Genomic DNA, 285,460 nt, shown 5'->3' with positions numbered 1-285,460 from the left:
CTTAGTAACATCCGTGCCAGAAATAATACATTCCGCCCTGTTAAAAAACTTGCAAATTGGAAGTGAAAGTCCATGTAAGATTCGGAGAATTACAGCACAGCCTCTCTTCACTTGTACAGCAAGCTGGTCAGGATGCCACCACTATTCAGGCAAACTGCTTTGCCAGCAAACGAGAATATAATTAGTAAAAAGGCATCTGGTTGGGGGAAAAAAATTAGAAACGTTTAAAATAACCTCATTTCACAGGATGTTGCCATGTTGAAAGGGGCAGGCCTCCAAAGGACGTTCAGGTTTATCCTCTCTGCTGAAAAAGCTTATTAATATCAAGATTTTTTACTAAAAAGTCATTTTCAAAAGCAAGCTGAACAGCAAGCACTGTGTCAGCTTCCCTAGTTTTAGACAACATCATTAGTTCCTGGAACTTACCATTAAAATTGTACAGATAGGTTCTTTAAAGCTAAAAATTTCTAGTAGTTATAATTCCCAGTGTGCACGCTGATTATATTTTCCTTTTTTTCCTTTTTTTAATTCATGTGCATGTGCAGTGTAAAACACAGATTTGGCAGTATGATGTTCCTTAAACTCACATCACACGGGTAAAATTCCTGTGGTTTCAGTTCTTGGAGACAGTCTTGATAGAGCAGTGAGAGCATTCTGGTCAGTATCATAGATTTTTAGGAGTAGCACAAAGAGACTTGGGTGTCTCTTAAGGAATTTTAAACTGGTTTAGTTCTTTGGGGGAGACAAGTCCACCAAGGGGAGCTGATGTTCTCAACGTACCCCTCGCAGAGCTCAGAACAGTGGTCCGGGCTCAGCTCCTGGCATTGCGGGCGCTTTGCTGCGGATGCCTTCTGCTTGCACACCAGAAGCAGGGTTGTGATGCTGGTCTCCAAATGCTCTCCGGTGACAAAATGCCAGCTCTACCAAGTTAGTGACTAGTCCTCTGCGGGGTTACTGGCTACCGGAGCTGCTGCCTCAGCTGCCAGTTGGCTCATCGCAGGCAGCCTGCCCTGCCCCACCCCGCACATCCAGCTCTATTTCGATCCGATTAAAGCGGTCTGTTTTCTTTCCAAGTAAAAAACTTGTGGATCTGGAGTTTCTACACCAGTAAAGCACCTTTTACGGAGTGGGCTTCTATTTCTGGGATACAGGACCAGGCACTATATTGCTAACGTAGTCTATATTGTTGTATTTAAACAAAACTAAAGTATTAACATCTAAAAATCGGCTGCCGCTCAGTATGTTTTACAACGTTTCTTAATATGCATGCGTTTATTGACAATGGGTCCTCGTGCTGTGAGCTGCTATGGTAGGTCTGGGCTTCAGAGGAGAAGTTCAGATCCAGAATTTGACCATAACTCGGCCTTCTCCATCCCCATAAGCAGGGGATGAAGGGAAATCCCTTCTAAAACCTTTGGTTCCTTGTTCTTCCAAAAATGGTGGCAAATTTGATGGATGCTGAATTGCCCGTACTGAAACGTGCCCAGAACTATCCGTACATTTCTATTCAGTGCAAAATTTATGGTTACGTTTATATCTATTTCTAAAGCCCCATTTTTGTCTTGCTGAGAATAGAATTTCAGGAAAGGCACTTCTGCCCTTGGGAGGGATGCTCTGCTGTGGGAATTGAAAGCAAAGAGGTTACACGTGTTCTTTTTTCTTCCATCAGTCTGTAGTGTACTGCCACGGCGGGCGAATTGGGTTCTTTCAAGGAGATATTCGTCTCTTATCTGACGATATGAAAGCATTGCGTCCAACCATCTTCCCTGTCGTGCCGCGGCTGTTAAACCGAATGTATGATAAGGTGAGTTTAATTTTGCTCTTTTCATAATAATGAAGTTTATGTCCCTTTAGGACTGTGAAAGAATTCCCTTAGTCATGGAGATTTCCTGAGCAGATTGTGCTGTTTCTGCATTACTGCAAACACATTCGTACCCTGTGTAACTGATACAGCTGCTCCAATCTGTAAGTCTATATCGTGTTGCTTCACGCCGGCTGCAGACACGGCTGCTGCATGGTGATATGAAATCCCTCTGTATTAGCCTCTTACCCTGCTCTCACCGAGGTTACTAGTGACATTTCCAGAGACAAGGGGTTTTTTTCATCACAGAAACACCCATCAAACCTGGATGCACTAGGACTTTTTCTGTCCTTCAATCAGTTTTGGAACTTGGATCTCTCTTCCTGGTGGCAATGACGGCTGAAAATCAGGAACTGCAAAAAGAGTATGAGGATTTAGGCAGTGTAAATGTGAGGCTGGCTTTTGGATCTGGAAATTTTTAAAGTGAAGAGATGGTCTTGAAAGGTATTTAAAACAGGCATGTCTGGTCATCATGTTAAATCTGTTTGACCAGCTGGGAATATTTATTCCTCAGAAGACTTATCCTCTAAAGAAGAGCTTAAGCACAACCTACTGATTTAATTTTTCCCCAAGGTCAGGACTGTTGGTTCAGGGTTCTGGTGCCTCGTTAGAGGGGTGGGCCCTGGGGGTTTCTCGTTTGTGGAGATGTAGTTCATGCTGGTGCCTGATTAAGCTTGGGTGAACACAGCCCTCATCACCCATCACTGACACTTGCTCCGGTACTCAAGTTGCTCATTCCTAGTTGCTCAGATTACATGATTTCACTGAAATTATGGAAATCATTTAGAAATAGCAGTCAGGCAAACCTAGTCAAAGCCTACACTGTCCTCCTCTCTTTTTTTCCCCCCCAAAGGAAGAGCATGTACAATAAAAACGGAGCAAACCAAACCACTCTGTTTTTTCCCCGCTACCAAAGCCCCAGTGCAGGCTTATTGAACCGTCCTGTACCCTGCCTGGCACAGGCAGAGCTGCGTAGCTGGGCCGGTAAGAACAGCACTTGATGTTTTCTCTCTCTCGGGGGCCGTGCCCCGCGCTCCCGCAGATCTTCAGCCAGGCAGACACGTCCCTCAAGCGCTGGATTCTGGAATTTGCTGCAAAACGGAAAAAGGCTGAAGTTCGAAATGGGATCATTAGAAACGACAGTTTGTGGGACAAACTTTTCTTTAATAAAATACAGGTAAGTGATTTAAGAAGTGAGTCTAAAGTCAAAGAACTGTCATTTCTTTTCACAATGACTGGTTTTCCTTAAAGTCAGTGTGGCTGCTTGCCTGGTTTCGCAGGCAGAAATTGCTACCCGCTAGCAAATAGCAGACTGAAAAGTTGAATAGAAAAAGGAAACGGAGCACAGTTTGTTGTTCCACAAATTTTTGCGTTAACTTTTGCCACGTTGATTTTTATTTATGTATTTTAAATACCATGCACAAGATGCCAGAATTTCAGTTCTGTTAGGGATAGTTTTCCAGAGGGGAAGGGAGAAACACAAGGCAGACTATGACAGCTTTTCCCACATTCCTCCTTCAGCAGCACTGAGAAATCACCTATTTGCAGAATAACGCCTATTTTTTGGCAGCTCTCGGATACAAGCTGTGCCCCTGCACAGGCACCAAGGAGGCGAAGCTGCCCAGAAGCAGGATTGTAGCCTCTGACACCAGGGCTGCTGTCACCTCCTTCGTTATTTGGGTGCTCTGCCTTGTGGGGACTGGGCACCCGCTGCAGGCTCTGCCCATGCCCACGGGTGAACGGTTTCTCCCCAGCAACAGGTAGGGGAGAGGATTGCGTCAAACCTACCCCTGTCTCCTCCCAGTGGGGATGAAATTCTGGAAGGTGGTCAGGAAAAGAGGAGTAACTGATCAAAGAGGTGTTGCTCCAGAGCTTTTTGCAAATTCTCTACAGATACAATTTGACTTAGGGTTGAGTTTCTGTTGGGCATATTCAAAACTGCTTTTTTTCCTAGGAAAACGAGAATGAGGGTGTAGGGAAAACCACACCTGTAAATTACAGTTTAGCAAGAGGGGAAATAAATCAGAATGCCCTGCTGTGTGCCACACAACTCCTCAGTAAAAAAAAAGATTAAATTGGCTTTAAACCAGGTTTTTCAGGCTCTGTATTACTCCAGGATGCTCTGATTACTTCATTTTTTTAATTGGATAACTATCTGGAGACATGCCACTTTATTTATAACTAAAGAAACTGACTGTCCTTTTCATCTGCGGATTAGTTGTCCTCAGCGTGCAAAGACATCAGAGTTCACACGACGCTGACAGGGGCGCAGACATGAGGCAAGCCAGGCTGCATATTGATTCAGGATCTGGCGAGACGGGCAGCCTCAACTAGGAGTTGTTTCCTTTTGTGCTGGGTTTTCTTTTTACTTTTAGAATAAGAAGGAGGAAATGAAAGGGGGGAGAAAGAAGCAAAATGCAACACAAGAATTGGTGCAATACCCTCCAGAAATATTGGAAGGTCATTTGCCTTAGAAAAGGGACAGCATTCTTTGAGCTGGCTTGGGAGCCAATTCATTAACAACGACGAGGTGCAAATAAGCAAAGCAAAGCAAACTGGGGTGGGGGGGAAGAGTGTTTTTTACCCAACAGTTCCCCAGAGACAGATAATAAGCAAAGAAAACTGGGGTGGGGGGGGAAGAGTGGTTTTTACCCAACAGTTCCCCAGAGACAGATGTGCTTCCCGCAAGCCAGGGCTGCCTCCCTGCAGGTCTGCAGCCTGCCCGGGGAGCAGGCAGCCACAGGAGTCGAGGCCAAGCAGCTCATCCCCCTGACGTGGGACTCTCTTAAGACCCCGCTGGCTTTTTATCCCTAAGTTAAGATTCAGAGCTGCTTCACATTCCCATAGCACGGCTGCATCTGTTCTAGAGAGACCGTTTTGCGCAAGCTCCGCGTACGCAGTACCCGCGGACGCCGCCGGTTTTGCCATCTGCAGAGGCTGGTGATGCTTTCTTTCGTTTCCCCGCGCTCTCGAACAGGCCAGCCTCGGCGGGTGCGTTCGCATGATCGTCACGGGCGCTGCCCCTGCGTCTCCGACCGTCCTGGGCTTCCTCCGCGCGGCCCTCGGATGCCAGGTGGGCTCCCGCGGCCGTCCGGAGGTGTTCATTTACTGGGAGCTACGGAACGTGCTGCCTTTCAGAAAGGAGATGGGTCAGAGCCTCAGAAGGGCAGTCAGGACAGCTTCACCAGGACGGACCCACCAGCAGTCGCTGGGCTTGGGGCAGACACAGCGCCCGGGGGTCCCTGGAGCTCGTCTCCTGCAGGCGTGGGGCTGGAGGTGAAACGACCGGTGGCCCTGGGATGGCAGCAGCAGGCAAGAGCTGCTTTTGCTGTGGGCAGCTGCCAAAAAAAAAAGGCGTAGACTCACCCCACTCGCCTTTCAGCACTTAATCGAGTATGTGCAATTAAATATGCTCATGCCTGGGCTAGGAACTTTGTTACACGAGGTTTATTCTATATATAAATGGAGAAAGATGATCTTCAGATGGCAACTAAACCCACTTCAGACCTCCACTGTGTTATTTATCTTTGACTGGGAAGTCAAGAGCAACTAAAAAGCCTCATTCAAGAGGCTAAAATTAGGTGGAAAAAAAAAATTAAGGTTGTATTTTCAAAATATCCCACAAAAATACCTTTTTCCCCACTAATAAATTTCTCTCGTAGAGTAACATACTTCTTGACTCAAAAGCTAAGTGCCGAACTTGTCTTCTCACTATTTGCAGCTCTACAGAGCCGTGTTAATTCAGTCACGTAAACAAAACTTTGTGTACAGTGAGAGCCAGGGGAAGTGTCCCTGTGTTAAATGCGCGCCTGTGCACTGCAGCTGGCAGGATCAGCTCACCACACTGTGCAACGGAAGGCAATTCTGGGAATTTTATTCTGCAATAGTGAAATCATCTACGTTGTTTTAAAGATACCTGTTTCTTCGTCAGGTTTATGAAGGTTACGGCCAAACAGAATGCACAGCTGGCTGCACCTTTACGACCCCAGGTGACTGGACATCAGGTAACAGTTTGCTTCCAGAAAGAAAAGAAAAGAAAAGCACATTTCTTTAGAAAATTCTGGACTGTAACCTCACAGGGTGTTAAGCAATGTTCGCTACCATGCGAATAATCCTCAGCAACGGCGATGTTCTTGGAAGTATCAGTAGTCCAGAAGAAATATGCAGGGATCAGGTGTTGGGCACGTTTGCCTGGGGAGATTTGGAATTGTCCCTTGAGCTGTTATTAGCCACACTCTCATCTCTGCACTCCTGGCCCTGTGAGTCATCTCCAGAGCACTGGAGCTGAATTGAAAAGAATGTTTGTAATAATGAAATGCTGGAACAAAGAAAAGATTAATAAATTTGTGTAGTTAGTGAGCAAATCCAGGCTTCAAATACAGATCCACCACTATTCAATACGTTATATACTTCTGGCTTTCAAAACATTTGAATCTTGACAAAATCAGACAAAAATTATCACTAAGCAAGATTCAGCTAAGACACACAAGTACTGCAGCTTAACTTCTTCTTAATATATTTATATTTATGTTTTGAAATGGCTGTCATACTCATTCAGATGAATACTAGTAGGAAACCTGGACATCGGATATTAACGGGTGTGGCCAGTTAAACATTTCCTTCTTTCCAACCAAGATTTTCCACGGCTGGAGAAGAGCACACGCTTTCTTCTCCCAGCACAAGTGGCCATCTCTTTGGTTCTCTTCAAACCAAACCCAGCCCTTTGCAGATACTGGTCAGCACTGGGCGAAGCACGGCTCCCGTGCCAGTGCCCCATGCTCATCCTCGGTGCGCTTCGAGCCGGCTCCTTTGCAAAATGAGACCAGTCGGCGGGAGCTGCAGCGCACGAAGTGCTGTGACACAGAGCTGGGACTCCTCTCTTTCTAGTCCATCTTTCCTAGGGGCTGTTTCTGGGGGAAACAGGGCTGTTCCGCACACGGCGGCGCTCCAGCAGCGCTTGTTGGCTACAGCGGGTGACATCCTCTCTCCAGCTTTGGAGAAACTATAGGGGTGTGGGGGGGACGCGTTGAGCGTCACGCCACTGCGGTTGGTATTCCCAGGTGATTACAACAACAGGGGTCCAGAGCTTTGTGTGCTTTTACATTGAGTTAAGCTTAAAAAAGGGTTTAGTCCCTTACAGGGAAGGGAGACACGGTCTGTATTTCAACATGTTTGAAAATAGGGTTTATATGTGTCCAAATAGGAGGTTCGAGTATTTAGTCTTAATGGTGCAAAACCTTGAACAAGGAAGTTATTTCTGCACACAGACACAGCTCCTGCAAGAACGTCCAGTGTATCTACAACTATGCAAGCAACTACTAATCAAATGCTAATTATTGTTTATAGGAGAGATGACAAGTGACTCGATAACTTTGATTTCCAGGTCATGTAGGAGCCCCTTTGCCCTGTAACTTAATCAGATTGAAGGATGTGGAAGAGCTGAATTATTTTGCTTCCAAAGGCGAAGGAGAGGTAGCAAATCACATTTTTATATCAAATTCTCACTAGTTAACACTGTATGAAGTAGTTCTGTAGTTATAGAAACGTTTTACCTTTGTAAGGTGCATGGTTGCAGATGTGCTACATATCACAGTCAGGAAAGGAAAATGCCAATTCAGCAATAGAGCAGCAAAGCAGTAATTAAACAGGGGCTGTGGCAGTTCTTCCAGCCAATGCCATGCCTGATTATTTAACAGTTAAGGCTAAATTAATTAGTTCAGCTAAGGAGAGCTGAATTGCCGTGCTTTCTACATTGCTGTTATTTCTATATTGCACATAAATTTAGCTTACTGAAATAACTTTGGTTTTTTGGACTGCAGGCTGAATGCAAATCAGCTTCGAGCAAATCAGTTTTGAAATCGTATTTCCATTAGTGTGGAAAAAATCTGTAGGTAATTTTGTAACACGATGTATTTTAGTTCCGTGGAGCACAGTCAATAAGTCAACCTTTAAAATACTTCAATTTTAGCGAAATACTACTTAGCTTGTTAGTATTTACAGCAGAATAATAAAATAATTTATCAGCAACTCTGACTGTTTTGCAGATATGTGTGAAAGGACCAAATGTTTTCAAAGGTTATCTGAAAGATGAAGAGAAGACCACAGAAGCACTGGACCAGGAGGGCTGGCTCCACACTGGAGACATTGGGAAATGGTTACCTGTGAGTACTGACCAAATGCTCTATTCTTATGACAATTGTATTATTCCATGGAGACTTTCAAGCACTGAACTTAAATTTCCAGGCAGATACATCTTTACAAAGGGTTAAGTTTATGTTTTGCAGAATAAGGTCGATACGTCAGTAAAGCATTTTCTGGCAATTTAAAGAGCTCTGTTGAAAGCAAACCGCTCACTGAGTCTCTGTGGTTGAATCACTTCTCATTTCTTTCTCCTCACAGAATGGGACTCTTAAAATTATTGATCGGAAAAAGCACATATTTAAACTTGCTCAGGGAGAATATATTGCACCAGAGAAGATAGAGAATATCTATATCCGCAGTGACCCTGTTGCCCAGATCTATGTCCACGGAGACAGCTTGCAGGTAAAAACTAAGTTTTCAGAAAATCTTATTTTGTAAACAGAAGACAGGGAGCGGGGCCTGAAGGAGGGGAAAGTGTGAGCAGATCACATTACGTTTTGGCCCTGACGTCTCCCTCCTGCTCTGGAGCTGGCTGCCAGCCACGCAGGAGCTGAGCTGCTGGTGTGACCCTAAGCAGCTTGCAGGATGTTGTGGCCAAAGATCAAGCCTTTAAACTTGCTTCAGTGTCACCCTTGGGGTCTCTAACGCTTTCCTTTGCCACGTTGCCTGTGATAAGCCAGACGAAGGCAAAGCCACTGCTGCTCCACAACCACTGCCTGCCCGTTTGGACCAGTCTTGTCCCGTTTATTTGTGTATTTATACAAACACGTACAGCTTCTGAAACCACTGCAACTCATCCCTCTGCATCCACTGACCACAAACGTGAGGTTTCCCTGGGCATCGGAGTTTGCCCGAGACCCACAGGCCCGTGAACTGCATGTGTGCAAATGAGATGGGCTGTGTTCTGCTCTGTGAAAAAAGTAATTTATTTAATGTTCAAGCAGAACACAAACCCAACTGAAGATGTTAAAATTGTTGGCAAATACAAAAACCATTTTATGTGAGGAAAAGGCAGAGACACCAAAACATACCTCACTATGACACGTTAGCAAATTATTGACATAATTACACCAGAACTGATAAACACACAGCAAATTCAACCAGGTTATGTACTCAGTGTAAAGCCTGAAACGTTGTTCAGCCTTTGCCTGCAACTCTCCTTCTCCTTCACCTACAGGCCTTTCTGGTGGGGATTGTGGTGCCCGATTCCGAAGTTATGCCAGGCTGGGCAAAGAAAAGAGGGTTTGATGGAACATACGCAGAACTCTGTAAAAATAAGGTTTGTCTTTCTGTCTGCCACAAAGACGTTTTTTCACTGCAGTATAACCTAGTTGGGGTCCATGTCTACTATTAATGATCTCAGTGACAAGAATTATCAGCTATCGATAAGGCACTTGAACTTTACTCAGAAACGCGTTTTCTTGATGAACGATGACATAATTGCATCTAAGGTTGACTCAGACACTTCATGAGGAATTTATGTGTTTTAACCCAGGAACTGCAGCAAGCCATAATGGAAGACATGGTACGGTTAGGTAAGGAGAGTGGACTTCATTCCTTTGAGCAGGTAAAATGAAACAATTAATACATTATTCAGTGCGGTCAGACAGGCAATTTGTCCATTTGTGTTGAATGAGAATTTGTCAGCATTTTTTATGTTACTGCACTACAATCTTTTCGGAGAGAGAGCTTTATTGCTGGCAAGTTGTATTTGCTCCTTTGAAAAATATATATGCTGCGATTCTGCTTTCCATTCGTGCTTGAAATTTGAATTAAATTTAGTGAAAGTTTTGGGTGCTGAGGTAAAAATCTAATGCAGGGACATGCATAACCTCCAGTCTGACAACCAGAGGTCAAGATAAGGACCTAGAGAACTCTGGTTCTTCTGTCACTGAGAGCACTGCCAAGAAACTGGGTCACTAATTACCATTCTGATAACTGACCTAGGAAATGCTGCTGGTTTATTTCTTTTCAGCCTGTGCACTAATTCTTTTCTGGTGCTTCTGTAAATATTTCTGCAACAGAGCCACAAACACTTCAGAAGGACAGATCTGAAATCAACCGTGGATTATGTAGCATTAAAAACACGGTTAAAAAAAAAAAATCCACCACATTTTAAAATGTCAAATGCTTATTTCTGTTAAAATAATGAACAAATTAATCATCGCATATAATTAGCAAGTGCCTTTTTGCTTTTGTTTGGACCGTTTCTGGCTGGTAATTCTATCTGAGTGCAGCAGAAGCACTATTACACATAAACTTCTTATTCTTCATTTCTCAGTTACATATGCAAATGAAATGATAGTATAAACAACTGAATTTAAAAATGAAATTCAAGATAATACACAGTTTGTGATGTACTGTCTGTTGTAATAAGCCTGGTTTGCTCCTGCCATAGTCTTCACGGTACAAAAGATCCTCAGCTAATCTATTCTACCAGCAGTTTGCATTTAACAAAAGATAAAAGTATTGAGGGAAGCCTTGCCAGCTTTCTAAAAGTCAAGAAGAAACGTTCCACATTTCAAAACTAAAGGGCTTCAAAATTAGTATCTCTGTAATCTTAAAACTGAACTTTGAGCCAGATATTAGGGCTATTGTTCTTGTGGGATGGGATCTCCTGTATGTGGAAGAGCCGCTCTTCATCATCCCTGTCCTTGTCTGCAGTGCCAAGGGCCTGAGCTTGGACCTCTGGCTTGGAAATGGTGACTCTGGCCTCTATAACCAGTGTGCAGCTCCTGAAAGCCAGTGCAGCAAGCGGGGAAAGCATTAAAAGCACAAATGCTGATTTTGTAAAGGGCATCACTGGGGGAGGAACTGGGCCACAAGGCTTGCAGGGGAAAAACGAATCCCATGTCTAATGGGAATTTAAGAATTGATTCTCAGTCTATATCCCTGCAACCCCCAGTCTAACAAAATGCAAACCAGTCTGGTTTGGGGAATCAGGAAAGCAGCAGATGGCTGGGGAATTTTGTCTTACATCAGTGGACTGCGACCAGTCACGCAGCAGTTTTCTGCTTTCTCCCACACCAGCACTCCCATAAACACACTGGAAGGAAACGCTCGCTCCCATCTGCGCTGCCAGGCTCCCCGCTGTGCTCAGAGACACCGCCGCTAACAAGGGCAGCCTTGTATAATCCTGTTTGCCTAGGCTGAATGATTTTATATCATTTTAATTAGCTAGTAAAACGCCATCGATTCTTCTTTAGAGATGATCACCGCGTACGCCCTTTGTGCCTGCAAAGCTTCATGATTATTTTGCAAGACGGAGTCAGCGCTGCACGCTTTCTTTTGCAGTTCAGTTAGGACGATGCTCCCTAGCACGACGCCCTCCCTCCCTCCCTCCTCATCTCTTCCAAAGCCTTTCAGCCGTGTGAAACTGCAGTCACAATATCACATATGGTGACACTGTCCCTCGCGCTCTGTCTTGCTGCTTTTTGGCCTTGGTTTCATACGGAAAAGAGGTTTATGTGCTCGCTCTCTCAGAGATCTCCCTTCTGCGCTGGCTGGCTGTCGGGTCAGTGCAGACACAGGAGAACAGGCAGGAGAGCGGGGAGTGCTGAGAGGTGGTGGAGGGATTTAGTGTCACCTTGGAAAACCTGGGCAGGTGAGGAAAACCCTGGGGACCTGGTGGAAGGGTCCCCTGGGCTCCAGGCACAGCCAGAGGTAGCGGCAGCAAGGCTGGCAGAAGAAGTTAGGCTTATCGAGTGTGATGCCTGTAGTTTTTGCTATAAATATATCCCTCTCTTATTTTAGGTCAAAGCCATTTACATTCACTCTGATATGTTCTCGGTACAAAACGGTTTGTTGACACCCACGTTAAAGGCTAAGAGACCCGAACTAAGAGATTACTTCAAAAAACAAATAGAAGAGCTATATTCCAGCATCTCCATCTGAAACCACGGGAAGAATGTTCTGAATAATGGACTTCGTAGCAATATTAGAACAACACTCAAAAACACAGAGCCAGAATGACACAGCTGAAACGGATAAGCATCTGAAACTTACATTTGAGCCTTTCATCATCCTAGGATTTCACCACTAACCATAACTCTCCTTCTTTTTTCCATCAGGTGTGATACCACTCTTTTTTTACTCTATGTACACAGCAGGGTACTAATAAGAATTATGCTAAATTGCCACAAAATACACAGAAATGTCAATCTATGACCAAGTAAATTATGGAAACTTACCTTACTAATAAATACAAACATTTCTAATTAAAATAGGGAAAATTCCAGTTATGCCTGTTGATATTTGATTGTATATAACCTAATACATTAGAAACTAAAACTGTGGATAATTCAATAATGTGGTCTACCTCAAACAATCAGTGATTGATGGTGAAAGTCTATTTTCCCTGATCTGGAACTTCAAGCTGGATATTGGTTTATATATTAAGTGATAGTTTTTATATTTTCCAGGACATAAATTACATTGATTTCATCATTAATGACCTAACTAACAACCGGAATAGAAATAGGAATGAATCTCCCGCTATTTGTACTTAATAGACCTATTAGTATCTTGCACCTAACGGATTAATACTACCTTGAAATCACAAGAACAGGTTCGGAAGTGATAGGGTAGAATTCCCTCTATCTCCTTTTCTTCCAAACTCAATTTATACATGGCATGCTGGTTTTACATTAGGGTCTCCTTCAGCCCAGCACACTCATGGACATCTGAACTACTCCAACTGAGGAGGCTGCAAAAGCATCGCTGGCTCTGTGGCGGCTTTGTGAGGGAGTTCACGTTAACCCGTATGCTCCCGGTCCCTAATTTATTACTTTACCTGCTGCTAATACTGCGTAGTCCAGTTGGACTAACTCCCTTTCAGAAACAGTACTAAAGAAATGGAGCACAAGGTCTAAGCTGTAATTCTGAGTGGGGCTTAGCAGAACAAATGGGTTTGGGAGAAAGGCAAGCCCGAGACGGAGCAGTGGAGGGCATCCTTCGGCCGGCCGTGGAAGAGGCAGAAATATCACTCTAGAAGGCCCATAGGGATGGGCAAAAGGCTGTGGGGGCCAGTGCTGTTGTAAGGTGTCACGGTAAAACACAGGACGTGGCTGCAGAAAGGCCCATGAAGAAAACACCTCGACGTTTGGACGGCTGGAAGCCTCAGTTCCTGCTGTCATCGCTTCCAGTGGCCTCTCTGGAACGAACAGCAAGTTGGCTATGATGAAACCTTAGATTTCACAACCAGCTGCAGGCACTAGAAAGGAGATGAGTCCCATGTGGAACAGGAACAGACTCTAGAGCTCTCCTGATACAAAGCACGGTACAAGACAATGAGAAAACTGTAACGTCGAGTCGCTTGAATACTTGGACTGCTGGTGGCTTCCTTCTGCTAAACAGGGTCCTAACTATCTATGTGTATTTTAATAGCCGCTGTTCGTTGCACCAGTGCGTACTAGCATGGAGCTGTGCCTGCCAGATCTTCGCTAGGACAGTGAAAGCACACTTATTTTCTCTCTTAAACTGGAATCCACTGTAAACTCTTGAAGCTAAAATTTTGAATTTTTCATCTAAATGCGCTCTTATTTTCCCTCTGAAATTCCATTGCATGCTTCAAAATGAAATAAATTGAATTAATGAGTTAGTGTTACACGAAGACTGATTTATTGCAGTAATTTCAGAACAAAAAGATACAAAGGAAACCGTATCAGCTAACACAATCACTCATCTAAAGAACATCACGATTTGCTTTATCAAATATGCAAGTATTTGTCTCAATCCCTTTTTGTGCCTGATTCCTCATCTGATTCCAGTGCAATGACTCATACCAGTCCAAAGCCAGTAAGAAATACCGCTACTGTGATCTGATGGTATTGTACATTCATCCTTCACCAACGTACGCAGCAACAGCATCCCTGGGGAATTTGCGTCTGCCACGTCTACAGAGGACAGGAATTAACTGTATAAAATCTGGCTCTGTATGTCAAGTCACGAAGGATTTTCATCTCTGTGGAGTCTAGTTCATCTCCTTTTTGTATCAGCCAAAAGACAGTCATTACATACGTATGCTTCAAAGTTATGAAGAATCAGTACAATTTCCCATTTTAATGCGATATATTTTTAAAATAAAAAAACCTAGTCCTCTAAATAAGTACAGAAACGCTATTTTCCACTGACCTTTTCTGCCACATTAATTCAATTTGCTTTTCTCCTAACATGATTTCAGTTTACGAGACTTTTCTAGATAACGAAACTTTGTATAAGAATAGACGATCCCAGTGTAACTGTATTTATGGCTGAGATGGCTGTTATTTTTAAGTATATAATGCTGAATAATGTATTTGTATTCTTCTGTCGGTATTTGATGCAAATTGTCAGATGCACTAGAGCCAAAGACATGAACGCCAAATGAATAAGAAAGAAAAAATAAAGCCTTGGCCACACCAGGATGATGCAAAATTTGAGAAAAATTGTGTTGTCACACCGATACTTTCAGAACTTGTGAAAAGCTGCATAAATAAACTAAAAGCTCTCTTTAGTACTTTCTTGTGTAATCAGATTTTCCTCTGCAGGTCACTCTCTCTCTCGCCATAATCGTAACGCTGTCGTAAGAGATTAAAACTTGAAAAGAAGACACGCATAATGTGTGAGCGAGGCACAAACCCGCCTCTCTTCAAATCCCAGGAATATTTATTTTGCATTGAGCTTTCTTAAACTGAAATACTTCTTGTGACCACCAAGGAAAAATCCCCAGGGCTGTCCAATAACCAGCTGGGTTTTCCTTCCCTCAGGATAATAAATTACAAAACTAATTTCTAACGTTCGTCTCACTGAAAGAGTTGAGACCAAGCGCTGTTGCACAAACGGCAACGCAAGCTACCCTTCTCTGCAAAGAGCCCTCTTCTTGGTGGCTCCACGATGACGGGTTTTAACGAACCGCCATCAGCTGGGGGTTCGTTCCACAATCAGTTAATGAAACACTGCAGCAACCCCGCCGCAGGGAGCGCGGCTCCGGCCTGCTGTGGCAGGCAGGGCCGGGGCTGCTCAGAGTCGGCCCCCGGGACAGGGCTGTTACTTGGTGTCACACAAGCCCCGTCGCCTCGAGCAGGCAGGTGGGATGAAGCAGTTCTGCACCCTCTCCCTGAAGGCTCACGCTGCAGCCAGCAGCAACATTCTCCGACATTTTAGGCCTTCTCCGACATTTTAAATACGGGAGGTTCTTCCTGGGCCCGGTGCTGTGCCTGTCACCCCACTGGAAGTCTGTCTTCAGTGCTCATATAAGAAAACCAGAATAAATCTTTTCCAGGAAGAGAATATTGCTTAGTTATGTATTTCGTATGTTCTTTGCTCAATATATTGCACAGAGAAAACACCGTCACGCCACAGAAATGGTCCAAGTGTGAGCAGAAACTGTACCAGGCAGTCTTAACCCCACATTGGCAGGAAATACGCAGCATTATTCTGTCCTGAAAGGCACATTTGCAGGTTAAAACGCTTGATGCACATCAGGTGGGAGAGAGACGGTGAGTTGTTTACCGATAAAGTACTATTTTGCAATCTGCCCTCACTGTTAGTAAGTATAGCTTAGCATCAGTCAAGTCCACTGTCCTTTTTGCCATGACTATGAAATTCTTGCACATAATGGAAAATAACTCGACTTAATGTTCTGGAATGAAATTAATTAACTTAGATTATTATTTTTTTTAATTTTATTTTCCATGTGTTAAAAGCACAAACTGGTGATCTATATGTAAATAAACTGCTACAAGATGAATGTAAACGGGGAAAGAATATACTATTTTTGCATGGTAACAGAATACTTAAAGACCTCTCGATGCCTTACAGAACATTGGTAAAAACATTTTATTTGGCGGCAATTCTACCAGCGCACTCTTTGTATCTTTAGTGCACTTTAGTTTTGTCTGTGGGAAAAAAAAAAAAAAAAGATCAGAATTGGATCTTTTTTTCTTCTTGGAATTACCGTTCTTCAGTACTTTGCACATTCAGTGGTTTCTGCACCACCTTTACTCCCGTTAACTGGTGACGCTGAGGCTATGTTTTTCGGAGAAGAAACCTGGATGCTTGTAGTCTGGGAGGGAAGAACTTTTAGATCCCTGGAATTGTTCCACAATAAAATGTTTTCTGAGGCATCTAGAGCCCCTTTAAGCCCTTCACTTCATTTCAGCTTTTCGTTACGTATTTTAGCAAAGTACAAGCAGCGAGGAAATGAGGCATTTTCCTAAGTGTTGCCTATTCTGTTTTCGATGGGAAGTGGAGGAGTTATACATATAACATATACATTTGTGTAAAAAAAACCCAACTTAACTGTAATTAAAGGTTTTTCAGTTTTGGTATATTAGCATGTATATCAAAAAGTCATCTATGGAAACTTTTGTAAAGAATTAAATTGCCACATTTCTCCAAACTGCTCATAAGATTTTCTCGTGGACTGACATCCAATAAAAGCTCTTTTATAAAATCTGTTAAAACTCCAGCACTCTGTCCTCACAATGGGTATGAAGTTGTTCAGAACGCGTGCCTATACAAAATGTGTTGTAAAAAAAAAAAAAAAAAAAAAAAGTAAAATAAAATAATGACCAAAGGAATACTGGAACCTGAGATTGATTTTAGCAATCTTCTATGAAAAAATTGTTGCAAAGTTCTCTGAAGATGCAGCAGTCTTTCTGTAATGGTTTCATTTTTTATTTTAAATCAGTAATAATATAACCAAATGTATATGCTTGTTTAATATGAATTGACAATTGGGAATGCATAGTATTTTTTCAGACTATGTGTCTAAAACAATAAAGTATAAAAGCATTCAGTCTCTATTCCAGTTTCTGCGTGCACTTGCATCTCTCCCTTCACCTGGAAATCCAGTAATGCCAAAGAATTACCGCAAATTTTTCACATTAACGAAGCAACGAGATGCCTCTGCTCTATAAACTGAAGCTGAAACAGGGGGTCTGACCAGTAAAAGGACTATAACACACCACTTCAATGGCAAGATGCAATATTAGCAAACCCAATCTCCCGGTACATCTTCTTGCCAGAACCAGCGGCAGGGAGCAGCAGCACCAGGCCCGCCCCAGCAAAGGCCAGCAGCCGGGGAGCAGGAGCAGGACGGGTTATTCGTGGGCGATGCTACACTTTTAATTTTCCATCAGAAGCAGGTGGCTGCTCTCCGGTTCGAGGCAAACAGCCTTGCCCGAGGCCGCCCGCCATCACCTCCCAGGTGTCTTTGGCCTCAGTCCACCCGAGGGCCCCGGTGGCGGTGGCAGCCCGGGGGCCCGCTGCCCCCTCGCTCCGACCAGGTTCATAACCTCCGGCCAGGCTCGCAGCCGCCCTCAACATTCATTTACACTCGTTGAACACCAAACTCCTCAGGCCAGACGCCTCCTGAGAAGCAACTCCCCCCCTTCCTCCGCCTCCACGGCTGCCCTGCCTCCCCTCAGGGAGTCGCCCGCCGGCGGGCAGCCCCGCAGTGGGGTACGGGCTCCCCACTCTCCCGGCCCAGCAGCGGCCGCCAGCGGGGGGAACATCCCTCCCCTCAGCGGAGCGCCGGCGGGCCGAGCCGCGGGAGAACCGCGACCCCCCGCCCGCCTCAGCGCCGCCGCGCCCGTCCGGCACCGCGGGGCGGCAGCGCCGCCTGCAGCCCGCCCTGGGGGGCGCCGCTCCACGCCGCGCATGCGGGCTGGAGCAGGGGGAGGCTGTTGGCGTTGGCCAAGAGGGGCCGGGCGGCGCCTGAGGGGCCGGTGGGCGTGGCGGGGGGTCGGCGGGTGTCGCGTCCCGGGGGTCTGGGTCCCGCCGGTCTGTTCCCGCCTTTAGGGGGTCGCTGAGGGGACGCAGCGCCGAATGGAGCGGTCCCGCTGGCAGAGCGCTTACCGCGGCGGAAAGGCACCGCGGAAGAAACGCCGCTCGTCCCCGCTGCCCGGGGCGGTCGGCAGCCGGGCCGGTGTGTCCCAGCTGTGCCGGCGGCGCCTCTTCGGGAACGCGGGCCCCCGCGGGCCGCAGCCCGGCGGTAAGCGCTTTGCCTCCTCGCCGGGCCCCGTGGCGCTGGGGTGAAGCCGGGGGGGCCGGGAGGCCGAGTTGCACCGGCGGGCAGGTGGCTGGGGCAGGGCCGGGGGGGCGAGTGGCCGTGTGCGGTGGTGTGTGTGGTACTTGCGGTGTCCCGGCAATTTGAGGAGTGGGTAAGGGTGCTGGTTTCCTTTCAAAACTGATTTAGACTCAGACTACTGTGAACCGAGGTAAAGGTCACTTCCAAGGTAGTTTTTTGGTTGGTTTTTTTTTTTTTTTTTACTTTTTATCAACAGGTTTCTAAAACACCTGAAGTATTTCTTGAGGTCTGTTTTTTTTTTTTTTTTTTTTCTCCTGTTGATACACTGTTGAAAAAAAAACCAGAGTAAAAATAATAAAGCAAATTCAGACTTGACAGTGTGATAATAGGGTTAAAAATTGTTATGGGCATGGAAGAGGGAGAACAGCTAAAGATGCCCTATTAGAAATAAGCATCTAAATTCTAATATTAAAACTAAAATTGCTGAACTGAATGCTTAACTTTTCTCTAGGCCTGGAGAGAAAGTCCAATGTGAAAGCCCTACCAAAAATTAAAGAAAATCTTGAAGTCACCAAAGGGTGCAACCAAAGGTCTGTTAGAACCCATTCAAATACGCCATTAACACTGGTTAATTGTTGATACTGTTTTGCCTGCGATACACAATCTGAATTCTCAGTAAACTGATGTTGGTCAGTCTGTCTCTTGGTACCTTGTAAACATGTTTTGTAGTTTTTGCTGCCTTCCTCTAGAACAGTGTAGCTCTGTGAATTGTGCTTAGCTCTGTTCTTCAATTGCAGCAGTCAAGTGAATGTCAAAGAAACAACGGATTTGGAAAAAAAAGAAGAGAAAACAGAAGAAAACAGCGCAGTACTGAAGGTGAGAATGCTGTCTTGCTTGGGATCCACTAGCAATTTATGGAGAATAAGTCCAAGAAAGGTGACATTCTTTTTCTAATCAAGTAGAATTTCCTGTGAGTTGTGTGTGTGTGCACACCCACGTTATTCAGGCTGAACTTGGTCCTGTATTTTGGTGATGTTTTCCTGTGTCTTTGGCCAGAATAAAAGCTGTTGGAGCTATTGGTAGCATGAGAAGACATCAGTACTAATTATCCTTAACAAGGAAAGGCTGTAGCAAATGTATTGTGTGGAAGATAGCTCATTAGAGGGTGATTCCAGAGAACTGCTCACTTGTATTTCACACACATACCTTCGGCAAGTCACTGTTGCCCTCTTCCTCACGTTGGCAGAACATTTTGAGATGACTGAGCAGAAGTGTTACAGGACAGTTAATACCACAATGGCAAGGAAATTGTTCACCACGTGTGTTTGAACTTAAATCTGCTACAGCAAAGGGCTCAAGTGATATTGCTGTAGTAAAACTGCTTTTCTTTAAAATGTGAGCTCTTACTCGGGGTCCACCAGTGATTTACATTTCCTGCAAATGCTTAGTTTTGTAGAATTGCTACATGCACAACATGGTTATTTGTATTTATAGGAATGGTCTAGGATTCTAAAAGCGAGCAGCATGGACTGGGCCTCAACAAAAAAAAAAATAATCAGAAGGCAGGGGAATTCATGACTCCCCTGCTGTCTTATGCATGACTTCAGTTGCTGTCAGGATGCCCTCACTGGAAGTCTTATCCAGCAAAGATTGTAGGATCAAATGATGGGGTATTCATCATGGTTTTTAGGACTGTAAATCAGATCAGATTTGTTAATGATGCATGAAAAACCCTGGTACAAATTACACTGTGAATAGCAAGTGTGAGTGGTGAAGTACCGGACAGTAAGTTTCTGAGCATTTGCTAATGCATTTCTTTGTCTACATTTAGTTTTCTCAGGTTGTTTCTATTGGTCATTTAATTTTAGGAAACCCTGTTAAACAGCTCTGAAAATAATGAAAGTTTGGAAACTGCTGACATGACTTCAAGTGAGTATAATGTATAAAAATACATTATATTATTAATATGTATTTGTATCTGTATAAAAGTAAATGTAAAATTCATTATATAACTTCAGTTTCGTTTCTATGAAAGAACTGTTGGGCTGTTCTTGTTTTGATGTGTGCTGTTAGAAAGTAAAGGTTTTAAGGCCCCAGGCTGGACTTCAGCCTCTTGCCCCAGCACGTGGCTTGGTTCACGAGCGGACTGTACGCAGCACAGTCGGGATAGAAGACCTGCAAGACCCGAGACAGGCTTGAGCCCGCACGGTCTTGGTTTTATCATGGACAGAACTAGTTGTTGCTATGAGTGTTTCAGTCTATCACACCTGCGTTTTTAAAAGCTCGTGCCTAAATAGTTTGTCCTCCTGAAAACAAACCTGCCTAAGAATTAACCTTACCACAGTTAAATTCTTCAGGTGTTTGTAGCGAGCCTTGGGCAAGGAAGGTGTCTTCTGTTAGCTTATGGTCGTGTAAACTGGGATTTAGGATGTCCCTTGTTTATTTGTTTCTTTAGCTGTATTATGAATCGGTATAAGAAACTGTTGCGGCAATATTTAGCTCATCACAGGAATGAAACTTAGGTAAGGAAATCCTAATGGTTTGAACAAGATGATATGTTTTTTGGTAGCTGCCTTTTTGTCTCTTTTTCTAGGTGCAGGAATGACTCTTCCCACGGGTGTTTCAACCTTTCTCCTAGAGTGTTTAGATGAAGGTTCAACTGAGGATCACAACGCATGTGCTAGTGACAGCCTGAACAGTTTCCCATCCCCTGAAACATTCAGAGATGGCTCAGGTGAGATTGCTGGGTGGTTTTGAACTTTATTTGAAGTAGAAAATGTGGGGAAACTATCGACAACAGAAAGAGTAGTGGCCTCTGTTGGGGTGACTCGCTAGGTCAGATCTTTGCTATAAGCCAACTGGTGCTTAACATGGGATCTGTGTATCTGGTCCTCCGGTCCTGTGTGAATCAGGCCCTGGTGTAATTTGAATCATAGTGTGAATTTAAAGTAGTTTCTGTTGACACAAGCTGGGGGTGATCAACAAATCTGCTTCGATTCAATGTCCTCTCAAACTTTTCTGCGTCAGTTTGAGGCAAGACAATGCTTTGACTTTGCCTTAAAGTTCCTGTCTTGTAAACGTGGTTACTTCCAGTTTGGTCACAAATTTAATAACTCCATGAATTTTAGCCTAAGAAGCTTGCACTGGTATCTTTTATGTCCAGAAAGAAGTAATCTTCATGCTGAGGACTCTGGCAAGTACAAGAACTCTACTCTCCTGGACTCCAGCAAAGCAGTCGCCATAGATAAGATGCCACAGATCTCCAATCTTTCATCAATATTAGGTAATTCTTTTCCACAGCACTTCAGAATGCATACGTAAACACCTTCCACTCTAGCACAAGGAACCTGTATAAAACATGTAATGATCGTTTCATTTAAGGCCTGTCTGCATAACGGGGCACAGCTCCCTGTCAGTGGTCTGTGTTTGCTCCTACTGTCTTGCTGTATAATTTCATGTGCAGTAAAACACTGGTCTGCTTAGCTTTTCCTTTTAAAGTTTAGCTTTTCTGTTTTTTAGAGCCTGTACTGGAGGATTTTAAAGACGAATACACTAGAAGGTAATCTGCAAAGCAGACTTGGATGCACCTAAATGTTGAGGATTTTCTCTTTAGAATGGCATTTAAAAGACAGGCCGGTGTGTGAGTATGACTGAGTAGGAATGAGCCTCTGATCCTGCAAATGATTCTGAGTTTCAGCTACATGTGTCCTCACTAGCTTTGAAATCAGGGCATTAAGTCAGGTAAGAGTTTGTGGGTGATCTGCTGCGACCCTGTTGCCACCCTCCCATTCGGATGCCAGTTTTTCTGTTGACAAGTCCTCTGTGGTATGGTTTTATCGCCACGAAGGGTCTTTTACACTTGGCCTTGTCACAGTGCCGCCTCCAGGTCCTGACATTAAAATCTGAGTAACGTGAGTGTTTTCCTAGGAACAGTAGCACTTCTTTTAACCCACGTGCTGCTGTTTCCAGTCTTACAGGCAGACATTTCCATTCATAACTTGTTTATACCAGCCTTGCAGTGCTACAGAGCTCTACATAATTCAATCTGAGTTTTCTTGTGAACCTAATTTTCCCCTGCATCCTCCTTAAATACGTTCTGTCCTAGTATGTGTCAGTGCCGAGTACTTTAGTGAAGGTCTTCTGTGGGTCTTAAATTGTAAGTGTCTTCAGAATAAGCTGTGTGACTTGATGATAAACTATCAAATAACTGTAAAGTGTGATGAAGTAACTCGGTAACAATACTTTAAAAAATAAGCTGTATCCCTTTTCACTCGGTCTATATTTTCCTATGATTTCCTTACACACTGTTTTTTTGGAACATTAACATTCATTCAGGATAGTTGTTCATGACTTTTTTTTTTCCCTTCCTGTCCTAGAAAGAGACCATCAAGTTGCATTTCTTCAGCATTAAGTGTTTCAACTACCGTGGCAGGTAAAATAAGACCTGAAGCAGTTGTACAAGCTGTGAGACTACGGAATATTCTACCCAAACTTAAATGATGGTGGAATATCAGAAACCAGGCTTCCACTGGGTCATTTTTCCCCCTGGCATGGGCTAAGCTCAGTTGTGAAAGTCTGAATTGAAAATCTTCCCTGTAAATAAGACTTGGTTCTAAATAATGTGTTAGGAGAACAAAAAAAAACCCAGAAACCCAAAGCCTGCGTTATTCCATTTAATCGCCTGTGATGCTCTTACTTAACTTATCCACGAACAGAACTGTTTGTGTCATGCTCTGCACTTGGACTTATTTCGTAGCAGCCTCACAGATACTGTTAGGAGTCCCTCATGTAACTACAGTTCTGAACTGTGACTGATGCAATTCTGGCTGTGGCCCAGGTACCATGTCATTTTCCCCTGCTTAATTTGTGCTGTAATAGCAGCAGAAGTTGCCACTGGCAAAGACTGCTGTGATTATTCAGTTCCTCTGCTCCCGAGGAGACATCAGATTAATAAGCAACTGTGTTTCCTCAAGGAAAGGGGGAGGAATAAAGCAGCCCTGTTGGCAGGGAGAGGGAGATGAGGATTCTGTTGAGGGGAGGAAGTGTGTTTACATGGGTGGCTTTGGAATGATCCCTCTCTGAAAACCATCCTTTAAGGCATGGGTTGGAGAGTAGTTGTGGTCTTTGTCTCAAAGTTAATTAATTTGTTGGAAATTTATCACAGGAAAAAAAGTCTGTAAAATTACATCTGCAAGAGAGAACACTCCAGCCCTAAAAACTGGTATGCGCTGTTCTTCACCGTTAGGACCGGAAAGAAAGGTGAAAGATCCTTAATGAATCAGCCAGGTTGTAACACAGATGACATGCTCCTTCCTTGTGTAGGTGGAAGACTCCACCTAGAAGTGCAGCAGTTGCCTTGAAAGAGGGGCCTGCAGACAGTGGCAGAGATGAAGCTGTAGCTTGCCTCTACCTCTGGATAGCAGCAGTAGTCCTGGGTGCCCCCGAAACTCACTGTTTTTCAGGCTGACTATGTCAGTGATACTGAGGCAGTTGTGTAGAGCTCAAGTATGACAGTGGGACTCTTTGTTAGTGCTTACCAGACGACAGAGATTCACTTTATAACACAAAAATGTAATTATTTCACCCTTTAGCCTGACAATCAAAATGCTAAACCAAGGAGGCTGAAGGGTAAGAAAAAACAAAGAAATCCTGATACTGTAGAAGAAGGTGCGTCTTCGTTCCGTCAGGTTGGTGCCCCGGGAAACACTTCAGCCACATCGGTGGCGTGCCCAGCAGCGGTCCTACCACCCAAACAGACAGGTGCCGTGGTGGTGAGTATTCCCATTCTGCCCTGCTGATTAGCAAAGGCATAAAATTGAGAGTTTTGAATTGTGACAAAAGATAGAATTAAATATGAGAAGTGGTAGAAAGTGCTTTATCCCCTGGTTGCGAAGGGGACCTGAAATGTGTGTGTTCTGTGCTGCAGGAAACTGGTTCTTTGTCTTAATTTTGGAGAGCGTAAGGCCAAAAAAACCCTGAATGATGGGAATTAAGGGCTTAAGCCCGAAGAACTGTTAGTAGTTCTAAATGGAGTTGTTATAAATAGTATTGTGTGCTAGGGGAATACTGTAGGGCTAATAATAAAGAGCAAAGAATTTAAAACTGATACTGAATTCTTCTGGTTTTGTTTAGCAAATGAGTTCCAGCGTGCTGATCATGGAGGAATATAAAGCCTTACAACGTCTTGGTTATGCTCAGCCTGCAGAGCTGGATGTGAGTGTCTATCCTGGTGCTTTTTAATTATTAAAACCAAACAAATCATTCTTCCTGGCACAGTGCAATCCTGGCTGTACTTGCGCTACAGTACAAACTGCACAACAAAGTTCACGTTAAATCCTGTGAGCTGGACAGTTCAACTGCACAAAACCCCTGGAGGGATCTAGTTTGTGCTTTTACAACAGCTTCTAATGCAAACCCAACACCTTTTAGCCTTACTTGCATTACCCCTTTGATACAAACTTGATATTTAAATGCTGGTTTGATGCTTTCTCAGTGAAGGTAGGACCGTGCTACCACTTCCCTCTATGGAAATAGAAGTGACGCCTCTGTCGCTTTCCTGCCATTGCTCCCCACCGAATCAACAAACTAAAATTTTTTTGAAAAAGGGAAACTGTTACGCTAGAAAGACTGCTTAATTTTGCACCAGATTATTTGGCAGGAACACATCCTGGGCTTCCCTAGTGTTGTTGCAAGCATATGTGAGTTCATGGATACTAGATTAACCGATAGAGAACATCAGGGTCTTGTTGGAGGCTGAAGACAGGAATCACTGGAGTCCTGAATCATATTTTTGAAGCAATAGAACATCTTTTGCATGAGCCAAGAAGTTTTAGCCAATTAGTGTTGTTGTCTGTTATTTAATTGGGCAGTTATTGCTGTCTGTTTTGTATTTTGATGGAGCTGTAGCTTAGTTTGTCACCAGTGTGCAAAGCCTCACCTGCAGAAGACCTACTCCTGAATACCACACGTCCATATGTAAATTCAGAAGAAATTGTTCTGGCATCTCTGAGCTCAGAAAAAGAAATGATTCCTCAAAGTCCAGAAGAAAAGAATATTTTTAAGGTTCTAATGTTATTTCAGTCTTTAAATCCAGTTTTGGCATGCTAGTGTGTAGTGTGGGGTATATTTAAGCCTTACAGTATGACAAACAGGTGAAGAGAGCATTTAGGACTCGAAGCTTTGTTGCCCTTTCTGATGGCATACTAAGTGTACGCAGGTAGTCTTGAATGTTTTCTGATGACAGCCCTTGAAATCTGTACGTCATCTCTTAAGTTCCCTAGAAGAAAGCTAGAAGAATATTCCTGCAATGGAAATAGTTGTGTGAATGAGATGTCATTGATCTTTTCAGCCTCTCTGTGGCAAACAAGAAATCTGCTCCATTGTCAGGACTTCACCATGCCAGAATCCTGCCGGGCCGCGCCGAATTCCCGCTAACACGAAAGCGTTCTCCTTTCCTAAAGGAGTACCTGAAGGTAACAGACTGTAGAATTGGGTCCCTGTGTGGATGGTGACTGGCGATTTGAGTGTTTAAAGATTGGGTTTTGGGGTTTTTTAAGTCTGAATGTGTGGAAAAATCACAAGGCTAAAGAGTGAAAGATGCTGAAAACTTCAAATTTCTGACTTAACAGTGTTCTTGTGCAACAGAACTTCTCCCCTAACAAACTCCACTCATGTTTTCTCCTCCAAGGATCTCTGGCATAGGAGCTCCTACCATCTAGCCGCTTCATTGGCTAGATCGTTAGGGCCAGAAGGTGCGACTAGGTAACTCCAGGAATACCCACACTTCTTCCCGTTACTCCTAAACACAACTTTGAGCTTCACTGCTACCAGCTTGTTTAGTAAATTATTGTGTAATGAAATTAGGAGGAATATGTCTGACTTTAGCTTTCAGCGTTGGCGTGGTTTATATCTTGTGCAGCTAAACTGACGTCTTTAGCAGCCAATGTGTTGTTTTGTTGTCCCGTCCCCCCTGTCCGTCCCCGTCCCGTTCCCCCCCCCCCCCCCCCCAAAAGTAGTTCCAGTAATAGGGGATGTTTTTCTTAATCAGTTTCTCTCTAAAGGTTTCTGTTCTCTTTCTCCTGAGACGCTTAACATAGGGGAAGGTCCTTTCTTCACTTCCTAGATTTTTGTTAAACAAAATTGAGAACTGTGTACAAAACTATCTCATCGCTACCATAGAGGTAGAATCTCCTCCCTTTCCATCTCTTGAAGTTTCTCAGTGTGCCACTGGATGGCATATGTCTTCCGAAGTTTAAAGTAGTTCTTTACACGCAACTGCAAGTTGTATTTGTTGCTTAGGCTGTTTTCATGCAGAGATACTGTGTAAGCATAACAGCTTTCAAAAATACTGAATAGACACAAACTTTCAATGGAATTGCAGTCTCTTAGGTCCAAATACTCTGCTACTTTATTGCAGATTGAGTTACAGCATTTAGAATGCAGGGAAATGTTTTAAATGTGTGTGTGTATTAATTAATGACAATCATCTGATGCTTCTGTACAGATCAAAGAACAAGGACGTTAAGTCATGTGCCCAGGAGAACTGTGGTAATACAGACCATAGGTTGTACTTGGTAGGCAAGTGGATCTGGGAAATCAGCAAGCGGCGTGGTCAGAACAAAAGTTTGGGTTTGTCACTGCTTTTCTAGAGGAGCCTGGGAATCAAGAATTAAAACTGCCTAAAGGTGGTGGGGGTTTTTTTGTGCTGGATGTGTTTTAATTTCTGCTCAAGGAGTCTTTCAGATGATGCTCTTTTCCTTAGGAATGTACGTACACTCACAACTACTGTTCTCTTGTCTGGCAATTGACCTGCAAGATTCAGATTCCTCCAAACAAGCGATAGCATAGATACCTGTTGAACAGCCAAACAGCTTGTTAGATCAACAAGTTTGCTTTTACACTTCAGAGTGTGCCACTTTACTGATAGTATTTAACTTGCCACTTTTTTCCCCAGATACTATTACGAGTACCAAAAATTGGATCTACTGTAAACACAGATGAGATTTCTGGGTTTCTGCAGGAGTCAACAGAAGAAATAACTGTCTTGCTACTGTGGCAGGGAGGTGAAACAGAACTACTAACCAGTAAATAGTGGCCGTATTTTTTTTGGCATATACATTGTTTGGAATTTAGTATAATGTTTTGCAGAAAGGTTGTAAAGACTTTACTCAGGTACCTAATATTAAATTTTGTATGTGCACCTAGATCTTATTCTGGGCATTGTTCTGTGAGGATTCCATAAAGATGATTCTTTGGTTCATTTAGATTTTTTTAAAAAACCAGCAAATCTAATTGCTTTAATGGAATTATTTTTGGCTCTTGCTCTGTCGAGATTTCTAATTGCTCTAGTAGCAGTAGCATCCAAAGATGTGACCTCTGCTTGGGTTAACAAGTGTTAACACTGTTTGTGAAGGTAGCTGTGTCCTGGCAATGGGCATGTGAGGCACTCAGGTACCCAGCGACTGGGAAGTCGATAGCACGCCACCATCACATGCCCTGAATGCTGAGGTCTGCAGAACTCTGGAGGAGCAGGACTCTGTGTGTTTGGAGGTAAATTGATTTCTAAAGATGAGCATGGGCAGTCTTCCCCCTGCCCTCACTGCCAGCTTTTGATCATCAGCACTATCGCTGTTCTAGGCACAGCCCCTGCCCAGCATCTCAGTCCTTACCACTTCATCTCTGTCATTTTGTCATATCACCCATCTCTGCCATCGTTTCTTTAGTGGCTTCAGACTTCTGGGGAGGCAGTAGGTGCCTTACATGAACCCAGGGGTGGAAACACAGTTTAGAGCTGAACTGTCTCAAGAGCTGGATATTGGCACTTGGGATTTTCAGGTTACTGCTTGCACTACAGGGCACATAGGTTAGATTCCCAGTGCTCCAAGTTCAGCTTGTGGATTGTTGATCCATAAATGACGTTCTTCAGCAGCGTGCTGAATGCCTCAGGAAACCCTGATGAGAGCACAGTTTTTCTCCGCCTGAATTCACTGCAGAGTAAAGTGGTTTGGATCTCTTGCTACAACACCCCTTACTCAGACCCTTTTGTTGACACAAAGGAAGTTCTTCAGTGTCTGAAAATGATAGTATGGCTTTCCAAACCTCTCCAAGTCAGAGTTTGTTCCTCAGTATTATCACCCAGAATACTCATGCCCTGGAAAATAGTTGCTGTGTTTCCAACAAGAGCACATCAAGAAGACTTACAGAATCTACAACTTCCGTTGCAATTGAAAATACCCTGTAAAAGTTCCGACCCTGAGCCTTTTCCCATTGCTCTGGGGTAGAAGGAAGTGCAGATAAATGCTGCTAGATTAGTCCATGAACAAGGATTGTATAAACATACTATATGGCTCAAGGTGAAAAATGACGGCATTAAGGTTTTTTTTTTCCTTTAAGCCTTAATAGAATGAGCTCTGCCAGTAACTCCTTGGAGCCATCTCTGGTATGCTTCTAATTATCAATATCCTTGTTCTTGCAAACACTAAGCCACTGGTAATTATGCAAGAATCCAGAGCCCCTAGGAGACAGAGGCGAGCTCCTTGATGTAGCTTTAAGCAACACTGAAAGTTATGTAGTAAATTGTGATTATGATTGTTCAAGTTAAGGGTGGTCCAGAACAAGAGAGGTGTTTATCATAAGGGTATTCTAGGAGTCCTAGGGAAAAAAAAAGGCACTTATTTTGCCCCAAATCACTTTTTGGTTTCCACATAAGAAATGGACTGATACTGATGAAATAATTGGGGAGTAGAAGAGAAGAAAATACAGCACGTAACTGTGGAGTTGGCTGTAGCAGCCTGAATATTGCTGAGGTTTGCTTTCGTTTTTCTGAATGTGATCAGGCTATACAGGAGGACAGCAATATCATGAACCACAGCTTCTCTTGTCCTTCCCTTCGTTACGAAAGCGCTGCTTCTTAGTTCCATCTTTTGTCCGACTGCTAGAGAAAGTGTAATTAATTACCAGGCTAGCTCTCTGCCCCAGGGAAGGAAATTGTATTCATTTGGAGGCCGCAACAATATCTGCTCTTGTTCTGCTTTTCTTGAAGGGAAGGCATTTTCCCATGTTTTGGTTTTCAACTGAAGAATGACCATATAAAATTTCATTCAGAGTGGAAACTGGCTTTTCCATAGTGGTGGATGAGGGTTAGGGGTCACAGCCAGTTAAGGGCTGGTACAGAAGAGCTTTTTTTGTGCAGTGATTCGGGAGAGAAATCTGTTCAGTGTCACTCGGGCTGCTCTGTCACATCCCAGACATGATGAAGCCTTAATGGCTTGAATGGAATCGCTCGCAGGGAGTCAGTCCACGCGAGAATGGTTGATAATCCTGTGTCGCTGGGAACCGTGCACGGCAGGTGCGTGTTCGGTAAATGTATGGTACGTAAAGCTGTGAGAGGTTTTTCATTAACACTGTTCAGTTATTTTTGTTATCTGACGTGTGCATCTAGTGGACTTCGACTTAAAGTGCTCGGAGACGATGAAAGATATTTGTTTGCTTCTTGCCCCGGGGCGCTCTGGGGGCGCGTGTGAAGACCTTGCAGGCAAAGGGCTCTGCGGTGGCTCGTGATCTCTGAACACGGGAAGGAGAGGTTTGGGGGCCGAGGCAACGCGCACGGCATGGGCACGAGTTCGTGTTCTTCGTGTAGGTACAAAGACTTTCCTACAGGGAGGTTATTACAGGAAAATGGATGTTTAAACTGGTATTTCTCCCTTTTTCTCTTACTGACCATCTTCTACTCCCTTGATTAATGTGTGTCAGTCAAGCCTCCTGGAGTCACTGTCTATTAATTTAGGAGTTGGGAACAGGTTAATACTTTTGAAGGGACTCCATCAGCTTGAACTGTAATGTGCTTGAGACTAGTTACATCTTCATTGTGAAACTACTGAAAGCAGCGTTGTCTATCCTGGCCGAAATTCTATTATTTCATAGTGTTCCCTGAGGACTTCTTGCGTTTGAGACTGTATTTACGTGCCCATCTTGAAGACAGGAGGCTCTTGCACGGAGAGATGATGTGAAGATCGACCATCTGTACATCTGTGGCAGGCAGGTGTGCCTTCCATCCAGAACACGGGGAAAAAAGATGCCTATCTAAACATTAATTCCCCTTTTCTATTAGAATTATCTCTAACTCCTAGTAGATGAAAAACAAAGTTCCTACAGATGGCTGATTGTGAGGAATCATTATATAGGTATGTTACACACGCATTAAATTACGCCTTTTAAAAATAATCTGCTTAATTTAATCTTACATCATACGCTGTTTTATTTAATTCCATTTTCGAGGGAAAGCAGATGAGTCAGTTTTGTCAGTCCTTAATTAAACTTTCTAGTAGTGTTGTATCGGAACAGTGAGCCCTTGATGGAGGCTGTTATCTGTACCCCGTTTCCATTGCATTTAAACATTTACTAATAAAGTTTTGCAAAAATCCACAGATCCTCTGGATTTTATAAAAATTTCTTATATAGTTGCCAGCTGGGTATTACATCCGAAATACTATTTTGTAGAGGGATGTTTTGTTTGTGGTGGTGGCGGCTTCTGCATGTGACTACACATGGTCCACCTTCCGTCTATTTAATTTTATGTAATGCTTTGCAGTAAGGTTGTAAAGACTTTACTGAAGTACTTAATATTAAATTCTGTACATGCAACTCGAGCTTTCTGTTCCTGCTCTGGGAGAGTCACTCCAGGTACATGGGAGGAAGAAAGGGGGCAGGAACTGGATTTTCTATGTTTAGGGTAAGAGAAGTCACCTGTCCCTGCTGCACCCCTGCACGGAAAGTCCCTGAAGCGCTAGGTGCAGCACCGAGAAGGATTTGATGCCTGGATCTTGACCTTTTTTTTTTTTTTTTTTTTTTTTTTTTTTCTTTTCTGCTACCTTCCCCCTCCCTCCGAAGAGGGGAAAACAAACCAGCGCCGTGTTATCGCCGCCCCTCGCTGCCCAGCCCCCAGGGGAAACACCTCGGCCCTGCCCCTGCGCCCTCCCGGCTCCCTGTGGCGCTCCGGCCCCACCACGCCGCTGCCTGCGAGCGGGGCTGCCCCCCTCCAGCCTCCCGGCGTTCACCGCCGCCGCAGCAGCGGGGCCCGGTGTCCCCCGCCGAGGGGCCGCGGGGCTCCGGCCGCGGCTCCCCCCTCCCCGCCGCAGCCGCGCAGCGCCCCGGCCCGCCCCGCCCCGGCGGCGCTCCCCGCCCCTTCTGGCAGCGCCGAGTGACTAATGTCTGTCATATGACTGTGACACCGAATGGAGTCGGGCGGGCGGAACTAGCCGCGGCGGAGGGACGGCGCTGCGCGGAGCCCCAGCGCTTCGGCGGCGGGGAGGGGGGGGGGGGGGCGGTCAGCGGCGGCGCCCCAAGATGCCGCCTACCCTCTTCCAGAAGCTCTTCAACAAGAAGCACGGGCTGATCTCCCCGGCAAGGGACGCCCGGGACGACTGTGTCTTCAGGTAAGCGGGACGGGGCCGCCCTCTTTCCCTGACCCAAACTTCTCCGCCGAGTTCCTTGCCGTCCTCCGCCGCCTGCCCTGCCCCGGAGGAGGGCGGGCGGCAGCCCCCTTTCTTCCCCGTGCTGCAGCGGCGCCGTTTCGCGCGGCTCCCTCAGCCTCCCGCGTACCGCTGGCCCCGGGCTCCCTCCCCTGCCCCGCCGCGGGAACCCCGGGGCGGGGGGGGGGCGCTGAGGCGCCCCGGGCCGGGCCGCTCAAGCGGGCGTTGGGCGGGAGCCCCCCGGGGACGCCACGTCGGGGACGCCGCGCTGCCTCCTCCCGGCTGCCTCCCCTCACGGGGGCCGCCTCTCCTCAGGGCTGGGCCGTGCCTTCTGCCCCCACCCCATCCACCTCCCCGCCGTGGCTGCCTCCGTTCGGAGCGCGGCTCCCCCCTGGCCCCGGGCAGCTCCAGGTCGGCCCGTCGCCGCCTTCCTGGGGGTTTTGCCCGGTCGTGATCAGCGGCGGCCCCCCCGCCTTGCCCCGGGGCGGGTGTGGGGCCGCGGCTCCCTCCGGGGATGCTGCGGGCCGGGGAAGGGGGGGAAAGGCGCCATTCCGCTGGAGGCGGGCAGGCGGCTGGCGATCTCCACGGAGCAACCTCCGAAACGTGGAGGAAGGGGAGGCGGGGGGGGGGGGGGGGGAGAAAACGTGAAGTTTCGGAGGCTGCCAAGGGAGGTGTAGGGTTTCCCGTGAAATTTGTCGTGCTCTAACCGCAACAGGGCTGGATCCGCCGAGGGGTGCCAAGCACAACGCGGGGAGGCAGGAAAGGGAGCCCTTCTCCAGGAGACCCGTCTCTGTCTCCCGGGGTGGGGTGGGCCACCGGAGCTGGGTGGCCCCTGGGGTCACCGAGCCCCTCGGCGGGTTGGTGGTGGTGGCTGCGGTTTGCTGTCCTGTGTGGGGACTTGGTGCGGGGAGAGGCTTTGCTCTGCGGCGGGGCCTAGACGTTACCCAGGGCCTCCTCGGGGCTCAGATGGCTTGGAAACAGGTAGTTTTTTGTGGCTGTAAACGTGCTGTTCCACGAGCAGGTCGCGATGACGCCCGCCAGCGATGCGGGGCTGGTCGTGGCTGGTGTAGTGGACACGTAACCTGCAAAAATCATTTTGAAGTGCAGAGTTTGCGAGTCGGATGCGAATACAATATGCTTCATTAGTAAGAGTTACGCGCTTCTTGAAGCACTTCTAACAGTGTGGTAAAGCTCTCCTCCCACCCGCTGCCTTGAAATTTATTGCCTACAAATGATCAGCCCTTGGGTTGCTCTGTGGAGGGAGATGTCTGTCTGCTGGGCTTAATTTTATGTGGTGGGATATTCCCAGTGAAACAGTTTCGGTGGTTGATAGTCTATCTGCAGTAATCAAAGCATCACAGTTTTCACAGAATATTGGTGGGTCTTTTTGTGTCCTTATAGAGTCAGGACGTGCTCCTGGACGTTCCCGGGAATCCAGTGCTTTCTCTGCTAGCACACACCACCTAAAGCCACTGATCACAGCTGCTCACACACTTCTGTTGTTTACTGCGAAGGTGTTTCCTTTTTTTTTAATGATCCTTTTTGAAGCGACAAAATGTTTTAATGATGACTGTGTCATCTTATTTTCTAAATCAGCTTAATGCTGGGATCAGACCCCTCGGTGGGGAAGGGGCCCTAGGACTGCTCTGGGTAATTGCCTTGCCTTTTCCCCCATTAAGACGTTTGTCAGTGATGGATTTATACAGAGAGCGGTGGTGAATTCAACAGCTGCAGTGCAGACCCTGGGGCAGAAATGTGGGGATCATGTCTGTGTTGAAAGGAGCGAGAGCGAGTCCTCAGTGAGGTCTCTGCTTCCCTCTTCACCTGCATTGTTCTGTGCCAAACTGGACACGAAATTTAGGAAAGATCTGTCGCTCTGTCTGCTCTCACCCTCCGCCGTTTACGCCGTGCTGTTTCACTTTGGGATGTGAACTGTCAACTGGTGACTAGTGAATTTGCAGGGCGGTTTGTTGGTTTTTTTCAGACCCACAGGTACAAAATCCCAGGAGGAGCCTGAAGGCTCTTCTGACTGAGGCTCTGGGGGGGTGGGAGACCCAGCTTTTACTTAGGAGAGCCAAGTATTATTTTCTGAAGACTAACACAAATGCCCTCCAGGCACATTGCCTAGCAGCTTTCATTTTCCAAATGGAGATAAGTCTTTAGTTAATCCTTGGTATGTACGGTCTTATCAGTTATGGGTGAAACTTTGGGATAATACACAAAATAAAGACTGTTACAGCTGGGGCTTTAGAGCCTGGAAACAAGCACTGTGGATTTTTAGGCTGTTCTTGGTTCCAATAAACCTGAAGGCGTCAGCCTCATCGGTTTCATTGGGGCAATGAAATCTATGGATTGATACATTATCATCTGTTTGTATACTAAATAACAGAACATTTTCCAAATATTCCAAGTGCTGTTGTTTCCAACTGTCTTCACTTTGAAAGCTTTGTCGTCTTACTGAGGAGACTGTGTAGAACAACCATAAAAAAATACATAAATTCTCTTAATATATTATGTGAATAATTTGTATTTAGACAGCTACTCTGGCAGTGACATCAGTACAGCAGAACACTTAAGGATGATTTTGATGCTCATTCTTTTTTGGACTATGAATATATTTTACATTTCTGTCAGGCTTATTGTGAAAATTTACCAGGACATAAATTCTGCTTAATCTGAGCTTACACTGTTTCAAAAATAAAATAATACTTTTCAGAGGAAATGTATTTTGTTTGGCTGTTGGTCTGAGTTGTTTTTTTTTGTTATGTTTTGGGTTGGTTTTTTTTTCCTGCCCAGAATCTGTTTCTTTGCTGTGGGGGTGTGAAATTTTATGAGTCCGGGTCTAGCCAGACTGCAAAATCCTTCAGAACCAGGTGCTGGAGAGGTTCACAGTTCTGGTGATGGGACCTATAAGTTAGCAACTGTAGAGTCTTTGCTGATGTATCAGTTGGCCTTTTTTTTTTTTGGTGTATATATATATATATATATATATATAAAAGCAGTTTATTCTACAGAAGAAGCTTTAGGAGATGACAATAGATCCACCACATGTTGGTATTTTAGCTCTTCACTTTAATTGAGGGTGATTGGCAGGCTTGGCCCTTAGACTGAAACCTCTCGGTCCAGCTCAGCATTCTCATGGTGAGCGAGAATATTGAAAAATTTAGTGGCAAAATCTGTTTACAAGAAGCACAGAGACACCTGCAAGTATTCTACAGAAGAGACAAACCCTTAAGTTCCAGGGTGTAGAGTACCCACTGTCTACTGCAAATAATACTCACGTGAGTGGATTTTCCCTGAGGATAACTTTTACTATAAATAGGAGCTCTTGGCCATATTGTAGCATCTGGCACTGGTGGCTGCTGGTGACAGGAGAGCTCAGCCCAGGCTGTTACAGTTATTAGGAATATGAGATTTCAGGTATGTTGTTTTCTACAATTTTAGAATCAAACCATTCCTGCTGTAAAAATACATCAAGCTGTTCACATGAATTGTGTGCTGTATGTGTCTGAACACTTTAAAACAGGAGTTAAATGAACCTTGAATTTTCTAATGAGTTTCCCCAGTAAAGTGGAATCAATCTTACAAAAACTTCCTTCTACTCAGCAGCAGCAGCAGCCACACATTTCTGCTAAATATGTGGGCACACCAAGTGTTCCCCTGCACATACACATTGCTGACTGCCACCGGTACCGATTTCAAGCTGCTGTTTCTTTTCTGGCTTTCTAGGGGTCTGCTTCAGTGCTTTGGAGAAAAGGGAGCTGCTCAACCTCTGATCGCTGAACCAGCTGCTTGTTCTTCAAAACGGGCTCAGCAGAATGAGCCCAAAGCTCAGCACATTACCGAGCAGTCTCAGGCTCGCTATCTTGGTTGTTCAGACAGGCGGGCAGTGTTTCCAACAGTAAATACAGCTGTGAGGAGTGCGGCGGAGGTTTTGCAGGGGAGTGCGTCTGTTGAGATAGCAGTTGGGCTTGGAGCACTATTAACCTGTTGCAGAGGGAGAGGGATGGTCCTGTAAGACTGAGCGATGGCACTGGTGCGTTTTGGGGCTGTGTGGGAGGGAAACTCGGTGGTTTTTTTCCAACTTTATGCATAAGTTCAAATACTTGTTCCCTTGTATCTCTGACATCCATCCCACCTCACTGGGGGATAGAGGGGTTATTAATTAGGAGTTCTTACACTACAGCTCAGTAAAAGTTTCAGTATCTCTTTTTTTTTTTTTTTTTTTTCTTTTTCCAATCTAGGGAGCTCTAAAGAACTCTCTCACCCCAAGGGGCATTCCACCGATGTTTGCAAACTGTTTTGCTCTCGTTAAAGCACCTGCTGTAGAGGTACAGCTGTGGTAATTGTTCAAGCTTGAAAGAACCCCTTCCAGTTTCGAGTCTTACCAATAGTGTGGAGTGTCTTTGGGCACATTCTTCCTTTAGGGATTTGCTTTGGTTATTTGGGTATTTCTGCGGATGAGCACGGTTTTCCAAGTGGGAAGATACAGGAATAAATAACTTTAAACATTCTTTATTTACGGAGAAGGCTGTTTTCAGTCATCCTGCAAATGTGCTTTCTTGGGGTCTTTCTGTAATATGTGCTGCTCCTTTATTGAGAGGATAGTTTGCCAGGTTCCTGAGATATGAAAGGCCTAAGGCTGGCTGCAAAGTAGTAAGTATTTCCTGAAATCTGTCTAGGCAAGTATCCCCCATTAGCCCAGACTCCTTCTATTCTCTGTGGCAGTGACTTTAAGTGGTATCCTGAGATTTGTTTCCTTCCACATAATTTTTGGCAGCAGGATTCGTGAAGGGAATGGCAATAAACCTAGAGTTGGAAATGCATAGCATGATACAAAGATGCTTCACAAGCCAGTTCCTCTGCAGAGCTATTGTTCTTGCTCAGTAAAAATGCTGTATGCCTTCTTACAAAGGCATAATTGCTTCTTGAACCAGGAGCTAATGTCTTGAAGTAAACTGAGGAGAGACTTGGAGACATCTAGTGACATGTAGATGGGGACTTTCTAAAGTGGAGGCTGGAGTAAGGTGAAGGAGGAACATGAAAGTTGTCTTTAGATTCATTTCCCAGTCAAAGTTTTACCACAAAACTTGGTAAGTTTTCATATTGTTTCTGTAGGTGGGTAGCTCTGGTGATGTAAATTGTGTGCTATTGTGACAGGGGCTGTTTTGTGGTTGTTCTCCCTGGGCTCAGAGCAGGGGTAACCACCACAGATTGCGACGTTGCTTTCCGTTTTTGAGGTACGGCTTCCTGAGGTGCCGAAGGAGTTGAGAGCCAGTGGTGACACTGTAGTATCATCGAAGAATGGAACAGATAAAACCGCTGTCAAAATTCTTACTGAATTTACCTTCCACAGCAAACAAAGCATCCCAGTCCACCCAGTCAGAGGCTTTTCTATCGACAGCAGATAGCTTTGAAGCTGTTCTTCAGCAGCGCCGTCAGTGCGTCAAGCCAGTCTGACCAAAACCTGTTATTAATGAAATTGTGTGTTTTGATACTTGTTTGCTTCTGGCGTTCTGCAAGTCTTTCACCAATAGTTGTAAAACTTCTGGGATTTCATCACCTCAAAGCCTATCTTCAAAAAGAGCTTTAGCTGGACTTCATTTTGTAATAACTCCAGCTTTTCATCTTTTCCAGCTCTCTGATGAATTTAAAAAACTTTTGTCCCATAATTTTTTAAGTCTATTAAAATTCTTAAACGTCCATTTATTAAGCTCATTTCTGTGCTTTAATGTCCCTTAAGTTTTGGGGTTTTTTATAAAAAAATCCATCTCTCCTGTAATATCTCTGGAAGAGTTTTTTGGCTTTTTGGTTGCATTCATTAGCTTGAGTGTAGTGAGTTTTAATAAATATTTCGCTTTGATTTATGTGCAGTTTTCTCTATCGCTATGATGACTTTGGCCTGCATTTTGAAATGTATTGCTGTTTTCTGAAGTACTTCTTTTTGCCAAATTCTGTTTTGCATTTCCTGTCATCTGAGCTTTTATGTACCTTCCAGTGTTCTAAGTCGGCTTTCATCTTGGAAGCAGAGCCATACAAATTAATAGGTTCCAGTAAGCGTCTCTGGAGCGTGGAGAAAATTTTGACAATTTCTGCTGAAGGGGCCGCTCTCCAACCCTTCCTTGACACTGCTCTGTAGGTCTCCCAAGTGCTTCTCCAGGTAGGCATGTGCTGCTGCTGAAAGATCCAGCATGTCCTTGAAAATGATATGCTAGCTCTGAGTGAGGCAACTGTGCAGTGCCTGAAGGAGCTGCGAGTCAGCGGCTCGACGGTCCAGCTGGTGGTTGCTCTTCACTTGTGTTCAGATCCAAAGGAATTAACTGGGATCAGTATCGCCGTCGTGCTGGGTGCATATGAACACAGAGAATGACCAAATAATTTGAAAACTGTTGGGGTGCTTGTGCCTACCTGACTTTGTACTGTGGAAGATGTTCCTGTGCCCTGATGGGAACGCAGCCTGCCTAGCCCTCGCTTCGCTTCGGCTTCCTCCTGTCACCCACGGAGCAGGGAACGGGAACAGTGGGGTGAAAAGCCCTCTGCTCTTTTTTTCTCTACCTTTTTAGAAGGAGGTAAAGATACAAAACGAGCTAACGCACAGGTTAGGGGTCACCCTTGCTGCCTTTCATACTGGCGTGTCCCACGGTGGGATCTTGCGGTGATTGGAGGACTCGGCGTCACGAGGTCGTGCTGCCCTTAGTGGACATCACGAGGTCGGTGCCGTCGGCACGCGCTTGGCTTCCTCCCAGCCTGCAGCATCGCTTCCTCCCGCTGGGATGGCGTGGGTTGTCTGAGGATGGCCTGTGGTCTCTTGCGTCGCTGAGCTGCCCTTGGAACTGTCGCTTTCTTGGTTCCCCTTCCAGCTTTTCAACTCTTTCCTCTAAATGAGTGATCTTTTTGAGGAGAGCCTGTAGCGAGTGGACCACGTGGTGCCTTTTTGCCACTGGGATCTCTGCTGGTTAGGCCTTTGGGCCGTGGTACTAGTTTGGGTATTGCCAGCTGATCAGGTGAATCTTTGATTTTGCTTTTTTTTTCTTGGATTTCCAACAGTACATGCCAGACAAGCGAGCGTGGCAGTTTTCCTTGTGGAAGGCAGTGACGTCTGCTGTCCTCTTCCCCATGAGTTTGACCCAACAGGGCTGAGACAGACCCTGCTCCTGTGTTGCTTCTGTGGAGACAGGGTGAGCTGGCCCATCATCTCCACTGTGGGAGAAAGACTGTGTTGACTTCTTGCCATGGTTTCTCTGTGTCTGAAAATGTACGTGCAGGCATACGAGAGTGAAAATGCTTCTTGCACTTGGGTTACACTGGCAAGTGCTGTAAGAAGGTGTTTCTGCAAACTTAAGGGTACTGTTTTTTCCCCTCCTTCTCTAAGGAGGGTCACAGGGGTGTGAAGATGTGCCAAGAGCACAGGGTGTGTGTACCTGTTTGTCCACTGTGAGGTCTTCTCCTTTTCTGAAACAATTCCACCGTTTTTTTTCTGGTGACTGAAGGTGTTGTAAACCTTGCTCTCTTGGGGTGATCAGCTCCTCCAGTTGACTTATGGGTCAAAGTTTTCAACGGGCTTTATCCTCTACTGCTGTACACTTCTGAGTAGTGTGTGCTCATGGTGGCAGCTGGGATGAATTCAGGCTTCTGTTCTGGAATAAACTGGTCCAGTGTGACTTCGAGCCTGCAATGGTGTCGTAATTTTGGCTGAATGCTGGAGGTGTCCGCTTTAGAAGTGTATTTTACGAGTGGAAAGTAACGCACATGGTGGTTTCATGCTCAGAGCCTGTGTTCCCTCCTGTTGCTACATCTGGAGCAGAATGTCTGCAAGATCACATGCTCGTGAGTAACGTTAAGAAAAATGCAGAGCTCAGTTACACCAGCAAATCCACTGCGGGGTTGTGCTGGGCTTCCAGAACCGGCCAAGAGCAGAGTTTGTCTCCAAGGACTTGAAAAAATCTTGCGACTGTGTTGTAGATGGAGAACCTTAATCTGTAAAGTATCTGCTGGAGGAAAAAAAAAGTTATGCCCATTAAAAACAGGAAGTCACTTTATTCATCTGTAAATGACTTGCTAATGCACCAGCTGCTCCACCTTACACTGAGTAGTACCAGAATTCATATATGGGAAATACTCCTTTGAAAAAAGTCGTTTGCACAAAATACACCTGCGATTCTGCTGTACCGAAGGAACGTGACCATAACAGTTACGTTCAGAAGGGGCAGTCCTTGCTGCAGGATTAATCACTTATTTCTGAAAATACATACCCAAATGGGTTCTGCTCTGTGGAAGTGTGGACGGTTATTATGAAGTCTTTGTATCAAAGAGGATTTATTTATTTTTACAACAATGTTGCTGTTGCTTAGTGCTCAACTGAAGGTTTTAATTGAGGTAATTTCTGCACATTTGCGTAAGTACAACCTTTTTCTTTTCTGAAACTGATAGTTTCTTTAGATACTATTATTCAGAACACAGTACACTACAGAGAAACTTGTTCAAACGTGTGAATTGCAGCACAAAATACTGTACAAACTACACAGAATATATGAAGAGTGCGTGCATGTAACATGCATCCACGAGTACGATGTGTTGGTACAAAGATTTCTGCCTTTTCTGTAAAAGTAATTTCATAGCCCTTATCAAGTGATTAAACTTCTGCACTCAAGCAGTTTGACTGCATGTCAAAGCTCTTTATTTTAAACAGTCTTGCCCGATGCTGTCGGGGTGATAATCTGGGTATCATCCAGCTTTTATGTATTATCAGTCTTTGGAATTATGGCCTTGAAAGAACCCCCCATTTTGTACAGGTGAAGGACTCTTTGTGGTGATGCCAGTGTAGCTGAGTAACAGCAAGCTTGGCTGTAGACACCCCCAGTCCACTTCAGCCTGAACAAGTGAACAACCCAACTCCGTGATGGGTTGTAGCACGAGTGTGCACCTGGGAGGCAGCCTTGGCTGAAAGCAGTGAACTGGAAGTGTGGAAATGATCCATCACACACCACTGATCCTGCTCTGTTTCTCCAGATGTTTCCACGACATCGTCAGCAGTGATTTTGGCCTAAAACGAGTAAAACATGTCACAGAAACAATCATATTTCCTTCAATATGGGTACTGGTCATGCCTGCATGTTCATGGTATTTGATACTCCTCCAGATCTGCATGTGCCTCATTAGCAGTGTCTTCAAATGTCTTTCCCTTGCTCCAGCCAAAATGTCAACAAAACATAAAACTTCTAGTACCACAAACCCTTTACCCTTTCAGTTTGTGTGATATATAACTGGAAAGAAATAGGAGCCAAATTACACTTCTCTGCCGTCTGTTTTAGTTGATAAATGAAGAAACTTTGAGCTCAGTTCAGCCCTGGCTTTAGGTCCTGGCATTGTGCCTGTTTAAGCCACAGCAGTATCTTCACCCCAGTTCCTGTGTCATTTTCCACTTTAGGAGAGAGAAGGTGGATTGTTTGCTTGAGCATGGCCCACAGGAGCAGTCGCCTTGCCATACGCTTGCTTTGTTTTTTATTTCAGCCTCGGTACCTATGGAAATGGTGGCTCATGCGGAGCTGTGCTCGCTCTCGCGCCCCCTCTTAGTAATTTCTAAACCTTTTTGATCGACTTCAGTCATGTGTCGTGGTGAATGCGAGAACACAAATGCGAGTGAGCTGAGTTTCTGTAACTTTAGTGAAAATCCTGCACGTGCTGTTGGGTGCCTGCTGCCCGTTAGTACCTGGGAAGCTCTGAGTTGGCTCCACCTCATCGTGTTGCTCCTTCCCATGAGCATGTCAGAAGAGACGGGGGGACAGCCCGAATATGGGCAAATTGGAAGAAGACAGTAGACATGGAACTTCGTAGTTTGCCCAGGGAACAGCTGTAGTGTGACCACAAGAAAGGCCAGTCCTGGACTAATGTGTTTGCTGAATTATTCTGCTTTCCTGCTAGTAGTAAAACACATGCAGTCTGCCACATACCCGTGTTTTTCTTGCCTCGTGCATTCCTTGCACAGCTTTGTCCCAAGGAAAAAAAGGCCTCCAGAGACTGTGGGCTCATCGCTTGGCTTGCCATTAGTTGGGGTAATTATGAAAGAGGACGGTAAGTCAGAAGTCAGCGCGTGTGAGCAGTTGGCTGAGAAATGAACTATCAAACAGGAATGAGATTCTTGTTGGGCTCTTTTGCTCCCCGCCCCAAAGACCAACCTAGAAAATGTTTTGCTGTTTGGAGAGTTGGCTGAACGGTTTGTTTACTCCTTGTCATGAAAATTGGTAGAAAAATGATGTTAATTCCGGTGTTAATGAAACTGAGGTGCAGATGATAAGCCGTGTGGTTGTGTGCAGGGAGCAGAGGCTGCAGAATGTGGGGTGAGCACGCGCTTCTTCTCAGAAGCTTGTTCTAGTTGAATGACGTTATCTGAACATCTGAGAAGCTGTTAGGGAAGAAGTCTGCCAGAATTTTCTTGTTCCTACAGGAAAAATAACAGTATTACCCCCTAAGACAGAGTTAAAGAAATGCCTCAAATGTTAGGGCAGTGAATTGGCTTACAGTGCTGGGTTTCTATTTAAAGGCAGCCCAAATTCTGACATATAACTTAAATAGTCAGACAGAAAAAGGTGGTTGTTTTTTTTCAGTACTTAAACATATTTCAGCTGCTGTGAGTTACTGGAAATTGCACTACTTTCTTAGTAGAAAAGGAAATTGTACTGACAGCATGGAGGGTTAAGAAGCTGTGAAAATGAACATGTTGGTTTCTTAACTATGTCTATTTTCTAGTTGTACAAGAGATGCTAATCATGAACTCATGACCTCTTTTTTTTTTTTTCCAAAACAGACATAACTAAAAATTATAGAATAAAAAAAAAAAAACCCAACCAACAAAGCAACTTAAAATAAATTCTTATGAGACTGTAACAGAATTCTGTCTTTATATAAATGTTTATCAGACTTTCTTTTTCAGATAAGCAAAAATACGACTTTGGTATAAGACTGATTTAATTCACTTGCTTTAAATTTCAGGGTTTTTTTTGGTAGTATCTTGTGTGCAGCTCTCCTCAAATGAGTTATTTTGGTTAGTCTGAAAATGTATTTTAAAATGTCATCAGATTTTCTTTTTCAATTTAAGAATACTCGCAGAACTGCTAGATAGCTCGTATTTTTCTGTTGTGTAAGGCTTTTTTTCACATTGAGGTCAGAAGGTAAGATACCAGGTATTAAGTTTTTTGTTTGTTTGGGGTTTTGTTTTGGTTTGTTCCCACCTGGATTTGGTATATATTTACTTAAAGACTGATCTTTTCTATTAGTAGGTAGCAGGACAAATCAGCTAAATTACACCCAGGAGATTACATTAGTCCACACCCACACTGGAGAAAAAACTATGTGAGATAAAGTAAAACTCACTGATGGCAATTGTTCTCATCTGAATGGGTAGAGAAAACAGAGGAAAATAAAACGTACAGGGAACAGTGGGTTTGACCAGAGATTGTTTCCATATAAATCTTTTTTTAAAAAGGAGAAACTTAGAAATGAAGGCAAATACAAAATTGCCCCGTTCTATGAAGTCCTCAGCGTAACTCAGTGGGGTTTGAAGGCTTTTGGTGCCGCAGCCTTGAGCTTTGCTAAAGGATATTCATGCTGGAAGAGATCCTAAGAGCAAGACAGACCCTACTCTCAGGTCTCTGTCTCTTGTATATATATACACACATGCGTGTGTGCGTGTCTTTATACATATATATGTATATGTCAGAGTATACGCGGGTGCCTTCACCTGCTGTCATGGCTCTGAGCTTACGTGTGCCCGTATAAACTCACAGGAATCAGGAGACCACAAAGCAAAGCCTCCCTGCCTTGCTCAGCCGAGCGCCTGCCTCTCGTCTCCGTGGTGAGGGCTCTTGTGTTTCCCCTCGCAGTGAGGCAGAGACATCCCGTATACACGTGCCCTGTGTAGACAGGCCTAAATTGTCCCAATACAACGCTGGACAGACTTTGCTTCGTCAGTCAGAACCACAGTTCTCAGATTTTTGTGTTGGGGTTTGGTGGGGTCATAGGTGCTGTAAGCTGAAGGTATTGACAACAGAAGAGATGGAGACACTTGTGAAAACTGTAATCTTTATTGTCTTCCACTTTCCTTGTCTAGTGGACAAGAAAAAGATTGTTTCCTGCGTTCGTCGGTGCAGTGTGTGGAGCCCCAGAGCAGCTGGAGCCCGCGGCTCGTGGATCTGCTGGTGGAGAGAAGGGGCTGGGGCTGGGGGGTGATCTGCTCCACCTTCTGCAGAGCAGCAGTAAAGCGGAGGGGTGCAGTGGGCTTTTGTTTGGAAGGTTTAACTTGAATGATGAGAGCTGCTAAGTACAAAAAATAAATATCAGCCTGGAAATGTTGGGTGTGAAGTTAGTGTAATGCGTATAAAGCAGTCACGTCTTGGAGGTGCCCTGGATTCACAGATACAAACATACGTGTGCAAGTGTGGCTGGTGCTGCTGTGATTTAACACATATGTTCTTCCAGATTCCTTCTGCTGGGTATTCCCTGCTCCTCGTAATGATCTCCCTCATCATCACTGTCCCTGGTGTTTGGTGGTCTGCTTTGGAAGCTGATATTTACACACATGTGCACACACGCACAGAGGAAGAGAAGAGTTAAAGCCCAGCTCACTCTCGCTTCCATTTTTCTATTCTCTCAGTTTTGTCCTGTCTGAGCCCTGCAGTGCTGCCTCTTCTTTCCGAAGGTTTCCCCTGGTGCTGTACCATCCCCTCCTCCTCCTGCCCCAAGCAGAAGGGTGCATCCTGTTTGGGGTTACTGCTGTGTCACTCCAGATGACATGCGCTAGCATGAGAAGGGGAAAGGGAAACGAAGAGCCAAGTGAGCGATTACTTTGCCAACAGCTCCTTTACAAAAATAATGCAACAAAACAACCCAGGCTAAAGTGTCCTGGTGGCATTGACGGCTCTTGCTGTCCATCACGTGAGCCTTTCTTTCCTGTTGATGCAGCAGAATAAATAGCTTCATGTGGTGCTCTTACTGGTTCCCAGCAGGATACCTGCAGCGCTAGGCTGCTTCAAGTTCCCACATCTTACAGATGCTCATGTGGATGGACTGAATAGGGAGAAAAAAAGAGGAGGCAAGAAAATGCTTTTGAATGAGAAAGCAAAGCTGAGTCTGCCACTCCACAGGAATGAGAGGAAACAAGAAATGGTTTTTGTTCTTGTAAGACTGAGGTACCTGAACTACAGAAGGTGCAAGACCTGATGCTGAGCTGATCGGAGCTAGTCAGAAATGGCTTGTTCTGCTGCACCCCCAGGAGGGTCCCTCTAGGAGACAGTCAGGAGTTGCCCCAGCCACGTCTGGTGGCAGGCAGTGTTGGCTGGGAGTGTCTGGAACTCCATTCTCATCAGATAGATAACCACTGGCAAAAAGGGGTTTATTGAACATACACTATATATATATATATATATATATATAAAAATATATATCTTGATTACGTAGAGCCTCTCCCAGTGGAACAATGTAGGTTTTATCAAGTGTTCTGTTGATTCTGTGAGCTGTGAGGCAGAGCTGGTTTGGACTGCGTTTTCCAGCTCAATCCTGCGATAAGGAAGGTGTGTGTTCGGAGTGAGTTTCAGCGCTGATGCCCAGGGAGGGCACACTGAGCTGAACCTCAAAGTTTTTTATCACAGACCAAGATTTTAACAGTAGGAAAAGCTATGTGGACACACAGGAGCTGTTTTCAGCTGATGCTCAGAGCTTGCATATATCTGTCTTGTGAAGTTTTCGGTAAGACTTGACCAGTTCAGCTGTTCTGCAGTGGAAAATCCCTCTTGATGGATAGTTGTGTTGAAAAACTTACTTTGTTTAGTCATCACGGGGCAATGGCCAGTCCTACACCCTGTTTTCTGTTCTGACCATTCTTAGAAACCCAAGTGAGCATGTAGTGAGACTTACAAAACTGAAGGGGACAGCAGAAAATCTGAGAGTAGAGTTCGCTATGGCAGCGAGCAGAGCACTCTATTGCAAACCCAGTAGAGCACTTTAAGCTGGGTTTAAAGCTTGAGCAGCTAGTTTAAAATCAGAGGGACCACTAGCTGGCTGGCAGCTAAAAGCATGCTTAGGTGCTCCTCTGCTTTGGGGAACCAAAGTATTCGGGACCTCACGGTTTTAGTGCCTTTGTTCGTTAGGTGCTGAGCTGTTTCATTATTCTGTCAGTCTGTATTTTTTTGCAGATATTAAGTGAAGCCGTATGGCCGTGTGGCTTGTTCGAGCATCTGATTTTTATTTGTCCTCGTGTCCTTATGAGTTACATAAAAGCGAAGTCAAGCAATGTCTTTAGTGTCTGCTCTATATAGATCTACCTGAAATAGTTTCAGGTCACCTTTGCATGCTTAATTTGGAAAACAATTGAGCAGCATGACTCTTGCCGTGGAGAATTGAGCCAGTCTGGGCTCCTTGCGGTAGTCTTGGGGCTCTCGCAATGTCTGCGCAAATCAAGATCTCATCCCTTCTGCAAATTAAGTAGGGGCCCGTTCGACTTGTAGAGCCAGTAAGGGAGGGCTGTTCAGTCCACGGGTTGGAGCCGAGTTAGAAGACTTCCCTCTGGAACAGCAGTTGTAGGACAGCTCCAGTCCACCTAGTTACTCGTTCATATTACTCGGCAGATCTGTGAACGCTTGTTCCTCATTGTTTCTGGTTCAGAGCCTGGCAGTAGGCTTGAAATGCTGTGGATGTCCTGGTTAGTAGTTTTGAGGGTTGACTAAGGGGCCTGCTTAAAGGCTCCCAGGCGCAGAGCTGTTGTGGAAGCAAGTAAGTGCTCTGTGTGCAGAAAGGCTACAGAATTGGGCCAGGCATAGTCTGGAACTTCTGAAGGCGTTGGAGGATGCTTAAATCGCAAGTGACACGCATGGTGCTGTCACAGTGGTTGATTCATGGGGAGTATCTGTCATTAGCCCGCGTGGGATACCGGTATAAATGAGCATCACGTACGGATAGGCCAAGCTGGGACTTCATTCCATAGATGCTAATTTGTTATACTCGTTTATTCAATCATCCCCTGTCTTTAGTTTGCAGTTGTTCCTGTGTAACCGAGACGGGTTTTTGGTGAAAGCTGAGGGGGGAATAAGACTGAGTCAGCACTCTGCGTAAGCCATGTGCCTTACTTTAAGTATGTAAGTAGTTGCATTGCTCCTGATGAAACTGCTCATGTGCTTAGCATTAGGCATGTGTTTTAAGTAAGTTGCTGATCCAGAGTCTGATTTTTTTTTTGGAGTAAAATCTACACAAATGAGGAGGGTTAAGACTGCAAACACGCGATGTTTAAAATGCCGCAAATCAAAGGTTTGAGGTAGTACTCTTCACGAGGAAAGCTTTTGGCTTTTAATGTATTTTAGTGACACACTGAGCTTAAATGTCACCTTCGTTAGATAAATGATCATCATCTGTTAATTTTATGTGACTGTCTTGATAAATGACCTGGTAACAGCAAGTTAAAGTTAACTGTAGTCCTCTACAACACCAGGCTTTAGACTGAAAGCAGCATTTTGGGATTATCCCTACGTCAAACCACGGTTGAACTGAGTACATACAAATAATTGTCCACCAGCTTTTCCTGTTACAAATATACACAGTTTGGGAAATTGGTTTACCGTGTGCTGAAAATTTCTTTGATATTTTTAAAAGCCTGTTGCTACGGCAACCAGACCCCATAACAGAAAAGCTTTTTGTTAATAAGAAGGCTAAGAAATTCAGTTAACCACCAGGAATAAAGCCATAACAAAACAGCTTGTATTCTTTTTTTCACAAGCAAACAAACTGACCCCAGAGGAAAGCGTGGTGTCCCGAAGCAGCTTGGACCTGGCTTACCAGCTGGGAGGGCACACCCTGCTCGCAGGACTGCGGAGCTCGGCCGGGCAGCTCGCACCGCCAGTGCTCGAGCTGGTCTCGGCTCTTACGGTGGAGAATAATTGAGGCGTTCACAAGCATCTTGCTCTGAAATAATTCATATATCTTTTTGTTGTTGTTTTTTTTTTTCCCCTTCATATGGAAAGGTTGAAGTGATTTTGATGATTTGGCTTATGGGCAAGGAAACATGAGGTTTGTTTCTCAGAACTGGATGTCCCCTTTGTGCTTTGCTAATACAGAAACTGGCAGAACAGGCATTACTTTTCCTTTGACGTTAGGGCTCACAGCCCTGTTTCCTTGTGTCTCATGACTGAGTGAATCAACACCTAATTAAACAGTCACATGAGGGACAGAGTAAAATGCTGCTCAGGCACTGATCATTGTGAATCTTTGGAGAATAACTACTTACATCTGTCTTCCTCCTTCTCCAAGGAACCCTGAACAGCTGCAGTTTTGCCTTTTTTTTTTTTTTTTTCCTTTCCTTTTTCCAGGGGATAAAAGATCACATAAACCTCGGCTAAAGCACTGCTGTCTGTGCAGATAAATGAGACCTGGGGTAGGGGGAAGAGAAGATTTGGAAGTACTGGACAAAATCTTGAGAAATTGGAATGATTTGAGTTTGTGCTGGGGACAACTTAGCTGAAAGCTTGAAGCTGTAGTCCTTGTGCATTTGACGCTCCTGGTAATTTCGCTTGAAATGTTGAAAGTTGGGCAAGGAAGTTCTGAGTGGTCTGGGGGGGTTCTTGATATTTTTAACATTAGCTGTAATTCTTTTGCTGGCAGCACATTATGAAGGGTCCGTAACAATTGCTTTCCATCTCTGAGTGGCAAATACTTGTGTGGAGATTTATTGGGCTGTCAATTATCACCCAGGCACAAGTGCAGCCACCTTAATCAATTACACGGCCGTGGCCCACAGCCAAGGAATGCTCAAATCCCCATGCTGCCTGCTCGCGCTGTATGACTTTCACCACCAAGGCGATCTTTTTTCCCCTTATAAAACCATGAAACAAGTATTACAGGATGTTTTAATCAGCATAAGCAGATGGCTGCCTCTCCCTGACACGGCGGTGGGCTCCCAGGTAGCTGGTGGGATGATGCCCGGGTCTATAGCGGGCGGTTTTATTGCCATCGTGCCCTGGCACTGGAGGTGGCGGTGGTTTGGGTGCTCCATGGTGCAGTATTCCCAGGCTGAAGATATCCACCAGAGGTCATCCTGGCCTGCCTGCTGCCAGGCCCCGGGGGGTTTGGGGGCTGTGCTCAGCCCAGGAGAAAGCAGGGACCCCGCTGCCTCCTGGCACCCTGGGCACAGCATCACCCACCTCGGCGCAGCTGGACGGTTCATGGGGTAGAAAGCATGACATAAAAAAAATGCAGCTGTTTACATTCTAGTCTTTTAGGCTTTAAAAAGTTATTTATTTCTTGATATACCTATCTGATTAAAGCAAATTCTTGCTCAGAGGTGTTTCCTCAGTGTTGGTGCAGAATCACGTGGCATGTCAAGCGTAGCTAGAGTACACTAGCAGTTTGCCTATGCACCTTGCAGGGTTTTTTTTTTTTTGTATCTCCTGAAGTAATGTATTGAGAATCTCAGTTTTCACTTGTGTAAAAAGAAGAGATGCAAACTGCCATAGTCCTTACAGTTGCTGGGAAGGGCATGAAAAGAAAAGCCTTAAAGACTCTTTAAGCTGAAGGTAAATACAGAGAATTCAATGTTTTTCTATTAAAATCCATGAAAATGTTACGATTCCTTAATCAAAGTACTCTTGCTACATCAGGAGTCATTTGGGGGTTTATTACTATCGTTACTGTTAGAGTTGATAGCAATAGTGGAGCTACAGCAATCCCTCTAAGATGTCTTCATTTTCATGGTGACAGAGTTCTTGCAGTCAACCTTGACTCTAATATATCTTCTTTTCTCTTCATTGTATCATCTATGAATATCTGTGATCTCCAAAATAAAAAGCATTAATTCACCATTAAGTTACCGAAGAAAACATTGCAGTTGATAAATCTACACTTGTGAGCTTGTTTCTGTTCTGTCTAGCACTGTGAAACAGTCACTTTATTATCATATTAGTAATTCTCAGCTGTGCTAGCTCAGCTGTAATGTAGATGATGGTTTTCACAGGCAAAGTTTGCTCTGTGGTCTACTGGAAACTCTCATGTATCAGGCAAAGGTAGATGCTGCATGTCACTGAGTGTCATGTTGTCATATCACACTTTGAAGAAGAAATGGAAACCAGAAGTTAGTTTTATGTGTGGATTTAAGGATTCGAGAACCTATTTAGACATCTCCAGAATTACACAGCATAAAGGAGGCGGGGGGGAATTCTTGTGACAACCCTCCTCTGCTACACTAGATGATTCTGTGTGAATTTTAGAAAATTCTTTATTTCCAAGAACTATTTGTGTGTGTCAAAAGCGATTTGTATTGGAACTTTTTTCTCCCCGGCTTTTCATTAAATGCACGCAATACTGAACTATTTACACTCTATTTTTAATAGCTACAGCAGAAGATTATTCTGCTCTGTACACCCAAAAGTGCACAATAAAATAACTGTTTGGCAGGGGGAAAATGCCCTGTTGTCTTGCAGTACCAGTTGGTATTACGGAGGTTTGTTCGGTGTCTTATTTATAGTAGATTGTGATTGGAAATGTGATACAAAACAAACACCAATGTTCCAGTAGCTTAACCATGCATCAAATTTTTACTTTGATAGTTATTTTTATTTTAAGCACCTTTTATCATGTCTTGAGAAATTACAACAGTGAAGGGAGGTCAAGCTGCTGAGGTCTCAGCATCCATGTTCTTAAAAGAAGGATAATGTTCCGTGTCGTACCCTCCAGGTACTCTCCCAGGCAGATTCGTATTTATCCTGATGCTCCTTTGCACCACTGGTAGGGACAGTTTATTCCAGTCACGAGAACTCTTGCTGCTAGCAAGAATCCTGTGTGTGGAGAGTTTATAAACTTTGGTTCTCTGTTGATTATTTTTTGTGTGTGTTGCATGTCAAAAGCACTTTTCCCAGTATTTAAAAATCTCGTTTCCTTTAAAGAAGGTGGGGCCTGGGTTTGAAAAGCTTGCGGACTGCTGGCAGGGATCTTTCTCATCGTTTTGGCTCTTGCTGACCTTTGGCTGGGCATATGTTTGTGCGTGCAGATATGTGTGTGTGCTCCAGCTATATTATGGAGGGTTTATGCTTTAGTACTGTCCACTTTTCCTCTCCAGCAGTGAGGAATTCAGTGGAAATTTTTTTTTGCAGGGATGCAAAAATGTGCAGAAAGCACATTTCTTGGAAAAAGTCTAGCTCGGTGGTAATCCTACTAAGGCGGGTATTTTGTAGAGAAAAGGTATACAAGTATTTCTAGTCACCTTTCAAACCTAATTGGTTTTCTCTCTTGTTGTCTAGTGTGGCTTCCAGCTCCTACCTTCGTGCATTACTAAGCAATCAACATTTCTTGGCTGGCTTGCTGGCTCTTTGTGGTGTGTTTGTAGAACACGTGTGAGGGAAGCCTTCTTTCAGCAGAAAGACTGAAAACAACTCGTTAAGGCAGTGGAAACCAAAAATGAATAATTTCATTACTTTTTTAGCCCGTGTGTTGTCTGCCAGTTTAAAATCAGATGATTTATACCCAAAAGGTGCATGAGTGCCTTTGCAGTAGTGTTAAGTGTTTTCAGAAATGCCTTTGGATAAAATGAAGAAAGTAGCTTTTTTTTGATGCTGTTTCATTTTGAGGATTCTTTTTGGCTCCTGTATGTTTGAGAAGGGGCTGCAGCCCCAGTCTGGCATCGGGGTCTGCGCAGCATCCCTCGGGCTCTGCAGTGCTTCATCCTTGGGGCTGTTCGGTGCGGCTGGACACCACCACCCACATCTTCCCCGTCTGCAGTTGGGTGGATGTGCGTGGGTACTGAAGTGCCCTCCCAGGATCTCCCTAGGACGTGATGGGCTAAGGCAGGAGATTTTGATCACTTTATTTTTTGAACTTTTTTTCTGAAGCTAGATAGTATTATCCACTTTGTTTTCCAAGTCCAAATTTACACACGCACACACACACACACAAAAAAAAGCCTGCACCTTTTCAAAGAGGTGGAGAATACCATATTCCCTGCCAAAGCCAAATACTGCCTAGGTGGTAAATGAGGGACTTTTTTTGGAATTGGGGAAAAAAAAAAAAGCTGCCTGTTTGGAGGTGCCTTTCAAACAGTAAGTGCTGTAGGGCTGTTGCAAACCCCATAAAGCTTTCACAACTTGAAAACAAGTTACTGTATCTGGAATACAACCACTATTGTAATTATGGCTTTTTTACTCGCCAGTGGCCCATTTGGGGTTTTTTTTTTGTTTTTCCCCTGTAGAAGCAGTGCAGATGAGCAGCGAGGAGTGGCGGCTGAGGGACTGTGCTGTGCCCCTCTGCTGTCAGTCGAGCAGTGTGGGCTCAGGTTCCGCACACCCGCCTTGCGTTCCCCCATCCCTGCGTAGCCTGGACCTTCTCTGAGCACGGCTTTACGTTGGCAGGTGGCAGCTGGTAGGGTTGGATTGGAGTGCAGGCTTGGGCCCAGGGTTAAAATACCGTAGGTACATACTGGTCTGACCAGAACATCTCACTGGCCTCAGAAATTTAGGATCAGACATTGTTTTTGAAAGCTTACCTCCTCTGTTCCAGATCAGTAAATAGGATGTTCACTGTGCCTGGGTACACACCTAGAGAAGAGGATGGTGCACGTTTAATCTTAGAGGCCTGAGTGTTTTCTTGGATGTGGGAATCGTGACAGTGTGGTGAACCAACACTGAGTATCTGAAGTTCTTCCTCAAGCAACAAGTATTCACTGATCTGGCTAAAGCACTGTTTACTTTCGGTACACTTTGGGTCTGTCTGTATTTGAAGAGAAATTCCTTCCAATGATTTTCCTGGTCAGTTGTTGGATGGAGGCTGGGTCTGATTTTAAAGCACTTGTCTTTAATACGCATCAGGTTACCCTGAGGTAAAATGGAAACCTTAGATGTTACTCCTGTAAATAAATGTTTACATAATGCATTGCGCTGAACTTCTCACCATCGCATGTCTAAGAAAAAAGGTCACTTTTGACATCATTAACCTTTAGAGAGGGATGTGTTTGCCATACAGGTAAAGAAAGTTACTGTGCACAGCACATTCCTTTCACTGGATCAGGAAGGTAGGAGAGGTCAGATGTTGTGGCTTACAATTCCCAAGGCTTAGCATTTTAAGCTTTAAAGGCAAGATTTGGTTTTAAGGCATGGGTCTTGTAAACAGCACATGCCCAATTTTGCTCATATGAGTAATTCCATTGAACTCCCTGGCACTAGTCACATACGAAAAGCCAAGTCTGTAAATGTACGCCTGTGTGGGGTCAGGACCTCAACTCTTCATCTCCAAATGAGAAATTTCCTATAAAGCATTCATAGTCACAAAAGATAATGGTTTTGGATTTGGAACGAAGCGACTGTCTATCTCTTGGTTTTATTGCGTTTGTGTCAAAACACTTGCCTAGCACCAAACATAAAAATATTACCTTCCTGTAAGTCCACAGCACAACTGCTGTTGTGCCAATAGATTAAGGATTTCTCCCTGAGCTTGATCCAGGAGAGGTGTAGCAGAAGAGAGAGCTCAGTGTTCTCCCATGGAATCCATCCTGGAGGGCAAAACATCATCCAGGCTGTTGGGATTGTTGGGTCTTGGGGCTGGAGCCCATGAGTGCGTGCATCAGCTCACCCGCTCTGTGATACAGGGGAATCATCGATAGCCCCGAACTTTGTGTTGTGGGCTGCAGTGGAACAGGAGATCCTGATGATAAATGGATTTTTGCTGGCTTTGCATTGGAAATATTGGCAAACGTGGTAGGTTTTCAGACCCTGAAAAAAAAAAAAAACCAAACAAGAGCTACGATGCTCCAGTCTCCTGTCTTTATGTATTTCTTGAGTTTAGTCCAAAGATAATACAAAATTAATAGTATGAATGATTAGCCCCACGTATGCCTGTGACAGCTTTTAATGTGCATTGCATTTTTGGATGTCCCGCTCCTTCTTCACTTCCCTGTCCATTTATCTCGTTCCTCCCCCACATTTTAGAGAAAAAAAAAAAAAAAAGTTCTTTAAATAGCAAGCTCTTTGCTTTTGTGATGCACCAGGCAGCCTTCCTAGCATGGCCTGGGTTACCACAGGAGCAATCAGGAAACCTTGTTTACAGCTCTCAGGTTGGGCAGGATTTCTTTGTGGGCATTATTTCACATCATCTTTTTTTTTTTTTTCCTCTTTTTTCCCCCTCCCTAGAGACCCCTATACATTGCCATCCGATTGTCATGCCTGTTCCCAATGCTCCCCTCGTCATCCTAACGAGCCCTCCCAGGGCACACAGTGCTTTCTTTGTTCTTACAGGAGCCGATGGGGAGGGGGAGTGGGTGCTGCTGCGACAGCCGGCGCAGAGCTGGGTTCGCTCAGCCTCCCACCGAGCCCCGGCCATGGCCAGGCCAGCGGCCATCCCGGCGAGCCGTCGCCACCTCTTCCCCCTTCCCAGCGGGCATCCCAACGAGACCCCGCGCCGTTAAACACGGTCGAGGCCTTTATTTTCGTGGTGGAACCTTGCGCGGGGGGTCGGCGGCGGGGCCGGGCTTGGTGGCGGGGATGGCGGCTCCAGGTGGCAGGCGCTGACAGCTGGGTCACATGATGGCTGTCAGCGCTGGCTCTTCCACCCCTCTGCCTCTGCTCGCTCGCCCGGGCTCCGGCACAAGCATCCCGTCGCTTCCAGGAATGTAAAGGCAGCCTGGAAGGAGGCCGCCTTGCCTTGCCTCTCGTCCGAGCAGGCTGAATTCCCGACGGTCGTGGCTGGTGGAGGTGCAGGACGGCGGCCGCAGTTGCCGGGGGGACTTGGGTCATGAGGCTCAACTCCGATCGCGTTGGCTAGAGGAGGAGGGTGGATGGGACTGACATGAAGCTCCGGCGGCTGCCAAAGCAGCACTTAGCTCGCCGATGAATTAGATCGATCTGCTCTGCAGCAGGACGCTGGAAGAGACAAAGGAGCAGGGAAGACAGGCGATATTCGCTTGAGCAGAAATCCCGGGCTGTGCGGGAGAATGGAGGGGCAGGATTTGGGTTACGAAACTCCAGGGCAGTGCGAACACAGCCTGGTGCAAACGCCTCTCTTGCACTTCGGCGAACTGCTTGCTTTAAGGTGGTTTTTGTGATCCTGTTGCTAGGGTTAAGCCTTTTGCATTGCAGCATGGAGAGTCTTTTGTTTGAGTTAAATTCAGACCTCTTGATATGTCACCTGACAGTCTTGTGGTTTTGGATGAATATGGCTCATTGCTATTATTAACCTGAGTTGGCAGCTGGGCACAACAGGAGTTTATAGGGATTTTGAAAAGTGGAACTGCTCGGGGGACAAAGATGCTTCCCAGGTACGGTCGCTGCACAGTTCTTGAGATTATTTTATTATTTGAAAGCTTAATATTTTCGCTGTGATGAAAGGGTTTCTTTTCCAGAGATGTGAAGCTTTTAGAGATTTGGGTTTTTTTATGATTCTTCTTATAATTATGTGCTAAATGGCACATATGTAATTTTTTTTCCCCTGAATTCGTTCTATCTGTGGTAATTTTGCAAAGGGGAAATGCAGTCTGTTTGAATAACATAAAACATGGTGTTCAATGCTAGTGAATTTAACTGAAAGGAGCTGTGTCTTGTTTGTGTGTGGTTTTTTTAATTAAAACGGGTATTTCAAAAAAGCACGGAGCTTGTGTGTGAGTGCATGTGTGTGCATATGTTTGCATGCATATATGTGCTTAAATCAGCTAAAAGCTGCACAGGTACTTTTTGAAATGACGTACGTGAAGTAGTCCCCAAAATATTCTATGAAATTACTAATACTAATTGTAAATCCCCGAAGCTGTGTAAACTGCAAAGTTACTCAGTGTGCTCATGTCTTTAACAAAACCTTCCAACCTACTTATTTTCAATATCACACTCCAAATTGTGAGTAATGTGTTGACTAGACTGCACCTAACCTGTATATATTATGTCTTTTTGCTTGTGGAAAGGCATCTGGCTCACGTATTGGATTTTAGAGTATAAATTAGGTATCTTAATGGGAGCCAAGTCACTTGATAGAAAGGAGAAAAAAAGCTAAAACAAACTAAAGTCAACTTCATATACAGTTAAAGAATTAGACAGAGCCAAGGACCTTGGGAGCCAATTGAAGTTTAGGTCCAAGTTTATTATACCGAGTGTGAAATATCTGGCTGACTGACTATGTGCCTAGTGTACAAGATGTGCTTAGTATAAGCAGCAGAAGTTTCCTGGAGCTCAAGCAGTGCAGCTATTCAAGGTGAGGATTGCTAAGCTGGTAAATGAACGAGAGATTTACAGAAGTAGCATGGAGCTGACCTCTGCGGTGCTGCGGTGCCTGTGGACGTGCCACCCCCCTTCAAGAAGTGAAAAGGGGATGGCTTGGATATTTTTTTTTTTTTTAAAGAAACATTATTTCCTTGCGATGAACCTGAAAAACTGTAACCGTGGCAAGCAGTCACCCATCATGGCTGGTTGTCCCCAAGATGATCCACCAGCTCTCCGTTCTTCCAAGCTCCCCAGAGTACAGGTCCTTTGACTTCTGCAAAGCCCCAGCTGAGGTCAGAGTGACAGAGGGCGGCGTCGCCCAGAGCGCTGGGTAAACTCCTCCACCATCGATCGTCACGGGCTCCCTCCGTGGCCTTCGTCAAGTCCCAAACGCCAGTTTTCTCTGCAGAATCGGCAGGCGTTCGCCACAACAGTCACACGGTCCTGAAGTGACCTCGACTCTTTGTAAAGACCTTGTAAATTTTTTTCTAAGAATGGGCCTCGTGGTTTCTCTAGTTTTAGGGATCTTCCTCCTCCTCACGGCCTTATGGTCATATTATGTCACCAGCATTGAAATGGAATCTCTTGGTGAAAACGCCAACTTTGCAAATCAGCAATGCAGCCTGGATCACCCTTATCATGTGAATCCTGATAAAGTTCTTTTTGTGTTTCAGGTGTTATTATCTGAAAAAAAAAAAAAAAACCCACCCATTCCTCTTTAAAAAGCTAATGGATGGTATTCCAAAGCTGGAAGCATCGTTAACATGCCGTACATTGCTGTTTTCATTGCTTCCAAATTAGTTGTGCTCTTTCAGAAAGGTCTACCCAGCTGTCTTGGTACAATAATGGTCAAATAGTAAGTGAATTATTGCATTGCAGTAAGAAGGTATTAAAATATATACAGTACCCTCCCTGTGTGTCCTAGATACTCAACTGTTGTTGTATCTTCTCAAAGCCAAACCAATAACAGATAGTAGAAATGGGCAGAGGAATTTGGACAGGAGGAGGGAATCCCTTGTGGGAGAAGGCATCTCAGGAGTGAGAGGCGTACGATACGATGGTTGCACTGGGCAGGGACCATTTTCCCTCTGCTTCTGGTCACCTGTCCCTATAACAGAGCGGTCGCAGGATCCTGAATACTGCTAGGCTGTGTATGTACAGGTGAGCGTGCCTCGATGTGACTGTACATCTCCGTGGAACGTGGAGATCAATCTGCACCTGAAATATCCCAGCACACCCTGAGAACGGTCTCCTCTGTACAGCGTCAGCACCTCAAGGCAAGGACAGTCTCTGTCCGGCGCTTCTGTAGAAGTTGTCTGGGTCTAATGCTTGAAGAGTATCGTCTGCAGGAGGTGGAGAGAAGCCCTGGGGATCCTTGTGCCTCCGTTGTGATGCTCATCTGATGGGAGTCAAGGCAGATGGTTCCCTCTGCGCGGAGCCCGGCGAGGGGGGCATGGGGCAAGGTGGACCTGCCGGCTGCTCTCCCTGGCTGTTCTGTCAGCCTTTTAGAAAGGTGCCAACATGAAAACCACGCAGAACAGATAAGCTAGCATAAACTATAAATATCATTTGCGTAGATGCATTTAAAAATAGTTCGAAGTGATTCATCACCAGGCAGTTTTTATAACTATGGGTAACATGATGTAGGAAAACAATAGCTTGACTGATAGGTTCAACTTACTTTTTCAATGATTAGTCATATTTTGGTTTTGAGCAACTTTACTTTTTAGCAAACTCTTTTACAGTTCCTACCTGCTTAATATGTTGATCAGTTTGCTTCAATTGCTTTTCTTGAAGACTTCTAAAATATCTGTTAATAATTAAAAAGTAATCGGATACTATCTAAGCTGTGTTAATATGAAATAGTTTTAAAAGTAAAGTCTCAGGCAGGAGGAAAAATAGTATTAAGCTAAACCTTTAGTGAAGAGGTGCTGTTCATGTTGTAGTGGAAACGAAGGAATGTATGTGCTTTCAGTTACAGGGAGAAATTTTGTATTTTAGTTGGTGGAGTGGTAATGAAGGATTTCTGTGTCTGTTGTTTCATCTATTAGAACTTGCACAGAGTGTAATAGCAATTTAAAGCCATTCGGTTGCCTCTTGCTGAGAAATGTCTATGGCAGGAATAAACTCCAGGAATTAGATATGTGAGAAAAGTCGTCCTTGAAGAGCATTTGGAGTTCTGGATTGCCATGCAGCTTGCAGTACAGGTGCCAGGAAGCATGTAATGGATCTGTAAATGTAAAGGACAAATAATATTCCTAGTGGTTGAAGACAGGAAAACAAAATGAATGAAAGAGGAGAAGAGCTGAACAATAGGGCTGAAGTGCGACCATGCATTAAAATACCATTTTTCAGGCCTTGATTTCATTATTATTACTTTCTATTAATTTCATCGTTATTCATGTGAAGTTTGCCTTTCTGTCCCAAAGCATTCCTTTTGTGCTTTGTACTTGTCTCAGCCCCTGTGGAGGGGAGTTGGACTAGATGACCTCCCGCAGTCCCCGCCAGCCTCAAGCAGTTTGTGATTGTGTTTTTAAATGATTTGTTTCGGAAATATCCCACACAGCATTTGTACATCAATGATTTCTCCCCTGTTCTATTCATCTAGGTATTTCTGAACATCTCATTCTAGAAGAATCGCTATTTGTGTGGTGGAGATCTCCACAGGACTGGTGTCCAACCCAGAAATGATTTACCACCATTTTTACTCTTGGTTGATGCGTGAACTCACAGCACTAACCGTGTGTGTGGCAAAGTCACAAACGCTGCCACTGGTGAAAAGATTGTTGGGTTTTTCTTGGTGGTGTGTTTTAAGTTTTTTTGTTCTGGGTTTGGTTTTGTTTTGTTTGATCTTTTTGGTGGGGTTTTTTTTTTTTTTTCATTCTTTAAATATAATCAGTTTCAAGGCAAGATCAAAGAGTGGTGGATGGGTCATGCAGGAAAAAGTCCTCATTAAGAGAACTGTCATTTCCAGAAGAGCATGGGAGATGGAGACTCACCTTTCATTAACGTTGCTAGAACATTTGATTCTGTGTCTCCTTGTTTTCCTGTAAGAATCTCAAGAAAACATCAGTTAAATGTCAAAGTGAGTTTCCATTTATAAACAGAACCAATTATATTCAGAAGATCTAGGTCAGTTTTCATCCAGCTGAGGAGCAGCACTGGAGTATTGCCCTGTGACATTTGTTTTCAGAACGTGCCCTGCGTATTGCACGCAGGAATTGGTACGTTTCTGGGGGTAATCGATCCAGTTGTCACGCTTAACAGTGTTTTAAACCTGCTAACAGCAGCAGCAGCAAAGCTACGTGGTGTCCTGCTTCCTCCAGAAAGTGCGCCTCGCTGGGAGGTGGTGGGGGTGAGTCGGAGGTGCCAGTCTGCCTCTGTTTACTGTCTGTCGAGTGAACTTTCCCCCAGCTCTCTTAAAGTTTCTTCTGGTTTGGGAAGTGGCCCGCTAGTGCCAGGGAATGTTTTTGCAAGGCTGAAATATGCTTAAGGACTCTATTATGTAACCGATAACGCTTATTTGGAATTATCACAAATTATGGTGGATACTATCTACTGAATGCTTGTCTAGAGAAAGTTGAAATGTCATGTGAAGAAGCTGAGAAGTAAACAAGCTCTTGTTACCTTGATCAAATATGTTTCTGAGTACAGCAAGAGTTTTATATTTAGCTTTCTCTCCTCTTAGTGTGTAATCTGCTCTTGGAGCTTTTTATAAGTAGACTTTCCTAAGATCTGGAACAGCTACTGCCCTTCTTTGCCAGTAATTTCAAAGTCAAATATCAAAAGTACTAGGTAATGGAAGACATGCTTTTGTCTGAGTGTGAAGGAAATTTAAATGCGGTGCAAGGGTGGAGCAAGCGATAGCACCTTTTTGGCCAGCAGTTCGTTGTTACTGTCACATACTGTTTCTTTATAGGAACCATAGTGGCCTGTCTGGAAATGAAATGAGTTTTCAGACTTCCACTGATTTCGCTTGAATATACGGAGGTGGTTCCTCCAGGAAGCCAGTGTATCCAGGTCTCACTTGCCTCCTCACCTCTAGCCAAAGTCAGGGTCTTACAAGTAACGGTCCCCAGATCTCGTGCCTTTGAGCCTCTCAGTTGGTAACACTCCAAATATGCATCAAAACAATATGGATTTTGGTTTCTTGCGTCTTCTGAAATGCAAGATGGGGCTCCCGCTAAGCTCTGCTCCGAGTTTGTCACTGTGCTTGGGTTTTGGTACAGCATTTGCTCAGTTTGCAGTCTGCTCTTCGTGTGGGCATGTCCCTCTGGGGACGATGCTTGACTTTAGGTGTCCAGAGAGGGTGCGTGGCTCTTTGCCCCCAAATCTAGACAGCAAGTTATTTCAGTTTCAAGTTGCTCAAGCTTTTTTCTTGTAATAAGTTGCTTTTGACATTTGTTGCACACGATCTTCTCTGCAGCTTCTGTTTTTCTCTCGTGTTGCTAAATGGTGGGGCTGAGCAGATTAGGAAATGGATTTCCTCTCTCAAGAGGCCCCGTAACTGTATGTCTTGGTGCTTAGTTTCACCTCGCTGGGACTACACAAGTTGTAAAGCCTATGACTCTATGTTGGACAGTCTTAAAAACTTCTGATGGGCCACCATGGCTTTGGTGATCAAATTGATCCTTTGCTGTCTCCGATTACAGAAGTTGTTGGGTTACAAATCGTCATTAGCGTACTGATCGCAAAAAGCACGGGCGCAGAGAAGGAAACCTTTTGGTTGGTGAGTTAGAGGGACAGAGGAGAGGAAAATTTACCATAGTCTTGAGTCTAGCATGCCAGGTTTACTTTAATCCATGTTATCACTTATGGATGTCTTTTTGCTGAAGTAAACGTACAGCTCCTTCTTGTAAACTGGGAGCCTGTATCCTTCAGTAATGGCTGGAAAGTTCCAGGGCCTCGTTTCTCACTTCTTGGGGTTTCTTGCTAACGCTGCTTGCCTAAAAGCCAAGGATAAGGAAGATAGAATTTCACTTGATCTAGGAAATGGCTCGTAACTACCTGAAAGATGATTCCTGTTGGTTTCGTGGATAGAGCAGGTGTCTTGTTTCCTATCTTTCAAGAACGGAGAACGTATCAGTGAAAATGGATTCCCAGGCCCGTGGGCAACAATGCTTGCTGGGCTTCCAAGCGATGGCTGGCTTTTTAAAATGGAAAGTTAAGATGCCCTTAATACCAAGCACCCTTAAAGGCCAGATTATGCAATGGTATTCAAGCCTGAGCCCTGCAAATTCTCCCTTTGCAGAGCTTCTCTGAAGTCAGTGGCGCTAGGGAAGGCGGAGGCTCAGGAAAGCTCCTTTCCTCTTTACTGACTTCAAGACGAGTTTGGGAACAGGGGTGTTGGAAGAGGACTGCTGTGTCTGTTTTGCTGACCCTTGCATCAGCGTGGCCTTGAGTCACAGTGGCTTAAGTGAAGATTATTTCTGAGTCTGAATGTAACAAGGACCTGAGTATATAGTCAGGACCGAGCTGCGTGTGGCGCTCTGTTCTCCAGCATCAAAGCGTGTATGTTAGTATCAGTGTTGTCATTTCTAATACTGCAGTTGGTTCTGTACACGGGTGTTACCACGGTGTTTGTGAAGCCTGAAGGAGGGTAGGGAAGGTACTTTGCTTTTTTTTTTTCAGCTGTGGAGTTCAGCGCTTTGCCAGCCTGTGAGGCTGAAAACCCATGGCTACAAATGAAGAAATTTGTTACTTAAGGGAGAGGCCAGTGTGAATATATTTTTATTTTTTCCCTCTCATCAATGGTGAACACTTTCAAGCCAGTGCTTGCCATGATGAGGGACTCTCTTCTTTTTTTCTCTCGCGAAAGCTGAGTTCTGTGATTTTTGATTTCAAAAAGCTGGAACTTGAAGAAAACATTGAATATCACAAAACAGAGCACGAGAGCTAGTAATGCTGCGCACATCGCTGTGTATGGTTCTAGTAGATTGGTGCTGTTTATGACAGTGCAATCTAGCAAGTGTAGGGGAAAGAAAAAACCAAAAGGCATGGTTCTGGCTACGGGATCAAAGGGTTTGATGAAATGGCATTGCGTTTGCTCGGCTTTATGGTTTAATAAAGTTGTATATACAGATAATGTAGAAAGAACAGTGTAATAAAGAGTTGTGGCAATTGATCCTTCTCCTCTTTTATTTTTTAATTAAAGCTGGCCTTTGCCGGAGTTTGACCCAAGTCAGATCCGACTGATTGTGTATCAGGACTGCGAAAGAAGAGGACGGAATGTCTTATTTGACTCCAGTGCTAAAAGAAAAATAGAGGATGTTTCGGTGTCGGTGAGTATCTTACTATTTACATAGTCTGTATTTTTTAAAATGGCGAGATTGATAAATCACAAGTGTTCTGGTTTATTCACATTAACATTTAAACGTCAGTTATATACAAGGCTATATTTAAATGCCTGTTAAGTTGCAAATTATTCAGGCTTCAGTGATTTCACTCTTAACAGCTTTAAATACTGTAGTGATCTCTTTATTCCTGGGCTCCTCTAGTTGCCGCTCGTTCAGAGAGAGGGATTCCTTCCTGGGGCTGCAGCAGGCAATGGTGGGGGCTGAGGCAGGAGATAAATTGATGCTTACGGATGTGCTTTAATGCCATGGGGGGGGTCTGTGTTCTTAATCAGACGGTCTTCCCAGTCCTGTGTCCTCTTGTGTCCTGTTCGAGTAGCTTTTGCCAGTCATTTCTGTGCTTTGCTGAGAGTTTTTTCACACAACGTTACTTGAAAAGTTTTCCTCTGTTTTTCCTTTTGGCATGATCTGCATGGTCATCTATTAATTGAAACTGTACTGGATGCAGTCAGGTGAGGATACTTCTTCTAAGGGCAGATTAATTTCTGGCCACAGTGCTATTGTGAGTGGTTGCGTGAGGCTGGACAACTTATTTCGCTGCTTTGAACTTCCTTCTCACCATCTCTAAAAACATTTGCAAACCATTTTAAGCTCTGCAAGCGGAAGGCACCGTGTGAACTCAAATTTATGATCCCAGTTGCTTTTACCCGTAGGACCTACTAAGTTCTGTAAGCAAGAGTACACAAAGTAACATCCTACCCCCAAGCCCTGGTTTTCCTGTTGGGCCTTGAAGTACGGCCAGAAGGTTCTTCATCCATCCAGCTTTGTAAACTCTTCCGGCCTGTTGCTGGGTGCTGCCAGCCTGATGCTCCTCGTCCTGGTCCTGAGTGCTTCCTCTGTCCACATATCTGAACCTCAGGGAGTCAGTTTGTGCCTCCTCAGGCACTAACTTCCAGGCTTTCTCCAGTGCTTTTATAGCCGTGGATCAAGATCCCAATTTCCTAGGGTTTTTTGAGAATTTGTGAAGTAAAGCAAGTTTCACAAATGTGGAACAGACTGTGTCTTTCTTTTTAATTTCAACTTGTTAGAATGGCTTTATAATTTATAAGTTCCTGTTCTTTTAGGTGTTCTTGCCAGGAAAAGAGGTTTTTATAGGCAAGAGATCTTTAGAAGTGGTTTATTGGTGCGAATTGCTGGCTATGCTTATTACTATTACTTCATTAATTATAAAGTATTACTTCATTAATGAAAAAGACGTTGTACCGCATAAATCCTCTTGCCATATTTCAATCGATTTATTGAAAGCCTGAAACCTCTTTAAGATAGATCTGTACTTGCACAGTGCACTTGCAAAGTCCACTGTTTTGGTTTGTTTCAGAAAGGTCGTTGACTGTGACAGCTCCACAGCAATAGAATAAATGGCTGATAATGAAGCTCATACGAGTCCATATTAATCTCTCATTTATTTTTCTTTGCTAAGGGGGAGGGAAATAGCTGTATTCACCATCTCTGTGAGATGGTGTATGTGAGACTGGTGGAGGAAGACTGTTCCCAGTAGTCATTTCTAGTGACTTCATACATTTCTTCTTTTTTTGTGGTGTTATTTGAAAGAGAATATAAATTGAAACATTTGCTGGCCATGATACCTGCCTTCTACAACACTCAGATAACGTCATGTCAGGCAAAACTTTCCTCGTACAACAAAACTTTGCAATAGCAGAAACCTTGTGCAGGTAAAAACGTGCAGGCTAGTCCTCAGCTTGGCTTGCTGTGAGCTCAGTACAGGCTTGCACAGTTAGCAGTGCGTCCTGGCCATTTTCAAGGAATTGCCTTGTTTATTTTTCTTGCTCTTTATCATGATTTTCATTAACAAAGACACACCCGGCCTATACAAAGCCAGATCTTGGCTCTAAGCACATTCCAAGGCACTTTTGCCCTTTTGCAGCAAGACGTGTGTGGGCTGGGCGCTCTCCCTTCTGAAAGGGTATCTGTTCACCACCCCACGGAGGCCAACGCTTTCTGCAGCTCTTCTCCCCCCCCATTTCCTAACGTGACTTATACCTCTGGGTTTGCAAATAACGCTAGCGGGGAGGTTTGCAAGAGTGCCCGGCGGTGGCCGGGCTGTTCTGGTTGAAGTCTGATCAGTCTAATGGGGAGAACCAAGAGGGTTTCAGTTTGCTTTATGTTGCTGTGCTCTTCAGTTCCCGTTTTCTGTTGCTTACGGGATGTGAAAGCAATTAAAATTTAAGAGTAGTATGCCTGCAGCAAGGTGAGATACGCTTTGCTTTGCTTTATGTATCTAATCTCTACATATGTCAAGAGTTGTGTGTGGTGGACCAAGGTTGAATATGGCTCAGTCATTTGAACTCTATTAAAGAAAGCTATGGTTGTAACATTTAAGGAGCATCAGAGCAAACTTTTCCAGGCCCAGATGTTTCAAGAAGTAAAACAGTAGGCTCTGACTTTTTGATGAGTGAAAACTGCAGAGTTTGTGCTCACGCCAAGCTGGGCTCTAATTATTAAAGCATTGCTAGGTTCATATTATCCGTGAGGGAAATGTGACTATAACACAAATAAGGATTTTGTGTTTTCATTGGACATTAAATCAGCCTCTTCATGTCTTCAGTAAAGCCAAATGTTATGTAAACAAGAATTTTGGGAGAGTATTGCACACAGACAGACAGAAGGCAGCTGAAAGTTTGCAGTGTGGCCATTAAAATATTTTAATTGCGCAGGAGAAGTAATGTTTTCCCTGGGTCTTGCTAGAGTTAAACTTGGCCAGCAAAGCTGAGAAGCAGTCTGGTGACTCGGAGGGCTGGCGGCCACCGCACCGGGAATGTTGGCCAAAGGCTGTGCCAGGCGTTTCCACCAAGGCCAGGCAGAGAGATCCGCCTTAGGCAGCTGTGGGCGCTTGGCACGAGGCGGGGAGGCAGAGATCCCCTTTGTGAGTCCTATACCTTTTTTGGTGCTGAGCAGGAGAGGTTCTTCCCCGGTTTTCTAGGGGGCTATTGATCAACTGGGCTCTGTAAGCAGAGCCAAAAGGCTGCTGCCTCACCAGCACCAGAAAATTGGGTAACTCCCCTGCCTGAGTTCTGCCAGGGTATCCCAGAAGACAGTGGCTGCCCTTTCCAGCCCTGTGACGCTGGGCAAATGTATTGGGACAGGCATTTGAATATCGAGTAGACCAGGACGGCGGGTGGCGTGAGGAGTAGACGTTCCTGAGGCCTTTACTACAGCCTCAGTCCCCACCCAAACAGCCACATCCCTTGGATTTTTGGGTATCGAAGTGCTTCTGTGGGCAAGCTCGTGGGTTTGATCCACTGTCTCCTCTAGAGAGCTACTTCAGAGTTCGTTCCTCATGCTAATAAGCGTCTGGTTTCTAATGAGACTGTATGACTTGATTTGCAGGTGATAGCGTTAACGACCTATGACTGATTTCCACTAGTAGACTCATTTCTGTGCTTGTCTGCTCCTTTTCCTCGGGCACCTCCCCTCCGCTCGTGTGTACCACCAGCCCCGCTCACCTCTCTGCGAGGTCCCGCATGCATCCACCCTGTCGGGTTGTACTGCGTTTCCGAGCCAGGAGCCGTGTGTGAACGCAGGTACACTCCTCCAAGAGCTGTGATACGGGGCCCGGTTTGAATTTCAAACCAAGCGTGACAAGCAGCTCCTTTTCCTTTTTAAGGTGCAGAGGCCAGGTGGCCCGGCCAGTGCTGAGCTTTCAGCCTTGGCTCTGCCTTTCCTGACCCCTCTGCGCTTGGCTTCTCAACCTTGACGCCGCACTCGCGCTAAGCTTGCGCGAAGGCTCTGGTGTTTCACCGTGCCGCTGCCGCGCTGCGGCACAGGGGTTGTGTCGCCATAAACATCAGTGCGCAAAGGCCAGCTGGAGTGCGAGGAGTTTTCCTCAAGGGCCAGCCATCGGCTGGGATAAGGGTGCTGCAGAAATGGGGCCATGAGGAAGAAGTAGGGAGTAAACCAAAGAAGAAGCTGGGAAGGAGAACCTTGTGTCAGGGCTTTCCTTGGAGCAGGGACAGGGGTTAGCCCTCTTGTTTAACCACACATTTTCCCTTTTACGTTGTCCACCGGTGGCTTACGACAAGGCGGTGGTTACCATTCGGGGTTTGAGGGAAGAGAGGTGCTGATGGGCGTGGAAGAAGCAAAAAGATTTCCTAAGTCTAAAGATCAGCCTAGAGGAAGATGTGGAGTCCAGGGAGGAGAAGGGGTGTCACAGGGCCGTGAGGAAGAGGAGGGAGGAAAGAAAACAAGAGCCAAGCTGTGCACTGCACTGAGCAGGGATCTAGAGCTTGGGTGGTTTGGCTGGAAAGGGGGTAAGACAAAGAATCAGAAAGGGGCAGGGTTTGCAGGACCCAGAGGCAGAAAGAGGATATTCAGAAGCAGGGTTTGTTTTGGGTTTTTGAAGAAACGGAAGAGATAGAGTGGCCCGGGGCGCAGAATTTGAGATTTAGAGGTGCAACAGTGTACTTGGATTTAAGGAGCGAGAAGTTCCCTTTTGTCATGTAACCTAGTTGTCTTTATCTTTGGGATAATTTAGCTGAAAGGTCATATGATATTTGATCTCCTGCTGCGGCAATTTCTTTCACTCCAAATGTCATATTTATCCCAAAGTAGAAAAACGGCGTGCTGTTTTAAACAAGCCAGGATTAGCCACGTGTTCTATTATACTTCAGCGCTGGATAAATGTTGAACAGCAAATTGCTTTGAGGGATTAGTAATTGGATAGTGAGCCTTTTGCTTTTAGGTGAGTTGTGTGAAATGGAGACTCTCTGGTCTCCCTCTGGCTCTCGGTGGACAGGTTTCCAGTGAGCCAGGCTGAGCAGCCAGAAGAAGCTGCAAGCACAGGGACCCAGTCCTGCCTTCTTAGCTCTGCTTATTCTCTCTAAACAGAAATGGAAGAATACTAGTGGAGCGGGGGAGGCTAGGGTTGCCTTTACTTCTTTGACTGACCTCTAAGTAATAGAGGAACCGGTCAACTTGGGAAATGAAGGGAGAATGTAGCACTTGACAGCTGCATTTTAAGAAAGATACCTGAATTTTTACAGCAGCACTTGAAGGGAAGGAATGAATGCCTGTCAGGCTATTCTCATGTCCTAGGTGGATGCTTACATTTAATTACCCGTTCAGACCAATGCATATTAATAAAGCAAAAGAGTTAATTTATCTATTTTGGAATAATTTTTCAGCTTTGCTGAAAAACCTGTTCTAGAAATGAGGTACTCTTGAAGAGTGGCGACTTTGCTTGGAAATACAGATTTCTCTATCGCTACCATCACAGGGGTATTTCAGCACCTGCTGTTGCTGAGAGGTAGGAAAGAGTAAAGCATATGATGACGTTTCTCTTCCCTTCTGTCACTCACAGCCCTTACACACACACACAGAATCTGGATTTAGTTCAACACACCAGGCTCCTTTCAACTTTCTTAGTATCCCCAAACCAAAACTGGCCCAGCAGAAAGTCCTTTCCTGTGCACAGCACTGGGCATGTTCTTTTCACTTACTGAGGAATTTATAGACCTTGTGGCAAAGAGTTAAAGGTCTTTGCTGATAGAGGAGGAGAAAAGAGATTCCAGAAGCTGAACCGTAGAATAAAACTACTTTGTACCCTGTCGTACTGTAAAGACATTTTACTCTAAGTTATCTCCAGTACTACCCGATAGGTCTCCAAGACTTTCAGCAAATGATGACCTCGAATGTAAGAACTGTGACTGCCAGGAAGTCTTTGGAGCTGGGCGGTATCTGCAGCGAGCTGGCAGGGAAAGAACAAAGAGTGTGACCCCAGCGGGGAGAGCAGCGTGGCAGCCAGGAGCGGCAGCTGCCCACGGCATCCTTCCAGCAGAGGTTCTGCTCTCCAGCAAATGTGAGCGTTTCGGAGGGCTCCAGCAGCACTTTGCCCAGGGATCTGAGTTGCTGCGACTACATCTATTCAGAAAGAAAATCCACCGCTTTGAAACTTTTCCCCTGTGCAGTTTTAAAATAATTAGGTTACCTTTGAATAGTTGGAAACCTGACTTGAATATCTTTGGAATACTATATTGGAATGCAAGCAATCCCACTCCTTTGATGCATAGTATCTTGAGATTTGTGGCATCTAAAATATCATTGGTGTTTTGAGTCAGAAACTGCAGAGGAGAGGGGCATTGCAGGTACTTGATCTCGTTGTCCAACAGGTTCTTCTTGAGCACATCCTAAGTTTGTAAAAGAGCAAACACCAGAATTCATCAGTGCATTTTAGGAGGGATTCACAGGGTTCAGAAAAGTGGTGTCTGAAAGATCCTGACCTCCTTTACAGACTCCTTGCAGGAGTCTTGGTTCATTAAACTCCACTGCAAAGACCAAACGGCCATTTTCCTGCTTTGCTATTTAAATGAGGCAACTATTACTTCAAGATACCAGACTCCCCAGTGGATCCGGGGAAAGCTGCTGTGCAGAAAAATGCAGTGATCACAAGAAGAAATGATTTAAAAGTGAGTAATTTGCAAACTTAGCCTATTTTTTTAAATGCACAGAATTTTTTTTTCACCTGTAGAAACGCATTTACTGGCTTTACAGTCTCAAGGAAGCTTAGTTCTAATTGTAACTTTTTGAGAAGGAACTTTCAACATCTGATGGAAAAGGCAAGCTGAAATGTGGTTTGCCTGCAAAAGCTTCTGTAACCCTGTGGATTTTATGTGGTTTTATCACATGATGCTTGCCTAGCCTAGGACATTGTTGTTTGTGTCAGAGATAAAATGCAATTCTAGTTCACGAGTTCCTACTGAAGTCATATGATGATCATTCACATGTTCCAGCCATTGTGTACTGTGCTCAAGCCGCAGATACAAGCCATTAGCCAATCTACATATTGCATGAATTCAACGTACTCACCGCGGTGTCGTAATGAGAGGACACTACTATGGGAGGCTGTATGTGACAGAGAAGCACAGGACTCAGCGCTAGTGAACGCTTCCTTCCCCTCTGCCACAGAATTACTGATTTGTCTGCACATTTTTTCCTTAAGGCTTTCTGCAGCAGCAGCTCTCTAATGGGAGCAGCAGGGCAGGCTGCTGCTTGGAGCTCGATAATCCCTGACATTTTCTGCTGTTCTGCTAAATCTCACCCACAGTTAGGGCCAAATAAAAGTCACCTGTCCCTAACTGTGGGTGAGATTTAGCCAAAAAAAGAGTGACATGCACAGCCCTAGGACAGAGGCATGGGAGTCCCATGTTGTCCCTCATTAAAATCCCTCTACAGCAGTAAGAGCAGTCATCTTCTTGTACAGTTGGTGCTGATTATTGAGCAGAGTCATGAAGTTCCCACCCTGTGCCTTGGGTATTTCACACTTTTCTTTATGCCTTTTCCTTTGTTTCGTAGCTATTAAAGATTGAGACATAGTTAGGTTTTTGAATGAAGGGGGAGCTTGCGGTGTGGACTTGCGAGTCCAGAGGTGAAGCTGTGCCATGTAACAGCACTTCTGGATTTCTGTCTGTCTGCTGAAGCTTGCTTCCAGTAGGGTTTGCCAGCTTGCTCTTACTGGTTTGGTGACTGTGTAGGAAATGCTAATTAACAAAGTCTTCGGGCAGAGTTGATGTGTAATTTTGAGCAGCGTAGACTATTTGTGTCTCCTAGTGCTGCCCACTAGGAAATGTAAATAATGCCAACCTTACGTGGGTGTGTTGGAGTGGAATGAGTATGTGAAAAATATGTTGAGATCTTCAGGTGAAGAGGGTTGTCTCATGCTGGTGTAAATGGCATTAACTGACTCAGATGCTGATTCTGCTTGGAATGCTGAGGTTCACGGGGGAAATGGCAGATGTTTTTAAATGCTGAACGAAACAGTTGTGGAGTATGTCCCATGCCAGGGATAGATAACACCGCATGTGTAGAGCGGACACAGATCCTACCCATCCTGTACATCAGTTCCAGCTCCATCTGAGCCCTCCTGATTCCCTTTTTTGCTGTGCTTTTGGTCTGAATCGCTGTGAGAAATCGCTCCTTGGACCATTTCTGCATCGTTTTGTGAAACTTCTCTGGCTTCTCTGTAAGATTAACTGTGTTTTTCAGCTTTGTCCATTTTCAGCCTCGCAATTCCCTCGTGCTGAAAACGAGAGAAATGTCACCTCTGTGCCACTCTTTGAAAGACCAGGGGACTTAGACACAGCTAGGGAGAGATCTATAAAAATAGTATCTTTTCTCTCCACATATCCTTGTAACGTGAATCTCTCCTGAATTCTGTGTTGTTCTTGCTTGATTATTCCTATTCAGTGTGTTTTCGTGTACATCATGAGCTGCTCCTTGTCGTGATCTGCCTGGTATCATCGCTCAGGAGGGCTGTGCCTGTCGCACTGCTGGGTCACCTTTGCCTCAGTGGGCACAGGGGAGCAAGATGGGGACAGCTGGAGACTATTGTTGCCATCCTTCCTTTAAATGCTTTGGTACTCTCCTTTCTCCTAATCCTGGGTCTAAAAAAGTTACTTGTAAAGCTTCAGAGACGGATGGCTGCTTAGGAAAATGGAGTTGGAGTGACCTGTTAGCCCCTGGCTAAAGCTCAGCTTTCTTTCGCACAGCCAGGCTGCTAATAAATATTCTGTTAACTGTTTTCCTGGGGCATAAGTATTTCAGTTGTTAAATATCTTACCTAAACAGCTAAGTGCAATGATGCTAAACAGTGATTTCGGGTCGTGGGTCTTGGTGTGTCACATATGTTTGTCTGTCTTTCAGAAACTCTGCAGCGATGCTCAGGTGAGAGTTTTTGGGAAGTGTTGCCAACTGAAGCCCGGAGGAGACAGCTCCTCTTCCTTGGATAGTTCAATCAATTCATCCTCCTCGTTCTCGGATCCAAAAGAACAATGCCCAAAATACCAGGTGAGTCACTCTTCCTTTTATTTATTTATTTATTTAAATTTTTGCATAACCCGTGTCACATACCAATGGCAGGTGAAGTACTGAGTGTTTAAAAATGCTTGAAATTAGAGGATGGCGGTGGAGACCAGTTTTCAGTCAAAATCAAACTTTGGTTCTGAGTCAGTAATGTTTAATTCTGTAGCTTTGGGTTTGAACAAGTCTGAAACCAACCAGCTGGTTCTCTCGGGATGCGTCTTGAATGGCAGCAATTTCTCCGGGGCATTTGTTCTGTCTTATGACCCTGGTGATAACACTCATTCGGTACGATCAGACTTGGCACAATTATCTTATCTTGGTATAGATGAGGTGGTTTATTTTACTTTATTGCTAAATGCCAGGGGAATAACAGAGAAACATGCTGTCTACAGGGATAGTCTGCGTAAGGGCTTTATAACAAGGGATTCAGTGCACTTGAGTTACATTTTACATAAGAGATTTTGGCCATGAGAGTAGCTAGAGTCATCTGACACGGATATATTTCTGTCATCTCTCCTTCCATGGATCACAAGTGTTTTATATTAAGCCACCCTAAAATAGAACTAAGCCCTTCCACTCTTTGTAATGAAGTAATTGTGTGTTTGAGGGAAGCTGCTATCTCCACAGCCTGTTCTGAAGTACAGTACTACTGATGTCTTAATCTACCGTAGATATAAATGAAGAACCTTTCAGTGCTGACTTTCCCACTGGCACGTTAGCTCCTGCTATATTTGGCGAGCTGTGTATTCTTGTTTTCTCTTTCTCCTCACACTCTTTTCCACAGCTTTAGTAAGGTGGCTGAAGATCTGTTTTCCATTCCTCCCTTCCTGGAAGAGCGTTTAGCTGCGGTTATGAAAGGAGGAGATGTTTCTGTCAGCAGCTTCCTTCCAGCACAAAATAACCTCCTTCATGCATTGTGTGACCAAGAAAAATGATCCCCCCCCACTATCCAGAAATGCTCTCTCCTACTGGGCAGGCTCGGTGCAAACAATGGTCAACGTTATTAAAGGAAATTAATTTCAGTGGTTGGCCTGACAGTGTATTTTAAAGCTGTGGAAAGTTTTCCCTTTTAAGTCCCCATTTTCCTCACACATATCACTTGGGCAAAATCTGACTGACTTGGACTGAAATGATGTGTGGCTGTGTGACCAGCACAGAAGGTGGGCAAGAAACTTTGCCTTCAGTTGCTCTTCCACAGCATCTTCCTTGTAACCTGCCTGCTGTGTTCCCCGCGCTCCTTCCAGGCTTCTCCAGCAAGTGAGCAGGGAGCCATAAATACAAGAGTTCTTTACTGCACAATAAAACTTTGTGTTGTATATGCAGAAGGGCCGGAGTAAGTTTGCCCAGACGTCAGTCAGGCTGGCACTTCCGAACTTCTGACTGCTGTATCTGGTAACTTCAGAAGTTACTTAGTGTATTTGCAGGATTTATAAGCTCTTTCGTTTGGTTTTTTGAAGCTATGAAATGGAAGTCCAAATAATACAATGCTACAGGACTTCTAAAACAGTTCTTTATGTTTCATTGTTTAAATGCACGTTGACTATATTTGAGCAACTTCAATCACCAGGTGAAATACAGGGGTTTGTTCCCGGCTTTCATATTTTTAATTATGTCCTATCCAGATCCCTCACAAATGTGATTAGAATTCATTAAGATGAAGCTGAATATGGTTCTGAGCTTTCCCACAGTTATTTGCACATTATGACACCAGTGGTACCTCTGTGCCTGCTTGTCAGTGTAGTCAGGGTTGAAAAATCTCTCTGATTTGTTGATCACGACATTTGACGTTTATTTCTGCAACGCATTTTTAATTTACAGATGTATGTACTTATTGATAGGACAGTATGTACAGTGAGTGGAATATTAAATGCTGTGCATATATTCAGAAATGTAATTTCCAAATTATGCAGATTTTACTACCTCTAATATGCTAATGTGAAGTAACAAACACTTGTGGGTATTTTATGATCAGTTTTTATGTGAGCTTGTAAATACGACCTAGGGAGTTGGTTTGTGTCCAGGCTGTCGGTGCCGGAGGTGGTGCCCTTTTTGCCAGATGCTCCTTGGCTATTTTTTGTTTGAGTTTTTAATATTTAACCCCTTTCCTCAGTTGATTGCGCTCTACTTTGGTCTTGAGTGACTTTTATTTTGCAACATTAGAGGCCCAAAGAGTTGAACTGTGGCAGTGTTCCCATATTAAATACATTAAATATGTGCATCTTGTGTTATGCATGGTAAGATTATTGTTATTAAGCGTAGATGAAATGCCAGACTGAAACAGGCCATGGGTGCATCTTATCACGCTCTTTGCCTTCAGCATTGCTTGTCTCTGTCTTTCAGGGAAAAGGGAAACCCCTGTAATTAAATTTGAAAGCAGCTGATTGTCACTGGCTTTCTTTAATTTGCTTGCTTGACAAAGAAAAGCAATGCTTTATCTTAAAGGAGTTTTCCTCAGCTTTAGGATTAGGTTTTTCACAACTGCAGAAAGTTGAAACCCAAGCCAACCATCCAGGGCTTGACATTTGTTCAGAATGAGTCCTTCAACTGGAGATCTGCAATGGGGTTAAAAATAACAATCGTCACATTTGGCTGTAGTAATTTGCAGTGTTCTTACTTCAAGATTTCAGGATGCTGGCAGACCTATCATTTCCTAGAGCCATTAACTTCTATGCTTATATTTCCTTGGAGCTGCTGGGTCATACTGACTGATTTTCAAGTCTAGTTTTTCCAGTACTGCCTACAGTGCACCTAGGCAATGTGGTATCCTGGGAGGTGAAGGTGGAAATGGCTCTGAGACCCAGCTGATGGTCAGATTTTGCCCTGTCATGGGAACGCTAGCAAACCTTGCAGTTGTATCCTCATTTTTGTAACTGTGGTTGCTTCTTTTAGTCATCCCCTGTCTTTCTTGCGCTGATAGCAGATTTCCGAGGTTAATAGTATGCCTGTTAAAGTACCATCATCTTAATTGAGAGTGCTTGAGAAGAGCTAAAAATTGAAGAGTGTTACAAGTGTGTTGCCTTTTCGCTGATTAGCATTTCCTTGTTCCTGCCCTTGCTCTGCAGGCTAGCGTGAGCAGAACGTCGAGTGGTCATTTTCCTGTCACTCCTTACTGCTGTAAGGAGTCCGTGGTGTGGACACCCTGTCCTTGGTTGTGCTCTGAGCTCACTGGCTGATGGTGGGGAAAATATTTAGATATATTCCGAGCCTGGTGAGGATCCTGGTTGTTCAGAGCTTGGTTATGGAGATATACGGCATTTAGCATTTTCCAAACACAAGGTTATTTCTGTGACTGGTTTTAGGGACCTTTTGGAAGGATTGCTCTAAGGAAGTGTTATTGGTTATCATGCACCTCAAAGGGAATGTGTTGCTCTCTTGCACAGTACCCAAGTACCTCACCTGTGAACTGCCTGAGCCCTGTGAGCGAGTGATCACGATACTTTAACCTATTCAGGGCAAGGCACAAATGGAGAGCCAGCACTAATGCTCTGCCAGCCTGGAGGTGAAACAGCCCTGGGTAAAGGGACAGGAATCTCAGTCATTGAAAATATACAAATAAGGTGACTCTCAGCTGAGTAGTCATCTCCAGTTGGTTGCCTCGAGTAGCTTTTTAATTTTAGGTGTTTGTTTGCAGTATTTGAACTCGCCTGTGATGTGGCACGGCAACGTTCCTCCTTCGGGTTTAGCCAGTGTGCCTTACAGCGAGCTCTCACCAGCCAAGGAGCAGGGGTTGCACAGCTTAAGCCTGGCATCGTGATGCTCCAGCTCTTTGCTGGTACCGCCACAGGAGCACTGGGGAGAGGTGCATCAAGGATAAAACACCATCAACGGATCAGTTATGAATCGCTTTTTGTAAGAAAGCACTGGTCCAGCTTGGCTCCAGTGCCCAGTCTGCGCAAGATCTTCAGTGAACTTGTGATTCTCCTTGTCAGGCAGACACGAGGTGTCGGCTTAGTGGTTCTTACTCAGTGAAGTGTGTTATCACGCTCTTAAAACTTCTTAGTCCCCTGGCTCGGCGCAGTTTGAATCCGCTTCCTCTCACCCCCTGTCGATGGGTTCGGTTTGTTGGGTGATTTTAGTGGTTTAGCTCGCAGCCCATGTGAAGATCACTTTCTGTGCTAGCGTTATCTTCATTGAACTGTTCAACTCAGCACGTCCAACAGGGTTACAGCAAGATTTATTTTGCGTGTTTATCTTTTAAATAAAGAGCATTTTCCGTAAGCTGTTGTTGCCTTCATAGAAGTGTACGTCTAAAATGCTTAAAACCAAATGTGTTTGGTTTGGGTTTGGGTTTTTTTTGCAGGGTTCTCGGTGCTCCTCAGATGCTAACATGCTTGGAGAGATGATGTTTGGCTCTGTGGCCATGAGCTACAAGGGCTCCACGTTGAAAATTCACCAGATCCGGTAAGATTAATTTTTTTTGCTGCTGGTCTTTTCAGAGGACTTACTCCTTAGTCCTGATATGGAATGAACTGAAAGGCATGAGTGCGGAGTAAAAGGCATTTCTGGGTTTGCTTTAAGGTTATTCGGATGTCACCTTTGACACAAAAGGCTGTTATGTTGTGTTTGGGTCTATAAAATTGGAGGGTTGTGAAATGGAAAGCAAAGCCTGCCTTGGCACCGTGTTTCTGACTGACGTCTTCTGTTTTGTCCTCTAGCTCACCTCCTCAGCTCATGCTCAGCAAGGTCTTCACGGCTCGCACTGGAAGCAGCATCTACGGAAGCCTGAATACGTGAGTCCATTACAGATTTTATCTGTTGCCCATAAGCAGATGAATGTAAGAACACGGAAGGCTTTTTTTTTTTTTTTTTTGGATCCTCCGGGTTCTTTCTCTAGAAAAATAACGTCTTGTTCCCCAACCTGTTACATCCTGTCACTGGTGTCCTCACCTTTCCCTGGCGGTTGTCTTCACCTTAATTCACTTTAAGTGAATGAATGAACCCTTCCTTTAATGCTGGTGAGGTGAAGCTTGATACTGTAAGGTGCAAAAGTACCTGCAGCCACCAAAGGAGGATGAGGGCGGAACTCTGGGGCTGGGGAATTCAGTCCAAGATGAAGAAAAAGGTGTTACAAAACCATCTGGCTTCAGAGGGGTCAGTGTTTAGTTTTCTGTGTATGAATTGAGCCACCTGAGAATGTGGTTTAGGCTCTGAAGGCTTTTTGTGGTGGAAGCCTGCGTTCTTGTCTTGTCCGTTCCATTAGGGCTGTAGTGAAGTAACACTATATTCTACTGAAATGCAAATCACTGTTTTTATTGTATGTTTTGTGTTCTTTGTTGTAGGTTGCAGGACAGTCTTGAGTTCATTAATCAAGACAGCAATACGTTAAAGCCTGACCACAGTACAATTATGAATGGACTTCTTGGGAATATAGGTAATTACAAACAGATTTTATTTCCTGATGTCTTTGAATAAACATAGATTCTTGAATTATGAAAGTCTTCTGAAAAGAATCAAATTAAGGAAGAAAAAAAAAAAAGTTAAAGATGTAACAGTAAATTAATGTTGGTGAGGTTTGGCTTTTCCTGGGGACAGTAGGGCTTGGTAGTAAAAATACTGTACTTCAGTGCTTGGTTGTCCTTGGTTGCCTGATGAGCTCTTCAGCACGTCCTGCCTTTCCCTTGCTTTAGGTTGTTGACCTTCCAAGCAAATATCTGTTGTAGCAGGTGGAATAAGGGGCAGCTTTTTACGTTTGCTTTCCAGCACGTTGCTGTATGTCAAATACGCTTTTCTGGGGTCGGAAGCAAGAGGTGAATTGATGACTTTGTTACTCTAACTGGGTTTCTGGCTTTGACATGGTCCTAGTTCTTGTTGGGTCTGTTTACTTCTCCCCTTCACGCTGACTTTGATAAAACTACACCTAAGCATGGACTTAAATGCTTTTCAGGCTCAAAAGCTGTATACCTCATTAAAGTCATTCTCTATAGTCCATTTATCAGGGAAGCCAATTAAAACTGGAAGAACCTATTGTCTATTAAATGTTTCCTGAATTCACTAAGTCAGGAGAGTTAAAAAGATGCATTTTTCTTGATATTCAGCATTCCTTTCAGACTTCAGTTGCCATTTTTGACAGTGCACGAATGAATGAGGTGCTGGATCTAAGAGAGAGGAAGTCACTTCATCAGCTTTCAGGGTTTTGCTGTGCTTTGCGCTGGGCAAAAGTTGCCTGTATCACCGGTGTGATTTAAACTGCAAGTTCAAATCCAGATAATGCAGCTATTCGGTGCGGACTCAGGGTGATTGAGGCGTAGCCAGCGCCACGTGTTCATCTGGGTCCGGCTCTGTCGTGAGGGTGACTTCTCCCCAGCGGGCAGAAAAGGTGACAGCCCTGAGAGCTGGCGGGGAGGTGTCGGCACCTCGGCGCCAGGGCATGCGCCGGGAAGCACCGGGATTGCTGCTGGACGAGACGGCTGAAGCTTTTTTTTGCCGCTGAGCTGCGCGAGTTCTCGGCCGGTTCGGCCGTGTTGGGGTAGGGTTCCCCTCGCAGCGCGGGGGGAGCCGCGGGGAGGGGAGGCGGAGAAGTTAATCTGTAACTGCAGCGTTTCCAACAACTGCAACAGCAAAGGCTGCTCCTGACTCACTGGCTCTGTGGTAGGAGAAGGGTCTATGTGTTTTGGTTGGGAACTATTTACAAGCTGCTTTTTTTAGATACGCTGGTTTAAACAAAAATAAAAAGGCAGGACCAGTCATGGCCTGTCCTTTAGTGAGTGAAGACCGAAGAGAATAGAAGGGGGGCTTTGTGGAGGTGCAGCCCTCATGTTTTGTATAATCAGAAACCTTTGAGTGAGCAGTAGCTTCAAACTGAGGAGAGGGACTGGCAATTAACTCATTAAAAATACCCATGCGTTTTTCCTGGCTCCCTGTACAGTAAATATCCTCTTTTCCCTGGTATGTCTACAACCCAGTATTACTTTTTAAATGAACTGCTGAGACTGCTAACACTGACGTTCTATATGATTGTTTCACTAAACTGATGTGCTGACTGTTTAGCCTATAATTTCCTATTGGTTCTGCTAAGATGAATTTCTGCCTGCCTTCTCCCCCTTCCTCCCTGTCGTCTCCAGCAAACGGCGTTCCTCAGCCACCCCACCACTGCGGATGTTAAAACACACATTGTATTCCACCATGAATCTCCTGTTTGTGATTGAGTTAGGCTTTGAGCCTGCATAAATTAATCATTTTTCAGCTTGGGGGGAAAAAAAAAAAAAAAGCCCTTGGAGAGAAACCCCATCCTTGTATGGGAGACAGTGTAAAGCTGGGTCTATTATTTTAATTTTATAAATGCTATATAGTCTCACTGTAAGCCGTATCCTTGAATCAACGTTCTTGTTAAGCCTAAGAGCTGTTCTCCTGCATACGTTAAGTCTGCATTTATTTTGGCTTGTATCTTCTCCCTGCCCTGGCCCCCTCCCTGCAGACTGTTCTGCTTTACTAACCTCATTCTTTCATGTGTATTTTACGTTTTGCCATGTAGGTCTTTCACAGCTTTGCAGCCCTAGGCGGGCATTCTCAGAGCAAGGTCCGCTCCGCCTGATCCGGAGCGCCTCTTTCTTTGCAGGTTTGCAGTGTGCTGTGTGCTGTGCGGTGTGGCTAGTCTAGCTGTGTGACAAACCCGTGTGGATTTGTAGTTTAGCCCTGGAAATAAGATTTTTGTTGGTTTCAAATTCAAAACGGACAGTGGTCTCTGCTCCCTTGCCTTTTTGGATAGCTGCTTTAAATCCCCAGAGGACCGCAGGCATTTTAATAGTCCTCGTTGGGGTGGATTGGTTGTGTTGTTTTGGAAACAAATATATCTAATGGTGGATTTCGTATTTTTGGAAATAATATTTCACGTAGTGATCTGGACTTGTTTCAACCAAACTGTAAAAACGGAAGCCAACCTAGGTTCATTTAGAATGGACATTTCTTGCTTTTAGTGGCTGGGTCTTATTTCCATGGCTGAGTAGCTTTTATTTCACACACACACTTGTAAAATATATCACACCTAAAGACTATTGAGCCTGAGACACTTTTGATCTTGTGTATATGCAGACTGTGAATCTGGACAGCTTAGTTGAACAACCAATGTACTGCTCACAGTTTAAAAGTATTTATTGTCTTCAAGGCAGCATTGTAAAATCCTTTTGAAATAATATCTGTAATACCCAAGAAAGCTGGTGTATGAATGAAGGCGTGTTTGTATTGCTTTTTGGTGGGTTTTTTGTCTGTACACCGAGTACTAAGAATGTGACCAACATCCTTTCGGTACATTAAAATTTCACTGAAAAATATCTGCGTAAAGAAACAACGTGTACCAGCTTCAGTTCGTGCTCAAATAGGTGTATGGGCTGGAGAAAAATACATCCAGGCTTTTCAGAGGAGTGTTTTGGCTTGTTCAGCTAAGCAGCCTTTCTTGGTGATGGCCTTGTGCAGTGCTGTTGATCTGAATTAATGAGCATGTTTTTGTTTCATTAATTACATGGAGATCTGCAAACAAGAAAGGAACTGTATATTCCCCTGCTAATTGGTATTCCTTGTTTTACAGTTCACAGCAACCCTATGGATATGCCTGGGAGGGAGCAGAATGAGGACAGAGACAGCGGTATAGCAAGATCTGGTAATGGCAGTTCCACGTGTTAACCCTATCGACCCCCAAATTTCTCAGTGGTGTTTGTCAGTGAGATGTCTGGGCATCCTCAAATAGCTTTTTCTGCGCTGAAGTGCGATTGTTCTGGTTCATTGTATGTAAGCATTAATGCGTCCCTATGCATGTACGTGGGAGTGGGGTAGGCATCCAGGGGGCTGCGTGGGGAATCCCGCAGAGGGAGCCGGAACAGCAGTGCAGTTTCTCAAAGCGTGCTGCAGATGAGCAAGCCCAGTTAGATATCCGATTGAGTCGGCAGCGTTGCTGAACCATGCTCGTGGTCACCTCCTTTCCGAACTGAGGAGGACGGTAATGTTAAAACGTGGATTCACCTCCACAGCACCTCTCTCCTCCCCGCAAATTCAGGATATTGGGCACTTCAGGTTAGGACTGGAAAGGCTGTTGAAGGATGTGATTAGTGTAACCCCTTTCCACAAAGAATTTATTTCCCGATACTCAGGGCTGTCGAGCAAGGTGCAGCCTGTACGTTGCCTGTTATGTAAAGCTGCAGGACTGTCCCACCCTTGCAGTGCTTGTAGGTCTTGTTAATGTTGTTATAAACTTGTTATTTTTAGATAAGAAACACAGATAAGCAAAAGAGAAGGCACTCGAGAAGCAGCTCCAGTTTATGTTGAGGGGCTTCGTTTAGTTGCTGGTGTTACTTTCCCAATGCTCTTTTTTCTGAAGAGATTTTTATTTATTCCTCTTATTATTGCAGCATCTCTTAGCAGTCTGCTCATCACTCCGTTTCCATCTCCGGGCTCCTCGTTTAACAAAAGCTGTGCTAGCAGTTACCAGCGGCGTTGGCGTCGCAGTCAGACTACCAGCTTGGAGAACGGGGTCTTCCCTCGATGGTGAGCTGGGAGTGAAAACGCGGGTTGCTGCCCATAAATTTTCCACCGTTGTCAGCTTGATTCTGCTCTTGCATATGTACATCTGCTCTTGCTGTTGCTTTGGGTGGGGGTGTTCACAGAGGTGTAAGTCAGGCTGCACTTCCACGCCTGATCTTTTTTAGTATCTGTTTTCTTCATGGCATTCATTGTTTGGCACTAAGTAGAAAAGCCTTCAGCAAAATGTAAACCTGTAGGCTGTATTTTTGAGGGTAAGAAGCCCTAAAATCCTACTCAAAACACAGATTCTTGGCAGAGATGGGAGAGAACAAGAATACCGTATTCTGATCCCACAAACACTTTGAATCTGGTCCCAGCTTTTGTGATTGCGGGATCAATTAATGGTTGCTTGTAAAAACAATTGGGAAGTGGGTGTTATCAAAGGTGATGATTTGACTACACGTGCAAATGAAAGGTGTTTATTGAAGTTAAATGTTCAGGACTTGAATCACACAGGGAGACCAAGGTACGACTTTAAGCAGTGGATTACATTAACTTTCTATTTTTTTCACGCTTCAAGGTCCATGGATGAAAGCTTTAACTTGTCAGATGACAGCTCTGGTCCTAGCCCAGGAATTGTTAGGAAGAAAAAGATAGCAATTGGCGTTATTTTTTCACTCTCGAGAGATGAAGACGAAAACAACAAATTTAATGAGTTCTTCTTCTCGCACTTCCCTCTTTTCGAGAGTCACATGAACAAACTGAAGAGTGCCATCGAGCAGGTAAACACGGGCTCTTGATTCTTGCGCTTTTATCACTGTACGTTCCCCCGGCCCTGCCAGATTCTATTCCGAGCCCTGGTTACTCGTTTACAAAAGTGGGATCGACTGTTGGAATTGCACCAGGGAAGAGCTTTGCTCTGCAGCATCTTTGCTGATGTTTCTTACTGGTGGCGAAGGCACAACACAGGGTGAGGACAGAGCGCACTGCCTTACGCGGCGGGGGGGGGCTGGGAGAGCTGCCAGCAAGCCCTGGATCAGCCGAGGGGGAAAGGTGCTTTTAAGGTCTCCTCCACCTCCCCTCTTCAGCTGCGCCCGAGTCCACTGGATCGCAGGGTCAGAACCTATCTCTAGGCTGTTCCAGGCTGTAAATAAATATTGAGCTTTTTTCCTCTTTCTTTTTTTAACCCCCTGATTCTGATGTGTAGGAAATTTTCAAAGATCAAAGTTTCAAACATGTGGTTAGATTTGCTTCAGATCTTTTGCCTAGGAAATGCTTAGTGGTTACTCTGCTGCTGCAGTGAAAACTTCGACCCCTTTTATGCCTTGAATGGTGAAAAGCACAGAAGACGCAGAGGCTGCAAATGCGTGTGCCTCACCTGTCTCTCCTCAGACACGAAAGCTGGCACTTGTACCATCGTTTTATCACTTAAAAAAAAAAAATATTTGCATGACTGCTTGCATGAAAGATAAAGTCAAACACATGACTCTGTTTTCCATTTTCTGTGCTTCTGTAGCTATGTGTTACTTATCTGTTTAATGATTGTTTTCAAGGCTATGAAAATGAGTCGTAGATCAGCTGATGCCAGTCAGCGGAGTTTGGCATATAACAGAATTGTTGATGCTCTTAATGAATTCAGGTGAGCAGTTCATCTCCTATCTTTTGTGTCTGTTTCTTCAAAAGCACTCAAGTCTGTTTTAGAAGGATCTTGGTGCAGGATAAATAACTCACAATGTCCGAAGTCTTCTGCAAAAGCAGTTACCAAAAAGGTACTGGTGACAGCAAGCCATGACAATCCGTTTGTGTTTCTAGATTTTGCCAAGTGTGTGTATCTGTCAGGCCTGGATGTGAACAGGACGCAGGTGACCGAGGGTTTCTGTGCTTTAGGTGGTATTGAAGCCCCCAACAATCTCTTAAGCCATCTTTTACGACCCACTGAGAGAATTGCACAGCCACGTTAGGGAAATCCTCTGGTGTGTGTTTGCCTGATGTGTGAGCAGAGCAAGGCTTTCACTGTGCTCTGTATTCCGCTCTAAAGGCGTTTCAGGTAAGAGCTCCTAAGAAGAAGGACCGTCTTTTCCACACAGTAAAGTGCCATCCTGTCGTCTCTCGCTATCGGTACCTGCAGAGCATCTCTGCTCAGCAGTGAATACACAAAGTAACGCTGATAAGCATATCCCTGGCATTTCGCTGTATTTTCTTTCCGTAGTTTAAGTCATGGGGAGGGAATTAAGATGAAATCCATCTGTTTCAAGTGATTCATCTCCTCTCAGATGGGAGTGGCAGGGTGCTTCCTTTTACAACCAGCCTAGAGCTGCTTTTTAAAGACGTTCTAGAAGACAGTGCTCTGATGTTGTGAAAAGAAAACCCTGACATCAGGATGTGTTTTACTGAACAGTGAAGGATCCTGAGGGCTCACTCGTTTTTTTACAGCTCCACTTACCTGAATGCCATGGATTAGGTGGTGTTGCGGGATGAAGGCACAGTGTATTTTTAATTTATTTTTATTTTATTTTTCAGAACCTCACCTCTGGGCAGTTGTGAGGAAGGACAGAGGCTGTGTTCGGTAGGGACAGGAGGCAGGGAAGAGCGAGCACGTGGGCCTGCGGTGAGAGGTGGATGGGATGAGCAGTGCCAAGAGAAGGAGCAGAGGGAGCTCGTGACTGCTGGGAGCCGCCGATCCTGCCCAGGGGCCCGAGACGAGTTCGGCAACTCTGAGCAGCCGCGGTGGTTCCTCCGCTCCCCCCAGCTCTGCTCTGCCTCTCCTCCCCGCTCTCACCCAGAGCCATTTCTCTGCGTTGCCCCCCACCCACCCCACAACGCCACCTCCCCAGCCGTTTTCCCAAAACTTCCCCCAAAACGTTCCCCCCCAAAGCTTGGTTCAACGGACTTTGCCTGTTCTCCTTTGTCCTTCCAAGTTAAACAGTTCCAGAGCGGTGGGGAGGGGCGCGTATACCGAGTGAAACGCAGGAAAAATAACCCCAAGAACGCAGGCCGCGTCCCCCTTGCTGGCTTTTCCCTCCCGGGAGGGAAGCTCAGCGGTGCTGAGCTGGGATGGGACGAGGAAGGCTGCTCTTGTCAGGCTGAGGAGGGAAATAACGTCCCAGCGGACATCGGCGGGTTGTCACCCTCCCGCGCCGCCGCCGGACGCGGTCGTTCCCATGACATGGCCCTTGCGTAACCGACGCTGGAAGCATGTGTCCAACTACCAGTTTTATGCGGGGGTTTCCATGGCGATATAAATATTACTCTTTAATAGTGTGACGAGGTAAATTAAATCCAGTTTAATTTCCTATAAATCGCTTTCCTGAGGCAGCAGACTTTGGCAATTCTGGTTCTTTTTTTTTATTAAGCGAGAGCGCTCAGGGACGCGCCAGCCGGTGCCCCCAGCCCGGGCCGGTGCTGCACAAGGTCCTCGCAACTCCGTGGTGTCTTGGGGCAGCACCGGGTGCTGCCATCGAGCCAAGCATTCCTGTAACGTGCAAGAGCCGCTTGCTTTTCAAAGCAATGCAGAATGTGTCTGGTAAGAAAGAGGGGGGAAAAAAAAAGGGCGTATTTAAATACTGAAGGCTGGATGCAAAGATGCTTTGGCACAGGTTCAGCAAACCCATTTAGGCCACTATTATCTCTTTAGGCGTCTGCTTTCCCACTGAAGTCACGGGGAAGTCAGGAGCCCGAGTCCTTTGGTGAACCTGAGACTTGTGTTGATTCCTGCCCTCTTAGCAAATTCTGCTGGAGGGAAGAAGGGTGCTGACTTCAGTAGGTTGGTGTTTCTAAAACATAATCCTGCTCTGGTTTTTAACTCATTGCAGTCCTTTTTTTAAGGAGTTTTTTTTTAAATAACAAAAAAAAACAACACCAAAACAGAATTTCAAAGGTTTTCAAGTGTAGCTGGTAATGAGAATAACCTCAAATCACTGGGGCGTGGGGGACCAGCTACATGCTGCCATGCGGATTAGAGGAGGGAGTGTGCTGGTGGTCCCCATAGCCCCCCAAGGGTCCCCCTCTGCAGGGAAGGTGCCATGGCTGTAGGTAAGCCTGATCGCCTGCAGCAGGGTTATTGTAAGGGGCTGGCCGCAGGGTCAGCCAGGCATTTACCTGCCGGTCCTGGGGCTTGAGGGGGAGAAAAGGCGAGAGCGAAACAGCCCCTTTCCTGTGCTTCTGCCGCCTCATCCTGGGAATAACAAAGCTGCTTTCCCCGAAAGGCCCAGGCTGCTTCTGCAAATGGATGCTGTTAAGTTTGCCGTCCGTTGGGTGCCCAGCTCCAGGCCTACCCTTCCATCGTTATTCACTTTACAGCAATTTTTAATTTTCTAAAGCACTGATGGATTTAGCTATTAACACTTGACTTAGAGGCTTAAAACTCTCTTTGGATGTCAGCTGTGCAGGCACATGACTTGCGAAATAAGCTACTGCGCTTGCATAAACATTTCGACTCCCCCGGTCCCCGAGGCCAATGCAGCACATTGATAACACAGATTATGCGTCTGACTAATACCTGTGTGGCAAATACGCAGCCTGGCGAGGAACCACGGAGCGCCAGGCCCAAGGAAACACCTCTCTGCTTTCTGGCAGCCAGGTTTGATCTTATTTTATGGCAGTAATTTTTAAGCGGCTTAACGCTGCTGTGAACCGAGCGGTGCAGGTTGCTCCGCGGCGCGGGCTGGCCCCTGTGCCAGCACGGGCATCGCCCAGGCTCCCTGCGTGGGGGAAGCCCCGCTCCTGCACTCATGGCAGCACTTACTGCCTTCGTTTGGTTTTTCCTTTTTAAGGAAAAAATCATCTTTGGAAGGAAGGAACGAGGATAAGGGAGTGAACGCCAGTGAATTAAGTTTTATAAACCTTTTTTTTTTTCTTTTTTGAAACAATCCCTAAAGAGACGCGAAGCTCTGCCATTATATTGCAGCTCTTCATTAGCAGAGCGGCTCTCGCAGCGCCGTGCTGAGGGTCGGAGGCATTTCCCCTGGGGAGGAAGGGGGCTGCAGAGGGATGCTCTCACCCACCAGGAACCATCTGGCTCCTTTGGTGCGTACGGCACCGGGGAAAGATGTCTCGGACCGGCACTGACATCCGGGACAAAGGCCGGGAAGGTTTGGGGGGGGTGTTTGGGCGCAGGTGAAGCAGGAAGAAGGGAGCAGCCCAACGCCTGCCCTGCGGCCGTGCCGGCGGCCGGGCCGCTCGCCTCGGTGCCATCTGCGCCCGCAGCCCCCAGGGGGTTTGCAGGAAGGGGTTTCGCTCCTGTCTTCGTTTTCTTTTGGCTGGGCCGTGCTTTGTTTGGTTTCCAGCCGCCGGTAGATGCGAAGGCGTTTCCTGAGGAGCTCCCCCAGCCCCTCCACCTGCTGCACCCCTCGGTACCCGTAACCTCCAGGTTGGAGTTCAGCCTCCCAGCAGCATTTCCAAATAGAAACCATTTCAACTCTACTGGAACCCTCAAAAGAACGGCCTCTCGTTAACGAACTTTCCCTCGCTGTGCGATGCTGGGGCGGCTGGCGGAGGGGAGGGGGCCGCTTGCTGCAGGTGGCCCCCTTTGATTTTTGGTGGTTGTTATTGTTTAAATCCTGTGAACTTCCCTGGAGTGTTTTGGGTGTTTTATGTTTTGGGGGTTGTTTTTGTTTTGTTTTGTTTTTTATTTCTTTGGGTTTGTTCTTTACTAAGTGGAGGGGGAGCGTTTCCCCCCACGTTTGCAGAGCTGGGAAGCGGTGAATCCTTGCCCTTGGTTTCTGTGCCGTTGCTGCCTGCGCTGGCATGGAGGGTTCCCTGCGCCGCAGTCACATGCCTGCTGGCCACCGGCCAGGGCAATCTGATCTCTCTCTGAGGAAACACTATCAGTTGCAGATGCAGCCAGGGTTACCAGAATAGTAAATAACGAATCACAAGACTCGGTCTATCTTTTCAACGAAAACAAATATTTTAATATGTTGGTTTTAGTAGAGAAGCAGTTTCTTTTTTTCAAAACAGCCGAGCTGCGAGAGGCTTGGCTTGGGTTAGTTTGCATGTGAAGGAGAAAGAAGCTGTGTTTTACATTAAGTTGTGAAATTTATCTTCAGCTTCTAAGGTCAGCTGTGTCCGGGGGGGGCGGGGTGTCTGTAAGTTTCGATACTTCTTTTGAGCTTTGAAACTCCTTGAGCTTTGAAGTCCCTGGACTTGGGGTTTCTCCCTTTCTTCGGGCCTCTCTAACATCCACTCCCGTGACTGGGCTGTGAACAGAAAGCGAATTTCCCTTCATAACCCCACCTCTAGTCCCAACTGGCTGCTGCCAAGCCACGAAATCCCAGTGCCCTGGGAGTGCCGTGCTGCCGGAGACCCTCCGGTTCCCCCCGTGGCGTGGCAGTGCCGGCGTCCTCGAGGGGCTGCCCCAGCGCCTCTCGCCTGGCAGGACGGCAGTGCCTGCCGCCACCGGGCCGTGCTTTCCTCCCGAGAGAGGACCAGCGGCAGAGGGGAACTCAGAGCAGCCCCAAGGCTGCTCTACCCTGACCCAGCCAACAGCACCCCCGGGTGCCATGGGTCTGGGAGGCTCAGAGGTGACTTGACTTTCCCCCTCTCCAGCCCATTTGACTGTCTTTTGCCTTTCCCACCGTGCTTGTGGCAGCGGGGGGTCTGGAAATCAAACCTTTGAGGAAGACGGGGCTGATTTTGCCTCTTGGGAATGTAGAGGATGGATTTGGCATTTCATGAAAGCTACTAATAAAAAATAAGGCAGAAAATGCCCCCGCCCCCCCGCCCCCTTTCTTCTTGAGCGGTCCAGGTGACTTTGGTCACCTTTGCCACCCTTTGGGGAGCTGCTCTGGGGGTCTTGTCACGGCACAGCTGCTTTCTTCTCTGCCGAATAACCAGGGAATAACTCCTTCCTCCCCGAGAGCCCCTCGTCCCGGCGCCGTCGCATGCTGCTCTGCAGCTGACACGCCGGGCCCTCGCTTCCTAGGGAGTTTCACTTTAAACACTAAGCCACGGAAGATTTGGCAGCTGCTGCTCGAGTGTGTTTTGCCTGCCTGATGTGCACAGCCGTTGCTTTACTTCTGGAAGTGTCTATAAAGTTTTAGACCAATATATCCAGAGACGTTCTTTATAAATCAGGGGTGGTACGGAGGGGTAATGGGATAACGTAAATCTTTGTCTTGTAAAACAAAAATGTCTCTTCTAGAAAAAGTAGTGCATTAGGTGGGGAGAGACTTGAATTGATCAGTCATTTCCTTCGTTGTTTAGTGTTTTTTCAGGCTTATGTTTTGACTGTGATAAAAATACAGGTTCCCATAGTGTCATACCATAGGCATTGTACTTCAAGCTGTAATTTAGTTTAGATTTTAGAGGAGTTTAACAGTAATTTGAGGGGTTTTAATCTGGTGCTTTACTGCAGAACCGAAGTTTTACTCATACATTTACTGTCCTCTGCAGTCGAAAAGGATGTGGGTAGGTGCATAATCCTTGAAACCATGGGGTGTCTTTGACTCTTGCACGCTGTGTTTAAAGCTAAACAAGTAAGCTGGTCCTCTGCTCTACAAATCCACGCTTTGGTGGGTTTGGCCTGGAGACACATTAGTTTTTGTAAAGCAAGAAGGAAGTTAAGGTATTTTTGTCAGTCGGATACACCTGAACTTGCCCTAGTCATAAATCAAGCAGAACCGTGGAGGATTTACATGTTTTGAGTGAAACGGAGAGAAAGCAGGAGATAACAACGAAAAAATCCTTCATTTCTTCTCCATTCGGAACAGGGCAGCTCTTGCCTTCCGACAGCCGATGTTCCTGTGTTTGGGGTCGGTTCAGGTGGAGGAATAAAGAACGTGCGAGGCTCAGCTCTCCCGGGTGGAGGGGTGGATTCGTGCTGTTTAATGAACAACATGGTTGGGATAATGGTTGATGAGAGAAATTTGGTTTCTGATAGAAATGACAGCTGGAACTAAATGTTGCAGTAAATTCTTCAAGTGGGGATCTCTGGCTTTCGTTTTTTTGGTTTAGTCTTCTGGATTTTTTTGGTTTTGTTTTCTAGAACGACTATTTGCAATCTCTACACGATGCCACGGATTGGGGAGCCTGTCTGGCTTACTATGATGTCGGGGACGCCAGAAAAGAACCAGCTTTGCCATCGCTTCATGAAGGAATTCACTTTCTTGATGGAAAATGCTTCTAAAAACCAGTATGGTGGATTTTAGTTTTTTAAATTACGCATTTGTTTATGCCTTTGTATTTCAAACCTATTTTTGAACCAGTTATTTTAAAATCCTGGTAATCAAGGAGCCAAAAGGCCATCTGCGAATACCTTCTTTTTAAAGCAAAAAGGGCCCAAGGAAGTATCTCATTAAATGCCTCCTTCCCCACAGTCCTCTCAGTCTTGGTAGAGGCTAAACGTTTGAAACACGTCCATAGGAAGCGCGTGATGGGTGTGTATGTCTGGAAGGGGGTGAACATACCTTATGAAACGCATTAATCTACTTTTCAGAATCAGTTATCATATGATGGGCAAGGTTAGACATTCAGCAAGAGCCGTGTCTGTAATACTGTCTGACCGCAAATTGCTCTTAAACCTGACTTGTGTAAAATGCCACTACAGAACCATGCGTTTCATTAGTGCTCACCCTTCTGCCCTCGGGACAAAGCCGTGAGCGGTTGTTAAAAATTGAGAAAGAGAACGTTCTTGATAAACTCGGGAGGATCTGATAAATTTACTCTTTTGTCAACACTTCATCCTCTTTCCCCAGGGCACAAATAGGGGAAGTTTTTAAAGCGTTTGGCTCCGCTGAAGTCCTAAAACGAGCACAAACATGTGAGGCTCGAGTGGGAACGGCACTGAAAAACCAGCTGTTAGCTCCGGGGAAGCTGCTCTCCGCAGGGTGGGGAAGGGGCGGTCGCAGGGGAAGAGGCTGCTGCTCACCGTCTTCCACCTTTGCCACCAACTTGGTCATCTTTTCTCTCCCCCGGAGGGAAAGGTGACAGTGAGCAGGCGGCATGGGCCGCCTTCTGCCTCAGTGCAGTGGGAGAAGCTGCGGGGAGTTGTGAGGGGTTCAGGTGTATCTTCTTTGAAAAAAAATTTTTCTTTGATTCCAGCTGCTGTGGAAGCTTTTTCCTGGGATTATCCCCTGTGGTCCCTGCCATTCCGAGCCCTGTACACCTTGGTTCCATTTCAGTGGTCGTTGGTTTGGTTTGCTTGCTTTGTTCTAAATACAGTGAGATTGACACGGATGGAAGCAAGAGGAAAATCAAGCCCCATGTCCTTTTCAGCCCCGTTTTAGATCTGCTTGCCTCCTTTGGCTCTCTCCCGTGAGGAAATGGCTGCATTGAAGCTGTTGGGTTCCTGATGCTTGTGAACTCTTCCAACAGCAGTATTTCCAGGCTCGGTGGCGTTTCAGTATTTTCCTCCCCAGGCACCAAGGCTGCTGCGGCGGCCGCCAGCTCCATCTGTCGGCGTGCGGGCGGCTCTTGGGCTGCGCCGCTGCACCCTCCTCCTGCCAGGGAAGGGGGCTGGGAAGGAAAGTCCTCCCTCCGCCGAGCAGAAACCGTGCGCTATGGTTTCAAATCAATCACATAGTTAACGTTTTTCAGAAAGGTTTTTCACCTTACTTGCTTAGCTAGTGGAAAGTGTTTTGCCAGTGTAAGGACGCAGCCTTTCTGGGTGAGCTGCGGCACTTTGGGGGCTTTTATTGTTGAAAAGGAGCAGCCACATGTGCTGAAATTGTTAGATGAATGAACACAGCACATAGCTGTTGTACAGGTTTGGTAGCAATAGCCTTCCTTCTCACCAACAGTCACAGATCTTAAGGGTTTGGGCTCTCCCCCTTGGAGTACAGAGGCCATGCGGTGCCACCGTTCTCTTACAGTGAGGTGGTTTTGAGATGTTTTACAACGTAAAGCTTGCAAAATAGGAAGTCTCATAATTATTGCCAAACAGAGGAACGGAGATGCCCCAAGTTTAAAATATTTCATTTTGCTTTAAGTATATATTCTAAAAAAGAGCTTTGCAGGGGAGGGAGGGAGGGTACAGCCCTCCCCTCTCTCCCCGGGGAACCAAGACTGAAGGGATGAGCTCTGCCTACTTCGTTAGGTTGTGTCTGCAATCCTGGGTCCATATAGACTGTGGAACTGCTGCCAGTTTAACATCCTGAGTGCGTACCTGGAAAAAAACCTGATGTTGAACATTTTGCTTTCAGGTTTTTACCAGCTTTACTGACGGCAGTCCTGACTAACCACTTGGCCTGGGTCCCTACCGTCATGCCGAACGGGCAGCCGCCTATAAGGATCTTCCTGGAGAAGCATTCTTCCCAGAGTGTGGACATGCTGGCCAAAACTCATCCATACAACCCGCTGTGGGCACAGCTCGGTACGTGCAAACGTCTCTAAACCATCCAGCAGCTTTATAAAAGTGGGTATGCACGCGGTGGTTTTTGTGGATCCTTGCTACTTCCCCCCCGGCCCCAAGATAATTTTTTTTTTCTATTCAAAACGAGACAGAAGTGTGTGTGTCAAGCTTAGAGGTGGTCGCTGTGGCTTTTTTATATGTGCTCTAATTTCTTAAGGCATTCTCAATTATAAAATAGCAGCCAAAAAGTAAAGCCCTCTGTAGTCAGCTGTGGCAGGTCTCTGAAGGTCGCCTGCCCTGGTGATGATGGGGGATTCCAGTCCTCCTCTGGTCCTCCTGCTCTAAGGAGAATCACTTTTTGGTTTTGGAATGCTGCTGTCAGTAAGCCTGGTTTGGAAAGAGCAAATCAAGGAAACCCATCTTTTGATGAGAAACGAAGGTGCCCTCGATAAACAGGCAAAGGAACGACACAGTACGGGAGGTTGTGACACAGCAACCCCTGGGTAAGGTCTCCAAGCCTGGTCAATCAAGTAGCTAGTTGTGCTGTCTTCTGATTGCTGAGGAGAGGAGAGGAGCTTCCTACTCTCTGGTCAGATTGTCCTGCTTTGCACGCAAACCCTTGTGGGATTTGGTTAGGGGACAGAAGGTTCTGCAAGGTTGCCCTGTTCCGGTGTAGGCAGTTGGCAAGAAGAGTTGATTTCAGAGCTCATGGGACTCGAGGTTCTCCTGTGGTTAGGTTTGAGGCCTCTTGCATCCCTTGTCTCCCCATCCCTGCATTCCTGCAGTGCCCTGATGCCCCCCGAGCCACACATGCCCAGGCCTCTCCCCAGGGGAATCTGGAGTACAGTCGAAACAACCCATCCAACCCCCAGGAGAGCTCCAGGGGAGGGAGGAGAAGAAGATTGGCTTCAGCTGTGCACCCCCCGCTGTCACTTTTTGCCCTCGTTCTTGGCGTACGTTTGTTTCTCCTTGTAATTCGGAGCAGATGCCTCCTTCTGCCATGGCTATATAAGGAGCAGAGGAGACGAGCCTCCAGAGCTGGGCACTGAAGTGCGGTGGTGCAGATAGTCCCTAATGTGTGTGCGCAGATGTCGCCCTGACCAGCGTGTGACCTTACACACGATACCAAGAGCATCTCTGGGATTCTCTGTATTGAAAACGAAATACTAGCATAGCTGTCCTCACTCTTCTGCTTCGGTATTTTTCTGTTGTAGACCTGGCCTTCGAGAACCGGCCGCAACGGTTGGCTGTTAGAAGAATAATTTATTTTAAAGATGCAAAATAATTGTCTGGTTTATTTCCTGTTCTAGGTGACCTGTATGGGGCTATTGGATCACCCGTGAGATTAGCAAAAACAGTTGTGGTTGGCAAAAGGCATGACCTGGTACAGAGGTTGCTTTATTTCCTTACTTACTTCATCAGATGCTCTGAACTTCAAGAGACGCATCTTCTAGAGAATGGGGAAGATGAAGCCATTGTCATGCCTGGAACTGTTATAACCACCACGCTGGAGAAAGGAGAAGTAGAAGAATCCGAGTACGTGCTCGTCACCGTGCACAAGAACAGGGGCAACTTGCTACCGACGGAGTCTGAAGAAACAAGAACTCCGAACTGTAGCTGTAAATATTGCAAGTGTCCGATTTCCCTCGCGCAGAACATAGAAGGGGGTTCCCAGCAAGAGAGAGAAGACGCACAAAACACTCCCAAGGTAGAGCTGGAATCTTCCTCAGATGAGAACAGAACTATTGTTCCTGACGACTGCCAGGAAGATGCTGTCGATGTTAAGCAACCGCGACCCTGCCTGGACACAAAACTGGAGAGCGTGGTGTGCACGGGGTCCGCTTCCCCAGAGCAACGTGCGGTGATGGAATCTGGTTTGCAGCCCGCGGCAGACGCGTGGAGGAGTGAAGAGGCGCTGGAGTCGGGCGGACAGGTGGTCGGCGTAACGAGGTCCCCCGGTATCGCGGTGGAGAAGAAGCCGCCGGATAAGCTCTTCTGCGAGGCGTTCCCTTGCAGCGCTGCCGAAGCTCAGACGAAGGTGACTTTCCTCATCGGAGATTCCATGTCGCCCGATTCGGACATCGAACTCCGAAGTCAGGCGGTAGCGGAGCAAATGGCGAGGCACCACAGCCCGCCAGCCACGGAGGAAGGAGTGTCTGCTGCTCAGAACTGTGAAGCTAAACAAACTGTTGAGGACCAAAATAGAGACTGTGGGACAGCTGAACCCTTTCCTCAGGTTGCTGGTGAGCACCAGAGCTGGAATCCAACGACGTACAATGCTGAGAGCATGAGTCTGTTTGACGAGTATTTTACTGATGACAGTTCAGTTGAAACCCGGACTATTGATGATATTCCAGGGCAGGCAGCTACAGACCTTCTTGCTCACAACAGTAGTTTAGAGTTTTCTAAAAAGCTGTGTACAAAGACTAGCAAACCACCGAGCGAGTTTTGTAAATTCGTGGACTCTGTTCGACAAGAGATCTACAAAAACTGCTTTAATGAGCAGGACCAAAGAGAGAAAATCTCTATCCACGTCCCCCATGGGGACAGAGAAAACAGAGAGAAAAAAGTCGCCCCAGGAATCGATTGGGACATTCCAAGAAACGAGAGTTCAGATAGTGCCCTGGGTGACAGCGAAAGTGAGGATACAGGTCATGATCTAACTAGACCAAGCAGTAACTATTATGGAGGAGAGCAAGAAGACTGGGCAGAAGAATACGAGATTCCTTTTCCTGGGTAAGTGCTGTTCAGCAGTCTCTTCTCCTGTCACAAGTTTGGAGGAACGAAGCCTGACTTGGCATCAGGGGCTGGAAAAGTGTCTCTTGATCTTGCTGGTTGTGAAAGAATAGAGAGAGATCAGTGGTCTGGGAAAAAAATACTAATTGTGCATTGTGATCTTGGCTCGTTTCCTTTTCTTCCACAATGGACTGACTGCCAAAGCTGACTTTAAACTCTTTCTTTTTTAAAACGTGCTTGAATGGAAGTTAGAAGAGATGATAAATGTGAGAATTCACCCTCTCTGTAAGCTGAATGTGTTGTTTACTGTCGTACATCTCTTTGATATTCCTTTCTTGCAGGTCAAAACTAGTTGAAGTGAACTCTGTGCAGCCCAGTATTGCCAATTTCGGAAGATCCTTACTAGGTGGTTACTGTTCATCTTACGTCCCTGACTTTGTTCTGCAAGGAATAGGAAGCGATGAAAAGCTGAGGCACTGTTTGGTGTCAGATTTGTCTCATGCTGTGCAGGTAATTAAGCTATATTTGGTAAAGGTATTTGTCACAGTAGGGAAGGGCAAATGTTTTTGAATGTACAAACCTGCTGGAGGTGGAAATATTTACTGTCGCAGCTCTCTTCAGGTTTCTGCAGTCCCAGGTCACCAATTTTTTCCTCCTCTCTTAATTACCGTGTCTGAAAAATGTGGGTATTTCACTGCAGATCTGGAGCACGAGAGCTTAGGCTGAGCCAGCTGCGAGGCTCGTGCCCTTGCGAAGACGGATCTCTGCGCTGAGGCGCAGAGAAATTACCGTCTCCTGCAGCCGCGCTGATGGTCGCGTGCCCGCAGGGTGGGATGCTCTGGCTGCAGTGGTCGTGCCGAAGCTTCCCCTTTGCTCCCTCCCCTTGCTGCGCGCCTGACCGACGTGCCGCTGCATGCGGGGCAGAACGTGTTCCCTGCGGCGACGCCGGTGGGAATGCCCAGTATTTTCGGGGCAGCACTCCTGGTTTAGGGCGGTAGTCGAAGTGCCCGATAGTGCCGGCTTCATCGGAGGAGGAGAAGCTGATGGAAAGGTTCTTGTCCTGAGGGGGCTTGGACTTCTCACATGTGTTGGAAATCATCTCTCCTCCACAGCAGCTTTTCCCTAGATGAACTGGGGCGTGACTGGGAAGCCGTGGTGTTTCCTACCCCTTATGTAGCCACCAGGAGAGGAGGGGAGGGCAGGCTGTCGTGGCGGGGTGCGACTCTTCCCCCGAGGCATTGGGGAAAGATGCGCGCACGGACTGTGCGAGCAAGCCGAGCGCTCCCCTGGGAGCCTCCGAAACGTCCCCCGAGGTAACGGCGTGTGTCACACCTCGCGCAGACGGCACAGCCCCCCGTCCTGCGGCCGTTCCTCCGTTCCCATCCCCTTCCCTCGCGCCCAGCCCGGCTGCAGGGGTTCCCTCCCTGGCGCTCTCTCCAGCCCTTGTGGTTTAGGCCGAATGTTGAAGCCATTGGTGGAGCTGACAGCAGCGTGAGGTGGCTGCTGCTGCGGGACGCGTTTGGCTGAAATACAGCCCCAGAGCGGTGCCCGGCCAGCAGCAGGCTTGGACTTCGACTGCAACAGTCAAAGACTGAGAGGATACGCAAGGGCCAAGCAGGGTTTTGTAAGCTTATCCTCAAGTGAAGTAATGACTGCACCCTCTGCCCGTGGGACTCCTTGGAAGGAGGTGCTTCCTTACAGTCCAGCCCCGAAAATGTGTCGGGGAAGGCCAGCGGGGTTCCAGATTCTCCTTTTTTTAAAGCCTCCATGGCTTTAGAGAGGTGAAACGCTGCTTGGAAGGAATGGAGGAGCTGGGCGCAGGCTTGGTGCCTGACTCCCTCTGCTGGCTCTCCCATAGAGGGAAACCAGTGACAACTGGGAGTAAAACTGACCTGGTTAACGCAGCCATGCTGAACAGCAAGTTGGATACGTGGTACTTTCACTTTTAGGGGTTTAAAATACACTTTAGGTGTGTCAGAACTCTGTTGCATCACTTATCAAAAGATGTAATTGTCAGCCAGGGAAACGCTTTCAAGCCTCGAAGCAAATGTAAAATCGCGACTATCCTTCTAAGGCTGTGCCTTGCTTACAGTGCAGTTCTGGGTTTGATAGCTGGAACGTGATTCTCCGCGGATGTTACTGCGTTTTAGATGAGGGGGTGTCTAGGATGCCACCCCTGCCATCCAGGCTGGCGAGGTTTTGTGAAAGAACGTCTGTCACGGGTCATTCTCAGGGCTCTGCTCTTCACTTGTTGTTTCTAGCATCCTGTTCTGGATGAGCCGATCGCAGAAGCCGTCTGCATTATTGCAGACACAGACAAGTGGACGGTGCAAGTGGCCAGTAGCCAGAGACGGATGATTGATAATAAGCTGGGAAAAGAAGTGTTAGTCTCAAGTCTCATCTCCAACCTGCTTCATTCCACTCTTCAGCTTTACAAGCACCATTTATCTCCAAACTTTGTGAGTATGCGCGACAACTGAGAGAGCGGTGTGTCTTCAAACATCCTTTCAATGTGTAGGATAAGAGGGTGTAAGGTTCTGCCTGGTTTGTTTATCCATAGCCACAATTTCAGCCTGATGTGGCTGTTTGAGCTGTCCATTTAAATGCTGCTCTGTGATCGAGACAGCTGTCTCATTAATTCTGATTTAAGGTGCAAGCCAAGGCTCTTGCTCAAAAGTGAGAGCCTTGCCAGTGAATATCTTACTAATCCTTCCCGTAGACAGGGCCACGGAAAAGGCAGGAGACGTTTGGGATCCGGGCTGTTCCGCTCTGAGGCTGGGTGCGGTTTGGCTGCGGCGCGGTCTCCCTGACACGACTCCCTTTGCTTTCTAGTGTGTTATGCACCTGGAAGATCGGCTGCAGGAGCTCTATTTCAAAAGCAAGATGCTGTCCGAGTATCTCAAGGGCCAGATGAGAGTTCACGTCAAGGAGCTGGGCGTGGTGCTGGGGTACGATGACAAACTCCCTCCGAGCAGAGCTGCCCGGGCTTCCCTGGTGCCAAATCCTCCGCCTGGGCTTGTTCTGAGCGAAACGGATTCCTGCGTGGGACTGGGACCGTATTTGGCAGAAATCACCTGTGGCCACAGGCTTCTCCTTGGCCACTGCTCAATCCCAAGGATCCCCTCAGCCTTTCTCTCTTCCCTCTGGGCAGGAGGATGGGCTGAGCACTCCAGAGCTTGTCAGCCTCCTTCCTTAGTTGGTCAGTCATCGCTGAATGACGTGGGGCACCCGATTCCCCCAGGCTGGCTTGCCCTATGTGGCAGAAAACACCCTGTGAAGGCACATGAGACCTCTCTGTGGGTGTGGGGCAGAGGCAGAGAAGCTATTTCGGGGGTGTTTATAGGAAGGCTCTGAATATCTCGTGGTGTGGAGGAGCACCGGGTGAGCCCGCCGGCATACGGAGCGCGTGTGGAGCTGGGGAGCAGCTGCAGCCTTGGGGGCTGCAGCAGCAGTTTAGCCTCGTCCTCTGCTCCCGCGCTTTGTCTCCCAGTGATTGCTCCTTTTACTTGGGAGGGCAGGAAGGAATCTGCTGGTTTTCCTCCCTCCATCTGCTTTCTCACCAGTTTGTTGGCTCTTGGCGGGGCGGGGGGAACCCAAACCCAGACCCAGCGCAGGCAGGGAGGAGCGAAGGCAGCGTCAACGGCGCAGAGCTGTCGCCCATCGGCGCGGGCAGGCACGTCCCGGGGGGGGGGTTAGAGATAATCTGGGGGTTGGGGCGTGTGAGGAGAGGAGCACCAGGGGCTTTGGCCCTCCTTGGAGAGCGTCCTGCCGCTCGGAGCGGTGTTCGCCCGCGGCTTGGGCTCGAGCGGGCAGCGCGGTTCCTGCCGCTCGCGTGGGGCCCGGCTGCGTTGCGGGTTCGACTCAATGTGGCTCTTCTGCTTCCTTTTAGGATTGAATCCAGCGACCTCCCTTTGCTGGCAGCTGTAGCAAGCACTCATTCTCCCTACGTTGCCCAGATACTACTTTAAAATGTCAGAGGCCGTAGACGTGGACTTTTTTCCCCTCTCTGGAAACAAAAGTGGAAGACAACTTGTTCTGGCTCTTTTCTCCTGGAAGCAACAAACCGAACTGCTCGCTGAGCTGCAGCGCCTCCGTGTGCGCCGGCACAAACAGCTGGGAGCTTTTCCTCTCCCACGTGGTCCTTTATAAAAAAGGCTAAAGAAAGGAAAAAAGAGAAATCGGGTAAGCCTGCGATTTCAACCACGGAAAAGCAAAGATTTTAGCAAAAGCTGAAGACGGGCGTTTTTTTACCAGTTTCTGCCGCAGCGGCGAGCTGTAACTGGTCCTGGGGGAGGGGAGGAAGAACTGCTTCGAGCAGCGCGCGATGCTCTCGCCAGTTCCGAGCTTCACAAGAGGACGCAGCAGCTCGTCCAGGCTGGCTTCGACCGAGGAGGCTCTCGCCGAGATCTGCAGTTCTCGCGCTGCGAGGATTTGTAAACAACAACTTCTTCTTTTTCATGTCACAGTCGAACTCTGGATGCTGCCAGAGGAAGAACGGGGGTTGGTTTGTTTTGTAAAAAGCTTGTTAATGCCACTGGGCTCCAAAATTTATTTATGCTCTTTCTCCTGGGGAGAGGGAATCGCGGGGGGTGCAGGGGGGGGGACGGGGAAGAGGCCAACAGACAAACTAGCGACGGAGATTCTCTTTCTTGGCCGGATGTTGTAACCAGTATTAAATGTTTCTGATGTTTAAATGTTGCTTTATACAAAGCGATGCTTTTCTTCCACGAGATAATGTTTAAAAAAAAATAACCTAAGGAGAACTTTGGCTGAAATTTCCCCATGGGGTCCCCAGAATGACACGACTGTTACCTCTGACTTTTTTATGGTCTGCAACATCACGTTCTTTTTACAGCAGTCAGTCAGCTATTGGAATAACGAACTAGAAATAATTGTACCAAAGCATCGGGGGGAAAAAAAATGGATAGACTATTACCCTTAATTGCTCAGGTAACTAATTGATATATTTTTTAAAACCATTCTACAAAAAATGAACGTTGATTACGCCATAGTATAGTAATATCAGAATTATTTTTTGACAAATACACCCTTGATGCAGGTGACTGATCCCTTTTCTACTCACGTGTGTAATTACCAGCAGGAAATGTTGTTTGGTTTATTCTCAGCGTTTCTCCTTTACTCAGCCATCCCGGTTTTGTCCTTGTATATACAATAGTCGTAGGAGTAGCTGATGGACCCGGTCTGGTGTAAGTAATGTAAATATGCAGCGGGAGGTGGATTATGTTTTCAAAGGCTCTACTACCTCAGTTTAACTGGACACTTCACGATAGGCTTTCCTTTGCGTATTTGTCTTAGCAGCCAATTAACGTTGCTGATTTTTAGGTTCTGTTTTCATCGATTGCGTTCAGCATCCTGAAATCCCTGGATGATCCACAGAAGTAGGAGATACGTGTTCGCTTGGTCGCGAAACTCTGAGCAGTTCTAGAAGTCATTCTGTAACCATCTTCGCAATAGCGTCGCACGCCTGCTGTGGTTGTTTGCAGAGTTATTTTCAGTACAAATCTATTTTCGCCATTTGATAAACTCAAAAACAATAGGAGAGGTCCCTGCCCCACCGCTGTCAGCGACAGAAGTCTCCTCCCTCCCTTCGCTGGGGCCGGGATCTCGCCCAGAGCGCTTTTTCAGTGATACTTAAAATCTGTAACTTCAGGCTCTGTTCCAGGACGTGGCAAACCCACCCCCCGTGCCACGCAGGACGGAGTCGGCGTTAGTGAGTAAACCCCACGTTCACGTAGGCGGTGTCATTTGAAACTCTTTTGTATATAAAATGGAGCGCTGACTGCTGCAGGGAGGAAACTTGTGTTTAATTTGTGAGCTAAGGGTGTGTTTGTCCCCTGTTCTTCCAATGTCCTTTCCGCACCACACGACTCCGTCACACCTGGCTTTTGGGATGAGCGCAGGACACGGGCCCGGTGGTGTAAACATGGTGTAAACGCGGTTTTAGTGGAAAACAGGATGGAGCTCAGAATAGGGATTTTTAACTCTTTGCTGTTCCGGGAGCCAATGGTGACGATTCTGCACATCGTACGTAGGTTTGCAGGGCCTGGCCGGGGAGCCCCGGGGGTGCGCTCCTGCCCTCGCCTCCAGCAGGTTCCTCACGGGGCTCATCCCTAGCACGGGCCCAGGCAGCCGGGCTGTGATCCCAGCATCGCCCGGGACTCTGCTGATAACGCGTCCCTGCGGGAAGATCCTACGTTCTCCTCCATTTAACCATTATTAGGCAAATTGTGGGTGTTGCTTTGAAATGGATTTGACTCTCCAGAAAGGCCCTTGCACAGCTTGAAATTCGTATTAAGCTGAGAAGAAGGTGGCTGCTCGGTGGCAGCCTGCTCTGCCGTCTTCTGCCCCACCGACCCGGTAACGTCGTTGTAACGACGGGCTCAGTCGGTCCCGGGCGAAGCGGCCGCGGATGCGGCTTCCTCGTGACCCGCCCGGCGGTGCCAGTCCCCGCAGAGCGCCGGGGCCGAGCAGCGGCTCTCGGCGCGATGGCACCCTCTCGAGCAGCATTGGGGTCAGAACGCAACCCAAACCCTCGTGTGACGGGACGTTTTCCTGTAAGTTAACTTTTGGGGTACATGAACGACGTGGTACGTATGTCTGTTGGCTAAATAATACAAAAAGGGATCTTTTACAGGACTATAGCATTGAGTCCTAAAAAGTATCGCGATTGTTTTATGTGAATAGAAAACTAATGTTTGATTTCTCTTTTTCCACTCTTACCAATCTCCATTAACATGTCTTAATTTTCCGGCTGAAAACTAAGTGTACTAGGCACAAAAATTAGCAAATTTGGTTTTGTTGCAATTGGCAAACACTGGGCTGCTAAGAACAAAAAATATTTAAAAGAAAGGGTTTTACACCTTGCATACGTTTTCCCTGTTAGTTGTTATAGGTGTTTTATGACAATTTTTTGCTTTCTCTAAATTATTTAGATGGTGGTACTTGTAAAATGCTGGGTAAAATGTACATACTTGTTCTCTCTTCTGTTTTTGTATATATTTCCCAAGATGTTCACTTGTATTATAATAACCATTCCCAATTTTAGGGGAAATTTGTGCAATAAATACAGTACGTCAATTTACTTCTGGCACGGTTTTGTGTCCATTTTTTATACCTGTAGTACAAGAGCGTTGGTGAGTGTATAAACCCCGACCCTCTCAAGCCTGCCCTGTGTGCCCCCTATCCCACGTCCCTTTTGGGGCGTGCTGCCTTCTACCCAGGTATGCTGCGGCTGTTTCATTTGGGGTCTCTTAGGGAATCGGTCGTTTCAAATTGGAGTTTCTGTTCTCACTTGCTGTCCCGTCAGTTGTGAACGTCGTTGGCCCAAAAAGTGCTGGGAAAGCCAGGGAGCTGGTCCTGGCCCGCTGTGCTGATGCTTGGCTTTGCAGGGGGAGAACGAGCGTGTGCCTGAAGCCGTGGTCTTCGCGCTGGTCCATACGTCCATTCCCAGATTTACCTGCAAAGCAGTTTCTCAGGCTAGTCAGGTGTTTGTAACTCATCTCCTACAAGTTACCGTATTTGTGCCCGTCTGCCCAGTTCCGATTCCTTTTCCATCCCTCTGGGACACTGTGCGGGAATAAGGGTTATTGAAAAGTCTTCGGCAGGTTTTATTAGATAAAAGTTCAAATTACGATACGGTGCTGGCAAGAAAAGTGAAGTAATAACATGCAACAGGAAAAAAGAACTTGGGAAGACCTAGCAGAGCCTACATAGGATGGGTTTTAGAGCACTGGGGTTAACACAGGTCCTGCGTTCTTGAAGAGGGAATAAATAATCAGTGAACTTTGGAGACCTTTGCCCTAAGTAGCTGCATCCTCTGATTTTGGTGAACTTCCTCATGGTTTGCCCTCCCGGTACGCACCTTCCCCGGGTGCTCTCGCTACATGCGGGGTGCGGGATGAGGACAAGCTGGGGCACGAGCAGAGGTAAGTGGCCGCAGGCTCCGTCCTGCAGGAGCAGCTGCTGGGCAGGAGGCGGCGGCTCCGCTGGGCAGTGCAGCGGGACGGTGCAGCCTGAGCTTTCCAGGATTTCCACTGGCACTGGCCAAGTCCTGTCTCGTAAAAAGGTACCTGTTCCCCGGCTGTTCCTGTCACTAGGAGGAATGAACGCCGCAACAGCGGACTGGTGGGTGTTTAAACTGGCCCCACAACACCACCGGCAGCTTCCCCTACGAGCAGGGAACGGCCGGATGGCTCCGGGCCCGAGTAGCTCGACATCAAATGGCTTCATGCTCCGTGTGGGTGGGGTGATGTAAAAGCAATCGATAGAGAACCAGTCGCCTTTTGATGATGACGGTGTAGCGGTTTATTGCTTGGCCCGGTGTTTGGTGCTGTGAGGGAGTCGCAGGCAGAGCCCGCCGTCCCGCAGTGGCGCTGGAGGCGTGGGGCGGCAGCCGCGCGCCCGGGCTCCAGCAGAACCTGCCGCAGGAGATGCTCGGCCTTGGCGGGTGCTGCAGCCGAGGCAGCGAGACTGCGCGGTGGGATCCTGCGGGGACACGCTGGTGCCCCACTGCCGCGAAGGGACCGCAGTGGTTCTCGGGCTGGTGCTCAGCTCGGTCAGCACCTGCCAGGGGACGGAGGATTTTGTGTTATGGGAGTAGATGGTCATGAGGTGTCCTCCTGACGGGGATGTGCGAGGTGAGCTGGCGATCATGTGTCCGGGTGGGTGTTTGGCGAGCGATGATGTCAGCATTAAATTCAACAGTATAATCCCTGCTCCATCCAGAAAACCCTGATGTTAATGCCCAGAATCGATTTCCTTTCTAACTCTCCAGCCAGGCTGGCACACAGCACTTGCTGGCCAGTATTTTTAATGTATTTTTCCTCCTTTTCTGCAATTCCCTTAATTTTCCCGAAACAAAGAGGAAAGCTGATCCGCTTTTGCCTGGGCAAAGGCAGGGCAGCAAGCCACAGGCTCCCCAGTACCACAGCCTCTTTCATCCCTTCTGTGATCCCCAGGGGGGCTGTGGAAGAGGAGGTGATGATTTTCTCTGTGGGTTAGCGCAGAGTAACCCCAGGAGGATTCCTGGACCCGCGGGAAGCAGCTCACTGCGGCGCTGTTGGCTGCACAAAGGCACGGAGCTCCTGAGCAGCTCACTGCTGGGCCGCTGCTCCTCACTTCTCTCCCCGCAAATGCAACTCAAACATTTATCATTAAAATACCGTGGCCTTGTAGCTGGAGTTAATGAGCGTGCACCCTGGAGTCTTCCGTGTTTGTGCTGAAAGTAACGCCTCTGTTTATGTGCTGCAGCGTGCACATTCTGTTCCAGCCATCCCCTCGTTTTTTTCATGGGCTCCAGGAGCAGTTACAGGCTTCGCACGCCGACCGTGCGCCCTTCCTGCCTTGCCTCTGTACAGGGACGTCATCTTGGCTGTTCCTACTGGCAAAAGTAACCACCCCAGTGCTCGGGTTTTCGAGAAGCGGTGCCAGCGCTCGCTGGAGATGCTGCTTTACTGGCACCGGCTCTTCTCGGCTTTGACAGTCAGAGAACCACAAGTTCAAAGCCTGGTGGGATCTCTCCAGGCTTTCACGGCAGGACCCAGTTCCCCAGCACAGTGGGCTTTGCTGTGAGACCTCTCCTGGCAGAGGAGCTAGAAGGTAAATCAGGTGAGCCTGATGTGCCAGACGTGTCCCACAACGGGGTGGTTAATTCTCCTGCTCCCTGGGGGTCACCGTCCCCCATCCTGCCCCCCGCGCAGGGCAGCGAACTGCACAGCTGGTGCTGCGAGTCCTGCTGTGTCCTGGGGGGAAGCAGGAGGAACGCGGGCAGCGGTCGGGTGTGGTAACGCCAGAGGCACCGCACAGTTCCCAACCGGCAGAGCAGGGGTTAACTGCTAACCCAGAGCGTGCACTTACATTATTTTAATATATTTTTAATATACAAAAACATTATTTTAAATCTATTTCCTCCAGGTTTCAGCTGTGCTGCGACGGCTTTGTTGGCATCCTGGGAGGACCCGCAGCTCGCTTGGTGCCGAAGCGCAGCGCTGTGAGGTCCTGCCCCGACTGGTGCAGAAAGGGCCAACGTGGAGCTTCCCACGGAGCCACAGATCCCCAAGGGAATCGACTGAGGAGCCGGCACGAGGGGCTGGGAGTTGAGATGCTGGGGCTCTCGTCCCCCCCAAGGGTCCACTGCTGGGCAGCTTTTTCTGCTTCAGCCACGTCTGCTGTCCTGCAAGGCTGGGCACGCTGGGTGGCCTCTGGAAACGAGCAGCTTCATGTGAGCCGTCACCTCCCTGGTCCCCTGCACTCTTAGGGCCCGTCTCCTCCTGGGAAGCACAGTAGCAGGAGGGAGCAGGTTACTCCCATGTCTTTGTTTGTTTTCATGACCAAAAATATTTGTGCAGCAGCAGAATCTGGTTTCTAAGTCCCTGCCTGTTCCAGCTGTTGGTTCCCAGCTGGAGCTGAAGACATCTGCTCCGGGGAGCCTGAGCCCCTGCCTGAGCCCTTGCCTTCAGCTGAGCTCCGGAGAACCAGCTGTCACAGGGCACGGGGAGCTCTTGGTTACTGCACCGAAGGGCAAGGTGTCGAAGTCAGGCACGTGACAGTGAGTAGCTGGTCCTGCGGTTTGAGACGTCACCGCTGAAGGAGAGGCCACCCAAAGAACACCACAAGCATTTTGTGGTGAGGCACCCGGCAGCACCTCCTGCGCTGCCGGCGGCGGGGCCTGGGTGGCCACCTCTGCCCCAAGATCGTATCTCCAGAACGAGCTCAGAGGACAGCACGGTGACACGGGCTCCTTCCCCACGCCGTGACGTCCGTGCACGTCAGCGCCGTCGCTTCCTCTGCCTGCTACCTGTTGCTCAAAGCCCCTGCGGGTTTGAGCAATGCCCAGCGCGGTCGGTCTGTGCCCACAGACCGGCCCGTCAGCACCCCTGGGAGCCCCACGGGCCAGGCTGCGGCGGGTGCGGGGCTGAACAACCAGCCGTGGTGGTTTGCGGGGCGAGCCCGGCTGCTTCCCGCCGGGGCTGAGGCGCTCCGGTCCTGCTGCAGGCCCTCGCTGTTGTTTCAAGGCCAGATTTCCAGCAAAGCTCCGACCTGGAGCCTTGCCGGGGGATCTGGCCAGATGTTCAGGTGCTCAAACCCCTCCGAGGGCGAGGAGCCACGGCTCCCGGGCAGCGCCGGGAAGCACGGCGGAGCTCCGCTGCCCTTCGGCATCGACGAGGCATCCTGGGCCAGGCGGCAGGTCCTTACCGTGCCAGCCCGAAGGAACTATTCGGGCTGTAGGTTGGTCCCGGGTTTCAGGAGCAGCACAGGAGAGAAGCAGATGCCTGTTTCTTGTGACACAGCTGCTCTGCCTGGGCCCCATCTCTGGCCAGGCCCTGGGCAGGGAGAGGAGCCCCAGTCTGGGTGCTGGTGGGGGCCCTGGGGGGATCCACCCCTCGCTCCCCGAACTGGGCTTTCTGCTTGCTGTTGTTTTCCCTACGGACCTGCAAACCGGCTCCTCTGGTAACAGGTTTTCGGTAGATGTGTCTTCTCAGAGGTGAAGTTATAGACCAAGAAATGGCTCCAACTTTTTTGATCTCAGGGTGGAGGGGGCGGGAGGGAAATGGCCTGCCCTGGGTCATCTTTTTCCTGTTACAAAATCAGAACCTTGAGTGAACAAGAGGGAGCTGCTTCCTCCGGCACAGCTCACGTGCCCCGGGGAGCCCCCGTGCTGCCGCAGACGCTGGAGGTCGGGGCTGTCCCTGGACCCGCCGAGTTTTAGCCCATGAAGATATTGTTCAATACTGGAATTTTTTTGGTTCAAGATTTCACCTATCCTGCGCTTTCTAAACCGCTGAGAGAGAGGAACTTTCTCCAATGGCCGTGCCTTTGGCTGTTCCTGTTGTTCAGTTTCTAACCATCGTAACCAGAGCGTCTGTTTAAACTGGAACTTGCTTTTTCTTTTTCCCTAACTCCTCAGCAGGAATTTTGGTGCTGCTGGTGGGACAGACTCAGCTTTTTTCTTAAGGAAAACGACCGAGGAGGTGCGGGATGCTGCAGCGATGTCCCATCGTGGCTCTGCTGCGTTGGAGCCACCACGACAAGCAAGACACGGGGCCGCTCTCGCTGTTGTTTCCTTCTCGAGTAGGACGGGCGGAAGGCGCAGCTGTGGGACACCCGTATGTGTCGCTCACGGCATCGCTGGGGCCGGGTGGGAGAGCTGAAGGTGGAGTTTGTCCCAGCCTGTTAACAGAAAACAAATGTTTTCCACAAAAGCGGCGTTTCTCATGGAAGTGCGTGTAGCCGGGCTGAGAAAGATGGGCGAGAGCATTTCCCTGAGAAACAAGCATCTTGCTTCCTAAAGGCGAATTATTTCAGTTCTCTTGGCCAACCGAATGAATTTCTAGCACGTTTCCACTGATGTCACCAAAAGTGGTTTATAAACGGCCCCGGAGCCAGCAGAGCGCAGCGGTGAGAGCGCATGGAGGCAAAGCCCGAGTCTGTACTCGGGGGGGGAGCGCGGCGAGTCGCTTGGCTCCCGGCGCTAGTGTTGGACCACGGACGGGACCTCTCCTGAGCAAACGCCCTCGTTTTAAAGGCTCTGGCGTGGGGATTGCGAAAGGTCGTGACGCTACAAAGGCCTTTGTAGGCAGGGACTTTGGGGAAGAGGGTACAAACGGGTTTGTGCGCTTGGTTTTCCTGCCAGAGATGCTTTTCACTTTGGAGAACTTCGGTGCATTTGAAAAGCCGACATTCAGCAAATCTTCTATAATTACTTCAAAATTACAGCCACGAGCAATTATATTTTCAATAGCTTATTGAGTGCACTGAATCCGAAGAAATTAACGACCAAATTTTCAAGGAGTGGATTTATTAATAGCAGCTGTAACTGGAAATCTTGTCTAATTTTGATCACTACCGTGAGAGCAGAAAGAATAAGGGCTCTTGTTGCCGTGTATTAACAATATGACTGATAAAATTTGCAGGAGACATTCTTGGCGAACAAGATAATTACAGCTGTGCTGCTTGTGCCGCAATAATTAATGATCGGGCGCTTTCTTCTCCAGGCTTGTTTTTCTTGTGCAGCTCCAACAGTTTAAACGAAGGTCTCGATCTCTGTCATTTCACGTGACGTTGTTCTGGGGCTGGTGAGGCTGCAACAGCCATCAGCCCGGGGGCAAGTTTATTTTTCAAAATACAGCTTGAATCTGCGAACCATTTCTTAAATGATAGGTTGGTGAAAAGCAGGCCCCTCCCGTGGAAACAGATACAGCTTTTTAAGAACCGTCGGCTTGAAGTGGTTTAGTATGAAAACCCAGGGCCCTGCCCTGGGCTGGGGAGAAGCCCCGCTGCTCCGGGCCACTGCAGCTCTCCACAGCTCTGAGTTCAGACTCCTGTTTGTAGGGGGAAAATAATCCTGGACCTAAATACAACTTGCCAAGTCCCCGCGGCAGAGGCCACCCTTTGGTCTGCGAAGGAAGCACCGGCTCGGGCAGCGCTCGGCGGGAGCCCGCATGGGATTTGTCCATCCGTCTCAGAAATACGGGGTGAATTCCCTCTTTTTTAGATCACATACAACAGAGGCAGTTGTAGAGGAAATTTCTTCCATCAGCAGTGTCCATTCTCCACCTTTATCATCTACAGTCAAAGTATGAGGGCTCGTTAAGCGTTTCTAATTAATTAGTGAGGCGGCTATTTCCTGTTCGGGCTGTCAACTGAAGAGGCAGCTGAGCATCATCACCGGAGCATGTGGCGGTCTTGCTCTTTCAGCGAGGAAAACAGTTTTGCCAACAGAACTGTAACCCCCTCCTGGCCCGTGGTGTCACCGACGGTTCCGTCACTGGTGCAACAGTCACCGCACCCTCACGTTCGCGGTGTCTCTGGCCCCCGACGCTGCTCCCAATCAATCAGTGCCAGCCACTGGCCAGACCCCTGGAGCTTCTGGTGAGCCCCATCCTGGGCTTTTGCTGAGCTCTGCTCTTCTGGTTTCTCGCTGTAATCCCCTTACTGCCGTTTTCGGTCTCAGATTCTCTACCATTTGTGCGCGCATCCTCCTGGTAGACCACAACTGGAAAGAACTCTGGGGTGGTTCCTGCTACCTCAAGGTCTCCTTAACTGCGAGCCCACAAGATGTTCCTGTGTCTCTCAGTACCTTCTTTTAAAAGTGCAGCACATTTGTAACACCCTCCTGGAGACAGACCCAGTTAATAGTTCACAGAACAGCAACTCCTACAGCAATTGTTTATATAAAAGAAAACACTTCTACTGCAAAGGCAATTTTGCCTTGCATAAAGACAGCAGCGAAACCCAACTGTTCAAATGCAACGCAGACCTCTATGGAAAGAATCTGCCCATTAGCCAAAGCTCTGAGAAAAATACTAGTCACTAAAAGAGACTGAAAAATTCAGATGTTGAGATATCTGCTGGTACCATCCGTGGTTTTTAGCACCGAGAGTATTCCTAACGGCGGGGAGGCATGGCACTTGGAGCGCAGCTTATCTGCGATGTGTCGAAATACCGTGAGCCCCATCCAGCCTTCTGGAAAAGTCAAAGTTTGCTGGTTCAAGCTGTGCAGTCATTTCACACAGTTATTACAAATTATTTTTTCCTTGAGAAGGCGTCACGGTGTTTCTGGAGGGCAGCACACTTCCTACAGGCCAGGCAGGTCTCTGCACAAATTTCATTGTGTTCCCCTTTTTAATGGAAATTGCAAATACTTTTCCAGATGCAGCTCTGCTGATACCCCGACAGCAGCCTCCGTCGCCTCTTCAGTGATTTTGGCTGGGGAACGCTTACATCTCAGCTTTCACCTAGGTGGAATGAAAGGCCTGAAGATCTAAAGAAATTCCTTCTGCCTCAGCACCATCGCTGTTGTCCAGCCTGGTAGATCTTTTCCTGATTTTTAAATTCACAGCATCGTAGTAAGAAACTAAAAAAAAAAAAAAAGCAGCCCATTCTGCTCTGAGCAAGAGAAATTGCCTCCACGTGGGGTAAGGGATTGTAGGTAAGTGACTTTTGTGTGCTTAGGTTGCATCTGGGTTTATCGGGCGGCGCACTGAGCTGGGCAGCCGATGACTTACATCACCGTATGATTCATACGATCATCTGACCTTCATCTAGTTGCTGTTGTGCTTTTATTTCCTTTGCTCCCTACAAGTTACAGTAGAGGAAATTCTTCCTGTGTTTCATACACAATGCTTCCTTTCATTCCAGGAAGACTGCAAACGGTTGTGCTTTTAAAAACCCAACCAGTACCATCAACTACTTGAAAAGCAGAGGATGGAGCAACGCTTGCTTCTCCCCTCACGTCCACCCTACCACCACCACCCTACCCACCCCAGGTCTTGCCCTCTGTTAGTTACACCCTCCCCTCCTGGATGAAATCCCTCCTAGGAGACCCTGCAGACCCTTAGGGTGGGATGACCGGGTTTGCACGGAGAGTCCCTCCCCATTTTGTGTGCTGAAGGAAGCAAGCAGGTCTTCCAGGACTCATCCAGCACTGCATGCTGGTCTGCCTGGTGCTGGACCTTCAGCTCCTGCTCTGCGCCTAGCGAGGCTGTTCCTCCTGAGCCCACGCTCCCGTCCCTCCTCTGCAGCCGAGGAAGGACAGCCGGCGTTCCTGGTGTCTTGGCTTTTGGATGCATGAAGGGAAGACAGAGTCTGGGGGTCTCTCAGCGGGAGCATCTCGGCTGTCCACTGCAGGAGAGCTTCTGGGCTGTGGGAAGAGGCCACCATGGGCTCTGGGACGCCACTGTGGATCAACATCCCCTGCCATCACATCCACCGCGACGCAGAATTACCGTGTAACGTTACCAAGGCCGGGGCCTCTGGAAGGAGGGGAGGGAAGGGAGGAAAACCACACCAAGTGGAAGAAGAGTCATCTGCAGATCTTTTTAAAAATAGATTTTGTCTGCAGAAGACAGTTTGTTCTGTTATGCTGCTGGCATCATGTGAGTGTGCCGTACGCTTCCCCATTTGAAGGCTAAAACCAAGAGGCTGAAAACAGGAACTTTCTGAATAATCTGCGTGCCTGAGATTTAATGGTTTCAGCGAGCTGCCTGATACCATCTCATCCATATGGTTGTGCTTGGGTGGGGGAACCAAACGTCTCATTAGCTCTGCAGGGTCATTAAAAGCCGGCGAACAGATCATAAGGAATAATAAGGACGTATGTCATCGTGCAAAGACAGATGATAAAAGCAACCGTCTCCGACACCGAGTGCTTCAGTGCGAGGGGACCCAATTTAACAGCGTGGAGCTGAGCGCTTGCTGCCTCGCTAACGTCAGCGGGAGCTGTTTATAGTCTCTTCATCAGAAAAATGAGACCGACAGCATCGAAATGTGACTAAACCCAGAGGGTGACACAGGCAATTCTGGCCTGCATAACTCTGCAATGAGTTCACTGAGCATTCCTGGCTCCCAGGCCTGAACCGCATCTCCTAAGCTGTGCAATATTTCTTTATTATCAAATTATAGTTTATACACACACAGAGAAACACAAACACACAGACACGTCTCTTCCTACAAACGTACAAAATATAAGCATGCGGTGGGCAGCTGAGGTGACGCTGGCTGAATCGTTGTACTGGTCTCAGCAAAGTACCCTGACTCTGACAGCAGCAGCGAGAAAATGGGAAGAATTGCAAGTCTTCCCCAGCCTTGGTCTTGACTCCAACGCTGTAATGGTCCTCGTAGGATTTCACAAATAAGTAGCACGTATTGGATTGCATACAGCAGAGAAATAGCATGTCAGGTGTTTAGTCACAATTTCTTAATCCAGTTGATTGCCAGTTAAGAAAAAGTCTAGACTGTCGGCCTGTTATTTGGCAGCAGAGAGGTTGTTTATTATTTTTCCACATGCTTAGAGAATTACTCCATTTACTGAAAAAAGGGGGGAGGACTGAAATCCTATTTACTCTAATCTTCATCATATTTAAACTGGCTCCTCTCCGTAGGCATGCCCTGTTCTTTAACTAGCTCAGCGCCGTCAGCCAAAGTGTTGTCCGCTTACCGATGTCACAGACACACGGAACGGTAATAGTGAGTTATGCAAGCGTTTGGCTTTTTGCCTCTGAAAATAGCTGCTCAGTAGAAAAATACAAACACTGCTGCATGTTCTCTCTGGGGTAGAACAGGTCACAGTCACAAAATCCCCACTGTTCGTGAAATCGTCTTGAAACTTCCAGTTGTACAACTTTAAGCGGAGCCCAAAAATCAATGAAAGAGACAGTAAACATTTGGGATAAGATGTGTTGAATTGATTACTGACGCCAGGTGGGGAGTTTCCCATGGCAAGAGTTCTTTTCGGTTTGGTGTCCCCGTCCGTCGTCCCCCCCCCAAATCTTCACCTTTATCCATGCCCAGCCCATTCTTCTACCCACCCTCCCCTTTCTAACAGCTTTTTGGCACGAGGTTTCCTACGACAAATGAAGAAAATCTTTCAGTATAAAATTTCAACCTGATTTGAACAACAAAGAAAATGCAAATGGGGTAGTCACTAGACTCCAGATTGCCTCCTGTCAGGGCAGGTTTTCCCCTGCTGCCCCCATCTTCTAATTTTTTCAGGCTCGAGCTTGGACATCTGTACGCTGTTGCTGGGTACCTCCAATATCTAGACAGGTCCATATGCTCTTTTAGCTTTTGCCAACAAAGTGCTGGGGTTGGAATCAAATATCTGTAGGTTGTGCGTAGTGAAAATAAAGCGGCAGGAGACAAACCGTTTGATAAAAGAGCCTGTTTCAGACAGAGCTGTTCCGCTGCGGAGCGCTTGGAGCAAGAACTTCTTTGAGCAAAGCAGCTGTTTTTACTTTATGTGGTATTTTATACCGATTTGGAATGGTTTTGTTGGTTCTTACTCTGTTTTATCAGACACTTTTGAGAATGTTGTCCGCTGCACCACGCCTGGGGCAGGCTGGATGCTCCGGTGACTTGGTGGGAGTCCTTTCACTCCCGATCCCACCCCCTCACATTCGACAGAGCTCGGGAACTCTGCAGCGGGGCGGTGGCAGCCAGCCATGGCCGTTCCTCACTTCAGTGGCACCTTTCGAGTCACTCAGCAGCCAGCGAGGGAGAGGAATGTCCTTCTTGGTACGTGTCTTTTCATGTTCGGACATGGAAGGGAAATGTAAAAGGTGAGAACATACACCTAAGTGTCACGGGACAGCCGGTGCTGGGTCAATACAAACAGCTTTCACTGTCCTCACTGGCAACTTTCGGAGCGTCTGTCTCAATGCACATCTTTGGTTTTGTAGAAACCTTAGTAAATGAAGAGCAAATAACCTAATTCACTGTTTGCTTTAGCAAATTGCTCCTAACTCAGGAACCAGGACTCCAGAAGCGATCTGGTGCACGACTGGCCAGGAATTACCTGACACGATGGCCGGGGTGTGATGGTCCTAACCCTGCTCTGCATCCTCAAACCGTGAAATAGTTGTTATTTCAGAATTTCCACCTGTCCTCCACGAAGCCCTTCCTGTGAACGTCCCACAAAGTGCCCTCAGCTGAGAGATGTTCCCTTCAGCTGGGAGCTAAGGCGTAGGAAACCGTTAATCTCTCCAGCCGGAGCGATGGTTCAGGCCGCTTCGGGGAACAGCTGGGGCTTGTCATCCCCCTCTCTTGGTGTGCTAATAGAATCTTAAGACCTTTCAATCTTAAGGCTTGCTGCATTCACAGTGCTTTCACACCAGCACTCAGCACATTAGAGACTGTCAAAGATGTGTGACAGGGAACACGAAAAGCAAGGAAAATCGCCACTGAAGGCAAAGCCTAAGCAGAGAAAGCGTTGTATCCCCGCACTGAAAAGCTGTTAGGCTTCAGTCTTCTTGATTAAGGTTGAAAAAGAAGGGTTTGACCGTCACGATGACCTGCCTCTGTAATTGCTTACGCGTCTGTGGCTTTCAAGTTTCACCCATCGGGAAAAATCTGTCCATGGAAGGAAAGCCATGCTAGTCTGGGGTTAAAAAGAACAAAGTTGGGGTTTTCATTTGAAAAATTTTATGATGATACAGCAGAAGGACAAAGATCTCACAATTCTCACGCTTCATTTCTACATTTTACCGTCATCCTTTGCACTCTAGGATATGCACCGTGGGGGACTTTGCCTCAGAAGGAGCAAAACTAGCGGTACAATACAAAACGAGCACTTCATTCTCGCTTTTGGTTTTGCAAAAATAATTTGGTATTTCACATTTTCTGCAACATTATTTCAGAAATTGAAATTCTGGGCTGTTTCAGACAGGGGACCACTGCTCTCACCCGGGTACCTGATCGGTGTTGTGCCATCTGCGAAAACATAATGTACCTGCAAAAGGTGCACTCGCATAAAATCACTAATTACCCCTTTGCCTCCCCGATTTCACACACTTTTACTGAACCGTCACAAAGATGTTCATGAAGTTCATCATCAGAATGAGCATATACGGTAAAACAGATCTAATGGGGGGATCCCAGAACATTTTGTTTTCCTCCAGTCAGGCAGACAGTGCATTTGTATGTCTTCCTTGCAGTGTGCTAACCACACACTTAGCTAGTGGTCATTGCCAATGATGTGAATGAATCTCTGAAAGGGAACTTTTTTCCAAAGCTAAGAAATCACAAACAACAGCTGAGCAGCCGTAGTGGAGAACGAGAGGAAGGAAATTGCCAGGGTGTAATAAAACTCAGGGGAACAAGAAATATATAGAATACATAAAAATACAAGTGAAAAACATTCCAGTGTGTGATGATTGCTTATCATTCCCTCTGGGAGAGGTGAGGAAGTTGAGTTTACCCTGAAGAATCTGGGATGTGCGCACGGTGGTGAAAGGCGTGAGATTAAAAGACCTCTTTGGGAGTGTCGGTGAACCAGAACAATTGAGGGAACATACCAGGAGGAGGAGATGCACTTTGTAATTTAGCTTATCTTCTCAAATTCGCGGATGTTTGGAGCAGAAACATTTAATCTCCTGAGATGGCAACTCACCCGTATAAACAGCAAGACACCTTCAACTCGTAAGACGACAGATATTGTCATTTTTCAATGAATAAAAAACTAAGCAGTAAGTAATGATGCTTTATTAGGGCAGAGTGATACAATCCAGCCAAAAAGGGAAGCAAATTTTCCCCTCTGCACAGACAATAGGCATCCTGCTCAGCCACATCCTTTAATCCCAGCCCTGAAATTACTCACTTGTGAAAGCCTCTTAATTGTGTTTAACTACGCAGGCCTCACCGTGTGGAGACAAAGGTTGTAACGCCAGTGAGCAGTTCGGATCACGACACTTGTTTCCATTGTTCTCCAGATACTTGGGAAAATAAACCTGACAGCTAAAATAGCCCCTGCAATAATTGCAGCTATTACAGCCACTTACCTACCCAAATTCAGGTATTTTTGGAGTGAGGAAAGTCTCGTTTCACGAGTCAGTTGAGCCAAGCAATGAAATCGGAGAAGCAGCTTTGGTTCCTATCCAGTACCTCTGTCTGCCTTACTGCTTGGTGCGTGGCTGCGGGCCGAGGTACAATCAGCAAGATAATTTGTGTGCAAAAGAAAAAGGAATTCTTGGGCTACTCATCTTCTTCCCAAGTTGAGTGCCCGATTCTGCGCTATTCTGAGGGCAGGAATGCCCAACAGCTGGAGCAGGGGCCAGGATGGGCTACCTTCTAAAAACTGAGATTAGGATTGAAATGATTCCAGCTCCAGGAGAACTGTCATAGCACAGATTTCGGTTACGCTCCTTATTCTGGTCTTCCATCAAGTTTTGTTCCAGCCATCTGCACCTGGGGAGGATCGACTAATTGTTTATACGAGCTTTAACTACGAAGTGAGCTGACAAAGAAAAATGACTTGATTTGCTATTGCATCTCTGGTTTTAAAAAAAAAAAAAAAAAAGAAAACATGAAGGAAGAATTAAGAAGAAAAAAAATCCCTTAATAAAGAAGGATTCATGCTTCAGTTCTCTTCTACTTGCTTCTTCTCTGTTACTCAGGAGAACTTTTAATCTCCAGCTTTTCGATTTGGGTTCCGGGCAGGGAATCTCAGAAGATTCCCACATCACTGGAAATAATATTTTATGTCCTAAAGTTGAAAAAGGATAACACATTCTGCCAAGTAACTAGTACAAACTTCTGACCTTTGGAACAATAATAGCCACGATATTTGGAAATGTTAATTTTACCACGTCGTTTCAAAATGAAATAAAAAAATAATTAAAAAATTAGTCTTGATAGACTTTACAGGACTGAAACTGTCTCCTTACCCAATCATCATATTTGAGAGCACCTTACATTGTCTCGAGTGGTTGCAGTGTAATGGCTCTGTGATGTTAAGAATAGTTGCTTTTATGATCCGGGCTTTCCTTTCCCCTGCTGTTGTTCCTGCAATGATACCAGGCACAGCACCAAAAAAGCCTATAGTTGAGGAAATGTCAAATTTCCTCAGATTTTTCTTTGAAGGAAACACTAGAAATATTATAAACCAACTTGGAATGGCTGATGAAGTCCTTTAGTACAACAAAAATAATTGTGCCGTAAAGGGCAAGCGGTAAATAGAACAGGAAGGAATAGCTGGAGAAAGGGAAGAAACAAAAAACCTCTTGTTTATTAGGAAGGAAAGAGAAAAAAAAAAAAAAAAAGGCAAACACAAGTTGTGGGCCTGCATAGCTTTGATCTCATCAATCTACCGAACTGGGCTGGGCTGAGGAAGGAAGTCTCCCGAGGCACGTTGGATCCACGGCTGCTGGCTGGTGTCTCCGAGGGGCCGGCCCCATGGGCAAGCCAGGCCTTGGGAACTAGCCCAGCTCCACTTCGTAAAAACCCCACGAGACTTCTGAGCCACGCAGCTGCTTTTTATTTAAGGCTGAGATCCAAACGCAGCAGGTCGGGCTTTCCACCCTCGTGCCAGACGCCCGCACCGGCGAGGCCTCGGTGGGCAAATGGGGTCACACCTCTGGGGAACTGCAACCCCGCAGCTCCAGGGCCTGAAGCCAAAGGCTTTTAGAAGCTCAAGAATCAAGAGGGTAAATATTTCGTGAGAAAAAGGTGGGAACGCCCGTGAAATACAGGATTAACAGTGAGGAAATGTCTGCTGTCAAAGCCAAAGTATCCCTGCCTGTGGAAACCCCCATCGGAGAAGGGCGTCCCACCCCACGCCGAAAACTAATTAACGCAGAAAGTGAGTAATTCCGGGTGCAAAGGTGGCACAGAAGGTGTTTTTAGGAGAAACTCAGCGGGTGTCCTGGGGGCGGCAGCCTCTGAGGGGGAGGAGGCCGCGGTGACACCCGGCGCTGGCCGGGCCGCGCTCCAACGGCTACTGGCCGCCACTGACCGCCGGCCCGTGCTAACCGGCAGCCTACGCCCCGGCCCCCCGAGGGGGTGCGCTCCGCCCCGCGGGCACGGCCGCCAGTCCCCGCTGCCAGGACGTCCCGTCTCGTCCCGTCCCGACCCGACGCGCCCGGCCCCGGGGACCCCCCGCCCTGCGCCCGGCTCCCCCTCAGCGCCCCCAGCGCGCATGCGCCCAGCCCCTCCCAACCCTCGCGAGCCTTTCCTCCCCGCTGCTCTTTGACCCCGCCCTCTTCCCCACCCTACCGCAGGCGGGGGGGCGGTGCTCGTCCCAGCCCCGCCCTTCTCTCCGCCCCGCCCCTCGCCCTTCTTGCTGATTCTCTGGGTTCAAGAGCCCGCTCTCGCGCTTTTCTGTCTAGGGGGGATGCGCGGTGGGTGAAGGGGGCCGGCAGCCGGGACGGCGGTAGTAGTTGTTGGCGGCCTGAGAGGAGGAGCGGGCCGGGCTCCGAGCGCGGGGCGAGGCGAAGGATCCTCTGGTGCCGCGTCGCGAAACTCCTCACCCGCCCGCGTCGTTTTGTGCGGTGGCGGCGGGCGGAGCCGCTCGGCGTAGGGGCCGAGCGCGCGGGGAGCGGGCGGGCGCAGGGAGTCCCGCTCCGGCCGGTAACTTCCCGCAGCCCGCGCGGACTTCTCCTCACGGCGGGGCCGCGCCGCCGCCTGCGCCCGCGCGATGGGGAGCGGCGCCGGCCGCCGGGAGAAGGCGGCGGCGGGAGCCGGCACCACCTGCCCCGCACACCGCTGCTGAGCCGGCAGCCGGAGGCGCCCCGGAGGAGCCGCCCGCCTGGTGAGCAGCCAGCCCGGCACCGGGCACCGCGCCCGCCCCGCTCCCGGCCCGAGGCCTGGCCCTTCCCGCGGTCCCCGCTCCCTTCTCCCGCCTCGGCCTTTGCTTCTCCCCTCCCCGCCGGGGCCTGCGGCGGTGTGCGAGGCGGCGCGGCCTTCGCCCCCCACCCCCCCCTCGAGCTCCCGGTGCGGGGAAAGTTTCGGGGCGCGTCCCCGCCCCGCCACGGGGCAGCGGCGAGAGGGGCCGCCCGCGGCGGCGGGGCCAGGCCGGGCCGCGCTCCACGCAGGGGCCGCGCCGGCGCTACCGAGGGGGAGGGCGGCGGCGGAGCCCGGGCGGGAGCCTCGGCTGATCGCGCTGTGTTGTTGTGTTTCGTGTTCCCGGCCCGCCTGGAGGCATCGCCCCCCGCCAGCTGTTTCGGAGGAGTTACGGACCCGGAGGAGCAGGGCAGTAGAATGACCTCTCCTGTGGACCCCAAGATTAAACAGGCTTTGCGAAAGAAACCATCGGAAAGGACTCCGGAGGTAAGGGGGTTCTTTCCCGGCTGGGTCTTTATTTATTTTATTAGTTTTTCTTGGTGTAAATCTGTGTTCTGGTAGGCTTTCTGCTCGGTGCTGAGGTTTTGTGGCGTTTGGGTGCTGCACAGGACCAGGCTGGCGCTCACAAACTTCTTCTACGCAGAGTTCAGTTATTTATTTATTTCTCCTTTCCAAAGTTGGACCTCTCGAGACCAGCAGCGTTTTAAACATCTGGTAACACGCTGGGCACAGACCTGAGGCGCTTTATGAACGACTTTGGGCAAGCCGTAGGAAGAAGAAGAGGAGGTAGATCACTGAAAAGTAAAATGATGCATATTTCAGTGATGCAAAACTTCTGGGAAAAGTTAGCAAGCTGAAAGGCTTTGCTTACCTGTACAGTGATGCAGATTTAAACAAAACCAAACTCGTTATGCTTCGCAGACTTCATAAAGAGCTGTTTCCCCAGTGAGTGGGAGTGTAGAAATGTGTGAGGCTGGTGAGCTACAATAAAACGCATTTTCCAATTAACTACCTTCTCTGTCCCTTCCCCGCAAGCTAGTCTGTAATCAGCCATGTATTTTTGGGAATGGTAATGTCAGGGAGCATTAATTTAGTAATGAAACACATTTGATAGCATTTGCATTTCACTGAAAGGCTGATTGGAGTTTGTTTGCTTACTTACCCTAGCCTTTTTTTTAAAATTTGTTTCCCTTGCTGTGATTTTTTTTTTTTTTTTTTTAATGTGATGAAGAATTAGTGGTATGAAATGATAATGCTCTTGACTTTGTCCTTTTGAGACCGGAAAACATCTGTTCTCCCTTGACACTTCATAGAGAGCAGAATGTCCTGCCTGGTCTTCCTTATAAGTTAATTATGAAAAGGCTTCTCAGGGAGAACTGCTGCGGAGGCTGCTTCAGGGTACGTCCCAGCGGGACAGGGACCCCAGTTCCCCTTCGAGTCGGTCTTGTAAGTGGCTGAAATACACATGTTCAGTCCCAGTGTTTACTTGCCTTGGGATATGATACATTCCTCCTTGTGTTCTGCTCCCTAAATTAATGTTGAGGCAATCTCTCTGTTCTGTTTTCTTATTTTTATCCCTCCCCTCTTGCTTCAGACCTTTCTTTCGTTCCCTTCAGTCTTCAGTTAGCAAAATTCCTTTGCTTGTGTGGTTTGCAGCGTTGGGCAACCGGGTTCATGGCAGAAGTGTCACTCGTGAGCAGGCATACCGTGCTGGCTCGTCATGGCTTTGGCTTCGGGGAACAGGTAATCTGGCCTGGCCCGAAACGTCTGCCCGCTGCTGCTTCTTGCCATGCCCACAGCTCACAGCCGTGTCGGGCTTTTCTTTCTTTGTGGGTTTGGGTTTTTTTGGGCATCCCCAATTTCCCCCCCAGCAATTGTCATGGAATTCTTTAGAGTTGTTGCCTTATTTTGGCTAAAACTGCCTTAAAGTAAATATTTTGCTTAACCTTGTAACATGAAACTGTCAGATATCATTATGTCCAGCTGCATTTGTGGGTTCATGTAGATCTGTGCAGATTCCCGCTGAGACTGACATCAGGGTTGTGTGCAGGCTTGAATTTGCCAAGGTATCTCAATTGTGGGGAAAACAAAAAAATCTAATCTTTGCTAATCTAACTAATAGCACCTCTAAAATGATTTTTTTTTTTTAAAAAAAAAAATCTTAATTCCCTTGTTAAGCTGGTCCTTTTTTGGCAGGCATTTAGAGACACTGCACAGTGAGACTACTCGTGATTAAAGTCAAAGGTGTACTTAAAACTTGGCAGGTTTGGGGCCTCTGTTCTTGTTGCCTGTTGCTGGGTAGATAATTACAGCCAAATCGCTTTTGTTTTCTTGGGGTACTTTTGTTGAGGTACATTTAGAAATGAACCCGATGAGCAAAGCACTTCCACGTTTCCAGAGCAGGGTGTATCTAGGGGTGGTGCCCTCTCTGGGTCTATACAACCTCTTCACACACAAAGCAAAAAAAAAAAAGCCCCAAAATATCGAGCCTCCCCGCCACGGCTGCACACTGCCAGATTTCCCCAGCATATGCTGCGAGATGTGATGACAGATGGATGGAGGGTGATAAGGGAACTGGAGGAAACAATTGCAATGTCATTTTTTAAAAAAAAAAAAAAAAACGTGCCAGGCATCCTGACTTGTCAGCTTTCCTCTGTAAGACTTGGTCAGGGAAGTCACAACCTGCTCAGCGCAGCCATTAGGGTCAGAGCCCAGTTTGGGGTGTCCCCGTGCGGGATGTACAAGCTGGTGACTCCAGTCTGGAAGTATCCAGTTGTGCGTGGACAAAACCTGTGTCTTCATTTCTCCCCTCCTACTCTTATAGAAAGGTATCATCAGCTCCTCCCACGTGAAATCAGCTGCATGGGGCTGCTCCTGCACTTTGACTGCATTTTTATCCAGGAAAACCCCCGAAATTCCCCAAACTGTGATTGGTATTTTCTGATAAACCAAAGCTGCTTGACCCACAGAAGTTCCAATCGCTTCAGACCTTCCTGCTCCCCTCTCTATTTCTGATCCTGCAATTTACACGAGCAGTTTACGTGGGTATTACAAATTACAGGGTTGGGGCTGCGCTGATTAGTAGCGTGGTCTGGTGCTTCGTGACTGTCATCTGTACGGCAGTCTCTGGAAAAATACGGGTAAATAATCCACACGTCGCATTTTGCTTACGAGTGGTACGATTATCCATGTGATTTTGATCTTTAGGACTTTTTCTTGACAAAATGTTTTAATTTGTAAGACCTAAGGAGCTAAGCAGGGAGATCTTAAAATATTTTCATAATTTACTTATTTTGGGGAATTATCTAGCTGGCTTGCTCAAGTAAAAATTCTAATTCTCGATGCTACAAATATTTTTGTTTGGAAAAAATCTCTGTTAGGGCAAGTTTTCAGTGTTGTGGTAACATTCCAATGTTTGCTAATTGTTAAAGTGTATAAGTTATGCATATTAGACATGTACACACTTGATTATTTTTTTGGTTGTTGTTGCTCAGATACTCCATGTGTTATAATCTTTACTTTATTTGGCGGGAGGAATTATTGTGATGAACTCCTAGAGATTGTTGCTGACGTTTACCAATGTATACAGCTTTATGTAATTGCTGTTCTGTTACTCCATTTTTTTTTTTGGAGTAAGTTTTTTTGGTACTGTCCAAATCTGGGAAAACTTTTGCATTTTTTTTCTTTCATCTTCTTTCTTCCCTCTGCCCTGGTGCACCATAAAGTTGTACAGATACATCATGCAAGCTGGCCTGCCTTGTGGCACGTCTTTTACAGTGTTTGCTTGTGGGCTGATACCTGCGGCTGCGGCCGATTGCCAGTCGAGGATGCGTCCCCCTTCAGTGAAACTCGGGACTCGTTGGTTACATCGGTTGCTGGTGACCGTGTGCTGACGCTATAGAAATCTGTCTGTCGTGTCTGTCCCTCGGGTTCAGCCTGAGAGTGCAGAATTTGCGAGGGTTCTCTCAGGTGTTAGTTTCAATAACCGATGGTCCTGACAGATCTTTGTGCGCCCTGTCTTGGCAGGTAGAGGAAACCTTTGCAGTAATCAGACACTTAATCACTTTAAAAAAAAAAGAAAATCATACCAATATTTAAACTGTAGGATTTCATACACTTGTGTAATGTTTTAAAGTCTGCATGTGTCTTCCAGGGCTGTGCTGGTGTCTGCGTGGTGTTCACGTGCGAGTATTGACACACGCAGATCCTGCAGCTCTTGCAGGTTGGGGATGTGGGATGGACGTGCTCCCGTGCGACGCATTAGCGTTGCCTTGCACGTCATCCTGCCTGCTGCTTGTGTCACGGGTGGGGATATTGAATTAGCAATTTGGGAATATTTTAATAGAAGGAAATAGTTTGCTCAAAGAGTAGGAGGGAAGGGCAAATGTTTATGCCACCATGTATGCTCTCTAATTAAAGGTTTAGTTTTTTGAGGCCCAGAATTCCGTATCAGATCCACACAAAGGCTGTGATGTTAGTCTTTTGGGGAGTGGTTTAATGCCTACCCCAGATAAGGTCTTAGTGGTTGATAGGGCAAACCAGCAAGTGATTATGCTCCTTTTTCTTTCTCTTTCTCTTTCCTTTGGTTTCTTTTTTTTCCCCCCTCCTCCTCCTCCTGTGAGCATGTTCTTTTCCATTTTTAATGGATCTTTTTCCCAACATAGTCTCCTTTTAGTTCTTCATGACATTGTTCTAGACAGTATTTCCTTTCTGTTGTTCAGAAAGCTTTGCCTTTATTTGACTTCAAAGAGTTCGAGTTTATTTTTATACTCTTAAGCTCTTGTATTTTCCTAGCTTTGTCTCATTTCAGAAATTCTTGATTAATGTTAATTCAACTTTATTTGGCAATACTAGCTCCTCCTTCTCTTCCTGTTCCTTTTTTATTAATGCAGTGGAAAGGGAAAAACCTAATTTGCACAATTGTGTCATAACGGGGTCTGCTATTTGGAGTGTGTGTGTGATGCTTCTTGACTGCTTTTATATAGAGAAATTGATCTAAATCATGCACAAATAGTACATTGATGGGCATTATAAAATGGCTGTAATAAATAAAATAAATTATTGCTGACAGCATAACAAAGGCACTCTTGTACTGTAGCATAGCTGAGCCAAACAGAAGAGAACATCTGCTTCTTGTTTCCAGAAATAACTGGTATTTTGAAGAGGGTTTTTTCATCCCTTTTAATAATTTTCTGTTAACTCAGTAGGTGAAACAGGGGATTAGCCTGTGTTAAAATCCATTGTTTTTGTAGTTCACAGTGAGCTTGTAGCAGTGTTAGTGTAACAACGGTGTTGGGTTTTGGGAGGTTGTTTAACATAATGAGAACTGTGCAATTGCTTCAAAAATCTAGATCCTTGCAGTTATCTTAAAGGTGAAAAGAAACTTGAATTAAATGAAGTTGCAGATGCTGGTTTGTATTTAATAAAAATTCCTCACTGGTAGTATATGTGGGCCTCCAAAACAGGGAAAGGGGAGTGATGGAACCCTGACTTCTGCCATAATTTTCTATTGCCTGTCTTATATTTTCATTTCTATTCTTTTTGTTAGTGATATATTCTTTTATAGCTGATGCTTCATAATCCTTTGTCATGTGCCTAACAGTCCTGGAGCAAAAACTGAAGAGAGCTAGTAGTTCCCTGGTGTAAAATACTCAAGGTTGTTCTCCAGCTCTGTGCTGTGGTGCCCTTGCCAGAACCTCACCAGCCTGTCTGTCAAAGGTGAACTGGCCGGTGCTGGGGAGCTGTGTCCCTGACTCTGCAGGGACGAGGTTCGGTTTGTGCGTGGAGAGAGTTGGGCGAGACCTTTCCCGTCGATGCACTGGTTATCGCTGGGCGATAACCACAGGGACTGCCAACACGCACCGACGTGCCTGCAATTAACTGCTAATAAATTCCTGGCTGGGTCGTTGTGTATCTTAGGCAGGTTGCCTTTCTGTGCTCGTATGACAACAACCATTATTTACGGTTACAAAAACATAAACCCATGTAATATAATTACAAATACTTTATAAGCAGCCTTGTGAAGGTAGCAGGTACACATTTATTTTCATTCTGTATGACTGAACAATCAAATGCGGAAAAATCAGCAGTTTTATTAGCAAAAAAGTTGAGTAACTGCAGCTTTGGAGGGCGACTTGAGAGTGCCTGCACTCTCGTCCTGCGCGCTGCTTCGTTGGTACTGCATCCTGTTAGCGTCTTTCTAAGACTAGAAAAGACCTAGAGTTGTGAGGTTTTCTTAAATATTAGATTAGTCTCTTTAAATCAAATGTGTTGTAAAGCGCTTTTCTTTTTATAACTGCCTAATAAAATCAAAGTTCAGAGCAGTGGTACCTGAGGAGCGACATGTTGGATATCGTATTGGCAGTGGACAGCTCTTAAAATTAAGTTTTGTTCACCAGCAGAATATAGTTTCTTTGTAATGGAGCAGGTCCTGAAATTCTTTATTACTATGAAACAGTAATAAACCTTCTCCCTTCCTCCTGCACTTCCCTGCCACATAGCTTTCAGTTGAACGTAAAACAAAACACATTTTTTTCCAAGCTGCTCATTAAATGAATGTATTTAAGTTCCTGATAAATACAGTGTTGACAATCCTAGAGGATCGTCCGTCAAGCCTCAGAGCTTTGGGAGACCTGTGTCTCTTCAGCTGCCAGCTTGATGAGTTAGGAAGTTTTTGGTGCTTACATTTTCCTCTGTTTTGTCTTGTAAGAGTGCTTTGGGTGGGTAATTGTCTCTTATTGTTCTGTTTCTTAATACTGTGCAGTATCGTGAGTCTTCATCTCAATTAGACCTGTGGTTTTCCTGTAATAAAAACAGCCGAGCGTGTAAACTCTTGTACTAATTCACTAAAATGCTTTTTGATAATTCATTTTCATGAACTTTGTGCTTGCACCTTGTTTTCTGAGATGATCGAGAATGATGTTCTTCGATAGACATGCCTTAGTCTTTTATTCTAGAAATTCAAGTAAATACGAATTGGTGCATGTGTGCTGGTAGCCGGCCAGTCTTCCCAAACACCTCTGGGAAACCGGGGCAGGTAAAATGTGGTATCCCCCTCCCCAAGACTGGGCAGGGTCAAATCTCTCTTCTGGCTAATTAAAATTAACCTCCTTTTGCGTTATTGTTCTGTGGCCAGTCGTTGGACTGACTTTGAATTCACAAAATCGGTGGAGTTTGGGTATTTTACTGCAGTTGTGCTCACTGCTGTGTGGACACGGCTCCGCACTCATGACGTACCGTGGATTTGCCTGCCTCCTGGCCAGAAGTACTCAACAACTTGGCATATGTTTCAGTACCCAAATAATTGAGATTATCACTAGTTGAAGCCTTAAGTACAACACACTTTCTGAAGCTGAAATCAGCCCTAAATTAGTTGCACTTAAAAAATAAAGTCCATCTGTTGTTTCAGATGAACCAAAATACAATATTGGAGCGTTTTACCAGTTTTTTAACCAAATGTTAATATATGTAAATATTCAACTATCAGACCTTTGCTGTCTGTCTTAGGAGGGTTTTGTGTTTGTTTTTTGACCAGTTTTTTGAGCTTGTTTTTGTTGTGCTTTCAGCAGCAAGACTGAAAGTGTTGCTCGTCTTAGTCTTTTGATTATTTATGTCTCAGACACAAATAATGTTATGTTGAGCCTTGGACAAGGTGCTGCGTTCACAGAGGAGGGCTTCTGGTTCGGCTGTTCTGCAGCTGTTGTCTGTCTTGAATACCTGCAAGGAAACTTTGCTAGTGGTTCTCAGGAATAAATATTTTTTTCCAGCTTTCTTAACAGTTAAGGCCTGTTGACTTCTGTCAAATATAGATTCATGGTTCCAACCAAATAAATCAGGTTTCAGGGCACTGTTTCAGCTTCAAGTACATATACTGGCTTTACTGAAGTGTCATTGACAAATAGATTTTTATTAAATTTAGAGTCTGTATAACAAAGTTTCCTTGTTCAAAAAATTTAATATTAAACAAGTAGGGAAAATAGCATGAATGTTGCTGGGCAGGTGGTTTTTTTGCTTTTAGAATCTCTGTCTGTATTAACTGGTATTGTGGGTAAGGATGTTGAAGACTTTCCTGGACAGGAAAATTCGAGCAGGACTGAAAGGAGTAAAAGAACAAAGATGGAAACAGGGAAACATTGCGACGCTTAAGGTGCTGTGAAGTAGGTGTATGAATTCTCCTGATTAATTATTTTTGCAAGAGCATTATGAACCAAAGCTGGGGGTGGGTAAGTCAAAACCAAACCCACAAAACCCCTCCCCAATCCATTTGCTTTTTTGCCTTTCAGGTGAGGTGAAATGCCAAAGAAAGTAAACTTGTAATAAAAACCTCAGAAAAGTAGATTATACTGAACATTTGTTGTTCATCACCTAACGTAGTGCTGATAACCTGGGCACACGCTTACAGTTCTTCCATCTAATAGCTGTGACTTTATGGTTTCTGATCTCCCTGGCAGCTGAGGGCCAATCAAGGCTTTTTCATGGGTTAAATATATAAGTATCTGGTGCTTGTATCATTATGGTGTAAAGCAACTGGCGGTAACTCCCGGGAGTGTCCCAGCGATTGGCTTTGTGCGATGTGCGAGAAGTGATCACGGTCACCTGGTTTCCAAAGCATCCCTTTCAGACAGGGGGCTGTGAAGCGTCCTGGGGACTGCGTTGCTGCTGCTTTCCCCGCCGTGGACAGGGCCTGGGATTTTTCTTTGCAGTGGCCACTCAGACCTGCTTCGCTAAACCAACGGGCTCGCTCCCCGCTGGTGTGGGGCTCGCTCCCCGCTGGTGTGGGGCTCGCTCCCCGCTGGTGTGGGGCTCGCTCCCCGCTGGTGTGGGGCTCGCTCCCCGCTGGTGTGGGGCTCGCTCCCCGCTGGTGTGGGGCTCGCTCCCCGCTGGTGTGGGGCTCGCCTGACATTAACCTCTACCTGTGCTGTGGAGTATCTTTACCTCTTTGGCCTTGTAAGACAGAAGTGTGCAGGTGTGGCCTCTGGCAAGTGATGCTTTTTGGGGTTTGTGTGCAGAATTGGAAGGGTTATTGTAATGTAGCTGCTCTGGGCCTTTCCTCCTGCCTGTTTTGCTCTGCTTTGTAGCCAGCCAGGACCAGCTGGGTTTGATGCTTCGTTTTTGGTTCCCAACTGCTGCTCTTGGGTCATGACTAATGTGGATTCCTTCATGTGTGAAGTCTGCTCTGCAGAACATGGATGTGTTAGAGAGAAGATCAAGTCACAGTGTGCTGGTAACTGTGGACAGTGGTTCACGTGTATCGGCATTGTGTGCAGCAAGTTCAGGGGTTATGCTTTGTGAGTCACTGAGTTACACATGGCAAGGTGAAAAGCCATTCCACTGTCCTTGTTTGGCTGCTGGATGTCATTTCCAATTCTGACGCATTAAAATGAAGCGGTGAGTAGGAATGTGGTTCTGTTACGGGATAAGAGTGAATGGGTTTCTTCAAGCATTGTCTTGGCCTCTTGAAACATGTAGCGCTGCTGTCTGAAAGTGCTAGTCTAGCTGGCTGGAGAAAAGGGTGTGCAGTTAGGTCTAGCTGAGACAGAGTTGCAAGTCTGAGCCTCTGGGAGCTTGAGGAATGATGTTAATGAAGCTGATGAGCCCAGCTGCATGCTGCCTGGTCTTGTGGCTTCGAGCCCTTCTTGTGTCTAAAACGTGGTGGAATTGTTGAATCTGAACATCCTAATCAAGTGGAGTGGACATACGGTGTTTCTCTTATGTGTAGTTATGTCAAAAAGTCAGAGGCTGTTGCCTAATCTTACTTGCTCCTGCTTGTTGGGATTCATTTGAAGGAAGTAGGGCCACAACAAAAGAGGTAACCAAACATTTTGGCTTTGTAATTTGTGTGTCAGTGTCACTTACTTTCTATGACTGTTCTGTGTCTGTGTGTGCATATGTATGGGTGTCTACTGCACACCTTATGGATATGGTTTTTAGGTATCTTTTCTGAAAGATGTATATAAAATAAGGATTTTAAAGGAAACTATATTCTAGGGCACTCCTATGCATATACATCTTGTATGGGAGGAAAGAAGACGATTGTGGTCTGCGTGTGTTGTTAGTTCTGCTGCGGAGCTCGCTGGATTAGAAGGTGCTGGTGGGACCTCTGTTCCTGGATCTGGGGGAGGTCTTCTAAGTAACTTCTGCTGGTTAGTGGTGGCAATGTCTTCACTCACCTCTCCTCTGGAAGAGCTGTCCTTAGCCTAAAGAAATGCTGTTGAGTAACATCTCCAGAATACATCCAGTTCCTAGTCGTCCTGTGAAATTCTTCTTGGAGCACAAAATCTTCTCCAAATCTCTCGCCCTTCGCTCCTCTTTCCCTCGCCTCAGTTCAGAAAGTGCAGCCCGATCTCTGACATGGGCTGGTTGTCTGTGGAGAAGAATTTCGTTGCCGGTGCTGCTGCCCATGAGGCATGGCGTGCAAAAGGCTCTCAACGCCTCATGCTTTCGGCCTTTCTCAACAGCAGCCCCTGGGAAGAGCCATGGCTCACCTTGGCAGGGGGTTCTGGTGGTTGGTGGGGGACTTGTTCTCTTGGACTGGTCTTTCTGGTGGTCTCTGCTTTGACTTGAGCTGTATCAACACGGCTGTGTATCTGCCTTCAGATGTCTCTGTGTGCAGCCCCTTCCTCCCTGGCAGCAAGCTTTCAGGGGACTGTCAAGGTGTCCTGAAAGGGATGCGCATCCTTCTTGTTCTTTTTATTTAACTTTTGTTCCAAGAAGCTGGCTTTACAAGATGCATTCAGCGGTTCTAGGGTTTTCTGGACTGACGATGCAGTTGTCAACAAGGCTTTTGTATCTGGGAGTTTATTGTAAAACAGAAACTCACTGTTTTCACGGTGTGGTTGTCAGAGCATGCTAGAAGCATACACAGATAGTATTTATAGATCTTTTTCAAGCTGTTGGCCAAAGTAGCTGTAACTAAAGAACAGAGATCTCGGCAGCTTGCTTCGTGATAATCTTCACAGTAAATGTGGAATTTAGGATGTGATATTTGCAGACTAGGTAATGCGTTGTTATTGATGAAATATTTCGAGGCCTGGTTCTCTAAACTATGATGATAGGGTGGTGGTAAGTTTAGCTTGTAGGAGGTTGAAAAATGATTCCCAGCTGTCATGGAAGTCTCCTAATGCTGCAGAACAGCTGTGGGGATCTTGCACACCGGCAAGCATGCCGCGGTAGCTGTCAGCAAGCAGGTGGTGGCTGCAGTGTCTCCTGGTTTGTGTTCCAGTCTACTAAGGTCAAGCTGGTGACCAGGTAATCTAGTACCTGTAACTTTTTCCAGCATCAAGCTCGGTTTGGTTCTTTTCAGAAGGTGATAAGACTTCTGCTTCATATGAACCTTAAACATGCTCCTTGTTAAAGGAGCAAACGAAGTTCGAGGCAGCCAGGGTGGCTGTTTCCCACTGATCTTCCAGGGAGCGTGTGAAGTGTTGTAGCTCTAAGATTACTTTTCCTATCCTTGCTTCCAATTACTGTTCCTGAAAAACTGGTTTTTTATTTTAATGGCAGCTGTGACAGCTCTGAGAGTGAAACCAGAAATTATGATGGAGTCCTGGAATTCTTTATTGCAACTTATTTCCTTTAGTGTATACCTTTCCCCACTCCATGGGGTCATGCACTTAGTTTCATCTGCAGAGTGATAATTTAATTAAAAGTTTTCACTGATGAATTAAAATTTAAGTATGTAATGTAACATTGCTCTAAAAACCTATTTTCTATTCTAGTATCTCAATGTAAACAGTGAATTTCAGGGACTTTTTAGCTAGTGAGTATGTGGTTTACAAAACTGTTAATCCAAGTTAAAAGGCAAGCCCAGTGCCTTGTTACTGACCTTGCAGTACAAACTCCTTGGAGATGCTGGAATAGTGAAGAAGGGCGAGAAGAGGGTGTGGAAGGAGGTGGGAGAGAACTGCAAGTACACTTGGCATTCAGAAGAGTTGCCAAATAGAAGAAAAATACATTTCTCTTCTGCTTTTGTTCTCCAAAACTGCAAAGGGTGGAGGGCAAGCAGTCAAGACGTGTAGGTGTGAAATTCCTCATAGAAACAATATTAAAGCCCCAAAATACCGTACTGCATAAAAAAGTCATAATAAAAAATAAGAATTTTTTTTAAAAGAAAATCTCTTCAGCTAGTATACCAAAACTTATTTGTATAGGCTTTGCAGAGGAGTTTTCCTGTAATGTTTATTTTGACAAAGCAGATTCTTGTGTCAATTCATGGGAGGTGAACTGAGTATCTGTTTATAGCACAAATAAATAGTAAGAAAATAATACTCAAGTCTTAACGAAGTTGCACGTATGTACGCTGTGGGAGGAAACTGGGGTGAGAGTGCCAGGTTGATGACTTGCTGCTGGTGTTTGCCCAGTGACACGGCACAGTCTAATAAAACTGTGCTTGTATCCCCATCGCAAGGGTGTACGGAGCTGGCATCTTCAGGTGGAGATGAGTCTGTTGACATTAAAAGGGAGCTTGTCAATGACCAAGGAGCTAGACGCTTCTGAGGACCATGCAATTGGCATACACTTCCAGTTTGTGCGTTTTCTCCCCATTCCCCCAAGCATGTGCAAAAATTAGTTTTCATTGAGAAGTATGTTGGAGAACAGATCTATGAAGGATGTCCGGAGCTCTGATGTCCTTTCTTGTAAGAGGCTTGCCGTTGCCATAAAATAGCTTTGCTCAAGCTAGTGTTGCCAGACAAGCTGTTTCGAGAACTAGGAGGTCTTCTTGTTCCAGTGACCTCAGACCTAAAATATAGAGGCTTTTCCTTTGTTGGATGAAACTGTGATACATCCTTCTTCCTCTTTTGATGATTTCAATACAGTATTTTGGAAATACCCTTGGTTCAGGGAAGCACAAATTATTTAGCATTCTGCATCTGGTTTCTCTAGGTTCCTTAGCTCTGCTAATTATTGGTTATCTTTTAGCGTGTTAAGAGAGTCTAGCAATTTTTTGCCGAATACAACAAAAATAACTGCCTCAAGGAATTCTCTTTGTAATCTTTTTGTGCCCGATTAAAGCATTGACATTTAAGCAGTCTGTCCCCCAAAGACTGATTAATAATGAGCCTCAAATGTTGGCCCTTCTGGTCTGGAGGGAAAGAATTCTTGTGGTGTTGTGTTGCGTTGCAGGCACATGCAGTTTGGCCTTTTGGCCAACTATGATTTCCAACAAGGAGATAGTTCTGGAGCTGTTGTAATGTTTTTCACCCTGACAATTTGTGTTTGAAAGAGCTGGAGAGTTAGGTCTGCCTTTGTAAACTGTGTTGTGTGTTTTGTGTTAGAAGGTGATGGGATCAGTTCTGCTGTTGCAGGTTGATTCCAGGAGGGTTTTTATGCTCTTGTCACAAAGGCTTGTGCTTGCCAGTGCCCACTAGATATTGTGGGTTACCTAGGGAGGATATTGTACTTAAATCTGATTTACTTTACTCTACATTCTCAGGATTCGGCATGACAATGTCCAGCCTACGGTAGACTGTGTTGGTTTGGCTAAGTAGAAGTGGTCTTTCCAGCTGTTGCAGGAGTTTCTGTTCCTGTTTCCCACTTGAAGTGGGAAGGAAACTGTTAGTCCTATGTTAGACTGCTGATGTCCTGTCAGATACGTTTGTTGCTTCCATTTGTGTTGGACGGTAAGGCTTCCTTCAGCAAGCTCTTCCATAGCTGCCATTATGTGTGACTTAGGAGATGCTTGGTGGAGTCTTCAAAATGTGTTGATTCCTCCTAACTGATGGGCAGTCTTAGCACAGAAATTAAGGGACATAATCCAGCTGGTGTGATCGTTAGGAAAGATCTGGCTTGTGTGTCTGTGCTAGCTTACCATGTCAGCCTGACTCCTGTGCCATGGGGTTATACTTTTGGGTGGAGTTCGCAGCTCAAGAGAGGGTTTTTGTTTTGTTTTGTTTTCCCCCTATGAGCTAGGAGAAGAAGATTATGGAGTATAGCAGACCTGTAGGTAACAGATGCTGCGTAACCAGTCAGAGTTCATCACAACCATATTTTTAAGAAAAGCTGAGAATTTCCCTTGCACTTAGTTTAGCTCTCTCAAAGCCAGCAAATCTCATTATGTAGAAGCCTGAGGTTGTGGAGGTCAGTGTTTGGTATCACGAACAGTAATGTTGCTTTGATATTTTTTCTTTTTTTTCCAAGCTCCAGAAACTTTTTTTACTGTATTTTTATCTGAAATAATACAGCTCTTGCAGTTATGAAAGCTTATGTAATAAAGTGAGCAGCTTTCCGTAACAGGTCTTCTGTTCCTCCTGACACTTGTACAGGGTGCACCTAGCGAGTACTGCAGTGGACTTGCTGCTTGAATGACAGGCTGATAACGCTCTAAACGCGCTGCTTTTCAAGAAAACACACAGCAGAGATGTCTTAATTTTCAGCGTTATTGTGTAAAATGTCTGAACTGCAATAGCGGACTCTTCCGTTGCTCCTCAGGGGGTGGGCTGGGATCTAGACCGTACGTTCTCGGTGTCTGTAGTCACTAGCGTGGCTGTCCAGAGATCGGGGTGTTGTAATCTGTTATTGCAGCATTCTGCTGCTGGGTCCAGACTTTGCCTTTCATCACCCTGTACGGATCTTCTCCTTTAATGTGAGCTGATGAGTCAAAAGTCTGAGTCTTAAATTAATGCATTGCATTGCTGGTTATAAACCTGACTTTGATACTCAGATTAAATTTAGCATTAGGGTTTGTTTTTTCGTCTTCAGTAATTAATGGTAGTGTTGCTCTCTGAAAGCAGAGGTCTTTTGAGATGAAACACCGATTTGTTTAAAAGCAGGTTTGTTACACCTCCATAGAGTCTGTGGTTGAATAACACTGAAAGAGTGAGGTGTTGGAAGACTCTCTGGCGTGTTGCAGTACAAATTAGTGTTGATCATGGTTTCATAGGAATGAGAAAGTTGAGACTGAATACAAACCCCAAACAAGCCAAAGGTAACTATAGCCTGTGAAGTTTTTGGTCTCTAAGGATGGAACGGTTGGTTGGAGTAGAAGAGGTTGCCATATCATCTCATACACTGCAACCCAGCCGAAGTAGCCCACGTCTCACGTGTAATCAATTAGTACCTGTTTGATTCGGCATCTTGGCTGTGATTGTGTGGATGTTAGTCATGAAGTTTATTGCATTTGGGAAGCTGGGTGCCTGCTGGGTAGGCTGCAGGAGTTGGAGCTAGAAATTGCTGAGTAGCAATATTATCTCGTGGTTGATTCAGTCTCTGACAGTACACTCATCTGTTGTTTCTCCTAATGTTGAAGGGTTTAATTTTCTTAATTAGTATTGTTCCCTTTGTAACATTATGTGCCAATGATCAATTGTAATTACTAGGGAAGTGCACAGGTATCTGTACCTCCGATATTTATGTGGATTTGATTTTGAACTTGAAACCTGTTAACTTGGATATATTCTGTGCCTACATAGAACTCCTCGGTTTGGAGCTCTGAACTTCTTTGTGGTTTATGGCACAGGTATTGTTGAGAAACACTAAAGTAGATCATAAAGCAGTGGCAGAGTGTCAGTTTTCAGAGGCGTTGCTGGGGGTGGTTTGCAGTCAAATATAGCACTGTGTAAACCTGGCTGGTCTTTTTTTCTGCAAGCAAAGATGCTGAGAGCTACCGATGACTCTTCTGTTTGGTGAGGGGTCTATGTATGTTTGCCAGTATGTGGATACACATGTACACAGGCATGTTAGCATTTCTCTGCACGTGAGAGAATATTGTAGTAGTTGTGGCAGTAGTACAACTGAATTGTGGGCATCTGTATTGGGATAACTTACAATGTCTCTAAGGGATAGAGCCTACTGCATATTGCAGTAACTTTCCTGGATTGCTCTGTCTGGTAGTGCTTGGGTACCCTACTATCAGGATGCAGGAGTTACTGGTGAACATATTACTGTTGTTCTCTAGAGAAATTCCTTCGTAGTTTGTAATGGCACTATTACAGGAATACAAAGAGCTGGAGCTTGATTTTTTTCTTTTTTCCTCTTGTGGCTTTATTGGGAAAGGTTGTGTGAGAGCTTTACTTCTGTGTGATACTTTATTCTGCATTTATCATCTTCTCATTCTCACTGTTTTTTTTTCTAATGTGCTGGTGCATTGTTGTCAGTGTTGAATGAAAATGCAGAATATTTTAGTTGGAAGCGGTGTGGTGACGGTAATATTTTATTGATGCACCAAAACATTTTGAGACAGTTTGTAGAGCTTTATTCCTCTGTATTTACCTAGATACTGAGTGGGTAACTGAAGTTACAATATTGATAAGAGATTTCATTTTGTCTTAACTGTTACTTTCTAAGCAGGACTTAATTTCCTGACAGACATGATCTTTGTTTCCTTGAATTCACAAAGAAGTATGAAATTATATACTGCAAAATCATAAATGTGCCATTATAAAAATAACAGTATCTTATCCATTTGTATAAAAGTCTGACAATTGATATGATGAAAATGCACTGCAGTAAAATGTTATTAGTCTGTCTGTTAGTCTTTCTGTGCTTGAGGTACCTATTGAACAGGAGCTGTAGTTACAGGACCTTGATGGTAACTTTTGCTTGCTGCAAAGGTACGTTGGGCAAAGCATGCTGACAGTGAGTGAGGAAATGCTTACAATGGAGTGTGTTTGGCTGTTAAACGTGACACAACAGTTGCTTAGTGCTTTATTTGGAGGGCGGAGAAGCAGCAGGAATGGCTTTCAGAGTAGTGCATCTTCCTGCCTTTGTACGTACGTGTTGTTATTAGCTGTCTGTCTGTCCGCCTGTTTACCCACCTACCGATCTCACCGTTGGATGTAGCTCTCGCTCATCCTTCCTCGCCGTGTCTGTGGGACCAGTTTGTGTAGGGTAGTCAGTCAGCATCACCTCTGCCTCTGTGCCTTCCTGCAGCACCTATGCTGGAGCTAATCTTTGAAAGGAGGAGCTCATTTAGAGTTAACAGGGTTATGTTTCAGTAAAAAAGGGACTTTGAATCTCCATTAGTAGCTGGTGGAGCTGTAGACCAGGAGGGAGGAAGGAGAACAAAACCGACAAAAACAGGAGGAGCAACGTCACATACGGGTAATAAACTTGGATGATTGACACGGCCAAGTTGCATACAGATGTACTCCCCACTTGTCATTGCTGATAAGTGTAGAATTGCCTTTGTCATCCTCCACCTCCTCTATCCTCATCCTCTGATTTCTGTACCAAATTTCTTACCTAATAAGAATCTACATTTTTTCTTAGGGTTTCAGTGTTCTGACCTTTCCTACTGCAATTCCTTTTTTTTTTTTTTTTTTCCTCTCAGATTTCAGATGTTAGTACTTTCTTGCCTGCTTCTTTTAAAAGAGCGGGGAGTTTCTTTGTGAGTTGGGCAAGCTGATGGTTTCTGGAGTTACGACAAGAAAGGCTTAACTGAAATACTGCTATTTGGTGGATGTTTGTCCTCCGAAAGGGAGATTGTTAATTTTGACAAGCAGTCAGCTGCTTGACTGGCAAAGTGTTGGTTGAATTGGAACCCTGAAATTGCCCATTTTGCTTGTTGGTTTTTGGACAGGTTTTCAAGAGTCTGGGTAAGGAGGCTGGTTTTCATGGTCTTTGAGCTCTTACTGAAAAACGTTTGGTGTAAAATCCTCCTCTTTGATAGAGGTAAGCATTGAGATTAATTTTGAGCATTGTACGCTTCCCATCCTGTTGACTCTAGGAGCTCAGTGTTTTCAAGGCAGCTTGGTTTTGGATTTCTATTATGAGTGCATAAATCTGAAAGATGTTTTAAAATTAAGTAATGAGTGTCTGGGAACTTTATGGTAGTGTTTTACTTGAAGGTACTTTCTTATAGCTGTACTTTTGTTCTGAACTGTGATAAGGGCTGAACTGTGCTTCAGATATATAAAACTCTGTAAGGTGCTTGCTTTGAAGCAGTGACATTTGATGTTCCCGTCTCTCCAATTCAGGGCCCTTGGTATTTCACTCTGCAAAATCAGCTTTTCCAAAGGAAGTTTTTTCTCTGGTGAAGTCAGGGTTCCAGAAATGCTGACTCAGTGTGATGAAACAGCAGTAAAAATAATAACAAATTTCCCCCCTCATTCCTATAAATGTTTTTATTTCTAGTAAAATCTTGTATCAACATAGTCCAGGGTTTTTAGGTGGAAGGTGTTTATCTGTGTTGGGTGTGGGGAGCTATTGGTGAGTAGAGAAACTTTTTGTTTTATTTTCATGTAGAAATACTTTCATAAGTTTTCTGCTGACTGGAGGTACTTTTAGTCTATAAGTAAACTGTAGTAGTGGTTCTAAGGCCTCTGTTCTTAAACAAGGTCTGGCTTTTTCAGGTTTTACTGAGGATACCTCTGTTCCTAGCAGTGGAATGTAATTCTGAAGCCTGTGCCTGTAGCCCTGTGTGCATGTTATAAGGAAATACAATGAAATAATATATATTGGCCCCATTGAGAGTTTTGCCACTTTTGTGGGGGGGGGAGGTGGATGGGTGGGGAAATCCAAGTGTGCAAATGCTTCTTCTGACAGCCTGCAAAAACAGAAAGCCAGATTTTGGTTTCCTCTTTGTGTCTATACTGTTACTAACTGATCCTGTCAGTTGCAATTGCTTCCTGGATTTACCGATCTCTTTTCTGCTGTATAAAAACTAGACTGACACTTCCTCATTTGGAAAAAACAGTATGTCATCTATGTGGGTAAATGTAAAGTTGAGAGTTTAGGCAGGAGTCCTGTCTCTGATGGACACATGCACCAGGATGTTTTGGACATATGAAAGACTATAAATCTAAGAAATCAAGTTCTTGGTCTTCTGAAGCTGTTCGACAGATCAGGTGTAGTGATCCTCTGTTACAAAATTATAATAGAGGAATTACAAATTTTAGTAAGGTCCTAGGAGAGCTCAGCATTGCTCAAAATGCCTGTAGTGAGCAGACTGGCAGTTGAGGTGAGAAAACCATCACCTGTTACTGTAGATGGAAAACTTCTTTATGGAATATATGCTATTTTTTCTGTATAATAGAGTATGGCTCTGAAGTAGCTGAACCAGTTTATTTTATACAAATGTTGATGGGTGCAGTCTCAGGCAGTGATTTAAGGTCATGCAGGAGTTTGCCGCTAGTGCGTTCCGTGAGAGGTACTTTAATCAGGCTTTTTGAATTGGTGATATTTCTTATGTGGCATGATGATGCTTCATGCCTTGTGAGGGCTCCTTAACTATGTCATTCTCTTTGTCAGTGTCTTCTGAGAACGTTTTCATTCATCCAACTGATCCATCCTTTCTCCTCCCTAATAGTGCCTCAATGCTTACATTTAAATATTTTTTCCTGCCTTTTTTTTTTTAAATGGCATCCAGCTAAATAGGAGGATACTTCAAAGGGAATTGTTACTGTAAGTGAAGAGTCCTGAGCTGGTGTTCTCTTGCACCACTTGCCCTGTTGTTGAAGTCAAATGCCACTGAACAGGGAGGGCAAATATTTAAGATGGAGGAGTTGCTTTCTCATTCATCTCATCATCTTCCTCTTAGTGAAGGGACCGTAGCTCTGCTGCCCGTGTTTAAATGTAGTCGATGGCTCCTCCTGCGAGTTTCAGGGGTAGCTGACAGTGTGTATTGTCCAGCTTCGGGTGTGGAGCTTGGGCTCCTTGAGTCAGCATCGCTAAGGTTGGTGACTCTGCTGCATAGATATGTGAGTATGTGAAACGTGGATCAGAGAACTTGAGCATGTTTCTGTATTTTTATTTCTGGTATTACATTATCAGGAAAGAATTTGGGAGTACTATTTTTACAATTGGCCTTAAACAGAGAGTAAAGGAAACAGCACGGATTCCAGCCTTCGATGAAGCAACAGGAAGGGAAGCAATGAAAACCATAAACCGTGCTGAGTAACATTTCCTCTCTTCTGCTACGCCCCCCTAAGGGTGACAAAGTCTTTATTGAGCCTGACGGGATTCCTAATAAAAGATGCATTCAATCTGTATAAGAAGCCTGCTGAATCACTGTGAAGCAAGTAATGGCAGCAGGCTGGAGGAAAGCCGCCTAGTTACAGCTTACTCAACCTGCTCTCCGTGCTCCAACAATTACTTCTGTTTGCTTTACCGAAATCCAGGCACTTCAAATAAGAAGTCTAATACAGAGAAATTCAGCCACTCTCCAAGAGTGTGTTAAAATCCTTGTCCTGATACCAAGCGAGTGCTTGATTCTGCTGAAATTTGTTTCCAGCCTTGTTTCCCACTTGCCACTTTCTGGTCAGAGCACTGAAGAGAAAGAATCAGCTCTCTGCAGCAAACAAATAGGGAGGTTGTGGCAGCTTTCAACCATGCGGCTTCCCTCCCTGGAAGATTTTGTATCTGATGGTCTTTCTGAATGTTAGTGGAATTTGGGAAGCTGTTACCATATGGTTTAACTGTTGTTTCAAAGGCAGAAATGTGTGTCTGTTTCCTTTAAAATGTATTATCTGTAGTACAGCTGAATCTGTAACAGCTCTTTAGAAGATATTAACATTTTTGTTTGCTCTGAAGCATATAAAATATACATCCTGGCAACTGTCTTGTCTTACCGTGGAAAAAGCATGGATGCAAAATCCCATCAGCCATCCTTTGCGCTTCTGTGAGGAGCAGATTCCTGTATGTGAACCAGGGAATCCTGGGTGGCTTGGCAGCCTGTGTGGGTTGGGTGTGGGGAGCCTCGAGTGAGCCAAGCATATGTTCTTGCAACAGGAATTAAATGTGTTTGGGGTGGAATTGAGAGACAGGTTTTGCGCAGCTCTTTGGGACAGGTTTGCATGTGAGAGCAATCTGTCTGGAACTTGCTGACCCAGCTGTTTCTTCCATGCAGCTTTGAAGTGCTGGTGCTGCTGTGCAAGATTCTGCTCTTCGCTCATTCCCTGGGCAAAACTCTGGACTGACTGACTGGTACCTGCTGGTCTGCATTCTTGGAGACCCCCTCATTTGAGGTTCAGTGTGGAACTAGGGCATCTATGAAGTCCAAGCTCATTGGGATTTGGGAGCTGGGAGGTATCTACTGGATCTCCCGGTCCTGCTGCAGCGAGAGGCTGTCCCATGGTCAGTGCAGGTGGCTGTGGCTGGAGGCAGCTGTTTGGGGACTGTGCTGCCTCTCCCCTTTCCTGTGACACAAAGCACACAACATGCTGGGCAGCACTATAAAGGGAGTCTGCAGGGATTTATGGTTTCCTCAGCTTCCCTGATACCTCACTTGCTGAGGATGGCTCTTTGTGAGATTGAGCAGAATTTGCAACTATGAGGTCATTTCAGAAAAATTTATTTTCTGTCAAAATAGAACAGATTTCCTGCTTAGTGGTTTAAATAATTGTGTGTTACTGGAACACCTGGCTGAGGTCACATCAAGCAAAGCATCAGGTTTTCATTTTATGTTTGTCAAGAGCAAAGTTGCTCTTGATGCAATCTTTTCATCTGCATTCCGGAGCATCACACTGCTTTTGCCCACTTTTAACGCTGCAGGGGAATTTGTCTTGCACCTTATTGCAGACTTTCAGCATATGAGAGCAGTTCACGTGAATTACAGTTGTACTGGCTGGATTTTTTGTGGTTGGTTGGTTGGAAAACTTTGTGTTCAGAGCTCCGTACTCGAGACCACCATCATTCCATCAGATTCTTTCCAAGCTTCGTAAAGTTGCTCCTTGGATTAAAGGCAAAATATGGGGAGAGAAAAGGGTGAAGCAGAAGGAAACAACACAAACACAAATTTTGCTCATCAGCTCAGGTAACAGAGGCAGGGATCAACTCCTTATTGAAGGTGGACATTAAATTGTTCAAAGGTAACTCGAACAAGCTTGAAGGCGGCTGTGTAAATCACTTTAGCCTTAGTACACTAAGTAAATCTTTGCTTCAACAGGTTTCCTGGATTAATAAAAGACTGTTGTATTGCTTGGCGTGCTGCTGAAATAGAGGTGACCGTAGGGGGAGAGGATTGCTTCCAGCAGTCTTGGTGCTTCTGTGCTATGGTATTTGCTTGGAAGCATCCAGGTCTTGGTCATGTTTTTAAAAAGATGCTGATAACAAAACTAAGGATGATCACCTCTTCCCCAGTAATTTTGAGGTTTGATTATATTCTCATGATGTTTTTTTTTTTTTTTTGACTCATTTTATTTCTTTATTTTTGAAAGTTACATATTGGCAACTAAAAAACGAATATTTCGCCATCCTGGTTAAAAAAAAGTAGCAAATTACTTTCAAATAAAAGTGTTTTGGGGTAAATGGGTGATGGTGGTAGTTATTTGGTTTGCTTTCATGTGATGAGTTTTCAGTTGACGTGACTGGCACTTTTATTTTGCCTTGTTCTACAGTTGTGGCATCTTGTGGTGATTGTGTGAGTTGGCATCTTGCAGGGAAAATGAGAAGTGGTCTGGTTGTTCACGTGGCTCACTTAGTACGTTGGGATGAGGATGTTACCATGAAAGAAAGCTGATTAATGTAACATTATGTTGTTGCTAAAATCTCCCTGTTTTTACACTGCCTTTGGTTTAGTAGCTGGTTGAAGCTTTTTGTCAGTAGGATAGGTGTGTCGGGGATGATAAAAGCTGCCGCTGAATGGAGCGGCGGGCTGCCGACGTGTCGGCGCTGGGCCACACGTTCCTTGGGGCCGGGTCTGGCGGTAGCAGTGCCGTCCGCAGAGCGGTCGCTTGATTTCTGCACTTCTGCTTCAACACACGCTGTTCTATACAGTGTATTCCTTCACGTGAAGAACACAAAGAAACAGCTGTCCTCTGCTTTTTAAACATAGCAGTTGAGGACACCTCTGCTCGTGAGCTCGGGGCTGGGAGAACTGGAGGCACAGAAAATGAGCCATCCCGGGCAGCTTTGGGCGGGATCGCTGTGGTCGCGTTTCGTGTCTCTGTAGCCTAGAAAATCGCCTTCCTAGCAAGATGAACGACTCCCGCCTGCTTTCCTCCGCTCTTTGCCCAGTTCCCCTCCTTCCCTTGGCTCACTGGAGCTGCATTTTTAGTTGGTTGGATAGAAAATGTGAGTTAATTTCTCCTTAAATAACCCAGGCAAGGTAGTTTTCTGTGGAAGATTGGAGAATGTGTGGGCATGCTGTTTGAAGGTAGATACTGTGCTTCAATTTCAGCTATTATTTCAGCTGCTGAAAAGCTCCAGAAATAAAGATTACGAAATAAAATAATGTTGACCTTGGTCCCTGGTTTAGAGTATCAGGAGAAATTGTTTTTTATCAATAATCCTATTTTGCTTGGGTTTTGGCAGAAAGAAGTATGTAAAGAGATTATGGTGAAGAGTATGGAAAGAGTCTGTAACTTTCCAGCAAAGACATTGCCTTTTGCTGTTGTGAGGCTGGTGGTTGCCCTTTGGCATCGTCCTTTTATAGCCCTTTCTTTTCATCGTGGCTGTCTGTAAAAGTTACCTCTACCCTTTGAACTGTGGTTATGTTTGTCTGCTGTTTATAACTGGTGTGGCAACATACATCTGTTTTTAAAAATAACAGCTTCCAATCCTGTTTTCAGTTTTATAAACCTTGAATTAGAGAAATGAATGCTTCATCTCTGCTGGAGGATTTTTTTTCAGGCTGGCAGTGTCTATCCCCAAGGTAACTGCAGCACCTGCCTGGCATCGGCTGCTCGCTGTCTCCGGCTGTGGTGGGATTGAAATTATATTCCTCGCTTGCAAAAATGTAAAATGAGCCTCTAAATGTAGTCTCACAAACATAATTTCAGTGCTATTACAAGCACTTAATCTTAAGTGAGATGGGAATAATGGAGAAAGCTTTGCAAAGTACGACTGGTAGGAAATCTGTTATCAGGAGAAACTGGGCTAGGTTAGCTGCGCGTAGCCGCCCTGGTTAGACTTTGAAGAGGCATGTGAGGGAGGGGAGGAATTTCAGCTGGCTGGCTGTAACGAATCTATTTAAACTAATAAAAAAAACATTAGTTCAACAGGACATGTAAACCACCTTGGACCGGTACGTTCAGTGCACCGGAGGATAGAGGCAGCCCGCGGGCCCTCCCGGGAGACGTCGCTGAGTTAGCTCTTGTGCTCAGTGGCACTCGACAAAAGCACCTTCTCTGCTTAATTAGGAGAGGTGATTGCTGTACAAGTCAGTTATTTTGGGGGAGATTGTTACAGATCTGGATTTAAAAATGCCTGTCGAAACTGATGTGTGGGAAGCTAATGTGTTCAGGTTGTTGAAATGTCACCTGGTTGGATGTTTGTCGTTTATTGACATTAACGCAGTAATTCTGGCCAGCCTAAATTAAATGCTTTCTGCTGCGATGAGGGAATGGGAAGCTTTGCCTTCCCTTTGCTGTCCTGTGCTCTGGCTCAGCTGTTGTCTCTGCTGCTGCACATCTGAACAGCCCAAGTCTGAGCTGAGGAATGCTTTCCAGGCGTGAATCCCCTTTGAGCAAATGTTTATCTCTCTAATTTACCGACTGTTTATTCATCAAGCTCCTAAATAAGCGTAGTTGGTCTGTACAGTAGTCCTGTTCGGTCAACCTGGGTGCAGCTGGAGTGCAGGAGACAGCCTGTGCTGAATTAACCTGCTGTGCTTTGCGGAGTTGCAGAGAAGAATTCTGAAGTAGGGATGTGGTCATTTGTCATAATCACAAAGTTTTTAAGTTATACTTAAACATGAACATAAGCTTTTGTTCTGCTTACAACTTTCTGTGACTCATTACAATGGGATTGCTGAAGACATTCTGTTACATCTTAGTCTCAGTTGTGTAGAAAAACATTGGAAAATGTAAGAAAGTGTGTATAGATGCAATGATGACTGAAAAATGTAGCTTTAATTGTAGCACCAAATACTAACTCCTGCCTGATAGCCCAGCTCCCGCAGGAGCTGAGAGCATCTGCTCCTCGTCCTTCCTTTACCTGCCCGTCTGAGTGCTCTTCTGGCCTGGGACAGGCGGACCTCCAGGCAGAGTAGGAAGAATGTGGAACACAGGGGTTGTATTTCAGTTGTTCCATAAATTGTTTAACCACTAAGACTCTGTATGGTCAGAGGATACTGCTGCCACATTCCCCTACCTGATGTTTCCTGGTGGGGGGGTTGAAGCAGGTCCCTGCTCAGGCAGGGGGAGAGCTCAGTAACTGAGCTGGTCTGGTACCTCAAGTGACCCTTTGGCTGCCAGAGCTGTCTCTTGCAGGCTTTGGGGTTCAAGGTTGGTCACCACAAGTGAGTGGTGTGTTTGGAGCCTGACCCATAGCTGGGGCTCGTGGGTGTTTCTCTAAGAAAATCAAGTCTGGGGCAGCTCACAGTCGGAGGATTAAAAAGGGGTTGGAGTATGTGAAACGGGTGCTTTTTAAATATGTGTGTTGGGCATTCAGGCCTTCTGTTTAATTTTCATGGGTTTTGGTAATGACATTTAAAAAAAAAAATCAGAGTTTTATTGGTTTTACGTGGCCCGCAATTACGTATGACCTTTCATTTGCTGTAACAGTCTATATCCGTTATATTTCTAAACATTGACTATTAAGCCAAAGAACTTTTCTAAAGTAAATCCATTGTAAATTTTGAGGCTAGCATTTATAGTGATTTATCTTTTGTAAACACTGTATAAATGCAGCACTTGAAAATTCAGAACATATTTTCCAGGGCCAAGCTGGAGAGACTGCTATGTGGTGTATAATGACTTTGTTGTGCCTGTATTCAGTGCTCACAGCCCACCTGTTCAGGATAGTAAATTAAATGATGAATAGCCCTAGTGAGCTATTCCCTAGCATGTGGTCTGTGCCATCAGCACAGATATTTTTGTGACTGAAGAGGATTCTGTGTAGTGAGAAGTTTAAACAGCTGCACCTCCAAATTACAGCTTCTATGTAAAGTCCACATTTTAAAGTGAAATCATCTTCATGTTTTAATAATGTTGCTTCAAAAAAGTCGTTTGCTTTCTGTGTTGCTAATGGATGGCACTGATGTCACGCTGCACCTTGGTAGCAGGAGGTGGGAGACATCTAAAACTTCGTTGTCTTCATTGCCAAAGAATATTTTGGAGTAACTTCTAATGTCACCCTCCAGTCAAGGACTGGACTGAGCCAGAGAGGCAGTAGGGTGGAGCAGAGTTTGTAGTGGGGCTGCTAGCTAGATCTGAGGTGCACATGAAATAGCTTTTTCCTTCTAGACATAACACTTTTACCATGAAAAGGTGCCGTGGTTCTCTGCACTGTATGTAGTGGCTAGACTACATGGTTTAGGTTTTTGCTAGCGTTCTTTGCTATTAGCAAACTGATTTTGCAAAATTCCCTCTTTAAAGAGGTGTTAGAAGGTTTCAACAGCTTCTGACTTTGGATGAATAGGACGGTCATGTTTGGCTTATTCCACATGTTCCTTGCTGCTGTATCCATTCATGTAAATAATATTTTCAGAGATATTTTTAATAAATCTTTTTCAGATAAGTGGGGACAGAGTTCAAGTCTGCAGGTGTCCTGACCTATCTACTAATTTGTGCTTTGTCTCTAGAATTGTCTCCTAGGTCTGTGTAACTTACTGCAGAAACTGAGGAGGTAATGCTGAGGTTATTAATGCTGTGAATGAAGTTGCTCATGTCTTTTTTTTTTTTTTTGTCTTCCTTTTTAGGACTTAAATACTATCTATTCTTTCCTTCATGGACTGGACATACTCTCACATTTCAGGGAACATCAGCTAAGGTAAAGTACTATGGAGCTAGCTAGTGTTGTGTGGCACAGCTGGTATCTATGTCTGTGTTTTTGTGCAGATGAGCAAAGCCTTTGTCTGCGCACCCTTGGAGGTGGCAGAGCGTGGGCCAAGTCCATTGCTGAGTTAAGTCATTGCAATAATGTGGCATGGAATCTAAACTAATTAGCTTTGCTAAGAAGCAAGGCAGAGCTTACTCCCATTTGTCTACAAAGGACTGTGTAGACAGTGCCCTATGTTAACTCTAGATTACAAAAGCTTTTTAATGCTTCAGACATTGGGATGATCTCAGAATACATAAAGTGGAAGACCAACAAAGCACAAAAAGTGCGTTGGAAGTGTTTTAGTTCCTTCAGTTCTGTTGCTATGGGTAATTCCAATGTGTGGGAGTGATTTAAACACTTAGAGAACACGCTGTATGTTATCTCTCTGGATAATGAAGAACACCGTAATAATCTGAATTTTATGGTTAAGCACATCCTTTGTTTAGAACAAAAAAAATAGTTGAATTTGAGGTCTTAAAGCCTTAAAGCAATTCTACTGAAATGTGGTGATTAATGGATATCATCTTTGGGGATTAAAATTGAAATTAAACTTCTCTTTCTCCTTCAGAATAATGTCATCAAGTGCCCGCTATGAGAGGTACAAGGGCAACCAAGTTCTGTTTTGGTAAGTACATATCGCTGGTTGGAGTTCTTCACTGGAAGTGTAAACAAAACCAGTGTTTTGCATGTTGTAATATTTCGCTTGCTTTTTCAGTCATTGTAAACAGAAAGCTTTACGATGGCTTGGCTTGGCCAGGCTGTTGAGAGCTTTGACAGGAGAAGTTGTACCAGTAGTACGGTGCTGACATTTGAGAGATGCCCGTGAATTGTCAGCACGGCTCCCACAGACGGCAGAGGTGTGTGCGCCTGTGCACACGCAAGATCAGTTCAAAAGCACGTTGTGTCCCCTCGGCGGCTGGTGGGAGCGGTGGTGACAACTCAGTAGGTGGCACTCTTCCCCTGGCGCTGGCACGGACTGCACTGACAGCAACCCAGTTGCTTTGTAGGAGTATCGTGTATCAGAGGAGTGATGGAGCTCGAACACCACCTCCTCTTATAAATTGCTAGAGTTAGTGTTTTAGCTTCGGGTTCTCTTTGGGTTCCTGCTGGGAGGCAAATATACTTTTTTTTTCCCCACTTATTTTGGCGTTGCTTAGGGTGTATTTATCCTCTCACAGCTATCCTAGCTTTCTGTCTAAGGCACATCCTCCAGTACACCCCAATCTAAACGAGATGCCACCTACTAGGTTGTGTGATGGGTGTGTGTGACACAAACCTGCTCCGGTACCGGGTCTGTGCGTGTGGGGGGTTGCGTGCTGAGAGAGGAGGGGCATGTTCGGCTGTAGCCGGGAAGTGTCAGTGCAACAGCACTCCAGGAAGAGGCTGTGCAGACCTCCGGCTGTGGGCTGAAATGTTGGCCCATCCCCTGTCCCTCCGTCTGGGGTTGGACGGCGCCATGGGGGACAGGACTGCGTGTGCACGCGATGCCAGTGCAGAGGTGGAGGAGTGCGGAGCAGGAGTCAGCTGTAGGGTCTGGTGTTTCAGCCGTAACACTTGACAGGTCCATGTAGTATTGCTGTCCGTGTTGAATTGTTAATCAACATTTAGCACAGCATAAAAATTTTCCTGTATTTTTAGCTTCTTCACTGTAATGAATGGTTTTTACTGAAAATTAATAATTTTGTTTTAATGAAATTTTTAGGTTGACTTAAATGTCAAATTGTAAGTTATAAGAAACATTCTGTATGTAGACGTTTTAAAAAAAGTTAGTTCTTGGTGGCATTCAACAAAAGTTCTTAGGTTTCCAGTCCACATATCAAGTTGGTAGAGTGATAGACCATTATTTTACTGCAATAACATTTTGGATAATATATTTCGAAGTTGCTGCAAGAAGGTATCAATGATTTATTGTCTTACAGCTCAGAAACTATTGCGAGATGCTGGTATATACTGCTTTCTGGGTCTGTGCTCATGAAGGATTCCATGTTTTTACCACCTTGCAGGTATGTAAAGTTGTTGTTGTTGTTATTTAAGGTAAGGCAAGATCTCTTTTTTAATAAATGCTTTTTTGTATGTTGCTGTTGCTGTAAATTTTTCACAGTTTTAAAATAACTTTCATGTTACTTTGTTTTTCTGAAGTTTGATAGTGGAAGGAGTGTTCTGCTAATTTGATCTAAATTCCCTTTTGCTTTTTCTGCACGTTGAAATTTCTGTGTGAAATAATGCACTTCATGGTTTTTAAATCTCATTTGGCTTTTTAACAGAATTCGTAGTTGACTTGTTAACTTGGGGCCCTCTGAATAATTCCTGATGTGCAACTGTTTTTGCATAGAGTTCCCTGTCTCAAAAAATAGGCCTGTAGAATCCCATAGCTTCTGTCATTTGGTTGGAGGCTGTATTTAATGGCATATATGGCTTCTATGTGAAGCAAGAAAATAGAGGCCAGCAGCATCGGTTACAGAGAGCATATGACAGGAGTCTGACCGCATCAGTGAATGTTGTGACATGCTTTCACTGAAGCATGCTGCTTGACTTGAGCTGGACCTTGCTTCAGTAATGCTCTGAGTAATTCTCTGCTTGACCTTGTACATCACTCGGAAATTTTACCTCCCCATATTTTGAAGCTGCACGTTGCTTATTTGTGTTTGAGCTGCCCTTCTAGGCTAGGCAGGAGTGCTTTTAAAAAACCAAAAAAACTTAGACTTGCCTTGGTACCCCGTTTGGATAGTTTTTGATGGGGTTATCGAAAGTGCTGCTGCCTCGTATCAAGTGAAATACAGGCTTTCCCCTGCGTGGTGGTTCTGTGATGGGCTCCATCTCCCCTGGGCGGCAGGGCACGGGCTCCCTCCTGCAGCGACTGCTGCCCGTGCGCTCGCAGCGTGGGCTCCTCTCCTGCTGCCGTGGGGTTGCCTCCCTTCTAGCCATGACAGCGCGATGAGAGGAGGGGACACCAGCTTAGTGTCTTCCCTTTCTTCACAAATGCACCTGGACTGAGGTGATTATGAAATTGGAGCAGACTTAAAATTGTCAACTCCAGCTCAAATATGCTTCCATATACTTGTATTTCATGGTAAGTACTAGTGAGAACATGTAGGGCTTGATTTTTCGACTCAGTTCTGGTTAACTACAGGCTGGATGTTAAACTCTTAATGCTTCTTGGGTGGCTGAAGTTCAACAGTGCCAGAAGTGAGGACGTGGCAAGCTGGTATTTGTGTGAAAGCTGGCTAAAATCATTGTTTTGCGAGACTTGAGTCACTCCAAGAGCATAATGAATGTGTTTTGTGCTTTTTTTTTTCTTAAAATAAAAGGGGGCAAAATAGGTCTGTTACTGCTAGTTCACAAGATTACAGCTAATAGTTTTATTATGGATAATGAGTAAAAAACTACAGTATACAGGCGTGGTTCCTGGGGTGTCTTGTCTCCTTATGGAGTGAGATCACATGAAGAGGAAGAGAAGGCACCCCACCTCTGGAGAGCAAGGTTTGTCCCTGCCTTCACTGTACTGCGGGGGAGAAAATGAGAAACTCAAATGTCAGAGGAGCTTTGATGTGCTAAAGATTTGAAGGAGGAGTGCACAAACGTGCAAATAGATAAACTAAAATTACTGTTAGGTAGGACTTAAGGAGTGCAAAAGGATGCTGAAACTCTTCGAACCTTTTTGTTTCCCTCAATGCTTCTGACTCTGGGTTCACCTGTAAACTCCTTCTCCCCTTTGCTCCCTCCCTGGGACTCTGGGGCCACACACACGGGTGGGGAAGAAGTGTTGCTTGGACACGAGGACAGGAGGAGGAAGAGCACAGCTCACTCTCCATTTTGTTTGAATTACGTTCGTGTGTTGCCCAACCTCAATTTAGAATTAAAATATAATGCTTTTTTGCCCCTTTTTTTAAGTGCAGTGGGATAAACTTAAGTTACTTTCCCTGGTCTGAATACCTCGTACAACCCATCTTTAGTTGAGGGAGCTGTAGTCACCAGTCACAGGCTATTTTCATCGGAAACAGTGCCTTGGATAATTTAGTAGTATTCTTTCATAATTATAATTGGCACCACTTTAATTACATTTACTTAACGTTATGCATTATTCCTTGTCCCCAACCAGGTTCCTGGTTATGTGAGTCATTCTGAAAGAAGACTTAAATACACATCTGTAAGGAAACTCAATATTGCCTTCATTATCATTGCCTCAGTTGTTAGAGTTATTGTTTTTGGTGGGAAACAAAAATAAATTGTTTGTTTTCTGTCTTTTTACTTTTGCTTAAGTTGTAACAGTGGAAGTGACCCCCAGTATACCATTAGGTGTAAATCATCCTTGAAGTACAGTTTATTTTTGAAAACTTTCTGTTTAATGTTGGTAACACAGTGAAGATAAATTGACCTAAATTGATTGATGGTTGCTTTTTTGTTGTTTGTTGGTTGGTTAGTTAGTTGGTTTTTGGGTTTGTGTTTTGGTTTTTTTAAAAATGTTTTGTGGTGTTGTGTAGTTTTGTGGTGGGGTTTTTTTTTTTGTTAGCAAAACCTTTTGCTGCAGTTTGGTGTTGCTCAGTGCTTTGATTTTTAGAAAATAATGCCTGATCACCTTTGGTAATATTACTTACTGTAATAGGGGAAAAAAAAAAGGTATGAGTTTAAAAGAGGATATGAAGGACATTTTTCCGTTCAAATTATTCTTCTTTGTCTGATAGAGAACTTGATGCTATGCTCTCTACGCCTAATGAGCATATGATCCTATACCTATATGATATTAGTGAAATAACCTCTATGGAAGAGTATGTTGTTTGGGGTGGTGATTTATCTGTGCTTTTTTTTATTTCCACAGCAGGAAAGTGGTGGGCAAGTGTAGGGAATGCAAAGAAAACTGCGCTTGAAGTGTTGTGAGATTGCTGAAGGGATTGGAGACGTCCTTCCAGCCAGTTGGGTGGTTGGTAGGCATGCTGCTGCTCAGACATTGGCATCAGATAAAGCTTGTCTGTTTGATTTGTGGAATATGGGATAAATGTGTCAACACAGGAGCAGAGGTGAGCGAGGTTAGAGACGGGTGTCATCGGCACAAAAGCAGCGCACTAGACTGGTGATGGCTTTGAGACGTCTGGGGGGAAAATGAATGAGGACCAAAACAGAACCCTTACTGTAAGGAAGGTGATAACTCCCAAGGATGAGAATTTAGGCTTTAATCTGCAGACCTCCTAGTGCTCCGAAAAGGTCAAGAGCCAGGTTTGAATAATTGTCATTCTGGAAGAATTCAGGCATTTTGTAAAACCAGTAATAGCTGGCAAATAGATTCTCGTTTGAAACTCAGTCCTTGTGTATGCTTCATAACACCCTCCACTCCTCAGTTATCTCTTTGTAATGTTGACTTGGTAATTTCAATTTTATATTTGTCCTCTGGAGCATTTGACAAGCATTTCATGTTTAAAGAACTTCTGTACATTTTAGAGTTCTTTTGCTGGGAACACTGGAACACATATTTTGTAAAATGTGGGAAGCAGGATATTGGTGTTTGAGTTAGAGGAAGCTGGTTTCCTGAGCAATAGAGGGTTTTAAGGCCCCCTTTTCTTGTAAAGTTGTTGTATTTAATCTGTTTTATTTGGCAGTCATTCTTCAAAATTCAGGATTGTGTTATAAACTAACTGGCAACTTTTGTTTAATAACTATATGAGAAATTTCTGTTACGATGATTGTTAGTGAGAAACTTTCAGTCTCCACAAACAAGACTGGAAGGTGATGATGATTTAATGACTGTTTCCTGCTACCCCCTCACAATACTTGTCTCTTTTCTGTCATCTGCCCCAGGATTACCTTGACAGATATGAGGACACTTTAGTAGACATCTATAAACTTAACCTCATTAAGAAGTTGGTTAAGCTGTCCTTTTGCATCCCTCGTTTCATCCACTATCTACCATTCTGTAGTTTGAGTCAACAGAGCTTCAGGGAAACCTTGATTTTCTTCTGCAGATCTTTTTGAAATAAAATGCTCCATAGATTCAAACCTGAAAGGCGTAGCTCCACAGAAGCATAAGAAGGTGGGCAGTCACTGCTTTATTAACTTCCTAGAAGTATTTGAATGAGTAAGGGTGTATGCTGTGGCTCACTGTGCTTGAGAAGAGCTTTTTGTTCAACTTGGATGAATTTGTATGCAAGCTGTAATTCAGAAATTGGCTTAAAAATTGGAGGAGTAAAACTTGTATCCAGGTACGATAAATCTAGTCAATATTCTGACACTGATGGTCAAGATGAGAAAAGCCCTGTAGGATTTTTGAGGTAAGGAGCGGATTAGTTGGTAATATCAGGTACAAAGATGGCCTAACCTTGATTTACCCTATTCCCTGGAGAATGGATTTGTCAATAGATTTGGCATAGTAGGAGAAAAATTTGCTTCTAACATGAAAGCGATGGCTGGAACAAAAGAACAGGATTGATGAATTTTGTGGAAGGAAAATCATGTCAGCGAGTTAAAGAGTTTTTGTGTTAACCTTGCTTGTTAATCAAGGTAATTCAATTGAACAGGATATTTGAAGGAGATTACTCACAGCAAGATTAGCCATAGGAAATATATCAAGGGCCTGGAGGAACTTTTGAAGCCAATTATGTGGATGACAGCTTCCTACAGCTGTGGGAATTGAACCTCGAAGGGAAAAATACCAAGTCTTGAAACATTCAAGATGTAGTCTTTTTAAAAACAAACACTTCACTTTTCCGAGCTCTTCCAAGAAATTCATGAACAGCCCTTCCAAAAATCTCACAAGTGGAGAAAATTGGAATCATTGTCCTATTCAGGTAGTGCAGTTCTTGGCTAAGAACACTTACTTTATTCAAAACGGACTCAAGGTTGTTTTGTGGTGTCTTTTCAGTAGAGTTGTAGACGTGTTAATGACTCAACAAGCCATTTCTCATTCTTTTCTTGGGTAAAAGGAGAGGGCAGAAATGCTTGGATCGAGGAAAATTGCCATAATGAAAGAACTACTCCAGTTTTGCATTGTGAACAGCGTCTTGGGTTGAAATTATTCTCCCCTTTTTTTCTATTAGGTTAATGTTTGTGAATAGCATCATTTTAATATCTTTTGAGACTGACTGTGGCTGTTAATAGTGTTTCAGTCTATTCTATGTGAAGTCCCAAAGGCACATAAAATACTGTGCTTTTACAGGACTGTCAATGTTGGTAAATATGAATGCAGGATTAACAAATTGCAATTTGCAGAACTTTAATTTCTTGTATTTTAGAAATCTTTAAATTTTGATGTATGTAACTTTGCTTTGAAATATATTTAGACCTCAAATGTATCACCTAAAGCCAGATCAGGTTTACTTCTAAAACCTGTACTGCCGTTTTCTGCAAACTGTGGTGAATTTGTACCATTCAGTAAATGAGTGGCTCTGAGCTCCGGCGTTCCCAGCTTCTGCCAGTGAAAGGCGTACTGGCATTTTTCTCCTAGTGACCTTCCTTGACAGATTTAACTTTCTTAAATACTCCTTTCTGCTTAGACTGTACCTGCTGTACCCGAGCTCTGTCCCAGTGTTCCTTAGGGCTCTTCCTCTTCTTTCTCGTCTCTGTCCCAGTCTCTGCCATTCGAGTTCTGATGGCTGTAGTGTGGAATATTGCTTTTCCTCCGGCAGCTACCAAGGTCTAGGTACATATGTGTGCCAGACCACTGCTGGCATACAGTAAACACAATTTTTGACAACCTTGCAGTTGCCAATAAGGTTCTGAATTGTGATGCTGGTTGAAACACTTGTGATTTAAATTTTTTTGTGCAACTGTAAAAATTGCAAAGGTCTTGGGACAATTCTCTGTGAATGTAGTTTGCTTCACACTTGAAAGCTCTTTGTAACTAAGTGTTGTAGATTATATTTCTGCTTTCAAAAAGACAGCTCGAGGCTTACATCCCTGAGCTTATTGAGGCTAGATAGACTTTTATATTCACTGCTGGGTACGGAGCAGTGGTTGTTCGGTGCATTTGTGGCTCTAGATGAGGTGCTGTTTTCCCTGGGTGTTTCTGTAAGTGGTGGCTGTAACTCGTGCCATTGCCTGACAGCCAGTAAGTAAACGAACACCTTGGGAATGCTACTGGTAAATGTATTTTGTAAAACTACTTAATTCAGATACGATTGTTCCTGTTTAACTTCTTCTGGCAGTGCTAGTGCTGGGATGAAAATACTCTGAGGAAAAAGGGAACGGGCATGAGAAGAGGCACTGCACCGGTGAGGGGCTGTGTGTCCTGCTCTCCTGAAGAGCAGCTCCTTGTGCTAGAGGTGCTGCTGTTGAGTGAGGGCTGGGAAGGTGTTGCAAACTGAGACCACTTGGTGTGTCCATTTTGGCATGAAACAATCTTATAAGAAAGCCGAAAGAACAAAGAATGACTGTGTTCAGACCTGTCACAACTAAATGACCAAATAATCTTGTCCCCCATTCCCCTCCCAGTAATTTCCTTTTGTTCTCTTCATAGTTTCTTACAACAGTTCCCCTATAGAGGTTATAGAGACTGCAAGGGATGCTGATTGCACCATAGAAATATGCTTTTTTTTAATTGGCAAAGCTAAAAATAGCCAAGAGATGTGAAATTGGAAGCAGAGGGTAATGTGCAGTTTGTTTCCATCTAAAATATAATTTTACCATTTTTCTCAAATCACATGGCCTGGAATAGCTGCAAGGCTTCACAGAAAGTGGTGGGTAAGATACAGGGTTCCTTAAAGCATTGTCCTGTTCAGAGTCTAAAGTAACGAGCACAGACATCTTCAGCTCGCAGCCCGCAAACTGAGTAGCATGTTCTGTGGCCTCCAAAACCGTTCCCAATTAAACCTTTCAGCAAGCTTAAGAGATAAACCTGCTGAATGTTGTTGTTGAGAGGTAATGCAAACATGGTTTTTGATGACTGAGCATTAATTGAAATCGGTATTTTGCATTCAGCCCTGTATCTTGTGGCTTCAGATTTCCTTTAAACCATTTTCTGACGGAGTTAAGTGTTCTTGTATTTTGATAATTAAGTTACTGTGAAATGCTCAGGACTTGCACAGCATACGGTATGATGAACACCCTGCCACCTGCCTTTGCTGAAACTTCCGATCTGTGCTCACGTAACTTTTTTCCCCGTCTCCTCACTCTGAGTGCGTTTGAGGCTGCTGGGCAGTTGGCAGGCGGCTGCAAGGGCTCCTGCTGGGACCGCACTGACTGTCACTGGGTGCTCCAGAAAGGCAGCCGGGAGACTCCCCAGCAGCTCAGTTTTTCAGGTGATGGTTGACCTGAGAGAAGTCTAGAGAAATTCAGACCTCCGTGCAGGTGCCCAGAAAAACAAGTTATTCCTGTGAGGATTTCGGTGTCGATTACACTCGTCCCCCACGACTGCAGGGCAAGGAGGGCAGGTTCTGCCTTCTCTATCCATGCCCAGCGCCGCTGCGTTATGCCGATCCACGTGGCTGTGCAGGTGTTCCCCTCTTTGTCACTTCCCAGCCAATGACCACGAATTTAAGTGTAAAATTACATTTTTAGAATATTTAGATTGGTGTTTAATAATACTGATGGCTATTCCAAACCATTCATAATATGCTTGTGTAGTATGTTCGGTGGTAACTGGATGTATTTTACCTCTGATCTGAACAGCAGCCGCAGTGGGTGGCACAGGTGTTTGCTGGAACAGCTGCCTTGGGCAAGAGGCACTTTGTGAGGAGAGGAAAAATGAAATGCTTTTCAAATGAAGGGTGAGCCCTGAGTTGTGGAAAAAAAAAAAACAAACCCAACAAAAAAACCCAACCCATTTTCATTTAAACACAAACAAACAAGCAACGTGTCCCTTTCTTAGGCAACTTGTCTCTTCCAGGCCAGGTTGAGCACTTGCATGCAAAATGTCTTTGTATTGGAGAAATCCAGCCAGGGTACCGGGTGTGTGAGGTCACGGGGCTCTCTTTGCAGTGGCAGAAAGTACAACTTGTCTCCATCTTTATGTTCCTAAAAGCAGCCTGACGGGCAGTTTGAGAGACAGTTATATTCATAAGAACAAAATATCTGCAAAAATTGCAAACCCTTTGTTTGTTATGCCGATGTCCTGGTGTATCAGTGCGCTAGCCCAGTCCTGCATGTAATTCAGTACCGAGTATCACTGCAGACAGCTTTATCACCAATCACAGATAACTACGTGTGTTATTGATACCAACTTCTACAGCCAGGATAACTTTATGATTTGGTAGTCCCTGGAAAATACAGAACAAATCTTGAAGTGCCTGACCTCTCGTCACTGAAGGGTTTGATGTGCGAAACATCTGAAAATATTGTTTCAGGATGTAGTAGAGTGTTGTAAATTTGAAGATCCCTGCTAATTAGCGTTCAAACAAATAACAAGGCATTCAGTCTCCATCTGTTTGTAGGCTGAAAGCTCTTCAGGACAGGCTGTGTTTTTACCTGTAAAGTACGTAGTGTATTTAGAGTACTGCATAATGAGAAACCATCAGTGATGAATAACTTCAGCATGTTGATATCAAGAAATTCTCAAGTTCAATGTGACTGTTGTTCCTTAAATTTGTCAGTCTTGAAATTCCAGGTGTATTTCAGCACCAAATACTCAGGTTGCTTAACAGCTGGAGATGAAGCATTGTTAAACATGAGTGTTCAGAAAGCTGTAAGTTTGTGACCAGCCTGTTTAAAGAACTGCTTTATTATGTTCAAAATACGTTATGTTGGAGGCTTTTCTAAGTGTTGGCTCAGAACAAGCCTTACTTTTACAAACAGCTCCAGTGCCTTAAAGAGATGTTGACGCCTCCCAGTATTTTGGGGAGTGGGTGTGAGTTTAAAAACCGGCATATTCTCCGATACGAGATCTCTCTGCAGTGAGCAGTTCTGATCCAGCCCGTGTCAGAGGAGTCAGGCGTCCCCTCAGGTGCTTGCACATTTGAGGTTTTGGTGCTGCAGTCGCAGAGGGTTTCCTCTGTGTTCGGAAATCCCGCAGCGGGAAAGGGGCAGATGAGCCGAGAGAAATGGCTGATGCCGAGAGCTGTGTTATTTGCCGTTCTGGGCTTTTACATCTGCTTAGCTCTAGTCTGATCCCGTGGCCTGAACGCCCATTAGTGGTTGGTGCATGATATCATGTTTAACTGACATTCCTTTCTCACATGATGCAATTGCTTAAGCATTTTTAATTACGACTAGCAATGAATCAGGAGGAAAACAAGGTTTCTTGCAAATGAGGCATCCGTATATCAAGGATAAACAAAGGTGCCTTTGGTATGTGGAAGATGGTTTTTTTTTCCCGTGACAGTGTTGCAAGCCAGTGAGTGAGTGTCTGAAAATTAATGATGCAGATGTAATAGATGGATATTAAGTGACAGGAGCATACAATAAAACTGTAAATAAAAAAAGCAAAATGCAGTTTATTGTACTGACTTTTCTGGACTTCTGAGAGCGGGGAGCTATAGAATAGCTGTTAAAATATGTGTGAGTAAGTGTACAGATTGAGCAAAACCTTAATTGTTGGATCATTTAAAACTTTAATGTTTATGTCTTTGGTAGGATGTCCTTTGACATAGATTTTACTGTATTGTAAGTAGAGCTTAATTTACATTAGTTTCATGTTTTATCACACTTTCAGTGTTTGTATTAGTTTAAATTCTTAATTGTATTATTTTTCCCACCCTGCTTGAAAGCACTAAAGCGCCTGTAACGTTCTGTACCCTAATGAGGTATTCCTGCTTCTGTATCTTCCTCCTCCCTGTGCCTCCTCTCTCTCTCCCACTCAGATGTGCACACACGCTGGTTCTGGCTATTAAATTTTTCCTAATGTATCCACCTGAACTAGTTAAGACTCTAATTCTGTGACAATAAACCAATAAAGCGAATAGTTGAACTTTTAATGTTGATTAATGGTCTTCAGATTAAAAAAAAAAAAGTGACAACTGTTGTACATTACCACTTTCTACGCGTGCGTCTCTGCTTACGTAGTTGTTAATGAGATTTTCTTGTTGCCTGTTATTAGTGGTACTACTGAAGGAAGTCTTCTCTGGTCAGTGGTTTCAGGGCTGAGTTTCTGTTTATTCTAAACATTTCATTGTGTAATTTTACAAGACAATTAGGAATGACCATCGTTCTGAAGCCTTGATTAAAATTGGCAGGTTAGTGAAATATTCTGATGTCGGCAAACCTCTTAACTGGTAGAGAAGCTCTGCATTTGTGTGTTCTGGGTAAAAATATGGAGGAAGTCATTAAGAAAACTAAAATCCATGTTTCTAAAACACATTGGGTGTGTTTAATTAAGAAGAATGTTAAAAATTGGTATTTTTAAAACATGATGGTGGTTGTGGCTAGGGAAAAACTGTAAGACACGTCCTCTTTTTGAAGGAGCTCTGTTGTGGTATAATCAATAAAACATCCCATGATGCGCACCAGGAAAAAATTAAACTTGACCTATTGACTTGTAAATATGAGTAGTTTAGGATTAGAAGGGTGGGTTTTGGAACCTAATCCTTTTCTGAGTGTTGGGTTGTGTGAGGTGCTTGATGGACCAGAAATGATAGTGCCAAGAGCCTGACCTTTGTTACAAGCGGTTTTCTCTTCCTGGCATGACTGGTTACTGCCATTACTTAATTAGCAAATGTTGCAACATAAGCAGAGGGGAGCTTGATAGTAGCTGAATTTCATGAATGTGTTTATGTAAAATGAAACAAAAAGAAAACAACCCTCCCTTAACCTCCAGTAGTTTGATAAATTGTTGTTACACAGTAAAAATGCTGTGCTTGAACAACCTTCAGTAGAAATTTGTGGCTTTTTCCTGACTACTGGGGATATAGCAACAGTAGCAAATCTATTTTGTGATAAAACTGATAATGATTATTTCAGTTTTAACAAGCTGCAAAACCTGAAAGGTCCGGTTGCACATAATTCCTTTAGATTTTTTTTTTCCCCCTAACAAAATTCTATTTGATTTCCTATTGTATGGAACAGAAATAAACTGTTTAACTTTTGTTTTGTTTTGCCAACTGTGAATGATACCTTAGCAGAATTGGTTTCACTTTGGTTTTCAGTTTGTGGAGAAATCATAATGTGGAATTTCAGTCTGCCCAGAAGCTGGAACTTACATTGAGCTTCCATGAAAGATGAAATTTCCGTATTTTCTGAACTAAACTAACTTTGCTGTAATAGTGGGAGTAGTTTGGCTATTCTTTTTGATGTGTTGCAAATACATGAGGCTGTCATGCCTAAATCATATGGTGTGTGGAAAAAACATGAAAGAAGGCATGAAAATTTTAGCTATGAATTGCTTACTAAAGATGTCTGAAAATGCCGGTTTTCCGTGTGAAAGTTGTGCTTCTCTGGCCTGCTAGAGCATCTAGGGATGAGAAAATTTCAATTGTTTATGACTCCATGGCAATCATATAATTTAAAGATTAGCTTTTTTTTTTTTTCAGTAGACCATTAGCAAAATCAAAACTTGGCAGTTTAAACTGCTGAGCCTCTGTTGATTGTGATACTTTATCCTAACTGGGTTACACTGATAATTTCTTTCTTGAAATAATCTGAAGCTTCACTTGAATAGCTTCACAGTTTAGTTGCTTAAGTTCTGAAAATGCACATATCCTGCAAAAGGTTTTGTGTGCTGCCCTACCACGTAGTTTATAAGCATGAGTCTTTTAAAAGTTTTCTACAAAGTGGTCGTGTTTCAGTGGATATTTGCTGTTGAAATGACAGTCGATATATGTAACTCAGATGTTCTTATGGCTGAAGTTTCAGCTGTAACTTCCAAATGTAGCCTTAGTGAAAGCAGGTGGAGCTGACCTGCTTTTTAGGATTTATCTCCACACTTGTTTTAACCTCCTTCTAGTTCACATGTTAATCTCAGCTTTGGGTTAACTGATTTTTTCAGTTATTTCACCTGCTGATACATGTTCAGATGTGATTGCTGTTGCCAGTCTGAGTTTGTAACACAGCAGCTAAAGCTACTGAACTGCTAATCCAGCCACGATGCTGTTCATCAAGCAGGGTTTATTTATTTGGTGTCTGTATGGGATCACTTTCACTTGAGCTCAATTGAGTGGGGTAGGTCGAGCATACCTAACTCCAGCTACCAGGTCTGTAGTGAAGACAAGCTTAATGTGTGAAGCCAGGTATTTTCAATTCCAGGTGCTACTATAGTCACCAGTTAAACGTTTTAAGAGGTTATTGGTCTGTAACACACCCCCCAGCAGTATCTAGCTCAGCTCTTTTTTGCTGGTGTCTCCAGCACCCTCGGATCTGCTCGCGTGCTACCTTCTCCAGAGCCGATTCCTTTAGTCACCTCTGTTCTTAGGTGTCCTGAAGGTCTCTGCCTTGTAGAGTCGATCAGCTGAAGCATATCAGATTGCTTTTAGCCTCTTCCCTTAGTTGCTGTGTTACACTGCCCATCCCATTTTGTTGCACTTGTGTGGTTTTGTATTGCTTAAGCAGACCCCCTTGCGATGACAGGCTCCTTGGGATGGTACAAGGAGCAGCCTAAAGACAGGGGTCACAAGTTAAGGCTCAGTTTTTTAGGGAAGAGGTTCTCTGTCCTCCTGTCTGGTGTGAGGATGAAGGGGCAACGTGGAGTTGTGTGAACTCTTATTAATGCCACATGCAAAGTAGTACTTCGGAGTTTCTGGAATTTATGTATATTTGTTTTTACAAAGCCTATTTAGTGCTTAATTAAAATTTACTAATGTTTTCTTGTCAACACTGAAATGCGTTGTGAGCAACTTTGAGTATCTGCAAGTAATAATGATTTAACAGAAGAACATTCTTTATATTCAGGCTTTACATAGCAGGCTATGATGAGAAGTGCTGAGTAAATTAAAAAACTTATAATGGTACTGTCTGGCTAGAATGTTTCACACAATAGTTTTCATCAATTTTTTTGTCCTTTTTTTGTTTTTAAGGGTATTGTAATATGCACCATTACCAATTATTTTTATTACAGAAAAGGTAAAATAGGCTGTTCATCTCATTCTTTTCATTTGCCTTTTTCCATCCCACTCTAGTTTTGGCAAGCAGTCTGGAGGAAAACGAGGATGCGAATGTATCATATTGGAGCCTTCCGAAATGATTGTGGTAAGACAGATTTTTTCAAATGTATTTAAATCTATTGCTGGTTTCAGCAAATTCTTTCTGTTTTATAGCAGAAAGCTTATTGTAAAGTATTCTATAAAATTGCAGCAAAATTGCCTTGATTTCAATTATACCTATGGCTGCTTTCGTAACAGCAATAGCTATGTAAATTTAATCTGGATGGGTAAATGATGATGATGATTAGGTCATTCTTTCTAAAATTATGCTTACTTGAGTTTCAAAAGCCTACTAGTTATGGCTGAGTTGAGCGTTCCTGAGTCAGGCAACGATAGACTGCGATCTTGAATATTTTATTTACACCCCATCCCCTGTTTCATTGCTTTTTCCCAGCCATGCTGGGGCTGGTGGGGAAGGCCCTGTTACTCCCAGCCGTTGCAATTCCACATAGTGTGAAGGCTTTTGGGTAAGAGGAGAAGCAGCATTAAGAGTGCTTGGTGATAAGGCTTTCAGCTTAGTTGTCATCAACCTTTTCCACGTCCAGGTTTCCTTCTGCTTCTTCAGAACCCTTCCTAAGGCTGCCAAGCTCCTGTGTGCTTATAGATGGTACCTTGGTCCTTCCCAGGCTGATGTATGCAGACTGTGAGCAGCTGGAATATTAGGATTGCTTTTCCATGGTGTAGACTGATGTTGTACCCTAGTAGTGGGGCTGGGGACACAGGAAGATCTCTTTCAACTTTGATCTTATGAGATGTTGCTAATGGAGCTGGAACAAAAATGTTTGTAGTTCTGAGAAGCCACATTAAGCAGGCTTAGATCTCCAAACTGCTGTTGATTTAGCTTCCTTGTGTCTAGATTTGGTAACGTTAAAACTAATATTTGATGATGTCTCTTGCTCATTGAGTATGTGAATATTCAGCTTCTATGAGAAATGTTTCTCACACTACACTAACAGCCGTGGGTGTCTGATGTCCTGTACCGAGTCCTTTGTGCCGTTCTTTCTGTGCTGTGTCAGTGTGATTCTGCTCATGAGCTTTGATAGCATCAGTAATACACTCTTTGCTGCAGCAGATGTTCTAAGCTACAGTCTGCCATGCCATGAAGTAAGGGCAGGTAAGAGTGCGAGAAGCCTGTCTGGGTCCTCTGGAGTGAAGTAGTTCGTTTGTGTATTCCCAATTATCTCGTCTCTTCTCAAAAGTGGAGTTTTAGAGGGGGAGATTTTTGCCTTGAGGGATGCCACAGGACTTGTTTGCGTGATGATATGTGCAGCCATGTCCCGTGAATGCCTCTGTTTTGCCACTGCTGCTTCGCATTTTTCCCTGTTAACTGCTGCTGCCGCAGATTTGGCCTGCTGAGTATGTCTGCGTCCACTGCCCGGGCTGAGCTGAGCTTTGCACCTCGGCGCTCCTGCTGCCTTATACCACAAGATGACAGACACTCACCCGATCACGTATAGACCTTTTGGAGCTCTGTAATCCTTCGAGTAGTTTAATAGAGAGGAGAACTTGGTCTCTTTGGACCAATTTCACTTGCAAACCGGTTACACCACTCAGCTTCTATAAGCGGTGCTGCAGACGTTCCCAGAGGAGTGCTGCTTCCTACAAAAGCCTCACAGACGGTGATGCAGCCACCGTTTGCAGCAGGAGCAGTTTGGAGCATGCACGGGAAGTGTCCTGCTTTCCTTACGGGGCTGGCTGGTGACTGACTCGCTGCAAGTGCATTTGCAAGTTTATATGAAATATATTCTGTGGGCAAAGCATGCGGTGATAGGAAATTCTTAGGAAATGCTTGCCTCCTTCTTTGGTCTTATCACTGCGGCTGTAAAAAGAAAAACACAGAGAGATGCAAATAAGAGAGTAGCTTCTGTGCAGTGTGTGCTACCAGAGACAAACTGACCTTATTGAAATATTTTTATGAAGAAACTAGAGCATTTCGTGTGTGTGTAACTCAAGTAGCTAAAGCTGATGGGCTTTTTTGGAGGAACAGGCCACCACAGCATGTGGAGAAGCCAGCGTTGGCCAAGTCAGCAATGTCAAACGCTGCTGGGTGTTCCTGGAGACAAATGCAGAGCTTGTATAACTGTCCTCTGTGTCTTAAATATCTTGAATCTTCTGTAATTGTAGTTAAATACCGATGAGAGTATGGAGACACTTAGCAGTATCTTAAATCCTTTTCTGGAATTTCAGGATATTTTTCTGTAGGAAATTCAGAGACTTAAAAGTGCAGAGTTGTTTGTTCATTATTTTTATGTTCATGCTTTATAGTAAATGTCGCTAAAGGTGCTATTAACTGTCAGTTTTCTAGGTAGGACTTCAAATGGGGTTAGAAAAAAGCATCAGTGTGGTGGCATGCACCTTACTAGTGATCTGCTCTGACACAAGGTGTACTTGAGTTTAATTTCCCTGATTAATTCTCATTAATTTATCTTAACTATTTTATTTTCTATTTTTTAATTTGCAACATACTAATGAGGTTTAATACATAATGAGTATTTATCTTCAAGCAAAAGAATTAGCCACTTTAATGTAGTTAAAGAACACCAGCGTGCTCTGCTGCTGACTGACTCCTGCCCTCCCCCTTTCTTTTTAGAATGTAAATCAGTTTTGTAGAGGGAATCCACTGGGAACTGACCCATTTTAAAGGCCATAAAATGTGGTCAACTTAAGTTAATGAGGATAACAGATAGTGTGTGAATGGGCATTGTAGCTCACATTTTTGGAGGCTGAGCAATCTATTGAATTAATAATAGGTCCATTTATCACTTAAGAAAATGGCCCAGAATTGCAACATACCTCAGCGTACTGAAGTGTCCTTTCTGTTGTTCCTTGGTCCTTTCATTTTCTTTGGATCTTGAGTGAAGAGCAGCATGATATTTGGAGGTGGAAAATATTTCACTGCTGGCATGAACTGCAGAGTACAATTGAGGACAGTCCTACAATCCTCCTCGATTTTTACGTGGCAGCAAGTGCTGTGGGTGAAGCTGGCTGTGTGGAAGCACCCTGCTGCTGCCAGTATTCAAGGCTGGTAAAACAACACCCTTGCTCAGAAACTAGTCAGTTAATACGCTCTTCTGGACTTCTGGTTATGTATTGAAACTGAAATAGTATGAAGAAGACTATGGGGCAGCAGTTTCCATCTGACCTGGTAGCCTGGTGGTGGGTTGATCAGCCTGGTGCTCCCCGCTGCTGCCGTGGCACAGGGAATCACAGAAACAGAGAATGGTTTGGGTTGGAAGGGACCTTAAAGATCCTCTAGTTCCCACCCCCTGCCATGGGCAGGGACACCTTCCACTAAACCAGGTTGCTTGAGCACTGCTCCCTTCTGGAGATGCTCAGTTCCTCTGTAGGAGTGTCCATCCCGCTTGGGGGGGGGATGTGAGGAGGGTGAATATGCTCTCTGCCAACAGAAATGTTTTGTTTTAACCAGGTGCACACACAGGTAAGTGCTGAGCAGTGCAAGGGAGCCCCGGCATGCCTGTCCTGCTGGTGTGCGGCATATCAAAACTGATTTGGATACCTTACTCTAGATCATAAGTATAAACAATCTGATGTTGAGCTGGATTCAAAATGCTGATGGTGCTGGTGGTACTACACTGGAAGCGATGTGGTGTGGACGCCTTTCCTCATTTTCTGATTTTTGTTTTGGTTTTGTCAGCAGTGGCATTAACCGAAGGAAGCAGGTGGTCTCCGTTTCTGCGCTTCCACTAGCAGTTGGTTGTTCTGCCTTTGTGCTAATACTGTGCAAAATAATACGTTTATGCTCACTTCTTAGTTTTCAGTTCGAAATGTGGAAGAAAAATAACTTCATCGTTCACTGAGTGTTTGTTTTACTTTAGTCTTAAAAGTACCTGTTCAGTTTGGGACTTCTTAATAATAAGGGTCCTCAGTATTGGAAGAGTCATGGTCTGGTCACTTCAGCGAGCCCTCGCTGTCCAGTTCGGTCTGTTAGATCGGAGAAGCTCAGCGCTCGGTTTAGTTTCTGTGATCCTGTAAGATTGAACATAGAGAAAAAAGAAAACAATGCGTTTGTTGAAGGAGCTGATGTACTGTGGCACACGTTTAAAGTGAAAAATGAAATCCACGTGATTTTGGTTACTTAATTGAGTAACCATACAAAACCCAGGCTTTCTTACTTCTGGAAGCCTTCTGTATAATTTGAGAGCAACATTACTGATGACTAGAAATCCCTATTTTATGCTAGGTGAAGAAGGGCTTCTATATCCAGTCTGTTAACTGCCTTTCTGATTATACTCTAAACGGTCTGTTTGAAGAGGTGGGGTTTTTTGTTTTACTACTTTGCCTGCCAACATGCCTTGTATTTTCGTTTTGCATCCTTATATCATCGTGCTTACAGCAACGCTGCTGCTAGGTATCTTTGCTCGTTGTCCCGTGCCTTTGCAAACAGGTAGTAAAATTCTAGTGAAAAGTGGTTCTCCCTTGCTAGGGGAACTCTGCTTCTCTGCTCTCATGTCTGACGGCACTGTGGTGTGAGGTTCACTCTGCTGTTTTAACTGTTGTATCTTTTAATCTGTGTTGTCAATGTCTGTTTTTCTCTATGGAATTAAAAATAACCCCCAGCTGCTCCTCTGACCTCAGACAGACTTAGCTGTTCAGAAGAAGCAATGTGGAAAGTAGATGTGATCTTGCTTTTGTGATGGTTTAGATATTTTGGCTACTTTCTTGTCCTGTCTGTTAAATCTTCTGGTTTTCATTCCTTTTATACCTTTCAAATTTTAATTTTGAGATAATTCACCCAAGTATGTGAAGTGAGGGCTGCATAAGACCACACAGAAGGTGGTTCTCCTGCTCCAGTACCAGTCTTATGTTTAGGATTTTCAAGTGAAATTTGGATCTGGGGGCAAAATCACTGAGGACAGTAGTAGCTTCTGTACAGTAAATGTGCTGTAGAGGAGCTTCTTGTCCGGCTGCAGCCTATTTGCATGTGTGTCTGTTCTGCTTCCTGCTAGGAGATATTTTTCCAAAACATCAGAAGGAAATGGGAAAGGATGAGACTGCTTTTTATAGAAAAAAGGAATTGTAACTAGTGAGATAAAAGGTTTCATGTTGGCTTTTATTCACAAGATAAATTTACTGAATTTTTAATGTTTAGTCACAAATAACATTTAACATCAAGATTTAAATAAAGTTCTGGTAATTTCTTCATAATTTGCTGGAAGCGATTAGAAGTCAGTATGACATAGGTGAAGTAGCTATTTATAAAGAGCTGGAATAATTAAAGTTGTTTAGCTGTGACTGGTACTAGAACCAAGCTACGCTTTTAAAAATGACACCAGCAAGTACACCAGGATGTAGTTCAGTGCCTTTACCAGATTGTAAATACTCAAAGAAACGGTAACGTCTGTGTTGAAGATACACTTGAAACCACCAGTGTCTGTAACTTGTGTTGTATGGTATGTGTGGGTGCAAAAGGGTTTCTGCTGGGGCGTGACATTGTTTAGAGGATACGTGTGCCTCTTGGACTTTTTTTTTTTTAAAAAAAAAACCAACCCTGTTTCCTGGAAGGAAACTGTGGCCTCCGGCTCATTGTAATAACGTAGTTCTGAGACATGCAGCAGCGGTTCTCTGAAACGTCTGCAGTCGTTTTCTCGAGAAAAGTTTAACTGCTCTGAACTTATGTTTGTTCCTTCCTCATGAGCTTCATACGGCTCCATCGGCTTTCGGTGATATGGAAGAACTGGATGTTTAACCAGGAGCCTGAACGTGTGTTTCAGGTGGAGAACTCCAAAGACAATGAGGAAAACATCTTGCAAAGAGAAGTCCCGCTCAGGCAGTCCCGTCGGAGGTTTAGGAAGATCAACCAGAGGGGCGAGCGTCAGACCATCACTGACAACGTGGATTCCAGCAGTTACCTGTCGGTGAGTCTGCTCTCCCTTGGCCCATCTCCTTGTCACTGCGCCGTCTGGCTGGCTGGCATTTTGTTTTATTGAGAAAAGCTGGTGAAATGAAATAGTCCGTGTTTTGTCAGTTTTGAGGACACTTCTTTCTTGTTGGGGAGCAGTAGAGGGCTTCGGATTTGAACACCGTAGGTGGAACTGAAGATGCAGGCACTAGTTAGAAAAGAGGTTTTTTTGATTTAGGCGTTTTCAGTTGAGCACTATGAATAAATCTCACCGTGTTGGCTGGACAGAGAAATGGTCATGCTTGGGTTTTGTTTGGTTTTGTTGGTTTTACCTGGAGCTCTTTTGGTAAGGTGTAGGAATTGGTGGGTTTCTTTTTTTCCTTAATAAATCTGAACTATGGTTTGGAATAGTCAGTCATGAATGCCGTTCAATACAGTATTAACGTTGTTGTACTTGGTCGTGTTTGCTTGCTTAGAAATTAGAAGTATAGTAGTAATTCAAGCATCGGAAAGAGTAACGGCAACTCATTTGCTAGTCTTCAGTTGCATCATAGACTGGATAATTTGTGCTACATATACAGGCACATACAGCTGTGGTTTCAAGACCGCAAGCTTTTATAAAGGTTTCTCTTTACCATTATTTTTCACATACAAACTTCCTGCTTGGTAGCAGGATATACATGTGATCTAGACAAATTATTTAATTGAAAATAATTGTTCTGGATACTTTGATTTATCTTAAAAAAATCAAAGGCTAAAAGCCAGTACTAACGTTGAAGTACACAAACCTTGAGTAGTCTTCATGCACAGAAAAGAAAAAAAACAAATTCAGTTTCTCCCCTTTTTTTACCCATCTTCCTTTTCATCTCCCCAAAAGGTACAAAGCCTCTCTTAGTTGATACACTTCAAAATATCTGATACATTTCAAGATATCTGATGCGTGTGGCTAGCTATAGACTTAAAAGATTTCCTCTATTTCAGAATAAACTCTGCTGTTTTTTTGCATGTTGGTAGCTGTTGGATCGCAGGTGGTGATTTTAGACTCTCCACAGCATTAGCATGTCTGTGAGGAGAGGTTACTTTGGCATTTCTCTTGTAAGCAGGAGAGCTCTGGTTGCTGTGACAGGAAGAGAATATGCTGCTTGAAGTTTAACGTCCTCTGCCTTCTCATTTCAAGAAGTGTCACGTGTGTTGGATTTTACCGTTAGTAAGTCACTGGATTAGTTATTGATGAAATGAGACGGGGGATCCTCGTGCTCTGGGCAGTCGTGCATAAGGCTTTATTAGGACTTAAATTCCAATCTGTGCATGACAAAATCTATCTCTTCGGTGTTTGTGACAATGAATAAGCACACAAAAAATAATTCCCAGACTTCAGTGCGAAGAGGAAGAGAATCACAGGCACAGCCGACGCTGATGCTACCTGTGCAGCTTGCCTGGAGGGGTGCCGGGGAAGGACTCAGCAGTCTGACAGGCAGTTATACAGCTGCTTGAACGATTGTAGAGGTTGTCAGTTACTGATGCAAGGAGTCGGTGTGGTACACTCGAAGGATTGTGATCAGTCAGCAGATGATGTTCTCATTAAGGTTTTTCTTCACGCTGATGCATTTCTTTGTTACCGACGCAGAGCGCATGCGTGTCACTGCACGTATAGCTTCTTGGTGCAAACCTGGTGGCTTCCTCAGATTTCTGAATATGTGGGGGTTTTTTTGATCAGCATTTGATGGGAAATGGTATAAACTTCATAAATCAACAGCACATTCCTAAATCTGCTTTTATATCAGTTAATTAGGAATATATACAGAGAGTCCTGTTAACACTGCTAGGTGTTTTCCCGGATGAGCGAGTGCTAAGTGGTTAGGAGTAAACAACCACCTCTCTGATAGAAAATCTGCAAGCTGTTGGGTTTTCAGCAGTCTGAATTAAAATACCAATCCTTGCTTTGTAGACTGTAAGCTCCTAATTGGAAAGTGTCACACTCGCCGTACTTACTGTAGCGAAAAGTAATTTGTAACTCAACAGATGACTAAGAAATCAAAACACGATAACCAGCTGCCTCTTTGACAAGTAAATAAAAATGGGGTGCCTATATATTTTTCCATTTTCTGCTCTAATTGGATAAAATAATGAATTTTTGAGGTGTGTTTTGCTCTGTGCCTAGGTTTAACTCTTAACTGTATGAGTCTGCTCATACATGGCTGTTGGTTCCCAATGGTCTTGAAATACTGGCTTTATACCGTAACCCTTCACATCAGCCTGTGTGAGAGCGGGCAGGAGAAGGAGGAGGGTTTTGAATAAAACTTTTATTTGACAAGAACTTGCAATAACCTTTCTGCCAGAGTGGGAAAGCTGTTTACAAACTCACTGGCAGATTTCCTCGCTGGCATCAGGCTAATGAGTAAACGCAGGGGTGTATTTCACTCTCCAGCCTGTTGCTAAATGCTCTTTGACAGATGCTGAATGTGGCCTGATGGACCTTTTGTGAGCTGGGCTTGCGCAGGGAGGGCTCTGCGCTCCCCAGCCGCTCTGCAAGAGCTTCAGTCGGGCTCCAGTGGCACAATGCTGGAGTTTAAGTTTGTTTTTAAACGCTTGATCGCTCAGACACAGGTTGTTTTCTGCTTTCCAAAGAAAACTCAGATCCTATAGGTATTGAAATTTGGGGTTGCTTTATCCCAGCTCAGATTTTTTCCTTTCACGATTAAATAGAAGATTTCTTGTGTTTGCATTTAAGGGGAATTATCTATGCAATCTCCATTAACTCCTTAAAAATAGAAATCTCTGCAATAAATATACTATGATTAGTATTTATGATCAAGGTTAATCTTTGTTTTTATAAAACATTACCCTTTGGGTTGTGATATGAGCTTGTGTCTACTTCTCACATGGAGCTCCCTGCTTGTTACTGCTAGAACTCATTCTGTAGAATCCCTGTGATTTGGCCATGAAATAGATTAAAGTATCTGCATACAAATATTTTAAATGATTGTTACGATCTTTGAAACTCATCCTTTCTATGTAAAAAGCCCCAGTACTTAATTTAACTGTTTATCGTCAGGATAGTTGACATTCAAATTGTTGTGGATATCTTAAATTTTATTTTTTCTTTTTTTTTCCCCACTTGAATGAACTAATGCTAAAAATGGATCCTCTGGTTGGTTTCTTTGGTAAGGAGTTACCATTTAGACTCTTTTACTATGTCTTTGTGGTTCATAGAGCAATGTTGTTTCACAAGAGCACTGGTCTCCTGCAGAATTATTTAAAGTTAGGAGGTTTTTTTCTTTCAATCAAATACAGTGAACATATGCTGATGGTGTTTGTTCTCACTGAAAGGGAACAGGTTTATGTTTCTGTTTATATCTTCAAAGTGCATAGTGATGTGACTTTGTTCTTGCAATCTGCATGCAAGAAAGTCCGTTAGACTTGCTCTCGTTAGGCAGGTGAGCAGCCTGAGGTCTGGCTTCCACTTGGAGGGGTGCCCAGCACCCGTGTCAGGGTTCTGCTGGCTCTGGATTTTTCCCTTCTATGGACTAGCTAGCCACCAAGATTCTGAGGATACGTGCTTAGTTGGCGAAACGCTTCTCAAGTGTGTTTCTCAAGACCCAGAATAGCAGTGCTGCCCACGCAGAGATGAGGAGGTGGCGCTCTGACGGTGGCAGTCCAAGCACATGTGACCAGCTCTGCCTGGGGCAGGCCTGAGCATCCCCGTTGTTACAGGGGAGCGCTCCGTCCCTGGGCATTTCTGGCCTCTGGTGCTTTTTTCATTTTTGTCACTTCACACTCTGCATCTCACATGTCACCCCTGACTGCAGGGTGGGGGAAGGTGAGGCTGGAGTCATTTGGAGAAAGCTCCTGCTCAGACTTAATGGCTTAGAAAGAAATGTGCCACTGGTGTTAATTATGCCCGCTCTTGCTTCAGGTATTATTTGTTAGCGTGATGGCGTATCGCTTTGGAGATGCGCGTTCTGTGCGTGGCACTGTCTGTGGGGTAGATAAGAATCCAGACAGGAGCGAGGGTTGTACAGCCAGGTATTGTCACAAGGCAGATAAATACTTGGTCATTTCCAGTCCTAGTTCGCAACCCAATAAATAATACAACTGTATGTCATAATTACGTGAGAAAAAATTGTGATCGTCTTTGTTCTACAATGTCCCAAACTTTGGTGACCGTACCGCAGGTGCTCACAAACCAACAGATTTTACCTCCTTTAGGAAAAAATGTTTAACGGTAGTTCTGGTGCTTCATAAAAGTTAAATTGCTGTTTTGATCTTAGATCAAGTAATTGGAAAGTAAATGGTTCAAGTATTTGTCTTCGCAATTAAAAAATAAAACTGGAGGTAATAAGTTTTGCACTTAAGTTTCTTTCAGTGGTCAATACCAAATGGGGTTTAACAATTTGATACAAATGTCTATGTGACCCTCAAACCTGTAAACTAAAATATTTTTTTCGTTTTTCTGATTTTATTATCTACCTACATTTTTGACAGTTCTCACTATGACTTTTTTAAAATGAAGAATATTTGCATTTCTAACAATCATACATGCATGATGTAATGTGCATTTCTGTGGAGTTGTGGCAACATTTTGAATTTTTTCAATTGTTAGTTCAGCATAGAACAGAATAAAGACTCTGTACCAAACTTTTAGTAGTAATCTCCTTTCTCAGAGATGCAAATTTTTTTTTTTAAACCTTGGTAAGAGGATGATGAGGTTTAAAAGATTTATTATAATATTAAGTTTTATGTATAGTATCTTAATACTTGCATCATGTAAAAATTTTTCCTGGAGCCTTGTAGAAGCATTTATCTTCAGAGAAGTCTGTCACTGAAGACTGCTTGAGTGGCAAGTTTCTTGTTCTTTGATCATTACTTAATGTAATCCTGTCAGAGGCTGGAGTCAGCGTAGGGTGTCTCACAATTGTAGGAAGTTAAGTCACATTTCAATATATTGGATCAAACCCATTAGGTTCTTTACCGTCACTAATCCTTTCCCTTTTAAATGCTATAAAACACTATGGGTCTTTTATAATCTATTTTTAACTACCAGGTAAATTTGCTGAAATAGTACCTTGTATTGATCTGAAAGAACTAAGACCGACTTACGGCATGCCTTCGTCTGCCTTTTGTTAAACTTGGATGCAGCATCGGCTGACATCTCTTTATTTTGAATATTGGTTAATTTTAATGAGGCTGTGGGTAAAACCACTTGTTCTTGAGCTGGAGGATGATTCTCTTTGCAGCTCATTCCTTTTTAATGTGTTTATGTCCGTGCTTCCTCTTTTTGAACATTTTTAAAAAAATACTTGACAGAATTTTAGCTTTAGTAACTAACAAATCTGAAGAAAATTTGGGTCTTGCTGAAATCCATGAGTCTTGCTGTGCGCTTAGTGGGTACAGAAACTCGCGTTGTTGGTACCTTCTGGAGGTGTCGTGCGATGCAAAGTGATAACGCGAGTTCCTTCTTCCTGACGCCGTTCTTGCAACACGAGGATCTTCTCTGTTCCAGTCTCCATCTTAAATTTTGCGTGGCCTGGGTCGGATCCCAGCTCATAGGCGGGCCGTGCTCGAGAGCAGCAGCGAGTGCAGGAACCTCCAGGCTGCCTGGGCACCTCTGTAAAAGCCCCCGTGCGCAGGCGCTCGTTTGCTGCCCTGTTGCGCTCCTGCCATTTTCAATGTTTATCTTGCCCCTGTGATCAGAAGGGAGCTGTGTCTGCAGCACCTTGGCTTCCTGAGCAGGCCACTTCGGGTTTGTGGTGGCCGTGGTGCGCCGGCGCGGCTGCAGCACCCAGCACCGACAGCTGGAGGAGAGGGGGAGAGCACATGGCTGGAGCCCCCGGCTTTCTGGAAACGAAAATTGCCGTCAGGCTGGTCTTTGGGGGTGGGGGAGGCGGCTGTGCATGACACGGCCGTTACCAGGTGATGGCAGAGGTCTCTGCTTCACCAGCGGAGCTGGGAACGACCTCCAGCAGGGTCCTGGCATCTCGAGCTCGCCCTGGTCTGCCGAGACAGCTGCCCTTGGATGCTTCTCTTGGCTTCTGTGAGCAAGGGGGAAATGGCCAAATGCCCATTCGCTCCTCTTTGATTTCATGTATTGATTTTGTCTGCTCGGTTTTTCAGCAGCATTACTGTCAAGGGCTCCTTGAAAGTCTGTCGCTGGTTATGGTGGTCGTTAACAAAACACCAATCCGCCGCGTGTGCTGTGCGTTAAAAATCTTCCTGGGAATTTCCACAGACCACTGGCACTTCCCAAACCAGTTGCTGAGCATCTGCAGTTTCCAAAGAACGATGACTTGAATAGGCTGCACACAAAATAAGGAAATACTGAAAATAACTGCGCTTTGGTTAAAATCTATGTTTTTCAGATTAAAATTTTATTTTTTAAAAATAACAACATATGCAACGTGTAAACCCCAATTTATCCATAATGAAAGTGGCTGTAGTTATTCAAAGCTTGTATTCAGGAGTTTCCCCTGAAGATTTTACAGACTTGACAAGCAGGTTGTATATAAACTGTGAATTGCAGAAATCACCTTGGTTTGGAGGGGACATGTGCAGCTGTTTAACAGCGTTTAAGAGCAATGCACAAATGAAACTACATCGAACTGAAACTAGGGAGGATTTATTTTAAGCAAGCACGTGTATTTACTCAAATCTGGCTGCTGGCAGTAGCGTACAGCCCTTCTCGTGGCCCGTGGGAGAGCCCATGGTGGTGGGCAATGCAGCATTGGGATGCAGCATCGTTCTCCTGCAGGACGGACGGACGTCTTCCTCCTCTGCCAGGCTGCTGGTGTCGGTTGTGGGACAAGATACCGAGCTGCTGTTAGGGAGAGCTGCACCGTGAGGTTTCTGATAGGGCTGACTTACCCATCTTTCACTTTTTCTACACCTGAAGCAGCAGCTAATTTTTGCTGCATGGACACATACATGTTCTACCAACTGCTTTAAAGACATTTTCTCTCCATTTTTTTTTTCTCCTACCAGTTCTTACCCCATAATTTTCTGCTCTTCTGTTCTTCTCTTGCCTCAAAGACTTTTTTTTAAACCTTTCTTGTCTCGAGTAAGATGAGCACTTCAGTGTAGAGCTGCTCCCTCCCCAGGTGTTGGTGAGAGCTGGGGTAAGGATCGGCCCCATGACCCCAATATCGTCCCTGCAGCAGGTTTGTGTGTCACCCCCCCCCTTTGCTCAGCAGAGCAGCAGAACTGCGCTTATCTGTGAGACAACTCAAGAAAAACTTGTGGATCTTCTTGCTCTTATTTCCCACCTGCAGTCCCAACAGATACATGTTTTTACAACTGAGCACTTCCACTAGGAAGCCTAGAACCCTTTGGAAATGGATCCTGAGCACAGTCTGTCCTTTGCAGGGAAACCTCGCCACTCCGTTAACTGGGACTGAACCAGAGAGTTGCTCAGCCCTTGACCTAAGCTGGTGCTGGCAGTGCTGTGGGATGGATGTACTGTTGTGCCTGTTGTTGCTCCATGGCAGCTTGTGGCAGAAGAATCTTCCAGAATTTCAGATATTTTACAAATTAACGTGCATAACAAGTAAAAATTTGGGTCATTATTAATGTGCTCTCCACACAATGATCAGTTATCGGTTTCTTCCTCCTCCTTTCACCGCGTAGACAAATTTACACCATGGTAGAAATTAACTTGGTTCCTTGGAAAATGCTTGAGAAAATATTTTATGTAGCACGTTCAGAGAGTTAACCTCTGTTTTGATGGATCCTAAGGGGTTGGGTGGCAGTTCCAAAGTCATTAATTCTTTATAAGCAGCCTCTTAGGCAGCGTAGATTGAGAACGATGTGTAAGGGTTGTCCCCACTGCTCATAATTGTATCCTGTCACTCAGGTGGTTAAAGGTAAAAAGCAGTGCTCTGTCCCTGCGAAAGGCATTTCAGTCTTTCTGGGCACATAACCTTTTGCAGAAAGAGTTGCAGTTCTTTGTCAGATCCTTCTTTTTAACATTGTTGTTTCAGTCTTTCAAAACGACATATTGAGTGGCTTCTTGTAGAAAACCGACAGGGTAGTAGCCAGCAAGCTGGCTGCCTGCGTGCAGGGAGAGGGTAGCGTGCGTGGATCTGTTTTTTATTTCCTGGCTTCCATCTGGGCTCTTTCTGTTCAATATGCTGTACTGAAGTGTGGCAGCCTGGTTGCATTCTCATTTGTAGCCAACCCAACCTTTCACTTAAGCGTGATAAACCCAAACCTTAGACGGAAGTAGTCATGTGAAGGATCATTTTGTATTTTAGCCTGAAGAGTTGTAAGTTTGAGTCGTTGGGTTGAATGTCATCTAACACTGAAGGACTTCTTTAAAGGACTGTCATCTTCAACTCTGTGTTCAAGTTAAAATGGTTTTCTAATTTAGAATATGGAAATCTGCATCAACTTGGTCATGAGTCTAGGGTCTAGAGCACGAGTCTCATGAGGAGCGGCTGAGGGAACTGGGGCTGTTGACCCTGGAGAAGAGGAGGCTGAGGGGAGGCACTTAATTGCTGTTTACAACTACCTGAGAGGAGGTTGTAGTGAGGTGGGTGTGGAAGCGGTGGAGTCACCATCCCTGGAGGTATTTGAAAGATGTGTAGATGTGGTGCTGAGGGACTTGGGTTGGTGAGGGACTTGGTTTGGGTTGGTGAGGGACTTGGTTTGGGTTGGTGAGGGACTTGGTTTGGGTTGGTGAGGGACTTGGTTTGGGTTGGTGAGGGACTTGGTTTGGGTTGGTGAGGGACTTGGTTTGGGTTGGTGAGGGACTTGGTTTGGGTTGGTGAGGGACTTGGTTTGGGTTGGTGAGGGACTTGGTTTGGGTTGGTGAGGGACTTGGTTTGGGTTGGTGAGGGACTTGGTTTGGGTTGGTGAGGGACTTGGTTTGGGTTGGTGAGGGACTTGGTTTGGGTTGGTGAGGGACTTGGTTTGGGTTGGTGAGGGACTTGGTTTGGGTTGGTGAGGGACTTGGTTTGGGTTGGTGAGGGACTTGGTTTGGGTTGGTGAGGGACTTGGTTTGGGTTGGGTCAATGGTTGGACTCTCTGATCTTAAAGGTCTTTTCCAACCTAAACAATTCTATGATCCTACGTTCTTCAGAAGCCTTCTGGACCAAGTTAGGGACTGAGAATATTCTGAGCAATTTTCAGTTGAAATCGCCATCAGAAAATGTCAGTGCATAATGCAAGCATTTGGATGCTCTGTTTTCCTTGAAAAACTTGGCATGAAAACGACTGTCTGTACGAGAGAATAGCTAGAAGAATATCTTTGGTTTTGGCATAGAACTGATTGCTATCTAATGACATTTAACAGCGTTTGTAATTTTACATTTGATATGTGGAAACTTTCTTAATGGGGATATATTTGACAGATGAAATACTTGAAATAGTTGATTAAATGAAGTCTCTGGCTAAATGGGACCATCATTGCAGCTTAATTTTTTGTTGATACTTACTTTGTACTTGCAAGTCAGGGTTGCTTTCTGTCACTGAGTATTAAAAGTTTTTTGTTGTTATAGGATTACGTTTTTTAGTGTGAGGTAATGCAGCCACAATGCTTGTATTATCTTTATGATTTTGATTTTTGTTTCCTTTAAAGTTCGGTTAACAGTTGTGGTTGTCAGCTTGGAGTGTAGGTATGGCGTCTGGCCCACCCGTTGCTTTATCTGTTAAGATCAGTTTCTCAGATCGGGTGAGAATAACTGGGCTTTTGCTGCTGTTTTGCTCTCAGTGGAGGAAGGGACCCCAAATGATGCTGGGGAAAGATTTCCAAGAGCGTACTCAGCTTTCTGTTTTTAAAGGCAGTAAGGGCTGGATTGTACCAGAAAATGAGAAAGTTTGGAAATAGCTATGCTCCAGTGCTTCAGCTGATGAGCTGCTCTAGGGTCCGTGCTGCGCTTCCCCAACACAGGAGATCTGATCTGTGCATTGTGCTCTGGTCACCCTGCTAGTAAATCCCTCAGGAGCACTTTTGCCAGTGCCTTACCCACCCCTTCCTGCCCTGTTCATGCTGTTCCTGAGCTCAGGCTGTGCTAAGCCTGGCTGGTCCCAGCCTGGAGCCTGCCTGGTCCCAGCCTGGGTCCAGGGACAGCTGAGATTCCTGCTCGTGGAGTGATGCCTGAGCCCAGGCAAGTCTGTTGGTGTAGACCCTGCACATAGAAAAGCAGTGTGGTGCCTCCAGACACCGGTCTGTTCTGGGAAAACAATGTTTGTGAGATGTTACGCCTGAGATGATGATGCTCGTGTCACAGTCTTCAAGCTGGATGCCCTGACTGCTAAGAAATGAGAGTTGGCTGTTCAAAATCGCCCTTGCTTAGAAATTTTGAAATTTGGTAGGAGTCATCAGGTCCCTCCCCACTTCCTGCTTTCAGGCTTGCAGTTTGGGGTTAATTGTCAAGAAAAATGACAGAAGAACTATTGGAAGTGGCACTTTAATGATTTTTTTTTTTTAACCTCATCTGGGGAAGTAATGTGTTATTCTCAAGGTCATTTAATCAGAGGCCTTTTTCTTGTGAGAGGTGTGCTGGTACCTTACGTTGCAAATAGTCTTAATCTGCTCATCTTAACCTGAGATACGGTTTTTATAAAAGAGAGAAGAAAAAACAGTGTTTTGTGTTGGCTTTTGTATCAATCTTTGGGGGATGAAAATGAATGTATGTGTTGGTGGGCTTTGCAATTTCAAAGGTGAAACTCCGACTGGCTTCCCAGGTAGGTGGCAGCTGGGGAAATTAGGGCCAGGTCTGTGCTAGGTTTCGGCTGTGGTTTCAGTTTTGAGACTAGATCAAGGTGACATTTTAGTGAGCAAAATTCTAAATATGTTTGGGAAATTTTACTGTGGGATGTTAGAGAGTTCGTTCTTTCAGTATCTCTGTGTGGATTCAGTCCCACAAACTGATCCTTCTGGGGTTGGTATCCACTTCTCATCACCAGGGATTTTTGGGCTGTGTACCTTCCCAAACTTCCCCACCCCTTGCTGAAATGAGAGGTCAGGAAGGGAGGGAGGAGCGTGATATGAATCATTGTGCTTCAAACAGTAGAAATGAACTTTTTGTTTGAGTCCGTAGCAGAGGGGGCTTCCCCCTTCCCCCCGCCGTGCTGGCGTTGTCCCTGTTTGCGATGCTGATCATGCTGCCGCCCGACTCTGTTGGTGTACGCGCTCTCTGCAGAGATCTGCAGGAGAGCACTGTAATTTATACACATATTTAAGAAAGTATTATAAACCATATCCATCTGAATCGCTGCAAACAGGAGATGACCTTTTCGTGCTTAACGCAACGGCTGAAAAAAGATGGTTGGGGTAGTGCGAAAGCAATGGAGAAATTTAATCCGTGGTGCCTTTTTATTGTTCCTTCTGTATTGCTGGTGCTATATTTAGAAGCTTACATCACTTCAGGGATGATGACAGTCTCTGCCCTCCCTCTCCCGCTCCCTCCCGCTCTCCCTCGCTCCTTCCCTTAGGATGGATCGTGTTTTCATACTACTTATGAGTCCTACAGATCTTTCCGTAGGATTTTTCTCCAGCCTGTTAGTAAGTGCTGCCGTGGAAAGTGATGTACGTAAGGATGCGATTGCACCTTGTAATGTCACCCTGAAGGGGAGCGGGAGCTCGTGGTGCTGCTTTCCCTGCCTCCACTTCCTAAAAGGCTCAGGAACAGGGTGGAGAGTTGTATTTTTTCCTTTTTTTTTTTTTTTTCCTTTAAACAGGGATTTCTGAGCAGCCCTAATGAGGGGCTAACCTTGCCATGAAAGTAAAATGATTCATTTCTGCTGCTTGAGTTAAATGGCGGAGAGGAATCGGAGCAGCGTGCCAGTGCCACTGAGTCGAGCAAGCGGTGCCAGCGTAGCAGGGGCTGCATCCAGCTTGTGCTGCAGCTGGCTCTGCCTTCTGCACCCCACGCTCCCCATCGCCTGCCTTTCCCAAAAGATTTCAAGTACTCAAGTATGTTGAAATAACCTCTTGGTGCGGGTGCCCTTAATACTAAAATATTTCGGCATTACACTGCTGTGTGTGGCAATTCCCACTTGCAAAACTGTATTAAAATGAATTATTTTAGCCTGAACCATCTTTGCCCGAGCGTGTGCAGTGACAGATTGCTTCCCAAGCAGCTGCTCCTTCCCCAGCCCCCACCGTGGGCTTGGAGTCAGGATGCTACCTTAGCTGCTGTACTCAAAATGGGGGGAGCAAATGAAGGTACCCGCTCATAGCTGGGCGCTGCTGCGGGGGGACGTGGCAGGGGAGAGCGTGCTGGCAGTCGCCTGGGTCTGAGGACAAAAGGACAGATGTCCCCAAGCCCAGCCTTCAGACCCAGGCCCCTTGGCTTGCTGGCACGCTCGTGGCTTCTGCCTTTTCAGCCAGTGCCATGATGGCTTCGAGACCAGCGCTCGTCCTCCCCGCCGGCTCTGCACAATGGGCTTTTCTTTCTCTGATTGATCAGGAAAAAGTAGTGCTGCTTGACGGGTACCTTCTGCTGCCAGGGCTTTTGCAGAACTTCAATTTGGGGTGTCCTTAAATAAGAGAAAACTAATCCTGCTTTAACTGACCGTGTGTTTAAATTATGCAAGGCCTTGCTGTCCTTTTAAAAACATCCCATTTTTCAGTGACTTGCTCTTGTTAGGCAATTAGAACATGCAGATTTATTTAACAGTCGGGAGGATTCAGATAGCACTATGGGAGGGTAAAGGGAATGATGCTTAGAAATGTATGGAGTGATATTTCAAGCATGGAAAGAAATTAGTGTTAAACAACAAAGACCACCTTTAATTCAGAGATTGTCAATCGAAGGGTTTTTCCCTTAAGATTCTCTGAAAACTTGAAGTCTGGCTTAATAAGAGACTGGCAATTTACTGTTTGTGATTCACCCGATGCTGCAGTTCTTCACAAGTATTTTTATCACTGTGGAGCAGCCTTTGTATTGGGTTTTTTTTTTTCCATCTCTGAGTTGCTCTAGTTTTGAGATTTGTCTAAACAGATGATTTATAAAAACTTACAGCCTTGTGCTGCAGGAAGCTGGTGCTGCAGAAATGCATGCGTTTTAAAAAAAAAAAAAAAAAAAAAAGAAAAACCCAAACAGAAACGAGGGGGGGGGGATGCCCCAAAAGCTGGGCTGTGGAACTAGGTCAGGTTTTCCCCTCGCTCGGGGCTGGGTGGGCAGGGCTGCGCAGAGCTGGCTGCAGCCCCCTGGGACCCCCGCCGCCGCTGCCGCGCTCATTGGCGGGCCGGGCAGAGGGATGATGTCATCTTCACTTAAAGGCAAAACTAGAAGGAAATAGAATTTTGTTCCCATTATTGAGCCCGTGTTTACAGTAGTTGTAAAAGATGGCATCCACGCCAAAATGTTTAGTGGCTTGGATTTCGTGCACAATGCAGCGGGTGGAAAAGGCGGCTGGGAGATGGCGATCTGCCCGGTCAGCCGGGGGCTGGAGTTTGTGCGCTATCGGTGGGCGTGCAGGCGGGGAGAGGTTTCCTTTAGCTGGGTGGGTTTTCTTTTTCTCCTTGATGTCGATTGTGGTGGTGATAACTCTAATCCAGGTAACGCTGCGCAGAAGTATTTGGATGTTCATTGCTGCTGAAGGTTTATCAGCGTGGTGTTGGATTTGATGTTTAAGACGCTTCTGACTGCAATTTGGTGAATTCTTAGCAAAGATGCAGTACAGTTGTATGTAAGGTGAAGCTGACATATTGAGCCTATTGTTCCGTATTAGAGGAACAGTAAAAGAAACAGCTATTTATATAGCTGGTGTGGTGCATTTTAAAAATCTATTTATCTAAAATCCTTTCAGATTTTAAAAATCAAATAGACTGTGTTTGGAATTTTTGCAAGCGCAGGAATGAAGTTCAGATTTTCCTTTGTTTAATACAAATTAAACCCAGTAATACTTACGGAGCCTCGTTGCTTCTATTATTATTATTTTTGTTGTATGATAGAGGTTAAGTAAATTCAGCCATCAATACTGTGGTTTTTTCTCTTTTAAGACAGTTTTGGAAGGTGCTAGGGGAAGGTTTTCTTCTCAGTTAAGGCACAACTCTTGTCATAATTTGGGTTATATGCTGGGAAGAAGTCAGCTTCTAGATGACTGCTGGAAGGAGCCCGTGGTTTGAGGTGAGGTGGGGTGTCCTGTTGGTGCAACTTGGCTTCCAAAATATGAGAATCTTCTTCCCTGTGCCCCTTGGCACAGTTAGATGAAAAAGAGCTTTCTGTGGATTGCCTTAAACTGCCCAATTCGGTATTCAAGAACAAACATAAAAAGGTATTTTTGGCCCTCCCTGCCACCAGGCTGCTCTTGGAGGCTCCTCTGGTACGGGAGGTGTGGCCGTCAAGGGCTGGTTTGGTTTTGGAGAATTACCCTTGAGCCTGATGCACCCTGGGAATCAGGAGAGAGATGGCGATGAAAATTCTTTCCGAAAGAGGAAAACGGAAACAGTGAGTGCCCCTTCTTAGAGATGAAGTAAATGGTCCAGAGTATTAAATAATGGCTTTAACAGAGCCAGCACCCTCTGTCCCCCTCCCCTTCTCTGCTGTGCTTCCCTCCCCTCTCGCACGGTAGCAGAAGTCATTTGCCTTCTAGGAATTGAAAGCGTCGTGGCAGTCCCAGCTCAAAGGTGTGGGATCTCGTAGGTGCTTCCTCAGAGCAGCTCTCGGGCAGGCTGGGCTGCCATCCAAGATACAAATCTGCTAGCATATATTTCAGTTTTTAGTTGCAAAAAGAAATTAGAAAACTAAATTGACTACTGCAGAATCATTAAGGCAATTTTGGTTATAAACAGAGTCAGTCTTGATTGGAGAGGGAACCCCACCCACCAAAACTTTTAACGTGGTTTCAAAACCATTAAAAGATGAGAATTACAAACATCACCTTTCAATAAGAAATTTACTTCACATTCTAGACAGAAATCTCCTAATGAGTGTACCGAATGAGATAAAAATGTTGAGGCTCTTGTGACTTACATACTTAACAGCAGAAATTATTTTACTGTGAGCTGATTATGGATGTATCTGTGTGCGTGTGAATGTCTGCAGATACTTATTTCTGAATTCGGATGCAAAGGTGAGAAATAATCCAGCTAAATGCTGTTGGAAGTGTTAATAGATACATGAGATTAATTAAAAAAAAATTTAGAAAAAGAAAAATATTCAATTACAGTATTTGCATTAATAGATCATAAAATGCTCTAAAATGCAATGTGGAGCAGGGGTGTTTTGCTGAGCAGTTGTTGTACCGATATGTGTGTTTATATTAGGTCAATAAAGATGCTCTGTTGGCTGCATCTGCAGATACAGTAGCCAATTGATCTAATGCAGTTTCTAAAGGCTTTCTATACAGGTGATGTCATCCTTTTAGCTCTGTTCCCCTCCCACTCTCTTTCCTCCTTATTAGATATTTCATCTTGCTGCGGAGCATCCAATCGATGGGAGCTTCTCCTGAGGGAGCTGCTGAGAAGCAAGCAAAGATAGTAGGAATTAGGACTCCAGCAGTCGGGCTTGCTGTAGCCATGGACGGACTGTTTTGTTGTGCATTACAGAAATGTTTTAATTGGAAAAGCTAGGCGTGGATTAACCGTGGTATCTGACTGATGCATTAGAATACTAAGCAACGCTGCAGAGTTGTAAACTGCATTAAAAGAAGAAGGAGGGGAGGGGGGCAAAAGAGAAAAGGGTTTGTATTGCAGAGGCTTTTAATACATTCCACGGTGCAAACCTGTTAGAGCATATATCCTGGAGCTACAGTCTGGACACTAATTTAATTTTTGCAGTTATGATGGACAAGACTATAAAGAAGAAACTTTAATATCCAGGGTGTGGGATTCCTGAATCGCTTAAGATGCTGAAGAAGCTTTGCAAAATTTCATCTACAGTATGAATGTGAAGTTTCCGAAAAGTGGACCCGAAGATAAGCCACTCCCAAAAGCATTTTAGTGAAGAGAAAGAAAGGAATTTGAAGAATTCATGTCTCACCTTTTATGTATTGTGGCTTTAACCTGCAGTTCTAATCAATTTCAGAACTAATTCGGTTTTAGCAGACTTTTTGGGTACATGCCTCTTGCCTGGGGGAATGTATGGATATTTGTATTGGAAAAGCTAGGAAACCTTTTGATTTGAATTTATGTGCTTGTTAAAACTGGAACATTTTTATAGGAATTGCTGCTGCTGCTGCTGCTAACTCACTGCAATACTGAAAACTACTCAGAGTGGAAGCTTTAATCAAATTCAGTGTGAAATTCAAGCCTGAAAAGTTGCATACATGTACATTCGCTGCTTTGGTTTATGATTTTTAAAGAGAATCCAGAAGGGATTTCGCTCAATATTTTTCTTTTGGCTTTTATTTGAGAAAGGAAACTTTCCCCCCCGCCCCAGCCTAAGAAATGGCTTTTCTCGTTCGATGTTATGCCAACTGCCTGCAACCGTGGGCCTCCAAAGTAAGTAAGATTTTGTCTGTACTGCATTTCTCTGACATGTATTGACAACCGTGGTGCTGTTTGAGTGTTCACTTCTCAAACCCTGAGTGCTGCTCGGATGAGATGCTGGACTCCTGGCTGTGCATGGACTGTTCTTGTTGGAATCATTTCTAAATGGGAAGGGGGGACCTTGAAATCTTGGGATTTGTTTTATATACGAATAGCTTATAAATCAATAGGAAGCTTAAAAAAATGCCATTTGCTTATTCATTGCGTAAAGCTTGCTTTTTGGCTTATTAATACATGAAGCAAGAATTACTGAAGTGTGACATTTTTATGACTGCTTGCATATACTGCTAACTTGAAAATGCAGCTATACAAACCCACTGATGTCGTAATTTTCAAGCCATGTGAGGCTGTACTGCTTGTTTCCTTTATGCAGCATTGTGGAATTGGTGAATTATTTAGCTGAAGTATGTAATTACAATTACCTTTAAAGGACATAAATTATTTTGTGTGTCTGAAGAAGCAGCATTTTTGTGAAACTGGGGAGGGAAGGGTGTTTTTTTCAAATGCGGTAATGAAATCTGGAACATTTGAGCAAACCCATTTATTGAGATAAAAGTATTTAAAGGAATAAAGAAAATATGCTGTTTGTGAGACTCTTTACAGTTTGGTATGATTGATCAGAAAATTAGCCAAGTTGCTGGTATTTTATTAACGTTACTGCCAAGAAGTAGTCACCCAAGACACGGGAATTGCCTTATAAACCTGAGGCCAGGCATGTATTAATTATTTATTCCAATTTTATATTTATATTGCAGCTCATACATGCTAGAATAAAGATTGTGCAACTTTCTTGCATGTGAAAGCTGGAAGGGTTTGAAGGCAGTGGGCAAAACCCTTGTGCTCTTGACATCATGAGACAGAGCATTGACTTCAGAGTGAGGAATTTGCTCTTGACTTCGGTCCCAAAAAGTTTAGAGTCTAAGTGAGATGACGGCGTGGAGAGGCACAAGGGAGAAGCGCAGCTGGGTGCGCGGGGTCCCTGTGCAGGATGGTTTTCCCTGGTTGGTTTTTATGTCTGAACACGTACGTGGAAGCTCACAGCATAAATGGGGCGAAAGCGCTGGGCTTCAGGGTGTCCGTATGCAGTTGCCAAAATCAACGCGGGCGTCCGTGTGGCTGAACTTTGGCCGTTTCACGTGGGCTGAGTCCCCCCCATTGTCGGGTGAAGCGGAGCTGCAGGTTCTCGTGGCCGTGAAGGGCGATGGGCTCCGTGTGCTCAGCCAGGTAATTGCAGCTCCTCGCCTTAGCGTTCCTGCTGGGAAGTGTTGGCCTGTTGGCATCATCATCCGTGTCCCGAGTATACGTGTCAGCTCTGTGCTTTCTTCCCTTCCTGCTCTGTAGACGTTAAATACGAAAGGATGAGTTTCCTTCAGCTCCGCTTGCCTGCGCCACCCTTATTAAGGAGGGCTGAATGTGTAATATTGGTTAAAAAACGGGAATGCTTAGTCACGTTGGTGCTTCAGCTGAGACTGCTCTTTCAGTAGAGTTGGGGCTGAAGTGAGAAACCACAAAAAAGAAACTCTGTGCTCCAATAAGGGTTTGGCAAGGGTAAAATAATATAAAAAAACTGTAAACGTTTTTGGCCCCCTGTGTCAGCTCTGTGGATGATACCCAGCGGGTTGCTGCCATACCAGTCAAGCCATTTATTCACTCATTTACTGTTCGGAAATGAAATGGTATAAGATGCTGGGGAGAGGGAGGTTTGGTTTTTCTTCCCTTTTTTTTTTTTTAATGGCTGATGAAAACCGATGCAGAACTGGTTTTACATTCCAATCCATAGCTAAAAGTTCTTTAACTTTAAAACCACAAAAGAAAAAGCACTTGCAGTCACCTTCTGCAAAACTCCACACAGCCCCCCAAAACTCCTGCAAAGCCCCACAAACTTGTAAACTGATCTGTTCATGGTGTTCTGCAATGCTGAAGAGAAGTGTGCAGAGGGTTAAACACACTGATGAGCTGAATTATATCCGAGTTTGATCCATTTTGTTTTTGTCTGAGCTGTGTACAACAGATCTGTTTGACAGGTGTTTTATAATAATACATATTCTAGCAAAATAACTGATGTCAGAATTTTAAATATGCAAGTTGGTAACTTTTAACTTGCAAATGTCAAGTATTTTATGGTACTATTTTGAAACTAGAACCATTTCTTGCCATAGAACAGTGAACATCGGGTTTTTCATTTGGTTTCTCAATGATTAAATTAAAAAAATCTTACTTATGTAGAGATCTGTCCCAGATTTTTTTAATTAGTTGATTTTAAACTGGTATAGGACAATAGTCTGAAAATGGGCTGTTGACTCAGTTGTAATTATAGCTGTTCTGAATGTGACAGTGTAATGATACATCTACTTAATCAGAGCAAAATGAAGTCATATTTCATATGACTAATCAGAAAGGTAAGCTTTGGTGAAGGTATGTGAAGGAGAACGCTTCTGAAGGTTGACCTTTAGCTGAAGGAGGTTAATTTGCGTGGCTGTGGAGTGACCTGCAGGAGAAACCAGCTTGAGGAGCTCTGTCGCCTCCTGGACGATATTCTCCGAGTATAAGGGCTGTCGGCCCCGGTCTGCATTGCACCCCATATCTCTCAGACTCTTGATTTCATCTTCCAAAAGTAAAAGGGATGGAGTAGACTTCTAAAAGTAATCAATGCCACCTATTTTCCTGCATGAAGAGCTGCTAAAAGGAGGATAAACTGTGAGAGAGAACAATGAATTTCTGCAGTGCACCTGAAGATGAGCTGGATGAGCCTTTTGGCCAGTCCGTGCAGGCTCTTGTAGAGGGCAACAGTATTTCTCAAGACTCTGGTACTTGGAATCGTGACCTCTCTTAATTCTCTTGACCGCCATCTCCTTTGCAGGAAGATAATGGCTGTTCCTCTGTCAGTTGTGTTTGGAGGTACCAGTACAAGGGCGGAATCCTGTGTTGGAAGCCCATCATAACAAATGGTCTCCACCCTGGGGACTGTACGCTTTCTGGAATGATAGACTGTAGAAGATGAGATAAATAGATCCTCAAGCAACATGGTGAATATGATAAGCAGCCAGGAGCGTGGTGAACAGTGATCAAAGCTGTCTTAGCTGTCAGGCCACTGTGACTCTGGAGGAAGATGAAGGAAGGTGGAGGACTTTGTGTGGGTCTTGTGGAGATCTGCGTGCACAGGCTGGTTGTATTTGCGAGGATGAGAGGCATTCAGCTTCTGTTAAACTAAATTCTGCTGATGCCAATGCAATATTTTAAAGCAAAAAAAAAAAAAATTCAAATGTGTCTCAGCAAGATTCTTATCATTTTTGTAATTCTGGTCATAACTTTCTCAGCATCTGTTAAATTGTCTGTAATGCACTTTGTGGTGTTAGACTCTTAAACATAGATGCATTATGAAGTCACTAAACTTAATGATGTAGATGTATACGGTTTTCCTGTAATAGGTATTTTATGCACATCCTAACCATTTTCCAAGCCTAGAACGCATAGAGTTACCCTATTTGTGTAGCAGGAGAGTCTGATGGGGAAAATATGGAGTGATTGGGTAATGTATCTATAGAGGATATTTAAGGAGGGATGCTTTTTGAGATAATGTGCTTTTTATAGAAAATAAGGGGGGTTGAATTAACATCTAAGCTTCTAAAATGCTTTTTTCCTGAAGGAAAACAGTTTCATTTAAGATCCCAGGTGCACGTTAAACTTGTCTTACAACAGTAGGCAATAATTTATTTTATCTAGGCTTCCGTGTTCTTCTTATCTTTCTGCTGCTAAGATAAAATCTAATAATGCTAAGCGTTATAACAAGATAGATTTGCTCTGCAAAAGTTTGTGTTTGGGTTAGAGCAGAAGACTTGGAGTAATTTTTCAGTCCCATTCCTATTTTGGCTGTGGTCTCAGAGGGATGTGATGCAAGTTTTAGTTATCCGTAACTAAAATCAGTGTAACATCCTCTTCTGATTCCAAAGGGCATCCATTTGATCTCCAAGATCTTGAGTTGAAACCTTCATGTGATTAAAGATTATTTTCAGCTCCTTGGAAGAAAAACAAAGGTTGTATAGTGTGTCCTTGATTTGAGTTGATGTCATCCCTGTCTATGCTAATGCATGTCTGTGGAAAGTGGCCCTGGTAGTATGAATCTTAAATGTTTTCAGTGCAAATAGATTAACCGATTCTTCCCTTTTTCTTTTTTTCAGTCAATTTTGACAGCCTTTCTCTTCTTCTTGGCCTTGCCTCTCCCTCCAACCTTTCTCTGTCCATGCCTGTAGCCGCCAGCACAGCTTCCAGTCGCTCAGAGCAGGACCAGCGGGTGCTCGTCACCCGAGTGTGCGAGTTTGGGCAGAAGCAGCGGGTGATTGCCCCGCAAGCGCCTCTCTTCTGCTTCCCAATGGTTCTTTGCCCTCCTACGGACTCCAGTTTGCATGGTTTAGCCCTCTTTTTTTTTTTTTTTTTGAGTTTTTGAATTTTCAGCCAGCTGCTTGGAGTATTTATGGTCTCCCCTATTCCATGTTTTCTGATCTTATTCCCCTCCATCCCCTGCACAGTAGGGTTGCCTGTTTCTCCATCTTAATTGATTTGTAGGAGCACCACCTCTTGGTTACTCAGTGCTCCGATCCCTGAGCACTTGGAGGGTGCGTGCTTGGACTGGCGAATGATGATTTTCCTTACACTGAGTTCCAAGTTTTCTGTAACAACTTGCAGGATACTTTCTGTAAAACTTTTTAAATGTGCTTTTTGCTTGATAGTTTTATTAGATAAAAATGGTTTAATGTGAGCTGTGTGACCATTTACTGTAGAAAGCTTGGGTTTCCTTCATACTCCAGTATATAGTATGTTGAGGTTAAACGCAGGTACACATTGTATTACTTTTCGAGAGAAAAGCCTTTTCCTGAAGTGTTGTTTTTAAGGGAAATTGGCTCGTAATGTGCAAATAAACACCTATCTGTTGATTTATTTCCTCCTAGGCTTTGTTTGTTTTAAACCTCCTTTGTTACAGTTCCGCTTACAGCTACAGCCTAGTTCGGGACCACCCTGTTTTGCTCCTCTCACTTCCACCAATGCATTTCTTTACGATACAGAAAGAAAACGTAGATGGAAGATTGCTGCTTCTTTTGGTTTGGTGGTTTTTTTTTTTTTTTGCATGTAGAGGCTCCGAGGGCCTCATTACGCAGCTCTTAGCTGAGAAGTAATGCGTGGCCGAGCGTTCCTTGCGGCACCGGCGTGCTCGCGCTGTGCACCCTGCATCCTCGTGGCCCTGCGAGGTGCTTCCCCGGAGCTGATTGTCACCTGCGTGTCATTACAGCGAAGTGAGGTTGTAGCAGCCTGAGGATGTGTGAAGAGGGACCGTCACCACCACGGTATTTTAGCAATCAGTGTATATAAGAGTTTATAAATTATTCAGCTGAGATGAAACTCGTAGATTTGGAATTCCGTGTGCCCTGCAGTCCTGTCTCAGGATGAGAGCTCCCCAAACGTTGGGCTACTGTCACCTGCGTGGCTGCTGGAGTTTTAATGACTTGTGGAACTTCAGCTCCTTACAGAACTCGTACCATTGCTGGCTGCTGTCACAGTTTGTTTTCTGTTGTAGTTATTTAGACAAGGCTCTTGTAATATATTAGTTTTCAGTGGCAAGAACAAACAGTCAAATTTGAACTCTGGCACTGAAAATAAGTATTTTTAAACATTCCTGTTGTATTTTCATAATCACAAACAACAATTCTTGACATGTTAGCAATGTCGTGCTGTGAATAGACCAGAGAAGAGTTGATCTATTTTAATTAGCAGTTTTAAAAATTCAGCTTATGTTTACATGTTGGGTATTCCTAATATTATGGAGCTCTCCTCAATATCAATACATTTTTTCACAGGTGAATTTTCACAGCTGAAGTCCCCACTTCTTCTCTAAAGCTGAGATATTTGCGTGTCAGATGCTTAGCATTATCATGAGTTAAGGCATAGCGGTAATCTATAATTTAGACATATGAAAACCAAATTAAAATTGCATTACATGTGTGGTTTAAGGCAATACCAGAATTTAGTTTGAAATTCTGTCCTCATGTCACCTTATTGTAACTAAGGAAACGTAATTCTTCAGAGGATTTTATTTTCTACACGCTGTAGGAGCCATGAAGACCAAGAAGCTCTTGGCTGCCAGAGGCGTAGAACAGCCTCTAGGGATTTTTAATTCTTCTAGATGTTTTTTTTGTTGCGGGGTTTTTTGTTTGGTTTATTTTTTTTTTTGTAAGCCTGGGGTTATTCTAGGAAGGCTACAAGGATAGTTTTCAGGGCACTGCAGGGCTGTCATGAATGGTATCAACTTGGTCCTTATTTCTTTGATATTCATGTCTGTCGTACTAATAACTGGAGTAAGTATATAACTGCAGGTAATGAATTGAAACAGGTTTTGAACTGAATATTGTCAGCAAGCCCATCTTTTGTATGTTTGAAAAAGGAAAATGATCTGAGGTTTGTATAGTTGGAATAGGCACCGTTTTTCTTTGCATTGTGTTATTGAAGGATACAGGATTTTAACTGAACCTCTTGGGAAAATATTTGATCCATCAGTTGGCTTTAAAAACAACAACAAAAAAAATTACATCATTGCTGCTCTTTGAAAATCTGAAGAAATGTTCTTTTCTTGTGCCACTGGTGGAACATCTGTGGTCCTTGAGGAGGAGATGATTTTGTTTGCATTAAGTTAGTTGAGAACTGATGTCAGCATAGGTAATTTGGCCAGGCTCGTCTTACCCTCTCGGTGGATACCTAAGTGGCCTCTTTCTCTATCTCAGAGGAGCAACTTTCTCCTCTCCCATTAGGACAGCTCTGAGTGTATTTTAAACTAGAGCAGAATTATAGCTTGTATGTAAAAGGTGAACATAAATCAGAGTTAATTTATATAAATCCTGGGGAAAAGGGCTAATGAAAATTCTGAAAAATAACTTCAGAGAACTCCACTTGGTTTTGGTGGTTTCTCATTATTTCACTGGCAGGATATAGGAGATGATTAAATAATTTACTTAGTGATGCCAAGAAAAAAACACCTGAGGGTGGGGTTTTTGTTTGGATGGGTTGGGTTTTTTCAGATGGAATGAATGGGGTGGATGAGAGCAAAAAGTGGGACAGAGAAAGGTTTGCTTGGTGAGAGACTGCCTGCATGTCGGTGGGAGTAAGCATTGCTGCTCTTGTTTCAGTAGGTTGTAGAAAGACAAAATAGAACTAATTAAAGAAATCCGTTATCTTGTGAAAATGAACAAACCGTTGATGGAATTGCAGGCACTCGGTGAGACCACCCAAACAACTGGTAAGGAAGGTGTTAGAAGGCAGCGTTTGCTCAAGTTGGAGGCAAAGTGAAACAGCTCTGACTGCAAAGCCAGCAAGGGGTCTGGCAGAGAAACTGCTGAAGTGCCGGTGCAAAGCAGAAACCCCAAACAGTGCTGTTGAGCTGAGAGGAGTTTGTCAGCTGCTGCTTGGCAGTTGATACAGATCACAGAAACGCCAGGTTTGGGGAATTTTTTTCTGCGTAGAGCCTTGTTAACATGGTAGAATCTTCGACCATGCTGCATTTAAAACAATCAGCTAGGCGTTATGACAAGTGCAATGGCAGAGCAAGGAAGGGTGCCTGGAAGCAGAGCCAGCGCTGTCCTGGGCAGGTTGGCCGCGCTGCCTGGGATGTGCTCCAGAAGGGCAGGACAGCTCATGGTCCCGTGCACTGGAGCGCTTGCTGGCGTCTGGGGTTAAGGTGTTCTTGAAGGAGCCGTTGTAGGAAACCCATCCCACCCTCTGGCTCCTCAGACAAAGCTTTCCTCTGCTGTGGTAGGAGTTTGGTTTCTGGGAAATCACGAAGGCACTGGAGGTGTAGGTGGGATTGCAAAGTAAAAAGGAAATCTCCCAGCAGGGCTGCCAGAAAACAGGGGGGATCTGAAGACTGGAAGTGCAGGTGGGAAATAAAAGGAGGAAATTTGGGCAGAACTAATTCAGTCTAATGTTAACTGTACAAAAGGTGTTGAATCAAGGGCATCAAAGAGAAAATGGTTTGTGCAGGGAATGGAAGGCTGTAGTGACTGAAAAGGAGAGAGGTGAGAGCTGGCAGAGGGTTCAGAGGACTGCGGTTCTGTTCAGCTCTTTGATCAAGTGGTCTCTCTAGTTTGGCTATTTTGTTTAATTTAGTTTTTAAAACTGAAGGCAGACATGCTTTTTTTAACTGGCTGTTTTTAGCAGTGTAGACTTTCTGTATCATCTGAGAAAGGCAAATTGCGACCCTTAAACCACTTGGGTGTGATGGAGGCTGAGCGGGAGCATTTCCTAAAGCTCAGAGGTTACCAAGTGTGATCACAGTTAATGCTCCAGGAGTGTCTTAATGGGTTCCAGTTAAAACAGTGAAAACCTCCTAATGGAAAGCATTGAGCATTAAACAAAATAATGAATATATGTGCCTTAAAATTGGGATTGTTAGGCCTGGAGTTTGAGAGCTGGTTGTAGTGGTGAGGTGGGTGGGTGAGTGTACCAGTGTGCGGTGGGTTTTACGGTGACGCAGCAGATGTACGTGTGCTCCGACACTGCAGGGCTGCGCCGTGCTTGTCCTTGGACGTTTCATGGAAATAAACCCCGTGTTGTTTCTGAATATTACTCTTGCTGGCAACATTTCAGGGAACTTCAGAAAAGCAAATAAGGTATAAGGTTACTGACAATCTGTAAAACCAAGGGCAGAAAATTTGCTTACACAGCCTATGAAAGGACAGACTGTTCCCTCGGAGGCTGTCACTTCTACTGTGTCCAGACCAGATCGATCGGTTGTAAACATCCGTACAGGGACCTAGGAAAAGTGATGAAAAACTTTGCTATCAAGGAGTATCAAATAATAAGCTGAAGCTTTTGCTTCCTTATTGCGCATTTTCCTTCCATCAGTTTGAATTTGTAATGGACACTATACACCGGGAGAATTATGACGACTGTGCTTCCTTTGGCAATTTGGTTTCTGATGATGAGTCCTTTGGCCACTGCCCTCATTGCAGGATGTTTCTGAATATGTTTAATAATTGTGCCATTTGCTGCAGGTTGAAAGACGATGGTGAAGCTTCTTTTACACATAGAAAAAGATAATTCATAACTCTTGTGTCCATCTGTCAAGACTGTTTTGCAAACTCGTGCTGTCTGTACCTTTCAGCCTGTGTTTTTTCAGATATCCAAACTGTACCAGGAGACACTGATACTTATTTTCAGAACTTGGGGCACAAAGGCATAGATATGGCTTTTGCACAGGGGGAAGATACCAGCAAATTGAAAAGTAAGTCACACATGAAATGGAGCCTGAAGAGCATGGTCCCTGGGCTGAAGAGGTTCTTCCGATTCCTTTTTCTGGGAAGACTGGGGAATAGAAAGACAAAAGTCTCAGTTTAGCCCTTCTAGGACATCATTTCACTTATGACTTCTGCAGTTGCCTTTCTCTCTATATAAGCTCTGCAATGACTTTTCTATAGCCTTAATTTTTAGCAAAACCTTCCTGAGGAGCACGTAAAGAAAAGTCCTCAGGCAAACAATCATTTTTAGTGTGCTTCTCAAAAGAGTTGTTTGGTGGTCATCTCAGCAAACATCATGTAATGTGCTCTGTTGTACAGGGCATGTGCAATCTCAAAAATCTGTTATACCAAAATTAGCTTTTAATTTAATTCCCAAGTATTCTGTGTGACTTCACTGCTGAGAGTAAATGATGTTTATGGAGGAGGAAAATGTCACTGCAGACGCACTCTACTTGGGCCTGTAGGAGTGGTCTGTTAGCTTGTGAGCTATACCACGTATCGGACTCTATACCCCAGTTAACTTCAAAATTACAGACAGGAGACTTGGAGAAAGTCGACACTTCTTGTAAATCCTGTGTTGCCATAGGTATAGATAGAAATACTACTGCAAAGCTAAATTAAATATTAATTTAGAAAATTAGTGTTAGTTGGGAAATCTGTTCAGACACAAGTCCCAGTAGCATGGCAATTTGTTTTCTTGCCGGCATCTTTGGTTATCAGAGACCTCAAACTGAATGTCTTGAAAGTTCGATACTTTCAGATGAGATCAAGTGAGGTGCAGTTCAGTCTATTCAGTAGTTTGTTGCACAGTGTTTTGTGGCTATGGATGAAAAGTACTGCCCCAGAGTAAATTTGGGGTGGTGTTCGTGATGAAATTGTAGTGAAATAATAAAACTGAAGAATGTTACCTTCTTGTTATCCAAGAGGAAGCGAGCTGGACGTTGGCTGGTTGATTCAGTTCCAGTATTACTCAGATGCAGAAAAAGCCAAATAATCCATGAGGTTTTGGTAATTGTGCAGTGGAGTCAGTTGTCAGTGTTGGTACCAATGTGGCCTTTTTTGGAAAGGGAGCCTAGATGAGATGATCTAGCACCCTGTCCAGTCACAGCTTGAAAACTTCCAGTGATGGGGACTTTACTGCATCCCTGGTGAGGTTGTTCCAGTGATTGATTGTTCTCACAGTGTTTACAAAAAAATAATCAAGGTGGAACCTCTCCTAGTGAAACTTGCACCTGATGCCCCTTGTCTTCTTCATGTGGCTTCTTGTGAAGCGAGAGCCTCTATCTTCTTTGTAGCTGCGCTTTAAGTATTGGAATGCTGTGATGAGGGCCCCCTGAGCCTTCTTGAAGCAGAAGAAACCCAAGTCCTTCAGTCTTTCCTCATGGGGCAGGTTCTCAGCACTTTGATCATCTTTGTGGCCCTCCATTTGACCCTCTTCAGTCTGTCCACCTCTGTTTTGCTTTGTAAGGACCAGAACTGGACCCAGTGCTCCAGGTGTGGCCTGACAAGCTCTGAGTGGGATGATCACGGCTCTATCTCTGCTAGTAAAGCCCTTGCAGATGCAGTCCAAGACCTGATCTGCCTTCATTTCTGCAGCATTTCTGACTCATAACTGGCTTATTGTCCACCAGGACCCCCAGGTCCCTTTCAGCAAGGCTGCTCCCCAGTCATGCAGATCCCAGCCTATACTGGGCTCTTTGGTTATTCCTTCCCAGGTACAGAACCTTGCACTTGTCTTTGTTTAAACCTCAACAGTCTCTGGGAGAAATCATGTCGTTGCTCTGCCCTTCTTACCAAACTAGTTTGGGAAGGTTGGTAATGCTATATTAAACCAAGATGTCCTGATTGCCTATTTAAAAAGAATAATCAAATCAAATTCTCTTTTCAAATATACCTTGTTGAAAAGGGGAAAGATGGAGCTGGGCTCTGGGGAGCGGTTCTGCCCACCAAACCTGCTGCTTTCGGGTATAATCCTGAGTTACTGCTGCCAGCTGACTGCCTGCTGTTCCTTAATTCTTTTCTCATTCAGACTGTTTACAATAAATAAAATAACTTACTGAAATGCATTGCATGTTTTGCATGGTTAATTATAAGTAAGTCAATTATTTTGGAATACTGTGTGTATAGTTTTTCTTTATTTGACAAATTCACTGGGTGTTAGGGTCTAAATTGTTCATGACTGACATTTATAGCTTTTTTGTTTCTCACTCATTCTTTGATTCTTCTTTCCCCTTTAGTCATTTTTATCTGATAATTTTAGCTAACCAGAGAAGGTCTATACTGGTGCAGGGTCTGCATGGCCCCATACATCTCCCCTGGTGTCATGCAGAGCACCATTGAGCAGTTTCCCCCAGGGTGCCTTTGGGCAGTGGTGAATGCTGTGGGGTCTGTGTCCTCTTCTGGTTCCTCCTTCCTCCTTTTGATTCTTTGTCTCCCCCACACACCCTCCCTGGTTTTCATCCATTACCCCTGACATCCACTGGTTTCTCCACACCCTTCCCAAGGACCATCCTTTTTTCCAAGGATGCCCAAGGACAAATACAAGCAGAGATTCTTCTCTTCCACGCTTCGTTGCTTTTGCAGTGTCCCATTGCTGCATATTTATGTTCTTCTGCTTCTTTGAACCATTCGGAGTAGAGTGCTGCTCCCAGCTCTGCTGCTCTGGCTCTGCCTCTACATTCAAACCTATAAATCAGTCTCTCGATGCAATTTGTCTTCTGCAAAATGTGCAAGACTTGAGTGTTCTTTCTGTCCAGATAGAACAAAAAGCACTTATGTACTGCTCTTCGTCGTTGGGGGTTTTGTTTGGGTTGGTTTGTTTGTTTGTTTGTGGGTTTTTTTTTGTTTGTTTGGTTTTTGGTTTTTTTTTTGTGTGTGGATTTTTTTAAAATTTTTTTTTAAAAATGGGAGTGTTTCTGCATTGTATTGTGCAGTAGGAGAAATTACAGGTTTGGGGCTTGTAGAGGTCTTTGGGCTTTCTCTGGTTTAGATGTACTTCTTGGGCTTTTGGGGTTTCTCTGGTTTAGCAGCAGCAGTGCTGCTGCACCCCTTGCTTCAGCGCTGGGTGGCTGCACCCATGAAATTGATGGCGAAAGCCAGGCTCCTCATGGACCTTGTGGAGTCTTTCAGGGTGGTTGTAGGTGGAGTTTAGTATTTCGTACATGTCGCTTCTATTAACTGTTACTCAGAACTGGCTTTTGCACTTTTGTGTCCTCTGCCCTCACCTCCCCTCTCCCCAGTGTTGCCGCTTTGTGAACCGGTCCCGGTGAGCGGGGTGGGCTGGACCCTGTGTGCCACCTTCAGAAATCTCACCTACTTTGAACAAAAAGCAGCCCAGGCTGCCGTCGCTTCTGGGTTTCTGTGGCAAGGCAGACTGGCACTACCATTAGGACAAGTTTCCAAAGGATGTAGCGATTTTTCTTTCCTTTTTTCCTACTGCAGCTTGCAATATCCCTTGAACAATTCCATTGTTGATTCAGGGGTTTTTGGTGTATTCGCCAGCTGTATTTTCCTGACTCAGTAGGAGGGCAGAGCTGTAGGTGGCTGAGCTGACCATGGCTTCTATTTTCTTAACTTCCTTTCACGTACAGCTCTGAGCTGCAGTATGGCATTTCAGCGGGGGGTTTGGTGCTAAATATCGCTTTGTTGGGAAAGGTCAGTCACAAGGATGTGCTGGCACCGATGTAGGGACTGGCTGTGCCAGCTTGTCGGACGCACTCGTATTTGAATTCCAGATTATCCCTTCTTGTGAAAAAATGTCAGTTTTATGGCTTAGAGTGTCAAGTCAGGAGGCTATTTCTGTATTGAGTGCTTATCAGAATTTCACGGACGTTCGGGGTTTTCCTGTCTGTGGCTGCTGGGGCATACAACTATAGCCAGAAGATAGTGCAGGTATATACACCTGCATCCAAAAGCCTCCAGCATGGACATAGGTGAATGTTGCTATTTTGAACTTCCTTCTCTAACTCATTATTTTTCAAGATATTGATGTGACTGTAACAACAGTTTCTCCCACCAAAAAATTATAGTCAAATTGTAAGTGAACGTTATTCACCGATGGTTAAGACAATGTTATAGCACTTGCAGCAAGTCCTTCCCCTGTCCGCTGTCATGTTGTTACAGATCATCCTATCCATGTATTGCTGCTTAGTGAGCTCTGAAAGAAAGAACAATCAGTTTGGGTAATAAAAACGACATACAAAAGACAGAAGCTGTGATTTATTTTGGGAGATGGAGTAGAGTGGCAAGCAGCACTTTAAAGGTCACTTGTCTCAAATAAACCTTATCTCTGTCTCAAATTTAAAGAGATATTGCAGTGTTTCCTTGCATCTAACTTGCATTAACTGTCTTTTACAAGAACATGTTGCAGAGTCCAGGAGGAGATCGTACATGCCCATGTGCTTTATGGGTGATGGAAATGAATGGGCACGCTGGCAGGGGGAATGAAGTTCGGTTGTAAGTGATTGAGTTGATAAGAAATACTCCTTTGGGAAGGTTGATGGTGTTCTGAGTTGGTCTTCAATGTGTGTTTGTGAAAATGCCATACCAAGTACATACAGAGCTTTATTTTTTTTTTAAGAGCCATGACTTTTTCTGGGAGTACTTCTCCACCTAGGTGTGTAGAACTACCTTCACCACAAGAATCTCAAGATTTAAACTAAATTAGGGAAGAAAAACTGTATGTGGCAGCCTGTATCTGTGTGTGTGTGTCACTGTCTTTGAGCCAGAAGGGGCTTCAGTAGCACCAGTTTTTGGTAGAGAGCAGGTATCTGCCCTTGTTCTCCTGGGAGACACCGCAGAATCGGTTCTGGTCGTGGGTCTAGTCATTCTTTTCCTGGAGCCGTTTTGAAAGATGGAAAATCATTATGAATCTGGATAGCAGGGAGCTTAAATTAGATTTCCTTGTGTCTGCATTATCACAGTCAGCGTGGGACTTGCTCATGGATGGAAGGAAATCTGATGGACGCTGAACTCTGAGCTGGGTGTTGGAATTGGGAGGTTATGAACGTGGGGACAGGCTGAGTTTGCAGCAAAACTGTGGCCTTGTTAAGCTAGGGGTAACGAATCTATATGGGTTGATTTGTTTCCTAATTTCCTAAAACTCCTGGGTTTTTCAGTTGCACTGACCTCCAGTATGTCAGTGACTGGCAGCAGCCCTGCCTACTAATTTGCTAGCGAATACTGGATATCGTCCCCCTAGCAAATGATGCACTGTCCTTGCTCGTACGCGCCCCTCTGTCTTTCCGCGTGGACGACAGCGTTGCGGTGGGTTTGCAGAGGAGCCGGCTGACGTGTGGAACCCCAGGGAGCAGAGGAGCAGCGTCACCCTGCGGCACAGCCTGCTTCGGCAACCTCCGTCAGCCCTGCGGTCGGCATCGCTGGGATATCAGTGGCTTAACTAGTGTCCAAATCTCCGCAGGCTTTAGGGAAGATAATGTTGAACACTTTCTGCCTCGTGCCCGTTGGTAGGTGGGTGGTGCTGTGCTGTGCACGGCACAGAAACGTGTGCTGTGCAAGTATTCATTTGGATTGAAAAGGCACCCAGCTAGTGCTCCAGCCCGGAGTGAAATCTCGACCTTCCTACTTTTATACATTTTGTCGTTGAAGAGGTCACGTCTGGGTGTACGCCAGCTCTTACCGCGTGCGCTGACAGGCAGCGAGTGTGCCTTTGGCCGCTGGATTGAACTGCGTCAGCTGAGTGGTTTGACCTTTTTGCTGTTCTCAAATCCTGAAAATAGATATTTTTTTTTTCAGCCTGTAAAACTTTTTTTTTTTAGTGGCTAAACATAGGTTTCAAAGTGTTGTGTTTCCTTTGTATTGGGATCAAGTTCACTATTTTATACCAACTGCTTGGAAGTCTTTTTTTTTTTATGGGAGTTTGAGAGTTTAGCAATTTTTTTCTGTCCTCCTTTTCCAAATACCTGTGAACATAGATACTAATTTTCAGGTTGGATATTTTAGGCTTTCTTTTTGTAGAACAATGAACTAGAATAAATGTAAATATTAGGATAGTGAAAAATAGTTTTCTAGTCTTTTGTTTCCCAGAGTTATTTTGCAAGTAAGGATCTGTGCTGGTTTTTGGAGCCCTTAGGATGGTGGGGTTTGAGTAGTGATTGGCAACGAGAATGTCATTGGGAATTACAGGTGACACAACATCCCCCGTGTTCTGCATAACAATTTTGATAATTAGAATTGTTATGTGTGTCAGAGGTGTTCGCGATTTTCTTTTTTTCTGAGGGTGAGGAAGGTTTGGAGAGACCTGCAGTGCTGCTTATGGTTTCAGAAAACACGTGAACAAGTATTTGGTAAAGCGCTTCTCCGGTGTGCTTTTCAGAAAATGGACATAAAAACACGATTCCAAGTGGAGACCTGGCTTCTATTTTTTATAAGTTTAGCTAGTGTTTATAAAGTTGATAGTGGATCAGCAGCATTTGTACGATATTCTCTTTTAATTCACCTACTGAATATCTAGTGGGTGACATTACTGTGTGGAATTCTGTTTGCTTTACAGAAGAAATATATTCATCTCGATTGTGATACTTGATGCTGTCAGAGTACTTTTGGACTTTTTTTTTCTGCATCAGAACTTTTTTTTTAAAAGGAATAGTATGTAAATGTTATCATTTATAAATGGAAAAAATTAGACATTTTATCATTCTATTACAGAATCTGCAATTCTCTGATACCAGAAATATATGTGGCAGAAAAGAAATGAGCAGCTGAATGAAGGGACTGGTTATTTTGTTGTATTCCATGTGGCTCTGATTCTTCAGAAGTGTTCTACTGACTTTTACTTTTTTTGGTAGAAAGAACGTGTTTGTGGGCTTCAATCATGCACTAAAACTTACATATGTGTATATGTAGGTTCATTTACAGATAGATTTAAAAACCAGAAGTGCTGTTGTACAAACATGTACCGGAAGTGCATGCTGTTCTTTCTAGGCACTCATTTTCTTAAGGAAAACTCCAAGCATTTTACTGACCAAAACTTTTGTTTAGATTGCAAAACAAAGGGCTGTGGGCTCTTTGGCTGGCATCATCTGTTTGTCATCTTACGCGCTTTTAGGCCTGTTGGTGCGTATCTGTTAGCTGGAAAGAGGCTGGACCTTTGTTTTATGGAAAGGAGCATCGTTTTCGTACCAGTCGTATAAAATTTGCATGTGGTTGGGCAAGCTTAGTCTAAATTCGCTTTCTCTCAAAATGTATGTCAAGTCACAGATGGCTGTTCAAATGTTTAACAAAAGTTTTATGAAGAACTTTGTCTTCAAATCAGACTCTCAAATCTCCTTTTCCTGCCTTTCCCCAAACCCATTTTCTTTCCAGCTTCCAGCTGATCTCACCAAGATGCATCTTACCGACAATCCTCATCCCCAGGTGACTCACGTCCCCTCAAGCCAGTCGGGATGTAGCATTGCCAGTGATTCGGGGAGCAGCAGCCTATCTGATATTTATCAGGTAAAATTGCATTTGTTTCTTATTTTTTTTTCCTTCCTTGATGTTAAACGTTGCACAAACAGGAGCGGTGGCCCTTCATCCAGGACTTGCCCTTTTAATGCTTCTGCGTATCCCTGTGTTGCTCGTGTGACTTGCCACCTTCACTGCCCCGCAGAAGTGACACAACCTGCTTGTAAAGCTCTGTTGCTCTTCACATCTTTATATAGCAACTAGTGTGCTGTTGCTTTTAAAAGTCAGATTTGATGATTTATGGGATCACTTTCCTTCTTTCTGAAATGGAACAAATTTAATGAAATCATTCCTGTGTTTCAAATACCTTCCTTGATTATTTGTATTTATTGTTAATAACAGATGTTCTGTTCTGCAAACAAAAGTGTGGTAATAAACTCACTCTCTGCACTAATTGCCTGTGGAAATGAATTCTAGTGTTGCTTGCTGAGAACACAAGTTGTCTGAAATGCAGAGATGGCTTTCATTTGTTTACGGATAATATACCGAATAAGTTACCTGTCTCGTGTCAAACTGCAGAGCTCTTTTCATGGGGGGTTTCTGCTCTGGCTGATGAGGGTGCTCCTCTTGGGTTTGGCTTGATGGGTGATTTCCCAGCTTTTCCACTTTCAAGTTGAAACCTGACTATAACACTGAATAGCAACTGCTGAGCACGGTGTAGTGTAACTTGATTTTAGACACCTCTTCCCTTGCCTTGGATACCGTCTGGGTACTATTTCTGCACTGGAAAGAGATCAGTGATATATCTATTTACAGCAAAGTCTTGTAGGTAACTTTAAAAGTAAGACACTAAAAGCAAAAATCCTTTTAGAACATTGTCTCTATGCCTTGTTGTTGTCCTATTTAATCTGTTATCTTGCCACTTCTTTCGATTTGCTTGCTGCCAGCTAGGTCAGGGGTAGCTTGCGTCCCTGAGAGAATCTTTTCAAAATGCTCTGTGAATTCTCTTGATTTCTGAGAGGCAGTGCTGGAAGATGTTGTTCTGCATCTTTTTTTTTTTTTTTTTAATTAATTTTCTGAGTCAACAGAGTTGGTTTAATTAGTTAGGGTCACCAGAACTAGTCTGTGTATTGTGCCTTACCATCTCATACGTTTGGATGCTGATGGACAGGTTTCCTGACCGTCGTCTGCCTGCCTACCTGGGTTTGGAAAGATTGCTCTAAGTGAAAAGCACTTAAAATATATTATTGATCATGAAAATGTCTTTCTAGTAATGAGTGAATACACTGTCATATGTGGTTGATTGCATTTGAAATACCTTGTGACTACTCTTCAGAAAATGCTGAAATTGCTGAACAAATAAGAACTGTATAGATAAAAGACATAATGCAGTAGCATACTTATATGCACTGGAGCAAATAGACAGTGGTGAAGTGTTATTTGACACACAATAAACCTACGTTTTGAGTATAATGTATTGGCTCAGTAGCTGGAAGCATTTTTGGTATGTTAAAATACAGCTTTTCCTAAAGTATTTGGAAAACAATGCTTTTCTTTTGCTTTTGCAGTCAGCTTCATATCTGTTACATACCAAACTCTCTGGAAGTATCAGTAATGTCAGCAGAGGAGAGCATTTTTGAGTAATTTTGATTAATGTAGCCTTGAAATGACCTTTTGAATTAATGGTATCTTAACATTAATTTTTACGGTAAGCAGTGCAAACATGATGCCCGAATAGGAAGATATGATCAGAATGGTAGAACCAAAGAATGAAACAGATTTTATTAAGATTTGGAAAGGGTTTCTGTTCATGTGTGTACCCTGTATTCATCGATAGTGTTGAAATGAGGTTTTGCTTGTTCCTGCTGCTTCTCAGTCCAGGATGTCAGACAGGAAATGATGAACGTGAAGCTTAAGGTGAGATCAGCAGAAAAGAAGTCCTGCCTGTAAGCACTGCCATGAGCACGTTGTGTTAAACCCTCAGTTAATTGCAGAAACTTATGAAAATAAATGTACGAAGACTTTTTTTTCCCTCCCTTCTCCTGTACCGTTACTGCTCCCTGTTGGAGCTTTCGGTCTTTATGTGGTAAAATGTCCAAATGTGTGTATTGCAAAGTCCAGCTTGCTCAGGATACTGCAGAGCAGTTGTTTTTCTTTTGGACTGTAGACTGTTTTTTTTTTTTAATATAGAAAAAAAATAAAAGGCATTCCCTACAGTTTTTAAAACAGCTTCTGTAATTTGCTTGAAATGGATTTTTTAAACACTTTTATTCACCCCATTTCTGATAGTGTGCTTGGTTTCAGGACTATGATGTTTAGATAGAAGTAGGGGAAGCTGTGTGGGTGTGCACACAGAAGCTGAAATGAGGGATTGTACAGCTGCTTTGACCTGTAATAAGTATCCTCAGGTAAAATAATTCAACAGGTATTACAGAGTGAAATCATCTTTCTTTGCCCTGTCACAGGACAGCCTTTAAGGTGGCCAGCCGGGGTAACGTAGCTAATCCAGATCTTATCTCTAGGTGCAGGTGGGTAGGGTCTGATTCTGCTGGGATGAATCAGTTGGCTGTATCAGCAGCTTGCAATGCTGTTCTCTTCATGACCAACCAATTTGCATGTATTTCTTCTGTCTGTTTAGTTCTGTCAGTGGTATGCTTAGTTTCCCTCTATCTTTCTCCTTTTTTTTTAAATCTTTCATTTATCACTTTGGCAGTATATACTATTTGTGGGCAGCAAGATCATTGCCCAGCAATAATTCCAATTGTGGTTAAGGTTTTGATATTAAAGTGGATTATCCATAAAATATGCATGAAGGAATGGGCCTTACCGAGGGGTTTTCTGTCAGTTCTGAAGAAAGGTTTGGATGTTTTTCCTTGACAGAAGTGACATGAGGGAAGGAGAAAAAAACCCACCTTGCTCTTAATAGCAGATTGCATCAGGAGCCACAAGCACTACAATACATTATCACATAGAGTTGTTATGGCACAGGAAATCTTTTACGTGAGGCATATCTAATACTCTTCTTTCTGTCATTGAAGTAGAATACATACAGTTACCACCACAACTTTGCAAGGGCCAGTCCTTACGTCTTTGGCTTCCAAAGCATAGGCCAGTGTGCAGAGCATACCTGTGATCAACGTTTGGCAAACATGGCTGAAACATGTTAATTGGCAAAATTTGCAGTGCTCTATAGGAAGTAACAATAGTATGATTTTGAAAGCGCAGACAAATGTTTTGACAGTACTCTGGTGTTAACTTCCCGGATGATCTGCGTGACACACACCATTTGAGTCTGTTCCTGCTGCCTTCTCAATAGCTCTTCTTGCCCCATAGACCCAATCCTGAAAATCCGCATTTGTGTAAGATTTGAGGATTGCAGCTTCTGGTTTCATTTTGTAAGCCAGTAGCTCATAAACGTTTCTGTTAAGAACAATTTTGATATTTGATAATGGAAACAGCTGGGGCGTCATGCTTGGGAAGAGCAGCTACTTCTGCAGACAGCTTCGTGAGCAAAACCCTTCCTGTTCCTTCCAGCACTGCCTGACCTGCCAACGCTTTGTCAACCATCTGCACGTAATCTGTGAAACACAGTTTGGGAACAATCTCTTATTTCATAGCTTGACTGAATCATAACTAATTTATCAAGAAAAGAGAAGATTTGTTTATTGTCTTATATAGGATATACAATGAAAATTTTAAAGAATCACTTTTGTGTAGAACCTATAACCTCAGTTATGTTATCTTAGCTTGAGGTTATCAAAGTGGGCATTAGTACTGTAGTCTGTCTTACTCTGCCTAGAAAAGTTGATATGAATTGTGGCGATTTAGATGAAGAAATGCTAGAAAAGTCCTTGAATAAAATGCTGTACTGATCATGTGCCGCTGAGACTCTCCAAGCACAATTTGCACTTGGGCTTAATTCCAAAACTGTTAATGTGAGCTACATAAGCCAGTAAAGTGATGTAATATAAAACAGATTTAACCCTGTATGTATTGTTATCCTACTCTGAAAGAAATACTTACGTTAAATCATTTAAGCCTGATTTATTAGGTTTGCTGGCTAATTATTAAAATGAGGACAAGCTCAAGGGTCCAAGGTTATATCTAAAACCCGGTCTTTTCTGTCTAGTGAAAGAAGGAGATGCCGCTCAGCTGTCAAAGTGCTGGGGCTCGTGTTAGCCGATCAACATGGAGCGTGTAGGAAGATGGAGGCAGTGCAGTCTGTGATTAAATCACTTAAAATGGGTGGTGTTTTTTATGAGAAAAGGAAGGCAGGAGACCAACGTGGCTGAGTAGGGACCTCCTGGTCAAACAAAGGCTTAAGAAGGACATGCATACAGTGGAACCAGGAACATGTCCTGGGAGGAATGTAGGGATAGTGCCTGGACGGGTAGGGGCAGGATCAGGAAACGTGTGGCACAGTTGGAGCTGGATTTGGCAAGGGATGTGAAGAATAGCAAGAAGGGCTTCTACAGGTACATTAGTCAGAAAAAGAAGGTTAAAGGAAATGTATTCCCCTCCCTCCAAATAAGAGGAGAACTAGTGACATGCAGAAGGCTGAGGCACTCAACCATTTTTTTCTTTTTTGCCTCAGCTTTCTCTGGTAGTCACTCCTCCCACATCTCTTGAGTCTCTGAACCTCAAGAAGGGGACTGGGCGAACAAAGTCCTTCCCATGGTAAGAGGTCAGGTTTGAGACCATCTGAGGAACCTGAACATAGACGAGTCCGTGGGACCCAACAAGATGCGTCCCGGGGTGCTTAGGGAGCTGGCTGATGTAGGTGCTCAGGAGCTCTTCATCTTACTTGAAAAGCCAAGGCCATAGGGTGAAGTCCCCAGTGACTGGAGAAAAGGGACGAAGGCTCCTGGGAGAAGTTACTGCAACTTTTCAGTACTTAAAGGGGGCTTATAAGAACGTCTTTTTACCGGGGCCCATAGTGACAGGACAAGGGGCAATGGTTTTAAACTGGAAAAGGGTAGATTTAGCTCGGATAGAAGGCAGAAATTTTTTACAATGAGAGTGCTGAGATGCTGGAGCAGGTTGCCCAGAGAAGCTGTGGCTGCCCTGTCACTGGAAGTGTTCAGAGTCAGGTTGGCCAGGACCCCATCCTTTGTTTTGGAGGTTTTTGTGGACATACAGAGTATTTGATGCTTTAGTTTGTTGCATGTTTTTGTTAAATGTCAAGGATTTCTTTTAAAGTGAAAGTGAGTACTGTAAATGTGTTCATTTTATATTAAAAAAAAAATCCATTTTCTGCAAGTCCCTGCATAATTGCCTTGTATTTCTCAGTGACACTTCTTGTTCAAATTTTTGAATTTGAACAGGAAAATGATTTGCATGCTGACTTAAACAAAAAAAAAAAAAGAAAGTGATTGAGCAACTACTCTGTGGAAATTGAAAATTTGAAACTACTTTTTTTTTTGCCTTCCATCTGTTTGTAAAGTTATTTTCTTGCAATTACATCACTTAAACTTTACATAAGGAATTAGTGCAAATGATTTCTATGTGATTCTGCTTTTTGTTGCCAGTATTGCATTCTCTTTTGCCGTTGCTTCATGTGTCTGCTCAGTGTGATGTCTATATTGCCATCTATTGATGACAGCAGAAATGTGTCTACAGGCATTGGGTCACCAATGGTGTTACTGAATTATATTGTTACTTCATTAATAATACAGATTCTCAAATTGTGAAAAAGCATCTTGTTTATGTGAGTTCACAAGAAGGAGTAAAAGCTATAAAGTGAGAATCAGCTGATAGAGGAAAGAATAGTCATCCTTACCTCCCCCTGCTCCCAGTTGTATACTCCAACTAACATACTTGCTCTATGCCAGGGTTAAAATCCATGTTGTAACACCAAAATTAAAAATCAGATCAAATCCTTTTCACTTCAGCCACTCGGTCTGCTTTGGTTTTTCCTGTATTACACCCTTAACACCGGTGGGTTTATATTGCCTGCAGTTTATTGAGGGTGGGAAGGGATGTGAGTAAAGACAGAGAACAAATGTTCCCAGTATGTTAATTTTCTTTTTAGAGCTGGTGATCATAATTCCTGTAGCATGGTGTTGCTTTGTGCCAATAGTATGGATTTGTACCATTCTGTAACTGTAGATTTCGGTGTAATGTGTCTTTTTTCAGTGTTCAGAAAGGGAGCTATCACAATTTCTGGTTTGAATTGTTGGTCCCAAAATTTCTTTTGTATGAGCTCTCTGAGATAAAGCCATAGATCATTAAACTGAAGACATTGAACTCTTTGAATGTTTTCTTTGTAGGCTACAGAAAGTGAGATGGGAGACGTTGATTTAACAGGTCTTCCAGAAGCACCTGTAGATTCTGAAGATGAAGAAGAGGAGGAGGATGAAGACATTGACAGAACTTCAGATCCGCTTCTAGGGCGAGATGTTGTACGAGAGTGCCTTGAGAAAGAGCCTGCAGATAAAACCGATGATGATATTGGTGAGGAGAAATAAAAAAAAAAGCTCTTTATTTAAAACTATATCATGTAACATCTGTAAGAGAAGCATATCTGAAAACTGTTGAATGAGTTAATGTTAAATGTATATCCTCATAATTATGAATGATGCCTTCCAGAGATCACTTTGCTGTAGTGATAGTGTTAATTGGATGATTTCTCCTCTTACTAACTGAGAGAGTATTTGTTCTGTGAAACTAAGCGTTTAAAAAACAGTCTTTGAGATGCTTAAGGTGTTAAGTATTGCGGTCATTTGATAAAAGGGAGGGATAGGTAGCAAGGTAATTTGACCACCTGAAACTGTTGAATTAGTTATTAAATATCAAAGAGAACATGCCGTTACTGCGGCATAGATATACTTAATTGTAAACTGCCAAACGTTTAAGATAAAAATAATTTACTGCAGTGTTTAACTAGAAATTTGCATTAGTTTTAATAGTAAAATTTGTGCTCTGCTATACTTCACATTGCTTCTCTAAACACTGGAAAATCGTTTCATGCTCCTGTCAAGCTTATAATTACTGTACCATAAGGGTGTTTTTAAATTTTTCTCAATGTTTGAAGCTGAAGTGCTTTTACACTCCAGCTGGACTGCTCCCGTAGGAGTCAATCAGAACTTGGTCAAGACTGTAGAGCCGCATTCTGGTGGTTGATGACAGAACGCACACTGGGCTCATTTAGCCCCAGGCACTAATGGGGATTGTGACACCACCGAGCAATTTTTCCATGAATTTAACTGAGGTTTAATGTACCTGCGGAGGGTAAGGTATCTGAGGAGCATCTGGGCCTTGCAGTCTTCATACCGGTGTTTCCTTTGTCTAACAGAGCAATTACTGGAATTTATGCATCAACTCCCGGCCTTTGCAAACATGACTATGTCTGTGAGAAGAGAACTTTGCTCAGTGATGATATTTGAAGTAGTAGAGCAAGCAGGAGCCATCATACTTGAAGACGGCCAAGAAGTAAGTTACTGCTTACAACCTAACTTGAGTGCTAAAGGCGGTAGGTCAGCAAGGGCAGCTGGGGGTGAAGGGCTGGAAAATCACTTTCCCATTTCTGCACCTCTTCCGCACCTGAAAGTTACAGAATTTTTCTCTCACCATGACCCATATCCAAAATTTCCAAACCTTAGCCCATCCCTTTGGGAACTTCTGCCTGTATGTTGCTCTCTTGTTTGCTCAGACGAGTATAGCCGTAAAACAGCATTCAATGTGTCGTTACCAGGTAAGTGCTAACATCTCCAGGGGTTTATTTCAAAGATTGTTTGTGGCACAGAAGAATGCATCATTTCCAGTGGTAAAATAACTCTCTTGTAATGAAATCTCTCGCTGTCCTTGGATCAAGCACCTGGAATGGCCATAGCAGGTCATCCCTCCAAGTGGCCTCAGGTAGTGACCAAATGGGTACCCAGGGGAAGAGTGTTCATTCTCACTAAGTGGTATAAATATATTGTAGCAATTAGCCCACTGATTAAAAAAGCAATCTATTCATCAGCCTTCCTCCCTACGGAATTAGTTCTGAAATGAATGAAGAATGATGAAAAGGATTCCTGTTTCAGTCATCTTTATTGCTTGCCTTACAGTGCACATTTTAGTGAATTGAATGTGGCAAAATTGTGGTGACAACAGACTGCATGAATAAGCCTTTCTACGACAGGAGCGCTGGAACAGCTTATAGAAGTTGTTGAATTAGCTTCACTTTTTAAATTTGTTTTTTACTTCCTCTAGCTCGATTCTTGGTATGTTATTTTAAATGGCACAGTGGAAATCAGCTATCCTGATGGGAAGAGTGAGAGCCTCTGTATGGGAAATAGTTTTGGGATTACTCCCTCTCTGGACAAACAGTACATGAATGGAGTGGTCAGAACCAAAGTAGATGATTGCCAGGTAAGATTACAGTTCTATACAACTACCTTGTATTTTTAAGTATCTAATAAAAGAAAACAGACTACTTTCGTCTTTATTCCAGGAGCAGAAAAAAGGAGGTTGGTATTTTGTGGGTCAAGGGCTCTGCTGATGTTGGGTTGGTTGTACACTCTTTAGTAGCTGAGAATTATTTCACACTGCTTTGTGTGAGAAACAAGAGCTTCTGCTTTGTGCTGAATGTCAGCTTAGTCCACCCCAGTCGTGCTGTGTATGTGATTGATACGCAGTAAAACCAGATAAATAGAAAATACCCATTTCCACTTCTTAAAGGCTTTGTCCTCTGTATGTTTAGCCCACTCAAACAACCTTTTGGAGATGTAGGAAGGTGATCAGTTCTGTTTGTCTTCTGACTTTCTCCTGTAGTTAGGCAGAGTGGAGTGGGGTTAGTATCAAATGCTATGCTATCATGATTGTGTCAGAGCAGCCCAGAGATGGGGATACCTTCATGTTTTGGATCTTTATTAACAATCCTGTGGTGTTTGGGGACAGTTTGTCTGTATAGCCCAGCAAGACTACTGGAGGATTCTGAACCACGTGGAAAAAAACACTCATAAGGTGGAGGAAGAAGGAGAAATTGTTATGGTAAAGGAGCACAGAGAGCTGGATCGCAGTGGAACCAGAAAAGGACACATAGTTATCAAGGTGAGTTTCTTTGTGCTTTCCATGAATCTATTAAACCTTATTTATTAGTAAATAAATACAATTTTGGTTTGAAGCTAGAGCATGTACTCAGTTTTGTCTGTCTCAGCTCAAAAAAAAATTCAAAGGCATTTACAAAATTTACTTCCATCTCCCTTTTAATACAGTTAGACCTCTTCAGCACATACATTGAGTTTTGTGTTGGGAGCAGCCTTTGGGCACCTTTGTGTATTGATCTGGGTTTTTGTAATCTGGAAGAGAAACTTAAGCTGTAGCTGTTTCTTAAAAATAAAACTAAGGGACGTTACTAATTGTTTTAGCCAGCTATTACCTATGCAAAACGTTTGGGCTGAGAAGCATAAAGATTTGATTTAAGCACTTTAGTGTGTTTTCTTCAGAGTTTGCATTCACTGAAATTTGAAAAGGGAGTATACTGTTCACACGGTGTTATGTTAAGATACTGATATGTTGAGAGAGGTAGTGACAAGAGATATCAGTTGGGTTGTTGTTATTTGTTTAATTTTTAAGGCAACACCCGAGCGACTCATCATGCACTTAATAGAAGAACATTCTATTGTGGATCCAACCTACATCGAAGATTTCCTTTTAACATACAGAACATTTCTCACAAGCCCTCTGGAAGTTGGAAATAAACTCTTGGAATGGTTCACAGTGGACAGCCTCAGGGACAAGGTTGGTTTGAGTCTAAGAGATTAGTATTTCTGGTGACAATGTCTCCCAAATTGATTCCTTTGTGTAAAGCTGATAAACGAGGATTATTCTCCAGCTATTCTGTATGAATTATTTTAAAGCGAAGTATTTTTCTGTATGAACTATTTTAAAGCGAAGTATTTTTCACTGGTATCGAGAGAGGATTCTTCAGGGTGTCGTATGCGTATAGTGTCCTATCCTAAATCGGGTATGACGCTGCTTCTCTTCTGCAGAATGATAAATACCATTTTCTATTCAATTTAAAGATGTAAATGCCAGGCTTTGAAATCCTTTTTCACCAGAAATGCAGGGAAATTATGTTCATGATCTGCTGGACATACAGTCTGTCTTTTCACAACAGCGTTGTGCTTGTCTTCCATAATTTTCTGCTGTACAGCTCTTCAGTGTATTGTGCACATTTTATTGGAGCAGCTTATTGCAAAGTCTGTACTTAAAATAAACTCTGCTCAAGACAGGTGCAGTTGATAAAAGCACTTCCATAAATAGAACGAGGTTCAACTCTGTAACTGTATGCATGTACACATGAGAAATGTTCATAGGCTGGAACTTGTATCCATGTCCAATTTGTTGAAAATTATGGCAATAAAATTCTTAGCCAGCAGTTTTATGTGCTTGAGCTTTGGGCTGAAGGAAACCCAACAGACTATCAAAACGCTGTGATTTTTTTGTGTAGGAAATTGTCTGGAGTCTTTTGCTGTGTTTACTCCTTCTCTTCTTACCTCTTTTGGTGCTGTTCATTTTGGCAACTACTGTTTTTTAAGAAAAGGAAAATAAAAAAAAATAAAAAAGCAAATAGAGGAAAGTATTTTTAGAAGAGAAATTGCTATAGATGAACCTTTTTATATAACACAAAGACTGACTTCATCATAAATGATAGAAACTGTAGCACGTAAAAAAGCAAACCTGCAGATTTAACTAAAAGTTCTTAAAAGAAAGGTTTTTTTTATTGTCACAACGTACTTCCAAGAACTTTCATTAAGGAGATCATTAGGGTGCTTTAAAAAGGTCAGTTTTTTGAACAGCATAAAGGAAGAGTTAACTGAAGATGGATCTGTGCACCAGTGGGTACTGTGTGATGTAGCCAATTAAGTACAAAACTGTCAGGTTTTTTTATTTTTCATTTGTTTCCACAAATAAAGGAAAAGATGATTTCAGGTGTAAACGTCTTCTGCTTCTGTTTGTTACAGATGCAATAATCTGTTGTGCGTTATTCTGCCATGTCCTTGTATTCCTCTTTGCTTATGGATTAAAGCTTATAGGGGAAGACTCATCGGTACCTTCATTTGTACATAATCGATTTGTTGTCATTTTTTACAGGTTACCAGAGTGGTCTTACTGTGGGTGAACAATCATTTTAATGACTTTGAGGGGGATCCTGCTATGACTCGATTTCTGGAAGAATTTGAAAAGAACTTGGAAGATACGGTAAGAGCAAAAAAGAATGACTGTCCTACTTCCTAGTATTACCCATTTTCATTTTCCAGTGTGTCACCAGTGGCTAACACCTTGTACTCTATAATTGTAACAATTAATAGATGGCTTTTAACATGGACATATTTGTTCTTAAATATATGTTTAGATACCAATATCCATATAAAATAGTGTGTACGGCATTCATTTATGTAGCTTTGCATTACTACAAAAGAGGACAAGGTTTATTTAGTAAAATTCAGATACATGGCATCAAAGGTCCTTTTGCTGGCACTTGGGGTTTTTTTTCACAACTGTTGTTCCATTTCTGGTAAAAGAAACGTTGCACTCCATTTTGTGTTTTCTGCGTTACAGAAAATGAAAGGACATCTCAGATTGCTGAATATTGCCTGTGCTGCCAAAGCAAAATGGAGACAAATCACCCTGCAAAAACCTTCTAGAGATTCGCCACTCTTTTTCAGCCTCCTTGGAGGAAGCGACAAGGGTTTTGGTATTTTTGTAGAGACTGTGGAAATAGGCAGTAAAGCAGCAGAAGCTGGACTGAAGCGTGGTGATCAGGTAAAAAGAATAAAATTCACTTAAAATATTCTGGTTCAAACAACTGTAGTGTTGCCCACAGAAGGATTATGCTGTTGACTAGAAACAAACAACTGGCTTGTAGTCTGTTGTGAATGCCACCGTTCAGCTTCAGCTTACGTGTGTTAAATGGAGTTTCTAGTAAACAGTGTTCGAAATACTTAAAATATTTCAAAAACAGAATGGGAGAAGAAACCAAGTTGTGGTTATTTTTTTAAACTTTCTGATCGGAGATACAGTTCAGTTGAAGCCATCAGATTGGTTTGTTGGATTGATTCCCTCCTCACGTGGATCATCCCAGTTTGCTGAGGCTGGTGGAGCAATGACGGTTCCCACCGGGTGAAGATCTGGCCTTTGGTGTGATACCAGTTCTGTGATTCATCATCCACCATTTTTGATTTGGGTGCAGTTCCTCATGGCAAGAATGTCCTGTTGTCACAGAAAATAAATTTGTTTAAAGTGTTTGTGAGGTAGAAATAGAGGTCCTGGCTTGTTTACAGGATATAAGTTCACTGACATGATGAAAATAGTTCTTCTACAAAGAATGTTTTCATTCTACAACAGCTGTGATGATGACATAGTAAGTTCTGGAAAGTTCTTACTGTGCCTGTGTTGTCACCTTTGTATGTGTAAGTCTGTCAAACAGTTGTTCTCCTAATAGCCCAATTTTTTTTTCTTCCTGAAGATAATGGAAGTAAATGGACAGAATTTTGAGAACATTACCTTTGTAAAAGCTCTGGAAATCTTAAGGAACAACACTCATCTCTCCATTACTGTAAAAACAAACATTTTTGGTGAGTAGACTCTGTCTGATGTATTTTTGTGTATGTGAAGAAAAACTCCAGTCTTCCTGACTTTAGAAGTGCAATAAGATTCCCACCTTTTTTTTTCTTCCAACTTGCTCTAGGAGTGAAAAGTTGTGCAGAAGTCCCCTCGTTGTGCCTCTGTTTGCTCAGATAAATTCTTGTGTGCCAAGGGCTGCACGTTGGGTGGCACAAAGCCAGCACAGCCAGCTCTTTACTCCCTGAGAAATCCTCAAATGGCTGGTTAAGCGGCTTTAGTGTCCCTTCATGCGATAGGGCTGAAACAGAGCCAAGGGGTCTGCGCCAAAATACTTTTGCCAAGAAACAGCAAAAATACAAACCCGGGCTTTTGTAAAACTTTTTATAATGGCTGTAGAATGATGGGATAAATTGCCTTTATATCTAAAATTGAAAAAAGTAGTATCGCATATAAACGTTGACTTTTAATTGTCAATGTGAATATAAACACATAAATACCTCTTTAAAATCTCAGTCAAATCATCTGTTCTTTTTCCATAATCCTATTCAGACAACAGAATAACCGTAGCTACAAAAAGGATGAGGCTGCACATGAGAGAGTTCTTTCCTCTGGAGCTGTATCGGAGACCTTCTGATGGTTTCCTTTCTGATTTTCTTCCTCCAGTTACCTGTCCTTGTTCACTGTTGGTTTCCTTTTCGATTATTGTTTTCTGTTTACCACTCTGCAGGCAGAAAGTTTCAGAAGCCTGGCAGTTGCTTATTAGCGTAATTCCAAAAAAGTATAAAACCACCGTGGTAACCGGTGGTCCAGACTGTGGAATGGCATAAAATAAACCATAGCTGGAACTGAGACAGTGATAGAGTGTTCATTTGTATTATAAATGTAAGCAACCCACCTTTACGAGTGGATTCTAATCTCTTTCTGCTAGCTGGTAACTTCAAGGTGATTTCTCTGATAAATTTTAATGAATACATGTCTTGAAGCTTTTTCCACCACTGATACTCATTATCCTGTCGTTGTAATTGAGTGCTAAGTGCCTGGTGCTGACAATGAGCAATTCCTGTTCCTATATTTGAATCTATACCGTGAAGGCTTGTAGGCTTCAATTCCATTACATGATAGAAATATGCAATTTGACTGGGTTGCCTTGCTTATAGGACAATCTGAGTAATTTGCTTTGTACAGTTCTGTGTTCTCCCAGTATTTCCACGTTTTCGACAGAAAATACTGCATTTCTGACTTGAGTGACTTAAAAAGTTTTTTAAAAGATCTTTAAAAAATATAATTTATATTGATAAACCGATTTGAACAATTGGTTTTCACCTTTTATATGTGGGCAGGAACACAAAGAACATAAACCCTGTCTTTTCTGTGGAATCATATCTTCAGGAATGTCAGCATTGGTAATAGGCTGACTTAGTTTGATAAATGAAATAAGAAACCTGATGCAGCTTCTGTTCAGCAGTATTGCTAAAAGCAAACAAAGGCAGTTTTGGAAAGTGTCAGTCATGTCTTGCAGTTATTCTTGAGGAAGCATCTGTACTCCATTACCTAAAGGCTGCAGACAAAAAAGTCAATAAATACATTGAGCTGATTGCTGTGAATGCAAATGTTTCCTTGTCATCTGTCTGCTAAGGGTAGACTGGCTCTATTAAATTTGCTGTGATACATGCTAATTTCAAAAGTGGTTAGGAGAACAGTGCTGTGTGGCATGTTTGGTGGTTTTTATTGAACGTTTAGGGGTTACTCGTTCTGCCAAGGTAATCAAAAGCAAAACTTAGATGGAAAAGACTCACAGGCTTAGCATCAACATTAAAACACAATATATTGCCTGGTTTGTAACTCCTTGATTCACTTTTTCTGCAGGGATGTGGGAAGCAAAGGGTTTGAGGGGAAAGAAGAATTGACTGTGAAGTTTTAAGTATGGGAAGGTAAATCACAACGATTGTATCTTCTCTTACAGTGTTTAAGGAGCTGCTCTGCAGGATAGGACAAGAGAAGAATGGAATTCCACATATTCCAAAAATTGCAGAAAAGAAAAACAACCGTTATTCCATCCCAGATATGCCTGGGGATGTGGAACAGATGTTTCCCCGTGAAAAAGGAAACAAGAAAATGAAAGCAAACACTGTATCTGGTGGGAGAAACAGAATCAGGAAGATTTTAGACAAGACCCGATTCAGCATCTTGCCTCCAAAACTGTTCAGGTTTGTCAGACTCTGCTGGTCAAAAAGTAGTTGTTCCTTATGAAGTTGTGATATTTTAGTTGCTTGGGATCTTCAGTCTTTATGTCCATGTTGCTTGTATTTAAAAAAAAAAAAAATGCAGTAAATCTGACCCGTAAGTGCAAAACCACACCAAAATGTCTTTTCTCTCCCAGTGAACGCTTTCAAATATATTTTTCCTTGGTCCTTGCTTTGGGAGCCGGTGTACAACATGTAATTCAAACACCCGAGTGCTGTTAATTCTTTTCCTTGTTTTATTTATCCCGAGATGAATGCGAGGAGCTTAATGCCCCTAACGGGAACACCCTTGTTTTGCAGCGATGGCAGTGTGAGCCAGTCGCAGGACGACAGCATAGTCGGGACTCGGCAGTGCAGACACAGCCTGGCCATCATGCCCATTCCGGGAACACTCTCCTCCAGCAGCCCAGACCTGTTGCAGCCAACAACAAGCATTCTGGATTTCTCTAATCCTTCAGGTAAAACAGCAGCAGCAGCTTGATTTACAGGATGGTGACAAGGCAGCAAGAACTCCGCCTTGCCGGCCTCAAACGTGCCGAGTGTGGTTACCTGTTTATCTTGTGGCTCTAACAGGTCTAAACTGGAGATTTGCTGAAAATCCAAGCTGCCTAAAGCTCTCTTGCCTGCTTTTTTTGTCATGTGGCACTTGGCTTGTTTTTACAAAGAAATTGTAAATTGTAGTTTGCCACCTCTGAGAATCTTTGATTTTTTTCTGGAGTTTACCAGAGCTCTGGTGGAAGCAGGTTGTCCTTGTCTGCACCTTTCCTCTTTTGCCATCTCTTCCCAACACCACTGCTCCTGGTGATCTGACCTGTCCACCCACCATCTTTGAACCTATATTTCAAGCAGAACTGTGGCTAGACTACGACTGCCATGGTACCAACATAGTGATATTAATGTTTAATGTTTTACAAACGTTCCCTGTATTCAACTGTGTGTGTGGAAAAACTGAAAAATGTTTTGAGATGTGCAGTCTGTGCTTTCATACCCTAGGAATACAGGTTTTGGTGTGGCTGCAGGAGGCATTTGTTGGTTATATTGTTATATGCAGCTGTCTGTAAACAAGTCAGAATCTTGTTTCCCTATTTCAGGTGTAAGTTCTGTGCATAATTACGTATTCTGTAAAGTGCCTTGAGGCAATCACTTTTGTTTGTGTAAACTTGCAGATTTCCCCTTCAAAAAGGATGTACACAGATATATCCTAGCAAGTGCGTAAATATCCGTAGCCAGGAAGTTCCCTTTTTGCTGCAGATCCAGGTTCTCGCTCTCTGTGTGAGGGGTACACACATTTGCTAAAATCTTCATTGTTTTTTAGCACTCTACAAGTTACTGCATAATGGGAAGTGTTGGTAACTTCTTACCTTTAAGTTTACTGTAACTAACATGCTGTCATTTTTGAATGGCAGAGAAAACCAAAATATTTCTGACAGTGCACTACGTACACTTGATAAATTTTGTAAACTTCTAAATCTTGATTTGGCGTTGACACAGGTTTTTTTTCTTTTTTTCCTGCCTGCAGCTGTTGGGTTTTACTGTAAGTATCTTGATGTACAGCATCCTGTAGACTTTAATATTGCATGGCTTGCCTGTTAAACTTAACACTCTCATACGTTGCATTGACATAGTTACTGCTGTTAGGGCGTTAGATAGTGCTGGGCCCTGTAATCTTCCCGTAAATAAAACAAATCTGTGGGTTCTCTTTACGGGCACAGTGCTGTGTTCAGGCCCAGACCTGCATTTGTTCCCGTTTCTGCTACCGACACGCTGAATGACCTTTGGCAGGTTACTTTGCTTCTCTGTGACCTTGCTTTAAAGGCATGAAGCTGCTTATATCCCTTCTATAGAAACTGGAGTTTTAGATGGTAACGTAGTTTGAGATTTAGTTTGTCCTTCCATTGTACGCTGTAACTAAAATTACGTGCATGCCAACTTGAAACCTGGTTTGTCTTGTCAACACAAGATAAAAACGCAGAAGGAAAAGAATTTTATTAATGTTTACCTGCTTCAACGCAAAGACCATGAAGACAGACGTGTGCTTGTGATAAGTTTCCCTCACCTGTCACAAGTGACACTAAATTTTGGTTGCATGATGATTCTTCCCCCCCATTACTTTTCAGTTTTTGGTTTTATTTTAGTGTGCTCTGATTTTTAAGTATGTTGATACCAAGGTACAGATGCTTGCTGCTTCTGTTGATTTGTTGTGATTTTTATGAGTGCAGGCATTTCCCAAATTATTCAATGTGTCATTTTCACCACTATCACTCTGAAATAAGCACATAAGATTTATCTTTCACTTTTTATAGCCCCCATTCATGTGTGTGTGGAGTTCTCAAATTCCACTCATCCCCAACTATTAGTGAGACTGTCTCAATGTGATAGTCGTAATAATGAAACTGTTAGTAGTTAGAATTAGTTTTCAATCAGATGGGCTTTTTTTAACACCTGATTTCCTCCTATCTTCCAGTTTATTTACAGCTGATGTTGAGGCTTTCTTTTTTTTCCAATGGGTGGACACTTTTGATGCTGGGTTCTAAATTACTTTTTGCTCTGAAATTCCTGCTACTTGCCCCCATAATACCATTGAGTCCTCATGCAAGAAAAAGTAAGCCCAAGGTCACTGCCCCCCCTAAAAGAGATCTTCATTTCTTCCTTAAGCAGTGGATTTTGACAGAAAAAAAAAGAATGTATAGGCGATGGGGTAAGCAGCATATAAAACTGCTGGCAGGAGCTCGGTGCAGAGCCCAGCAGGATGGTTCCCCTGGCAGAAGTCCCCGTTCCCCTCAGGCAGAGGGATGCCTGGTCATTCCCTGCCCGCTCTGCCCGGCAATTCGGGGGCTCCCCTTGGGTGGCAGGTCCCGTACCTCTGTGCCCAGGTTGGGCACTTACTGCTGAGGTTATTAGAGCCTGGTCAGGTAACAGCGAGAGAAGCGAAGGGCTGTTTCGGAGGCTGTTGCTGGGATAACAGCCCTTCGCTTCTCTCACCGGGCCCCTCTGATGCGGGAGTTCGTGGACTATCTGCCTCCGAGGTGGTGTTGGAGTAGCTGCAGGCTCTGAAGACGTGGCTGAGCGCTCAGAGCCTCGCACCTCGTCAGGTCTGCAGAAAACTTGTGACGTTTTAGTCTTCAGAGTTTGGGGAGGGGGGAAAAACTGTGCTTCCTTCAGCCTTAAATTAGTGTGCGCTCTTCCTCTTGATGGTTTTTTCCCCAGTCCGTTTTATTTTGAAAAAGAAGCCTTCTGTAATAATTAACGGAGCGAATTACTTCCAGTCATCAAGCTGTAGATTAAACGTGTTTTTTCAGCTACTTATTTCCTGCTGTAGGCTGCCTCAGATAAAGCCGTTCTCCAATGCATTTATAGTGCATAAAATGTGCTATAAATAAGTACGCTAGCCAAAGAATTAACTGCTGGCAGCAGCTTAGCTCCTTCAGGGTGAGAGAGGGAATGTAAAAGTTTGCAGCTAGCTATGGGAGCAACCAAATCTCCTTCCTTCTCCTGCCTGCAGCCCATCCACACATGCTCAATGGCTTTCCCTGCCCGGGAAGGGTGCCCTGGCACACGTGTCGATTCTGGCTCTTGCAACGACACCAGAGCCAAAGAAGGAAGGATGCTGCCAAAGATTTCAGACATGCTGAGAAGCGCAGTGTACAGCTTGGTGACATCTCGAAATGTCTTGTACTTGGATTTGCGGTCGTGGGATGATAAAGTAATTGAGTTGGGGAAACACAGAGAGGAGAGTCCTCTTTTTTATCCTCCCAAAGTTGAAGGAAACAAGTGAATATTTAAATGAATATTTATCAAGTCCAGCATGGCTTTTTTTTCCTTGCGAGATGTTTTTTTGTTGTTGTTTTCTGGCTGTCAAATGAGACAGTAACTGACCTCATGTCTTTTCAAGGGAAAAGTGACTTTGTACATTAAAGGTGTTACTCTGTTATTTTAGATATTCCAGATCAAGTCATAAGAGTTTTCAAAGCAGATCAGCAGAGCTGTTACATTATCATCAGCAAAGACACTACGGCAAAAGAGGTCGTGAGCCACGCCGTCCACGAGTTCAACCTGACAGGAGCCCCGGAGACCTACTCCCTCTGCGAGGTGTCCGTCAGCCCCGAGGGAGTCATCAAGCAGCGGAGGCTCCCAGATCAGTTCTCCAAACTGGCCGACAGGATTCAACTCAACGGCCGGTAAACGTGCCCTTGTTGTGATTTGGGTTTGGATTTATTTGTCTTTTAGGATTGAAACATCGGGGAGGGATGTTTTAATTAAAATAGGTGTCTATTAGAAGAACAAGCAAGAACATGGCAATAACTTACACTTCACTCTCTTCTTCCTTGTTTCACCTTCCTCTTGTGCCCCCTCCTCAAAACTACGGCTGGCTTGCTGGATGACAGCTGAATTTAGCAGATCAGGAGACAGCTGAATTTAGCAGATCAGGATAACTTACATAGCTGCTTACACTTCTAAAGAAAAAAACTGTATTTTTTCTGACACTTTCCGTGTGTACTTGAGGATTAAACCGTACAATTAATTACTTTCTCAATGATGTCATGTTGCAGTGAACTGATACTAACCTTTCGTTTTCGTGTAAACTGTTATGAATGTTTCTGAAATGTCAAGTGCTTCAGTTTTATCTGCTGACCTGATCCGTACCAGAAGAAAGTTTATTAAGTAGAAAATTCTTCAGTTGTCTTTGCTAGGCAACAGAGGGAATTTATGAGGAATAAACTTTTGTGTATTGGAAAGTGATCTTCTTGGGACCGTGGAAATGAATTTTCCAGATACATTTTCATTTCCTGAGTACTGTGTGCTTCATGTAAATATTAATATGCCACACTAAATTTATGTAAGAAACCACATTAAATTGGTGTAAGAAAAGGAGAAATACATTAAGAAGAGATTTCTCAGGACTAATGTGCATTTGAAATGTTATTTCACTGCTGAATTTACAAATGGAAAAGGAACTTTTTCTGCAGATGAAAGCTACAGCATATTATGGACTATTGTATTGAAAATATCAGCAAAGAGGTAGATTAATACAGTTTTTGAAATGTTTTTTTCTTTCAGTAATGATGGTGTTTTGTACTAGCTAAAGTACAAGGTCGAGCTTTCCTTTCCTGCCTCTGCCTTTGCCTCTCCCTCTGGGTTGTCAACAGTAACGTGGAAATAGTCCCACGTAAACACTGCTGTGGTGTCAGTGATGTCCACAGATTGGTCTAGTTCAGTGTCTTTGTGTTCCCAAACCCTTTGAGGAGCATCTCTAATGTTTTATTGTAACTCAATTCTTCTCTAGGTATTATCTAAAAAACAATATGGAGACAGAGACCTTATGCTCAGATGAGGATGCTCAAGAGCTACTGAGAGAGAGCCAGATTTCTCTCCTGCAGCTGAGCACCATTGAGGTCGCCACTCAGCTTTCCATGAGAGACTTTGAATTATTTCGCAATATCGAGCCTACAGAATACATCGACGACCTTTATAAGCTGGACTCCAAAACAGGAAATGCTCACTTGAAACAGTTTGAGGACGTCATAAATCAAGAGACGTTCTGGGTTGCCATGGAAATTTTAGCAGAGCCCAACCAACTCAAAAGAATGAAGATTATTAAGCATTTCATTAAAATTGCTCTCCACTGTCGAGAATGCAAGAACTTCAATTCCATGTTCGCTGTTATAAGGTAAAATCCTTCCGATTTGTCAGGTCTGATTTGTGCTGTCAAAGGCAAGTCAGTTAATCTAAACGGAAAGAAAAGAAATCGGTATATCCTGAACAGATTACCGATGGTGCCGGGTGGTTTTAAGGGAATTACCAGGCTTTTCAAAAGCCAGACTGTGCAGAGTTGTATTATTGCTGCAGTCTTTGTCTTCCTCAGCCTCAGAAGCTCAGTCTTACTGCGGTGGTTGATGTGACTGTCTCTCTTTAACCATTACCTAGCGGGGAAAGAGAAGACTTTGACCAAAGCAGTGTTTGACTGATGAACTTCAGAAGTTGCCTGGACGTTGCTGTCATTTTCCATGATTCTGGCACCCAATTTCCCCTCTTCTTTTCAGTCATCGTCATTTTTCAGTGTGCACTGAGTCATATCTGCAATGATAAGATTGCTTATTTCTTCCTTTCATTGTAAGGACTTCCTCAAATCAGTCTTGTTCAATTTTCCTTTTCATTCTTTGCTGTCGCTTGCTTCTCTGTCTGCGCCGCCCCCCCCCTCCCCTGTTTGCACATTCAGACTTTCTCTTCTGATTTATACTAGATGCTGCTACTTTAACAGCATGAGTTCAGCATTTTCTTTATTTGCAATTATCTTATACTCAGGTTTTACTTTAAAAAAAAAAAAAAAAAGCACTGTAATTCATCAGGCAAAAATCTGGATTCACGCTGTTAATCCCAGCACTATCTTTGAAAATACCATTTCAAAATATTTTCTTCCATGTCTAGCCAGATTATCAAATGGTATTGACTTCTGTTTAATCATATATCCAAGAATTCATGAATTTCCTTAAAGGGTACTGGGCAGCCATCGGGGCTGTGGCTACTCATTACATGGTGAATACACATGTGGATACTGAACCTAATTTCTATGTTCCGCTCCCTAATTTCTCGTGGTTTATTGTAGGTGGAGAAATGACTCTTCCTGCTTCACGGTTAAGTCTAACCAGGCCATGACTGAAGCAGTCTTTGGTCAAAAAAAAAAAAAGGCAAATAAATTAGCTTTTGTTTTACTCTTATTTCCAGAGGAATATGCCACAGGGGTTCTCGTTCCTGCCTTGCCTTGCATATCAATACGATGCCATATGTTTCATGGAATAGGAAGATAACCATCCTAATGTGACACGTAAAAGGAGAGCTGTGTGGTGTGGCATATGTTTGATTTTTCATGTGAGAGGAGGCTTTGTTTGTGATTTGACAATAGCATGGAGAGAAATCTGTATTAAAAAAACCCAAACAAATACAAAATAATTTTTTTAAGCTTTCAAAATGAGAAAAAATCCTCTTAGAATAGCAAATTCAGGAATTGTGTGATTTTGGATTTACTAAAGAATGCTGGAGAATATCAGTTCCCAGTTTTGCAGCTACAAGGACTTGAGCAAAGTTGGTGACAAATTAGGATAGGGAAGATGAATAGGTTTCCTTTATTTTAGGTTTTTTTTTTTTTCATTGTATCCAACTAATTCTGGATATATCTTTACTTCATGGGAATGAGGGCACCATATCAAGCTTTAGCATATCTGCTGCTTCTGATTCTCAAGTCTGGTGCTCATTTACAGATGCTCCCAACATACTCCTCTGTAGTTTCGCCACTTTTGCTTGGGATAAGCTGGGCGCTGTTCTCGCTCGCTGCTGAGCCGTGTATTCACCCTGTTAATTTTTCACCCTTTTTGTCCTCATTGTGGTATCCATTTTTACAGGAGAGGAGTGATTCTTAAACAGAGAGATTGTTTTGGCAGGCTAACTTGAAATTTGCACCTTGTGAGTAGGAAGCAGTCATGGTTTTTACAGTTCTCTTTTTCACTTGCACGCAAGAGTGAGCAGCAGAGGTTTCTTGTGATGAACTTGCAGCCTGGCATTCACCCAGCTTTACAGTTAACCTTGTGAAAGCTATTTTTAATCCTTAAAACCAAAAACCAACCCTTTACTTCCTTGTGAAAGATAATGATTCCGCTAACAGCTAACAATGAAATGTATCTGCCTTACAGTGGGTTAAATCTCGCACCAGTAGCACGGCTCCGGGGCACTTGGGAAAAGTTACCGAGCAAGTATGAAAAGCACCTCAGAGACCTTCAAGATCTTTTTGATCCATCTCGAAACATGGCAAAATACCGCAACATCCTTAGCAGCCAGAGCATGCAGCCTCCAATTATCCCGCTTTTTCCCGTGGTCAAGAAGGATATCACGTTTCTGCACGAAGGTAATGTGAAACACAGAGAAATAATACATTAAGCATGGAATATGCTTTAGCCCTTTCTTCAGTGCTCCGTGATTCAATAAATGCCTAAAAGAAACTGCCACGAGCAGGATGCTTGTGGTGCGTCCTTTGTAGGAGTAAACTAAACGCAGCTCTGGATGAGTAATGGAAGAGACGATCCTGGGCAAAAATTAAAAATGTGTATTTTTAATACTTTAAAAGCAATTCTGAATCTTAATCAGCTGACCTAAGGTTTAGGGCAGAAGAGTAGGTGAGTGCACTAACTGGTAGTTATACTACCAGTTAGTGCACTCTTAGAAGTTAGTGCACTCTTAGAAGAACTTGCTGCTGCGATGTTTCCTGGTTTTCATTCCGTGTTGTGGCTTTCAGACAGCTACGCTGATACAACACCTCCTACTCTTGCTTTCAGCGTTTTCAAGGGGTTTTGTTTAAACATTTCCATTTTATTCCTTTTACACAGAGTTCTGTTCATCAGTGGTTAAGCATTTCCAAATAAGCCCAATTCTTGGTCGTGATGTTCCAGAACTATTTGAACTGATGTCAGAATGAGAACGCTGCTCATGTCAGTTCTGAATTTATAGTGTTTTAACATCTATGCCAATGAATTTGAGCGTAGTTCACTTACTCCTTTTTCCTTCTACTAATCCTTCTTATTTTAAAAATAGATTAACAAGAGCAATGCTAGGTAGTCTGAGTGGGCCTGATGGTCATTTCTGTTTTGCCAGAGTTTCCTGTTTTCTTGCTATTTTGATTAAAGTGGTTTTGTGGATGGAGGGGCAGGGACAGAGGAGGGGTAATTTAGGAGGCTTGGAAACACATTGCCCATTCAAAAAGTATTTCTTACTCTCTTTTTTTCGTGTGTGTATGTGTTTCAATTGTGCAGGAAATGATTCAAAAGTGGACGGCCTGGTAAATTTTGAGAAACTCCGAATGATTGCCAAAGAAATTCGCCAAGTTGTCAGAATGACCTCAGCGAACATGGACCCGGCTGTCATGTTCAGACAAAGGTGTGCAATTTAGAAAGTCAGTAGGATTGAAGGTGGCTCGGTGTGGGTAGGGATCTGGGTCTGTGTGTGCATCAGTACGTTAACATTTCACTGTGTGACTTACCATTGCCATTCACCATCCGAACCGCAACCTCCGTCAAATTACAGGGAAACAATTGATGCTTCCAAGATCTGCTCTTAATGACTACTAAATCAATTTGTTGTCTTTAAAAGCAGAGAAGAGTAATTGTAATTTTTGCTAAGTAAAAGGTTAGTGTCAGTAGAGTTTTGGGAGAGGTATACTACCATCTGTAGATGAGAGGGAGATACAAAAAGCACCTAAATCACCCTTGTAGGAATCTGAAATGTTGCTTCAAAACGAAACCCCACTGATAACATATTAAAAACCAAACAAAATAATTTTTATTTGTTCTAAGCACAGCTTGCTCCACCTGTATAATGTTTGATATGTTCAGGCTGTAAGCAGGTGGAGGGTGTTTGCTTGTTTTATTTTTTCTTTGGGTTTGTTTTTTTTCTGATGCATGATATCATCAGGCTCTGTGCTAACAAACGGCAGAATAAAAGCCCCACGACTTCTAATCTGGTGCTGATTAGCTCCAGATTACATTTAGTGGAACTAAATATTTTCCTGCATCTGTTTGCTTCCCACTGGCTGAACCGAAAGCATCATCGACTCCATCGTGTCCCTGCGGGGGCCCTGATGCCAGTACGTCCCTGTTGTCCTCTCCTCGCACTCTTAGTTTGCCTCTCGAGCTAACGGGCCAGACAAAAACCCTTCAGGGTGCAGTTTGGGTGGGGAGCTGGTGACAAGGTGACACCCTGTGCTGAATCACTACACGGTTTCTACTTCAAAAAAAGGACGGAATAATCTTCCGAGTCGTGTGCCGGGTGTGTCTTCCCGGCACAGGGGAAGCCGAAGGGACAGTTGCTCTGGTGAAGTGGGCTTTGTGCAAGCCCTGACTGAATTCCAGGGAATAGCTCACCTCTGCAGCTGGAATTGGCTTTGAGTTATGGATTCAGTTACTTCTGTGCAGCGGAAGGCAGTAGCGCCTGCAAGGGTATTAACTGTGTATAAGAGCAGAGAGATTTGGTGCCCCCTGGTCTTCCCGTGGTCAGGATTCACAGACGACTGTGAATCCTGCCTGGCTTTGGTTTTCAGGGCTGACTGTTGGGAAACATAAGTATTTTGTTTAAAATCGGTCCACTCAAGGTTTGAGACAAAAATAACAGACTCCTTGTTAGTGTTGTTTAAAGGCGGATGTGTTTCGAAGTGGAGGTTCACCTTCCTACTGCTGGATTTGAATCCGCAACGTTTCCTTTCTAACATAAAGTTATAAAGCTGCTTACTGAGAAGTTACGATTGCTTTTCAGAAACTTTGGCTTTCACAGATAAAATCTGTCTATAAATAAATTTCCTTGATGCCCCATGTGCTTTCTTAAGACCTTATGAAGTCTAATCATTAAATGAATTTTAACAGTAAATAGTTACCTTTAGTGTGCTTTTCAGAATTAGCGAACACATTTTAATGACCATCATTTAAATTATGCACACTGACATAAAATGCTTAGGCATCTAATATTAGAGATAGTGCCAAAGATTAAAAGAAAATAATTCCATGTTTTCATGTCATTTATATTCATTTTCATTGCCTCTGGTGTTTGATCTATCAGTTTGTGTTATGAAGCAGCCATAAATGTTTTTGAAGATTAAAAATGAACAAGAAAAGATGTTTGTTAGCGGTAACATGAGATTTGCTAGCAAGTTCATTACCGATTAATATAGAGCATCTAATTTTTTAGTGTGTATTCGGCAACTAGCTTGTTTTCCAGCAAGCAATCAAGAGAAAACAACATCATAAACTTGAATACTGATGATGATTTCTCATACGCTTACTGCAGTCCTAATGCAAAGAATAAATTAATTTAATCACACCTTCTGCAATATGAATAAGTGGAACAGTTTTCGCTCCCTCCATCAAAATTGAATTTGACTTATGGGAAATACTTCACAAGACAATTTAATGCAAGTTTCATTTTAAATTTGTAGGCTAAACTTAAAACTAAACAAAAAACTGATAGATGTTCTTCCATGTTGAAGTATTTGAGCAAGTCCTGCCCTTGCATTCCATTAAAACATTGTGTTATTGTTTGAGACGAATTTTGCTGTATAGAAATTTTTTCTTTTCTGTTCTTTCCTGTCTACATCTTTCTTCCTGACTCTCAACTGTTTTATTTTTTTCCTGTGCTTTTCTGTTCAAATACATGCTTCAATGTATATGGCTCTTGCTTACAGGAAGAAGAGGTGGAGAAGTTTGGGGTAAGTGTAGAGATGAATGCGACTAAGATAAATAAAGATTATGCAACTCTTAACATACTGCATCCTCCTCGTTAGTGCATGCATCTGAAATACAGCATGCATTTTATTAACCCTGCAATACATATTTTTTGGAAAACAGGAATAAGGGGTTACAGTCAACTGCAGCTATAAGAATTCTGAGTTGCTTTTGTGTACTGTACTAGATAAGTTGTTTGAGTTTTGGCTTTATGCATAAAAAACCCCTGCTGTGCAGTTGTATTGGAAGGCAAACTATTTTGGGAAATTCATAACTTGCTTTTTAACACGTAACAGAAAAGTTTAAGCCATTCTGCATTTTAAACTATAAGGAGACTTTGAATTGTGATAATTATGTAGTAATTTCCTCCCTGAAGTTTGAGTTCAAGCTTCAAAAAAATTTATATTCCGTATATATTTAAAATGTATCTCACATTTCATACACCAAAATCCTCATGGATTTCACTGGGAGTCTTGGTGGTGCAAGGACTGAATAATGAAGTGACTACAAGTGGGCGTGCTAAGATTGGCTGGTGAAATTCCCGACTGACACATGGCAGCAATTTTAAGATGACGTTGTAGCCGTATTTTATGTGTTCTTAGGTGTATTTTTGCCCATAAATCTGTGTACCTGAGCCAATGTGCCTTTGCACTTTGAAACTGCTTTCCATGCCATGAGGTCTGGGTCAAAGCCAGCTCTCCGTTAGCAGCCGGCACTTTGCCCCCAGACGTGCTCTGCCCTCCCTGCCCTCCTCGCAGAGGACGCCCGGTGCGGCCACGCGACTTGTCAGCAAAAAGAATACAGACGTTCCTGTGCAGGGGACGGATTTAACCCACCAATAGGGGTGGGAACGGTGCCAGGACTTGGGCAAGACAAAGAGCAGGTTTGGATGCTGGTCCCTGGTGCGGGAGAGCAGGACTGGCAGCGTTGGGTGGTCATGACCAGCCGCTCACGGGGAGCAATAACTAGGAGCCAGCTGGAGCCACCGTCACTTCTAACCCTGGTCTTACTGTGAGCACAGGGGAATGAGGAAAAATCACTTTGTAAAGGAATTGAATTAAATTGCCTTAAAAAGTCCAGACTTAAAACAAAAACAGGCTGTACATAAGCAATAAAATATTTATATGATTGAAAGTAAACATTGTATAGTTCCCTGTTTCATTGTAGAATAGATACTAGCTTTGTTCCTGTCTGCAGGAGATAGGAGTACCCCCTTGGTTTGAATAGTTGTGGACAGTCTGTCCTGCCTTTTGCTGCTCTTTGTCTATAATAACGTTACTTTTTTATTTAATTAGGCTGTAAATTTCTGCCAGTTTTTAAGCTTATATTTTTCTCTTGGATCGATTCATTTAACATCTTTGAAAATACTGCGGTCAGCTCTTTCCCACCATTTCTTGTTTTTTAAGCTCAACGTGCCCAATTCCTTAGACTTCCCCAAACAATGTTTCGTTCTGACTCATTTAGCTGTTACGGCCGCTCTGCGCCGGAGATGGTTTGTTCTGCCACTTGTGATTCTGTAAACGCACCGAAGATCTTGATGAACATCTCTACAAATAATTTTGCCTTTTAAAAGAAAGTTATACTTCTGAATGTTTAAAAAACACCACAAATAAGAAACCTTAAACAACTTTACGGACACTTTCCATTAGGATTTATGTGTAACGTATGCTGTGATCTCCGTTTGTAGTAAACACGTTGGGGCTGGTGCGGTCCCAGGGCTTTTGGCATCGAAACAGAGGTGATGTGTGTATTTGAACTGCACCAAGATCAGCTCTTTGGTCAGTGATTCAGCGTGAACAGGAGTGACTTGTCAGGGAGAGCAACTGCTGTAACAATCTGGGGATTGTTTGGTTTTGCTTCCGTTGCTGATAGAATTGGCAGCTCAAATCGCGGAGCTCTGAGGAGCGTCGTCTTTCAGACGTGCAAGTCGGGACGTGTGTGTGTGTGTTATCGCTGCCTTCCTGACCTCTGCTGGGATACTTTTTTTCTTTAACGAGCTACTCTTCTGTAAATGTTTTTATTTAATTGGAGAAAAAAGTGCATAATACAATGTACTTTGCATATTTACCGTGATTTTTCTCCTTATGCAAGCACTGTCAGAAGCTCAGTTTTCTGAGCGGTTTACACTGGTCGGTCACTTCTGTGCTCAGCTGAGTTGCAAGAAGTTTCTGCTGTCAGCCTGATGCAAACAGTGGGTACCAAATGCCTTGAAGGACAAAGTTTGTCCGCTCTTGCAGTCGCAGTAGTGTGAGGTTTTGCAGAGCAAGACCGCAATTCGTTAGCAGAGCCGAGGGAGTCCTTTACGCAGCATTGCGCCTCATTCTTGCTAGTTCCACCCTTTCATATGCAATCCTTCTCTAGACTCAAATTGCTGCTATCAGTTTACCAGAATATTTTCAGACAAGTGTTGTTTTTAATGCTGTTCATCTTTTTAACTCATTTGCATCAGCATGCAGTAGCCCTAACTGAAGATTATTGGTATTAATCTGCTTTATTATTGGTATTAATCTACTGTAGCTCCTCATTGCTGTTGAGAACTAAAAATTTACTGCTTTGCTCTTTTCTTTTATAGATCTCTGAGCCAGGGCAGCACAAACTCGAACATGCTGGATGTACAGGGAGGTGCTCACAAAAAACGTGCCCGACGCAGCTCACTTCTGAATGCCAAGAAGCTCTACGAGGATGCCCAGATGGCGAGGAAGGTGAAGCAGTACTTGTCCAACCTGAACGTAGAGACAGACGAAGAAAAGATCCAAATATTGTCACTTCAGTGTGAGCCTGCATATAGCACTCGTAAGTACAGTGATCTAGAATGGTGGCACGGTCTATGAAATCTATAAAAATCTTGTTATTTCCCTAGAAATAATCATTTAAGATCTTTCTCTTCTCCCTTCAACAAAAAATACTGTGCTAAGTGCTTGTTTGTCAGTTCATGTGCTAATGGTTTCACCCAGCCAGCATGTATCTTCAGATCTTGGTTGAGCTCAGAAAACTTCACTGATGTTCTCTGTTTTGACCTTTAGTTCTTAAACTGTGTGTCTTTTCATCAGTCTGGAAGGAAATCCAATAGTACATTAGCTCTGTTCTTGCCCTGCTGTCCTTGTACAGAATTAGGAAGGATAAAAGTAACATTTACTGTATGAACGGCAGGAAAATGAAAACAGACAAAATCAATATAGAAACTGCGATGGATTACAGCTTAGAATAAATGCAGATTGTTGAGAAGTTAGGTCAATATTGACTGATGGGATTGACATGGCTTGACAGTCAACAGCTGAGGGGTGCAGCAGGACAGTCTCCATAATCTGAACTCCTGTGCAACTGTCTTAACAGTTACCTGACCTGCTGTCTTAGGCAGTTCAGTAAATTCTTATTTAGAAAGGAGAAATGGTAATTGCATTTTATTTTGATCCTTGTAAATTTTCACTTGCTTGAAAGGTGGGTTTGCTTCAGAATAGAAGAGTAGCTACCTTGCTAATCACAGTAATGTTTTGTGCTTATCTGTTGTCCAGATGCATCATTTTAAGACCTTTTTTTTTGTCCTCAAGTACAGCTTTGTCTCTGAGGAGGTAAATTAAGAGCATGACTAGGAGGTGGCATCATTTTTTCTTGAAGATAAAATTTTAAGTCCTTTGCATTACTCAGTATTAAGAATGCAAATCCTTGTTGTTTCCCAAGGTCCCTTCCTCTGCGGGTTTTTTTAACATTTCCTTTTGAGCAGCACTGAGGTAGGAATCCTGGAAATGGCCATACTTGATTCCCTTTTTAAAAGTGTTAAGTTCTGTGTATTCACACTGGCCTTGCACCTGCAGCTGTCAGAAATCACAGGTAGCTCTGAACAGCAAGGAGACTGCACGGTGCGCTGTGAGCGGAGGTGTTCTGCTCGCGCGGTGTTCGGGGACGTCAGGGCACAGGGAGCTTCTGCTTCGAGGGGACACCGTTGTGCGCTTTGTGCTCTACGCCCCGCTGAAACAGCAAGTTAAAGCGTGTCAGGATGCACTCTCAATAGACTATCTACTGCAAATGTAACGTGTGGTCATACTGTGCCCAGGAGAAAAACGTGAAATGAGGTTGGGTTTCGGTTGTTTTAAAGAAATAATTTCATATCTTGTTTGTACAGGGCTAGCCATAGACATTTGGCAGCAAAAATAGGGAATATATACTGACTGGTTTACTATGTATAGTTAAGCAAATCAAGTCCTTTTTTTCTTAGACTTCAAGAAGGGAAAATGAAGGTTAAGCAGCTATACAAATATATGTACAGTAGAGTGGCATATTATTGAAGTACCTATTTTTAAAAACTGGGGGAAAAAACCCAAAACCAAAAACCCCAGGCAATTGGTCTGGTTGAGATGATGCTCATACTTTGCAGCAAGGCTGGGGGGAGCAGGGGACCAGCCAGCCCCCTCGTGGTTTTTTGTCCTGGTGGAGCAGGAGCAGTGCCCCGCTGCCGGGGGGGGGGGGGGGGGGTTTCTCCACACTTGCCGCATTAAGCCACATTTAAATTTGGACCAAGTAGCTTTGAATCGAGGAGCCTGGTCCGTGGTTTTGCAGATTGTTTTCGTGCAGATAGAGGGGTGTTTTGCACATCCTCAGAAGAGTAGGAGGCACAGCCTCCAGGTCTCTTACCTCAGTAGTAAGGTTCTCCTGGCCTTGCTTGCAGAAGGCAGGAGCAGCAGTAATGCTGCAGTCCAGACTTTTCCAAGGGAATTTAAGGAGAAGTCAGGTGGCCTTAACTTCAGAGTTTATTGATTGCTGTGTGACTAAAGTAGAAATGGAATCCGTGCCCCATCTTGTAAATCAGTTGTGCCACCTAGTGAAAGGTTTGGTGCCAACTGCAAAACAGCTTCGGTGGCATTAGGGGATTTTGAAGGAGATGCCGTTCTGCTTTTGCACCTTGGGTACAAACATCTAAAATACGGACCTTAATTGTGGTAGAAACAAATCACATTTTTTGTCTTTCAGCGAAGTACCTCTATGACACTTTAAGGAGTTTATTTCTTTTTAACACCATTTCAGGTAACAGCCTCCTCAGTGTAACGAGATAGGTGTGTTTGGAATGGAAATGCTTTCAAATACATTTTACCTGCTTCATGCTGTGGTTCCTTTTCTGGATGGTTGTACCCAGAATGACTGCAATAATCCTTCAATTCAAAGTGCAAGATAGTTATATGTGATTTTTTTCCCCTAACAGTGACAAAGAATTTAAGTGAGAGAAGAGGAGGGAAATCCTCAGAAATGTCCCCAGTACCCATGAGATCAATTGGCCAAACTGCTAAAGCCCATCAGCATCAACAAAACAGGATGAGTCAAGTTCTTCAGGTTCCAACTGTGAATTTATACCCCAGTAGGAAAAAGGGACTGACAAAGGAGCACGTCACATTCAGTGAGTATCTTCAGTTCCCCTGACTGGAGGGTTTTAGAAATGCTGTTTGTAGCTGGGTGGATTATTTGAGGTGCTGGTACGCTTCATTTACTTCATTCACTTGGAAATATCTGAAGTGTGTTTTAAGAGGGCGTGCCATTTACTTAGTCATTTGCACAATTTTTAATAACTCTTCTTAAAACAGCTAATCATAAGGTGCTGGGGCCAGACATGCTCTTGCTTTAGTTTCCTTCCTTGTAAGTGAGCACTTTCTGTGACAGTATTTATGTTCTGTGTACCCAAACAGCATACAGACATCTCTTTCTTTTTTTTTTCTTGAACTAAAGAATGCCTTCTAACTAAAGTGATCCTCAGATCTCTCTTGAACAGGTCAGATGTACAGTGTTATGTCTTTTGCTGTGTATCTCTGCATTCTAAAGGGATCTTGCACAAATGGAGTAAAACAACTTTGCTTGTTTCTTTTCATGATAAAACAAAATGTAATAGGTTTAGGTGAAACCCTTGAAACAAGTCACAGATGTTTAACCTATTAACCTCTGGAACACTATTGTAACAACATTATCGTCAAATGGAGCAACGTGATATTAGTTGCTCCTAGTGAGCATCAGTTCTTTTCTGCCTCTAAATTTGCTAGTTGCAAAGCAGTATTATGTATTAAAATGCTTTTGACCTATTTGCATAACTGTTGTATCATTTGAAAGCTGCAGTTGTGGGTTATTAAATAAAGTTAGTTGCAGTCAGTAAATAATAGGAAATGATTCCATGATACATCAATCATCAATATCCATTAAAATAGCTTCAGAAAACAGTATATTGCAGCATATAAAATAATGTTTCCAGTTATTCTTCGTTTCAAGTCTCCTATTAAAAGCCAGTGCAACTTGACATGTTCCAGAAGCTTTGCTGAGAGGTGTTTCTTCATTCCCATGGGCTGAGTGTTCAGCTGACTGTTGTTTTAACGAGCCGTTGAGAACTTTATTAACTCCTCAGCACTGTGTCCTCTGCAAGTTGGTCTCATAGTGAACAAGAAATACCAAATACCCAGTTTGCAAAGAACGGTGGTGCACTAGTTTTGCTAAACTTGCGAGGTTGTGTCTAGTGCCCGTGAGTGCAGATTTGAGAACTCCTGTGGTTGTGAAGATCTTGAACGGACTCGTTGGCTGTGACGCAAATTGTTTTTAACGCTGTCCCAACAGTGTCGTGGGCAAGGGTTTCCTCCGAGCTTTATACATTACACAGTTTTTAGTCCTTTGCCAAAAACACGACTTAGTGTATCTGTTCCGGCAGTTCGGTTGTGACCTGAGTGTTTCAACACACTTGGGCTGAGCAGCCAGCAGGAGCCGTGGCCACAGCTGATCTGGTCTAAATTTGAAATGGAGGCTGCCTCCACACGAGAATTCATCTGAGCATCCACTCTGCTCTTTGCCGAATACTCCAAGGGTCGTTCCACATGGTGCTTATTTGTGGTTTAAGCAGCTATCACTAACTTGAAAGGAGAAGATGCAGTAAATGATTCCGTTGTTTTTCTAGGTACAGGCTCCCCGCAGAAGTCGCTAAGCTTGTCTGAGGACGTAAGTAGTAAGAAACAAACAGATGACACGATGTCCATGGCATCTTCTTTGCACTCCAGCCCCCCTGCTTCTCCTCAGGGCTCTCCACGCAAAGGTACGTGCGCTGCGTGAGCGTTCACAGCGCGTGTTGGCGTCCCTCACGGGAACTCGCGCCTGTGTTGCACTAAGGCCAGGGCGGGCAGCAGCAGGAGTATTTGTTGTTAGAGACGTGTAAGAGAAATAGTAGTTTAGAATAGTCATGTCAAGAACAGAATCGTATCTTTCTGTGAACAGACATAGTTTTTCAATGTCTGTATATGCTTTGGCTTAAAAGTCACCTACAGTTTAAAAAGGGGAACAGTTGTTCTCTTAAAAACTGCTGACGTGCTTCTGACAGAATTCCCAGTAGATGTTAAGTGCTGGCGCCTGCCACTGTGTCGGTTCAGATTGAGGTGGCTGGTTATAGGAATGAGATTCGCAAACCTGGGGGTTTCTCGAAGACCACGGTGTCGCACAGAAACAGCGGCATCTGTTGAGACATCTGATGGTTTCGCCTAAGGTAGCTGGAATATCAGGTGATTAGAGGGAGCTGGAGATAAAATGGTGTCATAGTACTCCAGGTGGTTTGGATAGCTGCAGAAGTAGTGTGTCCATCTAAATCCTTGAGTTGCTGTTCATACTTTTTGTTCTTGTGCACAGGGCTTTGTATACATCCCTGTCTCTCATGATGCCCTGAGAATCCCTTTATTTTTGATGTCTTCGTCTTAAAAGACCTGCATCACTTCATCATTAGCCAACCTTGGATGGGAATTCATTTGAAATCTCTTTAACACCACTTTGTAGTGAGCCAGTGTGGTCAGTGTTGGACGGTGTAAGGCATTTCTCCCTCCCTTCTGTGCTGCTTTTGCCTCACTGACAGCCCAAAGCCACTGGATTAGCATGGCACGGCATGGTGACTTACTGCATCTTCTCACCCGTTTCAGTGGGAGATCATGCTGGTCTGTCCACTTCTGCCTTCACAAGATGCTGTTTCCTTTAGGAGAATGCCACTTACTTTACTTAAACACAGCCTATGTATAAGAAGCTCAATTGCTCGGGTTGCCAAACCCAGCTCCACTGAGGTTTTTTTGAGCATCGCTTACAAACATGTTGTTTTTGTTAACTTTCATCTGGTTCTTTGCAAAGAATATTTTGTTTCTTTGGGTTTATTTCTTTAATTCAACTCGCTTTCAGCATATTTTTAGCACTGATCTAATTTGATTGAGGTGATCCGTACCCTGTTGTGTGTGTAGTGCTAAGAGCTCATTGAACTAAAATTAGGTGCTTCACAGACAGCAGAAAGACATAATTTTAGGCATGAACACATTCCACTTAATCTTAGATGTCATTTTCTTTTGAGGTATACCCAAGTGATATGCAAATAGGGTTGAAGAAAAAATGTTTCAAACTTGGGATGTTATTTTTGCTGTTATTTATCTCATCACTTATCAAGATCTGCCTGTGTGTTCTTTGTTGTAGTCGGTAGCATCCAGAGGTCGGATAACTGCAGTCAAATGAATCTCTCTGGCTCTTCCTCATCGCTCGCCAGTGAAACCAGCAACAAAAACAGTGGACAGCGCAGCTACGGAATAGGTGGGGCTTACTTACAAAAGAGAATTCAGATGATTATCAAAGCAAGAGACAGTTCTGACACACATGGGAAGGGAGAAAGAGAGGATGAGAGTGAAAAGGCAGAAGCTGAGCATGAGCACAGGCAAACGAAGGGACCCCGGTTTAAAAGACTTAGGGAAAGAAGCTTCTCCAGGGAAAGGACAGCTTTTGCTGCAAAAAGGAAAGCAGAGCACGTTGAAGCCTCAGAAGGGAGCGAGAACCAAAAGGAGTCAGACAGTGATGCTCTGAGTACAGCAAGTATCTATAGCAACAGCAATCTGTGGACATCTTACTGCCTATGCATGAAGCCTCGAAGGAGAAGAAAAACTCTATGATGTATTTTTTGGAGAAAGACTACGATGTCCACTTTGTTTCAGATGTGCTGATTTTATCGAAGTTATTCTAGTGTTATTCATTTACATGTTTAAGCTGTTTAATGTGCTTCCCTTCCAGATATTTGTGTCAGTTATTTATAGCTAATCACCCTTACAGTGCAGTGAAGACAATAATGTGAAGTTTAGAAAATCAAGGAACAGGTACAGTGACAGTTCTGTTATTTAGTGTTTCGCAAATGCCAATGAAACAGTAAGTTCTGCAAGACTCTCTTAATTAGCCTCTAGATAGTCCCTCACATGATGCAAAATGAACGTTCACTTCAGCACTGGTGTGTGTTTGTGTCGGTCACATCTTCTGCTGACCTTTTCAGCCCAGCAAAGTCTTGAAATTAGTTTGTTTATATGTGTCCCCTGTTATTTCGTGACTTGGCTTTCAGGTAGTGTTAATCTCCTTGACGAAGGGGAGTCCTTTTGTTCACCAGATCTTTGAGGTTCTTGAAGTGTCTTAAAATTAAGATGCACTGTGAGAACGTTGGTTACTGTGGTACAATTGTGTTAATTTTAAGGAGTTCATTAGACAAAGTAAAGAATATGAGGCATTAATTATTGTCAAAGGAAGGAAAACTGAAATTTAATCTTAAAAATGCTGGTCTTATGTTTTTTTGCTCATAAGGTTCAGGTTTTTTAGTTTGATAATATTGATATTTTATATGCATATTTGGCCTTAAAATCTTACAGCAATAATCCATCTTAAGATGTGAAATATCTCAAATTGTGAGCTGTAGCCTCAGTGGCATGTATACCAGTGGCTCCAGCTGCCATATTATACGACCTCTGTGTTTTTTATGGACTTAAAGACATCAGTCTTCTGTATTAAGCTGTGTGTATCACTGGCACGGCTTTCACACTGCCTGATCATTTCACATTTTCACCCAGTTGATGTAAATATATGGCAGTCCAGCTCAAAGGCTCTTAGGTAGAAATGAAGTGAGAAATCAAGTGATTGGCAGGAATTTGGAAAAAAAAAAAGCTTTTCTGAGGACTGTGTTAACAGTGTGTTAATATGGTCTCCTGTAAAGAAAGACCATGCTTTGACTAATTTACAGATACTTGTTTACCTATACACGAAGCAGTTGATCCAGTATTTTCAAATAAAAGTTCTGATTTTGTAATTTTATGCATGTAGTGTAAGGCATATCACGGACTGTTTCCTCCTACTGAAGGCAGGGATGTATTTCCTGACGGGCAGTGGACTTGCTATAGAGAAACCCACTGGGAACTTAAAGGAAAAAATATTTAAATTTAACCCCCCCCCCAAAAAAACCAAACAAAAAACCCCAAAACACTACCATGGTCATTAATCTTTTGCCCTCAGTTAAAGGGGAACAAACCGCAACTTTGGGCCAGAGAGCTATTTTTAGTTTTTAAAAAAAACCCCAACAACTTAACAGACACTTCCTGATTTTTGTTGCCTGACAGCACAAGAGAATGAGGTTTGGTCTGCCCATAAGATGGTGCACGGACTTATCTAAAGAGATGGATACTCCAGGGGGCTTGAAATCTGAATATCCTGAATTTGCTGCTGCAGTGGAAGGCACATAAATCTATGGGGCCTGCTGGGGTTCGTCCCAGGGTACTGAAAGGAGTCAGCGATGTTATTGCTAGACCTCTCTGTTGTTTATCAATGATCTTGGGACTCTGGAGAAGGTATCAGACAACTGGAAGCTAGCAAATGTTACTCCAGTTTTCAAGGAAGGCAGGAAAGACAACCCTGGTAATTACAAGCGTGTCAGTCTCTCTTCAGTGACAGGTAAAATGATGAAGATGATTACTCTGGGAGTTACTGAAAAATGCTTGAAAGACAGTGTGGTCACAAGTCAAAGCCAACATGGGTTCATGAAGGGAAGGTCATGCCGTACTAACTTAATATCCTTTTAAGACAAGATTGCCCACCTTGAAAGCGAAGGGAAGGCAGCAGATGTGGGTACCAGAGGTTTTAGCAGAACTTTTTGATACCGTTTCTCACAGTATCCTTCTGGACAAAATGTCCTGCACATACACAGTACTATGGGTGAACAGTTGGCTTGAAGGGACAGCCCCATGGAGCTGTAGTAAATGGGGTTCCATCTTGCTGACAACCAGTCACTAGTGGTGCTCCGCGGGACTCAGTTTTAGGTCCAGTGCTCTTCAATGTTTTTATGGATGGCCTGGACGCAGGGAGTTGAGTGCACACAAGTAAGCTTGCCAACAATGCAATGGAAGAGCCATTGATTACTTCCAGGCCTGTAATGCTGCACACGTAGTGAACCGGGCGAAAGAAGAGATTGTCCCGCTGTATTCAGCCCCTCTGCGGCCCCACCTTGGGTGCTGTGTACAGTTTGGGGTTTCACAATAGAAGGAGGATATAAAAATATTGGAATAATGGAGGGAGACCAGGCACTAAACCTGAAGGATGTCAGAGTGTGGCTTCCCTCAAACCAGCCCAGATGCACTTGCCCAAGTTCAGTTCATTTCAGTTCTTTCCCTGATTCTCTAAGGTCATTAAAATAAATTGTCTAGGCAATTGTCCATACGGAGGGCTTTTTCTGATGCGGTCTGGGGACAGGTGTCCCATCTGTAATCACTTCAGCTGTACCAGCAGAGGTGTCTACAAGATATATGTAGCCAGAGCCCATGGAAGTCTCCAGGGTAGTAGTCTCTTTTATGTTCACTCCAGGTACTAGGAAGAGGAGGTGTTGGATATATGGGGCTGTATACATTATTGGTGTTTGAAAGAAGTTATTTGAGGGTAAGGGTAAGAAAAGCAGAAAAAATGGATTATATATTTTGCTCTGAAACTGGTGAGGTCTTCAGCGAGACAAGTTCTGGTGTCTGGTCCAGCCCCTGCCAAAGTTGCATTTCCCGCTTTTGCTTCCTTCTCTATTAATTTTGGAACAGAAAATAAAATGTGAAATGGACCATATGGCTAATCCCCTAGTGCTAATAGCTGGCTTTTACCTTAGTCAGCGTCTCCTCATCCGTTGCCAAAATCTTTTTTTGAGTCTCACACGACAGTAGGGCAGAGGGATAGTGGGAAATTCACGGGGTTTGTACTGGAGACCTCAGCGCTTGCAAAATTGAAGAGATCTGATCTGTACACCCACTATTCGTGCTGCAGCTGTTGATCCTGTTTATGTAGGTTTAACCTTCTGGTCTGGAGAGTAGTGGAGTTGCAGGTGAGTTATTGGTGTCACCAGACTTGCATTAATAAATGACATCGCTAGATGCTGAGAGATGCTAAAAGCTTTAGTACCCTAAAAACTTCAATGGACTGATTGTATGCAAACAGGGTTTGATTGTTCTTTCTTTTAAATATCCTTACTGAAATCTGAGTGTCAATACTTTGTTGTTGTACCTAGTAAACTCAAATTGCTCTTTGACCAAATGTTCTTTTCTCCTCTTCTTTAGGCTACGCCCTCATACCTTCCGCTAAATCTGATAACTTCTCGGACTCCAGCCACAGTGAGATTTCATCCCGGTCCAGCATTGTGAGCAACTGCTCAGTGGACTCGATGTCGGCAGCGCTGCAGGACGAGAGGAGTTTGTCCCAGTCTCTCATTGTGGTGGATTCGGGAGGGGCAGAGAGAAAAGAGCATCCTCAGCCGCTGGCTGATTACGGCCAGCCATGCCCAGGGTAAGACGCAACTGGCTTGGGTTGGGCTTGGTGGCCTGGTGTCAGAAAGGGGAACAAAGCTTTGGGCAGGGCACAGGTATGCACTCACTGTGGTTGTTAAGCTGGGGCTAGAAGCTGGAGCACTGGCTGCTCTGTATAGGACCACCTTGTTTTCCCAAGGAGCTTACAGTATTACTTGGGTATGCAACAGTTTGTTCCTATCGGTGGGGTTCAGATGGATGTCTCTTGCAGGAGACTGCAAATGTGTGAAAAGCCAGGATAATACTTAAATCAGTGCAGTGGTGAGAGACAGCAGCGCAGGAACAGGGTATCACCAATTCTTGAGTCAGCAGTGCCAGTCACTTAACGTGCTCTGATGTGGTTTTTAAGGATTTTCATTGTTATCGTTTGTTGCTTAGGCAGACTGGAAGCTTTCCACCACTGTCTTCCTTCGTTTCCGCACACAAGGTCTTGTTACTTTAGTGCAATGAGAACTTGCCACTTCAAATTGGACATTTTTGGTTTTGTCTTCCTAGATGTTAAGCCTTGATCCGTAGGATTTAAGGATTTCTTGGGATAGCATGTTCTATTCTCAGATCTTGAGGATTCAAGTCAATAGAGTTGCTCCTTACTAATTTTTGTAGCTTATATCTAAAGCAAGGAAACGCTTTTATGATTGAACTCTATGAAGAGCTGTGTGTTGTTTCTGTATAATTGATTATAACACACCAGTAGTCTGTGGTCTTCTCTCCCCTGTAAAAAAGCTCGTTAGCGTGTGCTTTGCTGAAGTGAGGCAGCTCTGAAGAAATGACTGATTTGGTTTATTTCATTGGACTAAAATGGGAATTTAAAGACGGGCTTCCTAAACAAAAATAATTCCCTTCTCTAAAAGGCGTGACACGTGCTGAGAGTTTGGTCAGGGCAGGAGCACTGTACTGAGGAAATGCCCTTCCGTGCTGGCTGGGAAAAGCCACCTTCAGTGGAGGCTGAAGTAGAGTGATCGGCACTGAGGACACTGCTGCTCTCTAAACTTGCTCTTCTCTTTGCAAATTAAAAGCAGACTGTTCATGTTCTGTGGTTGTTCCTTTATGCCTTAGTTTCAGAGAGTTTTGGAGGGAAGAAAGCAGGTTTTATGCTAGAACTTATAAAATAGAAAAAGCAAGGAAAAAAAAAGTTGTTTGCACATATCTAAGAAATGTTCCTCAGTTTCACAACGTGTCAGTAAACTGCTGAGGGGTAGTGTTGAATTTTAATGTGCTGCCCATGCATTCGTTAGCGTAACCAGAAATAGGTAAAGAGACGTGAATAATGTCTAGCAATCGTCACTTCGTGTATGCTAAATTCATGGAAACCCGGCTTCATTTTTTTCCCCCTTAATTATGCATTGACAGAGATTAGAGATTTAGCAGCCGTTCCTTTAGACAATAAATTCTGTACTTGGGTTTTCAGAATCTGTCACTCCAGATCGTTTCCACAAATGTTACTTATGCTCGGTATTTCCAAATGTTCTTGAAATACAACTACCTCCACTCTGTCTAAACAACTTTATGTTGCTGCCAGTGAAGGGGTTGGTTTTTATTCTAAATATTCGTTGTGGTTTTAGTTTATAAATGCAAAGAAAAATGTGGTAGGAGCCTGAAACTAAGAGGCAATTACTCCTCTGCTTTCTGTCAGGCACTGCCTTGCTGTAGTTGATAGAGGAAAGCTCTTGTGGACCAGATTTTAATGGATCTGGGGTCAAGCTTGTAAATGCCTGTGGCAGACTTGTTATTCCCTTGGGAATAACGTCCCTGCTGCCTGTGCAGTAATGAGTCGGGAATAACGGTGTCTCTTGTCAGTGCTCCTGTGTGACTTGACCTTGCTGCCTACCTGTTTTAAAACAGAGTTTCGTTGTCTTTAAGACCAGATAATTGTCTCTGAGTGTGTCACTCTTATTTTAAAAGCTTATGAGGGTTTTTTTTTTCCTGATTTCTGTTGTTTTCGAATGTAGCTGGTCAATCACTAGGCCTGCTCTCATCAGAGGGATGGCTTTCACGTCCTCCATGAGCAGCGAGGAGATCTCCCATGAACATATCACGGTAGAGGCAGCAGATAGCGGCCGGGGAAGCTGGACTTCATGCTCAAGTAGTTCTCATGACAACTTCCAGAACATCCCAAACCAGAAGAGCTGGGATCTCCTCAATTCTTACCGTCACACCCAGCTGGACGGACCTATAGCTGAAGTTGATCCCACAAACTGTTACTCTGAGGAGGCTTATTTGTATTCTGAAGCGTTTTCCAAAACCAACAGGCAGTCGAAAGCCAGCGTGGAGCTCGATCAGTCTCGGCAGAGCTGGGCCTCCTCCAGCTCGCTGTCAGACACCTATGAAACAAACTATGGGACAATTAAGCGGAGGGGGCTGGAGAACTCTACAGCAGAGCAGACGGAGGTTTTGGACTCTAAACCGGGCGCTGATACAACGTACAAAACTGTTACTTCGAGTACAGAAAAAGGCCTGATAGGTAAGCCAAGCCAACAGCTTATGGAAGCTTCTACATCTGGTTTTCATTTTGATATTAAGTTGTTAAAAGAAGTGACACCGGTGGGTCTGGGGCTGGATGGCATGTTAAATTCAGCTTTACGTGTGGTTTTGATCAGAACACTGCGCAGACAGCGTGTTTTCAAGCCGCCGCCTTTTGCATTAGGAAAATTGAACTAATAAACCAGCCCACTTCCCCATCACTTCATGGGTCTGCAGGAGAGCTGTCTTCATGAAAATGGCAGGCAGTTCCTTGCTGTATGGCCTTTTATTTTTTTTTGGATGATTTTGGAAACACTCCTCACTGTAGACATTAGTCTGGCAAGGAGCAACGAGCGCGGCTTCTTCAGGTCCCTATAATACAGGCTTCCCATCAACCCGAGAGGGAAGAGCATGACTGCTGAGTGGTACAGAGCAATCCCACCTCTCTGGGGCTGAGGCACCTTTCATCCACAGGGCTTTGGTCTCTGGAAGCTCAAGGGCAAAGCAGATTCCCTTCCTATCTTTGTTCTGTTGAACTGCCATTTATTTGGTTATACAGCTGCAGTTTGGCTGCATATGAAAGGAGAAAAACCTATAAAAAGTCTTTGCAAAGATGCGTAGTTCTACCAAGTGAGATGTTCTTTCCCTGTCCTGGTGAGCTCAGCAGCCAAAACTAAAGGGTTAGGAGCAAGATAAAACACGGAGCGCAAAGCTTTCTAGACTGTGAGTCAAAGGTGCAGCTGAAATGCAATTTAATTAGTGACTAGATTGCTGGAGGGGTTTATGTTATCAAAGGTAATTGCCTGAATAAACATTGCACGTAGGGTAGAGGTCTTGGATTGTGTTCCTCCTCCCTGGCTTTGCAGAAGAAAGGCAGCGTGGTGGAGCCTTGCAGAAAACTTGCTCGCAGCTCGCTCCTGTGCACGTGCTCTGCCCTTGCAGCCTCTCCAAGCTGCTCAGGAGCCTCTGAGCTGTTGTAGTCGAGGTGGCCTGTCAGCTCTTCAGTACATGCTGTCTTTGCTCACAGCTCTGCCTGTTCTTAGTTCAGTTTACAGACTGCACCATGTACCTTCCCTCCTTTGTGCAGTCGTGGCTTAATGGTAAGAAATCCTCAGCAACGTGCTTCAGTGGGGCACGTGCACGTCTGCTTAAGCAAAGATCCGATATCCCTGGATGCAGCTTCTGGTTTGCAAATGCGAATCTGTTAGCTGTTCACCATCATACAATGTGCCGAAGATATTTTCACTTTCTTTCACCGTTTGCTTATTCTCTACAAACAGCTTGCTGCCAGAGTCTGTAATGACTTCATGAGTTCAGAATTTTGTAAACAAAACATGAATCTTTGGTTTGATTGCTTAATGAGTGCTGAATAGTCACCCAAAAGAACTGGCACAAGCTTTCTTGCCTGAAACCTTTAAAACGGAGCTGGAAAGGCACTGCCCACGTACTCATGGCAGAATGTGGTCTTGGCAGAATCAGTAAATGCGATGACTTCGTAACTTCACAGGCATTTCTGCCCTCTGCAGCATCAAATGATTCTTGCTGCAACTTTTGCTTGACCAGCGGAGGAGGTGTGGAATGGTGATGTGCCATTGCTGTACGTCCAAGGGGAAAAGCTTTTCCACTGCTTTTACCTATAGTGGGCATCAAAATTTATATTGCTGCCTTTTAGTTACTCTTAACCAAGTTACTCTTTAGTTTGCTCTTAACCACTGTGTGCAATTTCCCTCGTTTTCTTTACGAAGCAAATATTTGAGTAATCCGCTGCTTGGGAAGGGAGGATTACTTGTGAAAGGGTTTTGTAACCTCCTGAGACTGTGAGTGGGTGACAGAAATTAATGCCACTCAAAATGAATGTCCACTTAATGCCCTGGACGTTAAATGCTCTTAGAATTTTTACATGGATAGAATAGGTAAAATATTGTGAATTGGAACTTTACACGTTGTTCCTACTTTTCTTACTACAGTAGGCTAGATAGCGGCTCTCGGGAGCCTGAGGCGCTCTCCTTTAAAGTAGAATATACCCACCCACTCCTGCAGAACCAACAAAGACCGAAGGTGAGGGGTTTGCTCGGAGGACCCAGCCCTTCCCCAGCTCCTTAGGGAGAAGAAAACCTCCTTTGCTTTCCCTGCTTTCTCATGGGGGCCCAGTTAATTGTTAGTTGAGAGGAAGTGATTCCTATATGTCAGCATTATAAATCTCTGCCTGTACCCCTGTGTATCTGCTAAAATGTGAATTCGGTTTTCTTTATTTTCTGAAAAAAACAAGCAGGAACCAAGGCCATCAGGTGTGAAACAGCTCTCATTCCTGATAGCAGCACCTGGAATCTCCCAAGTCCAAAGAAATACTCCTTTATTTTCCCCCTTTCATGTTCTTGTAAGATAAGAAAATTCTGCAGCTGCTGAAATAAATGAAACTGTAACGAACATGCGCTGTTTAAAATGTATCCACAAGAAGAATGCAAATTCCCTCAAATAGATTTCAAAAATTACCCTGGCTTTGAAACTGTCCTGTTGCAACATGTACATGGTAAAAGCCCGATTTAACATGCTCATGAGCCCCAGACGTGGGGGTGGGTGGGAGGGGAGGGAATTTAAAACCAGTTAAGCTTTGGTTTGAGAGCCTGCGTGACCCGAACTGCCCGTGAGCGGGGAAGGGACATAAGCTGTTGTTTGCTATTAGAAAATGCAGAATAACAAGTGCAGGCTCTGTATAGAGTTTGCCTCATAGGAGCAGTTACATGTGGTATTGAGGTTTTTTTCTTCCTGTAGCATAGCTCGTTGGATGGTTTAATGTCTGATACAGTGATGTTTTATTAGAATGAATTTCTGTGAAGCCACTGATGGGTCATGAAGTAGGTGGTGTTGAGGGCAACCAACAGTTCTTGCTCTCGGTCCCTAGCACGCTGCGCAAAGTGACTTTGGGCTAGTTGCCTTCATTTCTTTTGTCCCAGTTTCCCAGCCCATAGCAGCCAGTGGGAGCAGACTGGGCCGGCAGCATTGCCGTGCTGGCTCTCCGGCCGTAGCGAGGAGCTCCTCCTCAGCATCCCCCGGTGCCGCAGGACTGGGGAGTGTGACAGGTGCTGCAGTTGCAGGCTGAATGTAGAGACGGTTATAGTCCCGTTTCTGCTCAACTGGCATCTTGCCTAACGAGTTCACGAGTTCTGTTGCTACTCTGACTTCTTAAAATCAGTAGAAAACATAAATGAAAGCGTAAATATCTGCTGCTGTCGTTATAACCAGTGTTTCTGCATTTGTATTTTGTTATCAGTTTCTGTTTTGCCATTGTAACATTTCATGATTTTTTAACGTTTTGTTTCCTTTGTTTTCTTCTTTAACATTTCCATTGCTTATTTCTTGTGCCAGTGTACTGTGTCACCTCACCTAAGAAGGACGATAGGTATAGGGAGCCACCGCCCACCCCTCCGGGATATATGGGGATTTCTTTAGCGGACATAAAGGAAGGATCGCCCCACCACCCACACCTAAAACCTCCAGACTATAGTGTGGCAGTGCAGAGGTCAAAGATGCTGCACAGTGACCTCTCTAGACTTTCATCAGCTCCTCTCGGTAGTGAACCAGTGGCCTGTATTTCATCGAAGATGCCTCAGTGGCATAGTCGGCAGCCGTCCAGCCCCAAACTAGCAGATATGACTGACGCAGATAGTGAAGAGGATGGTATGTGCAACACCTGACTTGGTAGATGTTAAGTGAACTGCTGTGTGAATCTGGTCTGTGCAGTGTTTACTTCCTAATGATGTTCTGGGCTTTCTCTTGGTCATTCTTGGAGATTAAAACTTGATTAATCTCTACATATACAAAGACGTTTGTATGGCTGTATGCACATGCATATGTGTATGCATGTATATACACGTTTAAAAAACAAACAAGAATGCCTTCCCTTCAGAAAAAGCATGTCGACACCAAACAGACTCTAAATTCTATATAAATAAATGTTTACATTAAAAAATATACATATGAGATCTCCAAAGCACAACTGAGACACTTAAGAGCATGTAGATACTTTTTTTTGTCTTTAAAATCTGTCCCCTCTCAGTGCTGGTGATGACTTTAGGGGACACTGTCAGGCTATAAATTCCATATGGAAAAACTCCAGCCTCTCTGGTTGATTGACTGCTGTCCTGCGGGTTCAGGATGGCATCAGGATGGTGACCAAAAGTGGATTTGGCGGGGTCTTGTACAACTCTTAACTCGTTCCACGTTTGTGTTCTCCTGAGCTGGCATTAAGCTGCCTTATTCCTCCATGGAGATTTCTGGGGATTGAGTTTAAAAATGTTGAACAAAAAACCAGCAAATTTCTGTTCTTCAGAAAAATGTGTTTGATAAACCCTGACTTCTCAGCCCAGCTTGGCCTGACAGCGTTTCTCCCAGTTAAGTCTTTCATGATCTTGTTTGAAGCAACAGCCAGTGCTGCTGAGCACGGCGTGTACTGGGTGACCAAAATGCAAGAGATTTTTTCTGAAAGAGACTGCTTTTGTATTGTGTCAAAACTGACTTCAAGTGGGGGGAATTTTTACTTAATTGTTCCTCTGCTGATTTGCTTTCAATACCTGTGCACCAATGTGATCTCTCTGTACCCTTTCCCAGTGAACTCCTTTTTTTATTAGAATATCGTTGTTTCCTTCAATTTCAGTCTGGCTTAAAATGGGCGTGGATTTAGATTAAAACGATTTCTGATGCAAAATGATCCTATCTTGGCCCTTTAAAATATGTAAACAGTATTTAACACCTATATTAGTACTGCGATTCGAGTTTACGGCAAGACGTAAAGTTGCCCAGCATTAATTCAGTTGGGATATTAAACGTTTTTGATGTAAAAGTAAGGAAGTAATTGCTTCAAACATTTTAATCCCAGTTTTTCTAAACTGAATTGAACCATGTACTTTTAGATACCCCTCTTTCACTGTTTTTAAAGTGCTTGGTTGATTTTATTTGGGATACAACATGCACTGCATGATGGGAAGTAATCTACTGGCTTTTCTCCCGAATCCGTAGCTTTTGGCATATTGAGAGCTGCATGCGAAGGGTTTTGGGAGGATCTGGGATTTTCTGTTTTGCACTACATCTTTATTGTATGACTCGAATACCTCAGACCACTTGAGGGGTTGATAAATGGCGATGCTGAATATGTTGTGGTCAATGATTGAGACAGTGAAAACGTCACGATGAAGTAGTGAAGTCTTCACAGAACCTGTAATCACTGGGCGCTGTTCTAAGGCAGGGACTGATGGAATAATTTCTTTTTTTTTTTTTTCTTTTCCCTCCTTGTTTTGCAGAAGATGAACAGGTATCAGCAGTCTAACCGTTGGGCTGTTGATGGAAACCACAACACAGGGGGTGTGGGGAGAAGGACCCCAGGATTCTGTTAGCGAACGCTGACAACTTGCTGCTACTGACCTCGGGCGTCGCGTTCGCCTCTCACGGCCGAGGGGGGCCGGGCTGGGTCACCCCTCTCGACCTTCCTTCACTCTGCCACCGCCTGGGAGAGCTCCTTCTGCCTGGGAAACAGAAACCCGTTCTCAAGGAGCGGACCTGGATACCTGCGGTGGTGTCTGGCGATGGACCAGGCTTCCTGCGTTTGGGAGGACCAGTTGTCACCACCACTTGAAACTGGGGAGCATTCTTCTGTATGATACCCTATAATCCTTTGGTAGTTTTCCATCGTCGTTATTTTCTACATGACCATAATAAGTCTAAGAGTGTTATTTTATGAACTTTAAAAAAAAAAGAATATATCAAAGTGTCAGCAAAAGCGAAGGACATTGCTGAAGTATCTGAAAATAATTTATTAATTTAATTCTTTTTTTTTTTTGATGGGAATTTCCTTTGTGTTGGGAGTGCTCTGGTTGGCTAATATAAATGTTTAGTTAGTGTGATACTAAATCAACTGCGCATAAACTCTCATGCTCTGAAAATAAGCGTAAAAAACTAGAGATGGGACATTATCAGGTGCAGAAATACGTGGATTTTGGAGGGGGTTTAGGTGAAATACAAACAAAGCCCTGCAGAGCAGCGCGCCGGGCACGCAGCCTCGCCGTCTGCCGCTCCCCTCCAACACGGACACGGCAAAACCCCTCCGCCCTTGAGGTGTTTTTTGGAAGTTTTGTAGCTGCCCGCCAGCTGAGGCCCTAGCTTGCAGGGAGCTGTTGGGGGAGGTCGAAGCTTTCCCAAAAAGCTTTCACCAGGTTTTGCCCTGCAGAGTTCAGCATGCAAAGCGAGCTGCTAGAAACCAAAACTAAACCATGTGTTGTGGGTTTTAAGATCATCCCACACATTCTGGCCTTTTACCAGAGTTGCACAGGATTTAGGTGCAAAGGTTATCTTTAAAAAAAGGAAAAAAAAAAAAAAAAGTAAGTAAATTGTAAATCACCTTCATTTCACAGTAAAATCTGTGAAACCAAATATTGAATGACCTAATGCTTCTGTAAGAGCATAACGCATTTTGTGATGGGTTAAAAACCCCTGTTGTGTTCATCTGGAAAATACAGATGATCTCAAAACGTTTGATTTTTAAATCCTCGGTAAAAACCCTGGTGGCGTTGATGTCAACGGCAGGTTTGACTTACAGCCAGCCGGCGTTAACACATGATCCTCTAGTTTGACTGTGGTCAAATAAATTGCTTGTTTGATTTTGCTTAGCCAGCCAGAGCGCAGAGGGGTAAAACTGGAAATACCTGCCATTCCTTTCTTTCTCCTAGCCCATGATGCCCCATTCTAGTGTTAAAATTGGACATGAATGTGTGAATATGTATTTAAACATTTAATTGTAAATCCTTGTTGTGATGTTTACAGCCTAAGCTAGAAAGATGATGTTTGTCATTTTTACAGTGCCTCAGAACTGATTTCTATATCCATAGTTGTGAAGAGCTTTAAGTTGTTTTGGTTTTTTTCCTGTACGTGCGCAGGGGGTGCGAGGTGACTGCTGTGTCTTCTGGACATGACACGAGTACCAAAACCATCCCAAAGCCTTTGATGTGCTTCCCCCACGGCAGCTCGGGACTGAGGCAGCTGGCTGAAGGGGTACGGCCCAGCCTGTGTCGGCGCCCATGGCCGTGCTGGGTTTGGTGTGGAGCTGGGGGGGGGGGGTGTGAACGCACAGCGATGCTGAGGGAGCGATGCCTGCTTCATAACTGATCGGTTGGCTGCCTGAATTGTTTGGCACAAGTATCTAAGGAGCAAATGGTTGAAAAAAAAAATATTAAAAGTCAGTTGAGGTGTATCATAATAAATACATTTTGCTTTTTCGAGGCCTTAATGGATATAATGAACCTGCACAGGCCTTAACGAGTAAAGATTGATGTCGGTGTCAGAGCAATGCAGGGCAGAGCGATTATTTTTGGCACATGTAACGATGGTAACATAACTGTTAAACTGGTATTTTTGTGGGATATCAATCCAAGTCCTAGCAATCCCACCGCCAACTGTAGTTGCTTGCTGACTTCCCTGCGGAGCATGCAACAGGCTTTGTTTCGTCAGAAAACCATCGGTCTTGTGCCAGGTAGATTAAATTGTACGGTTCCCATGACCTTGGGGGTTGAGCTGTAGTTTATTTCAGCCCGTTGAACAAAAGTATGAGAGTTTGTTACTAAAGTGACTTCCCTTTTCCCCAAAAACCCGGTAGTGCTGGTGGTGAGGGTACGGTAAGGCTCCCCCGGGGAGTGGGGCTGGGGTCTCCTCCCGCAGCCGTACGAGCAGTTGAATAAATCCCCTGCTGGAGCGTGGTGTTTGCACATCCATGTCTGCTCTGCAGGGCTTTGCAGGGCACTGGGAGTTTCTTCAGGGGAGGGAAAGTCTTGCCAATTCCATTTTCCTGGTAGCCAATAAAGCTGGTGTAAATAAATCGTGCATAAACTACGGACAGATGAGATACTACTTCTGCTTCCCCTGCCTCGCACAGTGTGGTTTGCCTCTGCTGGCCCTTGCCGGGGTTTTTGTTTGTTTGTTTTTAAATCAACCGATCACATTGATCGGGGCCGATAGCCAAATGTAGTGTGTTGGTATGGGTTTGAAGAGACATTATCCCTTTTTTCGGTGATTCAAACGGAGGTGAGGTGGGGGTTAGTCCCTGTCGTACACTGCTTTATTGACGTGATGTCTTCTGGATCACGGCTTCCTGACCTGGTACCTCCACCGGGTTCCTCCGACTTGGGCTCTGGTTTCGATGAACAGTCAAATTGCCTCGTGTCACGTTCTTCCACTGCCGCCCCTGGGTTCGCTCGCTTTCTGCTGTTTGCTCTTGACTTGCAGGTGAAAGATGCATTTCAGCTCTCTGTGGTTTAACCGTACGGTATTTCATTGTGCTTCATGAATCATAAACCTCCACTCGTTCCCGAAAAAGCGCGGTTTTGTAAACTTTACTTGGCCTCTCCAGTTGCAGAAAGGGGAAAATTAAACCCCTGAGCCTCTGAGTACGGGTTTCATCTCCCAAACATACCAAAAAATGGAAAAGCAACATCCAGAGGTACCTGCAGCACGTGTTGCTGCGATGTGCGGGAGTGGGTGGGGGGTTGCTAACGACGGGAAACCTGCTGCTCCCCCGGCACAGGCATTCTGCCTGAACCCAAGGAGATTCACAGAGGTGAGTGATGCTTCACTGGGGGATGGTTGGAGCCCATTGCTCGAGGTGCACAGTGTGCTGGGGGCTGCCTGCGCCCTGCCTGCGCCCGCCGGAGGTGCTGGGTGTCCCCGTTCCCCACGTGGCATCAGTGGTGGTGCAAAAAGCTCTTGTTCCTCATCTCCCAAGTCATTTCATCGCAGGCAACAGCGGAAATACGAACCTGTCACTTAAGTTTTTATAAAACATTAGAGTTAGAATTTTTTTGAAGGGTCCACTTACCACTGCCTTCACAAAAACAGAAGAAAAAAGGGATACTCTCTCTTTAGAAAAGCTTTACACATTATATTTTAGAACGCTTGTATAGGGGTTAATCTACCTTGAATTCCCAACCCAGCTTTTGCTTCTGTTGTGCTTTTTATTGTTTTATCTTTATTTTTTATATACCTGGAATGCAGTTTAGCTTGGTATTAATGAAATTCTAAATATGTGAGCATATTGGCAAAACTGCACAGATGTAATGATATTCCAATAGCAATTGTACTGCACAAGTCAGTGATTGTAAAGTATTCTGTAACAAGCAATGTTTGTCTCCTATTTTTTGATACCTCTTACACTTATGTCTTTTAGAAAGACAGTGCCTCTGTATGCTTTTTGTATTTTTACTGAGTGATTGTAAATATTTGTTATATTTTTGGTTAAGAGAATGTTTAAAAGTACTGTTTATTATCCAATCTATTAATATGTTGGAATCAATAAACAATCTACATATATTAATTGTTTTAAGCAGATCATTTCTGGCAGCCAGCAGAGGAGGGGACCCGAGGTGGCACGGAGCTGGGGACAGCCTGGCCAGAGCGGTGCTCGCCCTGGGCTTGGCGAGGAGCGGCCACAGAGTGATTTTTTTTTTTTTTTTTTTTTTTTTTTTTGTCCACCCAGTGAGCGATGGCCCCTCAAGTTTTAGCTTTGTCCCCACCGTCTCAGCTCGCCCCGCGGGGGGAGCAGCTGTAAGAGCATCTCTTGCCTGCGCAGGGGTGTGTGTCACCCCCGGTGGTGTCGGGGACCCAGGCCGTGCGGGGAGGAGGTGGTGGGCACCGAGGCTGCTACGTGCTCATGGCTCCCTGGCCAAAACTGGCGGTGGGGTAGGTGCTGCCTGGGGTTCCAGTTGTTTGGTGTCTGTCACCTTTGCTGTGCAGCAGCTGGGGACACGGGGACAGCCAGCCTGCTGGTGACAGCACCTCCCGAGGGCAGGGAAATGGCCCCTGGGCACCCGGAGCCTGTGCCCTACCACTCTCCCAGGCAGCACCCGTTGCTTCATATCCCTCCTCTGTGGTCCTTCATCATCCTCCCTGCCTGTCCCACACCCCCAGAGCAGTTTGTCCGTCTTCCTCCTATAGCCTCTATGCGCTCTGCGGGCAGCCCCGTGCCCTCATAGAACGGTTTGGGTCAGAAGGGACCTTTAGGGGTCACCTAGCCCAGCCCCCTGCCGGGAGCAGGGACATCTTCAGCTGCATCAGGTTGCTCAGAGCTCCATCCAACCCGACCTCGAATGTTCCCAGGGATGGGGTTTCTACCACCTCTCTGGTCAGCCTGTGCCACTGTTTCACCACTTCCCTCCCACCCCAAGGCCCCTGTTCCCGGCTGCCATCCCTTCCAGCCTGTCCGGCCATCCTTCCCAGCATGGTGCTGGAGCCCTCACTGGGAGGTGACACAGGGAGTCCTCTTGGGGACATCAAGGGCCGCATGGACCTCCAGGGAGGCTCTGCTCAGAGGGACAGCGACTCCCATCATTCCTTCCTTTCCCCCTGGTCCTGTGGCCTTGCCCCAGCGCCTGCCCCCATCGAACCCAGAAAAAACAGAGTGAGGCAAAGCCCAATGCAGAAATGCCACCAGGCTGCAAATACAAAGATGTGTGCCAGGAGTGAGGGTGGAACCACAGAGCTGAAAATACCCTTTTTTTTCCCCCTCATTTTTACAGTGGCCCATGGCCCCTGGCGTGGTGCTGCAGGTGGGACGGGCGAGGGGAGCAGGAGCTGTGCCAGGACCCCCCTCGTTTGCACAAGCTACAAATGATGCTTGTAACTTCATTTTCCCTCTCTTTATCTGCTGCTCGTCCAAAAGGTAATCTGCGTGGGACCCTTATGGATTAAAACCACTTATTTCTTTTTAGGGACCGTGGCGCTTCTGTGAGGTGCACACGCTGGCAAGCAAAGCCTGCAGCTTCGTGTTTGCTTGCCTGGTGCAAATGGCATTTTCTTCTCTGCCCCCACAGCTCCTTTCCCTGCCGTGTGTGTGGGGATGCGGCTGCCCTGCCAGATCAGGCGATAATTGAGCTGCACCTCGTTCGCCATTGTATCTCCCACGTTGGGCCTCTTCGGTTTTCTTCTCGGGGATCTCTGACTTCAGGCAGTTTCTGGGAGGTGGCTGTGTGTTGTGGTTTTTTTTTGTTTTTTTTTTTTTTTTTTAAATCGTTTTGAAAAATTACTCTTCTGCTTGAAAAAGAAGAAAAAAAAGAGCCTGCCACAAGAGGACAGCATTGCCTGTGCTTTTATCAGTGCCTTTGCGAAATCCATGCTGCGGAGCCCGAGCTGGTGCAGGTTGGTCCCTTGGCATTTAGGACTCCTTGGTGGGTTCTCAGCAGGTCCCTTGGCATCTAGGACTTTCCAAGGCTGTCTTGTCAAGCTCCTCCTCCCTTGGCTGGGCAATTTTCATCCACACTATTTATCCCCTGCCCTTTTCTCCACTCGTCTCCATCCGTCTCCGGACCCTCAGTGTGCCGGGCACGGTGGGGGGCTGTGTGGCAGGAGCAGCAGCAAACTGGGGGGCACATCTGCGAAGGCAGCAAGTAGCGCTCAGGTTTTATTGGAAAGCGTAGAGTTGTTATGGCCATGCTGCAGCGAGCAATTTCGTGTGTAAAATCAAATTAAGAAGCAGCAGTTTCATTAGTGAGCATTCCTGCTTAATGAGGTATTTTGATTTGGGGCTTTTTTTTCTCCACTTTTTTCTTTTTTTTTTTTTTTCCCCACCTTCCTTTTAGTGGCTTTAAAAGCTATTTAACACAGCTCAATTTGTTGCTATTTATCTAAAATGACTTTAAACAGGTGGAAGCAGGCACCCTCGCCACTGACGCAGTTTCAGCCTTGCTGGGGTCCGACACTGTCCTGCTTTCACCCCTGCACCCCAGGAGGGAGGATTTATAAAACCTGGGCTGTGGGCAGAGCTTGGCGAAGCCCCTGTTGCCACAGGCTTCAGTCCAAAAGTCACCATAGTATGTGCTGGGCTCAGCACAAGGGACGCCTGGACCCGGCCGTGGAGGTGGCTGCGAGGTCCGAAATGGGCATCGGACCCCAAGCGCCTCACGGAACCCACAGCCCGGGGTCTTCAGCCCCGACCTGCACTCCGAGCCACTGGGGAGGTCTCCTGCCCCTGCCGTGGGGCGGGAACCCCACGCACAACGTACTGCATCTCTCCCCATCCCCACCTTTCTGTTTCCAAGCCCTTGGATGGGATCCGCGGCTGTCAGAGCTGTGGGTGGCTGTCTGCGCCAACGGAGCTCCGCGTTTCCTGCGCTCCAGGTCACCTGAAGCAGCAGTCAGTGCATCGTAGCTGCTCACCTAAACCCCAGTTTCATTCTCCAAGGGCACTGAACCAATGTATTTCCTAATTTTCTGCTGGAAAGCAAGTATCAATCAGATTTTATTGGGAAGAATTAGCGACTGCTCGCTAGACTGCGGTAATGCCGTGTGTTACGTGCTCAAGGTAAAGTTGAGAATTGTCCCTCCAAAGTAAATATGAAAAGAGAAACTAATCCTCTCTTGTAGCACAGAAGATGCTCGTTGAGCAGATGTTGCCTTCTAGAAAAGTGCTTTCTGTTTGCTTAGAGAGACCCGCTGGCAGTGATGGGGGCGGCAGCCCGAGCTGTCCCCACCGCCCGGGGGGGTCATGGCACACCAGCGGGGCTCTGCAGGGAGGTCAGTTGGATGTTTTCAGCTATTTGGCATTTATTAAGAGGGTAAAAGGTGCTGGAGAGACCATGTTTGAGCACCAGGAGTGCTGAAAGCTGTCTCTGCCCTGCTCCGTCCTCTGTGTCGAATTGCTGCACTTTTGGGGCCGGAGAAAAAGCGTTTCTCTTCATTCAACCTCAGTTCAGAAGGAGTGCTGAGAGCCTGTGATGTTTTCACCTTGTGCTTTATGTCTGTGGCACCAGCTCTTGTGGTTTGCCCCAGAATTTGCAGTATTTTTAGCTTTCCTGAAGATCCTGGAGGCACCTGATGACATGAACTGATGACATATTTTGGGGGGTGTGTAAAACAGCTCTTGTTGCTACGAAGAAACCCTTGAACCTTCAAACTATAAAAAGTATTCTTTGAAAAAAAAGGATTAGAAATGGGAAGGAAATGAAGACCCATATTTATTTAACCTCCCCTCAGCTCTCATCCTTGCTGGGCTGCTGGCTCCTTGTGCGGGCTTCCCTCAGCCCCGTCGACCTAAAAGCACAATGTTTTCCCCCCAGGGTATTGCCCCGAAGGCTTTTATTTTTCTGGGTGAGCTGACACTCCTGGAAACCCAGGAAGAACCAAGTTGTACAAGACGAACGATAAATGGGCTCCACAAACATTTCTGTTCATTCACCAGAGGAGGAGAGTAATTACCAGTGCGACAATGCTGCGAGTCAATCTGGGCTTGGGAGAGATGAAGAAAAATGGTAATAACTGAATTTCAAATGTAGATGTAGTTGCATTTAACACTTATGAGCAGCAATAAAGATGAAGGTTGTAATTGTATCTGCAATTTCAAACTTCACAACATAATTTTATATACTCAAACATCTGTTTTAGGATCATAGCTGAGAGTGTCAGATAATTGGCTTTTTTTTTTTTTAGACCTATCAGTTAGGCACCATCAAGTTTATTATAAATTCATACTCATTTATTAGTAAACACGACTTGTATTGAACAACACCACAGCGCAGTAGTCCTGGGGATGGTAAGTGGGTTTGGAGCAGCAGAATTCCTCCTTGCCGACCAGCAGGATGCTGATCCATGGCAGAACTCACGGCTCCCTGAGGGGGCAGGGGGCAGGCGGCAGCGCTGACCTCCCCAGGAAGGTGCCGGTGTTTTACCCGTCCTCTGGGAATTATGGCTAATGAGGTGGGGGAAGCTGATGCAAACCTGGGAAAAACTCTTCTAGAATATCAGAGGTTGGTGGAGACCTTCATGATCTGCTTGCCCAGGATGAGGAGCACACCTTGTCTCCCCCTCGGCATGTTTGGGAACACGCAGCGCTAACGCAGGGCTGCAGCGCGATGCCTCCTTTGCTCGCTCCCCTTTTCTTTTCTGGATTAGTAGTAAAGTAAAGGGAGAAGAAGGTCTTGTGCTGGGCTCCTGCTTGGAGGCCCGGAGGGGCGGCACAGGGAGGTGTCGGCAGGACCCGCTGCCTGCTGGTGCCTTCACCCCGAGCCAAGCTTGCCAGGTGCCCACCCCAGTGCCAGCTCTCTGGGCTGCTCCTGCAAGCGACAGAGGTTCTGGGGAGCAGCAGCACCCCGTGATGAGATGCCCCTGGCACCCCGGGGGTGCTGTGCAGGTTGTTCTGTCTGTGCTATTTCCCAGCTGTTGCGTGGTGGGACGCTGAAAGTTTCTCCCTCCTTCAGCGTCCTGCTGGGCAGCAGCACCCGGGTGGGCTTCTGTGCTCTCTGCAAGGGCTTTTGGTGGCAGCATCGTCCTCTCCCTCGCCCCGGGGGCTGCGGCATCGCACCTCTGAGCTCGGCTTGACGAGAGGCACCGCGGCAGTGCCGTGACTCGGGGTCTCTCACTGAGCAGCCGCTGTGCCTGGGAGACACCTCCCAGCCACGCGCCTTTGCCAGCTGCTGAGGGAAGTAATAAAACTTATTAGAAGTCACCTCGATCTTACAGCAGTAGTAATTAAGTGTAATTGGAGATGTGACTTCCAAACAAAGCCGTATGTTTGGTTTTTTTTCCCAAGAGTACGTTGGACATCAGGAAGAACAAACAAACACCCAAGGGGGTGCAGGAGCAGTGTGTGGAGTGAAGCTTGTTTTACCCCGTCTCCGTTGGTGGTGTCCATCGCAGGGGAAGCATGCGTCTGCCCCAGCTTAATTAAATGATGGTACCGGCCCGTAATGGGGGGGCAATGTGGTGTTAGATACCTTGTGTGTCATTAGCCAAGCAAGGTTTTTAAAAACAGCAGCAGTAGCATCTAAGAAATTTCTCGGATGTGTGGCTCCCTTGCTCTGGGAGGGACCAAGGGGGAGGTGCTCCATCGACTGACTTTGCTGAAAAACCTTTGCTACTTTGAAGAGCCCTTAGTGGCTGAAGCACATATTAAAAATAACATAATTGTCATCCAATTATACAGTTTAAAACTAAAAATTTGGCCTTTGGTGGCGGTGTGGTTTTCAGAAGTGCAGAAACCTGGTCAATTAGAAATTAGCCAATTAAAAAGACTAAATAGAGCATAAATAACGCTCTCCTCCGCAAGCCTAGGGAAAACAAACACCAAAAAAATCAGTAACCGCTGCTCCCATTACCCGTGCCCTTTCCTGCCATGGGGAAGTGTCACCTGTGGCCAGAGGGAGCCCAGGGACAGCAGCGCTGGCGCTCCCTGTCAAGTGCCTTCGGCTGCTTGAACTCGTGAATGCCACCTGCAAGGTGTGAGCTGGACCCTGGCGGGGAATTAAACACATAGCCTAGCCCCGGCCTTCACAACTGGGAGCCGGGGGGTGTATTTTATTTGCCATATTTATTATTGCACGGGAATAAAGGAGCCCAACCTGCGGTGTGACACCGCGCAGAGCCGCGATGGCCAGCGGTGCTGGCGCAGAAGGTTCGCTGCCAACCAGCTGCAGCAAAGGGCTAAGAAACGCTCTGGTTTAGTTCTTTAATCTGAATTATTTTTCCACGGGTGGCTGCGCTGGCAGCTCCAGAAGTTCAGTGCTGTGGCTGGTGCTTGATGCAGGTATTCACACGGGGTGCGTGTGGGCGAGTAACGCAGAAGCGAACGACTTGTGGGCGTTGTTAAATGTTTTGTCTAGTCTTGTCCAGCAAGAAAAGTGACCGCGGGAGGATGACCCCTGGTGCATGTTAACCCAGGTCTACCTGTGGTGCTGCCTTTGGTTCCAGGTTGACTCTGCTTTGTACGGCAGGCAGGTACCGAGCAGGGCCACTCGCTCCGTCACCGCTGACACCCCCGGCAGCCAGGACCTCCCTCGGGGATCATCAACAGCGTGCCACGTCTTTTCAGTGAGCAAATGATGTGTGGCCAGCTTGAATTCTTCAGATCAATAATCCCGTGACAGGCAGCTCGGGTGCTTGGAAATGGTATTAAGCCCGACATAGTTGTTCTGCTTATTGCAAAGGATCGAAGAAACACCGGGGCCTGAATTGCTGAGCTCTGTCACCGTCAGTACTGTAAGTGTGAATATTAAGTGCTGTGGGAGAACAAGACCACATGTGTGTGGGGCCTCTTCGATAAGCAAAGAGACATGCCAAAAACTCTTGGACTTGCCAACGGCTGGGGAACAGACACGGGAGCTGGGACCGTTTTCCACCGTAGTGCCAGACCCGGTCACTGTGCCCACCCACAGTCCTTCCTCGAACAGCAGGAGGAAGGAGGCAAAGCCATTTACAACCAAGTTAGGGGGATTCTGATCTTCATCTTTTTTTTTTTTTTTTTTTTTTTTGGCATAAAAATGCATCTTCTTGAAGAAAAGCAGCCTCTCCTGGATGCTTTGTGGGTAGCTTTGCTCCAGATACATTTCAGGTTAAGCAGCAGCGAGTGAGGTGCAAATACGTCAAGGTTTTCCTGATTTAGCTCCGCTTTGGAAGGGGCAGGGGGGCATAGCTGAATCGCACCCGTTTCTGGCAAGACCATACTGTACTTACCTAAGTTGTCAAGGAGAATTAGCGCAGTTTGACGTCCTTAAATTCTGTTTCTGCTTCTCATAAAAATCAAGCGTTTCAATGACTAAAATCTGTTTTGACACACTTCAGGGTTTTGGGTCATACCCCCTCATTTGATTGTGTTGTTTCAATTTCAGGCATTAGCCAGGGAGGGTGATAAGGCAACAAATGGCACAGCAAAATGAGAAAACCTTTCCCGTTGCTATCTTTTGATGGAAATTTTGAAATTGGGTGTAATAATACTAAACTGACATTGCTTTGGCGTCAAACTTGGCCAGCCTGGTGGGAAGCACAAGGCTGGCCATTAAGGCTTGGGTGTCAGAGGAATTTCCCAGGGCAACAGGTAACTTTGGTTCCTCCACGGTGTTTGAGTCAGTGCAGGCTCCCAAAGGCCACAGAGTCAAATTGAGGTAAACGCCTGCTGGGTCTTTTGGGCCACCCAGTGGATGTCCAAAATCTGCTTGGACCTGGCAGCTGCCTGTGTTAGATCTCAGTGGGAGGATGGTGGTTTCCGCATCCCTGTCGTTGTTTATCTGCACCCTCAGGCACTTCAGCACTTCTGGTCCGAAACACTAAGCCACATCTGAGGATGGGAATTGAGGTTCCTAAAGCCGCTTAGACTTGTTACCCTATTCTGGAAATTCCGATTTGTAAGCAGGACTTTTTTAAAAGACAACCAGAGCATAACACCAGAGCTCGGTTGCTGCGACAGCTCAGCGATGAGGTTTGTGCGCAGCATCATCTGCTTCCTGAACCGGAGAGGCAGAGAGCTCCAACGAACGGGTGCGGGGCTAAAATGACATTCCTGTTCATTCCCTGCTGCGAGTCGTCAGTGGTCACACGGGTGAGAGCTGTAAATGTGAGACTTGAAAGTGGTGGAAGACCTCAGCAGCTATTAAGAGTTTCTCTTCTATTTCTAGAGAAATAAGCCCTGGATAGAGAATGCAATCCTTTTACATTGCAATATCTTCTGTGAGCTGCAGGGAATTTGCTTGCCTTGTGGACAGGATCCGCAGTAAGCTCCTTTTCCACTTAGGCTGATGATATTTGCCATACATCAGGACAATATTTGATCTGTATCTGGGGTTTTTTTTCATCCCCCAGAGGACACACCTCTTACGTTCACGTTCATGAAATTCAAATGCGCACTCAGTCGAGCAAAAAGATCCCGTGTCGTTTGTGTAGAGCTTACAGAGGAGGAGTTTATGATTTTATTCCAGATCATGCATTTAATCCAGTGTAGCTGGTTTTTAAATGCTGCCTCATCTAAAAGGTATTTTTAAAAAATAATTTTGGACATGTTCTAGCCAAAGAACAAATAAACAATGCAATAGATTAAATGATTGAATCATTGATGCAGCTTGGGTTTCCTCTCTTGCCTCTTGCATTTCAGTTTTTCTGATTTCTGTTCTTTCAAAAGCTACCAGCAGTTTTGAAGCTTTGAATTGTTGTCTCTGGGAAGCAAATGCCTAGGGAGAAACCTTAATATTGCTTTTTCTAATTGAAGGTTAAGCAAGATAATCAGGCGTTGGGTAGAGCTGGCAGATGACAGTCATTGCAGATCTAAAAGTCTGATGTCAGTTGTGATACGGTTTAGCGTTTTAGCAGTAGTAAAACCGGCACAATGTCATTAGAGTCTTTATAGGACAAACATTTCAGAAGCCGGCTCTATATCCCAGTGATGTCTGTGCAAACACTCCTGCTCTCTTTTAAAGCTTGAATAAAATCCGAGATGATTGCTAAGCTAGCCATAATGTCTCCAAGGTCAGAGGAAACTCCCTGTTGTCTGTGTAAAAGGGAGAAGAAAACACTTCACCAAAAAGCCAAACTAACCCTGATGCCTGAAGAAACACCGCAATAAAAGCCTGCAGAAAAAGGGAAGGTTTGTATAGCTAAAGTGTGAAGGAACATGTGTTTTTTTCCCATGGAATATGAACATCTCTACCAAGCTCAGCAGTTGAAACGTCTCTGTTAAATGCATGTTGACTTTTGTCCTTCAATTGTTATGTCTTTAAGCTGTATCTGTACGTGTATCTGTATAATTCAATACATATTTATTCGTTTGGGTTCTTGCGGCCTTTTAGTAGATGTCATCTGCCTTTGAACGGTGATTTTCCTTGGTGTTGACTCTCCATCACTGCTGTTAGCAGCCTCTGCTGACTAATCAAGATGTACCTTTGTCCCCTTCTTGTAGCTGGAGGGTATTTTTGCAGCTCCGTAGAATTTCGTCATTCGTTTGGATGCTTTGCCGGGGTGTTGTGTGCCCGTACAATGTCAAATCCGTATTGCCCACGGCAGCATTTAAGAGACCTCCTGATGTCAGTGTGAAGTCAATAACTCAGAATCTTAATTGCAGGACATGGCTGGATGCTGGCTCCCCTAAGATTTTTTTCTGTGTCAAATATCTCCTGATCTTTGGAACATAACTAGAATATTGTTTTCTCTATGACCCTAGGACACAAAAATAACGTTGTGGAGTGCAGTGCTGTAGCGTTCACTGGTCCGGAGAAAGCTCTCCAAGGTGTGTCCTTTTCTTGGTATGATAAACACTTACCAAATTGTTCCAATAAGTCAGTTTTCTAGAATAAAAAGGAAAGTATTTGAAGATTCTCATTTGTGGGACCAGAAAGGAAAAGGTGATATATAGGCAAAAATAGTGATTAAATGCTACACTTATCCTTTTGAGATGAATGCAAATATCTCTGTCTCGTATGTTGCACTTCGGGAGTGTAACCTTTTGATGTAGCTGATTATTGAGCGACTACTACCCTTAATCAGTCAGCAATTGAATGCGGAGCTGAGGCTCAAATTCTCTCCTCTGATTTTCAGAGCCCTGCACTGGAATTAATCCTGGCAATTTGTCAAACTGGGCCTGAAAATCAGCAGGTTTAAAAATCCCCTGATGCCGGTTTCTTGGTGTGGAGGGAGTGAGGGGTGGGAGCAGCTCTGCAGGGACCAACTCGGGGGGCTGAGCAACCAAATGCCCTTCTGCTGGCTCCATGCTTGGTTGCCGCTGTTGTCAAAAAGATGACAGAGCACCTGGCTGGATTAGAGGAGATATGTATGACAGAGAGATGGAGGGGGAGGAAAAAAACTTTGGACTTTATTTAATAGAAGTGGGTTTTGCTGAAAATGCTTGTGGAACAGCCCTTAGCCTTTCCATGCTGCCCAGGTACTGACGGTGTTTGCCCTCGTGGATTACAGCTGGAACCTCAGTTAGGGGAGATCCCAGGGAGAAGGATGGATATCCTGTTCTTGCAGCTTTTCAAGCACAGGAATAAGCACAGGTATAAGGTGTAAGTATGGATGCAGCTGGGCATGGCAGGGAGAACGAAGAGCAGAGCCCCGACCTCCAGGATAAATGTTCTTTCCTTTGCATATGCACTGAATCCAGACGTTATAGTGGTTTTAGGAAAAATAAGACCACCTGAGACAGCAATAGGCAGACCTAAATCCAGCTGTTGAGGTGGCAAGCGATTTTGGGCATCTCCCGCTAGCCCAAAAGGTGGCACTGTTTTTCTATTTCACTGTAAAACAAATTCTCTCTCCAAACCAGATTCATTCACTATTGAGCCTCTCTCAAAACCATTATTTTTCCAAGGCTTTACATACAGTAAAGTCCATTATTGTGAAGGCCAAATTGCTGCCAAAAAAGCCTTCAGCTAAAAAATATATATCTATAAACTAATAACACATCATTTTGATGAAAAATAACATGCAGGGAAGGAGTTTTTCTCAATTATTAATGGCCGATGTTTGTTATATTGTTGTGTTTAGTCCAAGAAGCCTTGATGGAGAGAGGCAGCTTTTCAACATGAATGGCACGTCAACTGGTATTTTATAAATTTTACAAAGAAAAACTCTGGAATATTTAAAACCCCTGCTAATACTAAAGAAGAGAAGCTGCACACTATGAGAGCGGGGTCAGACGTTGAGTGCTGCCATCCCTGGGGACAGGAGGGCAAAGCTCAGGGTGTATTTGGGGGACTCCCTGGGTGGGATCAGCGTAGCCCTCTGAGCTCTTAACACGAGGAAATTCAGATATTAGCTAGGATAGACATTAGGTCATGCTGGAGGGAGAAGGCTCCTCAGCCTCTGGCCACTGTAGAAGATTTCTTCCTTTCTGCAAAGGGCAAATGTCTTCCCTGGAGCTGGGCTCCGGCCCCGCGGCACCGCACCTCTGGTTATCCAGCTCTGCGCCTGGTGAACTGTTCAGGATCAGAATATGATTTAAGCACCTGATCACGGCAGGTTACAGTTGTCTTTGGTGCTACACTTTGGTTCCTCTCTGCCTTCCCATGGAAAAAGTCAAGACGTGGTGACTGTCCGGAGCAGGGTCCCCCTTGAGCATCTGTGTGGGGAGAATCCCCAGAAAGAAGATTCCTTTTGAAGGGCATTTGAAAAACAAGATGTAAAATACTTCTTCTTTTTTTTTTTTTTTTTTTTCCTTTTTTAATCCCCTAGACTGCCATTGACTGGAAGGTGGCATTTTCTGACTTCATGTTCCCAGCTCTGACCCTGCCCAGAAGCCCTCTCCTGCTGCTGGAGGGGTCAGCAGTCACCCTGTCTGGTGGCTGGGGACCTTTGGAGACCAGCGATGGTTTTCTAAAGGCTTTGCATTTCCCCGTCGCTGTGCACCCCACCTTGCTGCTCCTGCGTGGCTTAATATCTCAGACCAAGATCAGCGCCGCCCATCAAAAACTCGGCAGCTTTAGGTAATTGTTTATTGGTGGAAGACTGGGATAGTCTGGTGGTGTTGGTTTTCTTGGAGAAGAAGCTGCGGAATACCGTGGGTTTCCCCCAGACTAGCTGGGCTGGCCTTGCAGGGCTGAGAAATCCCCCCTGCCCCAGCAGCTGGCTGGGATAACCAATGGCAATATTTCTGTCCAGTATGAAGTCCCTATGCTGCCTGTGGCAGCCCAAGAAATGAAAATTTAAAGCTGAAGGGAGCAGAGACACCAGGTTGAGTGACACTCCTATTCCCTGCTGAGTTCACTTAGCCCGATTGCTTAATTGGAGGTGATAATGCAGCAGTTTTTTGATCTGGCAAAATCTGTATTGCAGCTTCTGACATGGGCTGAAGAGCTCAAGAATAGCTGAACAGCAGATGAAAGACCCCAGTGACAACAGGATGAGAACGAGATTTATTTCATTAAGAAAATGCAAGAATAAAGGAATAGAGCTTTTCAGACCAGCCTCGTTAGAAACCTAGGCAAATTAGTGACATCATGGTTATTAAATATCATTATGCCAAGGACAAAACCCCTTCCTGCAGAATGCTTACAATAATGGCAAAAAACAAATGCTAAGACAAACTGTTTTCTCACTTCAGTGCTGCCCTTTAATGCAACTCTGAGATCTTTCAGTTTTAGCTTTTGAAAATCAGGCCATTTATTTAAATGTAAATCTGGAATTGAACTGTCTGTGTTTAGCACCCGAATTCGAACATTTCGGCCAAGGATCTTGGGTGGTCTAATATTTTCAGAGAAACACAACCAGTTAAAATACTTTCCAAGAGTCCATTTGTGGGGAAGAGACTCACACGCAGACTTGACTTTTCTTTTCTTTTCTCTTTTCTTTTCTTTTCTTTTCTCTTTTCTTTTCTTTTCTTTTCTTTTCTTTTCTTTTCTTTTCTTTTCTTTTCTTTTCTTTTCTTTTCTTTTCTTTTCTTTTCTTTTCTTTTCTTTTCTTTTCTTTTCTTTTCTTTTCTTTTCTTTTCTTTTCTTTTCTTTTCTTTTCTTTTCTTTTCTTTTCTTTTCTTTTCTTTTCTTTTCTTTTCTTTTCTTTTCTTTTCTTTTCTTTTCTTTTCTTTTCTTTTCTTTTCCTTTCCTTTCCTTTCCTTTCCTTTCCTTTCCTTTCCTTTCCTTTCCTTTCCTTTCCTTTCCTTTCCTTTCCTTTCCTTTCCTTTCCTTTCCTTTCCTTTCCTTTCCTTTCCTTTCCTTTCCTTTCCTTTCCTTTTCTTTTCTTTTCTTTTCTTTTCTTTTCTTTTCTTTTCTTTTCTTTTCTTTTCTTTTCTTTTCTTTTCTTTTCTTTTCTTTTCTTTTCTTTTCTTTTCTTTTCTTTTCTTTTCTTTTCTTTTCTTTTCTTTTCTTTTCTTTTCTTTTCTTTTCTTTTCTTTTCTTTTTCTTTTTCTTTTTCTTTTCTTTTCTTTAAAAAAAGCTCATTTGCAGTGGTACATGTGCAAGTGCATACATAGTGATTTTTATTAATGAAAATTAAGCATGTACAAATTTGCCTCGGTGGAGACCGCAGAGTAGGGAAAGGGAAGGTTAATCACACTTTGCTTTTCTAGTTTTCGTGTTCAAGATTCTCCGCACATAGCCGCTGCGTGCCAGACCCCTGATTGGGATGCAGGGCTCCTCGCTGCCCGTCTTCTGTCTCTAGACTGTGGCACACATTGCAAGGAAGATAAAACAGAAATAAAGATCTCCCAGCCAGCTGATTGCAATGCAAACTCGGAGCCATTTGGCACAGGCCCTGGATTTAGGCGCAGACCTTTTGTCAACAATTAGAAAAGGGAAGAAGGATTTTGGGCTATGGATGCGGGCGTTTCCTAAGAGCAAAGCAGGTATCGCAAGGCTGGTCTTGGGCACGGAGAGCAGGGAGCAAACCTGGTGTGAAATAAATGAGCTGCTGCTTCCTCTGTTCTCAGTGTCTGGGCTGAGCAGAAAGCGAAGTGGCATCCTCAAACACAAAACCTAAATTAGATTCGAAGCGGGGAAAAAGGGCACTTTTCTTAGGGCAAGTCTGCACTGCACCCTGAGTGCACAGTGGGTGCCCCAGACTAACGGGGAGCGTGCCCCACCGGCTGGGGTAGCACAGACCGACCAGTGCCCCTGTGCTGTCCCTGACCCATGGTTTTGTTGCACAACCTCACCTTTCCCTGAGCTGAATTCAAATTCCTGATGCCAGTGAGGCATTTTTTTATTCCAGGCTGATTTTGACTGACAATGCCCCACTGATGTGCTGGAGCTGAAAGGCAGCGGAGGGCTTACGGCTTGTTGCTGCTCAGACCCAACCCAAGCCAGTAACAGGACCACGAGGCAGCAGTGAGTGTTGTTACCACACAAGTACAACGTTCCTGCCAAAGACTCGGAGAGAATTTCCTCAGAGTTGGCTCACATGAAGCTGAAGTGGGATTTTCAAGCCTGGTGCTCCGCTAGAGTCACCTTCTGTATCTAACCGGTGCATGAGGAGGAGCTTGTGCTGGGCAGTGGCCGGCTGGCAGGAGTGCTTCGAAGGCAGGGTGAGATGGCAGGTCAAGGATGATGGACAGGAAAGCCAGCGTCCTGGTCCATCTTGGCTTGTTAAAAGCTATCTGCATGGCTGTGAAACGAGTCCCAGGCTTTGGGCAAGAGATGAACATGCCGTCAGCACCCATTAATGAAGTACCCACTGAAGGCCATGACCCATGTATGCAGTGACGTCTTCAAGGGTTTCCATTTTGCCATGGTAGTGGCCTCTCAGGGCATCTATAGCGATGAAAAAGCTCGAGGACTCTACTGGGTATGTGCTATGCTCATGTTTTTCCATTTTGTCCCCAAACCACGTAGCTGAAGGACCAGCTCTAATGCACGGATGGTGCTGAACACACAGGGAAGCAGCCACGGGTGGGTGTTGGACTATCTGTGCTGGAACATGATGGAGATGTTGGTTGTGCTGCTGGCTGTTGCAAAGCCCAAATGAATTCTTACAAAGGCTGACAAAAATAGCCTAGTTCCCATTAATTTCAAATCCCATGAGGCGTCTATCTTCATTTTTAGGCACCTAAATACTTCTGCAAATCTCCCTCTTAGTTCTTTGTGAGCTGGGGACTGATCTGGTACATCAAACTTCAGATAAAAGAGACGTTTCTAGATCTGAGCGGTTTCTAAAATGAGAACCAGAACTCAGACCTATGATGAGGTCAGAATTGCTCATGCTAGTGAGAAAGTAATTTCTGGAAATTTGCAGATTTTTTTTTTTTTTTTAAATGTATTTTGAAGGGCTTTTGTTGTAGTTGTTTTTTCATTTATGCTAAAGTGAGAGGCAGGAGAGATTTCTATCAGCACATAAAGCATATTGGGAATTGTTTGGGTCAAATAATTTTGCCCTTTTTGTGAAACGATGCTTTAGGAATATTATCACATACATTGGTTATATTAGCAATTGGTTTATCCAGGTAACTGGAGGCAAATATAGCCTACCAGTCTCTCAGGAAGACAAAGACAGAGTGGAGAGTGTTTATACGATCCTGCATATAAATGACTTATTTATTTTGATAAGTTTTTACTGAAATCCAAAAGAGATATTGGACATACAGCTGTAAAATACTTTTCAGCATGGAATAATGCCCACTTTCTGTGCCTGCATGGTTGGTAACACCTACCTAGATGTGTGGCTTTGGTAGATTTGTCAAAAGAAAAGGGTTAACAGTCACAAACCTTCCAGGTTTGGAAACAAGGTGGGCTTGTGTAGTTGAGGAATGGAGGAGGAATGGGGGTGTCAGACCTTGGGGGCACCAAACTGATCGCAAAGACAATAGGAGTATGGAGATAAGAGGATGTTAAATGTCTGGTTTCATATGTAAAGTTAGGGGTCTCCTCATTTACTTTACTGCAGTTTTGTATATAAACCCAGGCTTATTTCCTGAAAGGAGTGCTGGCTTTGTGGAGTTACCAACCGCCCCCTTTGCTGCACTGGACTGGAATGAAACAAGTATCTCGACTCTGTGTGCTTTTTTACACACCAGGTAAAAGAACCCCGAATTTTGGGGCAACAGCTAGATAACCTCTATCAGTGGCACTCTGGCCAAACTCTGATACCCCTCAACTCTGAGTCTGGGGTACGAGGATGCTCGGGGGAAGGTGGGTTCTTGGGTGCTAGAGCCTTGGCCCAGCATCATCAGGAACAGTAACTTGTGAATCAATTTTCACCAGCACTGGAGAGAGGTGGGGTGCTTCTGCTCCACACCCTCCAGTTTTTTGGGGCTCTACTACATGGCAGTCAGCAAAAGCAGAGCAGGCAGGCGCTCATCCCATGCCTTTCTGCAAGAGGCGGTTTGGAGAGATGTGATGACGAGCATGTTGGCGTGCAGAAGGGGAGAAAAACTGTCAGGAGAGAGGGCTGCAGAGACATGTACAGGGACGGACACACCTCCAAGATGTGTCAGGGAGGGGCTGAAGGCCCCATGCTCAGCTGAGAGACCTCCCCTGGGCTATTGGCAGGAAACGGAGCAGGTCTCAGGAGAAGCTGGTCCAGCCACTAAGGCCTATTTGCACCCCAAGGAGCCTCGCAGGAATAGACCTGCAATTGTCACAGGCTGCCCTTCCAGCCGCTTCGTTCAGGAGCACCTCAACCCCTTCTGGTAGTGCAAGGATGGAAAGAAATATCATCAGAAATTTCCTCAGCACAAATGGCCAGTAACAGGAGGGTGTAGGAAGAAAATTAATGAGAAAGGCAGTAAAGACAGGAGAGAGCAGAGAAGGAAGAGAAGTGAATAGGTGTGATCTGTTATGCCAAAGAGAATAGAAGAGAAGAGGATCGAAGTGAAGAGAAGAGGAGAAGTGAATAGGTAAGTTCGGGGAGAAGAGAGGAGAGGAGAGGAGGGGAGGGGAGAGGAGGGGAGAGGAGAGGGAGAGGGAGAGGAGAGGGAGAGGAGAGGGAGAGGAGAGGGAGAGGAGAGGGAGAGGAGAGGAACTCCACCCCACCCCAGCAGGCTCTTGGGGCAGCGCTGCCCCTTGCAGGCCGGCAGCTGGTGTAAGGGCAGCCTTATTGTGCCTGGCCACCTCCTTACTTCTGTTTGTTTTTTTAATTTTTATTTTATTTTTTTCTTGTCTTGGTCAGCACTGCAGTTGCTTTGCCCTTGAGATGGGCTCTGAGCTCGGTGCAGTCTGCTGGATCGCAGGGCTGGTCGTTGTTCATCCCAGTTTCTCCTGCCTAGGCATCTCTGCTTTGGTGACTGCCACAGTGATGCTGGGAGAGCTCTTCCCTTTAATTGTTGCTATTTTGGATGTTGCTAGAAGCAATGCATAATGGGTTATTAGGTTTATCTTCCTTAAAAAAAAAAAAAAGAAAAAAAAAGAAAGAAAAATAATAATCTCCCTGAGAATGAAAAATTGCTTAGAATATGCTGTCAAAACAGCAATGCTACCATGCCACTTCTGCAATTACAGGGATTGTGCATGCACGAGTGATGAGACTTTTACATACATGAGAAATGAGAAAAAGGTCTTTTAAAATACACTTTAGTTTTACTTCATAATTATGTGGATCCAGGATGATGCATCATAGAGATACCACTATGCTGAAGCATGAAATTGTTTGAACATTTATTTTTATCCAGAAGCGGTGCCATGAGCCATACTTCAGAATATTCTGAATTGACTAGAATTATATTAGTCATATCTTTATTATAAAGACAGTAATTTATTCAGTAGATTTGGAGGGTTTTGATTTTCATCTCTGAAGAGCTGAAGGGTCAAAACATAAATTAGAGTAGCACATGGCAGTGCTGAAAATCCAGGCTATGTAAGTACTAATAGTGCTAATATGTTTTAGTAAACTGTTAAAATGTATTGTATGGAAAGGAGAATTTGTACACCTGGAAAGAGTGATCATGAAGTAAGTGACAGTACGGAGGAATTAAGTAATAAAACGATAGTGGTAAGTGAAGGACATGCATTATTTTAAAGTTGTCCTGAGAGCCACGATTTGGCATTGCAAGTTCTCGTCACAGCAGAGACCCCATCACTTTTGGCAGCCTTGACCTAAGAAGCTGGACACAGCTTTTGCCTCGCTTATCTGTGAAGGGAAGGGGAAGTGTCCCACAGGAGGGATTCTGAAGAGTTACTGTTTGGGAAGAACTTCACATTCTCCCAGCGAAAGGTACTGAGTAGCGTAAAGAGCACCATTATTGTGCATACCACTGCGTAAAAGCTGCAAATTGCCTTTTGTCTGGAGTGTGACAGGCTCTGCTTCCCCTTCCCACCCGCTGACCGCTGAGACTGAACCTGAAGATCACTGTCCATAATAAACAGAATTAATCCCAGAGAAGAGGTGTTCCAGGTAAGCCTGAATTTCTTGTGTTGTGTGCAATGACATAAAGACTTGATAACATTTAACTTTGTTTTTCTGTTGTTACTCCAAGGAGCAGGCTTGAAAATCTCCCATGTTTGACACTGAATATTTGGGCTCTTCAATGCAGGCAACATGGTTGGTCCTGGGCTGCCTGATCGGGCACCACGTGCAGACCAGCAACGCCACACATGTGATACAGCTGGTTTTCTCTTTGGGTACCAGGTTTTGGTGGCTCGGTGTGTTTGGGGTAAGCACAGCACATTCAGACTCTCACTGAAAGGTATGTTTTTATTTTTACCTCATGCAAGTACTATAAAATGTTACGACAAAAAATTTCAGACTAAGGAGAGATAGGTATGCAGAGGAGAATCACAGCACTGCTTTTTCAGTTATTAACTGGGAATCTGGTATTTTGAGAAGTAAGTATGGGGGCTGGAAGTTTTCATGGTTCTTTTGGAAAATTTGGCTGTGGCTCATGCTGAAGGATGCAAAGCATCTCAGTCTCCAGACTACAGCCTCTTCCCACTCTTGTCCTCCTTGTCCCTTCTCAGCCTCTTCCCACTCTCCTCCTCCTTGTCCCTTCTGGATACGCTCTCTTGCAGATGCCAATTTTAGACCTACTTCTCAAGATTATGGTCTTTTCTACCCTCTTGCCTACCAACTGTTTAGCTCTTGTCCACAGACTTTGCTTGTCCGACCACACCAGGTGCAAGTTTGGGGCTGGAGCACAACCCACCACCTCCTGGCCAGCCGCACGGGATGGTGGTCCCTCTACCTCTTCCCTGGCCCCAGCAACACCCAGCAGAGCAGAGCTGGGCAGCCCCATCCTTCACCCCAACCCTCCTGCCCCTGTTTTCTCCACCAGCACCTATGCCAAAACCTGCAGGCATTGACGCAAATCCTCCTGCTAGCTGCCTCCCCGAATCCTGAGCGTGGTGCAGTGGGTGTTCGTACTGGCTGTCCTCTTCGGGGCTCCGCTGACACAAACGTGTGGAGACAAGGGCATCTCAAAAGCACAAATTGCTTACTGACAGTATTGGATTGCCTGGTAACTATTTGCTTAGGGCAATTACCACTAATTATTTAACAGAATTGGAAAAGCAGAAAAATAATCTATAAAGGGTACAAGGGACGTATTACTGTGTGATAATTGGATTTTACAAGATAGACAAAAAATACCCAGCTCTAAATATGTCTGTGTAGATGTTCAAATAGAAATACGCTTCTTTGCTGCTTGTGATATTTCATGAGAAATACCTAAATACTAAACTGCATCATATAGAGCATAAGCCTAGAGTTTGGCTGATATTTATTTGTGGAGTAAGCTCTTGATAATTTAGAAAGTACATAAAGTGCATCTAATTTTATTCCCCCAGCTACATACATGAGGTTCTGCCTAAGCTAAAATTAGCTGTATTTTTTTGTCTAGACCATCTGTAGATGTAATTTTATCTTGCAGAGTACATGCACACCCAATCATAGCGTGTAATGACTTGAGTCTCTCATCCCCTCCAAGGGGGCAGGAAGGAGAAATGCTCCTGCCTCGGAGCTGTGGCTTGGATCTTTCCCTCCATCTTGGTCAGGGTTTCTTCTTTCTACCCCAGCTACCTTCCTGCCAAAGGACCGAAGCCAAAGTCAGGCTTAGAGGGGATGGTGACTTTATTTTATCTCCCCTGCACTTTTCATCTGTAAAAAGAGGGTGATTAAACCCATTTAAATCACATGGCTGCTGTGAGGATTATTAAATTAAAAGTGGTTTTGGACTGTCAGTTGAAAGAAAGTCCAAGTATTGACGAGTATTAGTTCTGGGCTGTGCTCAATTTCTCTAATTAATTAAGATGGCAACTTTATTTGGGACAGCGTTTGATCATATGAAGCTGCAAGAACAGGAACGGGCTAGCTGGCCAGAACACAAGTACTGCAGATTGTCCCCCGAGAGCCACACGCCAGCAGCTGCAGGGGGGGTGAGAGGTGCTTCCCACCCGCTGGGCAGAGCCCCTTCGAGGCCCTGCTTGGGTTTTGGCCAAGAGGGTCTCCTGGGGGTTGTTGGAGCTGTAGGGTCGCTGCTGGGCTGTGCTGTTCTCTTTGCTGTTAGCACCAAACCAGTATTTATGCATTCGAAAAAACAAACAATTGCTTGGATTTGATTTAGACTCGATTAATTCCTACGTCTTCTTTCATGTTTTCTTCATTTTCTTTAGTTGCTGGTATTAAAATAGCAATCCCTGGGCTGTAATGTGGCCTTGGAAGTGCTGGGTGAGTTTACTAAGACTGCTAGATATTTGTACGTGGGACAGGATCCAGAGAAGAAGGAGGGTCTAGAAAGGATCATATTTAATAACAACAACAACAATGATAACAACAACAACAACAACAATAATAATAAAATAAATGTAATGTTTTCTGCTGAAAGGTAGTCTAATTACTTCCACAAGTTTGTTAACAAGCATTAATTACAGATTTTTTTTTTTGTTTGCTACAATTAGAATTCTCATTCCAACAATTCACATTTGTTGGAGTCCATTAGGAGAACAAGAAAAATCTCCTGGTTGATAGTGAACAGAACGAAGCCAGTAGACTGTAATGGGCAACGGGAACTGATCTTTCAGGGGCTGTTTGGCTTTTGCCAAGGTGGATGAGGTGTCTGTGGGCATCGTTCCCATTCGCAGCAGTCATTTTGTGTGATGCTGGCCGAGCTTTGTTTACTGAACACTGCCTTTAATGCAGTTATAGATCATGACTACTGTGCCATCAGTGCTGGAAAAAGCCCTCTCTGATAACGATGGTAATCTTACCTTTACTTACCTACAAGTTTTCCATTCAAATGGATCCCCATGGCATTGATTCAACATCTCAATTATCTGCTGTTTACTCTAAGGAACTGCGCACAGGTAACAACATCTTGAGTTGCATTTAAGTCATAATATTGCCCTGCTGATCGTCTTTGTGCCTTGTGCTTTGGCTGGCAGGATGGCCTGTGCCCCCGGTGCCAGAGCACAGCTGAAGTGACAGGGCAGAGCCGGTGGAGACGCGTGGCTTGGGTAGAGCAGGATGGTGGCGCTGCTCCTGCAGGCTGCAGCCACCTGACGTGGAGACCAAAGGACAAAGGAGCCATGTGATGGGTTGGCCTGAACAAGTGGTACCTCCTCTGTGACTAGTAGCTAAGTGGGATTGCTGGTTTGATTGGGAAGGCCTTGATAGAGGGATTTAACGATGTAGATCTGATTTCTTTGTTTAAAAATCCCGCAATTAAGAGATTTAATTCAATCAGTTGATGGTATCAGATGTTTCCTAGGTAGCACTGTCAGAGTCTATTGCTAGTCAGCATATTGTCAGAATGCTGCTACTTGCTTCAGAAAGCTATGCAAATGTTACCAAAAATAAGAAAACTGAGAAGTTAAAAAACTGGGATTGGACTCAGCTCCCTGAGAATGAGACTCTGAAATGCTTTTTATAACCTCCTGCTTCACCATCTTCATACTGACTCACATCATTATGCAAATGCCATAAATTGCAATAAAATCAATTAAAGTGCTATCAAGTCTCATAAAAATATGTACCCATTAGTTTGCTGCTGCGACAGTATTTCTGCTCTGCTTGCTTACGGCCAGGGCAGAGGAGGGGTGCGAGCAGCACGGCGGCTGCTCACCCCCGGGAGCAGCGGGGTGCAGCCTCCTCATAGCTCCCGAGCTCGGGTGGCCAACGTCCTGCTTGCACCCCTCGAGCTGGGTATCCATCAGCTGGGGTGGGGGTTTGGGCATGGTGCCTGGAAGCCCAAGGACAGGAGGGCAGCCGTGATTTTTACTCCAAAACCCAACCATGCGATCTAACCTCTTCCAACCCCGACACTGCGCCCTGAGGAATGGATCCAAAACACCCGTTACCAGCCATAACGGGATAGAACACGTAGGCGGAGAAGTAAGTCTTTAATATTAGTGTTTCCTGGAGAATTGTAGCCTGACTCTGCTTCAGGATTTGGTCTGATCCCTTTTCTGTAGTGCCTTTGTCGTAGAGAGCTTTGATTAATTAGCTAGGCTGTTAGGTTTCGTTTTTTTCCGCCAGCCTGGCTAAAGCAAACTCTAACCACAAAGAAAAGAGGGCTGTGCAGGGTGCTGAGCAGTGTCTGGGCCCTGCGTCAGTTAGAGGAGATCTCCTCTAGCCAAAAAAAAAATATTCATTGCCAGCCTGGGAAGGCTAACACCTTTTCCTGCAAACTGCAAGGTCTACATCGCAACAGCCTAAAAATGATGCAGCAAATCACTGCAGCGCTCTGCAGTGCAGAACTGGTGCCATTTTTCTGGGCAAAGCAGATTTTCATGGACCGAGCTGGTACCTGAGCTCAAAGAGATCTCTTGGCTGAGTCTTATATCCAGTATTGTTGGGGGAAAAAAGGGAGTCTGGTTTTGTTGTTAACGTTTTGAAAAGACAGAGATAATGGTACATTAGGACATCCCACCCAAAAAAGGGGAAAAAATTAGATGAAGAGGGGTTTATGTAAAATCTGTGTCTGTCCCTAAGCTGAAAACTGAGTGACGCCATTCTCAGAGTGCTACTTTGAAGGAATTTACCTGAACACAATTTAATGTAAAACTGGGGTATCTGCATTGTTGGATACAGCCTTGGCTTCTTTGGATTTAACAAGACCTTAATGTGAATGTCCGAGGCCTGACCTGTCTGAAGGGTAGTTTAGGAGAAAGTGCAATTGCACTATAAATAATTCACTTTGGTGCCTTGGCTACCATTCACTGTAGCCCTTTTAATACCCCATAAACTCAAATGTACCATGCTATTTCTCTCCGTTTCAAACTGCTCTCCCAGGGACAGCAAATGGAATAGCACCATCAGACCATATGCTGTGGAGACCAGAGAGCGGATGAAATTGCAGCGCTACCGACATGTGCTTGATTTTTCTGGTTGTAAAGTTCACGTGATGAAATACAGCTCGTTCCTTTGTTGCTGTGTAATATGCACTGAGAAAGTTTTAATGCCACAACTCCTACGTGGGGTGCAATGTCATCTGGACTGAGCAAGGAGAGCTTTCCCTGGGTGTTTTGGTGAGCAAAGGGCATGTTGGTGCTTGCTCTTCCTCAGCAGCTGCTGAAACAGGGAGAACAGGAGCCAGTCCCGCATGATGGGCAGCTGTCCTTGGCTGAATAACTTAGGCATGATTATTTCTGAAGTGCTGGTCAACCAGATCTGGCAGAAGTTTGTGGGAATAGTGAGTTCTGAGTGATTCAGACAAAAGATGCAGCCCTGGTTAACCTACTGCTGTGTCCTCACCCATCCCAAATGGTCCTGCTGGGTGACAAAATTCTGGGGCTGTTAGTTCAACCCAGCTCAGCAAGGGTGATGGTAAGAGAAGGGGGAGCTCAGGCTCTGAGCTGGTGTTTGCATAAGCATCCTTTGCCCATCGACATTTAGATTTGATTAAAAAACATAGTGGGGTTCACCACAGCCCCTCTCTGCTGACCCCCAAGGTTCTCACTGTGACCTGGTTTCTCCTCACTGCTCCTTTCCCTCCCTTCACTCCACATGGGTTGGTGAATGTGTTTCAGGCTTATGCCGGTGTGAGAGGACGATCTGGCTCGTGGGCACTTTGAATTGGCTGATAAGGAATCTCAGATTAGTTTTTCCCAAGTTATGAAATGCACGGTACCTCTGACGCTTTTGTCCCAACTGGCAGGAGATGTGGAATCCCCATGCCGCCTTGTACAAGCCTCCATTAAACAGTGCAAAATTGGTCCATTTATAATTCATTTTAGGATCTAAATCTCAGGATGATGTTGAAATGACTAGAGCTTCCTGGAAGGCAGCCAGGATTTGTCCTGCCCTTTTCTTGTTCCTCTGGAAGAAATGTATTTTCAGCACAAAAACTCAATCAGGACAGCAAAGGCGAGCTAGAGCCAGGGGGAAGGAATGCTGTGCCTGGGCCACGACCTCTTTTTGAGTGCTTTGCAGGCAACAGGCTGGGCTTGGGGTCTGGTGTAGAGGGGATGAATTGAAGGTTGAATTTGTTACCAAGTTCCAACTCCTTTCTAATCTGGCCTGGCATTCCTATGCCAGTTGTACCACAGCCTCCCTTCTTTTAATATTTAATTAGTTCTTCTTTTCCTCATTTTGCAAGTTATTAATTATTGCTAAAATGAGGTGTGAGAGCATGGCTCCACACATATTGTCTGATTGCAAGTTCCAGGTTAAGCTGAAGAGCAATTTCTCATCTCAAGGAATTTCCAAATGCACTGGTGACTCAGTTTCTTGATTTTAGAATAATTTCAGTTTAAATTTTGCCACTCCAGACTATCTTCCTCAGCTGATTTTCCAAGCAGCCTGCAGGCTCTGCCCCCCCAAACCCTGAAAATCGCATATTACACCCCCGAGTCCCCTCCTCTTTCCATTGCAGCACTTGCATTTAGTGCAATTCTCTCTGGAGTTGTTCATTTGCCTTGGTTATTACTGAATAAAACCCTCTTCTCTTCGCCACCAACTCCTTCTGCTTCATTCTGCCAAGACTGGCAAGCCAATGTTTGTAATGTAATTGCGACTTCAGCGACCTGTGATGTGAAAAGGCGAAGTGGCGGCACTATCGAGTGAAACTAAAAGGATGAACTGGGCACTTAGAAGGGAAAATGCATCTGTTTACAGAGCGCCAGGTAATCATAAAGGATGGTAATGAAAAAGTTGGGATTTTAATAGTCTCGCAACGGGGGGAGTGTGGAAACGTAAGTCCCTGTGCTCCAGCCCGGGGCTGTGCTGCAGGTTGAGGCTCAGTTCCACTGCTGAGCTGGTCCCTGACAGCTGTCTGGCCTGTGGCGTGTCCAAGGCCGCTGCGGACATGACTGTCACCTCCGAGTGGTTGACTCCATGGCTGCCTGCACCAGATTAGTTAGCTAATCTTTGGCGACTGGTGCTTTTTAAAAGAACGCAAATCCTGGGATGGCTGGCATCCCTGTAAGGGACATAGGAATTTTGCAAAACACCCATTCCTGCTTCTGACAACAGTATCACTTTTAATCACTTTGCTTGCTTTACTGTAGCTTTCCTTTAAGTTTTGGGGTCAAAGAGGCCACAAATGTCCCTTGGCCCAGTGTGCTTTCCTCTACCTCTGTGTCAGAAGCTGTGAATGTCGTATCCTTCTGTTGCAAAGTGATAAATCACCTCTGCCTTCTGACCGTGGGGCTGGTGGAAGGCACGATTAATATCCTGCCATTTCTGGCTGGCAGCAGGTTTTTGGCATGTTGAAGGAAGTGAGCTTTGTAATGGCTTCATGCCCCCTTGCTCATAAGCTTAACATTAACCACATGCTTAATAAATTTGTTTTCTCGAAGGGGGGCCTGGAGAGAGTGACTGAGAGCTGGACTTTTCTAGGCTTTGTGCCTTCACTGACTCATTCTGTAGTGCTGTGGAAAGTCATTTAACTGTCTCCAGTATGTAAGTTTACCCAACTGTAAAATTTGGTATAATAAGGCTTGCTTACTTTACAGCTAAGGTTTAATTCAGTAATGTTTGTTGTGCGGTGTCAGACCTCGTCTAGCAGGTATAATAGGAAAGGTGTTATAAATGGGCAGCAGGGAGGACTGTCCATTAGCAAAACCATTGTTATAAGAAAAATCTCGCTGGAATGGAATACAGAAATCAAATAGCAGCTGACAGAACCAGATAATTATCTTTCCTGTAAAACATAACCTTCCAGGTAATGAGATGAAGGTGTTAGGAAGGGAGTCAGTGTAACAGAAGGACAAGTGTCACAAACTGCCTGGAATAAGCTTTGCAGAGCCTACTCGGGTGGCGAGCCCTGCATGCCAAGTACAACAGCCCCGTCCCACCGCCCCTCGCTGTGTGTGGAGCACCTGCCCGGCCATTTGCTCTCTGCATTTATTCCGGCCAACGTGGCAGAAACCGAGCTGTGGGTTGGGGAACCCTGCTGCTGCGCACTCATCTAGGCCACAAAAAGTGCCAATAAGAGCAATACACTTATTTTAGCTTAGTTGCCCTCAGGCAGCTTTGTTATGCTGAACAGCCCTGTTGAGCAGAGCATGTATTTTGTTTTAAGTGCAGACATTTATCACCTTCATGGCTGATTTATAATACGAGGCACATTCAAAGAATGTGGGACATGGTTTGTCCTACCATAAAGATTTTTTTGGTGTTTCTTTTTTAACTGCTTGTATGTATGAGGTGCGAGTCACTGGGGTATATGTGGGCAGTGATGTTTCACTGAAGGTTGTTGATTTTTAATAAATACCACTGTATTATGTCAAAGGTTGGAGGGCGGCCAAGCTGGGCCCCATCTTGGTTGGCACGTGGAAAAAGTCATTGCCTCAAGATGCCTAGAGAGCCCAAAAAGTGGCAGCAATGGGGTGATGAGGGATACACTGCTCTGGATGTAGGTGAGAACAGAGAAACACCAGGTGTGGGTGGTGTGCACTGGGTGAAATTTGGCTATGTCATCCCCAAACAGAATAACCTTTAATAACCTTTGTTGCTGGTGTCCAGCATGGACAAGCAAATGCATTTGGAGTGATTGGGGTAACCAGTGACCAGCCATCCTTGTTCTTCTGCATCTCTAAGGTGGAATCATTAATCTAACTAATGAGGAAGCTGATATGAAAACCCCATTTAATTGCACCTGGGATGGCGTGGAGCGAACTCTGTGCAAGCCACCATGTCCCTGTGTGGCTGCTGCCTGCAGGAGAAACAGCTTTCTCAAAGTGTTTTAACCAGAGATGTCCCATCTCTAATTTGACCAACAATTGCTTTGCGACGTGGAAACCCTGAGACCAGGTAGGTCTTTCTTATCCCCCAACACTTCTGTGGCTTTCCTGCCCTAAGCATTCTAATTGTTTCCCAAACAAAGATGCCTTAGTCCAGCCGAATATTTTGTATTTGTTTGTGAACTGTGGTGTTTTAATCACTTGGTGTGAGTCATAGTAATGTCCAGAAATGGTAGCTGTTTAAATCACAAGTGTCAGATCAGTCAGGTGGTCTGGAGGAGGTGCTCCCAGAAGAAACCATCCTTCTGGCTCTGTGTTTCCAAGGAATTCAGTGGCTGCTTGCACTTACTGTATATCATAGTCCTTTCTTTGAGTGTTAAATTTCGTGCTTCCACTACACAGCTCTTGTTTTCAGCGTTAGGAAAGTGTGGCCCACTTCTCAAGAATGAAGGGCTTCCAAGGGTTTCAATTAAATCCAACTTTTTAAAGAGTCTTCTCTGCTAAGGGTCACATCCTCCGCTTTGCTGCCTCAGCCTTCATTGGTGAGAGTTTTGCTGGGAAAGAACTGCACTGCCGACTGTGATAGCTCTTATTTTGCCCTTAAAAACCTCTCCTCCATATATTAATCTTCCTGTAGCTTGTTGATATAAGCCAATGACTGACAGCCTGGGGTAGAGGGGGAAGTCCTGCCAGTGCTTGGTTTTGTGCAGTGCTGTGATGGGGACGGTGCAGAGTCTCCTGAAAGCTGCTGGCAGGGGACATACTGCGGGGCTGGGTTTGGATGAGCTCAACAGCTCCTGTGTAAATGACCTTCAGCCAAACCTCCCTCTCACGCACACGGCCGGGTAGGAAAAAAGATGGTAGATGGATAAGAAAATGACAGACTAAATAAGCAGACCGAAATAACAAGTTTAAATTCAGTCAGGGCTCAGATTTCTATCTGTGAGCACAATGCATTTCATTGAATAAAGGGCAAGGGAAAGAACGTCTCTTCTTTTTGCAAGTGTAGCACGCTGGGCATGGGAATTAGTCAGCAGCTCCTCGTAGCATGAGACCAGGGCGAGCGGAGATGCTCCCTTTGGTCAAAGAGCAAGACCTCTTAGCTGGACCACGGCTACAGGGACCAGCTCCGGGCACTCATGAAGCCCCCTGTACACTGATGCTGCTAAAGGTGCAGCGAACGAGGAGCTCCAGCCGTGCCCGCAGGCAGGGAGCGAGCTGGATGCCCAGCCGTGCCAGCAGCATGGTGCCCGGCCAGTGCAATTCCCAAGAGATGGCTTCAAATCAAAGATAATTCAAAGGTTATGGACCTTGGGAATGGGCTGCATAATATTACTGCCAGAGGGAGCAGCCATGGAGCTCTGAGTAATGCTCCCTTACGTGGTTTCTCCCAAGACATTACTTCTACCATGGCAATGTCTTTAAAGGCGCTGCTGCTTCCCTTGGTTTCTCCCTCCTTATTCATTTTGAACGTTGCTTAATGGTTCTCTTACTGTCCTGCTGGCCTTCCACTTTTGCTCTTCCTCCTAGTACAGTCTCTGAATTCTGTTTGTCCTTCACGAGTGGTGTTCAAAAGCCCCTGCACGCGTTCCGGTCTGCTTGTCCCATTCCCCAGGAGCGCTGCGGAGCCTTCAGCCGGACTCACCACCGCTCTGCCAGCTCGGCTGTTTCCTCCTCCCAGCCCAGTGGGGACCAGCAATGCCCGTGAACAGGTTGTCAGAGGTGAAACCCAAACTTTTATGCTCTCTCTGTAAGTGTTAATGAACCTTGTAAAGCAAATGCTCACCGAAGTATATCGAGTCCCAGCTGCTCTCCCTGGGGAAGACAACCTGGCAGAAATTGCATTTTATTTGCTGAAAGGGTCTTTAGTTCCTGGAGCTGCTGTAGATATACAGGAGGTGGTTGCAAAGTGATTGCTACCCCTGGAGAACTGGGGTCCTTCCAGCATGGTGATGTTTCCTTTTAGAAATGGTTGTTGTTTTTTTTTTTTTCCTTCCTTTTTTCTTTTAAACCACCATGCCTAGCCGCCACCCTTAATCCCCCTGTAATATTATTTTTGATTTTAAGAAGGGGAACACGCTTTTATCCAAAGCACCCACCAGAGATGTGTGCTCCCTGTAGTCAGATTCATGAATTGGTTTTGTGAGTCTTTTACTGGGGAAGAATCAGGTAATTCCAGTAGTCAATCTCAGGTACACTGCTGGAGAAATCCAGAATTTCTTTCTCTCCCTTGATTTACCAGTGCTGACATAAACACCATAGCTGACATTTTTGAAGTGATCACAGAGAGCACTCGGAGCTGAGCTGAAGGGCAAGGATAACTCCTGTGGCAGCAGAAGATGCATCCACCAGCTACCAGGTGCAGTTGGCAAGTCCTGGGACAAAGGCAAAACCAAATGTAGGGCAATGGGACGAAACTAAAAGGAAAAAAAACCCCTCCCTCTTTTGAAGTTGATCGCTGAAATGCTAAGGGTAACCAACTTCTCTGAGTTGGTTGTTAATAATCTACAAATGACATTAAATACACACTGCCAGCCTGACTGCTTGCAGCCATCCTGGTGAGTATCTGTTGGGTAAGTTAAGACGGACGACTTTATTTGGGATTGTGCTATAGGAAAGAGGTAGGTGCTCTTACAAGCCACCCATTAGTTTCACCCTTCAAACAAGTAATGTTCATGATTGACTGGAATACTTAAGCCAACAGGAAGCACTTTAGTTCTCAGAGGAAAAAATGTTACTGCTTTACATAACAATTTTTTGGCATTACAAAAGATCCACTATCATCCATTACTTATTCATAGTTATGAATCGCTGCTGTTGTCATTTTTACATTGGATATTGCTATAAAAAGAGAAGATACGACATTTCTTTTTGGTTTTGTTTTGTTTTAGTAAATTGCAAGTTGTGATTTAAGTTTCAGCGTTCGGGTTTATTTCTGTCTCCCAGTGGAATAATATAATCAACAATACCTACTATTGCTTTCATTTTTGAGAAAGGATGGATGAACCAACCCTCCTGTATGTCCTGTATGAAGTTAAATTAAATACATATTTCGATTGTTCTTTTTTTCTTTAGTAGCAAATGGATATTATTTCATACCAGAATCAAAGATGAGAAATCCCAAAGGTGAGTGAGTTACTGTTCAAATTCCCAGACAATAAATTCACGAATACCCTTTAAATGAGGCGAATTCTAATCTTGCTGCTGCGGATGAAGCACCCCTGGACCAGTTGTGAGACTGAAAAGGGCACCTAGCTCCTTCGCCTGATGAAATCTTATGTAATAACTGACTGGGGATCACTGAATGGGCTTTAACACATCTTGAATGCGTTTGATAGCCCATATGTTTAAAATTTGCTCATGTAGCCATATGTTGAAATCTTCCCCAAATGCTACTTTTTCTTATTTTGGGGCTGTTTTGAAGTTCTAAGAAAATGACAGTCTAATGGTGTGACCCCAGCTACTCCAGACTGTGCGAAACATATTGTAGCCAGTTACTCCGTGGTGACCCTAAACACATGGAAAGCGTAGGAGGGAGCGTTAATGGCAGAGAGAAGCTTGGCAAGCGACTGCAGGGAGGAAAATGAAGAAAAGCGTTAGGGAGATGTTGTGACTATTATCTTTTAAGTGAACCAAGGCTTCCTGCTCCTTTACCTGTCATTATCACTGCTTCCTTGCATTGTCCTTGCCACTCCCTTGGCTGGGTGTTCAGAGGGGCTGAGCTTCGCCTCATGGGTCTGGTTTTGCCTGACTATAGGTGAGTGGAGACACAGAGGTTCTTGAGTGAGGGATTCACACAGGCCATTTACTGAACATGGAGGCTGGCAGAAACGATTGCTTTATGGGGCTAGTGCCGGCCTGAATGGCTACCTGCCTTAGTCATCTTGCCCTTCAGTTTGCTCATATATTTGGTTGTATCAATGGCGTTGCAAGAAAGCAGAGATACTGAGGTGTGAGAATAGCTTGCAAACATCGCCGTGTTTTCTTTCCGCTATTCCAAGGATGTGAGGGGTGGTAGTAGCGCAATTTGGTATGAAACAGTGAGCCCATGAAAGGGTTTTTTGGTCCTTTTTCAGTAACAGCACCCTATCAAACCTTATGTAAAAACGCCTTACGTAGCTGATAAAGAAGCTGATGCAGCGCAGCTCCATCTCCCCGTACTGTCAGCTCCTGGCAATGGGAAGTGCTTAATGTCTTAAAAGAGTTGCTTGGGCAGTCCCTGTCATGTCCAAAGCTGTTTTCACCTCAAGGTCTTCTTGCTTGCATGTTGGCTTATCTGCTGCCCACCCGTGTGGTTTATCAGTGGAGAGATGCATTGCTGTTTCTGCAGGCAGCTGACTTCTCATCAATCACTGCTCAGCACCAGAAGAAATAGAGTGGAGCAGAGGACTCTTGAGACTCTTGACTTCCCTTTGGTTTCTGGGTTAGTGGGATAGAGGCTGTGGTCGCAGAGCACTAGCAGAACTGTGTGTCAGCTGTATGGCTTCAGATTAATTTGGTCCGTTCTATTTTTCCACACTTTTATTTTTTTATAGTGGCTTTTAACAAATCTCCATTCGAATTTGCTCTCAACTCAAAAAGCAGAAAGGTTTTGGGGTTTTTTGCAGTGTGTAGTAACTTTTCTCCAGCGAAATCAGGGCCCTGTTACTTTAAAATCATACATTTTGAGGAGTTTAATGATTAAACGAAGGAAAATGAAAAGTTGTGTCTAGATTTGAGTCCCTAAAGCATGCACATATTTTGTATTAGCCTGTTCTGAAGTTAGAATGGCCCCTTGTAGAAGGATTCATAGTTTTCATTTTCGTATTACCAAACCACTCATCCCCTCTCAAAGCAGGCTGGGGCCTTGCTCTGCACCACCAGGAGCCTCCTTAGAGCAGACCTGGGACCAACTCTGTGGTTTTTTACTTTCCCACAGAGAAGTTAGCGCACATATTTTTCATTCCCTACCGCTAACATGCCTGGAACAACCTGAAAACTTCACATGCTGAGTTCACTTCCCTCAAGCATTGGAAAGGTGCCCTTCCCCGTCCCTTTGAACAAGTGAAACCAAGATGTCTTTCCTCTTATCACTAGTTTTTCTTTTTTTTTTTTTTTTTCCCCCGTCCAAATTGCCTCATGCTATCAGAGAAATGCGTTTGTGCTATCAGCATAACACTGTGCTGGGTGTTAGACTGTTTGCAAATGTCCTGAAAAGGCTTTTTACCCCAAATAAAATGATTTAAGTGAAAACTGAGACAGGTTGTAATGCAGGACTGTAGCCCATTTGACCAAAGAGGTTCCTTTCTCATTTCTTGGTGATAATTGTGCAAGAATTTATTCAGGAGAAAAAAAAATCCTGCCAGAAGGATATTATAATTGGTAACTGAACTGTAACCTCTCTGTATGAAATGTTGCAGATCGTCAGCACACAACCCTGTTCATATGCACATCACTATAATTTTATATTTTAGTCTTTAGGGCTTGCTCATGCCCTTGCATGTATTAAGTCTCCTTCTGTAGAAATTATTAGATTATGGGCCTCTTTTAAGGTTATCACCTTCCTTTGGAACAAGGGATATTTGATGTGAAACTCATGAATCACCAATGGTCACTTCCAAAGTGGCATTTGCTGACAGGCCATGCTGGACCAACCATAAGACAATTAGGTAAATAAGCAGTAGAGCTCTCTCCCACACCTGTGTGTGTTCACAGTGGGTATCAAGAGTGATAGTAAAAGCTGAATGAATAGTGTGAAATGGAAAGCATGTGTTTTATCCTCTATTTTCTGCTCAAGAGCCCGTTGTAGGCTCGCATCGGCTGCAAATGTCATTTTCCTGGTCTCTTTGTGCAAGTACTAAGCAACTTTCACTGAAACAGAAAGACAGCAATCCAAAAGCGCACAAAAATGAAATCATTTTCTGACCTCAAATATATTAGAATAGGGAACACAGCAATATAAAATGCCTAATCCCCCTATCAGCGCTAGGTCCTTAGTCTAAATGCTAAGTGGGAATGCCATGGTGTATCATTTAGATGGAGAACTTGAACCTGATAGAGGGATTAGCCATCTGATATGACAAAGAGGCATAACCAGTGTTCTTAGAATTAACAGTAACAAAAACTTTCTGGAGGGAGATCAAAAACTTCTGCTTCTGAATTTTAAGCAGCTTTTCCCCAGGTCCAAGGCAAGCAAATCCTTGTCCCTGCAGGGCCGCCCTTGCCAGCTGCCGTAGCGGGATGTGCTGCTGCCCCGGGGATCGCTGCGGGGGGATGAGCTGCGTTCGGGCTGCGATGCATGGAAGGAGCTGTGGGAAGTGGTATTGAACCAGTATCTTGTTGCTGGAGACTGGAGGAGACTCTTCTAGGAGCAGAGTATCCCACTTTTACCTTTTTTATACCTTGCTCTGAAGCACAGGACAGTGGCTGCTCTAGATACTGGTTTTTCTGATAAACGGCTGGCCTGTTTTGGTGGTGTTTGGTTTTCCCAGCTCTGCTGGTGATAGCCCGAATCCAAAGCCCACGGCAATGACATCTCCTGCCATCTCACTTCCAGTCCTTCCCACAGCCTCGCGGGTCAGGCTGGCACGTGGTGGCTGGACCCTGCTTGCCTTCCCTTCACCGGCTGCCTGAAACACCCAGCGTGGGGTGCGATGCTGCGAGGCGGTGGGGCAGCTCGGGTGGCTTTTCCCGGTGGGAAAGGAGGGACTGGGGACTGCCTGATGCTGGCTGTGAATTCCAGAGGTGTTTCCATCGCTGCAGGTTTAATACAGCGATCAGGGAGCGGTTGAGTGCTCTGTGTGCCCTCGGCACCAGCGAGCAGAGCCTCTGTTTGGTTTTGCATCCGTCTGAGAAAGGCAGTCTGAAGGTATGTTTTCAGAAGTGATTTAGAGGTACCACAGCGCAGTTAGCATACTGACTTGACACGTCAAGGCCTCCAATGTGTTAAATGTTTTGTGTTTTTTTTTTTTTTCTGCCAGAAATAAAATTAATGTCAAAATACATTTTTTGATGCTCAGGCACGTTCCAAGCACTCACCAGCAGCTGACTGATCCATCTGAACAAACAGAGAAGATTCATTTATAGAGCCGTTAGCAGAAATGGTTGGAAACCATGTTTTATCTGCTATTTCCTATAGCAGAGAGAAGATCTGCACACTCTCTGCCGCACTGCTCCGTCCTGGCCACCCCCCACAGCACCCCGGGGCTGGCTGCCCAGGGCCTGACTGCCCAATTCTGACAAAACTGAAAAGAAATCTACTTTGAAATTTGAATCATTATTTGTAATACTGTTCAGCAATCCTAGGAAGCTCTGGGGGATGTTCTGGGGTTGGAGACTTCAAAAAGCCCAGAATCGAATTATCTTCCATTTAACTCCAGTAACATTATTCAAACCAGGTGAAGGACAGGTTTTATTGTCAGTTTAGATTTTTGTGCTGTAAAGACACCATTCAGAGGTCTCTAGCAAAGAAAAAAACGTTTCAGCCCCTGCTGCAGGTGGATGTCTGTCATTTGAAGGTTCATCCCCTGCTGAAGCTCTGCCCAGAGCTGGAGCAGGTCCCACTTGCTGAACCCAAGGGTCACTGCTAAACACGTCCCACAGCCTAAAAATCCTGCACCTAAAAATCAGTGCTGTTCACCTTCCTGAGAGCTGGCGATAGGTTTGCGTGTGCCCTTGGAAATCAGGGCCCTGACCATAAGGAAAGACCCAAAGCAAGAGGAACTTGGATGGGCTGAGAGCTGGAGGTGAGGCAGGAAACCTCCTTTTTTCTTGCTCTTGCGGTGGATGAGCAGCTACAGGGTGGATCAGCTCGATGCACACCGGGACTTGTTTTAAGTGAGCTCTGCTGACCTGAAGGCAATTTTTTTTCTCGGTCTCAGATCTGAGGGAAACCCCTGTCCCCTGATGGGAGAGGTTGTGCTGAGCATTGTATAATGGAATAAATATATATATTGTTGTGCAGCTCCTGAGCAACACTTGGCCACACACAGAGTCTGAGTTGAGAACATCCCCCCCAGACGGTAGCTTTGAGTTTACACCTTGGAGAGGCACCACAGCGCAGCAGGAGCTCAGCTGGACCCAGATAATATTTTGCAGCATCTGCCCACTGTGGGGGGACCTTGCGTAGGGGAGGGCTGTGTAGGTACCCCCCACTCGTGTGCCGTGAGGGTCATTTGGGGCTCTGGAGCCTCCCCCATTGTGCACTTCTCTGTTTCATCCCTGGAAAGGCTGGAGGGAAGTCCTTTAATGTCTTGGGCTCAGTTCACTCAGCCACAGGATATATCTAGTACCACTTTGAGGAGGTTAACGCGCAACATCAGGAGTAACTTCTGCACCACTCTGTGATGAGAGGTGCCATGCAAGTGCCAAGTGTTTTTATTATAAAGCACTTAATAATAAAGTGTGCCTCTCAGAGGGGAAAATCCACGAATAACTCTTTGCGGTGGAGAGGGCACTTGGTTTTGTATTGCAATCATTGCTCAGTGAATACCCCAGAGAAATGTTTGAAATGACTGTGATATCTTCCAGGGAGATCAGTGTTCTTCCGGAGGGATTTTGCTCAGAAACCTATGAAGCTTCTGTTCATAGCTTTTGATGGCTTATAGCCTTCTCTATTTCTGTCATAATCCTTCATTAGGTTTTGTCAAACTGTTCCAATTGCTATAGCAACTCTAATGAAATCTTGTTCCCTAAATAGCCACGCCAATTTTATCGGGTCAAAATCTGCCCTTTACAGCTAATTCTCTACCTTTTGACTGTACTTTTTTTTTCCCTCTGAGTAGAGATTTTGCTGTGAGAAGGAGCCCAAAATTATTAACCCACATATTTCTCTCTCCCTTTTCAGCTTAAAGCAAAGGGTTTCTTTTAAAATCACGTGGGTCTTCAGCTAATGTGCACAGGAAAGACAAACCCTCTGGAGATGCAAGCTGAAGCCTGCCCCTTGTTCCCCGGATGCTCTTGCCGGCTGACCTGCATATTTAGAGCAAGGTAATGAAAGTTCATCATTGTTACGAAACAGCAGGAGTCAGATTTCTTTCAAATGCCCAACAACACCGGGGAGAGGGTGCGGTGCGTATTTTATGGTAAAATTTCTGCTATTTCATCGCAGCGAGATCTTATCTGGATGGAATGCCAGCCCCGACAAGGCAGCCTGTGTTATATTTGCAGTACCCCGAAGCACTCAATCGCCCCTTTTACACGGAAATCCAAGACTGCATTTTACAGCACCTTTGTTGGCACACAAGCAGGTCTGTGAGTGAATAGTAAATGTCTCTTTTGCCACTTCCCTTCTGGAATAATCTCTCCTGTGCAAGCAGGAAATTTTCTTCCAGCTGCTGCCAGTGAATGAGCTCTTTAGGCTGGTTATTTTAAAATCATTTCTTCAACTTTCTGAGTTGGGAGGAATAAGATGAAAATAAAAGATGGGTGGCACGCTCTGCCCTGAGTTTCAGCTGTGGCCAAACAGCACCATTAGATATTCCCCAGCTGGACAGAGATGAAATTATTCTCTTTGGCTGGACAAAGGTTTTTTTGCCAAATGAATGACTCAAGTCAAATCTATAAACGACAGTGCTCCAATCATAAAACCACCATATTTCACAAGTTTCAAACAGAATGTAGGGAAATGTAGAATGAATTCAGCAGCTGAAATAGTCTGCCTCATGTGTATTAAGGCACTTTGAAAGGGTATTGTGAAACTTCCATTATGTCTTCCTACATTTTACATGAACTGAGGCCTTCCTCTTGCCTAGCTTGTACATATTTCTCCACAAAAGGAAATGAAAAAACCTTTCTCCTAGCTATTGGAGAAAAATGGTTAAATCCCCCCCGAGGTAGCGCATACATCCCTAAATCAGAGAATTGCCTAATAAGCACAATGTTAGGGAGTCTGGGCTTAATTAATATTTTCCTCTCACTTGCAGACCCTCATCAATCCCAGCACCTGATGAATTTCATCAAGGATGGGATTTTTAAAGATATTTGAGGAGTGGAAAGAGGTAGATTCCCAAATTTTGCTAATACTTAGTGCAAGTTTCATGCTTAACGATCTTTGTTGGTTCCTTTGGTGCTACGTTGTGTTGATCGTGTGTGTGAGCTGACTCTCAGCAGGATGGTTTGGAGAGTCTTGGTAATGACAGACCTTGCAAATAGGATCCAAGTTTCTTGGGACCATGCTGTGTGAGTTAACTGCTAAAAAGGGAGCACAGCTCTTGCAACCCTCAGTTTGCACCATCGTTTACAGTAACCTTGGTTTCTTCACCTCCGCAAAACACATAACTCAAAAGTTACTGCCATCCTCCGTAGAGTCTCACCCTGTGTTTCCAAATGGCCATGAGGAGTTTGGGAGGCAGGAGCAGCACATGCATTGTGATTGTAAAGCACGAGCAGAAAGCAGCAGGGATGTTCCTGCGCTGGACTCGGTAACAGAAGTACCATTGGGTTTGAGGAGTGATGGGGTGTCGGTAACCCGATGGAAAGGGGGAGTCTCTTGCCCGACAGCAAGAACCCCCCCCCCCCCAAATTGATAACTTTGATAAAGCTGCTCTTGGCAGAGCTCTCGCTCTCCTGCAGCTGTTTCCAGTTTCTTCAGTGTCTGATGGGATTTACATCACCTGCCCACATATCCCGTGGCTAAAGGCCATGCTGGAACCGCGCTTTCTGGAGATCAAGATTTGCATCTCTTTGGGGACAAACCATGTAAATACTACACAAACAAAGTCTAACTTCACTAGAAATGGTGCATTTGCAGGAAGATGATGTAGGTAAGCTGTACGGGTTTTGTAGAAATCAACAGTCTAAGAGTATTTGAAAATATTATTACTTTGCATTGCAGGCTGGTAGAAACTGCATCAAATGAAACGGGAAGGCTGGAGGCAGGCGTGCTGAGATCTCTTTGAGAGACAGTGGCGGCAGAGAGAAAGGTCTGCAAGGCAAAGTCAGGAGGATAGTGTCTGAAATCAGAGCAGGGTCTCATTAAAGTGGGAATATTATGATGCTGGGGGAATTTAAGCATAGTAGATGACATAAAGCCAAAAAAGATCTCCAGAGGCAATGGACAGATTCAGATGGTGATGCTTTAGTGGCTG

At 44.6% G+C, this 285,460-nt stretch overlaps 4 protein-coding genes across 11 annotated transcripts in view; all 4 read left to right on the top strand.

The window, feature by feature from the left end:
- The window catches only part of ACSL6 (acyl-CoA synthetase long chain family member 6), a 27,015-nt gene extending 15,119 nt beyond the window's left edge, over positions 1-11,896 (top strand). For 5 of the 7 annotated variants that reach the window (XM_009953903.2, XM_009953902.2, XM_009953905.1 and 2 more), the window contains exons 11-20: positions 1,670-1,804; positions 2,904-3,038; positions 4,839-4,934; positions 5,793-5,865; positions 7,245-7,333; positions 7,906-8,022; positions 8,261-8,404; positions 9,180-9,281; positions 9,498-9,569; positions 11,756-11,896. In XM_009953903.2, the coding sequence (XP_009952205.1) occupies positions 1,670-1,804; positions 2,904-3,038; positions 4,839-4,934; positions 5,793-5,865; positions 7,245-7,333; positions 7,906-8,022; positions 8,261-8,404; positions 9,180-9,281; positions 9,498-9,569; positions 11,756-11,896 (1,104 nt within the window). The remainder of the gene's footprint in view (positions 1-1,669; positions 1,805-2,903; positions 3,039-4,838; positions 4,935-5,792; positions 5,866-7,244; positions 7,334-7,905; positions 8,023-8,260; positions 8,405-9,179; positions 9,282-9,497; positions 9,570-11,755) is intronic. The other 2 variants (XM_086471163.1, XM_009953904.1) reach the window with 2 other exon arrangements.
- Positions 11,897-14,875: 2,979 nt separating this feature from the next.
- Positions 14,876-27,014, top strand: MEIKIN (meiotic kinetochore factor). The gene is made up of 15 exons (XM_086470845.1): positions 14,876-15,069; positions 17,272-17,446; positions 17,786-17,978; positions 18,526-18,604; positions 18,812-18,890; positions 19,883-19,943; positions 20,608-20,748; positions 21,178-21,297; positions 21,534-21,573; positions 22,391-22,446; positions 23,179-23,273; positions 23,606-23,785; positions 24,147-24,227; positions 25,363-25,486; positions 26,968-27,014. The coding sequence occupies exons 1-15, from the start codon at positions 14,876-14,878 to the stop codon at positions 27,012-27,014; spliced, it is 1,665 nt and encodes a 554-aa protein (XP_086326971.1).
- Positions 27,015-31,358: 4,344 nt separating this feature from the next.
- Positions 31,359-97,906, top strand: FNIP1 (folliculin interacting protein 1). The gene is made up of 18 exons (XM_086471282.1): positions 31,359-31,447; positions 61,841-61,967; positions 70,695-70,838; positions 75,154-75,254; positions 75,509-75,583; positions 76,133-76,224; positions 78,325-78,408; positions 79,375-79,446; positions 80,192-80,327; positions 80,884-81,085; positions 81,857-81,942; positions 88,288-88,434; positions 90,443-90,612; positions 91,902-93,327; positions 93,669-93,837; positions 95,589-95,786; positions 96,160-96,275; positions 97,217-97,906. Exons 1-18 carry the CDS (start codon positions 31,359-31,361, stop codon positions 97,293-97,295), a joined length of 3,513 nt encoding a protein of 1,170 aa, XP_086327408.1. The 3' UTR covers positions 97,296-97,906.
- An 18,911-nt stretch (positions 97,907-116,817) lies between these two features.
- RAPGEF6 (Rap guanine nucleotide exchange factor 6) lies at positions 116,818-244,228 on the top strand. 2 transcript variants are annotated; one of them, XM_086471081.1, is made up of 31 exons: positions 116,818-116,886; positions 142,916-142,986; positions 143,606-143,662; positions 144,957-145,040; positions 158,004-158,073; positions 163,760-163,903; positions 196,924-197,055; positions 203,274-203,457; positions 204,299-204,435; positions 205,201-205,359; positions 205,888-206,040; positions 206,566-206,730; positions 208,087-208,194; positions 208,555-208,758; positions 209,462-209,570; positions 211,523-211,766; positions 212,103-212,260; positions 213,322-213,336; positions 215,740-215,980; positions 217,087-217,470; positions 219,488-219,699; positions 220,601-220,724; positions 223,018-223,041; positions 225,630-225,850; positions 228,252-228,443; positions 229,974-230,108; positions 231,512-231,625; positions 235,426-235,651; positions 237,621-238,132; positions 241,498-241,809; positions 243,429-244,228. In XM_086471081.1, the coding sequence occupies exons 1-31, from the start codon at positions 116,818-116,820 to the stop codon at positions 243,452-243,454; spliced, it is 4,986 nt and encodes a 1,661-aa protein (XP_086327207.1). In that variant the 3' UTR covers positions 243,455-244,228. The 2 variants fall into 2 exon arrangements, with proteins under 2 accessions (XP_086327207.1, XP_009959770.1); XM_009961468.2 differs by lacking the exons at positions 213,322-213,336; positions 217,087-217,470; positions 219,488-219,699; ... (8 more) ...; positions 241,498-241,809; positions 243,429-244,228 and having other exon boundaries at positions 215,740-215,984.
- The last annotated feature ends 41,232 nt before the right edge of the window (positions 244,229-285,460 follow it).

This window comes from Leptosomus discolor, chromosome 10, assembly GCF_034619465.1.
Source record: "Leptosomus discolor isolate bLepDis1 chromosome 10, bLepDis1.hap2, whole genome shotgun sequence".
In the NCBI taxonomy this organism is placed as follows: Eukaryota; Metazoa; Chordata; class Aves; order Leptosomiformes; family Leptosomidae; genus Leptosomus; species Leptosomus discolor.
The sequence above is the reverse complement of the archived record's forward strand: the minus strand, read 5'-3'. Positions and strand labels throughout refer to the sequence as shown.

What these genes read in the sequence shown, in the direction of transcription:
- MEIKIN (XM_086470845.1), top strand. Translation starts at nt 14,876, where the DNA reads ATGACGGGTTTTAACGAACCGCCATCAGCTGGGGGTTCGTTCCACAAT. An exon ending in AACAGACAGGTGCCGTGGTG is followed by an intron (nt 23,786 to 24,146) that starts GTGAGTATTCCC and finishes GGTTTTGTTTAG; the next exon opens with CAAATGAGTTCCAGCGTGCT. An exon ending in TCCTAAAGGAGTACCTGAAG is followed by an intron (nt 25,487 to 26,967) that starts GTAACAGACTGT and finishes TTTTTTCCCCAG; the next exon opens with ATACTATTACGAGTACCAAA.
- FNIP1 (XM_086471282.1), top strand. Translation starts at nt 31,359, where the DNA reads ATGCCGCCTACCCTCTTCCAGAAGCTCTTCAACAAGAAGCACGGGCTG. An exon ending in GAGCGCCTCTTTCTTTGCAG is followed by an intron (nt 78,409 to 79,374) that starts GTTTGCAGTGTG and finishes CTTGTTTTACAG; the next exon opens with TTCACAGCAACCCTATGGAT. An exon ending in AACGGGGTCTTCCCTCGATG is followed by an intron (nt 80,328 to 80,883) that starts GTGAGCTGGGAG and finishes TCACGCTTCAAG; the next exon opens with GTCCATGGATGAAAGCTTTA.
- RAPGEF6 (XM_086471081.1), top strand. Translation starts at nt 116,818, where the DNA reads ATGACCTCTCCTGTGGACCCCAAGATTAAACAGGCTTTGCGAAAGAAA. An exon ending in CATCGGAAAGGACTCCGGAG is followed by an intron (nt 116,887 to 142,915) that starts GTAAGGGGGTTC and finishes CTTCCTTTTTAG; the next exon opens with GACTTAAATACTATCTATTC. An exon ending in TACGGCCAGCCATGCCCAGG is followed by an intron (nt 235,652 to 237,620) that starts GTAAGACGCAAC and finishes TTTCGAATGTAG; the next exon opens with CTGGTCAATCACTAGGCCTG.